The 287,391-nt window shown below is 44.7% G+C and overlaps 8 protein-coding genes, 1 long non-coding RNA gene and 3 pseudogenes across 17 annotated transcripts in view; 7 read left to right on the forward strand and 5 right to left on the reverse strand.

The window, feature by feature from the left end:
- Positions 1–11,136: 11,136 nt before the first annotated feature.
- On the reverse strand, positions 11,137–127,728 carry FKBP5 (FKBP prolyl isomerase 5). Of its 4 annotated transcripts, none has more exons than XM_003897498.5 (11): positions 127,546–127,728; positions 82,739–82,862; positions 76,979–77,123; positions 59,672–59,814; positions 58,643–58,757; positions 35,879–36,035; positions 29,478–29,568; positions 25,144–25,227; positions 17,818–18,003; positions 14,524–14,763; positions 11,137–13,477 (listed from the first exon to the last, which is right to left on the reverse strand). In XM_003897498.5, the coding sequence occupies exons 2-11, from the start codon at positions 82,841–82,843 to the stop codon at positions 13,370–13,372; spliced, it is 1,374 nt and encodes a 457-aa protein (XP_003897547.2). In that variant the 5' UTR covers positions 82,844–82,862; positions 127,546–127,728; the 3' UTR covers positions 11,137–13,369. The 4 variants fall into 4 exon arrangements, 3 of the variants coding, with proteins under 3 accessions (XP_003897547.2, XP_017813312.1, XP_021792868.1); XM_017957823.3 differs by lacking the exon at positions 127,546–127,728 and adding an exon at positions 126,874–126,983; XR_002521530.2 differs by lacking the exon at positions 29,478–29,568.
- LOC101019957 lies at positions 45,708–46,360 on the forward strand (annotated as a pseudogene).
- Positions 92,428–92,544, forward strand: LOC116275581 (annotated as a pseudogene).
- An 11,750-nt stretch (positions 127,729–139,478) lies between the features above and the next one.
- Positions 139,479–140,224, forward strand: LOC110743064 (60S ribosomal protein L10a). Its single transcript, XM_031667062.1, has one exon. It carries the CDS (start codon positions 139,516–139,518, stop codon positions 140,167–140,169), a length of 654 nt encoding a protein of 217 aa, XP_031522922.1. The 5' UTR covers positions 139,479–139,515; the 3' UTR covers positions 140,170–140,224.
- Positions 140,225–146,558: 6,334 nt separating this feature from the next.
- Positions 146,559–167,946, reverse strand: LOC116275270. Its single transcript, XR_004184268.1, has 3 exons — positions 165,643–167,946; positions 157,800–158,020; positions 146,559–146,607 (listed from the first exon to the last, which is right to left on the reverse strand). It is a non-coding gene; the product is annotated as an uncharacterized LOC116275270 (long non-coding RNA).
- A 6,604-nt stretch (positions 167,947–174,550) lies between these two features.
- ARMC12 (armadillo repeat containing 12) lies at positions 174,551–187,883 on the forward strand. 2 transcript variants are annotated; one of them, XM_003897504.5, is made up of 6 exons: positions 174,551–175,065; positions 176,086–176,231; positions 176,444–176,578; positions 185,923–186,096; positions 186,238–186,309; positions 187,511–187,883. In XM_003897504.5, the coding sequence occupies exons 1-6, from the start codon at positions 174,822–174,824 to the stop codon at positions 187,841–187,843; spliced, it is 1,104 nt and encodes a 367-aa protein (XP_003897553.1). In that variant the 5' UTR covers positions 174,551–174,821; the 3' UTR covers positions 187,844–187,883. The 2 variants fall into 2 exon arrangements, with proteins under 2 accessions (XP_003897553.1, XP_009203255.1); XM_009204991.4 differs by having other exon boundaries at positions 174,554–174,984.
- A 37,103-nt stretch (positions 187,884–224,986) lies between these two features.
- On the forward strand, positions 224,987–228,050 carry CLPSL2 (colipase like 2). 2 transcript variants are annotated; one of them, XM_003897506.5, is made up of 3 exons: positions 224,987–225,207; positions 225,955–226,077; positions 227,848–228,050. In XM_003897506.5, exons 1-3 carry the CDS (start codon positions 225,124–225,126, stop codon positions 227,941–227,943), a joined length of 303 nt encoding a protein of 100 aa, XP_003897555.1. In that variant the 5' UTR covers positions 224,987–225,123; the 3' UTR covers positions 227,944–228,050. The 2 variants fall into 2 exon arrangements, with proteins under 2 accessions (XP_003897555.1, XP_017812999.1); XM_017957510.2 differs by lacking the exon at positions 224,987–225,207 and having other exon boundaries at positions 225,218–226,077.
- Positions 228,051–229,063: 1,013 nt separating this feature from the next.
- On the forward strand, positions 229,064–236,718 carry CLPSL1 (colipase like 1). Its single transcript, XM_031667063.1, is given in 6 exon segments — positions 229,064–229,665; positions 229,668–229,693; positions 235,545–235,667; positions 236,400–236,535; positions 236,538–236,608; positions 236,610–236,718. Coding segments are annotated over 6 exon segments (450 nt in total). The 5' UTR covers positions 229,064–229,598; the 3' UTR covers positions 236,637–236,718.
- A 5,763-nt stretch (positions 236,719–242,481) lies between these two features.
- On the reverse strand, positions 242,482–253,940 carry CLPS (colipase). 2 transcript variants are annotated; one of them, XM_003897508.4, is made up of 4 exons: positions 253,836–253,937; positions 244,756–244,853; positions 243,236–243,358; positions 242,482–242,786 (listed from the first exon to the last, which is right to left on the reverse strand). In XM_003897508.4, exons 2-4 carry the CDS (start codon positions 244,837–244,839, stop codon positions 242,598–242,600), a joined length of 396 nt encoding a protein of 131 aa, XP_003897557.1. In that variant the 5' UTR covers positions 244,840–244,853; positions 253,836–253,937; the 3' UTR covers positions 242,482–242,597. The 2 variants fall into 2 exon arrangements, with proteins under 2 accessions (XP_003897557.1, XP_009203259.1); XM_009204995.2 differs by lacking the exon at positions 244,756–244,853 and having other exon boundaries at positions 253,836–253,940.
- On the reverse strand, positions 251,557–252,029 carry LOC110743014 (annotated as a pseudogene). The gene has a single exon (XR_004184269.1). The product of XR_004184269.1 is annotated as a 60S ribosomal protein L31 pseudogene (transcript).
- Positions 253,192–271,833, forward strand: LHFPL5 (LHFPL tetraspan subfamily member 5). Of its 2 annotated transcripts, none has more exons than XM_009204993.4 (4): positions 253,192–254,149; positions 263,432–263,668; positions 268,542–268,568; positions 271,509–271,833. In XM_009204993.4, the coding sequence occupies exons 1-3, from the start codon at positions 253,738–253,740 to the stop codon at positions 268,550–268,552; spliced, it is 660 nt and encodes a 219-aa protein (XP_009203257.1). In that variant the 5' UTR covers positions 253,192–253,737; the 3' UTR covers positions 268,553–268,568; positions 271,509–271,833. The 2 variants fall into 2 exon arrangements, with proteins under 2 accessions (XP_009203257.1, XP_009203258.1); XM_009204994.4 differs by lacking the exon at positions 271,509–271,833 and adding an exon at positions 270,851–271,008.
- Positions 271,834–280,508: 8,675 nt separating this feature from the next.
- The window catches only part of SRPK1 (SRSF protein kinase 1), a 92,571-nt gene continuing 85,688 nt past the window's right edge, over positions 280,509–287,391 (reverse strand). The window contains 2 exon segments of the mRNA XM_009204992.4: positions 280,509–282,901; positions 285,721–285,813. Of these exon segments, the coding sequence (XP_009203256.1) occupies positions 282,717–282,901; positions 285,721–285,813 (278 nt within the window). The 3' untranslated portion in view covers positions 280,509–282,716.

The raw sequence follows: 287,391 nt of genomic DNA on the forward strand, positions 1-287,391 counted from the left end.
TTTGATTGAAAGAAGGGTCTGGAGAAGGAGAAAGGGAAGGGGGTGGGCGATCAATGAAGCGCATTTCAAAAGATCCTATTGCGGCCCGGCGTGGTGGCTCAAGCCTGTAATCCCAGCACTTTGGGAGGCCGAGACGGGCGGATTACGAGGTCAGGAGGTGAAGACCATCCTGGCTAACATGGTGAAACCCCGTCTCTACTAAAAAATACAAAAAACTAGCCGGGCGAGGTGGCGGGCGCCTGTAGTCCCAGCTACTTGGGAGGCTGAGGCAGGAGAATGGTGTGAACCCAGGAGGTGGAGCTTGCAGTGAGCTGAGATCCGGCCACTGCACTCCAGCCTGGGCGACAGAGTGAGACTCCGCCTCAAAAAAAAAAAAAAAAAAAAAAAAAAATCCTATTGCGTCTGTCCCAGAACGAAAATGAGCTTTTAGGCCATAGAAATGCCTTAGAGTGGGGTTAGTATCAGTGGAGGTGGGAACAGTGATAAAGATTTGTACAGGGTGACACTGCTAAGGCTGACAATTACAGGGAGTTATGCCTTTGGTAAGGTGGATGTAGGGCTTTAGATTAATGCAACTTCCTGCTGGGGAGGTCTAGCCTTGATATTTGGTGGTCCAGAGTTCATCTCCCTAACCATAACAGAACCTCCACCCCGCGCTGTGTGCACATCTGGTACAAGTTTTATGATTATTAGCAGTTTTGTTTATTTTGGAGGGGCAAAGGTACTTATTGATAGAGACTAACTTTCTTTGGTTTTGGAGATCCTTCAGGGCAGAATGAGGCAAGCATAAAAGTGATAACTTGAGGTAGGCTTGATTTAGTTATGATAATCATAAGGTGACTCGCTACGAAGTGGGAAAAGACGGTAGAAGAATATAGTAGATATAGGAGGGTTAGGTTTTTCTTAGCTTTAGTTTGGTAGGACTTTCCCCTGGAATAGTGGCCCGTGACTCCAGAGGTGGTGATGTTTTTTCACTCGAGTATGATGAGTTCATCCTTTTTTCGCTGTTTGGGCTGCAGTTTCAGTGGCCAGGAGTACTAGGTAAGGTCCTTCCCAAGCTGGTTCAAGCTTTCCTTTTTTCCACCCTTTGATGAGGACGTGATCTCGGCTGATGTTGATGTCCTGGGAATTCCAGGGGCGGCACCTGTGCTAAGAGACTTTTGATTTTAAGAGAAGAGAAAGTGGAAGATAGACCAAGTGCATAATTTTTGAGAGACTGATCTTTTCTTTTACATGTAGGAATGTCAGTAGTGGAATGTGTAAATAAGATAGCCCATATAACATTTTATAAGGGGATAAGCTGATATCTTTCCAAGGGATGGTTCTGATTCTTAACAAGGCAATGGGGAGACATTTAGTCCAGGGTAGCTGGGTTTCTAGGATTAATTTGGTTAGCTGGTTTTTTAAGAGTCTGGTTCATTCTTTTTACCCTTCCTGCCAAGGGATATGGCATTCCCATTTTATGTCTAGCACCTGGGCTAGCTTTTTAATGACATGTGCAGTGAAATGGGCTCCATTATCTGAATCCATGTTTTCTATTAGTCCAAACCAGGGTATAATGTTTTTAACTAATGCGTTAACTCCATGACTGGTGGTTGCACTTGAGAATGGAATAGTTTCTACCCAGTGAGTGAAGTGGTCTGCTATTACCTATAAGTACTTCAGGCAACCGATTGGGGGCATCTCGGTGTAATTAATTTGAGCACTTTGGAATGGTCTTAGCCCTGGATTTTTGCCCCCAGGAGGTTGCCTTTTTAGGGTTTGTTTATTAGTTTTTCTGCACACCCTGTAACTATCTACTACTTGCTTAGCGAGAGTATATGTGCTTACACACCCATAAACTCTGAGGACTGCACCGCACATGGCTTGAGGTCCCCAGTGAGATCCTTGATGGAGCTGCGACAATATTTCCCTCATGAGAGGTTTAGACAACATTTTCCTCCCGTCTGGTAGTACCCACCTTCCCTCTGAGCTTTTCTTGGCTCCTATTTCCTTTAACCGTTTTTTGGTCTTTATGGGAGAAGAGGGGGACAGCAGCTGGAAGGGAGGCAAGGGGCTAAATGGAAAACGGGTACCACTCGGGAAAAGGCAGCTCGCTTTCTATTTGGTCAGCTAGATTATTTCCCCAGCTTTCAAAGGAAGGGTTTTCTTTTTACTATTTTCCCAGGATTTTAACATTTGACCTCGATTGGAGGAACTCATAATTTCTCTCGATTTCCTTTTTTTGACCATGTATCAGGATGGATATGCTTTTCATCTGTGGTGGTGAGTAAGTTTAGGGAGGTGAGAAATTTTCCCTGATTAATATAGTGGCTTAAGCCAAATTTCAGCGTTAGATCTCTCCTAGGTTTGTTCTTGCCTCTGGAATTAACAGAAATTTAATATTAGCTGATCTGCTTTTATATATGACTTTTGTTTCTTTTTCCCATTTGGGACATTATCTTTTGAAGTGACCTATTCTTTTACATTTGAAACATTTGTCTTCTTTCTTTCTCTGCCTCTCTCTCCCTCTCCATCTGGCTCTGTCTTTTCCTCCCCCTCTCTCTTTCTCTTTCTGCCTCTCTGTCTCTCTTTGCCTCTTTTTCTCTTGCTCCCTGACTGACTCCCTCTTTTCCCTCTATAGGTTGATCTTTCCAATTCTCTATTTTTTGTAATGTCTTTGTGATATTTGGCTATTAGTAACAAAATGGAGCTTTAACATCCCCTGTCCAAGGGAATCCTTTAGGTTTAAGCCTGTATTTTTTTTTTTTTTTTTTTTGAGACGGAGTCTCGCTCTGTCGCCCAGGCTGGAATGCAGTGGCCGGATCTCAGCTCACTGCAAGCTCCGCCTCCCGGGTTTACGCCATTCTCCTGCCTCAGCCTCCCGAGTAGCTGGGACTACAGGCGCCCGCCACCTTGCCTGGCTAGTTTTTTGTATTTTTTAGTAGAGACGGGGTTTCACCGGGTTAGCCAGGATGGTCTCGATCGGCTGACCTCGTGATCCGCCCGTCTCGGCCTCCCAAAGTGCTGGGATTTAAGCCTGTATATTTTCTTACCTGTTCTTTGAGTCTGTTTAAAAACTCCATGGGCCCTTTGTTTTTTCCTTTCTGCATATTAAATGTCGGGAAATATTTTGGGTTTGAGGCACTGATTCCCGAATCCCTTTAACTATCATTTTCCTAGGACCTTTCATGTTTTCTCGGTGGGCTGCATTGTTATTATCCCACTGGGGGTTTTGGGCCGATGATTTTTGTTCTGCTGCAGGGAGATTTTGACTGGGAGGGTGTTTGCACTCCCAGACTGTCACAGCCGCCCTGCAGATCATGGTTCTTTCCTCCCCCAAAGAGAGAATACTTAAGATGGACATTAGCTCAGCCCAAGTGTATACGTGTGGTCCTAAAAATTGGTTAATTTGATCCGCAACCCTAAAAAGATCATCTAATAGTGGTTTAAGTTTCCTCCTTAGGTTTCTGACCTCTGAACTAGTTAAGGGGGCATTTACAAAGCCAGTTTCCCCCTCCTCCTAGAGGCACTTCGCTTAAGGGAAAAAGGGTTGGGGTAGACTTTTTTGAGGAGGAGGGGAAAGGGAAATTTTGAATCCCACATGCTAGTGGATTGTTTGGGGTTAGGGATTTTAATTTCCTTAGGGGAGGTATTTTCTGGCTTGTTTCCTGCAGTTTTTAGGGGATAGAGGAGGACAGGCCCCTGCCACCAGCGCAGGGCATAGTCTGCTTCTTCCTGGGAGGCAGGGCTTTGGTTATTTACGTACTTTATTAAAAGTTGACAAATCTAATCCTTATTTGACCCAAACCTTGGCCAGAAAACTGAACGTTTAAGAATAGGTTCTTTGGTCCAAATAAAACAACATTATTTTATCATCTGTTGCTTTTCCTTATGTTTCGTCCTTTGTAGTTCCTGTTTTACTAGGGGTATTTCCCATCCTGGAAGTTAATGGGGGCTCAGTCTCTCGTATGAGAGATTTCTTGCACCCTTTTCCCTGGAGGCTCAACCTGAGTGTGTGTGGGGCTCAATCTCTTTTACTAGAGATTTTTTTTCTTTTTTGCTCACTTTCCCTGGAGGCTCAACCCCCACACTGGAGATTTCTTGCACTCCTTTATTTTACTCCACACTCGCTTTGCACTTACTTGTGTGTCTCATTTACACACTTTTAACCTCCAAACTGTCCTGACCACCAAGGAAGTACTTCCCCACCCCCACAGTTTTTCTTACCTTGGTCTGTGCCTAGAGTTACCTGGTCACCATGGTAACTGCAGATCTTTTCTTCCCCTGTTGCTGAGAATCTGGGTTTATTTGTTGTACCGGGTGGGTCCTGATTCTTTACCCCTGAGGCTACCACAATAAGGCAGCGGGACGCGTCTCCTCACAAGAGGTGATCAGAGACCCTTTCCCGGAGGAGAATGAGGTCCTCATACGGGCCACCAAATTTGTTGGAAACAAATGCTTGGTGCTGCAAAGAAGAACTAGCACTGAGACAAAGGATCTCTCAGCAAGGCAAATTTGCTTCTGCAGAAGGGTGCTTCTCGTAGGTCTGGTTGCCACGAGAGCACCCCGAACAAAGGAGGGAAGGGGTTTTATTCCTAACGCAGCTTGTCCCTGCTGCTGTGTCCTGTCTCCATTGGCTGGAGCTGGATCAATCTAAGCTGAACCCAGTTGGCTAACTTGAAAAGTGCAGGAATGTGGTTACACTGGCAGGGGTGGGGGACAGTTTCCGCAGGAAGGGTCATTGCGATGGGAGGGGTAATTCACAGAGTGGGTAGCAGATGTGGAATGTGGGCTCTGTAGATAAGGACTGGCGGGAAGGTCGTTTACCAGGGCAGGGGGACACAGAGTAAGGAAGTCTGGCCTTGAAAGCAGGGAACAGAGGACAAGGAAACTGAAACAAGATAAACCTTTGAAGAAGAACTTCTTACTATATTTAACACCAGCCTGGCCAACATGATGAAATCCCATCTCTACTAAAAATACAAAAAAGCCAGATATGGTGGCCCATGCCCAGTTACTTGGGAGGCTGAGGAGCAAGAATTGCTTGAACCCGGGAGGTAGAGGTTGCAGTGAGCCAAGATCATGCCGCTGCACTCCAGCCTGGGCAACAGAACGAGACTCTGTGTCAAAAAAGAAAAAAAAAAAACCCTGAAAAATTGTTAAGATGATAAATATCATGGTATGTGTTTTCTACTATAATTTAAATAGTTGTATAAATATTAGCCATTGTTATTTCACGGGTGAGGAAACAAGATATCCCAACACAGAGCTGGACCCAAACCAGTGCTCTTGCCAAACATTGGAGGCCTCTGGGTTCCTCAGACTGAGGAGGTCCTGATGAGGACCTTATGAGGGGCCCTGTTTTGCAGTTATCACCTAAGAAATCACACTGCAGAAGCGGGCAGCACTCTGTAGGAAGTCTGGTCTTGGTGATCATCCAGTCAACTGGGGTTGTCTCAGGTTATAACTTGGTTCTGAGGCCCAGACTTGCAGCCTGAGGGTGGCTTGGTTTATTTGTTTACCTACTGTCACATTTGCTAACAGCTGAAGGGTAGAAGGGTGCAAACCTCACTGTACTGTCTTATTACAATCTGCTTCTTGTCAACCAGACATGGCTGGGTTCAGAGAAAGTTTAGAAGCCCATGTAGAAAGCCTTGCGTGACTTTGTGAGAGACAGAGTGGGGAGAGAGAGAAGCATTTACCAACTCACTCAAGCAGTGTAGCTTTCTCTGCAGGGGAAGTGTGTTGGTGACAAAGAGGTGAGGGTTCCCAGAACCGTCAGGAAGTTATTTATTTATTATTTTTTGAGATGGAGTCTCACTCTATGGCCCAGGCTGGAGTGTAATGGCACAATCTCAGCTCACTGCAAGCTCTGCCTCCCAGGTTCATGCCATTCTCCTGCTTCAGCCTCCTGAGTATCTGGGACTACAGGTGCCCGTCACCATGCCCAGCTAATTTTTTGTATTTTTAGTAGAGACAGGGTTTCACTGTATTAGCCAGGATGGTCTTGATCTCCTGATCTCATGATTCACCCACCTTGGCCTCCCAAAGTGTTGGGATTACAGGCATGAGCCACTGCGCCTGGCCTATTTATTTATTTATTTGAGACAGGGTCTCACTCTATCACCCAGGCTGGAGTGCAGTGGCATGATCACAGCTCACTGCAGCTTCAACCTCCTGAGCTCAAGCAATCCTCCCGCCTCATCTGAGTAGCAGAGACTACAGGCGTGCGCCATCATGCCCGGCTGATTTTAAAATAGAGACAGGGTCTTGCTTTGTTTCCCAGGCTAGTCTCAAACTCCTGGCTTCAAGTGATCCTCCTGCCTTGGCCTCCCAAAGTGCTGCAATGACAGGTGTGAGCCACTGCATCTAGCCCAAATTTCACCTAAGGGGGTAGTGCTAATTAAGATGTAGCAAAAACATATTTCCTTGAAATTCAGTACATGCTAGTGACCATGTAGTAAACAAAGTTAGGTGTGGTGTATCTGTACAGTTGCCTTGTAAATAAAGGAAACTGGTTTTTTGCAGCTGTATTCCAGTAGGCAGGTAACTGAAAAACAGATATAAGGACATAGCTCTCTGCTCCCAGACTTCCGCCTGGTGTGCCAAAGAGATGAACATCCTGCCACCAGGAGAAACCATCCTGGCTGGGCCCAGGGCAAGAGGGATGGTGTAGATCAGGGTAGGGCTGGGCACTTTTCGCAGCCCAGATACTTGGAGAGAAAGCACAGAGGTGGAACAGTGGCCAGCTGGGGGCAGCGTTGAGGAAGGGCTTGCCCAGTAGCACTGGGCTGGATGTCAGCAGTGGGGTGGGCCCTGGCTTGACGGTCTCCAGTGTGGCTCTGAATGAGTGGGGAGAGCTGGAGAGGCAGGCTTGAGTTTCCTGCTGTTCCCTATTTTGTAGGTGTCAGCCGCAGACGGCAGATGCTCTGTGGTGGTGCAGCCGTCTGCCTGCCTTCCTCATTTTTCACTTGCCTGCGAGTCGCTCAGCCCAAGGGGGCCCCATCTTTCACCTCAATGGAACAGTATCCGGTTCACAACAGATGGGCCAGAAATGTTTGGGGGCTGGCTGACCAGGGCACCAGACTGGGCGGGGTGGTCTTAGAATACTTTTAAGGAAAATAACATTTGATCTTATTTGGTAAACTTTGAGTTATTGATTGTGACTAAAAATAGATTTAAGATCAACGTAGCCTGAAGACCATGGACCCATTTTACAGTTATGGGCTCCCAAAATTCAAGTTGCTGCTGGTTCATCACTTGGAAAATAATTCAAGACACAAAATCAGGCTGCAGGGACAGCCAGAGTATCATGGGGCTTTGGCCTCCACATCTCAGGTAACAGGAGTGAAGGGCCACTGGAATACAGTCAAGAGGCTGCCTTCAGAGGAGGGACAAAGCCAACTTACTGAGCATCTGCTATGTTCTAGATGGGGGATGACGGATTGGGTGCTGAGGATGGTGATGAGTGAGGCAGTGTTCCTGATCCCTCAGTGGGAGAAGGGGAATCACATTTTATTAACTATAGGTAAAGGCTGGTGTCATGTTAGGAAGACTCTGGTATCCACAAAGGGCAATAGGATATACATGAGTTTAAGTTTTTTATTTTTATTTTTATTTTTTGAGACAGAGTCTCGCTGTCACCCAGGCTGGAGTGCACTGGCGCCATCTCGGCTCACTGCAAGCTCCGCCTCCCGGGTTCACGCCATTCTCCTGCCTCAGCCTCCCGAGTAGCTGGGACTACAAGCGCCCGCCACCTCGCCCAGCTAGTTTTTCGTATTTTTTAGTAGAGACGGGGTTTCACTGTGTTAGCCAGGATGGTCTCGATCTCCTGACCTCATGATCCGCCCGTCTCGGCCTCCCAAAGTGCTGGGATTACAGGTTTGAGCCACCGCGCCCGGCCTAAGTTTTTAAGACAAAAAAATTCAGGAGTCCTTAGTGTGGAAACATGGTTGTGAGCAGATGTAATACAAACTCATCAAGTCATTCACTAAAATTAGTCATTGCATTCCCAAATACTCATCATTAACTATTTATTCTTACCATTTATTTCCTTAGAAGCTTTAAGGAGATAACTTTAAGCCAAGAACAATGCCTACAATAAGGATTTATCTTATGAAAACACGTTATCCCAGAGCAGACCTAGGCTGGAAATATTTAATACCTCAAGAAAGGCTTAGACACAGGCCAAACCCGGTGGCTCACGCCTGTAATCCCAGCGTTTTGGGAGGCCAAGGCAAGTTGATCACCTCAGGTCAGGAGTTCTAGAACAGCCTGGCCAACATGGTGAAACCCCGTCTCTACTAAAAATACAAAAAAATTAGCTGGGCATGGTGGCGGACACCTGTAATCCCAGCTACTTGGGAGGCTGAGGCAGGAGAATCACTTGAATACAGGAGGCGGAGGTTGCAGTGAGCCGAGATTGTGCCATTGCACTCCAGCCTGGGCAACAAGAGCAAAACTCCCTCTCAAACACAAAAACAAAAAAGAAAGTCTTAGCCACATGGTGTATTTGCAATGTGTCAACTAAGCCAAGATGGAAACACACATCCCAGAATTCCTTCCCTGCTTAGTTATGGGTTAGCAAGGACCAATGACCTTGTGGAGATTTGAGAAGTGGAAATAATGTAGCAGCCATATTTTTTTTTTTCTAATTTTAGAGACAGGGTCTCACTCTGTTGCCCAGGCTGGAGTGCAGTGGCGTGATCATAGCTCACTGCAGCCTTGAACTCATGGCCTCAAGTATCCTCTCACCTCAGCCTCTCAAGTAGCTGGGACTACAGGCGTGCACCACCATGTGTAGCTAATTAAATATGTATATTTTTTGTAGTGATGGGGTCTTGCTATGTTGCCTAGGCTGGTCTTGAACTCCTGGCCTCAAGCAATCCTCCTGCCTCAGCCTCTCAAAGTGCTGGGATTACAGGTGTGAGCCACCATCCCTGGCCCCTAAAGTGTATTTTTAAAAGATGCCTCTGCTTAACACGCTGGTGAGCTTCCCACCATAGCTTTGTTCCAAAGTAGACTATGAGGCCTGTGGCTCTGCTGCCATTTCAGTTCCACCGAATGTGCGGGAATTCTAAGGAAGTACCAACATCTCCTTCCATACACCAAGAGCATCATTCGTCATACTAGAAAAAGACCTATTTTAAGATGGTACAAGGGCATCAGGTGACCTGGATGGCCATGGGCTGGCTGTATCACCATTCTGGGTCCTCCCCATTCTTGATTCTCCAAGGTTCCCTCATCTTTAGAGGACAATCCCTGCCTTATAAACTGTGCTTGAATTGTTCTAACTATAGTTACCCAAACAAGATGCTGTCAAAAATCTTAGGAGTTGTATTTAACGATGTCTCTTTCTTGCCATATATTATTAAGGTCACACGTGGAGATTCTGGGCAATTACAGAGAGTGCCTTCTCCTCCCACAGAAATCTCCACGTCAGACATGTAGTAGAGAAAAATCTGAAGGGAAGTACTGAGTCTACCAAAACTTTTCAAGCCATCAGAGACCGTCTGTCCTTTTATGCACTTTTGTCAGCCATTGTCATTCAAATGCATAAGTAGCCAGCTGATGGAAAAAATATACAGCTGGGTTGGGAAATTCTGAGTTTCAGGATTTTGACTAACTGGCTCAAATTCAATGAGTTTTGTCACCAATATTGGAGATAGTCTCCAGTCTCAAAGAATACAGGGTTCAAATGTACCATACTAAAAGCAGAGTTCAGTGTGCTGCTAAGGCCAAGTGAGTCTAGACAAAGCCCTTCACTGGCAGTCCTCATGTTTGGAGGTTGTGCAGGCTGCCTCTGAATTACTGAGATACAAATTTACAGCCGGGAATCTTCTCTGGCTCATCCTCAAGGTCCCTAGGGTGATCATTATTTTCTTAGAAAAAAAAGCATGCAAATAAAGGGAATTTATTACTGTTGAGATAGGGTCTTGCTCTGTCACCCAGGCTGGAGGGCAGTGGCGTGATCATGGCTCACGGCAGCCCCAACTTCCCAGGGCTCAAGTGATCCTCCCACCTCAGCCTGTAACTGGGCCTAAAGGTGCAAACCATCACGTCTAATTTTTGTACTTTTTGTAGAGAGAGGGTCTTGCCATGTTGCCCAGGCTGGTCTCGAACTCCTGGGCTCAAGCGACCTGCCCACCTTGGCCTCCCAAAGTGCTAGGGTTATAAGCACAAGCCACTGCACCCAGCTAGGAATTTATTTCATCACCAAACAATTTAACAGCCAGGAGGGAGAAATATAATTCAAATCCAGAGATGAAGCCAATAATTCAGAGGGAATAAAGGGTGACTAGAACCTGCATCAGCCTGTCTGTAGACCTCAGAGGTCCTACTAAGTACCTTTCCAGCACCATACCACTTTCTTTTGCAGTGTGAAAATTAGGATTTGCAGTATATGTGACATCTCCTTAGGCCTTGAGAGTCTGTGATGATGGGTACTGATACATGCTACTTAAGAAAGAAAATGGACGCTCAATACAGACTACCACTTGAGATATGCTTACTTATGTTTCATATATTAAAGGGCACAGTTAAATTTTATTTTGCAAATTGAACCTACCTTAAAATCAGCTTAAAAAGGTGAAATATCCACTGGCTAATGAAAAAACAGAACCCTTTTATTTTTCTGATTACTTGGTTCTTTTTAGCAATGATGCATTCTTCCGCCACTTTCACCCCAATGTTGGTTTCAGGTGCACCTTAGAGCAAAGTGTAGGACGATACTGTCCATTGCCAATTTTCTTATTTTTTATTTTATTTTTTTTTTTGAGACCGAGTCTCTGTCACCTAGGCCAGAGTGCAATGGCACAATCTCAGCTGACTGCAATTTCCACCTCCCAGGTTCAAGTAATTCTCCTGCCTCAGGCTCCCAAGTAGCTGGGATTACAGGTGTGCACCACCAGACCTGGCTAATTTTTATATTTTTAGTAGAGATGGGGTTTTACCACATTGGCCAGGCTGGTCTCGAACTCCTGACCTCAGGTGATATACCTGCCTCAGCCTCCCAAAGTGCTGGGATTACAAGCATGAGCCACCAAGCCTGACCTCTCTGATGTCTAATTTCTTCAAGTTGGCCCCCACCATGGTTTTTTAACCAATATAGCTTTCCCTGAAAATCACTTAAGCAAAACCAAAAACAATGGGAAGTCACATTTGTTTTTTTGGATTTATTTAAAGAACACACAAAAAAGTGCATCTAAATGATTAAAAAAAAAAGTCTTTAATTCATCATATGCTGACTTGGCAATCCATATGCAGCCTAAAAGGTTGAAAGATGCCTGTGGACTTCTACACAAATTGTTTAAGATGACTGAATTTGATACCAGAATACGTGAAGTGTCTTCTTGAGTGGTGATGGGCACCCTGTAGTTATTTGCTCAGAACCACTCACACACCCTTTCCCTCCCCACACACACTCTTGCCAGTTCCCCCTGGTGAAGCACAATACACACGTGAGAGACAGCTGGCACCATCTGAGTCTTGGAATAGCTTTCTTATTTGTTATCTGCAAAAAGCTAGGTGGCCTTTTTAGTATCAAATTTCAATCTTGGCCTCACTGGCACCATACTCTACAGAGCTTTCCAAACAGTTTAACAAGTAAGCAAAATCAACGTTTGCTCTTCGTATTTCGTAGGTGAGACTGGGGCTTTTAAAAGAAATATTTCATAAAAAAGACAAAAGCATAAATGAGAAATTAGAGGGATTTTAGTTATCATTAAAGGAAAAAACTCACAAATTGATTCCATTCATTCCGTGGAGAAGAAAAGTATTATAAAAGGTAATAACTTGATTTTTAGGTTTTAAGGGGGTCCTAATCTAATAATAAAAGTCTTTTGATAAAACCACCATAAAAATAAAAACTAATTTAAAATATAACTGCCAGTGTTTTTTAGGATTTAAAAAAGTGAGATGTTCCAGGTTTAAGCAAATGGTTCCTTGGGTTGCCAAATGCATTCCCATGAGTATTTCTTAGGCTGACGGAATAGAGAGCCATGCTCAATCTGTTTACCCGTAAGGACTGAAATTCAACTACATGTACACATTTATTTTAAGCCTTGCCCTAGTTCAATGCTCAGCTCAAGTACTGGAGATTGAGGCTGCTGGCTGGGTCCCGGCATGGGAAGCTGTCTGCAGCTCTTTCACAACTCACGCCAGAACAGAGAAGCTTGACAGGGCAGGAAAAGCGAGCAACTGTGTGTCAAACCTGAGGGTGAAACCCCTACCAGAGAAGAGCAACTACTTATTTGTCAACCCTATAGATTTTGTTTTTTAAAAATTAAGCTTAGTACTAAAAAGTCAAAATTTTTTTGCATGATAGAGGAGTGTAAATAAAGTTCCATAAACCAGTATACATATGCTTATGAGCCAATAATCTTAAAAAGACAAAAAAAGCTGCATGGATCCTAAATGGTTATGTAGATAGATCCACTCCAGGTCAAAAATATTGTAAGAACAAGTCTTAAATTCTTAATAGCAAGGATTAGAATGAAAGAAGCAGCTGAACAGTAGCAATGCTGGGAGGAAGTACTGTGTATTGAATATGATTTCCTAAAGGAATAGAGGAGGGAAAAACACAATTCTGACTGCTCTTTTCATATTTCAGTATCTCAGAACTTCATCGAAAATAGGAAAAGGTAATCCAGAAACTCTCATCTGCTCATTATCATTGCTGAAGGTGTTTTAGGAATGACAGAATTACTCCCCCAGGGACAGGCTGCGTGCGGGAGAAACCCACTGTCACAAGGAGGCTGGCTGAGGAGGGGACTTTGGGGGGTGGCTAAGTCAGCAAGCAAGTGGCCTCTGAGGTTCTGGCTTTCACGTCTGTGACACTGCCGTGGAACTGGGGAGACATGAGACCCCTCTACTGTGGGTTCTGTTGGTTAAAAATGCAACAGATGACATTTATAGCACTTCAGTCATTTAAAAAAAAACAAGCTCATCCTCCTTCCCCTACCCTACCCACCTGTAGGAAAGAAGAAATTCATGACGCATTTTTTTAAAGGTTTCTGCAGTGCTATTAAAGTTCAAAGGTAAAACCTAACAGCCCCACATTGTTAGGATGATCTCAAGGGACCCTGAATTAGATACTGAAGGTTGATAGAAACTGAAATGAGCTGGACTTAAGCTGCTGGCTCACTCCCTCCACACCACAGTCATTTCTGTTTGTTCCACCTGGAGTGGTCCCATGCCACCCCTCAGTGAACCCTCCGGGCAGCAGCAAGGGGGCTGTTTTTGGGAAGCTACTGGTTTTGCCATTTGCTTCCAGAATCACATAGACTATAACAAACTTTACATTAAACACTGTTCAGTCCTGAGTTGGGGGAAAGCCCATTGAGGAGGGGGCCGAGTTCATTGGGACTCTTCCCTCCTTGGCGTGGCGTCATACGTGGCCCTCAGCTTTCTCTTCTTCCGCTGCTGGACTGTCTGTTCCTTTTTCATTAGTGACCCCTTCTGAAGTCTTCTTGCCCATCGCTTTATTGGCCTCTTCCTAAGGAAGAAATAAGCAATCAAGAAGGTCAGAGAAAAAAGAAGTGAAATAATTCCTGGCTCCTCCAGACTGTGTATCAGGTCCCAAACACAAGGGGATTGCAACGATCTTCTCCAGGTTATCCAGCTGGGTAGGTCAGTGCTGTGCTACCGATAGTTAGAGTGGGAGCTTCACCTTTCTTTGGTTGACACACAGGACAGCTGTGAGATAATGAAGTCTGGGCATTCCTGGAGACTGGGGATGGGACCACAGTGCCAACTATGCTGTAGGGAGGCCGCCCTCTCTCCAGACAGACCTCTCCTGCCACACTTGCCAGCCTGGCTGCCAACCCTCAAGATAACAGGCGTGATGTTGGGGCTCCTATAACATCCCATTTCCTAGGAAAATCAGAAGTCTTAATGAGGAAGTATTACTTGAAAAAAAAAAAAATCCTGATGGGTTTACAATTTTTCAAAAATGACAAAAGGGCCAGGCATGGTGGCTCATGTCTATAATCAGCACTTTGGGAGACCAAAGTAGGAGGATTCCTTGAAGCCAGGGGTTCGAGACCAGCCTGGGCAACAAAGTGAAACCCTATCTTTACAAAAAATAAAAAAAAATTAGCCGGGTGTGGTGGTGTGCTTGTCCCAGCTACTCAGGAGGCTGAGGTGGGAGGATCACTTGAACCAGGGAAGTCAAGGCTGCAGTGAGCCATGACAGCACCACTGCACTCTAGTCTGGGTGACAGAGATTCTAACTTGGGGGTGGGGAGTTGGTGCAAAATTGCTGTTTTTACCATCGAAAGTAATGGTAAAATCCACAATTACTTTTGAACCAATCTAATACATCTGAAGGGAATTTACTTTTCTCATCTCTCACGACGAGTGCCTTTGGTGACTAGAACTGCCCTACTCAACCTTTGGATCCAAAGCATCCTCAGCCTCAGATCAGATTGGAAATCGTTTTTCCTACTCTTGAGCCTCTTGGGTTAACTGTTCCTGTCCCCTAAAATCAAAGGGGCACGGCAGGCTCTTGATCCACCTGCAATCAGCGGGCTCTGCACACACCTTGGCATCCTGCTCTGCAAACTTCTTGAACATGTTGGCGTATATCCTGCGGTCCCGCTCGTTGTGCTCCTTGGCCTTTTTCTGGCACATGGAGATCTGCAGTCTTGCAGCCTTATTCTGGGGGTTTACTTCCAGCACTTTCTCAAAGTCACCTTTGGCTGACTCAAACTCGTTCATGAGCAGCTGGGCTTCACCCCTCCTATACAAGCCTTTCTCATTGGCACTGTCCAGTCCAAGGGCCTAGGAATAGATGGTTTATATTTTAGAAAGGATGAATTTTAATAAATTCAGCAAACAGCTTACCAAAGTTCTCTTGCCAAAGGAGATGGAAAAAGTGTATTTAAAAAATGGGGCTCAAGATAATTATATACTACTGATCAAAATTTACTACCCAAATTATTTTCTGCATTTAATGCAATTTCTAGAAAGATACCAAGGAGATTTGAGAGGGGGCTCTTGAGAAGTTCATTTTAAAGTTCATTGGAACAAGTAAGTGCCCAAGAATGGCTGAAAAAAAATGGGAAAAAAGAAAAAACTAAGAGGCATTGTCCTACCAGAGAAAAAGACAAACTTTAAAACTACTGAAATTAAGACAGTGTGGTTACTAGTATGTGGACAAACAGCTCAGTGAAACAGAACGAATCATTCAGAAACAGTCACGTGTCTGCATATAAAAACGTTTGAAAATGACAAGGGTGGTAATATGAATCAGTGGAGAGTTAACTTTAAAATAAATGGGGCCAGGACAGCAGCTATCCACGTAGAAAATAAGAGTTAAGGCTGAGTGCAGTAGCTCATGCCTGTAATCCCAGTACTTTGGGAGGCTGAAGCAGGTGGATCACCTGAGGTAAGGAGTTCAAGACCAGCCTGGCCAACATGGCGAAATCTTGTCTCTGTTGAAAATACAAAAATTAGCCAGGCATGGTGGCACGCGACTGTAATCCCAGCTAGTTGGGAGGCCGAAGCAGAATTGCTTGAACCAGGGAGGCGGAGGTTGGAGTGGGCCGAGATCATGCCACTGCACTCCAGCGTGGGTGACAGAGTAAGACTCTGTCTCCAAAAAAAAAAAAGTTAAATTCTAACCTCATATTGTAAGCATAAAAATAAATTCTAGATCAATCATATTTACATATAAAAAACCATAAAATGTTTCTATTGTTTTATATTTTAAGATATTTAAAATCTAATTATTATTTTTTTGAGGCAGAATCTCACTCTGTCGCCCCGGCTGGAGGGCAGTGCCTCAATCGCAGCTCACTGCAGCCTCTACCTCCTGGGCTCAGGCAATCCTCTCGCCTTAGCCTCCGAAAGTCTGGGGGTTACAGGTCACAGGTGTAAACCACTGTGCCTGGCCTCAGTTATTTTTATTTTTATTTTTTGAGATGGAGTCTCGCTCTGTCGCCCAGGCTGGAGTGCAGTGGCGCGATCTCCGCTCACTGCAAGCTCCCCCTCCCGGGTTCACACCATTCTCCTGCCTCAGCCTCCTGAGTAGCTGGGACTACAGGCGCCCGCCACCTCGCCCGGCTGGTTTTTTGTATTTTTTTAGTAGAGACGGGGTTTCACCGTGTTAGCCAGGATGGTCTCGATCTCCTGACCTCGTGATCCGCCCGTCTCGGCCTCCCAAAGTGCTGGGATTACAGGCTTGAGCCACCGCGCCCGGCCTATCAGTTATTTTTATAATCTTGGTGTGGGGAAGTCTTTTCTAATTAGAAAGGAGAAGATAAATTTGACTACATAAACATTAAAACCTTCTTTAAAGAGAATGATATAATCAACAAAGCTAAAAGAAAATTGCTGGGGTGTGGTGGCTCACACCTGTAATCCCAGCACTTTGGGAAGCTGAGGCAGCAAATCACCTGAGGTCAGGAGTTCGAGACCAGCCGGGCCAACATGGTGAAACGCTGTCTCTACTAAAAATACAAAAATTAGCCAGGCGTGGTGGTGGGCATCTGTGGTCCCAGCTACTTGGGAGGCTGAGGCAGGAGAATCGCTTGAACTCGGGAGGTGGAGGCTGCAGTGAGCCAAGATTGTGCCATTGCACTCCAGCCTGGGTAACAGAGAAAGACTCCATCTCCAAAAGAAAAAAAAAGAAAAGAAGAAAGGAGAACAGGCTTCCTATTGCCAAAAATAGGGTTAACAGTGATGCTATATGACTGCTTCTGTCAACAGAAGACAGACAAATAATGTAGTCAAGGCTGTGCTGGGTGTGATACCTCACAACTTTAATCCCAGCTCTTTGGAAGACACCCATCTCTACAAAAATAAACTTAAAAATTAGCAGGGTGTAGTGGCATGCACTTGTAATCCCAGCTACTCAGGAGGCTGAGGTGGGAGGACAGCTTGGGCCTGAGAGTTTGAGGGTGTAGTGCATTATGTTCATGCCTATGAATAGCCACTGCACACCAGCAACACCTTGTCTCTAAAACAGAAACAAAACACACACACACTCTCTCTCTCCACTGTGTATGAAAAAAATGAAAAAATATGTATAAAATTAATAACCGGTCTTGGGAGACAGGATGCGATAGGAAACACTGATCCACAAAATTAAAAAATAATCTCACAAAGAATGTACAAAATAGTTGCCTTGTTTTTCTTTTCCTTTTATGTCTACCTTTAAGATACATCCAATGATTAGTTTTTACTTTTACCCACAGTATAATATACACTGTTCACCCTGAGACCAGATACCTAAAATAGTATCAGCTGGTGTATATCAGAATGACACATAACGATACAGATGATAAACCATTGTTACTACTGTGTGTAAGCACTCAAAGACCAAAGAGAGTATTAATAAGACAAATGTAAAAATGAAAAGGCTGCTGATGCTCTGTGGACCTTTCAAATTATTTATGCATATCAGTGAATAAATGATTATAATAAAAATTGACCTACATATATGCTTTATATGAACAGTTGCAGTCTGTTAAAGTCCAGAAAAGCTTAAGTTAAATCTGCTCTTATTAAACTGAACCTGAGAAGTTATACATCTACTCTGATATACATACTACAGTTATAAGGAAGGTCACGGATAAAAATTATTTAATTTTAATCAAAACTTTTCTTCAGAATGCATTATGACAAACAGTCCTAGGTATCATAAAAGTCTGGCTATAATAAAAATCTTGCTCAATTTCCCAATTCATACTGAGAAACAAATAATCCCAAACATTCAAATAAACAAAGCAAAATGAAAAATCCTTCAATCTTTGGCTGAGAGGAAGCAAAAGACAGAGATGGAGAAAAGATCTGGAATATCTCAAGTCTATCTCACAGGAGACACAGCGTTACCTTGTCACAGCATTCGACAGCTTTGGTGTATTCTCTAAGCTTCAGGTAGCACATGGCCAGGTTCAGAAAGGCAGCAAGCAGAAATGATTCAGAAGCTTTTGATTCCTTTTCTGATAAACCATATTCCATCTCTAACCAGGATACTATCTTCCCATACTGAATCACCGCCTGCATGTATTTGCCTCCCTAGGAGAAAAAAGTGTCATTACTTGTACTCGGTCTTGAGGGTGTACAAAAGAAAAGCAAATCCTCAAAGGGAAGCAACCCCTCCAGCAAACCCTGGTACAGCTGGTTTCTTTCTTTCCTTCTGGAGGTGGCTCTCCAGGTGCCTTTCCCACTCCCTTGGAGGCCTCGGTGGCCTGTGAGCTGGTTTGGGGCAGTGCCTGAGCACTGTCTAGTGCTTCTCTCCAGCATTTCCATCCGTCCCTTTGGCGTAGTACAGCCAGAGTACTACGGTCGTACTATCCTTTGGTGTAGTAGAGCAAGGCTTCTGGGCTACGTTCTTTGATGCCAATATTCTTTGGTGTTTTTTTTTTTTTTTGAGACGAAGTCTCGACTGTCTCCAGGGCTGGAGTGCAATGGCGTGATCTCAGCTCACTGCAACCTCTGCCTCCCGGGTTCAAGCGATTCTCCTGCCTCAGCCTCCTGAGTAGCTGGGACTACAGGTGGCCACCACCACGCCCAGCTAAGTTTTTCGTATTTTTAGTAGAGACAAGGTTTCACTATGTTGGCCAGGCTGGTCTCGAACTCCTGACCTCATGATCTGCCTGTCTTGGCCTCCCAAAGTGCTGGGATTACAGGCATGAGCCACTGCTCCTGGCCTATTCTTTAGTCTTTCAAAAGGACTGTGAGCAGTTTTAGACCATGCCACTAAAAAAAAGAAGAGGAAGTTACTTTTCTCTTCAGCACTTCACAGCAAATACTACATTCTGGCAAGTGCTAGTTCCAAACACAGCCAATCTTATTTGAACCAATCTCTGTTGCAACTACTAAACTCTTGTCATTCATAGTGCAAAAGCTGCTCTAGACAGTATGTAAATCAATAGGTGCAGCTGTGTTTCAGTTAAACTGTACTTACAAAAACAGGCAGAGACCAGATTTGGCCAGCAAACTGTAGTTTCTGACCCATCTATAGGCAATGGGAATACAAATAGTTGGATAGTAGCATACAACATAAATCACAACTACAAAACAATATACATCAGAAAGGTCTTTCAGCTATGTGAGAAAAATCTTTCTCCTACTCATATTTTTGTTCTTACCTGATTAGAATTAGAATTCTAACAATTTTAACAATCACATCAATAAATTATATATACATATATATATGCATGCTCATATCAGAAACTCTGGGGGCCGGGCGCGGTGGCTCATACCTGTAATCCCAGCACTTTGGGAGGCCAAGGCTGGCGGATCACTTGAGGCCAGGAGTTCGAGACCAGCCTGGCCAACATGGTGAAACCTCTTCTCTATTAAAAATACAAAAATGAGCCAGGTGTGGTGGCACATGCCTGTAATTCCAGTTACTTAGGAGGCTGAGGCACGAGAATCGCTTGAACCCAGGAGGCAGAGGTTGCAGTGAGCTGAGATCATGCCACTTGCACTCCAGCTTGGGTGACAGAGCGAGACTCCTTCTCAAAAACAAAACAAAACCCCTCTAGGGCTGAGACAATGTGTTCACTGAGATTTAAGATGAATGAAAGAACTGGGGGATCGCTGGTAAACACGCAAATAGAAACAGGAGTGCAACTGGGGACTCTCCTTTGAGGAGGCGATAAGCTCAAAACCACAGAGGACACATCTTGCCAGATGGCAGAGGAGCAGCCAGACCTATCAGGACATTAAATTCAATGCCTGACCAACAGTGTTAAGACTATGTTACTAGGATTTACTACCGTCAAAGCAGCGTGTACATCTCACCGCCGCGTTGTCTCTCCCCACAAATACTCCAACCCTCCCCCAAGGACTCTGAGTAAGAGAAAAACCATAGAGCAGGTGTAAAAGGATGCTCCTGTGACACAGGACTTAAAGCGGGTGACATAAGAAACGCGCTCTGCCTGTAGAAAGGAAGCCCCGGTGTAGATTTTCTGGTGATGAAGATGGGGCAGACCTGTTCCAGCTGGAGGGCCTGGGTGTGAATGAGGGCCAGGCTACATCCTCGAACATCCTTCTTCCCAAGTCACTCGCTTAGGAGAGAGGAGACTGGCACTAAAATCAAAGACTGTCACCCTCTCTGCCTCAGAAATGTGTGATACAGGTTATTCATAAGGACCCAGGGCATTTTATTATAAATGCTGAAATTCTTGAGGACATTAGATTTGCTATGGACTAAATTGTGTCCCCCATCCCAAATTCCTATGTTGAAGCTCTCACCCCCAATGTGACATCTGCAGATGGAGCGTTTGGGGAGGGAATTAGGTTAGATGTGGTCATGAGGGTGGGGCCTCATGATGGGATTAGAGCCTTTACAAGAAGAAACACGGTGCTGGCTGCCCTCTGCCCTCTCTCCACTCATGTGCACGTGGAAAGGCCACGTGAGGTCACAGCAAGAAGGGAGCTACAAGGAACCAGAGGAGAGGCCCTCCCCAGGCACTGACCCTGCTAACACCTTGATCTTGGACTTACAGTCTCCAGAAGTAAATTCCTGTTGTTGAAGCCACCCAGTGTAGGTATTTTGCTGTGGCAGCCCAAGCTGACTAAGACAATACTTACATTTTGTCATAGCCTTAGGCCTACCCCCTCCTTTTTTGGATGCTACAAAAAAATAAGAATAAAGTCCTCACCAGTTTCAGGTCGAAATTTTCTTTCTGTCACTGCCTATTCTCTTGCTGGTCTTTGAGGACAGGCAGCATTCTCCTCTCCCTTTTGGAATATTCAGGGTTTAGCACCAAGAGGTCTTTAATAAAGGTTTGTTGAGTAAATATTGAAATCAAAGGAATGTAAGTATGGAAACAAAACTTTTTCTGAAGTGGTGTGGTGGCTCACGTCTGTAGTCCCAGCACTTTGGGAAGCTGAGGCAGGAGGATCTCTTGAGTCCAGGAGTTCGAAGCTGCAGTTAGCTATGCTTGTGCCACTGCAATCCAGCCTGGGTGATAGAGTAAGACCCTGTCTCTCTTTAGAAACAATACCAACAACAAAACCTTTTGCTATCATTGGGAGCAAAAACGTGTGGGTGGGAATGAAAGGTGCTGTTTCATTGAGATGAGATGGGAAGGACAGGCATTTCCCCTGTCATGCCTCATTTCTTCATCCTCTCTCCTCCTCCATCTCTAATGTACCTATTAACTTTTCTGATTATCTCCTAATACATTATGTAGGGAAAGAAAAGAAGAGCCAGGGAGGACAAAAACCTAGATCTTATCATTTCAGTAAGTTCTGAATAATCAGAATGGTAGAAGGCTATGGTAAAACAAAACACCAAAAAACAGGTATTAGACTTCTTAATAGTTCCTTTACATTTATAGGGCATTTAAATTCTTTGAAAGCTCTTGCATATATATCATGTAACTTTATTTAGACTTGAACTTCCAATGAGCGAAAAATCTGTCTTGTACTTCCTGCTGAGGTACTAAAGCAGTTCTCAACCAGGGGGTGATTTTGCCCTCCCAGGGAACACCTGGCAGGTCTGGAGGCATTTTTAGTTGTCATAACTGGGTAGGATGCTACTGGCATCTAATGGGCAGAGGCCAGGAATGCTGCTAAATATTCTACAATGCACAAGACAGCCCCACACAACCGAGAATTATCCCACTCCAAATGTTGATAGTACCGAGGTTGAAAAATTCTGTACTAAAAGAAGAGATAAAAGAGGGTGGACTCCTCTTAGGAATTTTTTAAAATCTCAAATTCTAGAGTCATAAATGGCTTATTTCTAAATCACACTACTGGTATCTTGGAAGAGCAAGGGTGGTGAAAATATAGCAAAGCCCGATTTATCTGAAGAGTTCAGAGGTTGAACGATTCTCCTCAACTAGTTTGTTTTAGAAATGTTTCTTTCCAGGAGAAGCACAAGGGGGCGCAAGAATCCCACATCACTTCAGTGTCCTTAGCCTTCTTGCCACTCTGCTGCCAAGTCAGAAAAAAAAAAACAAAACAAAACACTGACCAGGTGTGAGTTAATGCTCCTGTCCTGCAGAACACACAAAAACTGTGTCTGTTTAACTGGCTTGCACAATGCCTGGCTTAATATTATGCTGTTACCTGTACTTAATAATTATTTTCAGAACCAAATAAAGAGTTCTCTATTTTTCTTCTCTTTGGTAGTCAGAGGTTGAAATGAGGATTTTACATCTTCAATGGCAAAATCATTCCCACTTAAAAGCTGAGTACAATTCAACCCTACTCAGGAGAGAGGCTTTACCCATTTAGGTATAAACCAAACCAACAGATCAATGGAAACAGAATTCCAAGATGCATATGGCATGAAATACAGATTTTTAGTTCAGCCCATCTCTGCTCTCACCTACACATCTAGACTCTGTGCAAATGCATAACATGCCGAGTCAGACACCCTGGAGCGACAAGGCCCGGGAGGGCAGTATGGCAGCTGGAAACCTTCCCCGAAAGTTGGGAAGGGAATATGTACAGGAAACTATCTACTAACCATTTTGAAGCTAAAGCTAGGACTACTGCTGGGATCTTTTACCTATAATTATAAAGGTGCCTCCAGGGAAGTTTTTAGTGGTACAAAATGTTCAGAGACATTCTGGGAGAAAAATCTTAGGTCAGTGGTTTTGAACCTTTCATTAATTTTTCCCCAATGGACTAATGTTTTGAAAGATTTTGCCTATCAAATTCCATGCTAAAAATAATTTGTTCCGTATGTGTGACTGCTGATCCAGATTTGTATCCAAAGATTGGTAATTTTAAGAAGGTTCATAATAGTATCACTCTTGCAGTAGTGATGCTAATAAGCAACAAAGTTAAGTAACTGTACAGACACTTACTCATTGCTTTCCGCTACTGATTACTAATTCTGGCCATCTCTCTGTATATATTCAGAACACAGCTATATGACACATGGCTTCATAACATTATTTCATTACCAATAATGTTCTCCAAAATTCTGTATCATAGCAACCAATTAGAGCCTCTGAATAGCTGAGCTGCTTTACTACACTGAATCGATATGATTCTACTCAAAGGCCAAAAGCCTCAAATCTTCCCAAACTGTTAATATTCTACTTAGAAGTATTAAGAAATATATAAAATATATAAAATACAGTTCAGGATTTTTACGGACTTCAGAAATATAGAAAATACCGTTAAGGACCCATGATCTTAAGAAATTTTGTAGAAACATTTTTCACTCTAGTGTATTCCGTATTTGGATATACAAACAACCCATTTGGAATCTTACTTGAATAGTTTAGAAGTATCCATATACCTCAATTAGAATTAAAAACAGGCCGGGTGCGGTGGCTCACGCCTGTAATCCTAGCACTTTGGGAGGCCGAAGTGGGCAGATCATGAGGTCAGGAGATGGAGACCATCCTGGCCAACACGGTGAAACCCCATCTCTACTAAAAATACAAAAAATTAGCCGGGCATGGTGGCAGGTGCCTGTAGTCCCAGCTACTCGGGAGGCTGAGGTGGGGGAATGGCGTGAACCTGGGAGGTGGAACTTGTAGCGAGCCGAGATCGCGCCACTGCACTCCAGTCTGGGCTACAGAGCGAGACTCCGTCTCAAAAAAAAAAATAATAAAAAAATCAAAACAAAACAAAAAAACCCCCTTGTTCTTGAGAGTTTAGAAACTCACAGAAATTCAGGCTGGAAGGAAACTTGAGGAACATCTAACTCCCCTATTTTTCACTTGAAAATATAACCTCTTTGGACCTTAAATGACTTTAAAATAAAGCCCATTTTCCCCAATTCCGAGCTTATTCTATCATACCCCAATGCTTTCTGGTGATCCATAAAAGAGTTTAGTACACATAGTAAATAATGATAAAATAAGTATAAATATATAAATATGTTATCTAAACCCATGATTTTAAATTTGTGTGAATACAACCTACAGTAAGAAATGTGCAATCCAGTACTTACTCATACACACGTAAAGTTTTATGCAACAAAACTGATCCTTATATTGCAATACACTTCCACAAAACTGATTTCACGAGCCAATATTGTCTTGGCTCAAATTCTGAAAACACATGGTGCCCTCTGGCTGTGTTAATTTTGGGTTGATTATATATTCTTACATAATTCTCTAGTTGTTTCATTTGGATTAACATTGCCACCCCTCCCTCCTGACAAGGTTGTAACTTAATAATAGCATGGCTTATAGCAGATGCCCCATAAAGACTTGTTAAAGTACACTTATGCCTCACTGCTTTATACTGCTGAAAAACACTGCATGTATTGCAGTGGTAGAAAACGAAAGAAACCTTGACAAAACTCCCATTCTCCCTCTAATTCTCATCACTAAGCCCTTTCTGCTTGACATGGAGAAGGCATATATTTGGGGTGGGGAAGCAATGGGTAGAACACTGATTACAACAGAATAAAGTGCAGTTTCTTTTCTTCTTACATCTAGAGGTTTAAGATCTAAGTGAGAAAATATCACACTCCAGATGCTCCAAGAAGGGTTTTTGAGAAGCAATCTACGATGAATATCATTCAGGAATATCTGGAGATTCCTCACAAAAGCAAGTGTGCACGAATCATCTTGGCTGTGAGAAGCAGTCAATACTCTCCTGTCAGTTCTTTTTGAAATCTGTATATGTTCTCTTTCCCTTTGTCATATGCTCTAGTGACTTCATCAAGACAGTATAAAGGAAGATGGGCTGGGTGCAGTGGCTCACGCCTGTAATCTCAGCACTTTGGGAAGCTGAGGCGGGAGGACTGCTTGAGGCTAGAAGTTTGAGACCAGCCTGGGAAAGAAAAGGAGGCCCTGTCTCTCATACAAAAAAAGGATGAAAAATGATGAGAAACTTACCCCTATGAATTCCATTCTTTGTTAATAATTATTCTATTCATTCTTTTTTCATTCCAAAAACACTTGTTGAGTGCCAAGTATGCACCAAGCAAGATGCTTTAGGAGTAAGTGATACTGTGGTGGGTGGGGATGCCAGACCTGGTCTGCCTGTGTGGAAGGTTACAATCTAGAGCAGAATGTGTAAAAGAGGAATGTGTACCTTTTTTTTCCCACATTATTCTTTTCTCACCATTTTTCATATTGAAAATGACAGATTTGTAAAAATTCCAGCTTATTCTTACCAAGCAGAGTGTTGATAAAATTCAGGGTAGGGAATATCAGCACAATTCACTGACACTTGAGTAAATTATTTGAGATGGAAAGGATTGTACAGGGACTCACACACCTTGAAGTATACGGTTCCCTTCTCTTTGACAATGGCAGCCTGCTCCAATTTTTCTTTGGTATCCATCTCCCAGGATTCTTTGGCCTGTGTGTAAATTTGTGACAATGGTTAGATGAACAGAGAGAAAAGCATCAGTTGAGCCCTATTAGAACAAAGAGCAGCTAATTCTAGAAGATACTCCAAACTGAAAACACTCTGGCTGTTGAAATTGTGTGTCAGTGCCAATTTACTGCTAGGCCAGTGCTTCTTTACACTGTTTTAAGAACTCACTTTCCATTATGACCAAGCTGCAGCTTGAACAATGTTGCTCAAGAGGGAGGAGCCGCAAAAACACAGCAAGGAACACACTCTGGTAAGCATTGCTACAAAGTGAATCTTTTTTTTTTTTTTTTTTTTTGAGACGGAGTCTCGCGCTGTGTCACCCAGGCTGGAGTGCAGTGGCGTGATCTCGGCTCACTGCAAGCTCCGCCTCCCAGGTTCAGGCCATTCTCCTGCCTCAGCCTCCGAGTAGCTGGGACTACAGGCGCCCGCCACCACGCCCGGCTAGTTTTTTTGTATTTTTAGTAGAGACGGGGTTTCACCATGTTAGCCAGGATGGTCTCGATCTCCTGACCTCGTGATCCGCCCGCCTCGGCCTCCCAAAGTGCTGGGATTACAGGCTTGAGCCACCGCGCCCGGCCAAAGTGAATCTTTAGAAATATAAGGTGAAGACACAAAGTTAAGGTCATGCCTTATATCCTCCCTCTTGCAAGCCTCTCCACTAGGCTGTTTCTCTCAAGCCTCAGTTTTTCAACTCTAAAATGGGAACATGACTGTAGTCAAGTTATAGTTTGTATATTCATACAGAATTTTCAAAATTCTGGGTCAGGTTGTCTTGTCACTCTAAAACAACCAGATATACTAATAATACTGCTAAATTGTATCAACTTGCAGATGTATACTGGGGGACTTCAAGCAAAATATAACTGGGAGTTAAAGCTCATACAAAAATATCACTTTAGAGCCATAAATAAATGATTTCATTATCATCTGCTAGCTTGTATTGTGTCTATTATTACTTCTACCATTACAGATACAAATCTAGAAATAACTGCACTTGCCATTTAAAAGCTGGATTTAGAAGGATCATAGAGTCAAGAGAACAATCTGGGATCCTTTAGGAAAAGTGACAGTGGGTGTGGTCAGTGCTATTTACTGCATATAAATTATGAAGTTTAAATGGGTAACTAAAATTCTCTCTATTCAAAAGATAAGGAGTGTGTGTTCCTGGTGTCACAGCCCCTGTTATCCTCTACTTTTATTATATTATTATTATTACTATTATTATTTTTTGAGATGGAGTTTCACTCCTGTTGCCCAGGCTGGACTGCAATGGTGTGATCTCAGGTCACCACAACCTCCGCCTCCCAGGTTCAAGTGATTCTCCCGCCTCAGCCTCCAGAGTAGCTGGGATTACAGGCATGTGCCACCACGCCCCACTAATTTTTTGTATTTTTAGTCGAGACGAGGTTTCTCCATGTTGGTCAGGCTGGTCTCAAACTCCCAACCTCAGGTGATCTGCCCACCTCAGCCTCCTAAAGTGCTGGGATTACAGGCGTGAGCCACCGTGCCAGCGACTATCCTCTACTTTTTAAAAGTGAATAATGAAAGGGTTACTCGTCTTGCTGGCAACTCATATAATTCTGCTTCCTAATAATGTAGCTCAATTATTCAAAAACCTAGTTATGGTTCAATTCCAGGTTTTAGCACCCAAAAAAACAAAAACAAAGAACACCTAGTTAATAAGTCTCTTTGTATTTCTTAGGTTGGCTTCAGTCTTTATGGAATATAAGTATACTCTTTTATTTTTTCTTTTTCTGAGACACGATCTTGCTCTCGTCCAGGCTGCAGTGCAGTGGCACGATCATGGCTCACTGTAGCCTCGACTTCCCAGGCTCAAGCAATCAATCCTCCTGCCTCAGCCTCCTGAGTAGTTGGGACCACAGGCGTGTGTCACCATGTCCAGCTAATTTTTTTTTTTTTTTTTTTTTGTAGAGACAGGGCCTTACTATGTTGCTCAGGCTGGTCTCAAACTCCTGGGCTCAAGCCATCCTCCTATCTTGGCCTCCTGAGTAGTTGGGACTACAGAAACGTGCTACCACACCCAGGAAAATTTTAAATTTTTTTGTAGTGAGGGGGTGTCACTATGTTGCCCAAGCTGGTTTTGAACTCCTGGGCTCAAGTATTCCTGCCTCGGCCTCCCAAAGTGCTGGGATTATAGGTGTAAGCCACCATGCCTGGAATATAAGTATATTCTTTTTTTTTTTTTTTTTCGGAGACAGAGTCTTGCTCTGTCTCCCAGGCTGGAGTACAGTGGCACGATCTCAGCTCACAGTAACCTCCACCTCCTGGGTTCAAGCGATTCGCCTGCCTCAGCGTCCCGAATAGTTGGGATTACAGGCACCTGCCACCACGTCCAGCTAATTTTTGTATTTTTAGCATAGATGGGGTTTCACCCATCTATGCAGCCTGTTGGCCAGGCTGGTCTCGAACTCCTGACCTCAGGTGATCCACCCACCTTGGCCTCCCAAAGTGCTGGGCTTCCAGGCGTGAGCCACAGCACCTGGCCAGGCCTAGTCTATTCTTAACAAGGCAAAGGATTAAATCACATTGCCCCGAACAACATCACATACCTTCATGTGATTTCAAATATACCAAGCAGCAGTGCATGAATATACTCTTGGAGTGATGACAGAGCACAGGCTTGCTGTGGTGTCACTGGGAGAGTGCTCCTAAATAAGCAATGTCCACTGGGCGATGAGAGGGAAGGGGCAAGAGGCTGCTTTATAAAAATGGAAATAGTAAAGCCAGAGGTCTAAATAACCACATGCTAAAGATTATCTTCTCTCTCTTTAACAATAAAAAAAACACAATATGCGATGACGACAGCATTGGGGCATCAGTGCTGAGCTAGCAGGTTTTCAGAAGAGGTTACATGACAATCAGTGGTCATAACCAGAGCATATGTCTGTCTAGGGGAACATGAAATGGAAGGGGTATGATTAGGAATGTCACTGTTGGGGGTGAACCCCAAAGCAGGCCTCCCCTCACTTTCTTAACCCAAAGGTACAGGCCCATAGGACCATGATTTCCTTTCTGAATCTAACAAAATATAAATGGTCACGTTTCCATTTATATTACTGTGCTTAAGGTGGCCAGGCACAGTGGCTCACACCTGTAATCCCAGCACTTTCGGAGGCCAAGGCAGGAGGATGGCTCGAGCCCAGGAGTTTGAAACCAGCCTGGGCAACACAGTGAGACCCCATGTCTACAAAAAATAAACAAAATTAGCTGGGCGTGGTGGCATGTGCCTGTAGTCCCAGCTACTTGGGAGGCTGAGGTCGGAGGATTGCTTGAGCCCAGGAAGTCGAGGCTGGAGTGGGCTATGATTGTGCGCTCACTGTATTCCAGCCTGGGTGACAGAGTGAGACCCTGTCTTGAAAAAAAAAAGGAAAAAAAAACAAAAAAAAATCCTTAATGTACAGAAAGTGGAGGTAGCACTGTGCAGGAATAAAAAAGGAACACAAATGCAGTCCTTGAGAAGCTCCACAAAGGGCAGGGCTTTGGAAATGCCAGGGGCATGTGGCCGAAGACGACAGCATACCTAGCTCAGGTATATGCTGTGTGTGTCCAGTTCAGCTGCTGCTGGGAGCCTCCAGAGTGAAACTGAGATGAAAATATGTTCAAGGAGTCATACTGTTTCTGGAATCCAAGGCAACTGACAAATTCTCTCTCATCTCTACTTGGAGAAGTATGAAAAAAAAAAAAAGACTTTGGGTTAGCCGGTTTCTATCTCGTATCCCTGGTCACACAGCCTAGAGGCCTTTGAGGACTTGCAGTTGGGATAACAACTTGGAGTCACAGTGCAGGCCTCTTCTTGACTCCTGTGAAGGGTACAATCCGTTCAGCTCTGAAAAGCTGCACCCCACTCCCCCAAGGAGCCACTTGGCAGAACGTGAACCTTTCTGTCCTCAACCCAGGAAAAAAAAAGTACAAAAAGAACAAGTCTAGGAACAAATAAGGGAACAAGTCTTGGATTCTACCCAAAAAAGTTTAAAAAAAAAAAAAAAGCTGACACATAGGAACAAAATAAGAACACGGAGCTCCTTCGTTGTATATCAGCTGTGCTATGTCAGTTGTCCTATTCTTCAGCAGTAGTGTTGGAGGCAAGAGACAAACTTGATAATGAATAAACACCATCTATCTATACCACCTACTAAAATAAGATACTGATTTATAGGAAGTGGATGGAGAAGAAATCTACCATGATTTTAAGGAAGTTGGTATTTTCTCACCTTTTCGAAGCTCTTAAGTGTAACTTCATATATAAGCTCAGCATTAGGTTCAATGCCAAATTTAGGCTTCCCTGCCTCTCCAAAACCATATCTGAAATGGAGAGTAAAAAATAAAACTTTAAAAGAATTGGTGTATTTCCAGGCACTTCCTTCAGTATTTTGAGGCATCAACAGAGCTACCATTTGCAAGCTACATATGTCAGAGACCCTGAAGACAAACCAGATGTTGACCAGAAGATACAGTGTGAAGTATCTTCACTGCTATAGTTTTCTTAGAAACCAGGCTAGTTTAGTTTTCTTTTTTCCTTCACATTCACATGTAATGCAACACCTGTACTCCTTGGGGCAGCTTGATTCATGGGATTTTAAATGTCACTGCCTTTTTCTCTACTTGATTTTATATCTAGTGTTTTTTTTTTTTTTAATAAAATGGCCATGATTTAGCTGCCAGGAATTTTCCCCTAAGTTTTATCAGCAGAAAGGACAGAGAGGACACAGTCACTGTAATTGTTAGAGTGGTACTCGCTGGAAGGATGTTTTAATAAGCTTTTAACTTTAAAGTGCTGTCACCTTCTAGTAGTATCACTTCCAGTCACGTAAGTGAAGGGGAAAGGCTCACACATCAGGAGAGAAAAGTTTTCACACTATTTAAGTTTTGTAAAAGCACATGAAGAAACACAAATAACATAATGATATACTCAAAAATAGCTGTCCTAGCAAGTTCTGACACCTCCTCTAGAGACATATTCTTATGGCTTGTAGCTATTAGAGTGTAGGATTCTATACCTTTTAGCCAAAACTTACTGAAAAAAATAACTGAGGACATACAAATTTGCTTTTTTGGGATCATGTAAGATCTCCAGCAAATTAAATGTATTCCGGAAGCAGATATTTACTAGAATGGGAGCTGCAGCAGAGCTCTGTCTGGTTCGACTGTTTCCCAGTGTTTAGAACAAGGCCTAGCATATTAGTCAAGTGTTCACCGGAATATATTCTGTTCCCATTTGTTGCAAGTCAAGCTGTTCTTTAATATATGAAACGGTATTACAAAAACTTAGTAAACTCAAGCTTTCAGGGTACAGGTTGAAAGATGTCAAAACCGAGTTATCTAATACCTCCAGTTTTCTCTGGGGCAAAGGGACTAGAGTGGGAACACTCAAATTTTGTTGCTTGCACCACTTTATTTACCCTTTGCCTGAATTTTCCAGGAATAAAAATGCTTACTCACTCACCTCCACTGCTACACAGAAAATGGAAGCTGGAGCCAGAAAGAGGAATAGAGATACGAGAGCTGCTGGGAATGAGGAGCTGGGCAAAGGGTATCTTCCGCAAAGACATAAAAAAGGACATAATTACCAATGACCAATTTTAAGAAGTGATGTCTAATTTTCTACTTTGAGATCTTAGATGTATATATCTACTATCTTGTTTCTGCCATCTGATAAATTAAAAAAAAAAAATCCTTAACTACCCAGGTAGGTAGGTGAGTCCTTGCTAAGCACATGTTTACTGACAGCATGTTATATTTGGAGTCTTGTGCTAAGCAGTTGCAAATATAACAAATGATCTGGCATTTGCCTTAGACCAGTGGATCTCAACCAGGGTGATTTTAACTCCTATTCCCTCCAGGAAACCTTTGGCAATGTCCAGAAATACTATGGGTTGTCACAACTATGGGGGTGCTACTGGTGCTGGATATTCTACAATGCACAAGACAGCCCCCTATGACCACGAATTAGCAAGCCCAAAGTGTCAACAGTGCTGAGGATGAGAAAATCTGCCTTAGAGGAAGGTGGGTGGGGAGTGTGGGGTTGAATGAAGAGAGGCACCAAGTGTCCTATTATTGATGGGATGAAAGAAGACTAAAGAAAAATATTATTTCTACACTCTCTCCCAGGTTAAAATGAAGCGATTCAGTCAAGATACATGTGGCGCACATAATCTTGCAGAGGTGAAAGCCCACGGCAAGATATTCTGGCAGCACCTATCCTGACTTCCATATTACACAGAAAGTTGTCAGCCTGGGTAAAGGAGGAACCAGGGCACTCAACTCATCTGACTGAAAAACAAAACACCACAAGAGGAATCCCAGGACCCAACCAAAAATTAATCTAGACTACAGTAACAAAAGGAATTCAGTGTTAATGCCCTTGAATTAAGTTTCCTCCAGAGATCAGAGATACAAATAATGACTTTTAATGACCATTAAGCCTTAATGTGCATATAAGAAGCACTTGGACTACAAGCTCTTATCAATCGCTCCATTTTTACAGATAAAGAAACAGAAGCTCAGAGATAAGTGCTTCCTGAGAAGTCACACAAAGAGGCAGTGGTAGAGCCAGGGTTTAAATTCAGACCCTGTGTGTCCCCAGAAAATCAGGTTTTTTTTGACTCATACTGCCTCATAACTAGACACTATGGCTCTTGGTAGCCGTTGTTTTTTTGAGACAAGGGTTTCACTCTGTCACCCCAGGCATCGTGCAGTGGTATGATCTCAGCTCACTGCAACCTCCGCCTCCTGGGTTCAAGTGATTCTCCTGCCTCAGCCTCCTGAGGAGCTGGGATTACAAGCATGTGCCCCCACGCCCAGCTAGTTTTTGTGTTTTTAGTAGAGACGGAGTTTCACCATGTTGGCCAGGCTGGTCTTGAACTCCTGACCTCAATTGATCCTCCTGCCTCGGCCTCCTAAAGTGCTGGGATTACAGGTGTGAGCCACCTCGCCCGACCAATAGCCTATGTTTTTGTTTGGAGTTCATGCATGACAGAAACATAAGGAAAGGAAGGAAAAAAAGTTAAAGCTATATACACTTTACCTAAAACAAAAAAGATTTATTAGTCTCAGTATTTAAAACAATACAAAGGGAAGATATTGTCCCAGTGAGGAGAAAGAAAAATGGATTGTCTGGAAATGTTTTATGAATTTCTTACTATGAAGACCTATTCTAGGCCGGGCGTGGTGGCTCACACCTGTAATCTCAAGCACTTTGGGAGGCTGAGGCTGGAGGACTGCTTGAGCCCAGGAGTTTGAGATCAGCCTGGACAACTTAGTAAGACCCTGCTTCTACAAAATGAAAAAAATTAGCCAGGCAGGGTGGAGCATGCCTATAGCCTCAGCTACCTGGGAGCTTGAGGTGGGAGGATCCCTTGAGCCCAGGAGTTCGAGGCTACCGATTATGCCACTGTACTCCAGCCTAGGCGACAGAGTGAGACCCTGTCTCGGGGGGTAGGGGAGGGAAAGAAAGAAAACATTCTTTCCAAGAGTCTATCAGAGTATCAGAGTCAAAGAGAAGGTCTGTCTTGGAAATTTTCTGGAGAATGAAATACAGATAACACTAAGAGCTATTTGCAGATTTTTTCTGCAACAGCCATACTTATAGCAACATTTAGCTACAATGTTTTATGAAAGTGGGAACCTGAATAAAAGAAGTAAATTCACTGCATGCACTGAAAACATGCTTAGCATGTAGGGGTTTTCTACACACACACACACGGTATGCATATAAGTACATATCTATACACACACATATATAGCATGTAGGGGTTTTCTACATATATATGCAGTACTACATAATGCATATGCAGCAGTCTCGTATTACAGAGAATGCACTTCACATAATTCTTCAACATACCAACCAACACCTTGAAAAAAATAATGTTCCTTTCTAAATATGCTAAACTATTTCCATAAAACATATGAAAAATTTTTATACCTAGAAATTTATGAAAACCTATTGACAACTTTTATGCCTGAAAAGATCTGAAAAATCGATCTCATGTTAAACAGAATTTCCTTTTTCTTGTGGTCCGAGGGTAAAATGGAAGAGAAGGCAAGCTGTCACAATACCAACAAAAGCTCACACACCGCGGGCTCACTTGTGCCCTACATGTGCAGGATTTCATTTAGCTCTCCATAACTTTATGAGGTGGATACTGTCATCCCTATTTACAGAGGGGAAACTGAGGCTTAGGAGGGTTAAGTGCCTTGGCCAAGTGCACAGAGCAGGGTCTAGCCACTAATGAGACAACAAACAGTTTAAATCTGAAAAGAACTGTTTGCGTTAAAAAATATAAAGACAATTTCTATTTTTCTTTTTTTTTTTTGAGATGGAGTCTCGCTCTGTCGCCCAGGCTGGAGTGCAGTGGCGCGATCTCGGCTCACTGCAAGCTCCACCTCCCGGGTTCACGCCATTCTCCCGCGCCTCAGCCTCCGAGGAGCTGGGACCACAGGCGCCTGCCACCACGCCCGGCTAGTTTTTTGTATTTTTAGTAGAGACGGGGTTTCACCATGTTAGCCAGGATGGTCTTGATCTCCTGACCTCGTGATCCACCTGCCTCGGCCTCCCAAAGTGCTGGGATTACAGGCTTGAGCGACCGCGCCCGGCCAACAATTTCTATTTTTCTTTGCCATTAAACTTGAGACATCTGTCCCCACAACTGCCTTGTCAGCCACGCTAAAATGTAATGTATATAAACTGGTTCATATAACATTACATTATCATAATACATATAGAATTTATCCTAAGGAAGCTTAAATTTTGAAAACATACATTACACATAAATCCACCTCTCTGAGTTTAAAACTACTGTAATTTTGAAATGCTGATTAAAAATAATCAGATATGGCCTGGCGCAGTGGCTGTAATCAATCCCAGCACTTTGGGAGGGTGAGGCAGGCGGATCACTTGAGTCCAGGAGCTGGAGACCAGCCTGGGCAACATGGCAAAACCCTGTCTCCACAAAAAATACAAAAAGTAGCTGGGTGTGGTGGTGCACACCTGTAGTCCCAGCTACTCCAGAGACTGAAGTGGAAGGATCATCTGAGCCCTGGAGGCTGAGGTTGCAGTGAGCCGTGACTGTGCCACTGCACTCCAGCCTGGGCGACAGAGTGAGATCCTGTTACAAAAAAAAAAGGTAATTAGAGATTATTTAGATATGGAAGAGATAGCTTTTTCTATGCTCTATCTGAATTTTAAGAAGTATCTCACAGAAACAGAATTAGTTTTACCTATATAGAGTAAATATTAATATAAATAAGACACATTGAAGTGGTGGCTATAGTTAGTGGAAAGAGGAACCAGGTAGAGAAAAAGAAGGCATTATACAAAGGGTGCCTCAGTGAGGGCTATAAAGAGTTCAAGGTACAGCATTTTGGAAGGATTTTCAAGTGGTAGTTGCATGGCTAAAACATCACCTCAAAAATATGATCATGGGCTGGGCATAGTGGCTCACACCTGTAATCCCAGCACTTTGGGAGGCCGAAGTGGGAAGATCACTTGAAGTCAGGTGTTCGAGACCAGCCTGGCCAACATAGTGAAACCCCGTCTCTACTTAAAATACAAAAATTAGACGGGCATGGTGGTGGATGCCTGTAATCTTCAGCCTCAGCTACTCGGGAAGCTGAGGCAGGAGAATTACTTGAATCCGGAGGTAGAGGTTGCAGTGAACCAAGATCATGCCACTGCACTCTAGCCTGGGTGGCAGAGCAAGACTCCATCTCAAAAAATATATATATATGATTATGGATCAAGTGCTGGGGCAAAGGTAAACTGCCGTTGGATTACTACAGAGTCTACAAAATGACACCACCAAAGGCATAACATCACCTACTGGCAAGTGCAGGTCATCAAGATTCTCAGTAACTCAGAATCCCACTGTCTGAAATCCATGGAGCCAGGGGCAGGATACACTAGATAAGCAGATGCACTCTCATGCAGACAAAATCAAAACACCCTGGGTTCTCTCAGGGGTCTGTTTCTCAAGACAGAAGGGTTGGATTCATGGTATAATTTTAGATCTAAAAATAATACTAAACATGTTTTCATAAGAGAGACTGTCAGTGTCTGATGGCTCTAAGCTTGGAAGTGCTAATGGATATCCTTATGATGGGAAAAATTTAGGCAAAAAATGAGTCATCTCCGTTGCCTTTAGATCCAGGAAGAATGTGCTTTTTTTTTTTTTTTCCAGGGACTCTGTATAAGACCAAGTGACACAAGTTCAAGTGGTAGTAAATCATCCAAATGCTTCTTTGATCCCAACCCCCATGTTTTCCTGCCTCCTGCCTAGTTTAGAGAAAAGGGAAGAGGGGGTGAGAGAACCACATATGAGAAGAGTCCATAACTGCCTGTCTTGGCAATAATGCAGGCAAGACAAATCATCACAAAAGCAAAAAGTGCCTGTAAGTCCTATTCTGAACATATATCAATCAAGTAAACATGCTCACAAACCTCTATGATATTGTAAGGTCCATTAATTTATGTGATGACTAACTGCAGCCTGATTTAATTGTTTCCGCTGTTGGATTAACTTCACTGAAAATGCCAAAACACTGAACGAAAAAGCAAGCATATTCCTGTCCTTTAGGTGACCTCCTAAACTGTGTTCCAAACTGGTATGCTGCTTACCTTGGTCCAAGATATAAAATACACTGTTCTTCCCGCTGCATTTTCTCCAGAGCTTTGTCAATTCCAATTGGAATGTCGTGGTCTTCTCCTTCACCCACAGTGAATGCCACATCTCTGCAGTCAAACATCCTTTCACCACAGCGGCCTTCCAGGTGGACTGAGGGCAAGGAGACAGGAGTCAACAGAGCTGCTTCTTAGGACTGGCTAATTCAGTGATGTGATAAATGAGTGCTGACAATGTAGCAAATACCATTTCCCCTTTCTCATTTCATCAAGAGACACACACGGTATGTCTTGGTGAAGCTTAGTCTACCCAGTCTGAAAGTTTAGGAGCAACCATATTTCTGTTTTGGGTTAAACTTGTAATTACTGATATTTGTATCAATAAGACAGCTTAGTAGGTAACAAACCAGAAACATAGGTTTATTCTAAGCCTACTATGTGACAGAAGTTTCCTCACCTATAATACAACGTCAAGACATGCTGGATTATTTAATAAATAGTTATCAAATGCCACAAATTTAATATCAAATATATAATGGCTTAAACACCTGTAACTGCATCTTGGCTTCAGATGTCAAAAAACCAAACTAAATGGCTATTTCTCCAATGATATACAAAGGTTAAATGAATACAGATGCTCCTTCTTCTTTAAGAGTCCTATTCTCATTCACAAATATATCTGAATAACAATGGTAAATCCAAAGACAACAACATCAATAACTATCTTAGCTATATCCCTTACTGGAAATAATAAAGTGTGAAAGAATCAAGAGTCTACTATAACTTCACAAATCAAATTACTTAATAACCTCCCCTGAAATGTTAGGAGGTCAATTTTGGGAGGCCTAATTCCTTGTTCCACCCCAATTTACCAAGCTCATTACCAGGGTAATTTCATATTAAAATAAGAGGCTTTTTATCTTAAGACAAAATAGGAAAAATGCATACAGATATCTATTTTTTCTTGATCAGTTAAACTGTTTTTTGAGACAGAGTCTTGCTCTGTCTCACCCAGGCTGGAGTGCAGTGGCACAGTATCAGCTCACTGCAGCCTCCACCTCCTGGGTTCAAGCAATTCTCCTGTCTCAGCCTCTGAAGTAGCTGGGATTACAGGTGTGTGCCACCACACCCGGTTAATTTCGTATTTTTAGGGTTTCACCACGTTGCCCAGGCTGGTCTCGAACTCCTGACCCTCAGGTGATCCACCTGCCTCAGCCTCCCAAAGTGCTGGGATTTCAGGCGTGAGCCACCATGTCTGGCCTAGACTCTTCATTTCTAGGAAAAACAATACTCTGAAACTTTACAACTACTTTTAATATTAAGGGTATTTATTCTTTCTATTTAAGTTTTTGATGTAATAAGAAAAATGGATGGCTGGTAATATAGCATAACAGTCATCAAGCAATATGGTAATTTGGATTTCATAAGAAAATCCTGACTGGGCGCAGTGCCTCACACCTGTAATCCCAGCACTTTGGGAGGCCGAGGCAGGCGAATCACCTGAGGTCAGGAGTTTGAGATTAGCCAGGCCAACATGGCAAAACCCCATCTTTACTAAAAATACAAAAAATAGCCAGGTGTGGTGGCACGTGCCTGTAATCCCAGCTACTGGGGAGGCTAAGGCACGAGAATCACTTGAGCCTGGGAGGCGGAAGTTGCAGTGAGCCGAGATCATGCTACTGCACTCTAGCCTCCAGCCTGGGCAACACAGGGAGACTCTGAAAAAAAAAAAAAAAAAAAGAAAGAAAGAGAAAATCCTTTATTTCTACTTCTGTAATATAACAGCCTATACTCAAAATTAGAGATTTCCTAAAATGCTTCTAACACTGGCTGATCTACTTTAGATCAACGACTTGTAGAGAGACTAAAAATCACTCGTTCTATTATACTCATTTCATGCCCAATAAGACAACTATTACCTTCCAAATAAAAATTCAAATCTAACTCATTCTACTTTTGAACTACATGATCTCAATGAAGCTCTAAAATTCTATGATTCTATGACCTGGTAATATCACTCTCAATATCAATATAGCCCAGAAACCAGCTTCAAATCGAATTCCTGCAGTTAATCATTTAATTGAATTACCTCTAGCCCAGGCCTGAGAAATGAGAAAAACTGAACAGGAATGGTGTAGACACTAGGTGCCAGAATGTCCACAGGACATTTATGCTCTGAAGCTTTCTAACCTTTTCTTCTTTCTTTTGATTTGCTAAATCTTCTCTGTATTGTTCCAAATATGTGCTGCCGAAGTGAGTACTCACTATCCTTTTTTAACCCACCAGTATTAATACCATCTTGACGTGTTCCCCTTGCAGACACAGAATGGGGTCTAGGAAACTTGGGTCAAACTGGAAAGGGCCTAACTCTTGAGTCAGCTCCTCCAAACAAGGGCTAGAGCTGAAGTGTCTGGGTAGAGCTAGCATACGGCATTTTAGTTTATGTCCCACAGTCATAAATGCTGATAATTCCTTCTGTTATACTTACTTTTAGAATGCTCTAGATAAAATTAACTTGTGGCAAATTGAAAGTTCATTCTGGATTGGAAAACATTTAAAAAATAAATTCAACTTTAAAATTTTCAAATACAGTCATGCTTCACTTAAGGATGGGGATACATTCTGAGAGATGTGTCATCAGGTATTCTCATCATTGTGGGAACATCTTAGAATGTTCTTACACAAATCAAGATGGAGCAGCCTACTATAACCTAGGCTAAGTGGTATAGCGTATTGCTCCTAGGCTACAAATCGGTATAGCATATTACTGTACTGAATATGGTACGTAACTGTAACACGATGGTAAGTACTTGCGTATCTAAACATTGAGAAAGTAGAGTAAAAATAAGGAATTATAATTTCGTAGGACCACTGTCCGATGTGCAATCTGCTGTTAAACAAAATGTTACGCAGCATATGACTGTACATGCATACTAGAGAGGTTCTACAGGGAGTCTGAGGTTTAAGATATTTTTATTGAATTTGCTGAGGGTGGTGACGCACACCTGTAAGTCCCACCTACTCAGGAGGCTGAGGTGGGAGGACTGCTTGAACCTAGGAGTTCGAGGCTGCATTGAGTTATTATTGCGGCACTGCAATCCAGCCTGGGTGACAGAGTGAGACCCTGTCTCCATTAAAAAAAAAAAAAGATATTTTTACTGGAGTAAAAATGGATGTTTCTAAAGAGGTTACGAGTTCTAAATATTTAAAACTCTGCCCAAGAAATTTAGACTAATAACATTTTTCATTAAAAAAAAAAAAAAAGATTTGCTGAGCAAAGTAAATTTCAGCTCATGTATTGTGGAATGTCTCAAGCATAGAGATTTATTGTCCTAGTAGCTCACAACTTAGTTGACAGATTTTTTTTTGTCTGAAGTTTATTGTTGGAAGTATCATCTTCCTCCCTTAAGGAGAGTACATTTAATGGGGGAGGAAATTATCAGTACATTTGTTGTGGCTTTTGGTTGATCGAGTTTGAATGTTTTCAAAACAGGAAATCCAGAGACTCTGCAAGGATTCCTGCCTGTGCGTTAGTTTCCTAGGCTGTTTTTCAGCTTGATGTATGTACTTGATATTAAAATTATATAAGCAATCTCAGAAGTTCTCTTTAGATGTGATAACCCATCATTAGTGAGGGAAAAAGACTGGCTACTAATAAACATGTTGGGAAAGATAAATGAAGTAACTGTGCCAAAAAAAAAGTCAAACTGTAACAAAGGCATAATTAAGAAAGCGAAACATTCATTGTAGCTCGTCTTTCTCAGAGAGACAATAAATGACAGAACTAGTGTCTGATGCTGTAATAGGACAGTAAACATTTGTGGTAGCTCTTATAAATATTTTCTACTTTACATGTGGACTAATCTTTTTTTTTTCTTCCTGGTAAATCTAACCCTTCAAAATTGGACCCTGTAGTACTATAAAATCTTAAACGGATACACATCCAGATACATACACCCCAGTTTATATAAAAAAACCAAAACCATCACTTTGTAATACTGATAATATTCGGAATGTCAGAGTAAAAGGAGGTATCACAGCCTCATGGTGAATACAGCCCACTGATTCTCTACATCTACAAGTAGCAAAGGGCATTGCTGGGTTAACTGGTTTCTAAACTTGGAACACTGATGTGACAAGTTCTACAAGACTGCTGACAAGAACTCACATACTACTTGGAGCCACGAAAGACTGCTGATTGCCACAGTCAGGGGCCCCACTTGCGGTAACAGATGCAGATGTGACTAGTTCCTATAGCTCCACTTATTCTTTTTAATGTTATCTTTAAAACTGCTACCAAAAAAGCCAAAACAAAACAAAAACCATGGCAGCTCTGGCTGTGGAAGACCTGTGGTTGCTTTTTGACCTGGCATCTTTTAGTGCAAATACTAACTTAATAAATATTTAATAATAACCATCATGACTCACTGGGAGTGCAGCCTCTAGGGCTCAGGAGGTCTGTTGCTAATCCCAACCAGCATGATTTACGGGAAGTAAATCATCTATGACGTGCCCAAAGAGAATAAAAGTACATACAGGATGCTTCTACTTAGGGCTTTTTTGGTAGAGAAAGAAATAAACAAGTTAAAAAGAGACAACATTTTTTTCCTGACTTAAAGACTATGTAACTTAAAGGGGGAGGGAGGTCCTCCAAATCCCCACAAACTCAAACCAAACCAAATTACCCAAGCTTAGCTGCGCAATCGGAGTGTAACCACATCAAGCGAGCTGCAAAACATCACTTAAACTGGAGCTCTGACTTATTGTTCTCTTACTGCCCTAGAGCAATTTTGTTTTGAAGAGCACAGAACACCCTGTTCTGAATGTGGCTGGCACATGAACTCGATGTGCTGACAGCAATTTGTACTCCGATTAAAATAGGGGGGAAAAAAGGAAAGAGAGTGCACAGCAGTAACAAAAATGAAATGCAAGAACCCCTAAACCATGCAATTTGTATTTTAGGAAGCAAAACTGAGAAAGAGGCTCCATAACTTAAAAAACAAAAAAAACCCAAAAAGCTGTAAATGCTCCAGCCTAAAGACATTAGCTCTGGTAAGTGTCTATTTTTCCTTTTCTAATTATAGCAGTTGGTGTCTGATAGCTTTGCACTCATTCTCAAAACAATTACTGGGTCATGGGGATCTGAATGGGAATGTTGTAATGGCATTACTACTAGACAAGACTGGTTATGTGGCCAGAGAAAACCAGGTTGTGACAGGTTACTCCCACTGAGCAAAGGTTTTCTCTGTTGGTTAATTCATGCCAAGTGAGCTTCTCTCTGCCTGTGTCTCCTGCCTAATAGAGCATGGTATCCAAGAGAGTAGGATCTTAATAACCCCCTGAAAAAGCAAGCAGAGATGGCTTTCTAAAAGCAGGAGAATAAGAGAAACACTTCCATCATGCATGGTGGTCAGATTTCCCCTAAACTGTCCCCCCCCTTCCTCCTCTGCACTGTTTTGTATTATTTAGGATGAACACACACCACTGTAAGATTGCTTCTGGAACTGACGGACAGATGCTAGATGCTAACAGGCATGAAACCTGGCTCCTGGAACTGAGTAACATTTATGCAAATGATTTCTTTTCCTTAGTCTAAACAAGAAGTACACATCTAGCAACAAATTCTCCATGAACACCAGCCCTTACCAGTCTTCCCTTCACACCACTATAGCACTTGCGTTAGACCTGGATTCCAGTCCCATTCTGGCACTTTGATTATGACTTTGGGCAAGGTAATTAAAGTGATGTGAAGCTCAGTTTCTTCACTGATAGAATGTGCATAATATACTAGCTAAATGATAATTGTGGAGAGGATTAAATTAGATACTGAATTAGAGCTTTTAATCTAGCACCTGATATTCATTCATTCATTCATTCATATGTTAGGGTGTCTATCATGTGAAAATGCTATTGTAAAGTGTGGATATACAGAGATGAACTACATGAGTGTTAGCTGTAATTATTTTCCTCCACCTAGTGGTAAATTATACCAGATTAAACATGTTTGAGAGCTCTGTGTAAGAAAACATTTAATGGCTCAACACAGAAAGCTGTCAAAGTATGAATAAAATTCTTAGTAGGCAAAGGCAGTATCTTGTACTTCTTTTGTGCCTCACAATACCCAGCACAGAGTTCAGGGCCAGCAAGTAAATATTTATTTAGTGACTAATCTTAAAATAGGGCATTAAGGACAGGGTGGTAATTTTCACTAATTTATATAAATTTTCCTTTTTGACTCTATTAGTATTCCTATTTTAATAAATTCTAGGAAGCTATACAAATTCTATATTGACATGGAACCTTTGTTTTTTAATACTATTCTAAAATAAATGACCAACTGGCTGGATTTTTTTTTTTTTTTTGTAACAGCAGCAGCAGCAGCAGCAGCAGCAACAGAAGACTTTTTTTTCTTTTTTTGAGACAGAGTCTCGTTCTGTCGCCCAGACTGGAGTGTAGTGGTGTGATCTTGCCTCACTACAACCTCCACTTACTGCAACCTCTGCCTCCTGAGTTCAAGGAATTCTCGTGACTCAGACTCCCGAGTAGCTAGGACCATCATGCCCAGCTAATTTTTGTGTTTTTAGTAGAGACAGGGGTTCGCCATGTTGGCCAGGCTGGTCTTGAACTCCTGACCTCAAGTGATCCTCCTGCCTCGGCCTCCCAAAGTGCTGGGATTACAGGTGTGAGCCACTGTGCCCAGCCTCTTTATTTTTTTGTTTTGAGTTGGGGGTCTCACTCTGTTGCCCAGCCTGGAGTGCAGTGTTGTGATCATGGCTCATTGCAGCCTCACACTCGTGGACTCAAGCTATTCTCTTTCCTCAGCCTCCCTAGTAGCTGGGACTATAGGCACACACCACCACGCCTGGCTATTTTGTTGTTGTTGTTGTTAAGAATGGGGTCTCACCATGTTGCCAGGCTGGTCTCATACTCCTGGCCTCAAGCAATCCTCCCACCTTGGCTTCCCGAAGTGTTGGGATTACAAGCGTGAGCAACCATGGCTGGCCAGAAAGACTTATTTTCTACTATGATTTTATTCTACCTGAAGACTTGAAGATATCTTTTTGGAAGAAAGAAATTATATAAATCCAAAATATTTGAAAGAATAAACACTGGCCACTTTAGACCAAGTACCGTTATGACATTATTTTGTGAAAACATATAATAAAGTGGTTCCAAGAATTTGCTCTCTGTTCCTGGACTTACATCCCAGGACATTCATAAATACTTCAAAAGCATATGAAAAACAAAAATGTAAAGTCTCACAGCTCCATCAGATCTCAATATGGGCAGATGTAATCTTTCCTCTATTTTCAATTTTTGGTACATTTTTGGTGTTTCATTTATAAAGAACACGTAGCTAGACATTATTGTTGTTCTCACTTTATAAGACCTTTTGCCTTTAATAAGTGACTTTACCCCATTCATATTTTTTGTAATCACTGACATGAGTGGTTTTATTCTTGTCTTAGGTTTTTTACACGATGTTTTCTTTTTCTTTTTCTTTTTTTTTTTGAGACAGAGTCTCGCTCTGTCACCCAGCCTGGAGAGCAGTGGCGCGATCTCGGCTCACTACAACCTCTCCCTCCCGGGTTCACGTCATTCTCCTGCCTCAGCCTCCCGAGTAGCTGGGACTACAGGCGCCTGCCACCACGCCCAGCTAATTTTTTGTATTTTTAGTAGAGACAGGGTTTCACCATGTTAGCCAGGATGGTCTCGGTCTCCTGACCTCATGATCTGCCTGCCTTGGCCTCCCAAAGTGCTGGGATTATAGGCGTGAGCCACCACGCCCGGCCAGTGTTTTCTTATTTTTTAAAACAACTTTTGCTCAATTGATGAAGTTTTCCTTGTTCCTCTATTTCCCCACTCCACATGGGGTGGTTTGGAAATTCTACATGCTATTCTTACTAGTACTTTCCATTAAAGTCTGAACAAATCATTTAAAGATATATATATATACACACACACACACACACACACATATATATTTATCAATGTTCAGAATCAGTCAGCATAAAGCATTCAATAAAATCCAACATCCCTTCATTATAAAAAACCCTCAATAAACTAAGCATCAAAGGAATATACTTCAAAATAGTAAGAGCCGCCTATGACAATATCTTTTTTTTTTTTTTTTTTGAGACAAAGTCTTATTCCATTGCCCAGGCTGGAGTGCAGTGGTGCAACCATAACTCACCGAAGCCTCTATCACCCAGGCTCCAGTGATCCTCCTGCATCAGCCTCCCAAGTAAGCTGGGACTACAGGGGCATGCCACTATGTGCGGCTAATTTTTTTTAATTTTTTTGTAGAGACAAGGTTTCACTATGCTGCCCAGGCTGGTCTTGAACTTCTAGGCTCATGCAATCCTCCTGCCTTGGTCTTCCAAAGTCCTGGGATTACAGGTGTGAACCACTGCACTGAGCTGTCAATATCATACCGAATGGGCAAAAGTTGGAAGCATTCTGCCTAAGAACTGGAACAAAAAAAGGGTGTCCCCTCCTATTCAGCATGGTACTGAGCCACAGCAATCGGTAAATGGCAAGTCCTAGCCTGAGCAATCAGGCAAGAGAAAGAAATAAAAGGCATCCAAATTGGAAACCAGACCTCTACCTCTCACCATATATAAAAACAAACTCAAGATGGATTAAAGGCTTAAATGTAAGGCCTCGAAGCATATAAATCCCAGAAGAAAACCTAGAAAATACTCTTCCGGACATTGCCTAGGCAAAGAATTTATGACTAAGTCCCCAAAATCAAATGCAACAAAAAGAAAAACTGACAGTTGGGACCTAATTAAACTAAAGAGCTTCAGCATAGCAAAATAAACTACCAACAAAGCAGATGGACAAACTACAGAATGGGAGAAAACATTTGCATATTATGCATCTGACAAAGGACTAATATCCAGAATCTATAAAGAACTTAAACAAATCAACAAGAAAAAAATAAATAGCCCCATTAAAAAGTAGGCAAACGACATGAAGAAGCAGTCAACAAACATGCAAAAAATGCTCAACATCACCAATCATCAGAGAAATGCAAATCAAAACCATAATGAGATACCATCTCACACCTGAGTCAGAATGACTATTATTAAAAAATCAAAAAATAACAGATGTTGGCAAGGTTGTGGAGAAAAGGGAATGCTTAAACACTGTTGATGAGAATGGAAATCAGTTCAACTCCTGTGGAAAGCAGTTTGGAAATTTCTCAAAGAACTAAAAATCAAACTACCATTTGACCCAGCAATCCATTACTGGGTATACAACCAAAGGAAAATAAATCGTTCTATCAGAAAGAGAGCTAGCATTTGCACTGACATGTTTACTGCAGCATTGTGTGTGTGTGTGTGTGTGTGTGTGTGTGTGTTTGAGACACAGTTTCACTCTGTTGCCCAGGCTAGAGTGCAGTGGCATGATCTTAGCTCACTACAACCTCCACCTCCCAGATTCAAGCAATTCTCCTGCCTAAGCCTCCCAAGTAGCTGGGACTATAGGCACCCGCCACCACGCCTGGCTAATTTTTGTATTTTTAGTAGAGGTAGGGTTTCACCATATTGGCCAGGCTGATCTTAAACTCCTGACCTCAAATGATCCGCCTACCTCGGCCTCCCAAAGTGCTAGGATTACAGGCATGAGCCACCAAACCCAGCTTGTTTTGTTTTGAGACAGGGTTTAGCTTTGTTGTCCAGGTTAGAGTGCAGTGGTATAAATGTGACCCAAATGATCCTCCCACTACAGCCTCCTGAGTAGCCGGCACTACAGGTATGCATCACCATGCCTGGCTTTTTTTTTCTTTTTTTTTTTTCTGTAGAAATGGGGTCTTACTATGTTGCCCAGTTTGGTCTCAAACTCCTGGGCTCAAGTGATCTTGCCACCTTGGCCTCCCAAAGTGCTGGGATTACAGGCATGAGCCACCATGCCCAGCACAGCACTTACTCTTAAGTACAGTTATATTCTTAGTAGCAAAGACACAGAATCAACCTAGGTGTCCATCTACGGTGGATTGGATAAAGAAAATGTGGGCTTCCTTCCACTACGGCCACCACTGGAGAGCAGCAGCTATGGCTCTGTGCTACCCTATGGCCGTGGGCCTCAATAAGGGCCACAAGGTGACAAGAACGTGAGGAAGCCCAGGCACAGCTGCCCTGGCAGGCACCTTACCAAATACACCAAGTTCATGCAGGATATGATCTGAGAGGTGTGTGGCTTCACCCCATACGAGCCGTGCACCATGGAGTTACTGAAGGTTTCCAAGGACAAATGGGCCCTCAAGTTCATCAAGACAAGGGTGGGGATGCACATCCGCACCAAGAGGAAGCAGGAGGAGCTGAGCAATGTCCTGGCCACCGTGACAAAAGTCACTGCCAAGAAGGACAGAGCACTCTGCCCTCCCCTCTCTCCAAAGTAAAGAATAGCTTGATAGACTTGAAAGAAAAAAAAAAAAAAGAAAATGTGGTACATATACACCATGAAATACTATGCAGCCATAAAAAAGAATGAAAGGATGCCCCTGCAGCAACACAGATGCAGTTGGAGGCCACTATCCTAAGTGAATTAACACAGAAATAGAAAACCAAATACTGCCTGTTCTCACTTATAAGTAGGAGCTAAACTGAGTACACACAGACATAAAGATGGAGACAAGAGACACTGGGGACTCCAAAAGTGAAAAACGATGGAGGGGTAGGTACAAGGCCTATATTCTATGTTCACTACCTGGATGATGGGTTCAATAGAAGCCCAAACCTCAGCATTACAGACAATATATCCATGTAACAAACTGGCACATGTCTCCCCTGAATCTTAAAAATAAAATAAAATAAAATAAAAGAATTCATCAGCATAATCTCCCCTGGAACAAGAAATTAAGACAGCTAGTTGTGGTAGTACACTAGCTTGTAATCTCAACTACTTGGGAGGCTGCAGCAGGCAGATCGCTTAAGCCCTGGAGTTCAAGACCAGCTTGAGCAATATAGCAAGACCCAGTCTCTAGAAGGATAAAAAAAGTTAGCTGGGTGTGCACCTGCAGTCCCAGCTACTCTGGTGACTGAGGTGGGAGGACGGCTTGAGGGCAGGAGGTTGAGCTGCAATGAGCCACAACTGTGCCACTGCATGCCAGCCTGGACGACAGAGCAAGACCTCATTTCCAAAAAAATTTTTTTTTTTTTTTTTTTTTTTGAGACAGTCTTGCTCTGTCGCCCAGGCTGGAGTGCAGGGGCATGATCTCAGCTTACTGCAAGCTCTGCCTCTCGGGTTCACGCCATTCTCCTGCCTCAGCCTCCCAAGTAGCTGGGACTACAGGCGCCCCCACCATGCCCAGCTAATTTTTTGTATTTTTAGTAGAGATGGGGTTTCGCCGTGTTAGCCAGGATGGTCTTGATCTCTTGACCTCATGACTCGCCTGCCTCGGCCTCCCAAAGTGTTAGGATTACAGGCGTGAGCCACCGTGCCCGGCCAAAAAATGTTTTAAAAAATAAAATAATTTTAGACAATTTTGCCTTCCCCTCTTCATTTCCTACCCTCACCACCTTTTGTTAAAATAACCCAGAATCCAGACTGTTATTGTTTTTTTATTATTATTTTGAGACAGAGTCTCCCTCTGTCACCCAGGCAGTGGTATAATCCTGGCTCACTGCCACCTCTGTCTCCTGGGTTCAAGTGATTCTCCTGCCTCAGCCTCTTGAGTAGCTGGGATTACAGGCATGTGCCATCATACCTTGCTAAATTTTGTATTTTTAGTAGAGATGGGGTTTTGTCATATTGGCCAGGCTGGTTTTGAACTCCCAGCCTCAAGTGACACACCTACCCTCCCCTCCCAAAGTGTGGGGATTACAGGTGTGGGCCACTGTGCCCAGTCCAGACTGTTTCATTATTAATATTACTTTTTTTTTTTTTTGAGACAGAGTCTTGCTCTGTCGCCCAGGCTGGGGTGCAGTGGCCAGATCTCAGCTCACTGCAAGCTCCGCCTCCCGGGTTCACGCCATTCTCCTGCCTCAGCCTCCTGAGTAGCTGGGACTACAGGCGCCCGCCACCTCGCCCGGCTAGTTTTTTGTATTTTTTAGTAGAGACGGGGTTTCACTGTGTTAGCCAGGATGGTCTCGATCTCCTGACCTCGTGATCCACCCGTCTCGGCCTCCCAAAGTGCTGGGATTATAGGCTTGAGCCACCGCGCCCGGCCTATTAATATTACTTTTAACATTACAGCTCTACTGCTTCAGAGATCTTTCAGGATAAATGTATCTGATATGGGAATTACTTTTTTTTTCTCGCTACTGTTTCTCATGCCTTGAGTTGTTGCTTCCTATTTTTTTGTTTGTTTTGGTACATCTCACAGTATTTTTTTCAAAAATATGAGTCTGCAAATTCCAAAAAGTTAATTTTGTTTTCGTACATAAATGATAGTTTGGCTGAGTACGGAATTCTAGGTTGAAAATACATATAGCTATAGACAGTGTTCAAAAGCATTGTCTTTGGTGTAATGAGTAAGATTCTTATTCCTTTGCACATAGCTTGTTCTTCCTTGGAAGAGTTCAGAATTTTCTTGTAAGCTACAGAATTCAGAAATTTCACCAGGATGTCTGGGTGAAAAATCACTCCTTCCTCGTGGGTACCACTATCAACTGGCCCTTTCAATCTTAAGACTGTTTTTCTTTCATCGCCTATAGGAAATTTTCTATTAGATGTTTGATTAGATGCATATTACCTCTCCTGGATTTATTATCCGTATCTTCTAATTTCTTTTTCACTATTCATCCCTCTTTTTTCCTGTGTTCTGAGAAATCCTTGGCTGTCTTTCAGATCACCAGATTTCAGGGACTGTCCATTTTGCTCTTCAACCCTTCCTCTGAGTTTCAGTTTTGATTAATCATGGTCTAATTTCCAGAAACTTTCTTGTCCTCCCTTTCCTTTTTCAGGGAAGTCGGCTTTTTGACTTGTGAATTTGATGTCCTGTTAACCATTTCTGAAGACAATAATTAGTATTTTTAAAGTTCTCTTCTACTTCTTCTGTTAGTCCACTTTAGTGGTGCTTTTTTTCATGAGATTTGCTGATGATTCTTTGTCGTCTGGCCGTATTATAAAGGAAGGATTTGGGATGATCAAATGACTATAGTTAGCTGGCACCATTTTTCTAAGCAATTGGATATGTTTCCATGGCAGGCCTTTCTGCAAAAGGATGGGCTGATTGCGGGGATCTAAGGGTGAAGATTTCACAAATATTTATTAAGCATTTACTATGAGCTGGGCATGATGGCACAGGAAAGTTGACTTCAGGAGCAGAATACTTTAGCATTATTTACTGTGAAAAGCTGTCTTTTCACTTTTTTCCCCTTTAAATTTGTTTTAAAAGTTCAAAAAAGGCCGGGCGTGGTGGCTCACGCCTGTAATCCCAGTACTTTGGGAGGCCAAGGCAGGTGGATCACGAGGTCAGGAGATCGAGTCCATCCTGGCTAACACGGTGAAACCCCATCTCTACTAAAAATACAAAAAAATTAGCTGGGCGTGGTGGCAGGCGCCTGTAGTCCCAGCTACTCGGGAGGCTGAGGCAGGAGAATGGCGTAAACCCGGGAGGTGCAGCTTGCAGTGAGCTGAGATGGTGCCACTGCACTACAGCCTGAGTGACAGAGTGAGACTCCATCTCAAAAAAACCAAAAAGGTTTCAAAAACTGCATTCATTTTCCCTAGTCTAAGTCCCAACACTTGGAGTCTTTTGAGGCACATTTGATTTTATTATTTATTTTTAAATGTATTTTATTATTTTTCTGTTTTATTTTAGAACCTGGTCTTACTGGTTTTAGCTTGGGAGAAAAAGTCACAGCCAGACCCCAGTCTAGTAGTTTTCAGTCCTTGCCTGCAAACTAGAATAATCTGGGAGTTAAAAAAAAAAAAAAAAAAAGCCGGGCGCTGTGGCTCACGCCTGTAATCCCAGCACTTCGGGAGGCCGAGGCAGGTGGATCAAAAGGTCAGGAGATCGAGACAATCCTGGCTAACACGGTGAAACCGTGTCTCTACTAAAAGTATAAAAAATTAGCCGGGCACGGTGGCGGGCGCCTGTAGCCCCAGCTACTCGGGAGGCTGAGGCAGGAGAATGATGTGAACCTGGGAGGCGGAGCTTGCAGTGAGCCGAGATCGCACCACTGCACTCCAACCTGGGCGACAGAGGGAGACTCCGTCTCAAAAAAAAACAAAAACAAAAACAAAACGAAAACAAAAAAACCTTGTGCCTAGAGTTCCACCTTCTGAGATTTGAGATTCTTATTTAACTGGTCTGGGTGTCAGAATTTTTAAAAGCTCCCTAGGTAATTCTAAATTCAGGAAAAGTTGAGAACTACTGCACTGGAGGTTTACTGGCCCTGCTGTTCCCATCTTGTTTTATAACAACCCTGATGATTGCTGCACAGCCTGCTCAGGCTGCCTCATACCAGCTGACTATGAGCTTGGAGTTCCGCCTAAACCTGTTGAGAGGAACAGTATGTACCTCTGCATAAGTCCTCTTTACACCTGTCTTGGGTTGGATTTGCTGAGACTAGTTTCCATTGGTCCAACTCCATCAACTTTACATATTCCAGAAATTCTCTATAATTTCTGATCCACTGTTACATTCCTCCCCTTTCCAGCACTATTATTGATTTCTTTTTCTTCTTTTGAAAATCTTTGCTCCCTCCATCTATCATTTCAGTGAGATTTGGAGAGGGAAAGGAGGTACGCCAACAACTGGAACCTGTAGAACACTCTGTTGAAAATTTCACATTTAAAAATACTGCTGACTATCTGCATTCTTTGCATTCAAATGTGGCTGAAAGTACTGAGAGGCAAGAGAACCACATACAGCCAGCATTTTGATGGGCCTCTTCCAACCACTAAAGTTGACAAATCAGACGATGTGAGAGACTGGGGGATGGGGGAAGAGTAATTGGTAACTATTTAGAACCTTATGTAAGTCAGATTTGATTTTCTAAGAAAGCAAAGCTTAAAAGTAGCAATGTAGCCATGACTTGCAATTAAACTTAAGTATAAGGACTGAAGTATCAGTCATCATAATCATATCAATTAGAGTACCTTAGAACACAGTAACTTTTTAAATGAAAGGAAAACTTTGAATAAAAATTACAAGATGGTCATCTTAACTGACACAAGAAAAAGCATAGTGGGACAGATTCTAGAAACTGATCTGCAACCATTAGGATCCTCATACAAAGAGTAAAAATCAAAATTTCTTTGAGAAAGAATAATCCCATCAAACTAACCTAAGCTATCTCCTCCATACACAGACGAATTATGAAAAGGAAGTAAAAGTTTACAATTCAGTAAAAGCCTTCTTGAGTCCATAATGTTATTCTTCCCCCAGAACCTAGAGAAATATGAGTTAGATAAGATTACTATTAAGATACATGATTAATTTGAAGATGGTTATTAAAGGCAAATTAGGTCTCTAATAACCATGGTAGAGCCAAGAGGATTTGCTGATGGATGACGTGTAGTAGATAAGAAAAAGAGGAGACAGCCAGGCACAGTGGCTCACGCCTGTAATCCCAACACTTAGGGAGGCCAAGGTGGGTGGATCGCCTGAGGTCAGGAGTTCAAGATCAGTCTGGCTAACATGGCAAAACCCCATCTTTGCTAAAAATACAAAAATTAGCTGGGTGTGGTGGTATGTGCCTGCAGTCCTAGCTACTCGGGAGGATGAGGTGGGAGAATCACTTGAACCTGGGAGGCCACAGTTGCAGTGAGCTAAGATGTGCCACTGAACTCCAGCCTTGGCGACAGAAAAAGAAAAAGAGGAGTCAAGGATCTTTTTCTTTAGATCAATTAAAAGGAAGCAAAACAAATTAGTGAAACACAATATATAGGGTAGAAAAAATTAAGTGTCCACTAAATGTCTGACATTCTTGTTCATAACTATTTGTATTAGTCCATTCTCATGCTGCCATGAAGAACTGCCCGAGACTGGGTAATTTATAATGAAAAGAGGTTTAATTGACTTACAGTTTCACATGGCTGGGGAAGCCTCAGAAAACTTATAATCACGGCAGAAGGGGAAGCAAACATACCCTTCTTCACATGGTGGGAGGAGACAGAAAGGCCGGCAGGGTTTCCCTGCCAGACACTTGTAAAACCATCAGATCTCGTGAGAACTCACTCTATTATGAGAACAGCACGGGAGAAACTGCCCCCATGATTCAGTTACCTCCCACTGGGTCCTTCCCATGACACGTGGGGATCATGGGAACTACAATTCAAGATGAGATTTGGGTAGGCACATAGCCAAACCATATCACTGTCACACAACCTGTGGGAGTGAGAATTATTCCCATTTTACAGATTTAAAAAAAACTGGATGCTCCAGGTAGTTACGTAACTTGTCTAAAGTCATAAAAATATCAGGGAGCAATTCCAAGATTCAAAACTCAAGTCCATCACTTTCAAAACCTATCTGTCCCCTCCTCCACACCACTTCATTGTCTCTTTACACAGAAATGGCAGAAATTTAGTAAATCACATATCTATAACAACAAATTGTAATGGTCGATCAGTGTCTATTGTTCTTGTTCACTCTACAGCTGACTTTAGTTCCAGGTTTTATTTTATTTTATTTATTTATTTGAGACAGAGTTTCACTCTGTCACCCAGGCTGGAGTGCAGTGGTGTGATCTCTGCTCACTGCAACGTCCGCATCCCAGGATCAAGTGATTCTCCTGCCTCAGTCTCCCAAACAGCTGGGATTACAGGTGCCCACCACCACTCCAAGCTAATTTTTTGTATTTTTAGTAGAGATGGGGTTTTGCCATGTTGGCCAGACTGGTCTTGAATTCCTGACCTCAGGTGATCTGCCCGCTTCGGCCTCCCAAAGTGCTGGGATTACAGGCATGAGCCACCACACCTGGCCTAGTTCCAGGTTTTATATCTGGTTTCACATCTAAGTGTATCTGGTGATGCCATAAAGAAAAGGCAAACCAGTAAAGACTGAGAAGATTTCAAAAAGAACAAGGTGATCTTGGTTTTGAACAGGGACCACCTTTAGGGTAATCTTTGTTCTCCTCCCCCAGATAGCTAACTTGTTTAAAGGAGGAAAAACCAGGACATTTTAACCTTGATAAATGAAAGTATGACACAATAAATTTCTATAAAATAGATTTGTTCCAGAAAACCAAGGAAGTCTTTTGAGTGAAAAAGTAAAATCAACCATTTACTCTAAAATTTCCCAGGAAAGTACGTTCTATCAAGATGAAAGACAAAAGATTAGTCATTGCCCTTCCTTTTGTTCTTTTTTTTCTTTTTTTTTAAGCGGAGACAGAGCCTTGTTCTGTTGCCCAGGCTGGAGTACAAGTGGCATGATCACAACTCTCTGCAGCCTTGAACTCCTGGGCTCAAGAGATCCTCCTGCCTCAGCCTTCTGGGTAGCTGGGACTAGAGGCATGTGCTATCACACGTGGCTAAATGTTAAATTTTTTGTAGAGACAAGGTCTCTATGTTACTCAGGATGGTCTCAAATTCTTGAGGTCAAGCCATCCTCCTGCCTCAGCCTCCCAAATTGCTGGGATTACAGGTGTGAGCCACCATACCTGGCTCCCTTTGTTGACAGAAACAGAAAAAATAAAATGACATAAAACATAATAAAATACAGGAAGAAAAACCAGGATCTAATGACATAACTAATGAGACTGGAATAGGGTGGAAATAATGGGGAAATGGGAACAGGTTAATAGGGATGAGGGGGGGAATGACACTTTTGAGTATATTGTTTTTTGTATAGTTTAAAATCATGATAATGTTTCACATATCCAAAATAAAACAAATAATTAAAATTAACCAGAGCATGGCAGGAACCCAAAATGCAATATAAACAGTAACACATGAACAATTTGTTACAACTGAGTAACACAATCACATTGAAGGGGGTGAGGAAGAAAGAAGTTACCTCAGTTGGAAAGCAAGTGTTTTGAATATACACTATAAGGTCAATGACAAAAGGTACTATACACAAATATTTCCTAAAGTCAGTTTGTCACAGGGGTCTAGGTTAGCAATTCTAAAACCACCTTACATATACACTAGGATGGAGCCATGAGTATGCTGTGGAGAATGAGAGCCCTTTCTCACTTCTGGAGAATGGTGTTTCAAATGAGCAAAGGGCAAGTAAACTTGCAGTGTTGGATTGGAACTGGAACTGCAACTGCCAGTGAGTATTCATGATTTTTCACATATATATACAGGCTGGCCGGGCGCGGTGGCTTATTCCTGTAATCCCAGCACTTTGGGAGGCCGAGGCAGGCAGACCACGAGGTCAGGAGTTCGAGACCAGCCTGGCCAACATGGTGAAACCCCATCTCTACTGAAAATACAAAAAACAGCTGGGCGTGGTGGCGGGCACCTGTAATCCCAGCTACTCCGGAGACTGAGACAGGAGAATCGCTTGAACCTGGGAGGCGGAAGTTGCAGTGAGCTGAGATTGCACCACTGCACTCCAGCCTGGGCGACAGAGTAAGACTCTGTCTCCAAAAAAACAAAACAAAACAACAACAACCACTATACACACACACAGGCTGATACAGAAATACATATAGATGTATATGTATGTATGTTGAGGTTCATATGCTCTCTATCTCTCTGTCTGCTAAGAGGGTCTAGGAATGATGACATCTCATAGCAGGAGCAAACCTAACACTCAGATCTTAGTTTCTAAATGCCTTTCTCCAATAAAAGGAATCAGGGCTCTTTGGAGAAATGGTCGGTTCCAGGTCTGGGGCAGGAAAAATTTAAGACGAGCCATGAGTGTCTTGTGGTACCAGAAAGTAAGGAAGTGCTTTAAAAAAAATGGGGATAATATTGAAAGGACACAAAAACAAACTCAAAGGAGTTTCCAATGGTCAAATCTGGGACAATCTGAACAACAAAATAAATAAGAATAGTAATGAATAATAACTTACAGAATAAATACACACAGGTCCATAATGATATAAATCAATTGAATAAATATACAGTAGGATTCAAATTAATGTAGAGAGAATAACAGCAATAGAGAATTTACCATTAGTCAAAAGGTACAGTAATAACTGTTGCATGCAAAAATCAGCAAATGTCAAAATGAGTGTGTAAAGTTGTGATATAAAACAAGATAGTACTTCCCTCCTAATATTTTTTAATTACAAAGGGAAAATAGTAACTTTGCAGTAGTGAAACATGGTTTCCCACCTTAACCCAGTGTTCCAAGGTAACATCACCAGTAATGAGACATCAATATCATGTACCTCTTGATAATGATGAAAGGCACAACATCACTTCAGTGGTATTTTCAAAAAATGCATAACCTCAATCTAATTAAAAACATCCCAGAAACCCAAACTGAGGGATATTCTACAAAATGGTCAGTTGTATTCAAAATAGTAGAGTAGGCCGGGTGCGGTGGCTCACGCCTGTAATCCCAGCACTTTGGGAGGCTGAGGCAGGTGGATCACCCGAGGTCAAGAGCTCAAGACCAGCCTGAACAACATGGTGAAACCATGTCTCTAAAAAAAATTAAAAATTAGTCAGGCATGGTGGCGTGCGCCTATAGTTCCAGCTACTTGGGAGGCTGAGACAGGAGAATTGCTTGAACCCAGGAGGTGGAGGTTGCAGTGAGCTGAGATTATATCACTGCACTCCAGCCTAGGTGAGAGAGCAAGACTCCATCTAAAAAAAAAAAAAAAAAAAAAGTAAATACAATGCTGGATCTTGAGTTTGATCTTAGACCAGAAAACGACAGTAGTGTAGTAACTGGTGAAATTCAAATAAGATCTGGAAAACAGTTACTGGTACTACATCAATGTTAACTTCCTGATTTTGATAAATGTACTGTGATTAGGTAAGATGTTAACATTTAGAGGAAGCTGTGTGAGGCATATAAGGGAACACTGTATACTAGTTGTGCAACTTTTCTGTAATTCTAAAATTATTTCAAAACAAAAAGTTAAAAAAAATTGACTCCCATCACAAGGATTACCAAAAGCAAGATTTGATTTAATTTAGTCTGCTCTAAAGTTGTCTCCACAGTAGTAATGTTGTGGTATTGTCCATAATTGGGAAAAGTTTTCCCTCTTAGTTGACAAAACCCTCCAGTTTAAAAATATAAATTACTGAATCTAGGGAGTTCCTGTATCCATAGGAGTAAACCTCTACCTTTGTATATACATTTGAAATTTTTCATAATAAAAATTTAAAATACACATTATAGACAAGCTTAAGTGCTTACTAATATAGTGAAGATGATTTTCTATCATTCCTACAACTTCTGTAAATGTTTAGAATTCTATGATGGAGTTTTAGGGCTAGTAGGACCTTAAAAATTAAGCGGTTCCACCTTGCCTCACTGCATAGGAAGGATGCTAATGCCCAGAGGTGAGGTCTAGTTGGAGCCAGCCTGAGACCAGGGCTGAGGCTGGAACCCTATCTCCCAACTCCTAGTCTGGAGCTACTTCCCTGATATTCTACATTTAAAGCTCTTCATGTATTCTAAAACTTATCCCAAATGACAATTTGGGATAAGTAATATTTGTAACTGCTTCCCAAAACAACAGAATTTTAACTGACTTTCCAAACTCGTAGAAATGAAATATGGGCCGAAAATAGTATATACTTTAAATATAAGAAACTCAGCTATTCTTGTTTTCTGTTTAAATGAACTCTATTTTACTTTTTTTTTTTTTTTTTTAAAGTCAAGGTCTCACTATGGTGCCTAGGCTAGAGTGCACTGGCTATTCACCGGTGTAATCATAGCATGCTATAGCCTCGAATTCCTGGCCTCTAGTGATCCTCCCATCTCAGCCTCCCAAGTAGCTGGGACAACAGGTGTACACCATTACACCTAGCTTTTGAAATCTTTATTTTAAACAGAACTTTTATAATAGTTCATGTTCCCATCCTTGTTGAATGATTTGATTTTTGTTCTTAATGGAAGTATTTCTCTGTTTTCTCACAACTCTCTTTTGAAGGATTTCAGCTCACTAATGACACTTCTCAAGCATTTATCTATGAAGAAAGCCTTTATTGAACACCAAATGTGTGTCAGGCACTGCAGGTAATGCTGAAAACAAAAGGATGAAGAAAGATTCTGGTCCTCAAGCACTCATAGTATATTGGGATAAATGGGCAAATACTGATTACAATGTAAAGTGACAAGTAGTATACACAGTGGTATATATAATTTGCTCTGGGAGGGAAGAAGAGTTAGCTATCTCAGTCCTCAGAGATGCCCCTTCTCCCACTTAGCAAATGAAGAAACGGAAAAGCTTCAGGTTACTCAATAAACACCAAAGCAGGACTTGAACCTAGGTCTACTGATAGGGAATAGAATGAACATTATTATCCAATATTGATCTAAATGATGAACTATTTTTTATCTTGATGACAGCTGATGAGATGGATTTGAGTCCTAAAGAGGATTATAATCTACTGCTCTGTTTAGTAACTCTGTAACCCTGGGCAATTTATTTAAGATCTCTGAATTAACTTTTCTTATCTGGGGACAGGAAATTTTACCTCTTAAGGCTGTGAGAAATAAATGAACAAATACATCAGGCAACAAATATAGTTGCTGGCACACCAAAGAGTCCATAGACTGAGAATTTCTTGTGGATGGAATTACTTTGTATTCATTTTTGAGTTTGTAGAGGCTGGTAGCATGCCTGGCACACAGATGTTGAATTAATATTTACTAAATAAAATTATTAAATAAATGTTGAATCTGAAACTATTTTTTTCTTTTTTTTTTTTTTTTTTGAGACAGAGTCTCGCTGTCTCCCAGGCTGGAGTGCAGTGGCGCCATCTCGGCTCACTGCAAGCTCTGCCTCCCAGGTTCACGCCATTCTCCTGCCTCAGCCTCCCGGGTAGCTGGGACTATAGGCGCCCTCCACCATGCCTGGTTAATATTTTGTACTTTTAGTAAAGACGGGTTTCCCCGTGTTAGGCAGGCTAGTCTTGACCTCCTGACCTCGTGATCTGCCCGCCTCGGCCTCCCAAAGTGCTGGGATTACAGGCGTGAGCCACCACGCCCGGACTTTTTTTTTTTTTTTTTCCCCCACAGAATCTTGCTGTTGTCCAGGCCGGAGCCAATGGCACAATCACGGCTCTCTGCTGTAGCGCTGATCTCCAGAGCTCAAGTAATTCTTCCACCTCAGCCTCCCAAGTAGCTGGGACTACAGGGACGTGTCACCACACTTGACTAATTCTCTTGATGCTTTTTAGTAGAGATGGGGCCTCACTATGTTGCCCTGGCTGGTGCCGCATTCCTAAGCTCAAGAGATCCTCCTGCCTTAGCCTCCCAAAGTGCTGGAATTACAGGCGTGAGCCACTGTGCCCGGCTAAGACTATCTTTGAGATATATTCAATACTTTTTTTTTTTCTGAGGCAGAGTCTCGCTCTGTCACCCAGGCTGGAGTGCAGTAGCACCATCTTGGCTCACTGCAACCCCCACCCCCCCGGTTCAAGTGATTCTCGTGCATCAGTCTCCCAAGGAGCTGGGATTACAGGCGTGCACCACCATGTCTGGCTAGTTTTTTGTATTTTTAGTAGAGATGGGGTTTCGCCATGCTGGCCAGGCTGGCCTCAAACTCCTGAGCTCAGGCAATCCACCCGCCTCCACCTCCCAAAGTGCTGGGATTACAGGCATGAGTCACCGCGCCCAGCCGATATGTTCATTTCCATAAACATATTTTTTTTAAGTCTCCATTTCATCCATATAAATGGTCCAACTTTTAAGGACTAGTTCCCTCTTACTTTAATACTTACTTTCTACTGTTGCTCCTTCGTTTGGATTTGAATATCCCTCTCCTTTCCGTTTGGTTCTCCGGATAATGCCTCCATCTTCAAATAAGTCCTCTCCTTTGAAATCAAGGAGCTCAATCTAGAAAGAAAAAAGGAATTCAGCTGAGAAAAGACCAAATAAAGCCAATTTAACATATGTGAAGGCAAGGGCAACCAATTATTTCATTTTACAAAATAAAGCTGTTTCAAAATGTATACATTCATTTATGCATCTTAATTATTGGAAAAGTAGCCAAAAAAAAAAAAACCCACTATACTTTTTCCATACTTGGAAAGAATTTCACATAATGATAATGTCTAGGACTATATCCTAAGGGACTGCAGTGCAAAGACAGGAAATACTAGGAACACTACCCTGTGGGCAAAAAGCCAGACCTACAAGGTGCTGGTGTAGAACACTTTGTCTGAGGCCACAACTTTCCCACCCTGGATTTATGGAGTTCCCTTCTCAAAATGTAAAAATAAATTTCATGAATGTGGCCTACGACTGATTAAAGGTATATTTTACCTAGCTGGGGTAGTTCTTAAAAATCAAGTTTTGCCAAATATATGTAATTTCAACACAGGTTGAATAATGTTTTATCACCATCAAACACTTCTAGAGAAGTGAGATCTGTGACATATAAACCTTTATAATATGAAAATACCCTGCAACTTGACATAGGCATATTTCAACATTTATTGCCAACATTTCCATCCTGCATTCTGGTCAATTTTGAGTATGTCACACTCACACCATGGACCAGATTCTTTATTTCTAAGTGTAGTGTCTTTTGTGTATTTGGATATGACCTTTTTGTGCTGGAAACACGTTTCTCAAAAAGCACTGGCACGTGCACCCTTGGGTTTGTGGGAAACAATCCAAGAAGCCATGCTCCAAAATAAGTAAGTTGGATGTGATTCTCTATAGCTCCTTTTCCCACTGCCTGTTGCTTCAAAGCCATTCCTATTGTAGAGCAGATGCTGACAAGGCAACATCACACACATACTTGCCTCAAAAAAGAGAGTTGCATTCGAGGGAATTTTAGGGAGACTGCCAGCCGAGCCATATGCATATTCTGGTTTGCACAGTAAATGGCATATCTCTCCTTTCTTCATGGTAGCCACCCCAATGTCCCATGCCTTGATAACTTGGCCTAAGAGAAAGGAAAAGGTAGTTGAAAGCTATCAGCCCTATTTAAAAATATTTAACTTTCATTAAACAAAAGTTCAAATTTCCAGTTTTTCATACTACATATTCAGCTAGAAAGTATGGGCTACAAGATGACAGAGTGCTACATACAAATAAATAAATTATTATTTATTTCAAGGCTATCATAAAAGATTCCCTGTTGATTGGCCCAGCACTTTGGGAGGCTGATGTGGGAGGATCGCTTGAGTCCAGGAGTTTGAGACCAGCCTGGGCAACATAGCAAGACCTCATCTCTTAAAAAAAACAACAAAAAAACCCCAAGGAACACAGCTGGGTATAGTGGTGCACACCTATAGTCCCAGCTACTCCAGAGGCTGTGGTGGGAGGACTGCTTAAGCCCGGGAGCCCAGGAGGTTGAGGCTTCAGTGAGTCAAGATTATGCCACTGCACTCTAGGCTGGGTGACAGTGAGACCTGTCTCAAAAAGGATTCCATGCTGAAAGGGATGAAAGTAGTATAAATTCCTAAACTACTCAAAAATTAAGTCTTTGAAAACTGGTGGTAACATTATCCATGAAATATGGCTGTGTTGCAACTGTTGCTTAATTTATCATTTCAACTATAATAAGCACACATTTTCTAGGCAAAGATAGAACAAAAATAGTATTGAAAAATAGAGTTTGTCCTAAGGAAGCTTGTAATTTAGTTGGGTAGACAAAAAAAAAAAAAAAAAAAAAAAAAAACAAGAAGTAACCAGAACAATATAAATTGCATAAAAGGGTCTATGAAACACATTTCTTCTCGAAATTTAGAATCAGAAAAAGGTTTCTTTAAACAAAAACGTATGTGTCTTTTTGTCAAACCACAACTACAGAACTTAAAATGTTTTATTTTTTGCCTACTTCCAGGAAACTAAGTTAAATTTACTGCTCAATTGTAGGACTATATTAGGCTATATAATTGTAATCTCAATGTTTACAGTTCCTATGATGTGCATCATTATCTTACTGTAAGCAGTATCAAGTCCTTCGGGAAACAATAGAAAATTCAGGCAATTTAAAAGGCTAATTACATTTTGGTGGGGCATAGTGGCACTTTAGGAGGCCAAGGCGGGTGGATCACTTGAGGCCAGGAGTTCAAGACCAGCCTGGCCAACATGGTGAAACCCTGTCTCTACTAAAAATACAAAAATTAGCCAGGCATGGTGGTATGTGCCTGTAATCCCAACTACTTGGGAGGCTGAGGGAGGAGAATCACTTGAACCTGGAAGGCAGAGGTTGCAGTGAGTAGAGATCATGCCACTGCACTCCAGCCTGGGCAACACGGCAAGACACTGTCCCAAAAAAAAAAAAAAAAAAAAAAAAAAAAGGCTACATTACAAATGAGGTACTTTGTTAATCAAAAACATTAAGTATCTGGGGGTTGGGCACGTTGGCTCACGCCTGTAATCCCAGCACTTTGGGAGGCCAAGGTGGGCAGATCTCTTGAGCTCAGGAGTTTGAGACCAGCCCAGGCAACACGGTGAAACCCCATCTCCACAAAAAAATATTGAAAAAATGAGCCAGGCGTGGTGGTGCTTGCCAGCTACTCAGGAGGCTGAAGAGGGAGGATTGCTTGAGCCCAGGAGGTCGAGGTTTCAGTGAGCTGAGATCATGCCACTGCACTCCAGCCTGGGCAGCAGAGTGAGACCCTGTCCTGTCTCAAAAAACAAAAACAAAAATGTAAGTATTCAAAGTAGGATCAGATAAGAGATGAACCCCAGAGGAAGTGAATTTGAAGTGAGCTGGTGGTAGGATATTAGGACAAGTGAAACCCTACATAACCGTATGTAAGCAGGGATGGATAAACCATTTGTCATTCATGATTTTGGCTTAATCTTCATTAAATATTACAACTTTTCCAAATGTAAGCTACATTTATTTCAGTTAAAAATATATGTTAAGTGGCCAGGAACAGTGGCTCATACCTGTAATCTCAGCATTTTGGGAGGCCAAGTGGGAGCATCCACTTGAGCCCAAGAGTTTTAAGACCGGCCAGGGCAACACAGTGAAACTCCATCTCTACAAAAATTTAAAAAATTAGTGCAGCATGGTGGCACATGCTTGTAGTTCCAGATACTTTGGAGGTTAAGACAGGAGAATAGCTTGAGCCCAGGAGTAAGAGGCTACAGTGAGCAATGATTATGTCACTGCACTCCAGCCTAGGTGACAGAGCGAGACCCTGTCTCTTAAAAAAAAAAAAAATTATTCAAGTAATACATGCCTATTATTAAAACACCCATGAAAGAGATGGAAAGTCAAAGCAGAAAGGCCATCCATTTGTTCCTTATAAGTCACTGTTTTGTTTCTTTGGTATCCTACTGTGTGCTGTACCTTTTTAAAAAAATTTAAAACACAAATGACAGTGAACTAGACATTCAGTTCCAAACTACTTTTTCATTTAATATGTATCTTCATCCTCTTTCTCCAACAGTAGAAAGGAGGATGTACATTTTAGAGGTCAAAAATGCAGCATACTCTAACCTCAGACTACCTGGATTTAAATACCAAGTTTGCCTTTTACTATCTGTGTAAACTTGTGCGAGTTACTTAATCTCTGTGCTGCAGTCTCCTCACCTGCAAAATGTAGATAATAACAGTACTTGCCATATGTTTTCAGTTGTTTTAAGAATTATTAGACAAAACACATCAAATACACAGCATGGTGCCTGGCACATAATATGTATTTGATAAAGGAAAAACATTATTGGGTGTATAATACAACAATCTCCTATTGATGCATATATTACCAACAGTAATCTAATGAGACTACTTGTCCATTTATGTTTGCCTACTTTGCATAAGTATATTTGGAGGGTAAATTCCTGGAAGTGCAAAGGTGATATGCATTTTAAATTTGATAGTTATTGCCCAACTGTCTTTATAAAATGGCTTTTTTTTTTTTTTTTAAGAGACAGGGTCTTGCTCTGTCACACAGACTGGAGTGCAGTGGTATGAGTATCGCTTACTGCATCCTCAACCTCCCAGGCTCAAGCAGTCCTCCCACCTTAGCCTTCCAAGTAGCTGGGACCTCAGACATGTGCCACCACATTGGGCTAATTTTCTTCTTCTTTATTTTTTTTGTAGACAGAGTCTTACCATGTTGCCCAGGCTGGTCTTGAACTCCTGGACTCAAGAGAACCTCCTGCCTCAGCTTCCCTAGTAGCTAGGACTACAGGTGAATACCACCATGATTTTAAATTTTTCTGTAGATATGGAGTCTTGCTACATTGCCCAGGTTGGTCTTGAACTCCTAGCCTCAAGTGATACTCCTGCTTCAGCTTTCCAAAGTGCTGGGATTACAGGTGTGAGCCATTGCATCAGCCCAGTTTTTTTTCATTTTTAAGAGACAAGGTCTTGCTATGTTGCTCAGGCTAGATTCGAACTCCTGGCTCAAGTGATCCTCCCACCTCAGCATCTGAGTGGCTGAGACTACAGGCACTTGGCTTCAACTGATTCTTAACAAGAGTTTGAGAAAGAAAAAGTAGCCTCCCCAACATCTGGAAACTGCCTGAACACTTACAGCTAGACCTCAGTGTTGTTTGAAGCTGGCCTAGGGATCACAGGGAGGCCATATTATTCTCCTGTGGGACATAAACAATCTCGCAAAATATCAACATGAGACAAGGTCACTCTGAGACTGTGTCCAAGTGAGACAAAACAAAAATACTTCAAAATTTTGTCTGGCTGGGCATGATGGCTCACACCTGAAATCCCAGCACTTTGGGAGGCTGAGGCGAGTGGATCACCTGAGGTCAGGAGTTCGAGACCAGCCTGGCCAACATGGTGAAACCCTGTCTCTACTAAAAATGTAAAAATTAGCCAGGCGTGGTGGCACGTGCCTGTAATCCCAGCTACTTGGGAGGCTGAGGCAGGAGAATTGCTTGAACCTGGGAGGTGGAGGGTGCAGTGAGCTGAGATCATGCCACTGCACTCCAGTCCCATTTCAAAAAAGAAAAAAATTTTTTTTTTGTCTAAGCCCAGAGGAAAAAAACAAGGTCACTTTACAAAATACCAAACATCCCCCTCTCCTGGCTAATATGAGTGACTGCTGCTTCTCTACCAGTTCTAGTTTTGGTCTCACTCTAGTTGGCCCACCTCCTAATAAGATTTATTAAGATACCCCACATCCTAACAGCATCCAACCGAGAAAGCTCTGCTTTCTTAAAACTCCCCAAAATCACCTAATACAAGCCCAAGTCCTATAAAATATTCCTTCTAACACTCTTACTGAGATACTCCACAGTTCGCATGGTATGCATCCTCCCTCGCAACTAATGAACCAACGTGTTCAACTATAGGTGTGTTCCTAGTGGTCTGTGGCTGCAGGGCACTGATAAGGCCCACTCAACTGATGGGAGCAGTGTGTGGGACCACACCGCAGAACAGGAAACCAGCTGTATCACTCAGTATATTTGCAAACAGAATGGAGAGCATCAATTAGTCTGGAGTGGGTTAAGCAAGCTTCTACATCACATTTCCTTAAATTCCTAGAGGTAGAATTACTGCACCAAAAGCATAAATATTTTCCTTTTTTTGAGATAGGGTCTCACTTTGTTGTCCAGGCTGGAGAGCAGTGGCATAATCTTGGCTCATTGCAACCTCTGCCTCCTGGGTTCAAGCGATTCTCGTGCCTCAGCCTCCCAAGTAGCTGGGATTACAGGCACGTGCCACTACGCTTAAGGTAATTTTTGTATTTTTAGTAGAGACAGGGTTTCACCATGTTGGTCAGGCTGGTCTCAAACTCCTGACCTCAAGTGGTCTGCCCACCTCGGCCTCCCAAAGTGCTGGGATTACAGGTGTGAGCCACCATGCCCAATCCCCAAAGCATAAACATTTTAAAGATTCTTCATCTTTAGGACCTCAGTCGTAGGTAAAATACACCAAGAACAGGCCGGGCGCAGTGGCTCACGCCTGTAATCCCAGCACTTTGGGAGTCCAAGGCGGGCAGATCACAAGGTCAGGGGATCGAGACCATCCTGGCTAACAGGGTGAAACCCTGTCTCTACTAAAAATATAAAAAATTAGCCGGGCGTGGTGGCGGGTGCTTGTAGTCCCAGCTGCTCGGGAGGCTGAGGCAGGAGAATGGCGTGAACCCAGAAGGCAGAGCTTGCAGTGAGCCGAGATTGCGCCACTGCACTCTAGCCTGGGCAACAGAGCAAGACTCTGTCTCAAAAAAAAAAAAAAAAAAAACCCACCGGGAATATATAACATCAATTTATTCTTACACTTGATCTAGACTTCAATTTTACTAGCTTAATACAATTTATCAATTTCAGGAGTCTTATTCCATTTGTAATAAAATATAAAATGAGAATATATATATATACACACACACACACAAATGTGTAATATACCTATTACTAAATTTAAATGCTTTTTTATGTATGTAACTATAGGCAGGTGAAAAAGTTTAAAAGTATATAAAGCCTAGTATAAAAACAATTCATTATACTTTTTCTTCCTTCTGTAATGTAATACTTCTTTCTGGCTTAAAAAAATTATATAACATATTTTAAGATACAACATTTTAATCACTTAACACTTTCATTTATAATAAAGACTATAGTGACTACTTCAGAACATTCTGACTACATAATGTTTCCTCCTTGAGTTAAAAAAAAATGCTTAATTGTGGGGGGAAAAAAAAGAATTTACTACCTTAGGTATTTTTTAAAGTGCACAGTTCACTATTTTTAAATATATACACATTGTTATGCAACCAATCTCCAGAACTTTTTCGTCTTGCAAAACTAAAATTTTATACCCATTAAACATTTCCTCCTTCCTGAACCTTTGGCAACTTCTATTCTACTTTCTGTTTTTATGAATTTGACTACTCTAGATAGATAACTCATATAAGTGGAATCAGATAGTATTTGTCTGTCACTGGATTACTTCACTTAGTATAACGTCCTCAAGGTTCATCCATGTTGTAGCATCTGCCAGAATTTTTCTTTAAAACTTAAATATTCCACTGTACGTTTTTATCACCTTTTGCTTATCTATTCATCTATGATGGACACTTGAGTTGCTTCCACCTTTTGGTTGCTGTTAATAATGCTGCTACAAACATGAGTGTACAAATATCTCTTCAAGACTCTGTTTCAATTCTGTTGGTTATATGCCCACAAGTAGAATTGCTAGATCAACATGGTAACCCTATTTTCAATTGTCTGAGGAACTTCCATACTGTTTTCCACCGCAGTTGCACTATTTTACATTCCCACCAACAATGCATGAGGGTTCCAATTTCTCTACATCCTCATCACTTGTTGTTTTCTGTTTTTTTAATAGTACCCATTCTAACCAGTATGAGGGTGATATTTCACTGTGGTTTTGACTTGCATTTCCCTAGTGATCAGTGATGTTGAACATCTTTGCATATGCTTGTTGTCCATTTTTATATCTTCTTTGAAGAAATTTCAAGTCCTCTGCCCAGTTTAAAAAAATTTTTTAGACATAGGGTATCACTATGTTGCCCAGACTGGTCTTGAAAGCCTGGCTTCTAAGTAATCCTCCCACCTAGGTCTCCCAAAATGCTGGGATTACAGGTATGGCCACTGCAACTGGTCCTTTACATATTTTTTAATTGGGCTATTTTGTTGTTTTTGTTGAGTTATAGGAGTTGTTTGTGTATTCTGGGTATTAACCCCTTATCAGATATAAGATTTGCAAATATTTTTCTCCCATTCCATAGGCTACCTTTCATTCTGTTACTGTTTGATGCACAAAAGTTTTAAATTTTGATGTATTCCAATTTGTTTAATCTATGATGTACAGTAGTTTATGTTTAATTGTTTTACTTTTGTTGCCTGTACTTTTGATGTCATGCCAAGAAACCACTGCAAAATCCAATGTCATTAAGCCTTTCCTCCATATTCTTTATTTATTTATTTTTTGAGACGTTTCATTCTTGCTGCCTAGGCTGGAGTGCAATGGTGTGATCTTGGCTCACTGCAACCTCTGCTTCCCGGGTTCAAGCAATTCTCCTGCCTCAGTCTCCCAAGTAGCTGGGACAACAGGCATGCGCCACCATGCCCATCTAATTTTTTTTTTTTAGTAGAGACGGGTTTCACCATGTTGGTCAGGGCTGGTCTTGAACTCCTAAACCTCAGGTGATCCGCCTGGCCTCAGCCTCCCAAAGTGCTGCCATTACAGGTGCGAGCCACTGTGCCCGGCCTTCCTCCATATTCTTACGGGAGTTTTACAGGTTTAGATCTTGCGTTTAGGTCTTTGATCCATTTTGAGTTAATTTTTGCAGATGGTGTAAGATAAGGACCCAATTTCATTCTTTTACATGTGGATATCTAGCTTTTCCAACACCATTTGTTGAAAAGACTGTCCTTTCTCCCACTGAATGGTCTTGGCACCTTGTTGAAAAATCACCACCTTTTAAATGTACATTTACATTTGAATATGAGCATACTGAACACACTATAGGATGAAAGCTACACCATATCATACAGAAAAAAATTACTTTTTCATATGGGAGTAGTAAAGGAGAACAAGAAAGGTAAATATTTTAACTGTAAAAGATTTCCTTTCAAAATATAAAAGTTGACAAACACTTAAGGTTAATCACTTACTAAGCTTCAGGTAATTAAAAGTGCATCTTATTCATTCCTGCTTCACCTTCCTTGAGGGATTCCGAGGACTTAGTACCAATTTCTGATCTCTATTTTAACTACTTGCATATTCTACTAATTTTTATGTTAAAAATAAGAAAAACCTCATATAATAGATAATACAGACATCCTTTCTTCTTTTTACACTAAACAAAGCAAATTATTTTTCCTATATACTTTTTCCTCATATATTTTAGGTTTTTTGTTTTTGTTTTTAGTTTTTTGAGACGGAGTCTCACTCTGTCGCCCAGGCTGGAGTGCAGTGACACAATCTTGGCTTACTGTAACTTCCACCTCCCAGGCTCAAGTGATTCTCCTGCCTCAGCCTCCCCAGTAGTCTGGGATTACAGGCATATGCCACCACACCAGCTAATTTTTGTATTTGTAGTAGAGACGGGGTTTCACTATGTTGGCCAGGCTGGTCTTGAACTTCGAACCTCAGGTGATCTGCCTGCCTCAGCCTCCCAAAATGCTGGGATTACAGGCATGAGCCACTATGCCTGGCCTAGTTTTATTTTAAAATAGCTATAAAAGGGCTCTAATAATCATCCCTACCCCCTACCAATAGTAACTAATCATGAATTAAACAAATTAATTTATGTATTTTGTTTTGTTTAAGTCAGCGTCTCACTCTGTCACCCAGGCTGGAGTGAAGGCGTGTGATCATAGCTCACTGAAGCCTTGACCTCCTGGGCTCCAATGATCTTCCCATCTCAGCCTCCTGATTAAGAAGGCACCACCACGCCTGGCTAATTTTTATATTTTTTGTAGAGATGGGGTTTCACCATGTTGTCCAGGCTGGTCTTGCACCCTTGGGTTCAACTGATCCTCCTGCCTTGGCCTCCCAAACTGCTGAGATTACAGTAATTTATGTTTAAGACTCTTTTAAAGTGTTCATATCTTATGCTACATTGTATTTTTGTCATTTCTCTAACTACTAAGAGAACTAATCACAGGATAACCTCTCCCCACCTGCAAGGCTTATAATTAAAAAAAAAAAAAAAAAAAAGGGAAAAGGGAAAGAAAACAGATATGGTGTCATTATCTGTCCTGGGACAGCCTTAAGGATCAACTCTGCCAGACTAAATTGTTACACACTTGAAGGCAGGGGTCATGTTTTAATTACTCTTTGCAAAGAACTATAGCACTACAATATTTTACTCAAAAAAAGAACAAAGGCATAATGTAATATCGAATTTAAATGGAGTGAGAAATTTGCTCAGCTTTTCACAGGCTAAATCAGCTCCTCCCTGACATCCACTCAGCAGTGGAAACTGGAAGCATTCCTCCTCTATCGAAAAGTACCAGGAAAAACCAAAGTAAGTACTTTCTTAAAGTTTGCTGTCTTTCTGGCTCACACTTTTGGGGACAATTAGAAAAATTAAATATTTTAGCCTAAAAGCTTTCCTTACAAATCTCCTGAATGCTCCTAAACTGAATGTAAAAAAAAAAGTAAACAGATATTAAGAACATATTGGCTGAGGGCAGTGACTCATGCTTGTAATCCCAGCACTCTGGGAGGCTGAGGCAGCAGGATCGCTGAAGCCTAGGAGTTCAATGCTGTAGTGAGTTATGATGCATTCCAGCTCTGATAACAGAGCAAGTCTCTGGAGAGAAGGAGAGAAGGAGGGAGGAGGAAAAGAGCGAGCGAGCGAGCCAACACAAGCGCCAGCGCTTTTGATAAATCTTACTATGACATATCAATACTGGTAAGAAATGTCTTCTGTGGCCGGGCATGGTGGCTCACACCTGTAATCCCAGCACTTTGGGAGGCCAAGGTGGGTGGATCACGAGGTCAGGAGATCGAGACCATCCTGGCCAACGTGGTGAAACCCCGTCTCTACTAAAAATACAAAAATTAGCCGGGCATGGTGGTGTACACCTGTAATCCCAGCTACTCAGGAGGCTGAGGCAGGAGAATCACTTGAACCCGCGAGACAGAGGTTGCAGTGAGCCGAGATCACACCACTGCACTCCAGCCTGAGCGAGAGCAAGACTCCGTCTCAAAAAAAGAGAGAAATTTCTACTGTATGTCAGGCACTCGATAAATAGTGCTAACCAGGACCTACTTCATTTCTATACCTGGTTTGGGCTATGCTTTAAACCTTAAGATCTAACATAAGAAAGACTATCTGGATTTGAATCCTGGCTCTGCCACTTACTGTATAGCCTTGGGCAATTTACCAAGCTTTTCTGTACCTTAGTCTGTATTATAGTAAACAAAAAATCACCTCAAACCAAAAATGGTTAATAACAGTAGGTAACCAAACCATAAAAGAAAAAATTGATAAAACTGACTTCATCAGAAGTAAAAACTTCTCCAAAGACCAATTAAGAAAATAAAAAGGCAAGACAGACTGGGAGATCATATTTGCCAAAGTGCTTGTCCTTTTAAGTACAACTCAATAAGACAAACAACCGATGTTTTAAAATGGGCAGAAGATCTGAACAGACACTTTACAAAAGAAAACATACAAATGCCCACTAAGCACAAGAAGAGAGACCCTCAATCATCACTAGTCATCAGAGAAATGCAAACAAAACCCAAGGTGAGATACTACTTCATACTTACTAGAATGGCTAAAATTAAAAAGATTGACAATACTACATGTTAGCAAGGATATGAAAAACTGAATAGCCCCAAATTGCAAACAACCAAATGTCCTGTTTTTGAATGGGTGAACAAACTGTGGCATTCCCAAATTGTGGAATACTTCTCAGGAATTCAACATGCAAGAATCCCAAAGTCATTATGTTAAGTGAAAGAAGTCAAACACCAAAGATAATACAAGATTCTGTTTATACGAAATTCTAGAAGAGGCAAAATTATAGGAACAGAAACCAAGTTAGTGACTGCCTGGGGCTCAGAGTCCACGAAGGAAAATGACTGCAAAAGGACATAAAAATACTTTTTAAAGTAAAGAAATTGTTTTATATTTTGATTGTGGTGGTAGTCACAGAAATATTATCAAAATTCATCAAACTATATACTTAAAAGGGTAAACTTTATTATATGTAAATAATACCTCAATTAAAAAAACATTCAAAGTAGCTTTGACACAAATGTTAGTATGATTGTCACCTAAATTATACTAATTATACAAAGAATCAAGAAAATAGTAAGATTGAGGCCGGGTGCGGTGGCTCATGCCTGTAATCCCAGCACTTTGGGAGGCCGAGGTAGGTGGATCACGAGGTCAGGAGATTGAGACCATCCTGGCCAACATGGTGAAACACCATCTCTACTAAAAATACAAAAATTAGCTGGGCCTGGTGGTATCACTGCAGTCCCAGCTACTCGGGAGGCTGAAGCAAGAGAATCGCTTGAACCTGGGAAGTAGAGGTTGCAGTGAGCTGAGATCACGCCACTGCACTCCAGCCTGGGCAACAGAGCAAGACTCCGTCTCAAAAAAAAAAAAAATTAATTAATTAAGATTGGTAGGTGAATTAAATGAGATAATACACATAAGTTCCTTGGCCTGGCACTGCAAGTACTTAAAGTACTAGCTTATTAGACTTTCAACATATATTTTCCCCTTCTTACCCCAATATGCTACTGGCTGAGTAAATTAACAGGTATTTCTACTAATGATCATAGATCATAATGCAACAAAAATTAAGATTTTATTAATGTAACAGGCAGAGTACTCATATTTACTTCATTATGGCTAACTCTCACTAATAAGAGGGTAGTATAGAAATGTGAAGAATCCAAAACTATTGGTTTATTTTTCTCTTATTCCTCAAATCTGAGGGAAAAGTATAAAAAGTAGGATTTTTATCTTAGTGATTCTCAGGCATGTTAGTCACATACCAAAAACATAAAAAACAACCTCAATCAAGTAGCCTAGTATCAGATATATCACCAGGCTTTTACAGGGGTGAATGGAGAGGGGTGAGGCTTTAGTACTCTTGGGATGTAGGCCCAGCACTTTGGGAGGCCGAGGCAGGCAGATCATGAGGTCAGGAGATCGAGACCATCCTGGCTAACATGGTGAAACCCTGTCTCTACTAAAAAATACAAAAAATTAGCTAGGCATGATGGCAGGTGCCTGTAGTCCCAGCTACTCAGGAGGCTGAGGCAGGAGAATGGTGTGAACCCGGGATGCGGAGGTTGCAGTGAGCTGAGATCACGCCAATGCACTCCAGCCTGGGCGACAGAGCGCGACTCTATCTCAAAAAAAAAAAAAAGAATAGGGTAGAAATAAATCTTTCATCTTCCAAATCTATTGCCCTCTTCCATTTTAGTGAAATATATTTGATGGGGTGAGGAGGGTAAAAGAACAGAACCCCTATTATAGATGTATGAAAATCCTCATTCTTAATTCAACTTCTTTTGTAAATGGGCTATGACCAGTTCTAATAATTCACAACCTCTAATATTTAGTTAAGAAAACCCAGTTAGGGAAACCATCACCTCTTTACTCTAATTTCTGTAACATATTCCACAGTAGTAATAATCAGTTTCCTTAGATTGATTCTGTCTTTCCCAACTTCCTAGGACTAAGCAAGATGGTTGAACATTGTTTCAAAGGTTTGTATGCATGCATGGTCAACAGATGAAGTCAGGACTCAAGATGTTATAACACAGCTTTTTCCATTATAAAAACAGTCAATAATCCTAACACTGCCACAATAATAATCAACATCTGAGTGCTAACCATGTGTTAGGCTGAATGCTATGCGATGGTGTACATTATCTTACTTAATCCTAAACATAATAGTATATACTTATAAAATCATATATAATATATGTAGTATATATGATTATCCATAACCTTAGATGAAGAAAGTAAAGAACAGAGTTTAAAAGATGGTACGGCTGGCCGGGTGCGGTAGCTCACGCCTGTAATCCCAGCACGTTGGGAGGCCAAGACCGGTGGATCACCTGAGGTCAGGAGTTCAAAACCAGCCTGGCCAACATGGTGAAACTCCATCTCTACTAAAAACACAAAATTAGCCAGGTGTGGTGACATGTGCCTGTAATTCCAGCTACTTGGGAGGCTGAGGCAGGGGAATCACTTGAACCTGGGAGGTAGAGGTCACAGTGAGCCGAGATCACGCCATTGCACTCCAGCTTGGGCAACAAGAGTGAAACTCCGTCTCAAAAATTAAAAAAAGAAAAAAAAAAAAGAAAGAAAAAATAGTATAGTAAAAGCAACAGACATATACAAAGCAAGTGTAGGTATAGCTCGGATTTGTTTACATATGATATGTTTATCTTTTCAATGGGATTTTTACAAATAGGCTCTTATAGTTCTATGTTAAATACTGAAGTCATACTAGAATTCCCAAATTAGGATGACTTTCCATTGAAATATTTCTATTTATTCCCTTGGGAGAGGTACAATATAAAGGATCAGTGGAGTCAATGAACAATATTTATGCTACTGTCCATTTATATTTTCTTCATTTTGGTAAATTACCTACTGCTATAAAATATAAGTATAAAACTACAGGCCGGGTGCAGTGGCTCACTCCTGTAATCCTAGCAATTTGGGAGGATAAGGTGGGCAGATTGTCAGAGCTCAAGAGTTCAAGACCACCCTGGGCAACATGGTGAAACCCTGTCTCTACTAAAACACAAAAAATTACCCGAGCATGGTGGTGCACGCCTGTAGTGCCAGCTACTCGGGAGGCTGAGGCACGAGAATCACTTGAGCCCCACAGGCAGAGGCTGCAGTGAGCCAAGATCATGCCACTGCACTTCAGCTTGGGCTACAGAGTGAGATTCCATCTCAAAAAAAAAAAAAAAAAAAAAAAGGAAAAAAACCCCCACAAAACTATAAACTGCCTAACCAATGTTTCTTGTTTTGTAGGCAACTAAATACATTACGTCATAGATGTTTTACCAGAGGTATATTGCTCTATCCTAGTATTTCCAATTACCATCCTAAAGAGGCCTCTAAGGGTCTTTTTGTGTTGGTATTAGTCTTTTATGGTTTTTGTTCCCGCATTCTTTACAGAAGGAACAAGAATGGAATCACACAGGCTCCTACAGACTTCTTTTTACAGAAGCAGGGAAGATTAAGTGGCTTACTTATGTTAACATACCATAAGGAACAATGAAGACAGGAACCCTGGCTTCCTAACGCCTGGCTGGAAGCTTTTCCTGTGAGATCGCACTGGCTCTAGACAGGTGTGTCAGAGGTACAAAGTCAACTGAAAGTCATCTCTTTTTTTCTCCCAACTTGTATTTTTAAAAAATAACTCAGAAAATCTTCTCACTCTGCTTAAAATTCTAGGAAACTGAAACTATTCACCATAGTGTTTTACTGAGAAAATCTCAGTACAGAAGATAGCAATCTAAATTCTCAACAATTCTTAATTCTGTTCACCAAGATAACTGCTAAAAGGATCTGGTATCTTAACTCTATCAACTTCTTTAATACAGAAATTCTAAGGATAGAGTAAGGATTTAACGGGTGGCAGGAACAAGGGGATCTGACAAGGTCAGTCACTCTTAGGTCACCTAAATAATGATGCCACACCCATTCTGGCAGCCCTGGAGGTTCATATCCCTAAATCAACAACAACAACAACATTCTAAAATAACTGTCATAATTATCTGCCACAAGACTGTATTTGATTTTTACTGCTATCTTATTCAAACAAAAAATTAATATCACATGAGCCATTAACCTACTAAGGACCCAAAGGAGAAGGGAGCGGGGGCATGGCCAGAACTGGAGCTTGGAAAGAGCACAGCTGGATGGGAAGCAGAATTCACCAGGCACACAAATGATACAGGATGCAGGGAAGACTTAGTGGCAAGAGACAGAAAGTAACTCCTCAGTTCCTGCTTACTATATTTCCTTTCCAGATCCATGCTTAGTTAGCAATTCAACTAGATACAGAGCTGAAAGACAAGGGAATGAAGTCCACATTGAGCCATGGTGGCGAATAGGGGGAACACTTATTTTTTCCCTAATCTAGAAACAAACTACAATTGCTTGTCTGTGGCAGAAAAGAATAAAAGACGTAACTCAGCCACCAACTTCCAATAAGCCACATGGTCTACAAAGTTTAACTTGATGTATGGGCTATTACTCCTACAAGATTAAAAAATAAGAATATTAAATGAACTAAAGCCATTTAAAAGCATTTGAGGCCAGGCCTGGTGGCTCATGCCTATCTATAATCCTAGCACTTTGGGAAGCTGAGGCGGGCAGATTGCTTGAGCCCAGGAGTTCAAAACTAGCCTGGGGAACATGATGAAACCCTGTCTCTACAAAAAAAATTAGGCTGGGCATGGTGGCTCAGGCCTGTAATCCCAGGTGTCTGGGGGGCTGAGGTGAGTAGATCACTTGAGGTCAGGAGTTCAAGGCCAGCCTGGCCAACATGGCAAAGCCCCATCTCTACAAAAAACATACAAATTAGCTGGGCCTACGTAGTGGTGCATGCCTGTAGTCCCAAGCTACTTGGGAGGCTCAGGCATGAGAATCTCACTTGAACCTAGGAAGTGGAGGTTGCAGTGGGCCGAGATGGTGCTACCGCACTCCAGCCTGGGCGACAGAACGAGCCAGGCATGGTGGCACACACCTGTATTCCCAGCTATTTGCGGGGCTGAGGTGGGAGGATCACTTGAGCCTGAGAGGTGGAGGCTACAGGGAGCCGGCCTAAGCGACAGATCGAGACCCTGTCTCAAAAAAAAAAAAAAAAAAAAAGGCATTTGAAAATAAATTAGTAAAAATCATACTTAATACTTGAAAATAGTAGTTCTCAACCTTTTTTCCTCAGGACCCCGTAACATCTTAAAAATTGAGGACTCCAAACAGCTTTTGTTTATATGACATATCTACTGATATTTAGTTAAAAAGTAGTTTTTTTTTTTTTTTTTTTTTTTTTGAGACAGTCTTGCCGGTCACCCAGGCTGGAGTGCAGTGGCATGATCTCAGCTCACTGTAAGCTCCGCCTCCCGGGTTCACACCATTCTCCTGCCTCAGCCTCCTGAGTAGCTGGGACTACATGCGACCGCCACCATGCCCAGCTAATTTTTTGTATTTTTAGTAGAGACGGGGTTTCACCGTGTTAGCCAGGATGATTTCGATCTCCTGATCTCATGATTTGCCCACCTCGGCCTCCCAAAGTGCTGGGATTACAGGCGTGAGCCACCGCACCCGGACAAAAGTAGTTATTTAATAATTAATTTTAGAATAACCCCATGTTAATGTAAGTAATTTAATTTTGTACAAAGTATTTTTATATTTTGTATTTTCCAAAACAAAAAAAAAATTAGTGAGACAAGTGTCATTGTTTTAGAATGCTATACATGTAGAAATATGTTTGACTTGTAACACAAGACAACCAGATTCTCATATCTATTTCTGCATTCATCTGCTGCAATTTTGGTTGAAGTACATGAAAAAAAAGTCCAAACCCACAAGGATAGTTGAAAAGGACAGGAGCCCTTTAATAACCTTTTAGATAATTGTGAATATAATTATCTGATACTACATCAAAACTGTACAAGTTGTAAGTTTCATAAAAGTCAATTACAATGTGGAAACTGAAAGTGTATCAGTGAACTTTTCATACTGTTAAATTAAAATCTGTTGTCTAACTTTGAATGAATTGTTTATTCACACATGATCTTGTAACATCTTGCATTGGTCACTGAGAAAATATTGGTTCTTTGTTATACAGATCTTCCAAATGGACACATTTCATTGTATATTTAAAACCACATTCATCAATACCCACCGATCTCATCAGAAGTCTTCGGAAGCTGTCAAGCACACAGTGGCAAATACGAGTTCTCCTAAACTATAATTTTTACTTGAAAACTTAATGGCAAAAAACATTGTCAGTTGTTTTTCCTTGAAGTGACAGATTCACTCCATTCATTCTCAGAAAAACACCTGCCAAATACTGAATCAAGTCTGCATAAGCAGATTTGCCCTTTCAAGTAAAAATGGTATTTCATGAAATAAATGCAGTTAGTTCAGATCTCACTAAAACAAGAACACAAGTACTTTTCCTTGAGACAACCATCATATTTTGGGGTACAGAAGTGCTCTATATGTGTGTCCCTTTCTGTCACAGAATATCAAAGGGATGTGAAACTCAAGGATTGGGTTTTAATAAAACTAATAACTTTTACTTCTTTATCACGACATTCTTACGTGAAACTAGCTTTTTCTCTTATGTAAATAGTGAAGGAGTGGCAGTGGAAAATACCATGACTACTGGAAGAGATGGTTACCACTGCCTTGATTTGTGTTAAGGAACCAGCAGTTTTTTACCACTGCAGCTTTTGTACCATCAGTGCAGATGTCAACACAGTAAAAAGTCAAATAATATCTTAGTATTGTTATGAAAATAAACGACATTTGGGACCCCCTAAAAGGATCTCAGGGAGCCCTAGGGATTCTCAGACCATTCTTTGAGTACTACTATTCTAAAATACCTTTACTTTTAGAAAGGATAGAATCCTCTGCTCCTATATGTTGCAAATAGCAATAAAGCTAAGTAAAACACAACTCAAAAAAATACCCTCTTACTTTTGCCAAGACTAAAGACAAATGGTTCATTTCTATCGTGACTGGAATCAAACTTCTTTCCATTTGACAATTTTCCTTTGTAATGGACATAAACTTTGTCTCCAATCATCGGCGTTTCCTCACCATTCCCCACTCTTTTGACAATCTAGAAAAGACAAACATTAAGAAAAAGGAGGTGAAATTTTTTACTTGTAATCAGAGAATAAAAAGGTCACACAGTCCATCCCAAGACATCCAGGCAGATATGCAAATATACTATTATCCATTCTTTCTAATGCCTTCCTTCATTCCTCACAATAACTCATTGTTAGAAAACTGTCCTTTACCAACCTGCTTTTATGTTATAGCTGCTTTTATTGCTAATCACACTATTTATTCCTCAAAAAAAAAAAAAGGCATTTGAAAATAAATTAGTAAAAATTATACTTAATACTTGAAAAAAGTAGTTCTCAACCTTTTTTCCTCAGGACCCCGTAACATCTTAAAAATTGAGGACTCCAAAGAGCTTTTGTTTATATGACATATCTACAGATATTTAGTAAAAAAGTTTTTTTTTTTTTTTTTTTTGAGACAGAGTCTTGCTCGTCACCCAGGCTGGAGCGCAATGGCACGATCTTGGCTCACTGCAAGCTCTGCCTCCTGGGTTCACGCCATTCTCCTGCCTCAGCCTCCTGAGTAGCTGGGACTACAAGCGCCCGCCACCACGCCTGGTTAATTCAAAGAATTAACCAATAAATCCTGTTCATTGGTTTAATGCCCTATATTTTGACACTAAACTCTCATAACACAGATTTGTGAGCTAGTCCATGTACGCACTGACTTAGACCAGAAAGAATGGTAGACTTTTAAAAATATTCAAAAAGAAGCTTAAGTAAAACTTCAAAGGTGTAATTTTATTTCCCTCCTTTGCTAAAAACATTAGCTTCTGAATAGATTCTGCTTGTTTATTTTCAGAAAGCCCAATTTCCTGGTAAAACAGGTTACATTTCCTATTATTTGACACACAGTCTATCTGTTAAAAAAATGAGTATCACTGCACAGTTTGATACGATACTGAATAACTTGTTTTCTAGTAAAGTATTTAGCTATTGTAAAATCCAGTGTATTTATTTTGTTCTTGGCAGAGCAAGCTGCTAATGTAGTTGGTGAGTTCTGGGAAAAGAAAATCAAATCCAGGTGTGTGATGGTGTAATTTGTCAATCATCTATGCCAAATTAATCATTTTTGGTAGATAACAGAGGATGGTAGCTAACATCTGATGAACATCTTTTTGGGGAAGGAGTTTGCTTTGAGTTTTATTTAAATGATTCAATGATTTGTTCCTAAATTCTTTTTTGACAAGTATACCCTCCGCCTAACATAAATATCACATAAACACTGTGAACCTAAATTCCACAGCTTTCTTAACTCAAAAGCCCAAACAACTTTATTTTATTTTTTGAGATAGGGTCTTGCTCTTTTGCCCAGGCTAGAGTGCATACAGTGGTACAATCATAGCTCGCTGCAGCCTCTATCACCCAGCTCAAGTGATCATCCCACCTCAGCCTCCTGAGTAGCAGAGACTGCAGGCACATGCCACCATACCTGGCTAATTTTTTTATTTTTAGTAGAGATGAAATCTTGCTATGTTGCCCAGGCTGGTTTGGAACTCCTGAGTTCAAGTGATTCTCCTGCCTCAGAATCCTAAAGTGCTGGGATTACAGGTATAAGCTACCACACCTAGCCCCAAACATTCTTTAAAGGCAAAGAAACATTACTGACCTTCTAGGACTTCAAAAGAAAAAAATAGTTTTCAAAACATCAAAAGACATTACACAATATTCTACAAGTGCTCATGTTCATAGACTGCATGTGGTATTTGGGAGGCTATGCTCAACTGTCAGCCTCGTGTGGAAGGAATCTGCATTTCTACGACTATAAACAGTCACTGGGCATTTGGGATGAATGGCTACCAGAGAGTCAGAGAGCCATCCACACCAGCAAGTGGTACTATGGTATCACTTCAGGCTTCCCTAGCAAGATGAATTTGTGCCTAAATCTAGAGTTGCCTTAAGGACACAATCTAGGTTCTATTCATTTTTAAAATATAAATTCAATTTTTATCTTCCTCGGATAGTTACTGAATTTCCAAACCAGCACTGTTTTTTTTTTTTTAATACGCAATAGTTAATAAGATAGATTACTATAGGACAGGCACTATACTAAGTGCTTCACCTAATCCTAATAACTCTATGAAACTGATGGCATTATTATTCTAATTTTAAAAACAAGAATTTAATCACAGAGAGGTTAACTAAATTGACCTAGCTTGCACAGTTACTAGACCTATTTAAATCTTAACCAAAAGCCTCATGGTGAAATCTGAGGCTCTAGACAATGATAAATGATATAATTTAAAAGGCTTCAAATCTCCAACATTTCTTAATAAGCCTAAAAATCCTGCAATTAGATTTACTCCCTAGAACAAAACAGGGTCTGAGGCAAGTTGGGGATCATGTTCTCTGGGTGTGGGCACCCTGAAAAGAGGCAAGGGGAAGTCTTAAACAGAGGCAGGGAGATGCTGAGGACAGCCACGAAGTCTCCACTGTGTCTAGAAGCTTCCTGGAATTTAGGATGAGCAACTATAGCTACAAGGTTGAGAAGTCCTCAAAAAGAAGACAATAGGATGTAAATCTATAGCATAAAGCCCTTATTCTATAGCTGCAAGTCTCCAAAATTTGACTTGGTTCATAATGGCAATTCACATATATTCAGAAAAGAGCCAGGCACAGAAGAAAGGCTTTCACATAAGCAAGGTTAGACAAAACAAAAATTCTTATTTGCTACTGCTGGCACAAGAGATATTAAAACTCAGCATCCTGGTAATATTTAGAATGCATCAGATAATCTTTTCGGGAAAAACAAAACTTAACTATACAAAACCTGTATGTGTTAACAATGTTGCAGGAGAAATAACTACTTAATGGGACTAAAGCCACTTAAGCTTTCTCAGACTCAGTTTATTCACTTATAAGATGGAAGAATCAAGAGATGCTCTGATTGACTCACCACATTGTTGTAAGAAACAAACGAACAAAAAAATTCATGTGAAAATGATTAACTATAGAGTAAAGAAACACACGCAGTCATGCAGCGCTTAAGGACAGGGATATGTTCTGAGAAATGTGTCCTTAGGTGATCTCATCCTTGTGTGAACATCGCAGAGTGTACTTACACAAACTTCGATGGCCTGGCCTACTAGTACACACCCACATTAGTTTGGTTTCGCCTATTGCTCCCAGGCTACAAACCTGTACACTGTGTTACTGCACTGAATACCGCAGGCAATTGTAAAACAGTGGTATTTGTGTATCTAAACATATCTCAACACAGAAAAAGGTACAGTAATAAAAGGTATAAAAGAAAAAAAAGTGTACACCTATACAGAACACTTACCATGAATGGAACTTGTAGGACTGGAAGTTGTTCTGGATGAGTCAGCAAGTCAGTAGTGAGTGAACGTGAAGGCCTAGGATTTTACCATACACTACCGTAGACTTTATAAACACTGGACACCTAGACTACATTTATTTTAAAAATTTTTTCTTTCTTTAATAATAAATCAATCTTAGCTTACCGTTAACATTTTTACTATGCAAACTTTATGACTTTTTTTAGCTTTGACTCTTCTAATGTCACTTAGAACACAAACACACTATACAGCTGTACAAAAATATTTTCTTTCTTTATATCCTTATTCTATAAGCATTTTTCTATTTTTAAATTTTTTTATTCTTTTACTTAAAAAATTTTTTTTTGTTTAAAACAAAGACACAGACACATACATAAACCTAGGCCTGCAGAGGGTCAGGATCATCAATATCACTGTCTTCCACCTCTACATCTTGTCCCACTGGAAGGTCTTCAGGAGAATAACATGCATGGAGCTGCTGTCTCCTATAACAACAATGCCTTCTTCTTGAATACCTCCTGAAGGACCTGCCCAAGGCTGTTTTTTGTTTGTTCATTTGTGTTTGAGACAGGATCTCCCTCTCTCACCTAGGCTAGAATGCAGTGGTATGATCATAGTTCACTGCAGCTTGGAAATCCCAGGCTTACATGATCCTCCTGCCTCAGTCTCCTGAGTAGAAGAGAGTACAGGTACATGCCACTAGGCCTGGCTAATTTTTTAAATTTTTTTTCTACAGATAGGGATCTTACTATGTTGCCCAGGCTGGTCTTGAACTCCTGGCCTCAAGTGATCCTCTTGCCTTGGCTTCTCAGGGTGCTGGGATTATAGGCATGAGCCACCACACTCAGTCAAGGGTGTTTTACAGTTAACTTTTTAAAAAATAAGTAGAAGCACACTCTAAAATAATGATAGAAAGTATAGTAAACACATAAACCAGTAATATAAACATTTATTATCAAGTATTATGTACTATACATAACTGCATGTGACTGCAGCGCAGTAGGTTTGTTTACACCCACATCACCACAAACACGTAATATACTATATTACCATGTTACAACAGCTATGACACCACTAGGCCATGGGAACTTTTCAGCCCCATTATAATTTTATGGGACCACCGCTGAAGGTGTAGTCTGTCACTGACGGAAATGTCATTATATGGTGAATGACTGTATAGTGCTTTAATAAGTAGGAAAGCTAATTCAAAAGTAAGATATATTACTCTGAGGAAATCTCAAAAGATTTCTTCACTGTACACAGGAACAATATTTACATATAAAAATAAACCCCTTTGGGCTGGGCACGGTGGCTCACGCCTATAATCCCAACACTTTGGGAGGCCAAGGCAGGCGGATCACCTGAGGTCAGGAGTTCAAGACCAGCCTGGCCAACATGGTGAAACCCTGTCTCTACAAAAATACAAAAATTAGCCAGGCATGGTGGCAGGTGCCTGTAATCCCAGCTACTCGGGAGGCTGAGGCAGGAGAATTGCTTGAACTCAGGAGGCGGAGATTGCAGTGAGCTGAGATCGCAACATTGCACTCCAGCCTGGGCAACAGAGGGAGACTCTTGTCTCAAAATAAAATAAAATAAAATAAAATAAAATAAAATAAAATAAAATAAAATAAACTCCTTTGAATTTTTCATGTTAGCTTTTCTTTCCTTAAAAAGTCTTAAAATTGTCATTAGCTAGCTTTAGTGTACTAAAAGGATACATTAAAATAGTAACCTATTTGTATGCTCTGAGAATAGGGAAACATAGCCCTTTAGAGTGAGATATAACTTGCACCTGAACCCCAGGTAAATCTGCATTACTAAGATATATGATGTTGGGCAAGTTAATTTACCTAGCCCAGTCTCAATTTCAACATCTATAATCTGGGATTAGAAATTAAAATACCTAGCTGGGCGCAGTGGCTCGTGCCTATAATCTCAGCTACTCAGAAGGCTGAGGTGGGAGGATCGCTTGAGGCCAGGATTTCAAGACTTGCCTGAGCAACATAATGAGATACCCTCTCTCAAAAATTTAATTAATTAATTTAAAAAGAAAATCCCAGCTACTCAGGAAGCTGAGATGGGAAGATCACTTGAACCCAGGAGTTCAAGACCAGTCTGGGCAACGTAACGAGACTCAACTCTTAAAAAAAACCTTGAAGTTATGAAGACAAAATGAGAATCTAGCTCTACTGTTTAGCACTTAGTAACCCTCAATAAACATTTTCCACCCCAGTCCCCCTCAGAAAGAGTATAAACAATCTTTCCAGACAGCAGATTTCCTTGTATGTCATTCAGCTTTGTGGCCTCACCTTTAATACTCCCCTGTCTTTTTTGGAGGTAATATCCTCTCCCTGCTCAGCAACAGTGGCTGTGGGGCTTTCTCCACTGTTCTTGGCACCTTCATCAGTAGTCATTGTCTTTTAAGTAGAGAACCTGGTAAGAAGAAAAATATTTTAGCTAGGAAAAATATCACTTCTTTATGAATCTTCAATGTCCCTGGGAACTGAGCTCTATCTAACCTAAGATTTACTTAGGGCCAATAAGCTTAGATACTGAAAACGAAAACAAAGGCATTTGCTATGAGCGTGTATTGATGTCATCGGGCATGTAAATAAAACATCATCCAATTCTTTAATTTCCCACCTAGCTCCGGTCTCAAAACAGAGAACAGGACAAGTCAGGTTGGGTAGTGATTACATTCCTTAACATAACATGGTGAGAAGCAGTTCCTTCACAACTTTGAAAACATCCTTTTTCTACAGCCATATTCTTGACAGAGGGTTAAAACCTTATCGGTTCTTAATAAAAGAAGTGACAATATATCAATCACAGTGAGACACAGAGCAGGCTTAGTATCTGACAGACCCAAGTCTGGGTCCTAGCTCCAGCTCTTGACATTTCCAATTTCCTTAATCTTGCTGAGCCTTCCTTTCTCATCTACAAAATGGACACAGTACACTATTCATGGAGTTACAGTGAGGCAGCAGTGAGATAACATTTGTTTAAAGATTAGCACAGATTGGTAACTTAAACATGTTTAACCATTTATCATCATGACTGGGCCTTCTGTAGGGTCATTTTTCATCTCCTGCCCAAAATACCTACAGAATGTTCTTCCATGTGGCATTCAAGGCCCTTCACAATCTGGCCCTAATCTACCTTTCAGTTCTAGCTGCCACTATTTTCTTTTACTTTCTTTCATGCGGCTCATGCTCTAGCCAAACTAGGCCAATTCCACTTCTACAACAAGCCCGGGGCTTTCCCATAGTCATTCTTCTGGTCACTCCCTTTCGTTTCCAAAACATCCACCTCCCTCAAATGCTACTTCTATCATACCAACCTTGACCCTCTATTTGTAGGCCATGTTGCCCTTTTATGTACTTCCTTAGCTCTTCTATCCATTTGTTGTCTGTAAGAGATTTATAAGTCTATGCGCCTGTTAGGTTTAAAAGATCTTTCAGAGCAAAGTCCATGCTTTGTTCATATTTAGATTCCCTAGAATGCCTCTACCTTTAAGAATGGTAAGACAAAAAGTGCAAGGAATTTGTAATGGAATTTGGGGGGTTCTTCCTCTGATCCTTACAAGCTGTTTGATGTTGGCTACCTTAACTTCTCTAAGCCTTTTTTCCTTACCTATGTGATTAGAATAAAAATACCTGTTTTCACAGATAATCTTCTGGATGAAGTGGTATAATGTGTATTTTTAAGGTATACTATTCAAATGTTAGTTCTTATTGTTATTGTTGGTCACCTGACAGACATTTTTTTCATGTAAGGCAAGCCAATGTAACCAACAGGCTAATCATAGGCTAAACAAAACACACCTAGCCACTGCCATGATGAATTCCAACTGCTCCCTGCTTGGGCAGGGAAAATCAAGAAGGACTCACTCCTACAGCTATTACACATTAGGCTAATAACAAACTTAAGGCACCCTAAAGTCATCTCCTGAGCCTTCTTGTCTAGAGTCAAACAGTCTTTCTGCACTTGTGGAAAATGTCCTATTGATACAATTGTAACTAGACAACGAAAACATACATTGTAGTGTTTTAACTCATTTCCAAATGACCACTACTGATTTCAGTTCAACAAAGACACAAATCCAATTGTTGTGCCCAAAATCTTCAAAGAGAACACCAAAAACCAGGGGCTAAGTCCCTCTGCTTTAGTTTCTAGTACAGTTTATACCAAACATAAAAGATCCAAATGTTTGGCTCAGGATAAGGGAAAGGCCAGAACAAATCGTTCTCAAACAAACAAAAATTATGTACCTAGCTCTACATGAGGCTGGCTAGATAATCAGGAAAATCAGAAGAACAGCATTGGTTCCCAGCTTCCAGAAACCCACTGCTTATACCATGCTTCTGTGATGCACAGAAACTTGTAAAAGGCACCTCGATAACAGAGGGAAAAGATTTCTTAAATATTTGGAGGGTCCTGGACTGTATGCCTGGGAAAATATATGCACACAAAAAAATTTCCTGGGGATTCACAGAGATGCTGACATCCATCAATAGATCTCTGGGTAAACCTGGGTGTAAAGCATTGAACAAATTAAAACCACCAGGTGAGAGGTTGTTGGCAAAGTACCCCACAGATAACTAATTATTAAAAAAGAAAAAGGGCCTTTCAAATAAAATGATCTGACTGATACCACTTTAACAAGTGATCTGCACCATAACCAAACTCTGCATCACCAATAATGAAAAAAACTGCTATTACTCTGTCTCCTAATAGGATGTAGTGATGTGATATAGGTGTGCTATCATCTATGTGGTATCCCTATCAAAAATGTTTAACCGGAAACTAATCAAGAAGAAAAGACAAAAACAGATTGTGGAGCATTCTACAAGACCATTGGCCTAGACTCTTGAAAAATGTTAATGACATAAAGAACCAACAAGGTGGTGTGCACCTGTAGTCCCAACTACTCAGGTGGCTGAGGTGGAAGGATATTGATTGAGCTCAGGAGTTTGAGGCTGCAGTGAACTGTGATCATGTCACTGTACTCCAGCCTGGGCCGAAGGGTGAGACCCCATCTCTTAAAAGATAAAAAAAGAGATAGAAAGAGAGAGAGAGAGAGAGAGAGAGAGAGAGAGAGAGAGACGGGATTGAAGGAGACTATAGAGATATGACAACAAAGTGTAATCAGTGATCCTTGGCTGGATCCTGCATTAAGGGACAAAATATGATAAGAACTTGGAAAAGGAGACTGTGTATTAGCTTATTATTACTGTATGTTAGCCTTCTGGAGTGTGATATAATATTATAATATTACGGTTTTATGTGGAGTAATATCCTTGTTCATAGGAGACACATGCTGTAGTATTTAGGGGTGAGGTGTCATGATATCTGCAACTTGCTTTCAAATTCATTCAGAGTGCTAGAGAGATCGCACATGCACAAATGTCACAAAAAAAAATCAAAACAAAGCACTGAGCAAACATAACTACAACACATCCAAAGACAATGCTTTCTTTTGAATGTTCATCATTTGGAGTTCAGCTAAATTTTTAAATGAAAATACTGTCAATGAAGAAAGGTTTTCAGGCTGGGCACAGTGGCTTATGCCTGTAATCTCAACACTTTGGGAAGCTGAGGTGGGTGGGATCACTTGAGGCCAGGAGTTTGAGACCAGCCTGGCCAACATGATGAAACCCCGTTTCTACTAAAAATACAAAAATTAGCCAGGCGTGGTGGCACACGCCTGTAATCCCAGCTACTCGGGTGGCTGAGGCACAAGAATCGCTTGAACCTGGGAGGCAGAAGTTGCAGTGAGCCGAGGTCATGCCACTGCACTCTAGCCTGGACAACAGAGCAAGACTCTGTCTCAAAAAAAAGAGAGAGAAAAAAAAGAAACATGTTCTTTTGGTTCTCACACCTTGCTATTTTGAAAACAATGGCTTGTTTAAATCCAAGTAAATAGGCAACCTATATAAGCTGATTTACTAGCTTTCTAAATCCCATTTGATAAAGGAATTAGCTCTTCATTTTTTGGCTCCAACACTTCAAGGGATGCAAGTCATCTTAGTAATCTCAGAGGATGGCTCTTGTCAGCGGTACTGAGTCCATAAGAAGAGAAGTACTATGAATAATTAAAACACAAAGATAAAAACAACAAGAAAACAAACTTTTGAACTTTCAAAAGCAGATAAAGCTGGAAGAATAAAGAAATAAACTGAATTTTCCAAGTATTTCCCCTTAATTCCAACTAAGCCATTAGGAGTATAGGTTTTTGTAAGCTAACAAAACAAATGAAACTTTTTCCTTGATTGAATATTATATAAAAAAGACAGTAAGGACCGACAATTCCTAAAAACTGTAATGACACACTGAGACAGTTTCACCGTTTTTATAAGAGAGACTTTTCTTCTTTCCCTCACCCTAGGTTTATTCTGGATTTAATATTACTATGTAGCTATGGATATTAATCTATGATAAAGCTTATTGTGCTGAACTGTCCAAAGGCGAAAAATTGCTATCCAGTACATCAGAAAGGGAATACACAGTTCGTTCTGTTATGGACATGGCAGATAAGCATATACTCTCCAAAGTGCTAGTCAGCAAACACCTGAGATATAACAGAAAAATGAGAATACACTTAATATTTTATCAATAGTGTACTGAAAACTTCAGTTAACATAACTAAACTATCAGGTCCCCCAAATGAGAAGTCATTTTAAAGCCATATCCACCAATTCCCTATGTGTATTACGTAAATTACTGTATTGTTCTCTTTGTTAAAATATCAGTGTCTTGCCTCAGATTATGCTACTAACAGGGGAGTTTTCAGAAAGATATTTCTTTTTTTTTTTTTTTGAGACGGAGTCTCGCTCTGTCGCCCAGGCTGGAGTGCAGTGGCCGGATCTCAGCTCACTGCAAGCTCCGCCTCCCGGGTTCACGCCATTCTCCTGCCTCAGCCTCCAGAGTAGCTGGGACTACAGGCGCCCGCCACCTCGCCCGGCTAGTTTTTTTTTTTTTGTATTTTTTAGTAGAGACGGGGTTTCACCGGGTTAGCCAGGATGGTCTCGATCTCCTGACCTTGTGATCCGCCCGTCTCGGCCTCCCAAAGTGCTGGGATTACAGGCTTGAGCCACCGCGCCCGGCCTGAAAGATATTTCTTTGGTAAACTTATTTTTCTTCTCAGTACAAGTAATTACTGAAGAAAACAAAGCTAACAGACCACACTTTCCCTGACTCTGAGTGCTGAGTTGGATAAATTACTGTTTTTAAGTAAGCAGAAAGCAAAGGATTATATTAAAACAAACAAACAAAAAAGCCAGAAAATATTAGACTATCCAAATGTTACTATTACATACTAAAGGATGAACCTGAATACAATACTATTCCCCTTAATATGATTTTACCCTATTTGGCCTCAAAAAAGTTGAATGACAGGATTAAGTCATCAACTTCCTCTCCCCATCAACTTCATCCCAACTTCTTGGGATGACAAGAAAGTTTTTAAAATTTGCAAAACTCTGAGGTGGAAAACAAGTGTTCCTAACTGAACCAGAACTTTGGGGGAATTTCTGAACACTACACAGCAGATGAGGTTAGACTGAAGGAGAGAGCAGAGAAGAGAAAGTTGCCTCCCAAACACCAACTGTTAAGAGCAGCTCTTCCCAGGGGAGGCTGGAGAAGCTCTAGGTCTGGGGTCAGCCCCAGAAAGCAGGAGTGAGCTAGGGGAATGCACTGGAGAGCGGCATCTGGGGGAAAAAGCAGAACCTGTGTTTGGATCAGTTAGGCCAGGTAGGTTTCTTTCCCTCCAGAGTGCACACTGCGGCTCCCATCTTTTCTTCTCTGGAAGACATATAATCCTTATTTTTGGAGTTCAGACCCATTGCAAGGATATGTCAAGGTACTTGTCTTCTTTCCTTAGTTCCTGCAGGGGCCTTGATATTCTGGCCTTTAACTGCTGAAGACAAGTCTTCGCGGACTCTCCAGAAAAATTTTCTAGCATTATTTCTTTTCCTTTGATGTCTCTGTCCTCTACTTCTAGAAGTATTATTAGATAGACTTTGGACATTTTGGTTTTATCCTTCAGGTTTCTTAAGTATTTTTCTAAACCTGAGCTAAACAATAGAATCACCTGAGGAACTTAAAAAAGCTACTGATGCCTGGACTCCAGCCCAGAGAGTCTGGATTTAATTTGTCTGTGGTGGGGCCAGAGTAATGGTGTTTTCAAAAAGCATGTTAGATGATCCTAATGTGCAGCCAGATACGGTTGAGAACCATTGGACATTTCTCCCGTTTTTCATCTTTGTCTCTGGTTTTATACCCTAAGAGAAAATCTTTGATGGAATTTTTATTTCTTACTGTCTCTTAAGAGATAGGGTCGGCCGGGCGTGGGTGGCTCATGCCTGTAATCCCAGCTCTCAGGGAGGCAGAGGCGGGAGGATAGCTTGAGCCCAGGAGTTCGAGACCTGCCTGGGTAATATAGCGAGACCCCGTTCTCCACAAAAAGGAAAAAAAAAAAAAAAAAAGACAAAAAGAGATAGGGTCTTGCTCTGTTGCCCAGGCTGGAGTGCAGTGGTACCATCATAGCTCACTGCAGCCTTGAATTCCTGGGCTCAAGCAATCCTCCCCCTCAGCCACCCTAGTAGTTCAGACTACAGACATGTGCCACCACACCTAATTTTTTTTTTTTTTTTTTTTTCAGAAGAGACAGGGTCTCGCTATGTTGCCCAGGCTGTTCTCAAAGTGATCCTGGGCTCAAGTGATCTTCCTACTTCATCCTCTCAAAGTGCTAGGATTATAACAATGAGCCACCATGCCGGGCCTAATGGAATTTTTACATCACCATTTGGTCATCAACTATGTTCAATATATCATTTAGTGTGCTCAAGGGATTTTTAGAAGAATTTAGTGGCCAGGTGAGGTGGCTCAAGCCTGTAATCCTAGCACTTTGGGAGGCCGAAGCGGCCGGATGACTTGAGGTCAGGAGTTCAAGACCAGCCTGGCCAACATGGAAAAACCCCGTCTCTACTGAAAATACAAAAATGGGCTGGTCATGGTGGTAGGTACCTGTAAGTCCAGCTACTTGGGAGGCTGAGACAGGAGAATCACTTGAACCCCGGAGACAGAGGTTGCAGTGAGCCAAGATCGCACTCCAGCCTGGAGGAGAAGAGTGAAACTCCATCTCAAAAAAAAAAAAAAGGCCAGGCTGGGATCATGCCTGTAATCCCAGCACTTTGGGTGGCTGAGGCAGACAGATCACGAGGTCAGGAGATCGAGACCATCCTGGCTAACATGGTGAAACCCCATCTCTACTAAAAATACAAAATATTAGCCAGGCATGGTGGCGAGCACCTGTAGTCCCAGCTACTTGGGAGACTGAGGCAGGAGAATGGCGTGAACCCAGGAGGCAGAGCTTGCAGTGAGCCAAGTTCATGCCACTGCACTCCAGCCTGGGCGACAGAGCAAGACTCTGTCTCAAAAAAAAAAAAAAAAGAATTCAGTAATAATGTTTTTTATTTTACATATTCTTATCGGATTGCTCATTTTCTTAGCACTTAGTCTTTATTTTGTAGATGCAATTACCTCTGAAATCTTTCTGAAGATACTACTGAGAAAATGGAGCATTTCTTAGAAGTGTTTGGCTAAAAGGTTTTTTTTTTTTTTTTTAAGGAAAAAAATGCCTCGACCTTCTGGGAGGTGGCATTTTGTGTATCCTCTAGCATCTCCCAAGAACACTAGGCAGTAGGGATTCTCTGAAGTTGGAGAAGGTAAGAAGTGAAAATAAGAGAAAGATAGCATATTGTGAACATGAAAGTTAAAAGTAGAAGAGAGATGTATAGAGAGGCAGAAGTCACAGGTGAGAAGTTTGATACTTATACTATGGTTGTAAAGGGGAAACATGAAATGCTTTGGGTGAAAGGGAAGTAGAGAGCAAAGGCTTGAGAAAAGAACCAGACAGGCTTAAATGCATATAGGGGAAAGAATCAAGGGGAGATGAAACAGTCATGATGCAAGAACAGGAAGAATGCAAGCATGGATCGGTTCATCAACTAAACACAGATCACTTAGTTCCAGCCAAATTTTAACTGTATGGCTAAATAAAAGTATTTCAAAGTTTTTCCTTAAGAGGATGGTCATGGGAATGTTAGAGTAAAATTTGGCAAATGCATACTTATAAAAATATACAGTTTTTAAAAAGGATGAGATAAATCTATACAGTAGAGAATCATTTAGCTAAGAGTCTAAACAAAAACATCCAAACAACTGAATTCGGAAAATATTTTGTAGATGTTCATCCATTATAAAAGAATGTCAGGCGCAGTGGCTCACACCTGTAATCCCAGCACTTTGGGAGGTCAAGGCTTGAGCCCAGGAGTTCAAGACCAGCTTGGGCAATACAGTGAGACCCGATCTCTGCTAAAAATAAAAAATACACGCCTGTGGTCCCGGCTACTGGAGAGGCTGAGGCACGAGAATCATGCCATGGTTGAACCACTATGCTCCAGCCTGGGCAACAGAGCAAGATATTGTCCAAAAAAAAAAGGAAAAAAGAATAGCATTGTAGTAAATGAAGTGTATTGTTATGGTGCATAGTGCCCAGTGATGATTTGGTTATCTGGACCATTAAAAAAAAAAAAGTCTGTTGATGATGCCACAATGGGCTAATACATGTAACACAAACAGTGTAATTTTTTTTTTTTTATCTTTTGAGACAGAGTCTTGCTCTCTTGCCCAGGTTGCAGTGCAGTGGCCTGATCTTCGCTCACTGCAATCTCCACCTCCTGGGTTCAAATGATATTCCTGCCTCAGCCTCCTGAGTAGCTGGGATTACAGGTGTGAGCCACCAATGCCCAGCTAATTTCTGTATTTTTAGTAGAGATGGGGTTTCGCCATGTTAGCCAGGCTGGTCTCGAACTCCTCGAGCTCAAGTGATCCGCCCGCCTCAGCCTCCCAAAGCCTCCCAAAGTGCTGGGATCACAGACATGAGCCACCGCACCTGGCACAAACAGTGTAATTTATAGCAATTATTTGCAGCCACCAACCATGGTTCCTAGTTGTTTGTAGATTTTGGTGGGTGTGATCATTTTAGAGCACTGGATTACAATTATGCAAATATTATTCATTACATGCCAAAATGTCTTTTTCATTGTTTCCCTTTAAGACAGCTAACCTCGGAAAATATCACTAATATGGAGCAGGTGGGGTCTTACCCATTCCACATAAACAATCTTCTAATAATCACATGAAAAAGCAGATGGATTTTCAAGATGTACTGTTAAGTGAATGGTGAGTTGCAGAATGATTTGTAACATGATCCTGTTTCCAAGGGGGAAAAAGTATATATGTGTTTGTATATTTGCTTATTTATAAGAAGTTTGGAAAGATAACTTACCTAACTACTAAAACAGTGTTACCTCTAGAGAATGAGATTTGGGAGGATAAGAAGGAATTTTCACTTCTTAGATTTTATTTTTATATTATTTAAATAGTTTAACATTAAACATGTATTACTTTCATGATCTTTTTAAACTTAGGGAAAAAAAGATGAAACATTTCATGGTTCCACTTATCAGGACTTTGTATTCTTTCTCTTCAATTTAATTCAAACATTTTAGAGTGCTTTTTATGGAAAGCAAGAGAACTCTGGCTGGGGTGTGTTGAGCAAGGGATGCTTGTGTGATGTCCAGAAGGTTATCAGAGATAAGGCCTGAGCTCAGGAGAGAAGTGTGGGTGACATGTCGAGGAGTCATCAGATTCTACACAATAACTAAGATAAAAAGTACTGTGGCAATTATGTACTTACTAAGCAAATAAAACCGTGGCTTTCAAACTTTTAATGTCCAAGTCTCACTTCTGATTAGGTTGAGCATTCCTAATTGGAAAAATCCAAAATCCAAGATGCTCCAAACTCTGAAACTTTTTGAATTCTAACATGATGCCACAAGTGGAAAACTCCACACCTAACACTTCTGCTTTCTAATGGTTCAAGTTACACAAATTTTATTTCACGCACAAAATTATTAAAAATATTGTATACTGCACTGTTTTTAACTTGTGGACAAAGACTTATGGATAGGTGCAAAAAATAAATCCTCTTTTGCAACCCAGAACTCATTGTTCAGTATGAGTTTTGATACACATAAGAAGGGATATTATGATACCTGAGACAGTTAACTGATGGGAGTATTGATAGCCACAAAGGTTGGTTCCAAGCCAGGCACAGTGGCTCAAGCCTGCAATCTCTACACTGAGGCGGGAGTATTGCTTGAAACCAGGAGTTCAAGAACAGCCTGGGCAAGAAAGTAACAAACACCTCATCTTCACAAAAATTTAAAAATTAGCTGGGTACTGGGGCATGTGCCTGTAGTTGCAGCTACTCAGGAAGGGGAGGCTGACGCAAAAGGACTGAGCTCAGGAGTTGGAGGCTGCACTGAGCTTTGATGGTACCACTGTACTCCAGCCTGGGTAACAAAGACAGACCCTGTCTCTTAAAAAAAAAAAAGACTGATTCTAGGACTGTAAAATAGATAAACAGCATGGGATATAAGGGAAATCCTCAGCAGTATTAATTTTGCATTACAATTTCATGTTGACGATACATACGATGGCTTTTTGTTTTAATGGCTTTTATCTTGAGAACATGATGTCTAGAGTTAAAGGTACTGGCATATTCCACACATCTGTACTATTCCTGAGTGTGACCGCTTAGGAATGAATATGATTTGAACTCATTCATGTTAAGGGAGGGTGTCAAATTGAGAACCAGGCAGATCCACACCTACAGTAAAAAGGACCCTAAACTAAACTGGTTGAAGAAATTAGATCCCAAAGATTCTTGGTGAATTTTGAAGTCTTCATCAGTATATCCATATTAAAAGGAGATGACAGAAGCCAAAGTAAAAGAATTATGGGCTGACAGACAACTGGATTAAAATAAGCATCAGTTTCATTAAAAAGGGCTAACTTGAAGGTCAATCTTTTGACTCCAGCTCTTTAGTGGATCTAAAGTGGCCTTGATGGACAGTGGAAGAAATCACAACATGGAATTCCTTGAATAAAAATATATTGACTTTAAAAAAAATAACAAATAAAAATAAAAAAATTGTATAACATTACCTTCAGGTTGTGTGTATAAGTACATATGAACATAAATAAATTTCATGTTTACACCTGGGTTCCATCCCCAAGATACTGTATCTTATGTATACATGTATGTACATATGGTCAATTGACAATGTCACAATGGGCTAATACATGTGATACAGTGTGGTTTGTCATAGTTATTTGCAGCAGACAACCACAGTTCCTTATTGTTTGTAGATTCTGGTGGGTACAATCATTTTAGAACACTGGATTATAATTATGCAAATATTATGCATTACATGCCAAAATATCTTTTTTCTCTTAGAGAAATATGCAAATATTTCAAAATTTGAAAAAATCCAAGATCCAAAACACTTCTGGTCCCAAGCATTTTGGATAAATGATACTTGACAACCTGCAGTACTTTTGGCAGCATAACTGAATAATTAAAACTCAAATCGTCACTAAAGAAGTCAGCAAGATGACTATGATGGATTTTAAAAGATCTACAGCACTTAGAAAGTGTCTGAAGTTACTGCACTATTCCTCTCAATGTCTTTTAATACCATACCATACCATTGTTCAAATAAAACTATTTACTGCTCTTTTACCCCCTGAAGCAACCTGAATCCTTCTCTGGCACTTTCTTTCTCGACTTTATGCATTGCTTTTTTTTTTTGAGATGGAGTCTTGCTCTTGTTGCCCAGGCTGGAGTGCAATGGCACGATCTCAGCTTATTGCAACCTCCGCCTCCCGGGTTCAAGCGTTTCTCCCGCCTCAGTCTCCTGAGTAGCTAGGATTACAGGCATGTGCCACCATGCCCAGCTAATTTTATGCATTGCCTCTTATCTCTCATAAGCTGTATCCAGCTTTGCACCAAGACAAGAGACCCCTTAGCTCAAAGGTACATCCCATAGGCATCACTGTTAAAGTTATGGCAGCAGCTGGGTCCAGTGCCACGTGCTGTGCCTCCAGCAACTTTGGAGGTTGAGGTGGGAGGATCGCCTGAGCCCAGGAATTGGAGTCTAGCCTGAGCAACATAGTGAAACCCTGACTCTTAAAAAAAAGTAGTTGTGAGCCAGGCTCAGTGGCTCACGACTGTAATCCCAGCACTTTGGGAGGCCGAGGCAGGCAGATCACTTGAGGCCAGGAGTTCAAGACCAGCCTGGCCAACACAATGAGACTCCATCTCTAAAAAGAAACAGAAATTTAAAATAATAATAATAAATTAATTGAAAGCTGAAGGATAAGTAGAAGCCATTCAGCTATTTATTCAACAAATATCTACTGAACACCTACTATGTGCCGGGCACTGTTGTAGTGGAGATACAGCATTAAACAACAGGAAACAATTTCTGTCTCCATAGAACTTACATTTTGGTAAGGGTGACGACAGTAGGAATGAGCCCCTATTATTTGTCTAGGTTTTTTATAGAAAGTCAAATTTCTACCTGTGCCACAGGGTAGAGTACCTTGACGTGATTCACTAGGGCCGAAGAGTTTGGTCCTAAGTCTCCTGATGATTTCTAGGAACCAGCCAACAAGGTAACATATGAGAAAAGTCTATAAACACTATACATATAGAGAATGTGTCCTATTCATTCTGTACTCCCACCACCTAGTATAAATAAATGACATAGGAGCAGTACTCAATAAATGATGAGATGAATCACAATTTTCAAAATCACAGTCAATGTAAAGAAGGCAAAATATTAGACACTATAGAGTCAGTGCTGAAATACCATTACAAGCTGAGTACATTCCTTCTCTAAATTTAATCTGAAAAATCTAATCTGGAGAATTACACTGTACCTGAGTGTTCAACTATAAAAGTAAAAATAAAATTCTGTTCTAATCAGGAGTACTAATTAAGAACACCCAAGCATAATTAAAATCTATCTCTGAAGTGCATTATAAGAATATGCCTGTGCATACACAACACACAGAGAATTACCTTATTAACTGGATTACTGTGGTTTAAATATGGACAGTCAAGAACAGAGGACCACACCTAGCTGCCAATATTTGAGTATACATTTACTAGCAACTGGAGGAAGAGATGTTTCAGACTTGAGACGCAGAGGGAAAAAAACCCAAGACAAAAGTTTTACATAATACTGCATCCTCTTATAGTACTATCTCATTAAAACACTATTCTAGAAATTGTTTCCCAAAATCCATTATATGCCTAAGAGAAAAACTGTACAAGAATAACATTTTGAGTCTGTGTAGAAAGAATTAAAAACCTTGGCCATCTTAAATCCCCACCATGAAAATATGGAAGGAAGAAAGGGCCAGTAAACTCAGATCTACCATTAACTAGCTGTGGAATCTTTGGCCCTCACTCAGTTTTTCCATCTATACCTTTCGGGGGTTAGACTAGAATCATATCTAAGGTTTATTCCAACTCTATTATTTTGTATTTATTCATTAAAAAGTAACTTATATGTTTTACTTCTGGGGAAAATGAGGTTTGCTATGTGGAAGGAAAAACAATTCCCAAGGGATAGAAAGTTATCTTAACAATACAGAGTTCACTTTCCATTGCAATCCTCTGGCACAATATGAATTCTGAGTTTTACCCACTTACATGTGGTATTAGTTATCTAAAGATGCCATACAAATTAACACAAACAGTCCGGGCAAAGTGGCTCATGCCTGTAATCCCAGCACTTTGGGAGGCCGAGGCAGGTGGATCACTTGAGGTCAGGAGTTCGAGATTTGAGACCAGCCTGGCCAACACAGTGAAACCCCATCTCTACTAAAAATACAAAAATTAGCCGGGCATGGCGACGCGTGCCTGTAATCCCAGCTACTCGGGAGGCTGAGGCAGGAGAATCACTTGAACCCAGGAGATGCAGGTTGCAGTGAGGTGAGATCATGCCACTGCACTCCAGCCTGGGGAAACAGAGCAAGACTCCGTCTCAAAAAAAAAAAAAAAAAAAAAGAAAAAGAAAGAAATTAACACAAACTTAGTGGCTGAAATAACACCAATTTATCATCTTAAAGTTCTGGAGATCAGAAATCCAGAATGGGTCTCACTGGGCTAAAATCAAGGTGTTGGCAGGGCTGCATTCCTTCTGGAGGCTCTGGGAAAGAACTCATCGCCTGGCTTTTTCACATTCTAGAGGCTGCCCACATTTCTTGGCTGGTGGCCCCCTTCCTCCATCTTCCGCCAGGAATACTGCATTTCTTTGATCATTCTTCTGTAGCCATCTCTCTCTCTCCGACTATAGTTGGGAAAGTTCCTCCACTTTTAAGAACCCATGTGATTAAGTTCAGCCCATCTGGGTAACCCAGGATAATCTCCCCATTTCAAAGCCTTTAACCTTATTCACGTCTGCAAAGTCCTTTCTGCCCTACAAGGTAACATATTTACAAGTTCCATTTTTGAGGAGCCATTATTCTCTCTACTACCGATACCTAATCATCCAATCAAGATCATAAGAATTTATCTCAAGCTTGGAAGTCCATTGACTTCCTCCATTTTGTACTTAGGGGGTCTCACTACATTCTTTCCTTTCTTTTTTTTTATTAATCATCCAGTTGGACAACAATATTCTAATCTAAAATAAAATTTAACATTTTATATCATTCTGAAAATGCATTCAGAAATTCAGAAAACAAAGTAAAACATCTGGTTTCTCAATTTTGTAATAAAGCTATAAGGCCAGGCGCAATGGCTCACACCGGTAATCCCAGCACTTTGGAAGGCTGAGGCAGGCAGATCACGAGGTCAGGAGATCAAGACCATCCTGGCTAACACGGTGAAACCCCGTCTCTACTAAAAATACAAGAAAAAAAAAAATTAGCCAGGCGTGGTGGTGGGCTCCTGTAATGCCAGCTACTCGGGAGGCTGAGGCAGGAGAATGGCGTGAACCCGGGAGGCGGAGCTTGCAGTGAGCCGAGACCACGCCACTGCACTCCAGCCTGGGCTTCACAGTGAGACTCCGTCTCAAAAAAAAAAAAAAAAAAAAAAAAATTAGCTGGGCGTGGTGGCATGTACCTGTAGTCCCAGCTACTCAAGAGGTTGAGGGGGAAGAATCGCTTGAACCCTAGAAGCGGAGGTTGCACTGAGCTGAGATCACGCCACTGTACTCCAGCTTGGGCAACAGAGCGAGAGTCCGTCTCAAAAACATAATAATAGGCAAATCTGCTATATATAATGCATGAGTTACCTCAAACCCAATCACTGAAAAATTATTTTAAAAATTAGTCTCAATCCCTTATGTGATTCTGAAATTTGAGCAGCAAGCAATAAACACATGAAGTATATTTTTTTACAGATTTTGAGACATAATTAAGCTACGATAAATTACACATTTAAAATATACAATTCGATAAATTCTGACATATGTACATATATCCATGAATTCATCATGACAATTAAGATGATGAACATACCTATTACTCACAAATATTTCCTTCATAAGTCATCCGTTTGCAACTCCGGTCTCCAGGCAATCTGATCTGCTTTTTGAGTAGATTTTATAGAATTTCATATAATGTGCCATTTTTTTCTGGCTTCATTTCCTTACTATAATTATATTGAGAATAAAATAAGTTGTATCAATTGTTCATTCCCTTTTATTGTTGAATAGTATTCCATCATATGAAGATACCACAAATGTCCCTGTTGATGCACATTTGAATAGATTCAATTCTTGCCTATTACAAATAAACCTGCCACGTATTTGTAAACAAATCTTTATGTGGTCATATGTATTCATTCCTCTTGGATAAATGCCTAGGAGCAAAATAGTTGGGTCACTTGGTAGTGTCAATTTTAAGTCCTTAAGAAAATGCCAAACTGTTTTCCAAAGTGGTTGTACCATTTTACATTCCCACCACAAGTGTATGAGAGTTTCAGCTGCTCCACATCCTCACCAACACTTGTTACTGTCAGGCTTTTAAACTGAAGACACTGTAATGTCTTCTCTAAATTTAATCTGAAAAATCTTATCTGGAGATTAGACACTGTAATGTCTTCAGTTTAAAAGCCTGACAGTAACAAGTGTTGGTAAGGATGTAATGGTATATTCTTATAGTTTTAGTCTGCATTTCACTAATGACTAATGATGTTGATCATCTTTTATGTGCTTATTTGCCATTCATGTATCTTTTCTGACAAAGTATCTGTTCAAATCTTTTGCTTATTTTTTTTACTAGGTTATGTGCTTTACTGAGTGTTTTTTCTTTTCTTTTCTCTTTTTTTTTTTTTTTTTGGTTGGAGACAGAGTCTCACTGTGACAACCAGGCTGGAGTGCAGGGGTGCAATCTCAGTTCACTGTTCACTGCAACCTCTGCCTCCTGAGTTCAAGCGATTCTCATGACTCAACCTCCCAAGTAGCTAGGATTACAGGTGCCTGCCACCATGCCTGGCTGATTTTTGTATTTTTAGTAGAGACGGGGTTTCTCCATGTTGGTCAGACTGGTCTCAAACGCCCGACCTCAGGTGATCCGCCTGCCTCGGCCTTCTAAAGTGCTGAGATTACAGGCGTGAGCCACCGCACCTGGCTAACATTGACACTATTTTGTGAACAAAAATACGATCTATCTTAGTAAATGTCCTGTGTGTAACTGAAAGGAATGTGTATTCTGCTTGTATTGGGTAGAATACTATGTAAATGTCAATTAGGTTAGTTGATAATGTAGTTCACATCTTCTTAATTATTTTTTGTCTACTTGTTCTATCAATTATTGAGAGAAGCGAGGTATTGAAATCTCCAACTATAATTTTAGATCTATTTGTCCTTTCAGTTCTGTCAGTTTCTGATTCATATATCTTGAAGCTCTGTTATTAGGTGCATATTTACAACTATTAATTTCACTTGAAAGCAGCCAATCATGAAAGGCCATACATTATACGATCCCATTTATAAGAAAGGTTCAGAATAGGCAAATTCTCTCTGTAACACTGCTATGAACATTTTTGTGCCTAAGCTTTTATCATACGTAACTGAAAGTATGGCTTCTTGGCTGGGTGCGGTGACTCATGCCTGATCCCAGGCACTTTGGGAGGCTGAAGCAGGCAGATCACCTGAGGTCACGAGTTCAAGACTAGCCCGACCAACATGGTGAAACCCCGTCTCTACTAAAAATACAAAAATTAGCTGGGCATGGTGGCAGATGTCTGTAATCCCAGCTACTCAGGAGGCTAAGGCAGGAGAATCTCTTGAAACCGGGTGGCAGTTGCAGTGAGCAGAGATCGAGCCATTGCACACTCCAGCCTAGGCGACAAGAGCAAAACTCCGTCTCAAAAAAAAAAAAAAAGAGTATGGCTTCTTGAACACAGTCTGCTTGAGTGAGAGAATGTCAGCTTGACAACACGGCAGCGGTATGGTGTTGTGCAAGTCACTCACCTTCTCTGTGCCACGGTTTCCCTGTCTAAAACACAAGGCTATCATTTACCAACGTCTCTTGGGATTGTGAGGACTAAAGTAATGCACATAAAGGGCTTTCTACAGTGCCTGTTACATGGTAAACTTTCAACATTAGTAGCAGTAGATGTTGTAATTATCATTTAGTTTGTGTTACTTTCTCTTTTTTTAAATTTTTTTTTTTTTTTTTTAGAGAGACAAGGTCTTGCTATGTTGCCCAGGCTGATCTCAAATTCTTGGGCTCAAGTGATCCTCCTGCCTCAGTCTCCTAAGTTGCTGAGATTTACATGCAAAAGCCACTGTGGCTGGCTAGTTTGTATTATTTTCTTAAGAAGATTTCCAGAAGTGGTATGACCTCGTCAGAAACCATGAGCATTTACACGTCTGATTTTTTTTTTTTTTTTTTGGAGACAGAGTTTCGCTCTGTTGCTCAGGCTGGAGTACAGTGTCACAGTCAAGGCTCACTACAGCCTCAACCTCCCAGGCTCAAATGATCCTCCCACCTCAGCCTTCTGAGTAGCTGGGATTAGAGACATGCACAACCACACCCAGTTAATTTTTTATTTTATCTTTTTTGTAGAGACGAGGTTGCACTATGTTGCCCAGGCTGTTCCTGAACTCCTGGGCTCAATTGATCCTCCAACCTCAGCCTCCCAAAGTGCTGGGATTACAGGTGTGAGCCATCACACCTGGCTGTGTCCAAATATATTTCAACAAACTATATCTCAAACTGGGTATACTAATATTTGGTGCCACTAGTAAGTATATATAAATATATAAGAGAACAAGGATTACCTAGCTATCATAATTACAGTAAATTTGTTTTGTTAATAGGAATCTCATTTCAATTGTGCATTCATTTTTGCTGCTTTTGGCCCTTAGTTGTTTAAAAGCCAATAGTTTTCTAATTATCCTGTGAATCCTACACACCATGAATACCTACTGAATATGAAATGTCTGTAAGACCCTCTTCTAGAGGCTACACAGAAAACTGAAATAAGTTAGCCCAAGGATTTTTTGTGAAGGCAAAGAAACATTTTAATTCCAAATAATTATGATTAAGTAGAAGAGAGCTACAAAGTGTTTCTGAGGGTCCAAAGGAGGCAGAAGATGGCAGTGTCTGAGCTGGTCCTCAAAGGATGGGCATACTTTCAACCGGCAAGGGTGTGGCAAGAGTAAAATCAAGGCTGGTAAAAGAATACAGCACGCTTCAAGCCTAAGCAGCTTAAGTACAAAGTGGCTCGGGGCAGAAGTGATGAGAGAGCAAGAGCACAAAGAGGACCCTCTAAAACAGAGCCAGTGACCATATGAGCTGAGGGGGAGGGCTTCTCACAGGGCAAACTGTACAGAAAGACACGAAGACACAAAGCATCATGACCCATCCAGGGAGCTTCATGTGATCCCATTTGGCTGAAGTGAAGGGTACATGTGGGAAAGAAGCAGATGATGCTAAATAAACAGGCAGAGGCCTGACTGTGAAGGACCTTGTGTGCCAAAATAAAGTATGTGAACATTATTCCAAAGGCAACAGGGAACTGAGGCATTTTTAAGAAAAGAAGTGACAAGCAGACTAGCTTTAAGAAAAAATTACTCTGGAACTCCAATAGTTTCCCATCTTACACAGGTAAAACCCAAAGTCCTTCTTATGCTTAATACCCTATATATGCTGATCATTGGCTATCTCTGAAATTATTTCTCCTTCTCCCCTCACTCACTGCTCTGGCTACAGTGGCCTTCTTGCTGCCTCCTCCCATGTGCCCTTTCCTCAGGGCCTTTGCACTTGCTCTCCCCTCTACCTGGAACTCTTCCCTGGATAGCTGCAGAGCTCGCCCCTTACTCCCTTCAGGTCTGCCTTCATGTTCAAACCTTTTCTCATCAGAGTTGCTTTTACTGTTACCAGAAATAAAAGAGCAAAAATCGACTATAATCAGCCCCACTATGTTTTCCTCCAGTGTATTTATAGTATTTGTATACTGCCTGTTTCTCCTTACTAGAATATAAGCTCTATGATGGATCCCTTCAATAAAAATGTGACATTGAGACTGTTATTACTGCCACGTCCGGACAGCAAATCGAAGGGACGAGCTCAGTAAATCTATCCATGGATATACTGCTAGTGAACAGTGGAACCAAGGAGAATGACTCCGGAGCTTGCACTCTAACTATTTTACATACTGACTCCCCCGTAGTGTCACAGGTCCCTGACTCTGATTCTAAAGCATTTCCTGTGAACAGGCTCCATGCTGACAAGCACTAAGCCAGCAAAAACTCTGAATTCATAGTATGTCCTTTTAAAAAGATGGTGATTCTTATAATTTGTATTTGCCAGGTTTTAAATGCCGGGAATATTTTTTAAATAATTAATTAAAATGTACAAAGTATCTGGACTTTTACCTATCCAAAAATTAGCCATTTTTTTTAGACCCACAGATATTCAAACAAGATGAAAATATTTTATGAACTAAAAGAAACACAGCATATGACACCAAAAACTACTTTCCCAAGACCCTTTTTCAGGTACCACATTCAATTTCAGGAATAAAACTCAACACTTTAAAATAATCATCAAAATTTTCTGACATGCCACTCCCAGAGGAAGAACAATCTGGTATCTACAGGAAAACATCCAGCAAATATAATATCATATGCACAGTAAAAGAATGAAAGGTAGGCCGCAGTAACATTTCTCTTTATTCTTTCCCCACTCCTGAAATTATTAAATTTCCTCTCTGCCTGGGCATTCTTTCATCCCATCTCCCATTACTATCAGTATCCTCTCCTTAAAATGTAGTTCTCAATCAACAGCTGTTCCCATCAACCACTTCATACCAGAACTCATCCACTCTTAATTTCAACTACTACCTCTATTAGTATAACTCCCAAATCCTAATAGAGGTAGTAGCTGAAATTAAAAGTGGCATAATTTCTCCCTCTTTCCTTCTCCAATCTTTGATTTCTCTCACTTCAGAACCCTTTTATTTCCTGATGTTTTTAAGGAAAATTAACTTTTTCAAAATTGGTCCCTTGTCCATTTACTTCATAATCTGTATTATCTGGCCATTCTCCTAGGTTTGCAACTTCAATATAATTTTTCTCCACTTAATCAATAGGACCTACCAACTATTCACTGTGTTTCTTATCTTACTTTCGGCTCCATAGCTATCACCACATTTTGCGTTTTCTTCCTTTCCTTCGTGAATTACTATAGTTCTCCAGAGGACCTGCCTACCTCCAGACGGCTCACTCACTCCCACTCATTCTGTACACACTGCTAGTGAAGCCTTTCTGACAGCGCACCCACCATATTACTCTCTAATTCGCAGACCTTAAATCGTGCCCCAGCACAACAAATCTAAACTTCTCAAACCAGCACTCAGCGTCTTCCGCTCCTTTAGAACGTTACTAGTAAATGTTCATCTTTTTTTTTTTTAGAGGAGTCTCGCTCTGTCACCAAGCTGGAGTGCAGCGGTGCGACCTCAGCTTACTGCAACCTCCGCCTCCCAGGTTCAAGCAATTCTCCTGTCTCAGCCTCCCAAGTAGCTGGGACTACAGGCGCGAGCCACCATGCCCAGCTAATTTTTTTTGTATTTTTAGTAGAGATGGGGTTTCACCATATTCGCCAGAATGGTCTCAATCTCTTGACTTCATGATCCGCCCCCCTCAGCCTCCCAAAGTGCTGGGATTATAAGCATCAGCCACCGCACCCAGCTGTAAATGTTTATCTTAAACATTCTAAAAAGATAAAAACCTAGAAACCCAACATTCTGATCTTCCACATCTGAATCTGTACAAAGCACACTATGGGTCTGTGGAGGTCATAGTACAACATCTTCCACCTAACTTCAACAGATCACATCAGGCAATGGAACTATAGATAGTCCCCAACTTATGGTTTGGGTCACGAGTTTCAACTTTATGATGGTGAGAAGGCGATACGCATTCAGTAGAAACAGTACTCCAAGCACCCACACGACTATTCTGTTTTTCACTTTCAGTTTTCAATAAATTATGTGAGACATTCAACACATTATAAAATAGGCATTCTATTAGATGGTTTTGCCCAACTGTAGGCTAATTTAAGTGTTCTGAGCACGTGTAAGGTAGGTTATGATGTTCAGTAGGTTAGGTACATTAAATGCATTTTCAACTTGTGATATTTTCTTTTTTTTTTTTTTTTTTTTTTTTTTTTTGAGACGGAGTCTCACTGTGTCTCCCAGGCTGGAGTGCAGTGGCGCGATCTCGGCTCACTGCAAGCTCCGCCCCCCGGGTTCACGCCATTCTCCCGCCTCAGCCTCCCAAGTAGCTGGGACTACAGGCGCCCGCTACCGCGCCCGGCTAGTTTTTTGTATTTTTAGTAGAGACGGGGTTTCACCATGTTAGCCAGGATAGAACTTGTGATATTTTCTATTTACAATGAGTTTATCAGGAGGTAAAACCACCATAAGCCAAGGAACATATATATTACCTAATCTATCATCTTCTGAACATCTCAAGTTACCATGACAAGGATTCATTTTCAGAAGTTTAATCCTTCTAATCCACAAAATGAAAGTGTGTACAGTTATCAGAAAAATAACACTTCATATCTTTAGTAAGAGTACAAATTAGTAGAATATTTTTAAGGGCAAATTTCCCAATATCTACTGAAAGTTTATGTGCAAATATCCTTTAGCCCAGCAATACCATTTCCAGGAAATAACCTGCAGATATTCTCACAGGAGCAAGCAAAAATACATGCAGAAACACTACTATTATAGTTTAAAAAAAAGGGGGAGGAGGGAGTGGATTTCCTTAATAGACTTCTATTATACATCTCTACAATGGAATATTATACAATTAAAAATTAAGACACAGTTACAAATAAACTGATATGGAAAGTTTAAGAATGCCATGAAGGGGAAAAAAAGCTATTTATAGAACAGAATATAAATATTCTATTTGTGTAAAGAAAATGTATATGAAGGCTGGGCGCGGTGGCTCACGCCTCTAATCCCAACACTTCGGGAGGCTGAAGCAGATGGATCACGAGGTCAAGAGATCAAGACCATCCTGGCCAACACAGTGAAACCCCGTCTCTACTACAAATACAAAAATTAGCTGGGCATGGTGGCGGGCGCCTATAATCCCAGCTACTCGGGAGGCTGAGGCAGGAGAATCCCTTGAACTCAGGAGGCAGAGGTTGCAGTAAGCCGAGATCGCACCACTGCACTCCAGCCTGGGGACAGAGCGAGACTCTGTCTCAAAGAAAAAGAAAAAGAAAATGAAAAAAGAAAAGAAAATGTATATGAAGAGAAAATACCTAGAAAAAAATATAGTAAGCCATTAATAGTAGCTAATTCTGGAGAATGGGGCTCAGGGGAAGAAACAATAAATTTTCACTTGTTTTTTTTTTGTGTGTGTGTGTGTGCGCGCATACATACATGCATGCCTTTTAAAAAAATAATCAGTTTATTAAATTTACATTAATAAAGAAAACTGAGTACAGCAAAGGCTCTTAACCTTAGATGAATATAATTGAACTTGATTATCCATAGTACAAGAAATATGAGCTACTAAAAGTGCTTAATGAGAAACTCATCCATTCATTCAACTATTTATGGAACACTTACTATGCGTCAAGCATTGTGCCTGACACAATGGTGAACAAGAAAGACCTAGTCCCTGCTCCCAAGGAACTTACAGAAAGGCCTTTTGGACTCCATTTTTCCTGTCTCCCCTGTAAGAACCACTCTGACTTACAAGTGTGTGCTCTCATTATGCCTATTATGCTTATGGCTCCCATAAGACAAATATTAATTAATAGAATCATTATATCAACAAAAAAGAATCCTTAAAATGATTAACCCATTTCCTCCATAATTAATTTTTAAAGTTATTAGAAGCATAATCTGTGGAAAGAACAACTCAACAAACACTCTTTCAAATAAACAAGAAGTAACCTAGTTGGCTGGGCGCAGTGGCTCATGCCTATAATCCCAACACTTTGGGAGGCCGAGGCAGGTGGATCACCTGAGGTCAAGAATTTGAGATCAGCCTGGCCAACATGGTGAAACCCCATCTCTACTAAAAACATAAAAATCAGTCAGGAGGCCGGGAGCGGTGGCTCAAACCTGTAATCCCAGCACTTTGGGAGGCCGAGACGGGATCACGAGGTCAGGAGATCGAGACCATCCTGGCTAACACGGTGAAACCCCGTCTCTACTAAAAAAAATACAAAAAACTAGCCGGGCGAGGTGGCGGGCACCTGTAGTCCCAGCTACTCGGGAGGCTGAGGCAGGAGAATGGCGTAAACCCAGGAGGCGGAGCTTGCAGTGAGCTGAGATCCGGCCACTGCACTCCAGACTGGGCCACAGAGCGAGACTCCGTCTCAAAAAAAAAAAAAAAAAAATCAGTCAGGCATGGTGGGGGGCGCCTGTAATTCCAGCTACTCAGGAGGCTGAGGCAGGAGAATCACTTGAACTCAGGAGGCAGATGTTGCAGTGAGCTGAGATCCCGCCACTGCACTCCTGCCTGGGTGACAGAGTGAGACTCTGTTTTGAAAAGAAAGTAACCTAAATGTTAAATGAAGTTTAAGGGAAGAATATTCAAAAATTAGCTAAGAACATTCAAAAAGGGAAAAAAATTATAGGACATTTTTATTTTATTTTCTTCACTAATTTAATTTTTCTACAATGAGTATGTAACACAGTAAGAAAGTAACAGTTATTATTCAAAAAGAATCCCCTATGGCAACAACAGATCAGCTACTGCATAAAATCCAACTCTTCTTCCCACTATACCCGGCCCTTTATGGTCTGGCCTTGCTGAGACTCCTTGTGTCAGCCCAGAGCCCATTCCCCTTTATGCGAAACAGCATCCCGGGACTTTCCTCTGGGAAGCCCTGCTCCTCACCTCTTAGGCTAGGCCCAGTGCCCATTTTTTGTCCGTCAGTGCTTTTTATCCCTTTGGTTACCACAACAGTTCAGGGGGAAACACACGACCCTAACAGACCAAAACCAAAATCAATCTTGAAAAGAGACTAATTTTAATGAAACTATTAAATTGATTATAAGTAAGTGACATGCAATACACCTAAAAATCCTTTTAAAAACCTTTGTAATAAATGGAATTTTCACTTAATGTGGCCCCTAAATATTTTGTGTGACTATAATTTCTTTTGTTAAAATGCACAACAATAACACAATATATAATGACACAATTTCCATTTCTAAGAAGCTATTAGAACTTCATGATTGTCTTAAAGAATTGGAATGTTCAATTCTTATCAATCACATCCTGTTAAAATACTAAGTATAGAAACAGTAAGAAAATGCAGCTCAAACAGGCATATACATTAGTCACATTTCCTCTGACAATTTTTTTTATAACTTCAAAACTAAAGACTCCTGTAGGAAGGATTTTATAAGGAACCTAAAATGCAACAATACCTAAGAAAACATTTGAGATGCAATTAACTTTCCAAAAAAAGTGTGATCAATTAATTATTTTCTTCTCAACTCTAAGAAAGCTATAGAATATATTAATAAATCACAGGAAAACAAAGTTAAATTCAGTGTATGAAAACAGAAGTTAACCATTAGAACTCCTTAAGACTGAAATAGGCTATCCTGTAAAACAGGGACCTCCTCTTCCTTGGAACTAAGCTAAAACTAAAACTCTGGAATTCTCTGGAAATAAGACATCCTTGAGGAATTCAATTGATGTGCCAGCTGTTTTGTTTCTTGAAAGAATATAGCTGAATACATACAATAATCTGTTGCCTTTTTTTCTAGCATTGCACAATGTTCCTGGCCTACAATGCACATATTGTATCTATTATCATATTTAAGCATCTGACAGCATTATTATAAGAATCCTTAATATTCATCTCTAATTAAATACATATATAAATTTTTCAGTTTTCAAAAGAGCACAGCTTTCAGTAAAGTATCATATACATTTTTTCCACAGTCTAAATACAATACATTTCCTGAACTTTTAGCTTTCAGTTTCCTGTTCGTCAGTGGCTACAGCTCTAGAGGCAATACATAAACACACCCCAGCCATGGTATTTCCACTTTGGACAACAGTGGACATGAACTTAATATGACCAATATAATTACACTGCATAGAATGGTACCTGATGGCTAAGAGAGCAACAGAAGAAATTCAATAATTTTCAAAATTGGAAATATAAATTATGTTCCATATGTAAGAATTCACATAACAAACCTCTTCTAACTTATGACTCAGAAAAAGTTTCTCTCTTCTGAAAAACTGAAAAAGCTTTCTTTATTGGACAATAACTATAAAACCCACCCTGTTTCCTTTTTTCTCTTGCTTGCCAGGAAGCTCAGAGCTAAATTTAATATTCAAACACAGAAACTATCTTGCCTCAGATTACTGGTGTAAAGATTTCTTCCCATTCCCTCATTCTGCTCATTATTTCTCAAGTGATTTATGCTCATTTTCTGTCTTTGTTTTTAATGGTCTTTGCCTGTTTTGCTTTAATCACAAACTATCAAATCCTTTTCAATGAATAGGTTAATATAAATTATAAATTAAGCAAAACTTAATGACCTTAGTTTGTATCTTCACATCACTGCATAACTTGTTAATGCAATTTATAAAAAATGGAGGTTCTAAAAGGTATCTTTGCTGTTTTAAAGTTAATTATTTCACGATTCATGATTCACTTTTAGAAAAGCCAATGACAATTTTTTAAATAAAAGAATGATAGAATGAAACAAGGATCAAAACTTAAATTACTAAATTAGAGACACTGAATTAGGAGGATTGAAAATTTTTTAATGTTTTAAATTTACTGACAAAATTGGTCCGGCAAAGCTAGATAACTATCATAAAAAATTAACTTACATAAAGTGTATTAAATTATCAGCAGGCACAGTGGCTCATGCCTGTGATCCTAACACTTTGGGAGGCCGAGGTGGGTGGATCACTTGAGGTTAGGAGTTCAAAACCAGCCTGGCCAATATGGCGAAACCCCGTCTCTACTAAAAATCCAAAAAAAAATTAGCCGAATGTACTGGTGGGCACCTGTAATCCCAGCTACTCGGGAGGCTGAGGCATAAGAATCGCTTGAACCTTGGGAGGTGGAGGTTGCAGTGAGAAAAGATCATGCCACTGCACTCCAGCCTGGGCAACAAAGCGAGACTCCATCTAAAAAAAGAAAAGAAAAGAAAAACTCATATACTGCTATCTGTGTCATTAGCTGCAGAGTAGACGACAGGTATAAAAAAATTGAAACAGTCTAGGAATCTAAGAAAAAGGGGAAAACCTCAGTCACATATTTAAAAAATATAAACGCACACATACACACGAAAATATTTCATATATGGTAATACCAAAGTTTGTTAAATGGAGATAAAAGCAAGGTATTAATGAAATTAATAAGCCAGCTGCAGTGGTTCATGCCTGTAATCCCAGCACTTTCCCAGGCCAAAGTGAGACGATCCACTGAGCCCAGGAGTTTGAGACCAGCCTGGGCAAAATGGTAAAACCAAACTCTGTCTCCACAAAAAATAGAAAAGTTAGTTGGGCATGGTAGTGTGCACCTGTAGTCCCACCTACTTGGGTGGCTGAGGTGGAAGGATTGCTTGAGCCTGGGAGGCAGAGGATGCAGTGAGCTGAGATAGCATCACTGCACTCCAGCCTGCGTAACACAGTGCAACCCTGTCTCAAAAAATAAATAAATAAACAAACAAAACCAGTTAGGTTAAAAGAAACTACAATCCAAAATGACAAATCTGGCCAAAATCTTAAAAAAGGTATCATGAATTGGCCGGGCGCGGTGGCTCAAGCCTGTAATCCCAGCACTTTGGGAGGCTGAGACGGATGGATCACGAGGTCAGGAGATCGAGACCATCCTGGTTAACACGGTGAAACCCTGTCTCTACTAAAAAATACAAAAAACTAGCCGGGCCCGAGGTGGGACGCCGGTAGTCCCAGCCTTCGGGAGGCTGAGAGGCAGGAGAATGGGCCGCCGGGGCCGGAGCTTGCAGTGAGAGCTGAATCCGGCCACTGCACTCCCAGCCTGAAGCGCCAGAGAATTCCGTCTCAAAAAAAAAAAAAAAAAAAAAAAAATATATATATATATATATAAATATATATAATGAATTAAAGAAAATCTAGAATATAGTCATATTAAAATGGAAAAGTGAAATGAACATATTTTATAACGGAAAAGACGGCCTATAAAGCACCTACCATTATATTAAAGGTCCCCACTTTTAGGAGACACAAATAAAATAAAGGAAGGAACAAGGTAGCCAAATCGTATCTATAAAATGAAAGTGAAAACGTCAATTATCCCTCTCTCTCTCTCAAGTTATCAGAATTGCAGGGTAAATACCTAAAGAAGTTAAATTACAAAAAACTTCATATTCTAAGAATGAAGTTAACAGCAAAATGTATTACTATGTAAATTAGTAGTACACCCATAAACATAGTTTAACAAATTTTTTTCAAACAGCAATAAAATAATTCAACATAAGAAAACATTTAAAAAATAGAAACAGAAGTTCCAACACATTATATGAAGGGGCTAAGAGAAACCTACACACACAAGCTCAGCCCTCAAAAGAACCCTAAAATCTAATTTTGAAGCATTTATCTTTTTCCTTTTCTTTTTTTTTTTTTTTTTTTTTTTTTGAGATGGAGTCTCGCCCTGTCGCCCAGGCTGGAGTGCAGCGGCGCGTTCTCCGCTCGCTGCAAGCTCCGCCTCCCGGGTTCACGCCATTCTCCTGCCTCAGCCTCCGAGTAAGCTGGGACTACAGGCGCCCGCCACCGCGCCCGGCTAATTTTTTGTATTTTTAGTAGAGGCTAGGTTTCACTGTGTTAGCCAGGATGGTCGCGATCTCCTGACCTCGTGATCCGCCGGCCTCGCCTCCCAAAGTGCTGGGATTACAGGTGTGAGCCACCGCGCCCGGCCGCTATCTTCTCACTTAATAGAATAATTAGAAGATAAAATTTGTTATAAAGGGCAATCATCCAAATACAAAACAAGTTACAGATCAGAAAAGGGTGAAAAAATCCCCTTTTACCTTCAGAAAAATGAAGACAAGAAAAAGAAACTAAACCATGAGAAACATAAATAAATAATCTGATACAAGGTATTGAGGACATGGAAAAAAGTTTTGTATAGGCATTTGTGAATTATACAATTCAACTTCACAGTGTTTAAAAATAATGAAGAAAAATCAATATTTCAGTAAAAAGCAATCTAGTCCAGAAGCTTGTTTTTTTCTTTTTTTTTTTTTTTTAGAAATAATGTGGCAGATTGCAGAGGTTTAGGACATCTTTATGTAACCCAGGCCAATTTTTACTTCTTTAATCATGGGAAAGAATACAGAACATGAAAAGTTTACCATTTGCAAAATGATTTTGATTATGCTTATGGCAACTAAGAAGTATCTGTGGCGGGGCACGGTGGCTCACGCCTGTAATCCCAGCACTTTGGGAGTCCAAGGTGGGTGGATCACGAGGTCAGGAGATCGAGACCATCTGACCAACACGGTGAAACCCCGTCTGTACTAAAAAAAAAAATACAAAAAATTAGCTGGCGTAGTGGCGGGCGTCTGTAGTCCTTGCTACTGGTGGGCTGAGGCAGGAGAATGGCATGAACCCGAGAGGCGGAGCTTGCAGTGAGCCGAGATCGTGCCACTACACTTCAGCCTGGGCAATATGCAAATGTTCAAAATGCAGAGAGGGCAAATGTATTTAAACATACGCTTCGAGGGAAGAAAAGGAAGTGACATGATAGTGAATTGGTGATTGGGAATTAATATATATGAGAAAAAATTACCAGCCCTGTAAAAAGGGAAGATGGTATTTATTGAGCAACTGGTATGACCAGACACTAAGCTTAGGGCTTTATATATACATTCTATCACATTACATCTAGGTAGAAAAACAATGTAGAAGAAAATGCTTGAATACATAACATACCATTATGTGTTGTGTGTGGCATATATTAAAATCTGAGAGATTGGCTGGGTGTAGTGGCTCCTGCCTGTAATCCCAGCACTTTGGGAGGCCAGGGCAGGCAGATCACTTGAGGCCAGGAGTTTGAGACCAGCCTGGGCAACAGAGTGAGACTCCATCTCTACAGAAAATTTAAAAATTAGCCAGGTGCAGTGGTGTGCACCTTTAGTCCCAACTACTTGGGAGGCTGAGGTGGGAAAAATGCTTGAGCCTGGGAAGGAACTTTGATTGTGCCACTGCACTCCAGCCTGGGCAACAGAACAAGACCCTGTCTCAAAAAAAAAAAAAAAGAAAAAGGAACAAAAGTCCACTCTTTTGAGAATACTATTTATGTTTATAATACTATTATATTTATAATTTACAACTCCAAAAATGAAAGCAAGAAACCCTCTTCTTTTCAAAGCAGATTTTTGAGTCTTGGTTTTAAGCATTAAGAATAGTGACGCTCATCTGAGGAATACAATCATGTGCTTATTAATAAGGTTGAATTATTATCTTACAGTTTCTGGTAGTAAAATTATTTTTTGTCTTGGTGCTTAATAGTAGTAACAAAAAATTTATTTATTGTACTAGTATAATTCCCACCCAGATGGCTGAGAATCACACTGAGATGATAGTAAAAAATAGCCTTCGTCTAGCCCTGAAAGGGGCAGCCCTGCTCATTCATTAGCTGTGGATCTTGAGCATGTGTCTCTACTTCCTCTGAACCTCAATTTCCTCATCTGTAAAACAAGATGGCTGGACTAGAGGATAGTTCCCTTCCTTCTTCCCCTTCTCCCTCTCTTCAGTCCTTTCCACTTCATGGCTTGATGATTTAGGATCTAGACTGGGGTTTTGAGGACAGAGAAGAAACACTAGCAGAAACCCACTAAACTTTGAAGAAAAGAAGTAAGGATTATGTAAACAACTAGAATACGGAGAAACAGAGAAAGGCAAACACATTTACAAAAATAAATGAACAAATAAAGAGGCATAATGGCTCAATTTAGAAGATTATGAGCTTTACTATCAACATTAGCTTGAATAGAAGTTTCAGTTATTTTGAAATCAAGAAAGGTAGAGATGCTGGAGATACAGACTTAGAAATTATCTGTAACACATAAGAGTTGACAAATAACCCAAGAATCTTTCCAAGTTCCCTCAGTACGTATGGAAGAGATGTCACACTTCTTGGCTTAATCATTCATAACTCTGCCCCTACGTATTCATCCACTATTTTCCCACAAGCTATCCCTCTGGCCAATTTGGCTTCATCATTTCAAACAAACCCTCCATTATTACTCAATGTTCTATCTGAAATGCATTCTCCCTTCTCTCAACTTATTAATAATAATTTATCAAGCCCTAACAATGTTTGCAGAACTATTCTAAGTGTTTTACATGTATTAACTCATTCAATTCTCTCAACAATCCTAGGAGTGAGATCATATCACTTGCTTAAGATGACACAGTAGCAGAACTAGGATTCAAACACAAGCAGTCTGGCTCCAAGGAGACTGTCAACTTGCTAATTAGTCCTTCAAAGCTGAGATCAAGCTCTGTCACCTTCCTAAAGTTCTCATTTGCTGAGCAATTATTCCTGCCTCTTGAACCCTTAAGTAAACCACTCCTTTGCCACTTACCATTGGATCTAGGTTGTTAATTATCTTTTGCATGTATGTTCTGTCTTTTCTGAGAGCAGGATCATGTCCTGTTCATTTTGTTAACCCTACTTAGAACCTACCAGAACTTAATCAATATCTGCAACAGAGCAGTACTTATTAATGAAACTACAATAGTATTTAATATTTACTGAAGACATACTAGGAGCTGAGCTAAGCGCTTTACACGTATTGTCTCATTTAATCCTCACAACAACCTTGAGATAAGTGCTCATTTTGTCTCTCTCACATGTTATAGAAGAGGAAACTGAGACTTGGAGAAAATAAGTATTTTATCCCATATCACAAAGTGGTAGTGATAAGATTCACTGAAGTCTTATAGGAGTCTATACCATACTATAGGCTGGGCGCGGTGGCTCACGCCTGTAATCCCAGTACTTTGGGAGGCCGAGGCAGGCGGATCACAAAGTCAGGAGTTTGAGACCAGCCTGACCAACATGGTGAAACCCCGTCTCTACTAAAAATACAAAAATTAGCCGGGCATGGTGGCACGTGCCTATAATCCCAGCTACTCAGGAGGCTGAGGCAAAAGAACTGCTTGAACCTGGGAGGCAGAGGTTGCACTAAGCCAAGATCACACCACTGCACTCCAGCCTACGTGACAGAGAAACACTCCATCTCAAAAAAAAAAAAGAGTCTATACCATACTCTTAATCCCCAGCCTACCACATAACACCTCGAGGGAAGAAAGCATCAATCCTAACAATTCAATTCAACTTGCACTTAGCAGCAGCAATACTTCAGCATTACTGAATGCTGTGGATTTAGAATTAGAAGTTCAGCTCTGCCTTCAAGAAACTCACAGTCCATTATGACTTCAGGATCAAACTTTTATCATTACAAAAGTCATCATCATCAAAACTTAGGACTTTAACTTATATTTTAGGTGCAAAATCAAAACAATCCTTGGAATTCTCTTTTACACCATTCCTTCTACCCTCAGGTTTGCCCACCCCCTCTAACCCTAGGACTCATCTCTCCAAATGCTGTGTAACAGAGTAGAAGGGTCCTATTAATCCTAACAACTATTGGGACACCTGAATTTAAATCAGTAATAGCTTAGACTCAAGGATCTATCTGATAAATTCCAGTCATAATGAAATATGAGTAATAAAGGATAGCTGGAAAAAAGCAGCAGCAAGAAGAGAAAAGAGGGATTTGACATCATACTGTAAAGCAAATAGAAAAAGAAAAGGCAAGAAAAGCAGGAAAGTGGATACCAATATTAATAGAAGGTGAAAGTAAGGGTCCAGGATAAATTCAGTGGAGAAACATAGATAAATCTAAATCCACTTTACAAATGCTGACTCCTTTAATTATTTCTTTTCCTAACTGCTAATGGAAACAAAAAAATATGTATGTGAAACAGCCCCTGAAAAATCATTAACTAGGAACATATTATAAATTAGGAGATTTTTTCCTGAGAAACCACTCGTCTTAGAATTTCAGAACTGCAGAGGGTCCTTAAGACACTACCTAAAATCCAACCCGCTCATTTTATAAATAAAGGCTCGGAATGGTTAAGTAATTTTAACACGCCCAAGATCATACAGCAATTTAGTGGCAACAGTCCTGAATCTCATTCCAGTGTCTATTCCTACCATACCAGGCTTCCTAGGGATGGTTTATTTTTCTCCTTTTTCCACCCTTAATAATCATTAAATTAATTTCTGCATAAGCATTTCCAAATCCCTATATTATCTGTAGTTCCGCCAGAAGAAAATAATCAGATACTCTGAATTATCTAGGGTAATATAGTATTGCATTCTCTTATCCCCAAAGTCAGTAATTACTTAAACTGGGTCTTGGTTCGTACCAGGAGGAAATTTTAACATTTCCCCAAAGGGCAGAAATAAGAAAGAAATCTCCATAAACTGACCAAAAACAAGTCGAAACTACTGACCATCTGGAAAGGAATCAGGCCCAAGACCCCTGGAAGCTAGACAACTGCTAGCGGGAAGAACAAAGGAGATCACTTAAAATCTCATTTCTATTTTATCTCCTCCCAACTAAGCTCAAGCTCCTCTCTTTCTGACAAACCAATTCCAGAAGCCTGCAAAGAGAAGGCAGAGTAATGAAATAGAGTGTCATGTCATTTTCAGCAAAGGTGGATTTTTTTTTTTTTTTTTTAAGACGGAGTCTCACTCTGTAGCCCAGGCTGGAGTGCAATGGTGCAATCTCAGTTCACTACTAGCTCTGCCTCCCGGGTTCACACCATTCTTCTGCCTCAACCTCCCAAGTAGCTGGGACTATAGGTGCCTGCCAACACCGCCAGCTAATTTTTTTGTATTTTTAGTAGAGACAGGGTTTCACCGTGTTAGCCAGGATGGTCTCGATCTCCTGACCTCGTGATCCGCCCGCCTCGGCCTCCCAAAGTGCTGGGATTACAGGTGTTAGCCACCGCACCCAGCCCAGAAAAGGTGGATTTTTAAAGGGCACTATCTTGGTCAGGAAATATGAGACATGGGATAAGAAGAGTCTTCAAGTAAAACCAAAGACCTGTACTTTCTCCCATAAAAACATTAGAAAGTCCTGAAAATGTGTTATATATACTCAGTTCAGCATTTCCCCTACTACAAAGCACTTGCAGATATTCTAGGCTGGGAGGAAGTCATCCTGGGCCGCAATCTGTGGTCTAAGAAAGTCTGCTGCTCAAACTCCTTGAAAAATCATGGGCATTGCCAGTCACCACTATTCACCAGGTTATTTGAGCTGAGTGATTTGGCAATCTTCCATATCACCTTGGTTTAAATATAATTATTACCTAGTCCTTAAAAATGATGTGTCTGCCTAAAGGCTGACTGAAGCCTTTTTTTTTTTTTTTGTAATTTGATTTTTTAAAACAGAGGCTCTCTCCGTCATCCAGACTGGAGTGCAGTGGCGCGATCACGGCTCATTGCAGCCTCAACCTCCTGGGTTCAAGTGACCCTCCCACGTCAACCTCTCGAGTAGCTGGGACTACAGGCATGTGCCCCCACACTGAGGCCTTCTCTGGAAGGGAAGAAAACGTCCTATTTTACATCGGGCGCATATCTTAATTTTGATATGTATGAAGTTCATTATAGATTCAGGATAACATCCTGCTTTAACCAAATTAGGACAAGTGTAGTGAAAATCAAAAGGACAAAAAGATAAAGAGACATAAGTTAGAAACAAAAGAATTTAGTGACTCACTGAGTTTAAGAAGGAAAAGTCAAAATGACCAATAAGAATAATGGAGTCATTAACAGCCAAAGAGGGAAGTCGGGAAGATAAGTGTTTTGGCTAGAGGGAGTGGGGAGGGGTCATGTTGGCATACAGCTGCTACAGAGATGGTATTTAAATGCATTTCATTTCAAGACATAGGTGAATATTTAGACCTCAAGGTTAGACAGTGATGTAGGTTTGGGGCCTAAAAAAGGGGTGGCAGTTAAAGCACTACAATGATTAAGGTTCTGGAGAAAGAAAAGGCAACAGAAGAACATTTAGACAATTGCATTCCTAAGATATTACACTAACCTAACTTTCCAGATAAACAGTACCTTATTCTACAGATACAGAGTACTTAAACTGATTTATTCTAATGAAAAGCATAAAAATTAATCTTTCTTTACCTTTTCCAGGCTATGAATTGACAAAAAGAAGCTAAAGACAAAAACAGTTTCATAATTACCATTTGTCCAAAGTCAATCTCTGAGCTAAAACACAATGTTTTTTACGTTTCTCTACTTATAACAAAATTTTGGGCAAAAACTCAGAAAAAATGGGTACACCAATACTACCACTGTTTTATGATCTCTGTGAGAATTTAACAGTTTAAAATAGCACATGACTGGACACAGTGGCTCACGCTTGTAATCCCAACACTCTGGGAGGCCAAGACAAGAGGACAGCTTGAGCCCAGGATTTTAAGACCAGCCTGGGCAATATGGTGAGACTCTGGCTCTACAAAAAAACTTTAAAATTAGCCGGTCATGGTGATGCATGCCTGCAGTCTCAGCTACTGTGGAGGCTGAGGTGAGAGGACTGTTTGTGCTTAGGAGGTCAAGGCTGCAGCGTGCTATGATTTTACCACTGCACTTCAACCTGAGCAACAAGTAGGACCCTGTTTCAAAAAAATATATAAAATAGGCTGGGCGCAGTGGCTCAAGCCTGTAATCCCAGTACTTTGGGAGGCCAAGACGGGCGGATCACGAGGTCAAGAGATCAAGACTATCCTGGTTAACACGGTGAAACCCCGTCTCTACTAAAAAAAAAATACAAAAAACTAGCCGGGCGAGGTGGCGGGCTCCTGTAGTCCCAGCTACTCGGGAGGCTGAGGCAGGAGAATGGCGTAAACCTGGGAGGCGGAGCTTGCAGTGAGCTGAGATTCGGCCACTGCACTCCAGCCTGGGCAACAGAGTGAGACTCCGTCTCAGGAAAAAAAAAAAAATATATATATATATATAAATATACACACACACACACACACACACACACACACATATAAAATAAAAATAACCAAAATGTCAGTAATTAATGAATCTGGGGAATGGGTACATGGAGGTCCATTAAAGAATCTGGAGTGGGGTATACGGAACTTCATTAGACAATTCTCTACAGTTCTGTGTATGTGTGCAACTTTCATAATAAAAAGTCTAACAAGGTCTACTTACAGATACTTTTTAAATCCTATCTTCAGGTAAGGCTGACCATTCTAAACAAAATTCTGGCAGATACTTTTCAAATGTTTTCTTCATTCTTGATAGATCACTTAAACACCATAGTGAAATGGACCATAAAAGGGGAAAAGGCCTAGTCTGTCATTTCAGAGAAACATGAACATGTTTATTACATGGAAGAAGTTAGTCCTTTTATCCATGTTGACTGATATCAGACATGTCAATCTTCAAAGAATTATGTTTTTGTTGAAAAATATATAGGTTAAATAGTAAAGAAAACGTGGTATACATACACAATGGAATACTACTCAGCCATAAAAAGGAATGAAATCATGTCTTTTACAACAGTGTTGATACAGCTGGAGGCCATTATTCTAAGTGAACTAACTCAGGAATGGAAAACCAAACACTGTATGTTCTCACCTATATGAGTGAGGAGATACACTATGAGTACAACTGGCATACAGAGTGATATAATGGACTCTGGAAACTCAGAAGAGGGCAGGGGAAAGGGATAAAAAACTACATATTGGGTAAAATGTGTATTACTCAGGTAACAGATGCACTAAAATCTCAGAATTCACCATGATATAATTCATCCATGTAACCAAAAACCACTTGTACTCCAAAAGCTATTGAAATAAAAAATATATTAAATTTAAAAACTTATAAATAAAAATATATAGGGCATATAACTTTATTATTTTCATGAGTAAAGGCAAAATAAATGTTTATCTTGAATATCAATGATCAATTTGTTGAAGCATCTGGTTAGCCCACCAGTTACTTCAAACATCTTCTACTCTACTATATAACCAAATAAACAACTTTCTGATGTAGATGGAAAAAAAAAAAAAGATTAAAAAAACTGAAACAGGCCAGGCATAGTGGCTCATACCTGCAGTCCTAACACTTTGGGAGGCCAAGGTGGGAGGATCACTTGAGGCCAGGAGTTCAAGACCAGCCTGAGCAACCAGCAAAACTCCGTCTCTACAATTTTTCTTTAACTAGCCAGACATGGTGGTGCATACCTATAGTATCAGCCACTCAGGAGGCTGAGGCAGGAGAATCATTTGAGCCCAGGAGTTCCAGACTGCAGTAAGCTATGATCACACTACTGTACTCCAGACTGGGCAACAGAATTAGACCCTGTTTCAAAAGAAAGAAAAAAAAAAAAAAAAAGAACCAATATCCATTAATTATGCCTAATACTAAATTGTAATGAACACATACTAAAAATTATATAAAATAATAAGCAGAATGGGAAAGTTGAATTTTTTTAGTCATTATTGGTTAAGCTATGATTTAAGTTGATTTAATCTAAATCAAATCATACTATTGAGGCTGTAGGAACATTAAAACTAGTAGACAGTGACAGATTCACCACTTAGATTTACCACTTACCAATGATCAAGGATAGTTTACGAACACCAATGTCTTTCCTGCCTATGAAAAATAGCACCACCCAAAAACAACAACCAGATTTGTATGCCTCCTCTTCTTTGGTTAAGTTCTAGCATAGTAAAAACTGTTCATGTCTGTGCAACAGCTAGCACACTGTAGGTATACAACTCTTTTAACAGAAACAGTCACAACTTCCAATTCCCAGAAAGCTATTGCTGGGTTTGTCGCATTCCCTAGGTGACATGTGTAGGATAACAAAATAAAGCAGGTTTTCCTTGCAGGCAGTTCTACCTTGAATCATTTCGAGGATCCTGTTTCTTCTAACAGAAACATGTCATGAGTCTTTAGTGAAAAGCAGTATACATTTACATGAAGACAAAAGATAGTCAACGATTCTTTTTCTCATCATTATTAAACCACTGGTTAATTCCTAAGTGAGGTATTTCATGTTTTTTAGATAACAAGATCATCCTCATTTTCAACAAATTTTTTAAGCTTTCTTTCCTTTATTAAAGTAAAATTTATGTACTATAAAATCTTGTTTGAATCAGTATGTTTGAGTAAATGTATATAACAATTGACAAAACTGGATAAAGGTATATGGAAGTTCTTTATACTAGTCTTGCAACTTTTCTGTAAGTTAAAAATTATATGAAAACAAAGTTACCAAAAAAGTATATAATTGAATTACCATCACCCAAGTCAAGCTACAGAATATTTCCATCATGCCAGAAAGTTTCCTTATGCTCCTTTCCAGTCAACCACAACCCCTACCCAGAGGCAACCACTGTCCTGATTTCTATCACCATACCTTAGTTTTGCCTGTTCTTGTATTTTTCATAAATGGCATCATAAACACTTACACATACTCATCTGTGCCGAGGTTCTTTTTGCTATGAACAGTATTTCTGAGATTCATCTATGTTGCTATGTGAATCACTAGTTTATTCCTACTGTGAAAAAAGCTGCTATGACCCAGTCTTTTTGTGGACATACACTTATTCCTCTTGGTACAATAAGATTTCACTGAAAAAAAGTTTTGCATGTAAATATGCCTAGGAAATGAGGCAGTATAGATACTGCTACATACACATAAAACATACAGCAACTATATATACTGTTATATATAATGTAAAAAAGATATTTGATATTTATACATATGTGTAACATATGTGTAATACACACATATACATAAGCTTGAATAATTCTGATCATGCCACTGCACTCCAATCTGGGCGACAGAGTGAGACTCTGTCTCAAAAAAAAGAATTTATAAAGTTCATAGTGAAAGTAAATCTAAGATGGGAAAGATGAGCATCTCAATTTTTCTAAGTTTATGTTTTAACCTAACAATAATTCAAAAGAGAAACAAGTATCTCTCCCTGTAAATTGCCCTGTTACGTTTCAGTGAAACACCTTTTCTCTTGTAGCAAACATCTCTTCCAAGCTAGAATTTCAACACAGTGTTACCATCCACTAGGTAATAATTTTTATGCTAACCAACAAAACCCAAAATATGTGTTCAGATTACAAGACTGTTTTTATTGTCTTGCTTTTTTAAAAAAGTTAAACATGGAAAAACTTAATTGGTTAATATCTAACATGGGTAAAGAACATTCCATGCTCATTCAGAATATATTCTGATGCAGACTCAATCTCTAGGATGTCTTCTCCATTCCAAACAGTAACCTATCGCAGCACTATGTCCATGCCTGGGACATCTTGACTTTCAAATTCACTGTGCAATTTTCAGCTAACAATGGAGGAAGTTCTTTAGTTTTCAGAATAGGAACACTGAGAAACAAGTACAAATCTAACTTTTGAAAAGATCAATCTGAAATTTGCAACCCTGCTTTTGACAATGAAAGGACCATTTTCTGGGGACCACTCATTTACAACATCTTTAAATTGCCAAGATTAAAACAGAATGCTACAAATGATTCTAGAAATTTACCACTGCCCATTTAGGATTTGCAACTACAAAAGGGAAAAAACAACCCTCTTCCAGTCTGATTTTTCTTCCTCTCTTATTCTTCTTTCCCAAAAATGAACAATTTCAAAAAGATACAATTCAAATGTACATTTTTAAGCCAGGCATGGTGGCTTGAGCCTGGGATCCCAGCACTTTGGGAGGCTGAGAAAAGAGGATCGCTTGAGCCCAGGAGTTTGTGTTAAGGCTGCAATTAGCCACCACACTTCAGCCTGGGTGACAGAGCAAGACACAATCTCTTCTTAAAAAAAAAAAAAAAAAAAAAAAGCTATATGTGTGTGCGTGTGTGTGTATATATATACACACACATATATCCCAATTTCTTTTTTAGAAAAAGTTTAAAAACATACATAACCCAATCTCTTTACAAGTATGTATGTGTATATATATCTCTCTCCCAATCTTCCTTAAAAAAAGTATAAAAATACATATCCCAAGCTCTTTCTTTAAAAAAAAAAAAAAAAAAAGTGTGTGTGTGTGTGTGTGTGTATATATATATATATATATATATATATATATATACACCTCTCCAAAGTGCTGGGATCAGACACAAGCTACCACACCTAGAGAACTTTGTATTTTTTGTAGAAATGGGGTCTTACTATGTTGCCCAGGCTGGTCTTCAACTCCTGGGTTCAAGCAACCCTCTCGCTTTGGCTGCCCAAAGTGTTGAGGTGCTGAGATTACAGGTGTGAGACATCATGCCTGGTATATATACATATATATAACTTTTTTTTTTTTAATTGAGATGGGAGTCTCACTGTGTTGCCCAAGCTGGAGTGTAGAGGTGCAATCTCAGCTCATTCCAACCTCCACCTCCCAGGTTCAAGTAATTCACCTGCCTCAGCCTCTTGAGTAGCTGGGACTAAGGGCATGCACTGCCATGACTGGCAAATTTTTTTTTTTTTTAGTAGAGATGGGGTTTTGCCATGTTGGCCAGGCTGGCCTCCAACTCCTGACCTCCTGGCCTGGCCTACATTTTTAATCTTAAAAAACATTATTAGAATTTTGCCATTCCTAGGCTGGGTGTGGTGGGTCACACCTGTAATCCCAGCACTTTGGGAGGTCAAGGCGGGCAGATCACCTGAGATCAGGAGTTCAAGACCAGCCTGGCCCTGGCCAACATGGCAAAACCTCATCTCTACCAAAAATACAAAAAGTAGCTGGGCGTGGTGGCACGCACCTGTAATCCCCGCTACTCAGGAGGCTGAGGCAGGAAGAATCACTTGAACTGATGGAGGTTGCAGTGAGCTGAGACTGTGCCGCTGCATGTCAGCCTGAGCAACAGAGCAAGACCCTGTCTCAAAAAATAATAATAATAAAATAAAGAATTTGAACATTTCTTAGCTTTCACAGATGTGTGACGTTTACTTAACCCATTATTTCACTTTGAAAATACATCATTTTCATTTTTCCAGTAATTGTACTTTTTTTTTTTTTTTAAAGGCAGAATCTCATTCTGTTGCCCAGGCTGGAGTACAATGGCTTAATCACGGCTCACTGCAGCCTCAACCTCCCAGGCTCAAGTGATGCTCCCATCTCACCCTCCCAAATAGCTGGGACTTCAGGTGCACTCCACCACACCTGGCTAATTTTTGTATTTTTGTAGAGAGGGGGTTTCACCACATTTCCCAGGCTGGTCTTGAGCTCCTGGGCTCAAGCAATCCACCCGCCTTGTCCTCCCAAAGTGCTGGCATTACAGGCGTGAGTCACTGCACTTTGCCACCTAGAAATTTTCTAAGAAGAAAAACAGCCTTGATTAAGCCTTGATTTTGATCACAAAAATGACAGCAACTCCAAACAACTACAATCACAATTTTCAGTACCTTTTGCCTGATTGCTTTAGAGAACTAAAATAAAATTTTATTCTTATTTTTTAAATGTTTTGATTCCAGACCAAGGGTAAAAAACAAATACAACAAATATATAGACCCCACACTCCCTCTGGTGGACCTTCACTCTCATTAACCAAATGTTTTCCAAAAGGCCATAAGTAGGCCTAGCACTGTGGCTCACACCTATAATCCCAGCACTTTGGGAGGCCAAGGCAGGATCACTTGAGCTCAGGAGTTGGACACCAGCCTGTGCAACATAGTGAGACCTTGTCTCTACTAAAAATGGTTGTAAAGATTAGCCGGGCGTGGTGGTGTGTGCCTGTAACCCCAGCTACTTGGGAGGCTGAGGTGGGAAGATCACTTGAGACCGGGAGGTTGGGCAGGAGGATCTTCTGAGCCTGGGAAGTCTGCAGTGAGCCATGATCACACCACAGCACTCCAGCCTGGGCAATAAGCAAGACCCCAACTCAAAAAAAAAAAAAAAAAAAAAAAAAAGACTAGAAGTAAATACTAAATTAAGCATAAAATGTAGGTTCTCAAACTGCTATAAGAAGTACAAATTATTTTGAGTAGTGGAATTTTAGTGTTCTAAATATTGTTAAAATATCCTTATTAATCTGTTAGTAACCTGGTAGTACATATGGCCCTACTGTAAATTATTTTAACCAGTCTCATTTGGCAGTACTGTCTTTTACATAGTAAATAAACATCTCATTTGCAAATTAAATCACACTTAAGTGGTTATTGTTTTAAATCAATAGTTCTGTGACATACATACCACCATCCATCCAGTTGCTACTGAATGTAGATTTAATTTTCTTTATACTTTTGGGGATATGATGTCAGAATTTTAAAATGCACTAAAATGTACTGCAGAAAAATTTAGAAATATAAAATACTGAAAAAACAGAATCTATTAATCAGCTAGGTTGTAAAGTTCAAATAGTTTCATTATTATAAAATGCAGATATTTAATTGTTAAACATGAATTACAAAATTTAGTCTGTCAAATATGTATAATATAGATTATTCTTTAGGAATTATGAAAACTTATTTTAATTAACGGTCTTTAGAGGAATTCTTCATGCCAGGTACAGCAAGCATATTACCGTTAAATAAAGCAATACTAGGCAAGGCGCAGTGGCTCACGCCTGTAATACCAGCACTTTGGGAGGCCAAGGTGAGTCGATCACCTAAGGTCAGGAGTTCAAGACCAGCCTGGCCAACATGGCAAAACCCCGTCTCTACTAAAAGTACAAAAATTAGCTGGATGTGGTGGCAGGGGCCTGTAGTGCCAGCTACTCAGGAGGCTGAGGCAGGAAAATCACTTGAACCCAGGAGGCAGAGGTTGCAATGAGCCGAGACTGCACCCTTGCACTCCAACCCGGGCAACAAGAGCGAAACTCCATCTCAAAAAAAAAAGGGAATACTAATGTGTATAATAGTGCCATTTGATCTATCCTCAAAGTTAGCTGTTTTAATATTAAGTCCTTGTTTTCTGTAGCTTTATTTACTTAAAAATACTTACTATCACCTCCAAACACAAAAGGAGTTAAACCTGAGGGTAAATGGCTTTAAAAACATTCCCAATGTTTATTGTGTGGATTTGAGAATTCAACTTATGCTTAATTTTGAAACTGAAATTGTGGTTGATAATTTTATGATATCATCTATTACAAGTTAAAGTAGACAACAGTCAGTAATTAAAATATCTAAAAACTGAATTTTAAAATGGGCTTTTAATTAAACTTAAAGTTAATAAAACTTTAACTTTTACAGTTAAAATACTAAAATGTACTTATATGTAAATAAATATGAAATACAACTTTATTGTATGTGGTATACATACATACATCATCATAGAATAAGGATAAACAACTAATTATGAATGGTATTTAAATATTCAAGTACACTAAAGAGCAATTATATAAATGATAAAAAATAATGGAAGCTACAGTCTTATCCAGCTCCTTACAACTATTTACACAGAATAAGCCTTTCGTATGTGAGGATGAATCATTGTTCAACCTATCTATCCACACTAAGCATCAAAAAGCCGACTTAGCTTTTAACAGTAGTAACTTCTTCTATAGGTATACAAACAGGATGTTCTTTCTTCTCCGGACTAATTCATCCTAAGCAGAGAAGCCTTTAGGAAACTAAACTGAACCCAAAATATGCATTATTTTCCAAGAATAAACAGAAAACTAAAGATTTAATTAGTTGCCTAATGCAATATTTTAAGTTTTTCATGTTGAACTGATTAAAATTATGTTTTAAAAAAGAAATTCACCCAAAATTCCCATAACTAAAAGAATTAAAGATTCAGAAACATACAAAGACCTCATAGCTTGTTTTGGAGAAATAAAACAATAAAGACCATTTTTTTTTTTAAATCTAAAATAGTCACAATTAATGATTAAAGAGTTGATGGTTCAGTGGCAACTCTTATCAGTCATCAGCTAACTTTAATTACCTAGGCAAATAAGTAAAATGACCATTCAATGAATAATAAGCTAGCATAATTAAATCAAGATTAGCAACTTTGTTCTTAACTTAAACTTAATCTGAAGTATAAATCATACCTAATACAGATATCAACCAAGACACATTAGGAGGAAAAAACTTGGTAACTAAATCAAGTGTTTCTCACAAATGATGAGTATTAATAACCCTCGTTTTAAAAATGTTATTTGTATGGAATCTCTAAATTGGTCAGGGCCATAATTGCAGATTGTCAGGCAGAGGTCAGTTGAGGGAGAGATAAATAGAAAATGGTGAAGTGAAAGTATGACAATAAAAATTTCCCACCAGAATAAGAATTTTTTCAAGTCGATTCTTGGCTCTTGATTCAAACACCAAGAGAAGCAGCTCCCTTTAGAGAATTACTTTATAATTCTTTAAAGTAAAAACCCTTATAGGGGAGGTGGATAAAATCCCAGACTATTAAAAATACTTAACCAAAACATGCTTTAACTTTTCCCTTGTCCACAATCTAACAAAATGGGAAGACAATGAAAATAAACACTCCTGTCTACCCTCAGAGAGGCAAAGAAAGCTCCCATTCAGTAGTAAGCCTTATTCCACTGGAAAACATACTCCTGAAAAGTAAATCCAAAACCACGAGCTCAAACTGCTTCATGCAGAATTTACTGAACGGCGGCCAAACGCTGAACACACTGTCCTGAACCACACTGAAGGGTATCTAGAGTTCTGCATCTCTGCTTACAACTTGAACCTTACTACGCTTTCGCCACCACTGCAGAACTCGATTTTAGTGACTACGATGTTCCTGCCGGTTCGTTGATCGAAGAAAGTCACTCTGCACCCTGACGCTCGAAGTGTCTTTTTGGTAATACCGGTTTTTGACTCTTATACTGTGACCTGTACACCTTTTTGGACGCTCAATAAGGCGGAAGGCGTTTTCACGTCCCAGAACTGAAGAGCATAAGGAGCTCAGGCACAGCGTTCAGCCGCTTCGGTATGGCCTGGGAGTGACGCGGATCACCTGTTAGACGGCGCTGCGCGGACTCCTCCACAAGCGGCCGACGGCGGCGATGCGGTTCCCCAACGCTTGTCCCGAGGCGGCAGGTGAAGGCGGGGACCGCCCGTCCACACCCGGAGTGCGGCCACCCCGCCACCCTCCCCTCCACGGCCCCGCCAGGTGGGCGAATCCGCCCCGCGCCCGCCGCGTCCCGGCGCTCGGCTTGCCCTGGGGTACGGTCGTCCCGGCGCCCGGACCCGAAAGCGAAGTTTGGCTCCCGCCTGCAGCGGTGCCGACTTAGGGTCCCGCCGCCTGTCCGGGACGAGCCGGCGGCCAGAGACCGGAGGCGGCGCGGGACCTGTCATCCCGGGCGGGAAACAAAAGCCCAGTGAGGACGGGCGGGGGCGGGGAGCGGCGCCCGTGGCCACTCGGCTCTGCGCCTCCCGCGGGGAGCACCGGCCCCGCAGCCCCCGGGGCGCGGCGAGGGGCGCCGCAGTGGGGCTGAGGCCTCCCGCGCGCTCCCCTCGAGGCTTCCGGACCCCGCTCCCCCGCAACACGCGGCTCCTGGACTGCGAAGCCGCGTGGGGGTGGGAGCTGAGGCAGCGAGTGCGGCCGCGGCGGGACCTGAAAGGAGGGCGTTCGGCTCCCGGGGCGCCGCGGCCGGCCGCCCCATCTCCGCGGCCATGGCGCCTGTACCTGTCGCCGCGGGGGCTCGCCGACTCCGTCACTCTCCGCCTTGCCCGCGCTCCGCTAACCCTTCAGCCCGCCCAGCAGGCCGCCCGCGCGCCGGACACCGCCGCCCGAGACTGGCAGCGCCCGCGAGCCGGCTCGAATCCCCGGGGCAGCGCCCGGCGCCGTCCCGCCCCCGCCGGCCGCAGGACCCGCCTTCCATAGGGCCCCGGGGCTGTCAGTCCGCCCCCAAAAGGCGCGCGGGCTGTCGATCCGCCTGTCCGGATTGGTGGCCGCTCGCCGTCCATGCAAATGAGGCCCCGCCCCCATTCATTGGCTTCTCCGCCTCTCCACGCCAGCCCACGTGTCTGGCCCTTGCCCTTTGTGGGGGCCATAGAGAAGGGATGGTGGAAACTGACACCCCCTCACAACATCTCTTACCTCCCGAGAAATTAATGCCTAAGCAAGCTAGTTGACTTCCCATCTGTATCATCTCTCTGAAGGCACTGCCCCTCCTATCTGTCCACCGGGCCTACCCAGAGGCTGGAGACGGGCAGGCCAGGCTGTTTGTTAGGTCAGCTGGCCGGGTTCGCCCTAGGAAGCAACCCCATGAAGTCTAAGACGCCCAGTCGGGACTGGGGAAATCCCACCTCGAGAACCAATTTAGCAGATATCACCTCCCTCTGGACACCTAGTAACTGTAAAGACCATACTTTCTCTTGGCTTGTTACCTTTCAAGCAGGAGCCCAGGAGATTAAAACACGAAGAGGCCTTATGGCTGAGTTCGGCCGGGTGGGGTGGCTCACACCTGTAATCCCAGCACTTTGGAAGGCAGAGGTGGGCGCATCACGAGGTCAAGAAATGGAGTCCATCCTGGCCATATGGTGAAACCCCGTCTCTACTAAAAATACAAAAATTAGCCGGGCGTGGTGGCGTGCGCTGTCCCAGCTACCGGAGGCTGAGGCAGGAGAATCGCTTGAACCTGGGAGGCAGAGGTTGCGGTGAGTTGAGGTCATGCCACTGCACTCCAGCCTGGTGACAGAGCAAGACTCCGTCTCAAAACAAAAACAAAAACAAAATGGCTGACTTCTTCCGCCAACTCCAAAGGGTAAACTACTGAGCAAAAGCAGGTTCAGGATGAACCTACCTTCCTCCAACCAGATGGCTACCTCTGAGTCACTCCCATAGAGATGCAGGAGCTGCACCTGGGCCTTAGGGAATCTCTTAACGCCCTCATTTTTGAGGAAACAGAAACCTGATGTCCCATAGCTAGTTACCCGTGGGACCTAATAGTTACCTATGGAAACCTAATGTCCCATAGCCAGATTAGAACTCATGTCTCCTGGCTCCAAACCTGCTCTCTTTGCACTATATTGCATTCAAATATTTATGAAGAACCTTGTCTACAAATCAACATGCTGCCTTCACGAGATGATGTCTGGGGGCTGGGTGCAGCAGCTCACACACCTGTAATCTCAGCACTTTGGGAGGCTGAGGTGGGCAGATCACCTGAGGTTGGGAGTTCGAGACCAGCCTGACCAACATGGAGAAACCCTGTCTCTACTAAAAATAATAATAATAAAAAAATAGCTGGATGTGGTAGTGCATGCCTGTAATCCCAGCCACTCAGGAGGCTGAGGCAAGAGAATCACTTGAACAGAGGTTGCAGTCAGCCCAGATCGCGCCGTTGCACTCCAGCCTGGGCAACAAGAGCGACACTCCATCTCAAAAAAAAAAGATAAAAAAAAAAAAGAGAGCGAGATGGTGTCTGCAGAAAAGACAAATAAAGGCAAGACTGAAACCACCTCGAGGGCAGGGGTTCTGTCCCAGTCATTTGTCTATTCTCAATGCCTAGAAGCTTCCCTGTTTACGAGTTGCCAGGGAGAGTCACTGAAACAACTTATTCATTCATTAACACAGAAAGACAAAGTTGATCAAAATTCCTCTGTATACTAATACCAATTGATTAAGCATCTACTATGCTTAATAACAGCACATATTAGGCTGGGCACGGTGGTTCACACCTGTAATCCTAGCACTTTGGGAGACTGAGGTGGGCAGATCACCTGAGGTTGGGAGTTCGAGACCAGCCTGACCAACATGGAGAAACCCCATCTCTACTAAAAATACAAAATTATCCCAGTGTGGTGGCACATGCCTGTAATCCCAGTTACTTGGGAGGCTGAAGCAAGAGAATCGCTTGAACCTGGGAGGCGGAGGTTGCAGTGAGCTGAGATGGTACCATTGCACTCCAGCCTGGGCAACAAGAGCAAAACTCTGTCTCAAAAAAACAAAATAAAAATAAAAATAAAATAAAATAACAGCACATATTAAGCTCTATGCTATCAGGGTATATATGTCCCAACCCTCAAGGGCTTCAGTCTAGGAGACAGTGACATACACGTAACATGTCAGTTCTCCTCTTCATGTTACAGGGGTTGTGACAGATGTCAGCATAGAGCACAGTAGAAGGCGCCAAGGAAAGAGGAATCAGCTCTTCCTACGAGAGGCAGGGAAGGCTTCATTGAAGAGGTCACCTGACAGTAGAGCTGAATCTTAGAAGATGAAGTAGGTGTTTGCCAGACAGAGGAGTGTGGACAAGGAGGAAAGGGATTCCCAGGCAGGAGGGGACAGCATGAGCAAAAAGCATGCACACCTGGAAAAGCCTAATAATTGAGGGAACAGTGAGGAGCAGTGTGGGCAAATCTGCAGAGGGCTGTGTGGACGTGTCACATGTCTGGGACCAGGCTCTTCCAGGAGGAAGACAGAAAGGCAGGGGAGGCTGCCAGACTGTGTTGTAATACACCGCAGCAACAACAACAGGCCCTGTAGATACAGCTACAGGGTTCTTTTTTTTCTAGGCCAGAGTCTGTGGAGAACAGTCAGTTCCACAGTTCCGATGGCAGCCTTGCTAGCCCCACCCACTCTCCCAGAAAACCACTCTGGTCACTGCACTTGCCTTCCTTGGCATTTGGAAACATGTGTGCTTGCATTTTCCCAAAACATTGCTGCCCTTCAGAATTCAAAGATGACATGGGCTATGGCTGCAGATACCTGGGTGTGGGGGGAGCAGCCCTTTCCTAAGGCACAGTATGGTTCTTTGCAGGGTCTGTCACTAAAGCCAGCTCCATGGGTATGTGACCTGTGCAGAATACAGGGCCCTGTACTTAGAAGAGCCCTGTGCTGGGTTTAATGCTCTACTGCCGCTGTCTTGAAATTCTTAGTACTTTCTTCACAAAGGGCCCTGCACTCTCATTTTTCACTGGGCCCTGCAAATTATGTGGCCAGTCCTGCCTGTCACTGGTAGTGACCCTGGGCATGCTTGTGGAACTGCTCAAACCACATCTCATTTTAAAAGCACTTGGAATTCACTAGACTCATTCACATGCATTTTATCATTTGATTCTCTTTTTCTGTTTCTTTTAGAGACGAGGGCTCACTCTATTGCTCAGGCTGGTCTCAAACCCCTGGGCTCAAGAGATCCTCCCACCTTGGCCTCCTAAACTGTCAAGATTACAGGTGTGAACCACCTTGCCCGGACTTATCATTTGATTTACACAATAGGGTAGGCCGGTGTTACTCTTTATTCTCATTTATTACTTGAGAAAATTGACGTTTGGCAACTTTCTGCAGGTGGCACAGCTAGGAAGTAGCAGAGCTTGTACTTGAACTCAGCCCAGGCAAGCCCTGCTCCACCTACTACCGAGCTACCTTCATCTTGGTTTCAGAATCCTTTTAAAGGCAGCTTTGTACATTAAGGTTTTTAAGGGTCAAAATATGCCAGGCGTAGTAGTTCATATCCCAGCACTTTGGGAGGCCGAGATGGGCGGATCACCTGAGGTCAGGAGTTCAAGACCAGCTTGGCCGACATGGTGAAACCCTGTCTCTACTAAAAATACAAAAATTAGCCAGGCATAGTGGTGTGCGCCTGTAGTCCCAGCTACTCGGGAGGCTGAGGCGTAAGAATTGCCTGAACCCAGGCGGTAGAAGTTGCAGTGAGCCGAGATTGCGCCATTACACTCCAGCCTGGGTGACAGAGTGAGACTCTGTCTCAAAAAAAAAAAGAGAGACTACATGGTAGAGTAGATATCTGTCATTTCACAGCTGCCTATCGCCTTTTGAATAGTTCAGTTTTGAACAATTTTCAGCCATTATGTGTTCAAATACGGTTTCTGTCCTTTTTCTTCTTTCTTTCTGGGGCTCCAATTGAAACACACTCAACCTTCTTACTTCATCCCTTTCTTCTGTATTTTCTGTCTTTTATCCTTCTATGCTTTGTCCTAATAAGTTTCTTCTATTTTCAGCTCACTTAGTCTCTTTTCAGGAAAAAAAAAAAAAAAAAAAAAAACTCTTCTTAAACCCCAACTATTGAGCTCCATTTGTTTATTCTATTATTTAAGTCTATAATTTCTATTTGGTTCTTTCTCTCTTTCTCCTTCCTTCCTTTCTTCCTTCCTTCTTCCTTCTTTTCTTTTCTTTTTTTCTTTTCTTTCTTTGACAGAGTCTTGCTCTGTCGCCCAGGCTGGAGTGCAGTGGCACAATCTCGGCTCACTGCAACCTCCACTTCCCAGGTTCAAGCAATTCTCCTGCCTCAGCCTCCCGAGTAGCTGGGATTACAAGGCACATGCCACCATGCCCAGCTAGTTTTTATATTTTTAGTATAAACAGGGTTTCGGCATGTTGGCCAGGCTGGTCTTGAACTCCTGACATCAGGTGATCCACCCGCCTCGACCTCCCAAAGTGCTGGGATTACAGGTGTGAGCCACTGTGCCCGGCCTCTATGTGGTTCTTTTTCAAATCTGCTATGCCACTTCATGTATCTCCCAGTGCCCTGCTATAATTTTCAGGCTTATCTTTTCTATCCTTAAACATAGTATTGTTGTTTTATGGTCTATAACTGATAATTCCAATCTGGAGTTCCTGTGAGTCTGCTTCCATTGTCAGATATTGTTTTTGCTTTTTACCAAAAAAAAAAAAAGAGAGAGAGAGAGAGAGAGAAACAGAGTCTCTCTATGTTGCCCAGGCTGGTCTCAAACTCCAGGGCTCAAAGCATCTTACTCTCTTGGCCTCCCAGAGTGTTGGGATTACAGGCATGAGCCACTGCAACCAACCAGTTTCTATTTGTGTTTTCATTTTCAAGACAGGGTCTCACTCTGTCACGTAGGCTGGAGTGCAAGGGTATGATCATGGCTCACTGCAGTCTTGACCACCTAGGCTCAAGTGATTATCCCACTTCAGCCCCCAAGTAACTGGGACTACAGGTGTGTGCCAACATGTCTGGTTAATTTTTTTTATTTGTAGACACAGGGTCTCACTATTTGCAGAGACCAGGCTGGTCTCCACCTCCTGGCTTCAAGTGATCTTCTTGCCTCGGCCTTCCAAAGTGCTGGAATTATAAGTGTGAGCCACCACTCCTTGCCCCATTATCAGTTTTTACTGATTCATTCTCATGTCACCATATACCTGGTTATGTTTTGGACATTGTACTTTTAAAAATCATTTTAAGTAACAATAATAATATCTTCCTCTGGGAAAGATTTCCATTTGCTTCTACCAGGCATCTAGGGGCACTGGCAGTTTGGGATCATCTTAACTCAATTTCAGGGCTCCAGATTTTCTGAGTCACCTGATGACTCAAAGCTGGACTACGTTTATGGAAGGGTTTTTGTTTTGTTTTCTTTTGTGTGTGTGTGTTTTTTACAGTTTCCCTTTACTCAGTTGTGCAGTTCTTTGGGGTCCCAGTCTAAGATTGGTAGATTTTTTTTTTTTTTTTTTTGAGACAGAGTCTTGCTTTGTCGCCCAGGCTGGAGTGCAGTGGCCGGATCTCAGCTCACTGCAAGCTCCACCTCCCGGGTTCACGCCATTCTCCTGCCTCAGCCTCCCGAGTAGCTGGGACCACAGACGCCAGCCACCTCGCCTGGCTAGTTTTTTTTGTATTTTTTAGTAGAGATGGGGTTTCACCTTGTTAGCCAGGATGGTCTCGATCTCCTGACCTTGTGATCCGCCCGTCTTGGCCTCCCAAAGTGCTGGGATTACAGGCTTGAGCCACCGCGCCCGGCCAGATTGGTAGATTTTTAAGTTATGTATTGCTTCATAGCAAACTACTCCAAAATTTAGTGGCTTAAAACAGATGTCCAGCCAACTTTTTTTTTTTAAGGACCAGATAGTATATAGTTTAGACTTGCAAGCAATACAGTCTTTGTCACAACAACTCAACTCTGTCATTATAGCAAAAAGCAGTCATATATAATAGATAAAAAAATGGCATGTCTGTGTCCCAACAAAACTTTATTTACAAAAACAGGCAGCTGTCTTCAACCTGATGAAGGGCATCTGTGAGAAACCTACAGCCAATATCACACTTAACAGTGAGAGAATGGATGCTTTCCCCAGGAAATAAGACAACGATAAGAGAAGAATGTCTATTCCAACCACTTCTACTTATTTTTGTTTTGTTTTTTTGAGACAGAGTCTCGCTCTGTCACCCAGGCTGGAGTGCAGTGGCTTGATCTCAGCTCACTGCAACCTCTGCCACCTGGGTTCAAGGGATTCTCATGCCTCAGCCTCCCAAGTAACTGGAATTACAGGTGCACGCCACAACACCTGGTTAATTTTTTGTATTTTTTAGTAGAGACTGGGTTTCACCATGTTGGCCAGGCTGGTCTCAAACTCCTGACCTCAAGTGATCCACCTGCCTTGACCTCCCAAAGTGCTGGGATTACAGGCATGAGCCACCACATGCAACCATTCCAAACACTTCTATTTAACATTATACTGGAGGTTGTATCCAGGGCAATTAGGCAAGAAATACAAATTAAAGGAATCCAAGTAGAAAGGAAGACATAAAACTATCTCTTCACGGACACACAATCTTGTATATGGAAAATCTTAAGGAATCTACTAAAAAACTATTAGAATTAACAAACAAATTCAACAAGGTTGCAGGATACAAGAAAAATTAACAAAAATCAATTGTATTTCTACATACTTGCAATGAGCAATCCAAAAATGAAATTAAGAAAACAATTTCATTTATGATAGCATCAAAAAGAATAAAATACATTTTATTGGAGTACATTGAATGAAAGAAGTGTAAACTTAGAAAACAACAAACATTGTTGAAAGAAATTAAAGACGGTCTTTAGGCCAGGTGTGGTGGCTCACACCTGTAATCCCAGCACTTTAGGAGGCTGAGGCAGGTGGATCAGGAGGTCAGGAAATGGAGACCATCTTGGCTAACACGGTGAAACCCTGTCTCTACTAAAAATACAAAATGTAGCAGGCGTGGTGGCAGGCACCTGTAGTCCCAGCTCCTCGGGAGGCTGAGGCAGGAGAATGGCATGAACCCGGGAGGTGGAGCTTGCAGTGAACTGAGATTATGCCACTGCACTCCAGCCTGGGCGACAGAGCGAGACTCATCTCAAAAAAAAAAAAAAGACAATTTTTAGTGAAATGTATGCAGAGCTTTTTAAAAAAAGAAATAAAAGACCAAATAATTGGAAAAACTGGCCAGGCATGGTGGCTCCTGCCTGTAATCCCAGCACTTTGGGAGACAGGTGGGAGGAGTGCTTGACCCCAGGAGTTCAAGACCAGCCTGGAAAACATGACAAGACCCTGGCTCTACAAAAAATTAGCCCAGCATGGTGGCATGCACCTGTTGTCCCAGCTACTCGGGAGGCTGAGGTGGGAAGATTGCTTGAGACCAGATGTTGGAGGCTGCAATAAATTGAGATGATGCCACTGCACTCCAGCCTGGGCAACAGAGCCAGACTCTGTCTCAAAAAAAAAAAAAAAAAATTGGAAAAACATCCTATGTTTATGGATTGTAAGACTTAACATTGTTTAAAATGCCAATTTTTCCCAAATTGATCTTTTGATATAATGCAATCCCCATCAGAATCTGAGATGACTATTTTATAGCAATTGACAAGGTGATTTTAAAATTCATATGGACCAAGAATAGCCAAAACAACTTTTAAGAAGAAAAACAAAGTAGGAGGGTTCATATTTCCTGATTTCAAAACTTACTGCAAAGCAGCAATAATCAATGCAATGTGGTACTGGCACAAGGATAGACTTATAGAGAAATGGAACACAATTGAAAGTCCAGAAATAATCTCACTCATCTATGGTCAACTGATTTTTGACAAAGGTGCCAAGCATTGGGGAGAATATGGAGAAACTGGAATTTTCATGCATTAGTGATGGGAAAGTAAAATGGTATGGCTGTGGAAAACAGTTTGGCAATCCTAAAATGTTCAATATGGAATTACCATATATTCCAGTAATGCCACTCATAGGTATTTATCCAAAGGAATTAAAAGCAGGAACTCAAACAGATACTTGGATACCAATGTATATATATCAGCATTATTCATGATAGCCAGAAGGTGGGTCCAACTCAAATGTCTAACAGTTAATGAATGGATAAACAAAATGTGATATATCTGCACAATGGAACACTATTTGGCCATAAAAAAAGAATGAAGTAAGACTAGGCTCAGTGGCTCACGCCTGTAATCCCAACACTTTGGGAGGCCAAGGTAGACGGAACACCTGAGGTTGGGAGTTCGAGACCAGTCTGACCAACATGGAGAAACCCTGTCTCTACTAAAAATACAAAATTAGCCAGGCATGGTGCCGCATGCCTTGTAATCCCAGCTACTCAGGAGGCTGAGGCAGGAGAATCGCTTGAATCCGGGAGGCAGAGGTTGCAGTGAGCCGAGATTGCACCATTGCACTCCAGCCTGGGCAACAAGAGTGAAACTCTGTCTCAAAAAAAAAAAAAAAAAGAACGAAGTACTAATAGATGCTACAACATATATGAACCTTGAAAACATAATAAATGAAAGCAGTCACTCACAAAAGATCTCATATTATATGATTACATTCACATGGAATGTCCAGAACAGGGAAGAAAAGAGACAATACGTAGATTTCTTAGGGCTGGGGGTGTAAAAGAAGGGAGGATGGGAAGGTGATACGTAAAGGATACAGAATTTCTTTTTGAGAAATTATTATAAAGTTGACCATGGTAATGGTTGCACACATATGTGAATATACTAAAAACCATTGTGCTGTACACTTTAAGTGGGTGAACTGTATGGTATGTGAATTATATCTCAAAAAAGTTGTTAATAAAAATAAAAGAACAAATAACCAGCCATGGGTCATAGTTTGCCTACTCCTGGCTTAAAACAACAGCTGTCATATTTACTCACTGTTATTTGTCCGTTCTCACATTGCTATAAAGAAATACTTGAGGCTGGGCGCGGTGGCTCAAGCCTGTAATCCCAGCACTTTGGGAGGCCGAGACGGGCGGATCACGAGGTCAGGAGATCGAGACCATCCTGGCTAACACGGTGAAACCCCGTCTCTACTAAAAATACAAGAAAATTAGCCAGGCGCCGTGGCAGGCGCCTGTAGTCCCAGCTACTCGGGAGGCTGAGGCAGGAGAATGGCGTCAACCCGGGGGGGCGGAGCTTGCAGTGAGCCGAGATCGCGCCACTGCACTCCAGCCTGGGGCACAGAGCAAGACTCTGTCTCGGGAAAAAAAAAAAAAAAGAAATACTTGAGACTGGGTAATTTATAAAGAGGCAGCCGGGTGCGTTGGCTTATGCCTATAATCTCAGCACTTTGGGAGGACAAGGTGGATGAATCACCTAATATCAGGAGTTCAAGACCAACCTGACCAACATGGTGAAACCCCATCTCTACTGAAAATACAAAATTAGCCGGGCATGGTGGTGCATGCCTGTAATCCTAGCTACTCAGGAGGCTGAGACAGGAGAATCACTTGAACCTGGGAGGCGGAGGTTGCAGTGAGTGGAGGTCACGCCATTACACTCCAGCTTGGGCAACAAGAGCGAAACTCCAAAAAATATATATATATATAGTAATAATAAGGCCGGGCACGGTGGCTTACGCCTGTATTCCCAACTTTGGGAGGCTGAGGCGGCAGATCACCTGAGGTCAGGAGTTCGAGACCAGCCTGGCCAATATGGTGAAACCCTGTCTCTACTAAAAATGCAAAAACTAGCTGGGCTTGGTGGCAGAAGCCTGTAATCCCACTACTCGGGTGGCTGAGGCAGGAGAATCGCTTGAACCTGGGAGGCAGAAGTTGCAGTGAGCCAAGATTGTGCCACTGCATTCCAGCCTGGGAGACAGAGCAAGACTCCATCTCAAAAAATAATAAATAAGTAAATAAATAAATAATAAAAGAAGTTTAATTGGCTCGTGACTCTGCAGGCTATACAGGAAGCATAACGATTTCTGCTTCTGCTTCCAATCATGGCAGAAGGCAAAAGGGGATCGAGGCCTCTCACATGGCAGGAGCAAGAGAGGGAGCTGGGCAGTGCCACACATTTTTAAACAACCAGATCTCACGAGAACTCACTCACTATCACAAGAACAGCACCAAGGGGATAGTGCTAAACCACGCATAAGAAATCCACCCCTGTGATCTAATCACCTCCCACTAGGCCCCACCTGTAAACACTGGGGATTACAATTCAACATGAGATTTGGTGGGGACACAAATCCAAACCACATCATTTGCTCATCATTCTGCAATTTGAACAGAATTCAGCAGGGACAGCTGGTCTCTAGTCTATGTGGCAAGGGTTGGGGCAGCTTGAACAGGGCTGAATGATCCACTTTCAAACTGGTGTTACACGGAAGGCATGGAAATTGTCAGGCCTTCTTAAGGTTTACGCCTGTAACTGACACAGCATCGCTTCTACCACATTCTCTTGGTTAAAACAGGTTACAGCCCAGTCCAGTTTCAATGGGAGGGAACTAACAATGGTGTGAATATTCAGATATATGGTTCTCTGGGGACCACTAAGTTTACTCTCTATCCCAGTCCATCTTCTGTCTCCTAATGATTCACTTGCTCTTACATGTACAATACACTCACTGCCCCTTAAATCCCCCCAAGGTCTCACCCCATTAATGTGCTAGTATTGAGCTTGACGTCCATACTTTCCTCACCTAAATCAAGGCCAGGTACGAATGAGTCTTCAATTTCAATTGATGCTGCTTTCGGTCTGAAGACCTTTGAACTTCAGGTTATCCACTCCCCACACACAGTGGTGAGGCAGGGGAGGTAAAATCATAATTGACACTCACTAAAAAGGAGGAAATGGCCGGGCATGGTGGCTCACGCCTGTAATCTTATCACTTTGGGAGGCCAATGCAGGTGGATCACCTGAGGTCAGGAGTTCAAGACCAGCCTGGCCAACATGGTGAAACCCCGTCTCTACCAAAAAAAATACAAAAATTAGCCAGGGGTGTTGGCGCATGCCTGTAATCCCAGCTACTCAGGAGGCTGAGGCAGGAGAATCTATTGAACCGAGGAGGCAGAGACTGTAGTGAGCTGAAATTGCACCACTGTACTCCAGTCTGGGTGACAGAGACTCTGTCTTAAAAAAAAAAAAAAAAAAAAAAAATGGCCGGGCGCGGTGGCTCAAGCCTGTAATACCAGCACTTTGGGAGGCCGAGACGGGCGGATCATGAGGTCAGGAGATCGAGACCATCCTGGCTAACACGGTGAAACTCCGTCTCTACTAAAAAATACAAAAAACTAGCCGGGCGAGGTGGCGGGCGCCTGTAGTCCAGCTACTCGGGAGGCTGAGGCAGGAGAATGGCATAAACCCGGGAGGCGGAGCTTGCAGTGAGCTGAGATCCGGCCACTGCACTCCAGCCTGAGCAACAGACCAAACCTCCATCTAAAAAATAAATTTAAAAATAAATAAATAAAAATTTAAAAATAGGATGTCCAGTTAAATTTTAATTTCAGATAAGCAACAAATACTTTTTTTAATGTTAAGTGTATCCCAAATATTGCAGCAACATAATTTGCACATGAAAAAAGTATTCAGTGTTTATCTGAAATTTGAATTTAATTGGGACACACACTGAAAAGTTATCCATTAACTGAAATTCAGATAAGAATTTAACTGGGGCTCTTTTCCGGTTAGCGCGGCGTGAGAAGCCATGAGCAGCAAAGTCTCTCGCGACACTCTGTACGAGGCGGTGCGGGAAGTCCTGCACGGGAACCAGCGCAAGCGCCGCAAGTTTCTGGAGACGGTGGAGTTGCAGATCAGCTTGAAGAACTATGACCCCCAGAAGGACAAGCGCTTCTCGGGCACCGTCAGGCTTAAGTCCACTCCCCGCCCCAAGTTCTCTGTGTGTGTCCTGGGGGACCAGCAGCACTGTGACGAGGCCAAGGCCGTGGATATCCCCCACATGGACATCGAGGCGCTGAAAAAACTCAACAAGAATAAAAAACTGGTCAAGAAACTAGCCAAGAAGTATGATGCGTTTTTGGCCTCAGAGTCTCTGATCAAGCAGATTCCACGAATCCTCGGCCCAGGCCTAAATAAGGCAGGAAAGTTCCCTTCCCTGCTCACACACAACGAAAACATGGTGGCCAAAGTGGATGAGGTGAAGTCCACAATCAAGTTCCAAATGAAGAAGGTGTTATGTCTGGCTGTAGCTGTTGGTCACGTGAAGATGACAGACGATGAGCTTGTGTATAACATTCACCTTGCTGTCAACTTCTTGGTGTCATTGCTCAAGAAAAACTGGCAGAATGTCCGGGCCTTATATATCAAGAGCACCATGGGCAAGCCCCAGCGCCTATATTAAGGCACATTTGAATAAATTCTGTTACCAGTCAAAAAAAAAAAAAAAAAAAAAAAAAGAATTTAACTGGGAGTGCTGGGTTTTTGTTTGTTTGTTTGTTTGTTTGTTTTTTGAGACAGGGTCTCACTCTGTTGCAAGGCTGGAATGCAGTGGTGCAATCTCAGCTCACTGCAGCTTCAACCTCCCATGCTCAGGCAATCCTCCCACCTCAGCCTCCTGAGTACCTGCGACTACAGATGTGCACCACCATGCCCTACTAATTTTGTTTATTTTTGGTAGAGACAGGGTCTCACTATGTTGCCCAGGCTGGTCTCGAACTCCTGGGCTCAAGCACACCTCCCACCTCAGCTTCCCAAAGTGTTGGCATTATAGGCGTGAGCCACCACACTTGGCCAGGAACGCTGTATTTTTTTTTTTTTTTAGACGGAGTCTCACTCTGTCACCCAGGCTGGAGTGCAATGGCATGATCTCGGCTCATTGCAACCTCTGCCTCCCAGGCTCAAGCAATTCTCATGCCTCAGCCTCCCGAGTAGCTGGGATTACAAGCGTGTGCCACCACACCCAGCTAATTTTTGTATTTTTAGTAGAGATGGGGTTTCACCTTGTTGGCCTGGCTGGCCTGGAACTCCAGACCTCAAGTGATCCACCCATCCTGGCCTCCTAAAGCGCTGGGATTACAGGCGTGAGCCACTGCATCCAGCCAGGAATGTTGTATTTTTATCTGGCAACCCTAACCTAACTCTTACATTTTCTTCTATCTTGGTCCAATAATTTCTCACTATCTCATTAGGTTTTTGATGCATTTAAGATTTAAATCATAATTCCTGAGTGATTAAATAATCTCTACAACAAACCCCTGTGACATGCGTTTACCTATGTAATAAACCTTCACATGTACCCCAAACCTACAATAAAATTTAAAAAAAAAAGAAAAGAAAAGAAAAGAAAAGACAGTCTTTTGACAAATGGTGCTGGAACAACTGGATAATGGCATGCAAAATATAAACTTTGATTTACATCTCACACCGTATAGAAAAATTAACTAAAAATGGATCCTGGACCTAAATGCAAAACCAAAAGCACTAACATTTCTAGAACACATAGAAAATCTCTGTGACTTTGCATTAAACAAAGATTTATTTGATATGAAACTAAAGGAATAATACATTAACAAATTGTATTTTATCAAAAAAAAGTTTTTTTCGAAGTTAAATTCAGGCTGGGCGCCGTGACTTATGCCTGTAATTTCAGCACTTTGGGAGGTTGAGGCGGGCAGATCACCTGAGGTCAGGATTCAAGATCAGCCTGGCCAATATGATGAAACCCCATCTCTATTAAAAATACAAAAATTAACTGGGTGTGATGGCAGGCACCTGTAATCCCAGTTACTTGGGAAGCTGAGGCAGGAGAATTGCTTGAGCCTGGGAGGCGGAGGTTGCAATGAGCCGAGATCATGCCACTGCACTCCAGCCTGGGCAACAAGAGCGAGACTGTATCTCAAAAAAAAAAAAAAAAGATTAGCCAGGTGTGGTACTGGGCACCTGTAATCCCAGCTACTCGGGAGGCTGAGGCACGAGAATCACTTGAACCTGGGAGGCAGAGGTTGTAGTGAGCCAAGATCAAGCCACTGTCTAGCCTGGGCGACAGAACAAGACTCCGTCTCAAAAAAAAATAAAAAATAAAAGTTAAATCCCAACACATAGAAATGATATTCAAGGTGATTGATACCCTAAATACCCTGATTTGATCATTACACGTTCATGCATGTAACAAAATATCACATGTATCCCATAAATATGTACTAATATTATTTATCAATTTTATAAAAGATTTAAAGATATTTGTCTAGCATATGTAGTTGTCTTTGGAGCATTGGTCCAATTCTAACTGACCTTTCTGTACTGGGGAAATTCCTCTATTATGGGTTTTGCCTCTCAAACTAGAAGTCAGAACTCAGATTCCCAGCCTCCCTTGCAGCTAGAACATTGACATGTGACCCAGTTCTACTAATCACACACCCAAGAAAGGCTTCAATTCTGAAGTGCACAGAAGGAGGCTTGGTGATCACAATGGCAACAGAAGTGGTTTCGCAGGGTTGTTCCTGAAGTCGAATTTGGCATTGGTGCTGGAGGCAGGAGTGGCTGTGCTAACATTAAGTTATCAGCATCAGTGTTCAGCAACGGTGGTAGCAATCATTTTCTCTGCGATGTGATTTTAGGCATTACCCCTGGAAGCTTAGCCTGGAATCTGTCTCTCTCCTCCCTCCCAATGATTCTGTGAGTTACCTAACAACCTGAAATAAGTCCCCTTTCTGCTCATTCTAGTCAGATAGGACTCTGTTATTTGTAACTAAGATCCACTAACGATACACCTGGTCTCTGGGCTCTGATCTTTCACTAAATAGTTGTGCAAACTTGAGAAATTTCTCTCCCCTCCATGCTGCAGTTTCTACTTCTATAGAGAAGTGGGGTCAGGTATCTAAAAAGGAGCTCCAGGCCTACAGAGTCACAGACTAGTAATTGAGAGCCCGGGGAAGCCTGTTGCCCGCTGTATTTCCAGGATGACCACTGCCAGATCTGAAGCTGCTTCTTTTTGTTCTTCCTAAGGTGCTGAACTCCAATGCAGCACCTACTGCCTTCACTTGGTTGTACCAGTGACACCTCAAGAGGAAAGAATGGTTTTCCATCTTTATTGCTCAGAAAACTAGGAATATATCTGGGTGGCTGGATTTAGCTCCTGAGGCAATTTCCCAGTTGCAGAAGCTGCTTTGAGACACCAAGATCACTGGGAGCCTCAGGAGAAGGCCTAATAGCTTGTCAACATGTTTTGTGGGATTTATAGATACCATATATCACTTATAGGCCTTTGTTTATAAATTGTGTATTTTTGTAGACTGAGGTACAAAAATACTTACTGTTTGCAATCCCAATGACAATATGATTTTTTTTGCCTTGACAAACTGATTCTAAAATTCACCTGGAAAAATGTGCCTGTAAAGATTGCTATGAAAATTTTGAAAAAGAATTATAGCCCCTCCAGAGATGAAAACATAGTACAAAACTGTCACTGAAACAATTTGATTCTGCCATGTGAAATGCAAATATATATATATGTGTGTGTGTACATATATATATACACATATACATATATATTTAGACAGTGTCTCACTCTGTCATCCAGGCTGGAGTGCAGTGGCGTGATCTCGGCTCACTGCAACCTCCGCCTACCAGGTTCAAGCGATTCTCCTGCCTCAGCCTCCTGAGTAGCTGGGATTACAGGCACACACCAATGCACCCAGCTAATTTTTGTATTTTTAGTAGAGACAGGGTTTCACCATGTTGGGCAGGCTGGTCTCAAACTCCTGACCTCATGATCCACCTGCTTCGGCCTCCCAAAGTGCTGCGATTACAGGCGTGAGCCACCGTGCCCAGCCTGCAAATTTATTTTAATCAAATCATACAAATGAAATAATATAAAACATAGAAATAGTTCTAACTACCTATGGACGTTTCAGAGCAGTGAGGAAACATTTAAGTATTCAACAACAATGGTGGAAAAACTGATTAGCTATCTGGGGGTGAGGAGGGTGAGGGGAACTACGTCCTTACCTCATTTCTTACAACAAAAATGCTCCAGATGAATCAAAGATCTGAAGGTAAAAGATGAAACTATAAAGATAATATAAGAGAAAGCACTGGCTGGATGCAGTGGCTCACGCCTGTAATCCCAACACTTTGGGAGGCCCAGGCACGTGGATCACTTGAGGCTAGGAGTTAGACACCAGCCTTGCCAATGTGGCAAAACCCCGTCTCTACAAAAAATACAAAAATTATCCAGGTGTGGTGGCATGCACCTGTAATCCCAGCTACTCAGTAGGCTGAGGCAGGAGAATCACTTGAACCTGGGAGGCGGAGGTTGTAGTGAGCCAAGGTCGTGCCATTGCACTCTAGCCTGGGCAACAAGAGCGAAACTCTGTCTCAAAAAAAAAAAAAAGAAAAAGAAAAAAAAGAAATACATAAGAGGATACTGAACCTCACTCATAATGAAAATTATGCAATTTAATATAATGATATGCCATTTGTATCTACTTGATTTAAAAGTTTGATAATATACAATATAGGTAAGGATGTGGGAAATAGGGCAAAGCCATTTTCGTTTGTGAGAGTGAAGACTGGGTAACCTCTTTGGCAGATAATTTAGCAATGTTTATCAAATTTTAAAACCCACATACTCAATGACCTAGTATTCCACTTCCAGGAATTCATTCTATAGCTGTACTCCTACATGTTGGCCAAACTGTATATACAACGATGTTCTCTGCGGTATTTGTAACAGCAAGAAACTAAAGATAATTTGATCATCAGTAGTAGGAGATTGTTTTACTAAATTATGGCTTTGCCATTCAACATATGCAACAATTTAAAAGAATATGATATGTATCTATGTACTTACATAAAAAGATCTATAAAATATATTAAGTGAAAATGCAAAGTATAGAACAGAATATAATGGATACTCCCACTTCTACTTTTTAAAAATGTTATATGTATAGTTAAATGTAATTAAAGTTCTGGTGCAACTTTACGGAAAGATATGCAAGAAACTCTTAATGATGGTTATGCCTAAGGGGATGGGACTGGGAATCTAGGGTAGGAAAAAGGACTAGTTTTTATTGTATTTCTCTTTAGATTGTTTTAAGTGTATTACCAGATACTTGAACTACTTTCATAATTTAGATCACTGGTAAGTATGAAAAGACTTTTGACCTAACTTGTTTTTTTAACTTTTATTTTAGGTTCAGAGATACATGTGCAGGTTTGTAATTCAGGTGAACTCATGTTAAGGGAGTTTGTTGTACAGATTATTTTGTTACCCAGGTACTAAGTTAGTACCCAATAGTTATTTTTTCTGATCCTCTCCCTTCTCTCTCCTCCCACCCTCCACCCTCAAGTAAGCCCCAGTATCTGTTGTTCCCTTCTTTGTGTCCATGTGTTCTCATCATTTAGCTCCTACTTACAAGTGAGAACATGCGGTATTTGGTTTTCTGTTCTTGCATTAGTTTGCTAAGGATAATGGCCTCCAGCTCCATGTTCTGGCAAAGGACATGATCTCATGACTTCTGACCTAACTTGTGATAAGAGAAATGTAAACCAAGACCATGTTATACCTGTCAGAAGGATACATCATTTTCTCCCCAGAAGATTGCTACAGTTTTGTAATACAGTAGGTTGGTCAAGGTGTGGGAAAATATTATTGGTAAGAGCAAAGGTTGATGAAACTTCTTCAGAGGGAAATTTGGCAAGAACTAACACAGTCTTTGACCTAATAATTCCACTCCTAGGAATTTTTCCTGCAGAAATATTCCCATATATGCCAAGGAAGTAGGTAGGTATAAAGATCTAGTTCCTTGCAGCATCATTTGTGCTGAGTATAAATAACTTAAGGCCTGCCAACTGGTTAAATAAATAATGGTACATTCGTATAATGGAATTCTTTTTCTTGAGACAGAGTCTCCCTCTGTCGCCTAGGCTGGAGTGCAGTGGTGTGATCTTGGCTCACTGCAACCTCCGCCTCCCAGGTTCAAGAGATTCTCCTGTCTCAGCCTCCTGAGTAGCTGGGACAGGTGTGCACCACCATGCCTGGCTAATTTTTGTATATGTAGTAGAGGTGGGGTTTCATCATGTTGGCCAGGCTGGTCTCAAACTCCTGACCTCAGATGATCCACCTGCCTTGGCCTTCCAAAGTGCTGGGATTACAGGCATGAGCCATCGCACCTGGCCTTGTACAATGGAATTCTATATAGCGTTTTTTTAAATGAGGCAAATCTATGTATACTTATAACAGAGATTGCTAGTTGTGCCCCACTATCCATCCTCCTCTTCCCCTCTGATTTTTGAGCTGGGTACATGGCTATTTGAAATAAAGAATAAATTTTCCAGCCTCCTTTGCTGGTAGGTGGGCCCCTGTGTTCTTGTTAAAGTTTTTTTTTTTTCCCTAGATAGATGCAGATGTAATGGCAGGAGCTCAGACAGTCATGTTGGAACATGAGGTAGAAGCCCCATGTTGAAGATGGCATAAAAACGATGGAAGGATCCTAGGTCCCTGATAATTATGGAATCTTAGTATTGCCTGGCCACTTACCTTTGGACTTCATTAGAGAGACAAATCAATGTCTAATTTTGCAAGGCATTGATGTTTTTAATTTTCTTTCACCAGCAGCCAGATCTAATCTTAACTGATACATATTATATTTGTCTGTTTTCACGCTGCTGATAAAGACATACCTGAGACTGGGCAAGTTACTAAAGAAAGAGGTTTAATTGGACTTACAGTTCCGCATAGCTGGCGAGGCTTCACAATCATGATGGAAGGCAAGGAGGAGCAAATCACATCTTACGTGGATGTCGGCAGGCGAAGAGAGCTTGTGCAGGAAAACTCCCCCTTAAAGAACCATGGGATCTCATGAGACTTATTCACTATTATGAGAACAGCATGGGAAAAACCTGCCCCCATGATTCAATTACCTCCCACCGGGTCCAAACCATATCACATATAATGATGTGGAATGATTTCTAAGATAAATTGTTAAATGCAAAAGCAAGGTGCAAGCAATGCATACAGTATGATACTATTTTTGGAAAAAAGTGCAGAAAGATATAACTATGTTTGCATATGGGCAGCATTTTCCAGAAGTATATACTGTTTGAATTTTTCACCATGTGCAAATATAACTTATTCAAAAGTGAACTTTAAAAAATCAGTTTTAAACTAATTAAAAAATGATTTGTATTTCTAAACCATAACAATTTGATTTTTTAGAAATCAACATAGTTTGATGAAACTATGGTTGTTTTTTCTTTTCTTTCTTGTTTCATATATTTGTAGGATTTTAAGATATTTACATGCAAAAGAGAACAGTCCCAGACAATAAAAATAACTTAGGCTTTAAATATTTCTGATGTGATGTTATGCAAACGCTTTCATTCCCAGGACCCCAAAGGTCAATATGTTGAACATACATTTTAAACTTGCAAGTCCATTCAGCAATATATATTGAGCATCTGTGATCTTTAAGGCACGGCTTTTAGGTAAACAAAACAGACAAGATATGTTTGTTCATGGAGCTTATGTTCTCACGGGACAAACAGGGTAATGTGATAAAAAGTGTTGAGAATTCCATTAGAGAGGGTAGTGAGGGAAGACCTCTGAGGAGGTAACATCTGGGCTAAGGCCCAAATGATGAGAATTCCAGGAAATGATCCTAGCACATGCAGAAGCAGAAGGATGCTCAGAGCAGTTGCGGAAGACCAAGGGGCAGGAAAAGTAGCTTCAGAAAAGGTAGCAGGGCAGCATCTGTGTGCTTCAGCGAGAGATACTCCGCACCTAACCAGAAGTGCAAAACATAGGGCTGGGTGCAGTGGTTCATGCCTGTAATCTCAGCTCTATGAGAGGCTGAAGTAGGAGGATTGCTTGAACTCAAGACCAGCCTGGGCAACTTAGGAAGCCTGGTCTCTACGAAACATAAAACAATTAACTGGGCATGGTGGTGTGTGCCCATAGTTCCAGCTACTCAGGAGGCTGAGGGGGAGGATCACCTGAGCCCAGAGAGGTTGAGGCTATAGTGAGTCATGATTGCACAACTACACTCCAACCTGGGTGATAGAGTGAGATCTTGTCTCAAAAAAAGAAGAAAAAAAAGTGTGAAAAATAAAAAGCCAATGATACCAAGAGCTGGCCAAAATGTGGAACAGTTGGAACTGTCATACTTTGCTGGTGAGAACATACAGTCACTTTGGAACACAGTTTAGCAGTTTATTTTGAAGTTAAGCATACACACATTTGCCATACGACTCAGCAATTCTGCTCCCAAGACAAATAAAAACATGTGTCCACAAAAGGAGTTGTACAAGAGTGTTCACAGCAACTTTTTCATAATAGCCCGAAACAACAAACAACCATAATGTCCATCAACAGAAGAATGAATAAATAAACTGTAGTATAACCATCTAGTGGAATACAATACAGCCATAAAAGGGAGCAAACTACTTAATATGTGCAAAAACATGAACAAATCTCAAAAACATTATGTTGAGCAAAAGAAGCCAGATACAAAAGAGTACATACTGTATGACTCCATTTATGTAAAATTCTAGGAAATATAAATCTAATCCATACTGATAAAAAGCAGACTGGACCAGGTAGGGATGGGCCCTTGCTTGGACCAGGTAGGGATTGATTGCAAAAAGAAACAAAGACAGCCGGTGCAGTGTCTCATGCCCGTAATCCCATCACTTTGGGAGGCTGAGGTAGGCAGATGACTTGAGTCCAGGAAGTCAAGACCAGCTTGGGCAACATGGCGAAACTCTGTTTCTACAAAAAGAAAAAAAAAAAAAAAAGCCAGGTGTGGTGGCTCGCACCTGTAGTCCGAGCTACTTGGGAGGCTGAAGTGAGATGATCACTTGAGTCTGGGAAGTGGAGGCTTCCCTGAGCTGTGATCTCACCACTGCACTCCAGCCTGGGCCAGACAGAGTAAGTCCCTGTCTCAAAAGAAAAAAAAGAAGGCCGGGAGCTGTGGGTCATGCCTGTAGTCCCAACAGTTTGGGAGGCCAAGGTGGGTGCATCACCTAAGGTCAGGAGTTCAAGACCAGCCTGGCCAACATGGTGAAACCCTGTCTCTACTAAAAATACAAAAATTAGCAGGGCGTGGTGGCAGGTGCCTGTAATCCCAGCTACTCAGGATCCGAGGCAGAAGAATTGCTTGAACCCAGGAGGTGGAGGCTACAGTGAGCAGAGGCTGTGCCACTGTGCTCCAGCCTGGGCAAGAGAGCAAGACTCCACTTCAAAAAAACGAAAGGAGAGGAAAGGAAAGAAAAGGAGAGGAAAGGAGAGGAAGGGAGGGGAGTGGAGGGAAGGGGAGAGGAGGGGAGGAAAGGAAAAGAAAGAAAGATAAGAAAAAGAAACGGGGAAACTTTTAGAGTGGAGGAACTAATCTACATTGTGATAGACATTACATAGGTAAACATTTGTCAAAACTCATCAAACTGTATACTTAAACAGGTGCATTTTATTGTATGTAAATTATGCCCCTGTAAAGTTGATTTAAAACACACGGTGTGTGTGTGTACTTACTAGTCTGGTACATTATGTTTCTACTTCTGTCTGTTTTTTTGTTTTTTGTTTTTTGAGACAGTCTCGCTCTATCGCCCAGGCTAGAGTGCAGTGGTGCAATCACAGTTCACTGTAACCTTGAACTCCTGGCTCATGATCCTCCACTTAAGCCTCCCAAGTTGCTGGGACTACAGGTGCATACAATCACACTGGGCTAATTAAAAAAAAAAAAAATGTAGAAACAGCATGTCCCTATGTTGCCCAGGCTGGCCTCAAACTTCTGGGCTCAAGCAATCCTCCCACTTCAGCCTCCCAAAGTGCTGGGATTATCGGCATGAGCCACCACACGGGGCCTCTCTGTATTTTCTAGAAAATAGCTTGCAAATAATTGTTTGTTACCCACTCTCTATTTTCCCTTTATCCCCTGCACCAAAGTGAATTAAGCCCGTCACCTGGAATTTCTAACTATTAAGGCCAACTGCATCCTCTCAACCCTCGCCACAGAGATGTTGGTTTCCATTTCACAGCGGAATCTTAGAGAAGGCTTTTGTAGACTGGGAGGTGTCAGGAGAAAGCCCCAGAAGTGGGTAAGGAGGGTAAGTATGGTAAGGTGGTAGTTATCTTGCAGGGAGATACACCTGGAAGTTCAAAGAGAAGCATGGAGGCCCTCATGGTTTGCTCAGGAACAGCTCGTAGGGCCTGGCACTAGGAAAGGGCCCAGGCTCCATTTCGTAAGCCAATCCCCTCACTACCTGCCCCTTCACAGCAAGGAGCCAGATTTGTCTACCATCCCAGCCTAGTTCCCAGAGATCTGAGGGCTGCCATTGCATAGCCAGATGCTGCTTTCACCCTGGCATGCAAACCACCAACAGGTATCTCCCAAGCCTGGCAACGTGCAGGGCAGTAAGCTGGCTCCCCTCAGGGAGATGCTGAGGCACCAGTGCCTCGCCTTCTAAGACTCACTTCTGACGGCAGGAACTGGGCCGACCCTAGAACTGAAGCTGGCCGTGTGGCCTGGTCACTCCCCAAAACTATTTAGTAAACTCTCATCACAGTTTTGCTGTCCTGTCCAGGTCCTGTGGGCACAAAGCAAAACTAATTTTATCCCAAAGCCGGGTGTGGTGGTGGGTGCCTGTAGTCCCAGCTACTCGGGAGGCTGAGGTGGGAGGATCACTTGAGCCCAGGAGGTTAAGGCTGCAGTGAGCCATGATCACCCTACTGCACTCCAGCCCAGGTGACAATGCAAGATCTGGTTCCTGCCCCCCAAAAAGAAGAAGAAGAAGAAGAAAGAAAGAAAAAATCTTAAAACAAGAAGCCAGTATCAGTAGAGTGGGCATAAGTGGGCAGGGGCAAAAAGAGGGGAGTGACTCCTTGGGGCATGTGGTGAGTGACAAGGATGTGGCTCAGGTCAACGGGAGCCACACTTGTTGAGGGAACCCTAGGACTAGAATGAGGCAGCAGCCAAGGCCAAATCCTGTGGCCTAGAAGAGGGACAGTCCAATGGAATTTTGCCTCATTATGAAGACAGTTGGATCCAGTGACAATATTAGCTAATGTCTACTAAGCCCTTAATGAAGCTGGTGGTCTAGATGGTCTAAGGTGCCTTAACTAATTTAGTCTCCAACAACAACCTTATGAGATAGACACTACCACCCTTTGACAGTTAAGGAAATGGAGGCACAGAGGTTTTAAAAGACCTGCCCTTCTAGCAAGCAGCAGAGCTGTGACATATACTCTAAGCCACAACACCTCTCAGAAGTCAGTGTACGAGGCTGAAGCAGCTTAGGTGGAGGGTGGGGACCCAGGGATCAGCAAACGCTCCTGCCCTGGGGATTCTCATGTGAGCTTTTTCCCAGACTTAAGTGCTCAATTTGCATAAACGGTAGCAGAGAATGTAAAAAGCAACCACTTGTCCAAAACTGTGCAGCCACCCAGGAGGGCTGTGACCTGCCTCTCTGGACTCACACCCTTACATCCTCTCTCCCCTGCGTCCCTGCCCTGCCTGTCCAACTACTAAGCCTCGGGGTCCAAATATTTTCTTTTTTTTTTTTTTTTTTTTGAGACGGAGTCTCGCTCTGCCGCCCAGGCTGGAGTGCAGTGGCCGGATCTCAGCTCACTGCAAGCTCCGCCTCCCGGGTTCACGCCATTCTCCTGCCTCAGCCTCCCGAGTAGTTGGGACTACAGGCGCCCGCCACCGCGCCCGGCTATTTTTTTGTATTTTTTAGTAGAGACGGGGTTTCACCGTGTTAGCCAGGATGGTCTCGATCTCCTGACCTCGTGATCCGCCCGTCTCGGCCTCCCAAAGTGCTGGGATTACAGGCTTGAGCCACCGCGCCCGGCCCAAATATTTTCTTGACTTCCTGCCCTTCTCCCTTCCTTCTGACTGTCAAAATCTGTCAAGACTCAGCCCAAATCTCACCTCTTCCAGAAATCCCTCACAGACATCCCTGATTGGAACAATCTGTCCCCAGTCCATCCACCGAGACATGAGGCTCTTTCAACTGAGGCCTGGGGTCACTTCTCAGTGGGTCCGTCTCCTGGGGGCATAAAACCACAAGGCTTGCTTAGTAAGGGGCTGACACCCATCCATGGTTAAGCAGGTCCTTAGGGGGTTATGAGGACATCTCTCTTCACTGACTTGAAAAATCTTAGGCGGCCGAGCGTGGTGGCTCACACCTGTAATCCCAGCATTTTGGGAGGCTGAGGTGGGTGGATCACTTCAGGTCAGGAGTTCAAGACCAGCCTGGCCAACATGGTGAAACCCCATCTCTAATAAAAATGCAAAAATTAGCTGGGCATGATGGTGCCTGCCTCCTGGGTTCAAGCAATTCTCCTGCCTCAACCTCCTGAGCAGCTGGGATTACAGGCGCCTGCCACCACACCCTGCTAATTTTTGTATTCTTAGTAGAGACAGGGTTTCAGGGTAATCCTGAACCCCAGCTACTCAGGAGGCTAAGGCAGAATCACTTGAACACAGGAGCAGAGGTCGCGCCCCTGCACTCCCGCCTGGGTGACAGAGCAAGACTCAGTCTCAAAGAAAAGAAAATAAAAATCTTAGGCTTGGAGATTCACATAAATTCTATTTAAAAAGCAAGATGGGCTGGGCAAGGTGGCTCACACCTGTAATTCCAATGATTTGGGAGGCTGAGGCGGGAGGATTGCTTGAGCCCAAAAGGTCCAGGCTGCAGTGAACTGTGATCATGCCACCACGCTCCCACCTGGGCAACGGAGTGAGACTCAGAAAAAAACAAAACAAAACAAAACAAAAAAACAAAAAATAATGCCAGACACGGTGCCTCATGCTTCTAATCCCAGCACTTTGGGAGATTGAGGTGAGCAGATCACCTGAGGTCAGGGGATTGAGACTAGCCTGGCCAACATGGTGAAACCCCGCCTCTACTAAAAATACAAAAATTAGCAGGGTGTGGTGGCAGGTGCCTGCTTGAACCCGGGAGGCAGGAGAATTGCTTGAACCCGGGAGGCAGAGGTTGCAGTGAGCTGAGATGGAGACATTGCACTCCAGCCTGGGTGACAAGAGCGAAACTCTGTCTCAAAAAAAAAAAAAGATGTATAGGATTTTACTCTCAAAATGTATTTTCTTCAAAAATACTCTGTGTTCTGCTGGGCGTGGTGGCTCATGCCTGTAATCACAACACTTTGGGAGGCCAAGGTGGGCAGATCACCTGAGGTCAGGAGTTTGAGATCACTCTGGCATCCGTGTGGAGAACGGAGAGAGAGAGGATGGTATAAACCTGAAGGTGAGATCCTTCCAGCCCCTGTGCCATTAGAAGCCCTGGGAGGGAAGTGGTGAGAAACGCCAAGGCAGTGGTGGTGAGGCCTGAAGGAGGGGTTGGATGGAAAGGATGGGACAAGAATAACCCATGGGATGTGAGGACTGATTGGATGGGGTAGGGGAGGTAAGAATCTAGGGTGGCCCAGAAGTTTCTGTCCTGGGCTGCCATGTGACATTAGTTACCAAGATAGGGGAGACAGCTGGGGGCAATGGCTCGAATCTGTAATCCCAGCAACTCAAGAGGCCGAGGTAGGAAGATTGCTGGAGGCCAGGAGTTCGAGCCCAGCCTGGGCACAAGGTAGGGAGACCTTGTCTCTAAAAACATTTTAAAAAATAAGCTGGGTGAGGGCAGGGCGCAGTGGCTCAAGCCTGTAATCTCAGTACTTTGGGAGGCCAAGGCGGGTGGATCATCTGAGGTCGGGAGTTCAAGACCGGCCTGACCAACATGGAGAAACCCCATCTCTACTAAAAATACAAAAATTAGCTGGGCATGGTGGCGCATGCCTGTAATCCCAGCTACTTGGGAGGCTGAGGCAGGAGAATCACCTGAACCCAGGAGGTGGAGGTTGCAGTGAGCAAAGACCGCGCCACTGCACTCCAGTCTGGCAACAGAGTGAGACTCAGTTTCCAAAAAAAAAAATTAGCTGGGTGTGGTGGCACACACCTATAGTCCTAGGTACTCGAGAGTCCAAGGTGGGAGAACCACTTGAGCCCAAGAGTCCAAGGTTGCAGTGAGCTATGATTGTGCCACTGCACTCCAGTCTGGGCAACAGAAACCCTGACTCTAAAAGAAAAACAAAATAGGGAAGATAACAGGAAGATCAGGCAAGTGGCAGTGTCTGTATGGTCTGGGAGGGGTGGGCAGAGGCGATGGCCTCAGTGTGCAGCACGTTGTGTTTGAGTTCCACTCTCGGGAGTTCTTCTGCCTATGTGATGTTCCCCAGTCTCTCACACCAAGACACACGCACCCTTAGAAGACAGTTACTGTGTCTTGTGATTTCTGTGCCACCCCTCACCCTTCCTACCTGCCCCAACCCATCCCAGGTACATGCTCTGTACTCAGTGACTGCAGCTGAATCGGGTTTAATTGAATCCAAGCTTCCTCCCTGCCCAACTCTCGAGATCTGGTAACTGGGTCGCAAACATTTTCCCCTAACTGGCTGGTCTCTGGATTTCTGCTGTGCTGCCCTGGAGGAGTCTGAGAGAAGCCACCCTTCTGTTGAAGGGGTCTAGACAGCTTGGAACCCTGCTGCCAGTCCCAAAGCTGCCACATCAACCTTGGGACTGAGCCCTCTTCCAAGCCTTCCCACCTCCCCATAGGGGAGAGCATGGGCCTGGGGCATCTGCAGCAATGGGAAGAATGGATGGGCTGGAGGGAGGAGTGTGGCAGTGAGAGGAAAGACCAGCCTTGTGTTTACTGGTCTCACCAAACCTCAGCTCCTTGGAGACCTTTGTTCCTAGAAGTGATGGAATCCTTACCCCGCCCCCCCATCCCCATTCCTGCCAGGCACCCAAACAAGGTGCTGTCTCAGAGTAAACCCACAGCTCTTGTGCACTCTCTCATTCCCATAGAGCCATCAGTAGGAAAAATTAATAGAAAAGACTCCAGTTGGATATAAAGCCAGAGGCAGCTGGGAACCAGCAACTGAGCCCACATTTCCCCTACAGCGTCCTCAGCTCAAGGCGTGTGAGCTAGGCTCGCCTAGGAGCTGAGGGTGGAGAGGAGCCCCCTATCATGAGACAGCGTGTGAGTGTGTGTGCCTGTGCGCCCGTGTGTGCATACATGTGCCTGTGTGCCCGTGTGTTCATGTATGTGTGAGTGTGTGCTCCATGTGCACATGTGTTTGTGGGGCTATGTGCCCATGTATGCATCTGTGTGTATGCATGCATGTGTCCACATCTGTGTTGCCCATTATGCGCCCATGTGCATGTCTGTGTGTGCCCTGTGTGTATGTGCAATGAATGTGCACCCGTGACAATGCCCACCCACGGGAGGGGCAGGGGAGCTGTGGGAGCAGTGGGGGACATTTTCACAAACTTGCTGTTGTGGGCAGGCAGGTAGGAGTGGGTCTGGATATGGTTGTGGGAACAGGAGTCATGTGTTTGTGGTGGAAGGAGGATTTCTGCTCGGGTGTTTGTGAATGAGGATGGACAACTGAGGTGGGGCAGCTGTGCTTCTGGCTGAGGCCCCGCTGTCCTTCCTGGGGTCACCTCCCAGGGCAGCCACCTTTGCCAGAAGTGCCCAAGTTTGATGCTCCAGCCTGGGCTGGCATGGCCAGCAGAAAGCACAATGTCTTGGAGGCCCAGCAGAAGGATGACATCAGTCTCTGAATGTTGAAAAGGGGCATGTGAAAGTGTAGGGCGGGAGGAATAAATCCCTTCAATTCCTCCAAAAGTGACTGACCCCATCTCCCTGGAAGGCTGTGCCCTAGGATGGGAGGATTGCAAAATGGAGGAGGCTCTGTCTGTTCTGGTAGTGGAGACCTGGGTGACACCACTCCCCAGATGCCCAAGGACTGGGGGGCCTCTGGGGGTGGCATTTGAATTAGGCCATAAATGATTAGGAGAATGTCAGAGGAAGGAAGTGGGAGGGGAAAGGGGGCATTCCAGGCGGCAGAAACAACTCGAGCAAAGGCACAGAGGCAGGAAAATGCAGGGTGTGCTTGCGAGAGTCAGAGGTCCTCTGCAAGCTGCCTCCCGCGTGTTCATGGAAGAAAGCTGAGACCCAGAGAGAGGAAGTGTTTCTAAGACCTAGCAGTAGAAATGAGGTCCTCTTACTCCAGGTCAGTGCTTTTTGCTATCCTAAAAAGCTTGCAGGAGAGAACACCGGGGAGTCGGCTATTGGTTTGGTTTCCTTTGCTTTCTTGTCCCCATCTAGGGCTGAATCAGGGATCCCTGTTCTTTGCCTTCCTCTGCCTGCAGCTAGTTGTGTGATTCTGAATAAGTCACTTCCCCTCTCTGGGCCCCTCATCTCCAATATGAAGGAGGTATAAGGCCTGGCCTCACCTGGGAATGCCAACTGGGACTCCATAGCAAGCTAAAATGTGGCTTAGTTATCCTCCTATCCCCAGCACCTGGCAGAATCTACGGCACGACATAGGTGCTCAAATAACTGTTTCTGAATGAAGAAAAGAAGGACAGAATGAAAAGCATCGTGACTCTTCCCTAGCACTGTACTTTGACAGCCTCAGCCTCTCCCCTTCCCAGGCAGGACAAAGGATGTAGGAGTCCCAGACCTTGAAGAGGAAGGCAAGAAAAACAAATAACCTAACTACACAGGGGCCCTAAACTCTCCCTTTGGGGGGATGCCCCTGAGAGAACCTTTCCTTGCAGCCTTGGCCTTGCTGAAACTGCTCAGTGGGGAGGGCCGGGAGGAGGGGCAGGGACCTCTAGCAGAACAGGAGGCAGCTGGGCCTGAGCCACGGCTGGCCCTCCCCTTGCCCCCTCCCAACTCACAGCCTCTCTGCTCCAAGAAGTGTCCCAAGCCCTCTGGTCCCAACCCTGAGGGGTTGGGCTGAGTCTGAAACCTCCTGTTTCCCAGGCCAATGATACCTTCATTTTTTTCCAGTTCCAGTAACCCCCTTTTTTGAGGCCTCCCTTTCATGTTAAGAACTTTATTGCTCATTTCCCTCTTCTATGACAGCAGCTGTATTTCTTTTAACTTTGTAAAACACACACATGATCTATGGTGATAGATAGAAATCAGAATCAGTTGCCTCTGCGGTGGAGACTGACTGGAAGAGGGCACAAAGGAATTTGGAGGTGGTGAAAATGTCTGAAATCTTGATCTAGGTGATGGTTACATGGGCGGATATATTTGTCAAAATTCATCAAGCTGTACACTTAAGATTTGTGCATTTTACTGTATGTGGAATGTATGTACATTATACCTCATAAAGCACTGCTGGCATCTAAAAGATACACATAGGGAAAAATACAAGGAATGGACATGCTCAGTTTAATGAATTATTTAGCCAGCGCCTGTGAAACACCACCCACAATGCCTGGTGCCCCTGTGTAGTCCACAGAGCCTGGCTATAACCAAACAGTTTCCCAGGGATCCCATCAACACCCACAGACGGGGCACTCCAGACACCGTGTGCCTCTCGCTTCCCGGATTCACGGAAACACAGAGACCAGGAATGGGGCAGAGCCCACACATAGGCTTTGGAACCTAGAATTTCCCATCAGTTCAACCCCAAGCTTGACTGCAACTCCCATTCTAGTGAATTGAAGGAACAGAAAACACACCATTTCCCCTTTCTGGGAGGGGGGTTTCCGTACCGGCCTCCTCCAGTGAGTCTTGGCTGGGGGTTGGGGGTTGTCCCTAGTTAAAGTCAAGGAGAACTGTGCCTTCCCTGCATCCCTGCTAAAAATAACCGGAGGCAGTGTTGCTGCCACTGAGCAGCAGGAAGGACAGAGTCATGTTTTGCTTTAAACCTAGAAGCAGCTCGGCAGTTGGGGGCTAGGGCGGGGTGGGAGAGCAGACTAGGGATCTGAGAACCCTGGCTGTGCTCTGTGCACCCCCACCCCCAGCTGCAGCTGGTCTTCCGGGGGTGCCTGGGAGGGGTGTGTGTGTTAGCGCGTGCACGCGCATGTGTGGTGACAGGGCCTCCCAGCAGCAGAGCAGGAAGCCAGGGAAGGCTGGGAATGGGTGGGGAGGGGTCTCTGTCCTGCTAACTGGAGCATGCAGCTGGAGGGCCCGGTGTCACGTACTCCATGGGGTCCCTACCTCCTCTGAGAAGCGTTCTGTCCCTGCAGCCCACGCCGGGCTCCCTGGGGGTCGGTGAGGCTAGCCTTCTGCAGCGTGGCTGCCTGCCCCTCGGGGGCTCCTTGAACACACAGGGCTGGGGATTGTCGCTTCGTAGTCCCTGTCTCTGTATGGCTTCTGCTCTGCCCAAAGAGATTGTGAGGTCCTCAAGGGTGGGTGCAGTCTGGCAGTGAGGAATTTCCCTGGAAACAGGAAGTACAAGATGTGTCAATGTAGGATCCTAGCAGAGGAGTGAGAGGCTGGGTAAAGGGAAGGGAAGAGGCCCTCCTGGCTGCTCACTCTTGCTCTCTCCTCCCACCACTCCCCTGCCTGTCTCATACATCAGAGGCCTCACATTGTTGGTCTCTCTTTCTCTGTGCATGTTTTGGGTCCCCAGCTGCTTGGAGCCACCATCATCCTGCAGTTGGCCTCCATTTCCCAAGGTAACAATAAAGAAGAATCACCATTAATTTCACAGGTATGCCATTCCAGGCACTGTGCTAACCCTGATGTGGATGATCTCATTTAATCCTCCCAGCAAGCCTGTGATATTGGAATGATTACAATTCCTCCCTATTTACAAATTAGGAAACTGAGGCTTAAAGTGCTGAAATGCTAGTCTAGGATCCCACTGGTAGTACATGACAAAGACAAGGCTTGAAGTCATGTTATGGAACACAGAGCATGTCCAAGATGACTGTCCAGGAGACAGTAAGAATTTTAGGGCCGGGTACGGTGGCTCACGCCTTTCATCCCAGCACTTTGGGAGGTTGAGGTGGGTGGATCACCTGAGGTCAGGAGTTTGAGACCAGGCTGGCCAACATGGTGAAACCCCGTCTCTATTAAAAATACAAAAATTAGGCAGGCGTGGTGGCAGGCGCCTGTAATCTCAGCTGCTTGGGAGGCTGAGGCAGGAAAATTGCTTGAACCTGAGAGGTGGAGGTTGTAGCGAGCTGAGATCGTGCCACTGCACTCCAGCCTGGGAAACATGGGAAACAGAGTGAGACTCTGTCTCTAAAAAAAAAAAAAGAATTTTAGAAATTTGACCATTCTAGATAATTTAGGACACATGGTTGCTGAACTTGATGCTTTTATTTAAAAAAAACACACACACATACGTGCACACACCCCAAAATACCCCAAAAATAGTGGCTTTTTTTTTTTTTTTTGATGGAGTTTCGCTCTTGTTGCCCAGGCTGGAGTGCAATGGCATGCTCTTGGCTCACCACAATCTCCGCCTCCTAGGTTCAAATGATTCTCCTGCCTCAGCCTCCCGAGTAGCTGGGACCACAGCCATGTGCTACCACACCCGGCTAATTTTGTATTTTTAGTAGAGACGGGGTTTCTCCATGTTGGTCAGGCTGGTCTCGAACTCCTGACCTCAGGTGATTTGCCTGCCTCGGCCTCCCAAAGTGCTGGGATTACAGACGTGAGCCACCATGCCCAGCCGACAATAGTGGCTTTACAGCCAAAATGTGTACTCCCAGTTGTGATTCTGATCAACAAACTAACCTTCCTGACCAAGCCTCAGTTTCCATCTCTACAAAATGGGTATAATAATCCTTGCAGAGGATTACTGAAGAGTGGTGGATTTGAACCCAGCCTTTTTTCTAAACCTGGAAAACACAAAGCTCTTTCATGCCTTGAGGACTTTGCATGTGCTGTGCTGTTTCCTGTGCCTGAAACCCTCAGCCTGCAGATGTTCACATGACTGTTTGTTCTTGTCAACCAGGTCTCAGCTCAAACATAACCTTCCTCAGAGCAGCCTTCCCTGACTACTCAGCAGACGCCCATCACACTCCATTGCATCCCTGTTTCATTTTCTTGTTTGCACATATCGTGATCTGAAATTTTCTTTCTTTGTTCTGTTTCGTTTTTTATGGTCTGTCCCCTTCCCAACTGCCAAGGATATACGTTTCTTGAAAGCTGGAACTTCTGTGGGGTTTAATGACCCATTCATGGTGCTCAGAGCAGCACCTGGCAAACATCAGAGCTTGCTAAACATTTATGAATGAATGAATGAATGAGCTTTGGAAATAGCATTATATTTAAGTGACTAACTCTCACAGGCCTTGCTGAGGGCTGTGAATGTGGGCTAATGGGGGATCAGAGGAGAGTGCTTTGGGCCTGGCTCTGACCCAGACTCAGCTCTGAAGCTCCCGGGCTGCAGGGAACCATGAGGCTGCCTGGGTTTTCGGCTGCTCCAGGATAAAGGTCAACTCTTGTTGGAACACGAGGTTCTGCACCATCTGGGCTTGCCTGCCTCTGGCCTCATCTCCCCGGGCTCTCCAACCTGCACTCCATGTCCCGCCAGACCAAACAACTCCCAGTGCCCACCAGAGAACACCGGGCTGCTTCACGCCTGTATGCTTTTATACACACTGTTCCTTCTACCTGGAACGCCCTGCACCCTTGCTCTGCCTGGCCAGTTCCTCTCTCCCTGAACCTTCTGCTCTGGTCACACCCAGTCCCCAACTTCCCAAGACATTATAATGATCTGTTTTTAAGTAAACTAGGGACTCAGACTTCCCAAGTAGCCCATAGGAGGGCAGCGACCAGGTTTTGTATCCCCAGTTTGTAGCACAATACTTGGCACACACACAGTAGGTGCTTAATAAATGCTCAGGCATGGCCAGGCGTGGTGGCTCACACTTGTAATCCTAGCACTTTGGGAGGCCAAGGTGGGTGAATCATGAGATCAGGAGATCGAGACCATCCTGGCCAACACAGTGAAATGCTGTCTCTACTAAAAATACAAAAAATTAGCCGGGCGTGATGGCGGGCGCCTGTAATCCCAGCTACTTGGGAGGCTGAGGCAGGAGAATTGCTTGAATCCAGGAGGCGGAGGTTGCAGTGAGCTGAGATCACACCACTGCACTCCAGCCTGGGCAACAGAGAGAGACTCTGTCTCAAAAAATAAATAAAAATAAAAATAAATAAAGAAATGCTCAGGCACAGGTGTTAGACTTTGGTTCCTAGGGCATTAACTCAATTCCTGGGACACACAGTAGGTGCTCCATAAGTAGCCACTGGATTAACAAGGCTGAGCAATCTGACACTGGAAGAAGCTTGGGACAAGGTGAGGCATAGGGCATGGGGGTAGGAACAAATGGAAGATGCTTTCTGGGAAACAAGATGGTGTCGGAGGGAAGAAGGCAGAAGGGATCTTGGGAAAATTCCCAGAAGACTGGAAATATAAAAAGCAAAAATAAAAAGTAAACACAGATAGATGGAGGCAAACAGGACTCTCAGTGAACAAGGAGAGAGAAATTCAGAAGGAAAGATAAACAAAGAAAAATGAACTCAGAGAAAGAAGAAGTTCAGAAAGACAAAATGTGCCCATGAAAGCCATAGAGGACAGATTGCCAGAGACCAGAACAGGCCAACTAAATACATTATGTCTGGTGTTCCTGCTTCATCCCCTGGGGGTAGGCAGATAAGGTTGGCATGGGCAGCGTGGTGCTGTGGTCCCTTCCTTGGGTGATAGGGCTGAGTGAAAGCCCACACATCATCAGGACATCTTGGAAAACTTTTCCTCTCTTAGCTCAGGAGAGGCCCTGTGACAGGAAACAAAGCACCCCAGACAGCAACTACAGACCTAGTTTCTTGCCCTTAGGCATGCAACTTAGCTGCTCTTGCCTCAGTTTTCCCAGCAGGAAAGTGGGTCTGATTCTTACTTTAGAGGCATATTAAGATCATACTGAGTTCAGGCAGGTACATTAAATGTACACAGCCTGATACAAATGCCAGGGATTGACATAATGGTGGTGCTTTCTCCCAAAGGTCTGCTGTGAACAGGTCCTAAGAGAGGCTGTGTCACTGTCACTGGGTGCCACAGATAGACCTGACTTCAGAGCCCCAGAACCCAGGCTCAGCCCATGGTTTCTGGATCTCAGAGCCAAATCAATACAACCAGGCAGTTTATTCCTGGGTGAAGGGTGAGGGGCAGCAGGCATGCCAAGCAGCCAAGAGACACACGGAGCCCACAGCCAGCAGGCCTGTCTGTCCAACTCCACTGCTGAGACTGTCCTCTGGGGCCTTGCTAGCATCCAGATTGCTGCCTGTCAAATGGGCTAAAAACAATTTTCTAGCTGTTAGATCACGCCTCAAGGCATGTAGGAGCTCCAAGGAGGCAGAATTCTCCTTCATTTGAAGGGAGGAGGGAGTAAGACTGGAGGCTTGAGAAATGGAGGATTTGCATTTTAGGTACATAATCTGAGCAAACTCAAAGACTATTTTGAAGTGCGGGCTTTGGCCAGGTGTGATGGTACACACCTGTAATCCCAGCTACTTGGGACATTTACTCAGGAGGCTGAGGTGGGAGGATTGCTTGAGCCCCAGAGGTTGAGGCTGCAGTGAGCCATGATCTCCCCACTGTACTCCAGCTTGGGCAACAGGGTGAGACCTTGTCTCAAAAAAAAAAAAAAAAAAAAAAAGTGCTGTCTTTGGTGTCAGACAGACCTGAGTGTGAATCTCAGCTGAGCTCTGTTGTTTTTCTGAGCCTCAGTTACCTTAACTGTCAAAGAGGGCTAACCATAGCGTCCACACCCCAGAATTGTTCTGAGGAGTAAATGAGATCCTGTAAATAAAGACCTGAACCTCAACCATGGGTCTAGTAGTGAGTCTCCTGCGCCACAGTCTTTGCGTTCCAAACACTGGTGGGGGTTGCTGTGCAGAGATAATTCTCCATATAAGCAATCAAGATTAGCCATCGATGTGAATAATAATATCCCATGCTCCTGTGGGAGGAAGGCCAGATCATAAACATATTAGTCTCCAATATGTAAGCCACTTTGAGGAGATTAAACTGGTCACAATTCAGAAAATCATTGAGAAATCATCAAGCATCAAATTCCATTAGGAATGTGTGACTCCTGCGGGTGACAGTATAGGTAGATTCCCCTCCCTGCCGCCAGGCCCCCACCTCTGCCTCTGTTCTCTGTGACTGACAAGGAAGGATCTGTGATTACCAGGTCTGCCAAGCTTTTGGAGGCAACTTACATAGTGCTGTCACTGGGCTTGTCTAGCTGGGCTCAGGAATATTGCTAAAATGCTTGGGAAACAAGGCTAGCAAGGGGAGAGGGATCAGCCTCAAGGGTCCAGAGAAACTCCAGACCTGGTGTGGAGATTCCACAGCTTCAGAGGCAGTTTCAAGGCTGGGTAATGGGAGAAAGGACTGGGGACTTCACCCTTCTGGAATCTTAACTTCTACAGGGTCTCTCTGCACCTCACCCTTCCACCCCCAGCAAGAGTTTAGAACCTAAAGACTGGGAGTGGGAAGCAGGAGACTCATTTCTTGATCCATGGGGGGTTGGGGAGCCCAAGTGGAAGATGGGGAGATGAGAGTAGGGGTAACTGACAGCAGGATGCCACAGCTAAAGAAGGAAGTATAAATATAAAGCGGCCAGTGTAGGACTGGACAGAGGCCATATGAAACACACGGTACATTCCGGCCCCAGCGTAACAAACTGTACCAGCCTTTTTGAGAGCTGTGAGCACTAAAAAGGGGAGGGAAGAGAGCAGAGGTTCCTTCGAGGTTGGCCCTGCCTCCTCCTCCCCCACTTCTCCCACAGCTCGGGGCACCGCAGGGAAAGTCCTGATGTTCCTTTTGCAACCACAGGAAACCTACCATCCCTGCTCACACTCTGTACCCTGTTCCTCTCAGCAGCTCCAGACTGGGAAGGAGCAATAAGTGTGTATGCATGGGGTGTTTGGGGGAATGTGGGGTGCAGACAGCCACAGCAGCCTAGGTGACACCCGGAAAGGCGGCAAACATCACTTGGATACTGGCTGGAAGTCACAGCCTGTAAGGGCTGCAAGAGAGGCACAGATGACGGCGAGGAAGTGCCTTGTCCAAGGTCACACAGGCAGTTGTTCACCAGGGTGGGACCAAAGTGCATCCAGAACTAGGCAGTGCTGGGCAGCTCTCTTGGGTGTAGTATGTAGGAGTGGCAGGCCAGAGAACAGACAGGGCCCAGGGACTGAGGGTGGGGAGCCCAGATCCAAGGCTGCCTCTGTGCTCTGGTTGGCTTTGGGAAGGCGGGCCTGGCTTGGGCACCGTCCCCTCCAAGCCTCCCAATCCTATCCCCCCAACCTTAAATATTAGAGATAATGCATGTGAAGTGCCTAGCGTGGAGGTTGTTTTGTGGTGATGTCAACCAGAATGAGTCACATCCACCCCTCCCCTCTCCTCCTCCTCCACACACACACACACCGCTCAAGGCCTAGAACCTCCTGGGATCTTTCTCCCATATCACCACCTTCTTTCTTCTGAGTCCCTATAGCTATTACACACATTTGGTACTCACCACCTGCTGGCTTGGGTTATTATTTAACCTAACATGCAGTGTGTTTGTCTCTTCAATTGCCCAAGGGGAGGATATCATTTCAATACACCCAATATTTATTGAACATGAACTCCGGTGCTGAGCCTGGCCTGTGGGGGATGAGTTGGAATGGTGGCGGGAGGCAGGGGCAGTAGAGGAGAGGGCTCAAAGAAGAAGCAGACTTTGTTTCTGCCTCAAGGACTTTCTAATCTGGTTAGAAGAACAGGATTAGTAAACAGATCGCTAGAATATGAGACAGGCCACACGGTGTGCCGTGAGAAAGGTACAAACTGAGTGTGCTGGGCGTTCAGAGGAGACGGGAATCAGATTTGGCTGGCACTGTTTCAAGGAAGCTTTATGAACTGGAGCAGCAGAGATGGGTAGACAGGGAGGACGGGCACTCCTGGCATGAGAAATGGCACAGCAAACTGTGGAGGTGGGAAGGAGAGAGAACAAAGGACTTCAGGACTGTGTCTTAACCTCATAGTGACATTCTCTAGCAGGACCCAACACAGAGCCTTCCTCATGGCAGACGTGCTATATAAATGCTTTGTCCCCTCCCTGGTTTGGAGACAGTGGGATCTTTAGGACCAGCACTTAGTGATGTCTTTCCACAGAAGGATGGGTAAGGAGAAAACGTGGCTCTGAATAAACCGGGGGTTTGGAGCTAAACACAGGGAAGGGTCAGATTCCAGGGTCAGCTTGGGGTCGTCTTCCTTGGCCTTGCCCTTCTTCCACCCTGTCGTCCACACCCACCCGCCAGTGTCTGGGCTCTCCCTACTCCCGGCGTCCTGCCAGGGATTTCCCAAACCGTCCAAAAGGGCTGGGCTTGGTTTGCCAGCCCCGGGAATCCCTGGAGTCTCCGTGTTCCAGGCTGCTGTGAAGGATCAGGGAAGGGAGGCTAGGAAAGGGGAGGCTCCTCCTGGGGATTGCTTGAATTGGCCCCCTCAACACGGGCTTCCGTTGTCACATGACTGCGTCCCAGGTCTCGCAAGTCTGGGGCTGGCGAGCTCCAGCTATCCTCCTCTTGCCTCCTGGACTGAGCGCTGGAGAGGCACGGACTGAGCGCTGGAGAGCGCTGGCGGCAGCCTGGGTGGCTCCTTCTGCTCGTAGAGCTCCCCACACCTGCTCCCTCCCCCAGCTGTGCTAATCCAGGCGCCACCCAAGCCTGGGGTACCCAACCAGGGGCAAATGGGGGATGGCTAGGCCTGGGTGCTCCAAGGCCGGTGAGTGGGCAGGGCTGCGGGGCCCACGCGCACCCCGGAGGTTGCTGGCCAGCCCCTGCCCCAGCGTGCAATCGCATGGTTGCGGCGGCCGGGAGGCTGCGCGCCGAGCGCAAGCCGCGAGCACAAACAGGGCGAGGAGGCTGGTGTGAGCGCCTGGGCCCGCTGCCAGCGCGCCGGGGCTGGAACACAATGTCCCGAGCGGGCGGGCGGGCGGGCGAGCGCGAGCGAGAACAGCCTGACTCAGCAGCTGGGTAAGTGGGTGTGCTCGCTCACCAGATCAACCGCTCTTGCAGCCTGCGGTCAGCGACGACCCGGCACTCGGCGGCTCCCTGGAACGGGAGGGGCGAGCGTACGGCCCGCTCCTCTGCTTGCGCCCGAGCCTACCGCGCTGGACCTCCACGTGGCCGGTTTGCGCATCTCTCTGCCATCTAGCCCCTGTATTAAAGCGTCTCCCAGCCCCCAGCCTGAGCGCAGCAGGCTCTGCCCACCTGGGAGGAGCACTCTCCTCACCCCACCCGACAGGTGTGGCCAGGCACACAGCTGCTGTGTACATGTTCTGTTTTCCCCAAACCTCACCCCTCTGGGACGCCTCGGAAGGTCTTGGCATGGGGTATGTAACTCTTAGTTGCAAACAGAGGTAGGAGTTTGTTCTGGGGTAGTGGCGGAGTAGGGAGCCGAGGAAGAGGATCCTAGGAGAAAAGTGGGACATAGGGCAAGAGGATCTCCCCTATCTCTGTCCTCAGCTGACCCAGAGTTCAGAGTCTCTTCCTGCCCCCTCCCCTCAAAACCACAAGGCCCCTGAAGATTTCCTCCTCGGAGGGAGGGACAGGCAGGTGGTGTGGTGTTTTGAAGCCTGAGACCCTGCTTTTCTGCCCCCACCCCCAAACCACAATAAAGACCCAGGAATCCTGCCACCTAGCCACAAAGCTCCTCCTTCCACCTCTATGCAGGGGAAATGGGGTCCCATTTGGGGTCCCCACTGGGGACTTATGCTGTCCCTATGCTGTCTCCTGGCGTCTTGTGGGGCCATTGTGATGATGACAGCAGCCCAGAGCAGGGCTCTTCCTGGGGATGGGGACCTGTCCCACGTCCCAGCTTCCTGGGGTGCTGCGCAGTGCCCTGAGGGATGCTTTGTGCCTGGAGAGTGCCAGGGCAGGCGGGGAGGAGTGGTTCCGGGAAAGGCCCTGGCAGGCAGCATAGGCCTGGGCTCCAGGGCCTTTGAGGGTGGGCCTAGGGGAGGGACCTCAGGCTGCTGAAGTGCCTTACCTGGGCCTCCTGCCATCTGATGGCATCTCTGGCACCCTCTGTGGCTAAAGATGCCAACACAGGCCTGAGCCGTGGACCCCCTTCCCATACATACATCACACTTCCCACACAGGCTCTCACCCAGCCAATGCACACTGCATCTCCCAGTTGGGAGGCACCTTCACTGCCATCTACTCCCACCTTCTTCCTGATGCTTGAAATCTGTCCGTGATCCCAGATCAGTGATTGCTCGAGGCTATGACAGGGACACTCTCAGACAGCAGCCCACTGCTCTTCTGGACTTCCCTATCTCCAAGTCCAGTCACCTACGGGACACCTGCCCTTACATGGCCTAGAAGTGACTGAACTCATATTCATGTCCCTCACACCAGCTCCTCCCCATTGCCCACCATGACCCTCCCAGTCCTGAAACTCACTGCAAAGGTAGATTAATGTTTAACTACTTTCTCTCCTTCATCATCCTTATGTCTGATATCTTATCAAATTCTTCCCTTTGTTGCTTTTATTTCAAAATATATTGTTTGTTCATTACTTTTCTCCTTCACCCTTTCCCCTCCAGCCCCATAGATTCCACCTTTGGCCCAAATTCTCACAGCAGCTGCTACACTGTCCTTTCTTTTTCCTTCCTCCTACACACCCTGCTGGAATAATCTTTCTCAAACATCATTTATTGTGTATGTTATCAACTTCAGACTCCTCAACCAAGCACAGTGAGTACACTAGCTAACCTGTGTATTCTTTGTGAGATGGGACCTGAATTCACTCATGGCATGTCCAGGCCACAGGGTTGAGTGCAGTGCCTCCTGCACAGCAGGAGGGCAGCAAATGTTCCTCAAGTGACCCATCCATTTGGTGGTGTTCCCTTTCCACCGTTCCGATTCTCTCTCCTGCCTTGGTCTCCCCAGTCCCATCAAGCCTATTGGCTTCCCAATGCTCACTGGGGCCCTTTTGTTTTGAAGGGCCACTGTTTTTCATTTCCCCAAAATCTTAGGTGGCTGGAGGTGGGGAGCTGATGGGGAAGGGAGAGGCTGACATCCAAGTTAATATCAGGAAGGTTGTGGCAAATACCAACTGCAAAAACTTGGGTGCAGAGTAGAATGAGGGCAGATGCCTGCTAGGAGTCCCTGTTCAGTAAGAGACAAAACCACAGAGGAGGGCAGAATGTGGAAAGGAGAGTGGCATAACTAGTGGCTTCCCTCTGAGCCTGTGAGCTGCCTTTAATCTTTTCCTTTCTTCTTTTCTTTTTTTGAGATTGAGTCTTGCTCTGTCGCCCAGGGTGGAGTGCAGTGGGGCGATCTCGGCTCATTGCAACCTCTGCCTCCCCAGTTCAAGCAATTCTCCTATCTGAGCCTCCCGAGTAGCTGGGACTTCGGTTGAACACCACCACGCCCAGCTAATATTTGCATTTTTAGTAGAGACAGGGTTTCACCATATTGGTCAGGCTGGTCTCAAACTCCTGACCTCAGGTGATCCACCCGCCTCAGCCTCCCAAAGTGCTGGGATTACAGGAGTGAGCTACTGTGCCCCACCTAATCTTTTTTATGTTTTATTGCTCAGTTATGTCCTGCAGTATTTTAAACCTCTTCTCCCATAGGCTGTAGGCTTTTTAATGGCAGGGACAGTGTCTTTTATTCATTTGACATCATCTACTTATTTTGAGAAGCAGGCACGAAATACTTTGGAGGGCACATAAAACTTGGGTCTGGATCCTGGTTCCAACACTTAGCTGTTTGGCCCTGGGTAAGTCTCTTAACCTCTCTGAGCCAGTTTCTTCGTCTGTAAAAGTCGCTAGTGACACTCGTTTTGCAGAATGAGGGGCAAAAATTACAGAGAATACAAAGCACCAGGAAAGTGCCTGTTGTACCGAATAGTTTATATTCCTTCCCCGTATGGTTGGAGCCTTTTCTGAATTGGGAGAAAGGTGTTCCTTAACTACTGCCCATACTGGGACACTTTAAACTTGAAAAGGGGCACTGTTAATAATTACGTCCGGCCGGGCGCGGTGGCTCAAGCCTGTAGTCCCAGCACTTTGGGAGGCCGAGACGGGCGGATCACCAGGTCAGGAGATCGAGACCATCCTGGCGAACCCAGTGAAACCCCGTCTCTACTAAAAAAAATACAAAAAACTAGCCGGGCGAGGTGGCGGGCGCCTGTAGTCCCAGCTACTCGGGAGGCTGAGGCAGGAGAATGGCGTGAACCCGGGAGGCGGAGCTTGCAGTGAGCTGAGATCCGGCCACTGCACTCCAGCCTGGGTGACAGAGCGAGACCCCGTCTCAAAAAAAAATAAAAATAAAAAATAAAAATAAATAAATAAATAATTACGTCCGTTCCAGGGACGCAGAGCCACCCTACCGTAGTTCACAACAACTGGCAGGGTTCGGATGGCACGCAATATCCCAGTGCCTAAGCACAGCCCCAAGCATAACGCTCAATAAATGCCTGTTGAATCAAAGAGCGAACAGAAGCTGACCCTCACTCCGTTTTTTGGACATCATTGACTGAAGCAAATTGAAAAGCCTGCCCCTGCTGCGCCCCCACCCCCACCCCCACCCCGTCCCAGAGCCACCGGCAGCCTCAATTCCCTGAGGTCTGCCCTTCAGTAGCCCACCGTCCCGCCCCCGGTTGCCTTGACATCAGTGACGTCGCCGAGGGGCGTGGCCTCTCTCCATCCTCTGCTGGTGCCCTGGGCCCCTCCGCATCCGAACCTGGGGGGAGGATGAGGTTGGTGGCCCTTGACCCTACTCGCCCCCCGCCGGGCCAGCATCTAAGCCCGCCTGGCCGCCTTTCTTGGGCGCGCAGCTGTCTCGAGTGTGGGTACCCATCTCCACCCCCACCCTTACCCGGGTGAACTAGCGGGGGTTCTAGAGTGCCGGATCCCGGTGAGCCCTCTCCACCAGCTGCGGGCTAAAGGATCCTGAGAACGTGGGCCCAGCGCTCAGCTCAGGCCCGCCCCTTCCCGGGCAGCCCCCTCGCTCCACGTCCTGGGGGGCGGGCGGGAAGGATGGGACCCCCGCCCAGGAGGCGCACAGGCGCCGCCCAGCGCGGGAGAGAAAGAGTTAAATTAGGTGCCGGCGCCGGGCGCGGCGCGAGTGGGGGAGGGGAGCGAAGAGAAAGTGAGAGCGGGGGCGGAGCGGGGACGGGAGCGAAAGAACATCCTGTGCCCGTCGCCGGATGCGCGCGGGGGGAGGAGGTAGTCCGGGGAGGGAGAGCAAGACGGGGGGAGGCCCGGGGCGGGGAAAGGCGCGGCCTCCTTCCCCCCCAACCTCCTCCTCTGGGGGCGCTGGCCCCCTCTGCTTCCCGCGCCTTAGCCGGAGCTACCCGGAGGCCCCAGGATCTGGTTCCTGGGCAGGAGTAAGCGCTAGCTGGGGAGAGATGATCTCGGAGAGTATGGGATGCACGTCAAGGCAGGGGCGGCCCCCAGCCTTTCATCTCTTGGTTTTCTGCAAGGGAAGCTCGCACGTGTTGAGCGTCCCCTGTGCACCGAAAGTACACACATTATCTTAGTCCTGACAGCGGCACTTCCAGGCAGTAGACAGGAATTCATAGACTCGCGTTCTAGAAGAGGAAACAGACTCAGATTATGGAATTTGTCCAAACCCCACACTGCTGGGATGTGAATGCAAGCCTGTCGGACTGCAAAGGGCTTTTCACTGGAGTTTAGGGTAGGGCAATTTCCCCTTAGCTGCTATGCGCACAAGTACTGGGCCGCTGCAGTATCACCCTCGGGAATGGCGGTGTCTTTTCGTAGAGGACCCCCAACAGCATCTGGCTGGAGCTTCTGTCATTAACTAGGCTCAAACAACCATTGCCAGGATATTGGTAAAAAGAATGAGGAAGGGGCCTTAGGGTTCCACAGGTAGTTGGATGGTTCTTAGAAACACAGTTTAGGGGAATGTGTTGTAGCGCTTCTGCTCCTGTTTTAGGTATTTGTGGGGGCTTCAAAGAGGGTTCCAGAGTCACTCAAAGCAGTTACATGGATTGCAGGAATTCGGATTGATTCACTTTAAGAAGACCAGGGAGGTCTGGTGTGGTGGTTTACGCCTGTAATCCCAGCACTTTGAGAGGCCGAGGCAGGCAGATCACCTGAGAGCAGGAGTTCGAGACCAGCCTGGCCGAAATGGTGAAATCCAGTCCACTAAAAATACAAAAATTAACCAGGCGCGGTGGTGCACGCCTGTAGTTCCAGCTACTTGGCAAGCTGAGGCACAAGAATTGCTCGAACCTGGGAGGCCGAGTTTGCAGTGAGCCGAGATGGCGCCACTGCACTGCAACCTGGGAGACAGAGCCAGACTCGTCTCAAAAAAAAAAAAAAAAAAGACAACGACTAGCGTGAGAGGTAGTGGGTAAGTGGAAGGAAGGGCTGACTCATGTGCTTTTCAGGCTGGGATGCATTGAGGGCTACCATCTGTGTTCTCACTGCCTGCCCACACCCCACATGTTGTCCAGGTGAAACCTGCGGAGATAATTAGGATTATAGTCAACATTTGTTGAGCTCTGTGTGCTGGGCACTGTTCCAAGTGCTTTACTTAATCCTCACAATCCCATGAAGTAAGTCTTATTGTTTCTATTTTACAGGTGGGGAAAATGAGGCACAAGGAGACCACAAAGCTAAATCCGCGACTAAACTGGTTTTGAGACGGGGTCTCCCTCTGTTGCCAGGATGGAGTGCAGTGGTGCGATCTCGATTCACTGCAACCTCCGCCTCGTGGGTTCAAGCAGTTCTGCCTCAGCCTCCTGAGTAGCTGGGATTACAGGTACACATCACCAGCTAATTTTTGTATTTTTTAGTAGAGACGCAGTTTCCCCATGTTGGCCAGGCTGGCCACTCTGACCTTGTGATCTGCCTGTCTCCGACTCCCAAAGTGCTGGGATTACAGGCTTGAGCCACCGCGCCCTGCCCTGAACTGGTTTTGAACCCTGGCTAGAACCCGTACTTATTTACTAAACTCAAATGTACTTAACATGATGAGAACATCGGCCTTGAAGGTAAAAATGCTGGCATAGATGGCAAAGAGGTGTGTGCTTGAGCAGCCCATGTCCTTTTCCTGGGTAAGGCAGGTAAGTAACTCACAGCTGGCTGTGTGTATTTTGGCTCTCAGACTTCTCTTTAAGCAGTGGTTCCAGATTTCTGGATTTGACAGAAAAAGCAAGAAAACAAGTGAAAGCCAGGTTCCCATAAAGAGCTGCAGCTTTTAATTTATGCTCCCTAAGAGCACACAGAACGTACCTACCATCTATTATCACCATCATTAAAGAAAATACTTCTGTTTTTTTGAGACAGAGTCTGGCTCTGTCACCCAGGCTGGAGTGCAGTAGTGTGATCTCAGCTCACTGCAACCTCTGCCTCCCAGGTTCAGGCAGTCCTACCGCCTCAGCCTCCAGAGTAGCTGGGACTACAGAGATGCACCACCATGCTGAACTAATTTTTGTATTTTTTGTAGAGGGAGGGTTTTGCTTGAGCCCAGGCCAGGCTCGAAACTCCTGGGCTCAAGAGATCCACTCACCTCAGCCTCCCAAAGTGCTGAGACTACAAGTGTGAGCCACCACGCCTGACCTAATAAATATATTTTAATTCTCAAAATAGGAATGACATCATCTGAATCTGTTAGTCCCAGCCAGGCACGGTGGCTCATGCCTGTAATTCCAGCACTTTGGGAGGCCAAGGCGGATGGATTGCCTGAGCTCAGGTGTTCGAGACCAGACTGGGCAACATGGCAAAACCCTGTCTCTACCAAAAATACAAAAAATTAGCCCGGTGTGGTGGCGCATGCCTGTAGTCCCAGCTACTTGGAAGGCTGAGGCGAGAGGATTGCTTGAGTCTGGGAGGCAGAGGTTGCAGTGAACCAATATCACGCCACTGAGCTCCAACCTGGGTGAGAGAGTGAGACCCCGTCTCAAAAAAGAGAAAAAAAAAAAAGAAGAAGGAAAACAATTATTCCCAAGAAAAGATGGTCAATGGACTTTATGCCAACAAATAGATATTCTATTGTCTTTTTTTGTTGTACTGTGGACTAGTGAAAATGTCACTCTAGGAATAACTCTGCCTCTAATCTCTCTGAATCATTTGAGGGCAGAACCAGAAGAAATGGGCCTTAGGTGTGGCAGGAGGGAGTTAGGTTGCAGCCAAGAACGAACACTTTTTGCAGGTCTTTAAAGAACAGGTGAGCCTTACATGTGCTTAGGAAGTGAGGGTTGCAGAATCAGCTCCATGGGATGGAAGGGCCAGTAACTCTGGGTCCCACCCTGGAGAAGGGCAGAGCAAGGACATTGCCTTGAGGAATTTATTCTCAGATCCACCAAAGTAGTCTTGGAACCTAAATGACAGCTCCCATCAGGCAGCCGTTTTCTGCCGAGTTCAGTGGAGATGCGATGGGGTTGCATGGCAGTAGGGGGGCTTCGTGGGCTTCTACTCACCCCTCACCGCAGGGAGTTCATGCAGTCATCCACCTTGGGGCTGAGTGGAGTGCCAGGAATGACCCTTGAGGAGGCATGAGGACGGGAAGAGAATGGCCACCCAGGAGTGTTGCTTGTTCCCCGCCTGCCGCCTAGGGTGTACTGGGCCAAGGCTCTGAGTGGGCAGGCCTGGCTGGCCATGGCATCATTGGATATGCTGTTTGCCTGTTTCTCTACCTCCTTCCATCCTGGGTGCAGCCCAGGACTCAGAGCCTTCTGTCCCCGTTCTCCCAAAAAAGGGCTCAGGGCCAGGTGGGTGAACACCTGTTCTGGTGCAGCATGCTCAGCACTGGCCGTGGGCGTCACCCTAGTTTGGAACTGGCCACTTGCCTGTTCTGTGACAGAGAGTGGGGTCAGAGGGTGTAGGGAGACTATGGTGGGGAAGAGGGAAGGGTCTGGTCTCACCTGCCCCATCCTAGTGGTGGGGATCAAGGCCTCCACAGGTAGGCTCACATCCTCTGGGGTGGTGGCATCTTCTGACTCCAGCCTCATTGTACTTCTGGGGAGGCTGAGAGTTGGTACTTCCAGATTTAGCTGAAAGGCACAGACTTACTCACATTTTAATCTTTGAGTTTTACAATGGTAAATCTGAATCCCTTTAGGTTACAAATGCAGAAACAGACTAAGGCAAAGGCAATCCTTTCTCCTCCAAGGTCACTCTGGTTAGATGGGTCTGGAGCCCCAGTTACTAGACACTGTCATTGTTCTGCCCCCAAGTCCTTAAAGAATGGTAGAACATGACTTAAACCACCTGCTAAGTACAAGATTCTAGGCTGGAGATGCAAAGGTTGCTGTCCTCAAGAGCTTTTTATCAAACAGGTAAACTTTAGGGCAACGCGCAGATGCTGGAAAGGGTGGATTTGCCTCAGAGTCTGTGCATGCTTTCTAAGATGCTCCCCTCCTTTTCATCCTCTGATGCAGGGAGGGAACCCTACCTGAAGAAACACCCTAAGGCCCAGGGGTAGATCTCAGGTGGAGCGATCACAGATGGGAAGGCCCAGAAAGAAAAGGAACAGGGTTGTCAATAGGCATACCCCAAACACCCCTCCCAGAAATGCCCTAAGGGCTCAGCCCAGAAATGGACCTCTGCTGCCCTCTAATGGCAGAAGGGCAGCCTCTGGCACTACCTACTGGGGCCCCACCTTAAGGAAGAGGGGATGTGAAGGACCCTTCTGCCCTCTCCCCTTTTATTCCCCTTCCGTCTTATGTTTCATCTCCTGTGGTCTCTAAAGCAGAATCTTCTCTTTTTTTTTGAAATGGAGTCTTGCTCGGTTGCTTAGGCTGGAGTACAGTGGCATATCGGCTCACTGCAACCTCAACCTCCCACGCTCAAGTGATTCTCCTGCCTCAGTCCCCTGAGTAGCTGGGATTACATGTGTATGCCATGACGCCTGGCTAATTTTTTTGTATTTTTAGTAAAGACGAGGTTTCACCATATTGGCCAGGCTGGTCTCGAACTCCTGACCTCAAGTGGTCCGCCCACCTCGGCCTCCCAAAGTGCTGGGATTACAGGTGTGGGCCACTGTGACTGGCCCCATCTGCTCTCAAGCACCCCTGGCTGCCCCATTTCCTGACCACTACCCTCCATCCCATCATCTCCCCGGTTTCCTTTGTTGCCTGGGTTCCAATTCTGGTACCCTGGTTCCTGACCCTGCCAGAGTTCTGGTTCCGGAAGGTCCCCCATAGGTGCCTTGGGCCTGGCTCTCACCCGGGCCCAGGGCAACACTGAAGTCATGGGCAAGAGCATCCCCCAATACCTGGGGCAACTGGACATCCGCAAAAGTGTAGTGAGCCTGGCCACAGGCGCCGGGGCGATCTACCTGCTCTACAAGGCCATCAAGGCCGGCATAAAATGCAAACCGCCCCTCTGTACCAACTCACCCATCTGCATCGCCCGTGAGTGTCCGGGCCCTGGGGAGAGGGCTCTGCCCCAGGAGGCACCTGCTCCCGAGGCCTCTGCTGTGGGAGGGCCCAAAGGTGACGCCTCCAAGTTCCTCTTTCCTTTGTCTTTCTCTTCTCCACCTTCCTCAAGCCCACCCTGCAGCGCCCTAGGCAAGGCCCTGCTAGAGATGCTAGCTCAGGGTCCCTGGATCTCACTCAAGTGGATCCTCAGACTCATCTCGCAGGTCTCCAAATGCTACATTTCCTCTGGCTCGCAGGATTCCACTTCCACTTCTCGGAAACTTGGTGTCAGCAGCTCCCCGCATTTTCTGCCCCAGGAACTTGAGACTTTAAGGAAAGGGAAAATTGGAGGACTTACTATATGCCCAGAGCTTCCACTCTGGGCATATAGTCCACATGTTCTTTTGTGCAGAGTAGGAAAATGAGCCCCTTCTGCAAGACTCTTTATTGCCATCTACTGGAAGATCATTACCATATACGGGTTATGATAAAATACTGCTTGTTACCGCCAAATGCCAGACAGTTGTTAGAGTAAATGGACAAATCTATGATGGTACGTTATGGACAATACCACATTAGATAGGGTGCCCTTGTGCAGTAAACATTCGTTCAACTGTACATGGAGGTCCTGCATATGGCGAGAAGGCTTCCCCGAAAAGGCAAGGCAAGGCAAGGCCGGGCGCGGTGGCTCACGCCTGTAATCCCAGCACTTTGGGAGGCCGAAGTGGGCGAATCATGAGGTCAGGAGCTTGAGACCAGGAGCTCGAGACCATCCTAACACGGTGAAACCCCGTCTCTACTAAAAAATACAAAAAAATTAGCTGGGCGTGGTGGCAGGCACTTGAAGTCCCAGCTACTCAGGAGGCTGAGGCAGGAGAATGGCATGAACCCAGGAGGCAGAGCTTGCAGTGAGCCGAGATCGCGCCACTGTACTCCAGCCTGGGTGACGGAGTGAGACTCCGTCTCAAAAAAAAAAAAAAAAAGAAAGAAAAGGCAAGACAGCCTTGTCCCCAGGTCCCTGTCCCCCACTTCCCAACCCCATTCTTTCATCACTTCTGAGTCCACAACCTGAACTGGGCTGGGGTGGCTGTCTAGGCCTGGCAGTCGAACGAGAGCGGCACGGGCGGGACTCAGGTGAGCTCCGGAGGCTCCTCAACTCTTTGGAGTGCAAACAGGATGAGTACGCCAAGAGCATGATCCTGCACAGTATCACTCGCTGTGTGTACTTGCTGGAGGCTGAGGTGAGGGAAGGGAAGCAGGAGGTCCCACCTAGCCGGCCCGGCCCCTGGGGGTTACGGCCGATCCCTGCCCCTGGAATGGCCAGACTGTATCCTGGGACCTCTCTCTGGCTGATAGTGGGAGGGGTGTGCTGAGGGATCTTGGTGACGTGGGGGTCAGTGGGCCCAGAACACCCGCTTCTCCTGCCTCTTCCATCTCTCCCCACATACTCCAGGCCTCTGCTTGTACTACGGATGACATCGTGTTGCTGGGCTACATGCTGGATGACAAGGACAACAGTGTCAAAACCCAAGCTCTGAATACACTTAAAGCTTTCTCTGGCATCAGAAAATTCAGGCTTAAAATCCAGGTGAGCCTAGGGATGAGTGGTGGGGCACGCAGGATGCCTATAGTCCTTAAGTCCTTTAATTGCCATAGGATAAATGGGCATGTTCCGGAAGTTTGTTTGGGTGTGAATTTGTAACCCAGAAATAAGTGGGAAAATGGTGGTCAGATTCCCAGCAGGGTCATGAGGCCTTTGAATTTCAGGATGAAACTGAATTGAGGCACTAATGGTATCTCTCCACCCCAAATAGAAGGACCCCCGCTACCCCACAAGCTCCCTGCTACTGCCACTGCCACGTTTTTCTGACACCAACCAATTCCCAACACTGGCTGGGTGTTCAACAATTCAATTCAGTTCAGACACTATCCATAGTTAGGGCAGACCTCACAGGTTAAGTGCTGAGTCCCCCAAGACTTCCCCCCAACTTCAGGTACCAGTCATAGGTCTGACTTCCGACTGGCCTGCTATGAATTCGGGGGTTCCCACAACTCCCTTTTTAGATTTAGTAATTTGCTAAAATGGCTCCCAGAACTCAGGAAAGTACTTTACTTACTGCTACTGTTTTTCAATAAAGGACACAACTCAGGAACAGCCAAATGGAGGAGACACATAGGGCAGTGTGTCAGGGACGGAGCTTCCAGGCCTGTTCCCAGACCAAACTGAGGGTCGGGCTGCTATTGCTCATGGCCCAATAACGAGATGCAGGTGAACTGGGGAGGAAGAGAGTTTTTATTTCTGTAACCGGTTACAGGGAGAAGGCCTGGACATTATCGCCAGACCAACTCAAAATTACAAAGTTTTTCAGAGCTTGTTACCTTCTAAGCTATATGTCTATGTGTAAGTGTGCATTTATCTAAAGACATAAGTGATTAACTTCTTTTAATCTATAACTAAGGTCTGAGTCCTAAAGACCTTCCTCTGAAGCCTCAGTAAATTTACTTAATCTAAATGGGTCCAGGTGCTGAGGTGATTACCCTTATTTTGTTTCCTGCTAAATGAAGGAGTTTTGAGGAATTCCTTCAGACCCCCAATAAACTTGTTTGTGGAGGCCTGGGGAGCTTCCTCAGGCCCCCAGTAAAACTTGTTTAATCCTGAATGGGTCCCATTAAGAATTCCTTCGTTATTTTGTCATGCTTTAAGGTCCAGGAAAGGCCTAAGCAAAACTCTTGGTGGGCTTTTGTTACATCCCAGCCTTTGTGTAACGGCCCTGGCTTTTAACATTTAACTTACCCACGCAGTCAGCACTGAAACAGTTGTTATGGAGGCCTGCCGCAGGCCCGCTTCAGGAGCGCCCTGCTGTTCCCAGTACCTCCACGTGTTCAACAACCAGGAAGCTCTTTGAACTCCATTGATTAGAGGTTTTTATTATGTAGTCTTGATGAATTAAATCATGTCCAGCTGCTCACCCCTCCCCAGAAGTTGGGAGCGAAGCTGAAAATCCCAACCTTCTAATCATGCCTTGGTCTTTCTGGTAACCAGAAGCTATCCAAGGGCCCTGCCTGGAGTCACTTCATTAGCATAAGCTCTGTTGTGACCAAAAAGGGTTGGTTTGCAGTAACAAAGGACACTGCTGTCACTCAGGAAATTCCAAAGGTTTCAGGAGCTCTGTTCCTGGAACTAGGGACAAAGATCAGATGTATTTTTTATACTCCATCCCCTGTGGCTGTGTTAATCGGAGGTTGGTGTCAGGGCCACGGATACCTTCACCATTTCTCCATAGAGAAAATGTAAAATACCACATGTCACTTCCCCCTTTCCCTGCTATTATACCCCCAAACTTATAGTATCCACACCCATCCTCCCTGCTTTCCTGCTGCTGCCATGAAAAAATGGCTTTCTCCTGGTCTGTGGCCAGTGATAGTCTCAATCCTGCCTCCCACCCCTTCCTTAAGGGCCTCTCTGATTGCTTATGCTCCCCGTCAGCACGCAGTAGGCTCCAACCCCTCCCATCTTACAAAGCATAAACCAAAAAACCTCTTCCTTGACCTCCACATCTCTTCCTGACAAATAGTCTATCTCTCCCAAATTAAAAACAAATAAAATACGTAAAACTTGCAAATATCGTATATGTGTAAGGTAGAAGGAATAACAATAAAACAGAACATGCCCAGGCCAAGAAATAGAGCACAGCCCCCTCCCCCATCTCAGCTGCCTCCCCCACCAGAGGCAGTCATTGCCCTGCATTTTGTTTAGCAGTTCCGAATTTTCTTTGTAGTTTTACCATATATGTATGTATCCTTGCACATTCTAGCAGGGCACAGCAGATAATAAAGAGGTAAAATATAGTCTGGTATGTTTTTAAGCTTCATGTACATGCAAGTAGATGGTTTCTGTTCTGTGGTTGGGCAGCTCTGCCTCCTTCTTTTTTTTTTTTTTTTTTTTTTGAGGCAGGTCTCATTCTGTTGCTCAGGCTAGAGTGCAGTGGCGCGATGTTGGCTCACTGCAGCCTTGACTTCCTGGGCTCAAGCAATCCTCCACCTCAGCCCCACTAGTAGCTACGATTACAGGTGTGCACCACCATGCCTGGCTAATTTTTGTATTTTTTGTAGAGACGGGGCCTCACTATGTGTCTCAGGCTGGCCCTGAACTCCTGGGCTCAAGGGATCCTCCCGCCTGGGTCTCTTTCACCGCTCTATGGCAGTCTCTTTCGTGACACTCTGCCACTTGCCCGTTGGCAGACATTTGCATTGTTTCCAGGTGCTTGTCACACTCACATTGTGCTGTGAACATTCTTGTGTTCATTTCCCTGTGTGCCTGAGAGGATTACAGGGTGTGTACGCAGGAGTGGAATGGTTTGGTCAAAGGGTATGCCCAACTTTTCCAGGAGGGTGGTATCCATTTTCACCCCACCAGCCCTGCACGAGTTTTCTGTTGTGTCATAACCTCACTAACATTTGATAATTTCGCATTTTTTTTTTTAAGACAGAGCCTTGCTCTGTTGCCCAGGCTGGAGTGCAGTGGCATGATCCCGGCTCACTACAACCTCTGCCTCCCAGGTTCAAGCAATTCTTGTGCCTCAGCTTCCAGAGTAGCTGGAATCACAGGCGTGCACCACCACGCTTGGCTAATTTTTTTGTATTTTAGTAAAGACAGGGTTTCACCATGTTGACCGGGTTGGTCTCAAACTCCTGGCCTCAAGTGATCTGCCTGTCTGGGCCTCCCAAACTGCTGGGATTACAGATATGAGCCACCGTGTGTGATCCACATTTTACTTTTTGGTATCAAACTTTTTTGGGGAAAAACTTCTCTTTACATGTATCCTCAAAATATGCACAACTATGATATATCAATAAAAGCAAACACACAAAAGAATAAAAACAGATTGAGAAACAAACAGAAAAATATACCTGGAGAGATCTCTGCTTGCTGCCTTATCCCTCAGCCTTCTCAAGTGCAGTGGTGCGATCTTGGCTCACTACAACCTCCACCTCCAGGACTCAAGTGATCCTCCCACCTCAACCTCCCTAGTAGCTGGGATTACAGGCATGCATCAATACGCCCGGCTAATTTTTGTACTTTTTGTAGAGGTGGGGTTTTGCCATGTTGTTCAGGCTGGTCTCAAACTCCTGAGCTCAAGTGATCCACCCGCCTCAGCCTCGCAAAGTGCTGGGATTGCAGGTGTGAGCCACCACGCCTGGTCAGGTTGTGATTCTCAAGCATATTATAATCACCTGGAGAGCTTGTTAAAAGCAAATATTTTGGCTAGGCATGGTGGTTCAAGCCTGTAATCCCAGCACTTTGGGAGGCTGAGTTGGGCAGATCACCTGAGGTCAGGAGTTCGAGACCAGCCTGGCCAACGTGGTGAAACTGTCTCTACTAAAAATACAAAAATTAGCCAGGCGTGGTGGCACATGCCTGTAATCCCAGCTACCCGGGAGCCTGAGGCAGGAGAATCACTTGAACCCGGGAGACGGAGGCTTGCAGTGAGCCAAGATAGCACCGTTGCACTCTAGCCTGGGCCACAGAACGAGACTACATCTCAAAAAACAAAAAACAAAAAACAAAACAAAGATTTTGGGACTGCATGCCCAGAGAGTTCAGTTCAACAGAACTTTTTCACAAATCCCCCAGGAAATTCTGATGCAGGCAGCCTGAGCCCCTTTCTTCCTTTTCTCCAGTGTCTTTTTCCTGAGGGCCTGACCCCTGGTTTCTTTTCAGGTGAAAGTAGTTACTCCTTGGTCTAAATTTCCATCTAGCTGTGCCCTTCTGGATCTCTGCAGCCTGTGGGCTCCCCTGCCTTCCCCATGGCCAGCTGCTACTAGGCATATCCACTTAGATGCCCTCCAAGTTCTCTAACCCAACATATCCAAAATGGAGCTCACCCCATTCCCTAAATCAGCCCGCTCTCTCTAGGGGGCTCTTGGACCATCAGGCCCTTTGGGTCTGCCTCAAGGCTCTCAGCATAAAGTGCATGACTGGCGATGGGCTGCACCTCCTTGCCCTAACCCCAGCAATGTACAATGCATGCTTTGCGCTCTCACATGCTCCCCTGCTGCTGTTCCCTCATTCTAAAACCCTGTCCCAGACTTGCTGACTCCTGCCTGTCCTGCAGGTCTCCACGGTTTTTGAGGGGTAGGGGAAGGGAAGAGCAGGGTACTGATGGGAGTGCTCACTTCCACTCCAGAACTCTGCTTACTTCTTACATGGCTCATAAAGGTGCAGCTCGTGAGGTTACCTGTCTTTGGTAATACCTCTAGGTCTAAGCATCTTACTTTTTTTTGAGACGGAGTTTCGCTCTTGTTGCCCAGGCTGGAGTGCAATGGCGCGATCTCGGCTCACCGCAACCTCCGCCTCCCGGATTCAAGCGATTCTCCTGCCTCAGCCTCCCAAGTAGCTGGGATTACAGGCATGCGCCACCACACCCGGCTAATTTTTTGTATTTGTAGTAGAGATAGGGTTTCTCCAAGTTGGTCAGGCTGATCCCAAACTCCCAAGCTCAGGTGATCTGCCTGCCTCGGCCTCGCAAAGTGCTGGGATTAAAGGCGTGAGCCACCGCGTCCTGCACGCATCTTGCATCCTAGGACCCAAGATCCCTTTATTCACTCAATAAATGTAATATTGAACACTTTGTGCCAACATGCTCTCTAAGTACAGGAGAGAAAGCAGTAAACAGAACAGGGAAGATCCCTGTGCTTGTGGAATTTATATTCTAACATGGCAAGGCAAGCAATACACAAATAAGTAAACTATATAGTGTGTTTCATGTGGTAAGTGCCATGGAGTAAAATAAAAGTTGGGGAGTGGATAAAGGAGACTGGGTAGGGGTGATGTAGTTTTCAAGAAGAAAATCTTGAATCCAGGAGGCCTGTAATCCCAGCTACTCAGGAGGCTGAGGAAGGAGAATCACTTGAACCCAGGAGGTAGAGGTTGCAGTGAGCCGAGATCACGACACTGCATTCCAGCCTGTGTGATGGGAGTGAGATTCCATCTCAAAAAAAAAAAAAAAAAGGGAGAAGAAAATCTCTTGGGATGTTGGGTTTGGTGAAGAGTTCATGACACCAAAAGCATGATCTATAAAAGGAAAATCAATACATTGGACTTTATTAAAATTAAAAACATTTGCTCCATGAAAGATCCTGTTAAGAGGATGAAAAAAGCTGCAGACTGGGAGAGTATATTTGTTTTTTTGTTGTTTTTTTGTTTGTTTGAGATGGAGTCTTGCTCTGTCACCCAGCCTGGAGTGCAGTGGCGTGATTTTGGCTCACTGCAACCTCCGCCTCCCGGGTTCACGCCATTCTCCTGCCTCAGCCTCCTGAGTAGCTGGGACTACAGCCATGCACCACCACGCCTGGCTAATTTTTGTATTTTTAGTAGAGATGGGGTTTCACCATGTTGGCCAGGATGGTCTCGGTCTCTTGACCTCATGATCCGCCTGCCTTGACCTCCCAAAGTGCTGGGATTAGAGGTTTGAGCCACTGTGCCTGGCTGGGGGAGTAGATTTGAAAATCGCATATCTGATAAAGGACTCAGCTAAATTATATCAAGTCCTTTCAAAACTGAATATTAGGCTGGGCACGGTGTATCATGAGGTCAGGGGTTTGAGACCAGCCTGGCCAGCATGGTGAAACCCCGTCTCTACTAAAAATACAAAAACTAGCCAGGTGTGACAGTGGGCACCTGTAATCCCAGTTACTCAGGGGACTGAGACAGGAGAATCACTTGAACCTAGGAGGTGGAGGGTGCAGTGAACTGAGATCACGCCACTGCATTTGAGCCTGGGTGACAGAGTGAGACTACATCTAAAAACAAAAACAAAAACAACCCTGAATGTTAAAACAAGCAGTCCAATTAGGAAATGGGCAAAAGACATGAACAGATATTTCACTGAAGAGAATATATGGATGGCAAATAAGCACATGAAACCATGTGTAATATCACCAGCCGTTAGGGAAATGCAGTGAAGACCACGCTGAGATATTACTGTGCACCTATTAGAAGATCTAAAATCAAAATTAGTGACAATACCAAATGCTGGCAAAGATATAGAAAAACTGGATCTTTCCTATATTGCTGGTGGGAATATAAATGGTACAGCAGCCACTCTGGAAAATAGTTTGGCAGTTTCTTTCAGAACTAAACATACATTTACCAACCAGCAGTTGAACTCTTGGGCATTTATCCTAGAGAAATGAAAACTTACATCTGCACAAAAACCAGTACACGATTGTTGATAGCAGTTTTATGTGGAATAGACCCAAACTGGAAACAACCAAAAATGTCTGTTAATAGGTGAATAGTTAAACAAACTGGTATAGCCATTACTATGGAATGCTACTTAGTAATAAAAATAAAAACGTAATATTGATATGCACAACAACTTGGATGGCTCTCAAGGGCATTATGCTGAGTGAAAAAAGCCGATCTCAAATGATCACATAAAGTGTGATTTCATGGCCGGGCGCGGTGGCTCAAGCCTGTAATCCCAGCACTTTGGGAGGCCGAGACGGGTGGATCACGAGGTCGTGAGATCGAGACCATCCTACATAACACACAGTGAAACCCGCCTCTACTAAAAATACAAAAAACTAAGGCCGGGCGAGGTATGGCGCCTGTAATCCCAGCTACTCCGGAGGCTGGGAGGCAGGAGACGTGGAACCCGGGAGGCATGGAGCTTGCAGTGAGCTGAGATCCGGCCAATGCACTCCAGCCCGGCTACAGAGCAAACTTCTGCCTCAAAAAAAAAAAAAAAAAAAAAGTGTGATTTCATTTATATAATATCCTCAAACTTAAAGGGTCATATATAGAGATGGAAAACACAAGTGGTTGCCTGGGCTTTGGGCTGGGGGAGCAGGTGGGAGTGACTCTAAAGGGGTCTCTTGAGAGAGATCTTTGTGGCAATGGGACAGTTCTGGTGGGATAATCTGTTGGCTGCAGTTGTGGTTACACAAATATATGCATGTGCTGAAATGACATAGAACTATGCACACATATTGCACCAACACCAATTTCTTAGTTTTGAAATTGTACTATAATGCAAGATATGACCATAGAGGGGAACTGGGTGAAGAGCACTGGGACCTCGCTGTACTATTTTTGCAACTTCCTGTAAATTTATAATCATTTCAAAATAAAGGCCGGGCGCAGTGGCTCATGCCTTGTAATCCCAGCACTTTGGGAGACCGAGGTGGGCGTATTACCTGAGGTCAGGAGTCCAAGACTAGCCTGGCCAACATGGCGAAACCCCGTCTCTACTAAAAATACAAAAATTAGTTGAGCACGGTGGTGTACACCTGTAATCCCAGCTACTCAGGAGGCTGAGGCAGGAGAATCGCTTCTACCCGGAAGGCGGAGGTTGCAGTGACCCGAGATGGCACCACTGCACTCCAGCCTGGGCAACAGAGTGAGACTGTCTCAAAATAAATAAATAATAAAAAACAAAATTTAAAAAACGAAAATGTGTTTTAAAATAAAATAACAGTGGGGGGTGGTAAGGAAGGCTGGGATGGGGGTGGTTAGAGAAGGCCTTACTGAGAAGGTAACATTTTAATGAAGTCTTAAAGGAGGTGTGAGAGTGAGTTGTGAGTCTCTGGGGATAGAGTGTGCTAAGCAGAGAGCACAGCCTACGCAAACACCCTAAGACAGATGTGTACCTGGCATGTTCACAGAATGTGTAAGAGGCCATTGTGATGGGAACCTTGGTCATGAGGGAGAGAAGAGAAGATGGAGTCCAAGAAATAGTGGGGAGAGCAGGGCAGATCACATTGGACCGTATGCCACTGTAAGGACTTTAGCTTTTTTTTTTTTTTTTTTTTTTTTTTTTTTTTTTTTTTTTGAGACGGAGTCTGGCTCTGTTGCCCAGGCTGGAGTGCAGTGGCCGGATCTCAGCTCACTGCAAGCCCCGCCTCCCGGGTTCACGCCATTCTCCTGCCTCAGCCTCCCGAGTAGCTGGGAGTACAGGCGCCCGCCACCTCGCCCGGCTAATTTTTTTTGTATTTTAGTAGAGACGGAGTTTCACCGTGTTAGTCAGGATGGTCTCGATCTCCTGAACTCGTGATCCGCCCGTCTCGGCCTCCCAAAGTGCTGGGATTACAGGCTTGAGCCACCGCGCCCGGCCAGGACTTTAGCTTTTACACTGAATGAAATGGGGGCTCTTGAGCAGAGGAGTGACATGTCTAACATGTCAGCTGCTCTGAAAGTAGATGCAGAATGGAAGCAGGGAGACAGGAGGCTATTGCAGAAATCCCGGTGAGATGCCAGTGGCTTGAAAGAGGGCGGTAGAAGTTGGGGTGAGGAGAAGTGGCTTGAATTTTGATAGATTTTGAAGGTAGTGCCTACAGGATTTTCTGAAGGATTGGAAAAGGAGTGTGAGAGAAAGAAAGGAGTTGATGCCAACAATTTTTGGCATGAGCCACTGGAAGGAAAGTGTAACCCATAGCTGAGACAGGGAAAGCTATAGAAGGAGCAGGTCTGGGGATGGGGGAGCGTGTTAACTCTGAGAGCTCTGTTAGACATTCAGGGAGAAAAGTGGAATTGGCAGCTGCATATATGAGTCTGGAGTTCAGGGGAGGGGCAACATAGCTGGAGCTAGAGACATAAAGGGGAGAATCACCAGCATGTGGATTGTAGTTAACATTGTGAGTCTGGATGATACCGGTACGGGAGTGAGGAAGGTAGAAAAGAGGAGGTTGGGCAGAAGAGCTAGGAAAGAAGTCTGTATAAAAAAAAAAAAAAAAAAAAAAAAAAAGCCAAATAAAGAATTTCAAGGTGTGGGAGTGGGTAATTGGGTCAAATAATGTTGAGAGTTAGGGAGAATTGTCTATTGGGTTTGGCCCAGGGGACATCCATGGGGAGAGTGAAGAGTAAAGTCAGATACCTGGATAGTGGTGATCACCTGTAAAAGTAAGCCCTTTTGTTCTCCCCCACTCCAGGAACACTCCATCAAAGTACTTGAACTGATCTCCACCATCTGGGACACAGAACTGCACATTGCGGGCCTCAGACTCCTCAACAACCTTCCGCTGCCCGACTATGTGCATCCACAGCTGCGACGGGTGATGCCTGCCTTGATGGAGATCCTGCAGTCAGACTACATCCTGGCACAGGTGCCTGAGGACCATGGCCAAGGCCCTGCCTTGCTGACCAGCCCTAGCACAGCACTTAGAGAGAGGAGCAGAGGTTGATGTCTTCCTTGCTCAGGCTCAGACTCACCTGCCTTCTCATGCTTTACTCTTTCCTTTATTCAGGTGCAAGCCGTACGACTGCTGAGCTACCTGGCACAGAAGAATGACCTTCTCTATGACATTCTCAACTGCCAGGTGAGAAAGAAATTGAAGAGGGGCTGATGAATGGCAACTCAGGTATAGGGGGAGGGAAGAATCATAGCATCTCCAGACAGATTTACCCCTGATGAGTTGTTTTAGTTATCTTCCTGCCTCTGCACTAAATGCATTGAAAATCATCCCTGTTCTGTTCCCTGCAGTAGAAGGAGATGCCATTTTGTTGGGAGAGGGATTCCCTTTTTTTTTTTTTTTTTTTTTTGAGACCGAGTCTTACTCTGTCGCCCAGGCTGGAGTGCAGTGGCGCGATCTCAGCTCACTGCAAGCTCCGCCTCCCGGGTTTGTGCCATTCTCCTGCCTCAGCCTCCCGAGTAGCTGGGACTACAGGCGCCCACCAGCACGCCCAGCTAATTTTTTGTATTTTTAGTAGAGATGGGGTTTCACCGTGTTAGCCAAGATGGTCTTGATCTCCAGACCTCATGATCTGCCCACCTCGGCCTCCCAAAGTGCTGGGATTACAGGCGTGGACCACTGCGCCTGGCTGGGATTCCCCTTTGAGGAGTTCCCTGAACTCTGAGAGTTAGGGACACAGGAGACAAAACAAAAGTTAATGTAGGTATTTTAATATTGGGGGGAAATTACTATGGTAAAGAGCCTTATTAGGGATAGAAAAAGTTACTCTGTGATAATCAGTGGTTCAGTTCACCAGAACAGTAGGGCAACTCGAAACTTGTATGCACCTAATAACATAGCCTCAAAATATATATGACAAAAATTGAAAGGAGAAATTGACAAATATACCACTACAGTGGGAGATTTGGAATATTTTTACCACTCTGGCAGCAACTGATAGATTAAAAAACCAAAACTAGTGAGGATATACTCTTAGTGAATAACACAAATAAGCTTGAGCCATTAGACATACCCAGAACAGTCTACAAGGATTAAATGCACAGTCCTCTCAAGCGCACACACAATATTTAAGAAGTTACACACTAAGCCTTAAAGTTTGTCTCAACAAATTTTCCAGAATGAATATTATCATATCACTCTTTTTTTTTTTTTATCACAAGGCAATTAAGTTAGAGGATAATAATGAAAGAAAAACTAAAATATTACTACATACCTGAGTCTGAAATTTAGGCATGTTTGGGAGTTTAGGCAATAGGAGTATACAAGAACAAGAATTTTATAACTTGCCTAGGAGTTTATTCTCATTTTTTCTCTATTCCCATCACAGGTTCACTCCAACTTCCTAAACCTGTTCCAGCCCACACAGCCAGGGAGTCTCCTGTATGAGGTACTGGTGTTTGCTGAGCGGCTGAGTGAGGGCCGGAACGCACCCCACTACCGCGCGGTGAAATGGCATTACAACGAACAGTCCCTGCATGAATCCCTCTTTGGGGAAGAGTCGCGACTGGCAGACCGACTGCTTGCCCTGGTCATCCACCCTGAGGAGGATGTTCAGATCCAGGCATGCAAGGTCATTGTCAGCCTGCAGTATCCCCAGGACTTGAGATCCCGGCCCTCCTCCTGCCAGCCCAGTCGTTCATACTTTAAAAACACGGAATAAAATTAAGGAGAGCCAATAAATGAGTATGGGATAGAAACTTGAAGTTTCCTGAAGTTTGATTGTCTGTCGGTGGCCTTCCAGGGCTGGATGGAGATTTCATTCAGCATAACTTCTGCTCCAGAGTGTGGCACAGCATGGGCTTTTCTCCCAAAGCACATCCCCACTTCTATGTTTGGGGGACTGGCTCCCCTCTCCTCCCTCCCTTCCTCTCTCTCTCTTTCTTCTTTCTTTTTCTTTCGATGGAGTCTTGCTCTGTTGCCCAGGCTGGAGTGCAATGGCACAATCTTGGCTCACTGCAACCTCCGCCTCCTGGGTTCACGCCATTCTCCTGCCTCAGCCTCCTGAGTAGCTGGGACTACAGGCGCCCACCACCACGCCCAGTTAATTTTTGTATTTTTAGTAGAGATGGGGTTTCAGCATGTTGGCCAGGCTGGCTCTTGCTGCTTTTCAAATCAGTGTGGAGCCATTGCTTTCAGGGGGTTGGAAGAAGGCAGGCTTGGGGATTGAAGCCAAAGATAATCAACAGGACACAGGATAGCATTGGGTTAATTAGGATGGGCGAGGCTATGCCACAGTAACAACACTCCACCTCAGTGGCTTAAACGTGGCAAAGGCTAATTCTTGTTTACACTGCATGCCCATTGCAGATCAGCGGTGGGGGTGGAAGGGCAGGCCTCTGCTTCACAACATCCTCACACAGAGACCCAGGCTGAGGGAGGCTTCTTCATTGTGTTTCTACAACTATTACAGAAGGACAGGGAACGTGGCAGTGATAAGTGTCATCACTTCTGCTCACATCTCATTAGCCAAAGGGAGTAAGGAAGATCATTCTTTCCACGTGTCCAAGCAAGAACTGATGATACTTGGTGACAGCATTAATGACAGAGATCTGGGGCATACTGGGTCAGAAAGGGAGCTCTGGAATCAGAGTGCTATCTTGAAGTCCCAGCTCTGTCACTTACTAACTGTGTGACCTCAGGGAAGCCATTAAACCTATTCAATCTTCAGGCCCCTCATCTGTCAAGTGCATATAATAATAGTACTGATTTCATGAGGCTGTTGGGAAAAAGAAAGGGGGATTGTATGAGTTAAAGAATGTAAGCCACAGTGTTCTGCATGCATTCCTCAAAGATGGGCTCTGAGGAGCTATGAAATCATCACTGAGAAAGCCGGGCTCGGTGGCTCATGCCTGTAATCCCAGCACTTTGGGAGGCTGAGGCGGGCAGATCACCTGAGGTTGGGAGTTTGAGACCAGCCTGACCAACATGGAGAAACCCTGTCTCTACTAAAAATACAAAATTAGCCAGGTGTGGTGGCACACGCCTGTAATCCCAGCTACTTGGGAAGCTGCAGCGGAAGAATTGCTTGAACCCAGGAGGCAGAGGTTGCAGTGAGCCGAGATTGCACCATTGCACTCCAGCGTGGGCAACAACAGTGAAACTCCATCTCAAAAAAAAAAAAAAGAAATCATCCCTGGGGAGGTCCTTGGGGAGTGTTGCCTCCAGCGTTTCTCCAGTCTCTTCAGGTTATAGGCACTGGGGAGTCCTGAAGTCCTCCATGAAGCACCCTGAAAAGTCATTGAAACTTAAGCTTTGGAAACCAGAACAATGTTGTGAGTAATATAACGCCATAACCACGAAGTTTCCTGAAACAAGAAGACTGTCAAACCAAATATGGTCACCTGGCCCTCATTCATTGTTTTATCTGTGAATCCTTGCTGGGAAACAGTAGGGATTGCTAATGGTTTAAGAAAATGCTAGGCCGGGCGCAGTGGCTCAAGCCTGTAATCCCAGTACTTTGGGAGGCCGAGACGGGCGGATCACGAGGTCAGGAGATCGAGACCATCCTGGCTAACACGGTGAAACCCCGTCTCTACTAAAAAAATAGAAAATACTATGTGAGAGAAACCTAATGTTGGAGCTATTCCCAGCCTGAGTCTGCTCAATCTAGGACAAAGAAGCTGGTCCAGCCACGGGCTCCTGGTGTTCTTCAGAAGTAGGATTTGAAAACCAGTCTCGTCCAGGACCAACCCTGGCATGGAAAACAAACCCAAAAAGGAAAAGTGACTTGCTCAAGGTCACATGACTGGTCTAGGGCAGAAATAGGATTAGAACCTCCTACTACTGAGCTTTTCTTTTCCCCTCACATGCTTTGATCCAAGCCTAAGAGTGGGTCATGGATTCTAAGCCAAAACCTATGGAAATTGAGGAGGATCTTGATGCTTCTGGATTTTAGAGGCCAGTTTAGGACTGAAGTACTTAAGGAAATCTCACCACTTAATCCCTGGCCCAAGGTCATATCACTCAGGTGGAATAGGGAGGGTGTTTCTTGATGAGGATGGGCTGATGGGAAAGAGCCAGAGCCTATAGAGAGGCCAGCCCCGTCACTGTCTCCCAGAATGAGTGGGCAGTCACTACCAGATCTGAATCAGCACCCCTTGTCTCCCTCCTGAGTTCAGGCCTGAGGCTGCTCCTTCTTGCTGCTGGATACACTGCAGCCACCCCAGTGGAACTTGTCAAATGCCAGCATTGCCTTTCGACCAGCTCCATGTGTGCCCGTGTCACCAACAAGGTGTTGGGCATCACTTTCAAATTCTCCTCCCCACTACATCCACCTCGTTCCCCCATTTCCATTGCTACTGCCCTGTCCTCCACATCAGGACTTGCCTACTTCTTTTTTTTTTTTTTTCCTTTTTTTTTGAGACAGGGTCTCACTCTGTCTCCCAGGCTAAAGTGCAAACACGGCTCACTGCAGCCTCAACCTCCCAGGCTCACGTGATCCTCCCACCTCAGCCTCCTTGGGTAGCTGGGACTACAGGAATGTGCCACCATGCCCAGCTAATCGTTTGTATTTTTTTGTAAAGACAAGGTTTTGCACGTTTCCCAGGCTGGTCTCAAACTCCTGGGCTCAAGCAATCCACCCTCCTCAGCCTCCCAAAGTGTTGGGATTACAGGTGTGAGCCACCACACTGGGCCGGACTCTTCCCCCTCCTGGTTTCCATCCTCTCCAGCCCTACACACTCCAGGCTAATTTTATAATCCCACATGGCACCATTCTCAAAAACCTTCAGGGGCTCCCCATTGCCATGGTGAAATCTTTCTCAGCCTCAAAGCAAAGTCACGTGATCTGATAGGTATAAATGTATTCTCAGGAAAAGGTTGAGTTTTGTCCTCAAAGATGTGGTCACTGGCAACCCCCCCCTTTTTTTTTTTTCTTTTTTGAGATGGAGTCTCGCTCTGTCGCCCAGGCTGGAGTGCAGTGGCCGGATCTCGGCTCACTGCAAGCTCCGCCTCCCGGGTTCATGCCATTCTCCTGCCTCAGCCTCCCGAGTAGTTGGGACTACAAGCGCCCGCCACCTCGCCTGGCTAGATTTTTTTTGTATTTTTGGTAGAGACGGGGTTTCACCGTGTTAGCCAGGATGGTCTCGATCTCCTGACCTCGTGATCCACCCGTCTCGGCCTCCCAAAGTGCTGGGATTACAGGCTTGAGCCACCGCGCCCAGCTGGACCCCTTTTTTACATGACAAAACCAAATGAATTAGCTTTGCATTCAAGGCCCTTCACAGTGTGATCCTCTTGCCTGCTTCAAGCCCACTGTGCCAAATCTCTGCTCCAGCCAAACTGGAGCAAACTAGTCATTGCTGCCCTGATCATACCATGTGTACTTTTGCTCCAAACGTGTTCTCTTTTTTTACTTTTTTTTTTTTTTTGAGACGGAGTCTCGCGCTGTGTCACCCAGGCTGGAGTGCAGTGGCGCGATCTCGGCTCACTGCAAGCTCCGCCTCCCAGGTTCACGCCATTCTCCTGCCTCAGCCTCCGAGTAGCTGGGACTACAGGCGCCCGCCACCACGCCCGGCTAGTTTTTTGTATTTTTAGTAGAGACGGGGTTTCACCATGTTAGCCAGGATGGTCTCGATCTCCTGACCTCGTGATCCACCCGCCTCGGCCTCCCAAAGTGCTGGGATTACAGGCTTGAGCCACCGCGCCCGGCCTCTTTTTTTACTTTAAATTACTATTATAAAAAGAATATGCCTCCAAACTTTTTTTTTTTCTTTTTTTGAGACAGAGTTTTGCTCTTGTTGTCCAGGTTGGAGTGCAATGGCGCAATCTCGACTCACCGCAACCTCCGCCTCCCGGGTTCAAGCGATTCTCCCTCTCAGCCTCCCAAGTAGCTGGGATTACATGCATACGCCAGCACACCTGGCTAATTTTGTATTTTTAGTAGAGACAGCATTTCTTCATGTTGGTCAGGCTGGTCTCAAACTCCCGACCTCAGGTGATCTGCCCGCCTCAGCCTCCAAAATGCTGGGATTACAGGCATGAGTCACTGCGCCCGGCCTACTTTTGATACAACTTTCCTGCTGCTTAGAATGCTACAATGGCCTTCCCTCTTCTCACTGGACTGTGCCTTCTAGTGTCATCAACGTTGACGTCCCACTGCAGCCGAGATCTTTTTTCAAGCATACCAGCCTTTGGTGCATCCTGCAGCACTTCTCATCTGAACCTCTCACTTGGCATTTGGCAAATTAAAGCTTGAATCTTACATACTTTGTACTTTTATTCTTTTTTGAAGTAGGACATATGTTTTTGTTTGTTTGTTTTTGAGACGGAGTCTCACTCTGTCGCCCAGGCTGGAGTGCAGTGGCGTGATCTTGGTTCACTGCAACCTCTGCATCCCCAGGCGATTCTCCTGCCTCAGCCTCCTGAGTAACTAGGATTACAGGTGCCCACCACCATGCCCAGCTATTTTTTTGTGTTGTTGAGATGGAGTCTTGCTCTATTGCCCAGACTGGAGTACAGTGGCACGATCTTGGCCCACTGCAAACTCTGCCTCCCAGGTTCAAGCAATTCTCCTGCCTCAGCCTCCCAAAGTAGCTGGGATTATGGATGTGCACCATCATGCCTGGCTAAATTTTGTATTTTTAGTAGAGACCAGGTTTCACCATGTTGGCTAGGCTGGTCTTGAACTCCTGACCTCAAGCGATCTGCCTGCCTCAGCCTCACAAAGTGCTGGGATTATAGGTTTGAGCCACTGTACCCAGCCTGCCTGCAGTAGGACATACCTGACTGCTTATCAAAGCCTTGAAAAGGCTGCTCAGGGCAGGCACATGATAGCAATCGGCTGATGGTAAGGAAAGGAATTGGCAGTGGGCAGATCAGATGGGAGTGGTGTATTAGTTATCTGTTGCCATGTAACAAATTATGAGAAAACTTGGTGTATCAGTCTGGGTCTGATCAAGAGAGAAACCGCATAGTAATTTAACAGGAAATTTGAATATGATTATTAAAACAGGGAATTGGAGTAACAAAGAATTGGTTAGTAAGGAGTTATGAGAAGCCCATGGAATAATGAATAGCTGGCATGAGGTGCAGTTCCCACCTCCCAAGGCTGAGATATAGCACCCAAGAAAGAGGTATCCTCTCCCCACCCAGGGCTGAGATCCAGACCCTGTTGAGTAGAGCACAGCCCACAGCTCACTAGGTGGCAGAAAAGTCACTGTACTGTCATGCCAGTGGAACTTGCCAGAAATATGCCCTCTAGGATGCCAGGGAAAGCTCTTCCCCAGGGAGGTGTGGAACTAGAGACTTTCCACTACAGAGCTAACTGAGTGGGGTGCAGGGGAAGCTGCTGCCCACTGGGTCCTGCTGGTCTTCATGTGCTGCGGGAGCCGGCACTGGAGAACCTGTGGGTGCTGCAGGAGCCTGATGCAGGAGAAGCCACATGCACACAGGTGCTATGTGAGGCAGAAGTTGGAGCCATTCTGCTTATGCTACAGCCCAAGGTGGGCAGTGCCAGGAGAAGCTGCAAGCCTCCGGGTGTTGCTGGCTACTCCAGAAACTGAGCACTGAAAGCTGTTTGCACAGTAGGAGCTTGTCAATCAAGCACACTGGAACCAGGAAGCAAAAACCTCTTCCTCCCACAATGTCTCTCCAGCTCCCTTCCTCTTAGTCATTTAAATATCAATAAACATATGTTACCTCTCACAGGAATTTGAGAGCATCTTGACTGGGTGGTTCTGGCTCAGTCAAGCTGTGGTTACAGTTACACTTTTGCCAAGGACTGTTGTTATTTGAAGGCTTGACTGGGGCTGGAGGATCCCCTTCCAAGACAGCACAGTTATGGGACTGACAAGTTGGTGCCAGCTGTTGGCAGGAGGCCTCAGTCTTCCTACACGTGGGCATCTCCACAGGGGTGTTTGAGAGTCTTCATGATGTAGCAGGACGAGCCACAGACAAAACTCCTTAGACACCGAGTTAAAGAAGGAAGGGGTTTATTCGGCCGGGAGCATTGGCAAGACTCCTGTCTCAAGAGCCGAGCTCCCTGAGTGAGCAATTCCTGTCCCTTTTAAGGGCTCACAACTCTTTAAGGGGGTCTGCGTGAGAGGGTTGCGATCAATTGAGCAAGCAGGGGGCACGTGACTGGCGGCTGCATGCACTGGTAATTAGATCGGAACAAAATAGGATAGGGATTTTCACAGTGCTTTTCTTTTCTTTTCTTTTCTTTTTTTTTTTTTTTTTGAGACAAAGTCTGGCTCTGTCGCCCAGGCTGGAGTGCAGTGGCGCGATCTCAGCTCACTGCAACCACCACCTCCCGGGTTCACACCATTCTCCTGCCTCAGCCTCCTGAGTAGCTGGGATTACAGGCACCGCCATCATGCCCGGCTAATTTTTTGTATTTTTTTTTTAAGTAGAGACGGGGTTTCACCATGTTTGCCAGGATGGTCTCGATCTCCTGACCTTGTGATCTGCCCGCCTCGGCCTCCCAAAGCGCTGGGATTACAGGAGTGAGCCACCACGCCCAGCCTCACAGTGCTTTTCTATACAATGTCTGTAATCTATAGATAACATAACTGATTAGGTCAGGGGTCGATTTTTAACTACCAGGCCCAGGGTGTGGCGCCGGGCTGTCTGCCTGTGGATTTCATTTCTGCCTTTTAGTTTTCACTTTTTCTTTCTTTGGAGGCAGAAATTGGGCATAAGACAATGTGAGGGGTGGTCTCCTCCCTTATTCCCCACCTTTGAGACTCTCACTCAATAGTGGGAGTTCTCACTTTCATTTTTACTACTCATGTCTTCTTGCAAGACAGATCGATAGTGATTCATATAGTACACTTGTGCTGAAGCATTTTGGTGAACTAAGGTAGTGATCAAGCTTTTTTATCATTTGAAGAAGTACAGGTAGCAAACAACGGGGCAGTAAGCAGGTTCCTATTACTATTATAACTCTTATTATAACAGTTTTAAATCCTCCTAGCGCTGGGAACCATTTTCCAAACATGGCCCCAGGATCAAATCCATGCCACACTTGCACGGGCACATGTGCCAGTTTTGTCATATCTCTAACTATGTCTTCAACTACTTGCCCTTGATTATGTATGTGTAGGCAGCAATTAGTAAGGTTAAATTTCCTACAGACCTCTCCTTCAGCTGCTAACAAGTAGTCGAGAGCTAATCTACTTTGATAGATAGCATTTCTCATCTGAGTTTCTTGCCGGGCCAGAATAGTCAAGGATCTGCCAGTTTTATTAGTGATTTTTTTTTTAAGACAGCTTGTAACCGTATGATTCGGTTGATCATGTAACTGGGGGTCCAACATCCCCACGAGCCATTTTGTGCCTAAGTAGCAGGCCTATAATATTGTATGATTCTCTCAGGGGGCCATTTATCATTTTTTCAATTTCCTATAGTTATGCTTCTCTTCTTGTGGGAAGCATAGACAGGGAAGCCCAGGAGTTCACCTGTTTTTATGGGCACTAGGAAGAAAGATGGTTTAATAGTGCCAATAACACAACTACCTGCCCACTGGTCAGGTAATTTGGCATAAGCTCTATGCCCACATATCTAGTATAATCCAGTGGGGGCTGTCCAGTCCCAGTGGGACTCCGGGTGGGTCCACACGGTTTGCAACTTTGGGAATTTACTAAATGGATTTCTCTCTGTGTGATTTGAACTCCACGAAGTGACTGTTTTTGTGGTACCATTACACACTTTCTGTCTCAGGCAACTAAGTCATCCCATGGGGTTAGTGAATTCTTTTCCTTCTCTAGCTATGCAATGTTGTCCAATAATTGAGGCTTTTAGGACCCAGAAATTATCAGGGTGATTCTTTTGAGCCAGGAATTCATCAGGAACTGGGTCTGTAGGTACTAATTTTCGGGCTTGCCATGGCCATTGATCTCTTATTACAGTTCCTCCACATACATAACATGAAGTGACATTGAGACACTGGGCTACACACTCAACTAATTGCAAAAACAAATTTTTTGTTTTTCCTGGAATTTCTGGTACTGGCACATTTAGTTCATCATAGAAAGTTTGAAACACTGGCTCAGGAGAGCGTTTGTAAACTTCTCCTCAAACCAAGATATTTACTCGAGGATCCAGTCTGGCCCCATCGATTCCTAAGGTCACACACTCCCGTTTTTTCCAGCGAGGATCAAGGGGATTGGTTATTACTAGCTCTAAGGGGTTACATTGTCCTTTAGTACAGGGAGGGCCATTTTTTCCTTTCTGAAGGTGGACTGGATCCTTTTCATTTTTTTTTTTTTAATCCAAGTGGCCTAAATGACATAAGACCAGTATTTACATTTATTTCCACACAGTCCTAATTTATGACGGATGTACTTATTTTCTGCCATATAGCCTCTTTTCTAATTAAGAGAACCACACCTTATTCCTAACTTATTACTATTAATGACAGCACAGGCATCAAATTTTAAGGTGACTTGTTTGGGCATCTCTTTTTCTTCTGTTTTGGCTAACACTTTACTCGCATCATTTATGAGCCCCTACCAGCCCTCAGTCTTTAATCTTATTTTTAAAACTGTGGTCATGGGAGGCTCAGATGGGTCATAACACACATCAGGTTGGTCATTTCCTGGGCTACATACCTTGGATAGCATAACATTATAAAAACAAGTTCTTTTTAGAGTTCAGTACACTTATAATAACCATAAAATAATAGGACCGTAGCAACCTTTGGTCCTACCTCAGTGACTTGATGTATACACTGGGAACAGTCCTCAGTCTGAGGAAGGTCAGTTGAAGTCCTTACTGTAAAAGTCCAAATTTTAAGGAAAATGAGTCCCGCAATGAGTTTTCTCATGCTTCGGCCGTGTGTGGACCAGTCAGCTTCCGGGTGTGACTGGAGCAGGGCTTGTCATCTTCTTCAGAGTCACTTTGCAGGGGTTGGCGAAGTTGCTCCCGTCCATGTACCACTTACTGTCTACTCATGTTCAAGGATGGTCTCGGAGATTGGGCCTGCTAGAATAAACTGAGTCCAGCACCTCTACACAGTTATGTTCAACTGGGCTCTCTGATACCGGGAGCAAGGTGGCGGGGTTTAGGGTGTTGCAAACTTCAATGGTTATGCGGAGATTTTCACATAGCAAGCTTTGGTACTTGGTTAATCTAGCATTTGTCAACCAATGATGTCCTTTGGTAGTCATTAAAGTTACCACAGCATGGGGGCCTTTATATTCAGGTTTTGCCTAAGGGTTAGTTTATCTGCTTCTTGTGCTAACAGGGCCGTTGCTGCTAGGGCCCTTAGACCTAGAAGCCAGACTTTGGAAACTCTAACTAGTTGTTTTGAGAGATAGGCCACTGGCCTTGGCCAGGGCCCCACAGTCTTTGTTAAAACTCCAACTGCCATTTTTTCTCTTTCTGACACAGAGTGTAAAGAGTTTTGTCAGGTCAGGTAGCCTCAGGGCTGGGGCCGACATGAGTTTTTCTTTTAACTCATGAAAAGCTCATTGCTTTTGGTTGTAATAGATGTAGTTTATCTAATCTACATTTTTGTTAACTATCACCCATAAAAATATTGACTCAAATCCTGCAGCTATTTGATTTCAGGCTTTAAATTGATCTGGTATTCCTCATGGGAATCCAGCTGCATCTAAGTAGACACAAGAGTCAAAAGACCCATAATGGGTTTCTCTCGCTTTATGATGTCTTATTTTTTTCCTTCTGGTTGATGAAATGCCAGGGTGAAAGGGATAGCCAATTAGACTAAAGCACAAGTACCACTCCAGTTATTCGGCAGAGTGCCCAGTAAAGGTCCACCACAATACCACCACACATCCTCTCAGGGATGAACAAGGGCTGACTGATTGATAAGGTCTTGAAAATTCTTAAGCTCACTGCATCCTTTGAGGTCTCCAAGGAACGCTAAGTTTCCTCCCTGTCGTGAGAGACACGAAGTGAACTTAGTATTGGGAGATGGAGGCTAGATGGCCCTCTGGGGCTGACCTGCAGGGTGCTGGACTTTGGGATATAACAGAGAGAGCCTGGCACGACTTATTACTCCAGGCTGTAGAATCCTGGAAAAGAGCTACCATGCAGCCCACACCTGGTTGACTGGAGGACCACCTTAGTGGAAAGGGGACAATCTGGGCCTCTGGCCTGCCATGAACACAAGCATAGCAATTGCTTTTGTTTAATGTGCAGATGGAATATATGATCCATTTCAACCAGGCATTTGCATCTTGGTATCCTGTCTTAATTGCTAAAGTTTGTTTTAAGTCTTTTTTTTTTTTTTGAGACGGAGTCTCGCTCTGTCGCCCAGGCTGGAGTGCAGTGGCCGGATCTCAGCTCACTGCAAGCTCCGCCTCCCGGGTTTGCGCCATTCTCCTGCCTCAGCCTCCTGAGTAGCTGGGACTACAGGCGCCTGCCACCACGCCCGGCTAGTTTTTTGTATTTTTTTTAATAGAGACGGGGTTTCACCAGGTTAGCCAGGATGGTCTCGATCTCCTGACCCCGTGATCCGCCCGTCTCGGCCTCCCAAAGTGCTGGGATTACAGGCTTGAGCCACCGCGCCCGGCCTGTTTTAAGTCTTTAACTTCTATGATCCTCTAGTAAAATGAATGTATGATTTTAGAAAATTACAAAAACCGGTTGGGGAAGCCCATCCTTGCTCTTTAGTGGTCCACAGAACGTTGGACCAACTATGGCATGAAAGCCCTACATTGGGGGGCAAGATTTCTGGCTGGCACTGGAATCTTGATCGAAATCTCCCTGGATTAAATGGTCCTAGTTTACTAATGCCGTCTGAGGAGACTCAGGAAGGACAGAAGTACTTTCTGAAGTAGAGGGCTGTCTTTGACTTGGCAAGTCCCCACAGGGTATAACAAGGCAGGCATTAAATGCAATAGTTTGAGGCAAAATTGACTTGGTTATGTTAATAACTAGATGGTCAGCAACAGAATGAGGAAAGAAGAAAGAGTAATAGAATAGACGAAAATAGTTAAATTTTTCTTAGCTTTAGTTTGGTAGGGTTTTCGCCTGGGACTATGGCCCACAGCTCTGGAGCGGGTGGCGCTTTCTTGACTTGGGTGTGATGAGTCCATCCTTTTTTGCTGTATGAATGGCAGTCTCGGTGGTTAGCAGCACAAGGTAGGGTCCTTCTCAGGCTGGCTCGAGTTTTTCTTCTTTCTACCCTTTGATGAGAACATGATCTTCAGGCTGGTGCTGGTTTACCGGAAATTCTGGGCGTGGTACATGTGCTAAAAGACTTTTAGTTTTTGAGAGAAAGGAAAGTGGAAGATAAACCAAGTAAATAATTGTTAAGAAATTGACCTTTTGTTTTAAATGTGGGGACCTTGGCAGTGGAATAGTCCTTAGTGCCTTTTTACTGAGAAATTTCCTTTAGCACCTATTTTTATTAGTTTTTAAACCAAAGAAAGCCGAATACGATTTTATATTTAACAATGCTTCTCGTATGATTTTTATACCAGATAAGCTAAATTTTATCTTTATATTAGTGTGTTATTAATGTTAAACCTAATTTTAATAAAACCTTATAGACATATTTATCTAATTTTTAATGTTTGACCATAAGGTAAGATTTTATAGACTCTTTTTAACCTTTTATAATTTTTGCTAAAGAGCAGGTTGGCACCTTAAGAACAACCTGTTATGTTTTCACTTTAATGTCCAGTTCACAGAAAAACTGGATGATACTTCTTTAACTTTAGCTAATATGTTTACACACGGAATTTTCTTTACAATTAACATTTTAAAACTTGCTTAAACCTTCAAAACAGTAATTTTTTTTTCAATAGTTTTACATTCAGGAGGGCTACTTTTAAATTACACAATTTTTTTTGCATAAATTCTTTTTTATAACATTTTTCTCTTTCGTGACTTTCGCAGACAATTCTTTGACATGCCTCAACTTTCTGACTTATTACAAATATTTCTTTCTTTAAACAACCAGTTAATTTATTTCAGGACAAGAATCTACCGTATAATACTCTTTTTATATAAATTCCGCCCCCCTTTATTTTTCCTTTTTTTTTTTTTTCCTTAGGATTCTTCTGAACTGGTGTGGTGTGCTCACAATGAAGTTTCCTCTAAAAGTTATTTTTTTACTTTTTTTTTTTGTTAGCAAAGCAGTTGCCACTACAGATTGAATGTATTTGGGCCATCCGAGGGTTACTGGGTTAAGGATTTTTGATAGGAAGGCCTTAGTGCTTTCGGGATACGCCCTTGTTAACACTGATAACAAAGTGGTATTGGAGTGTTATAGGGTTAGGGAGAATACCTTCAATTATCAATTACAGGTTTTAAATTTACCTTGGCTTTTAAAGGAATAGGGTACACTTTGTTTTTTTTTCTTAACTACTTGTATCTCTCTCTCTCTTTCTCTCTCTGCCTCTCTGTCTCTTCCTTTCTCTCTCTCTGCTGGTCTTTCCTTGCCTTTGCCAGCCTCTTATGCTGCTGTTCTCTCAACCACTGTGTGCTGGGGGTGGGGGGTCTAAAGCCAGCTGTAACCAAGTGTCTATGTACGGGAACTGGTCTGGGTTCCCTGGCTTACAGGTTACCTTGTGCCATACCTTTGAAACAAGGGACCTGTCCAGGCTTCCTTCTAATGGCCAACCTACCTCTAATGCTGGCCAGTCTATCTTACACAAAGTTTTAAGTTTTCCTGGTGTCGTAGTACTCCATAGTCTCCCTTAAATTCTTTTTTGAAATTTTTCAACATAGTTCCTAGTAGAGTGGGCTTATTTGTGCCTGACCTATGCTTCTCTGAGACAAAACACCACACTCACACCACACGCACACCACAAAACAAAGAATGGGTAAAAAGGGTACACACACACTTTTGCAGTTTGCACCAAACCAAAATCAAAACCAAAATCAGAGTATCCAGAAATCCAAGCCAGGTCAAAACCAAAACCAAAGTATCAAGCAATCCAAGTCAAGTCAAAACCAAAAACCAATGTCCTGGTACAGGCACACCATGGGTGATCAGGCCACGCTTCCACTCAAATGGAGTAGGCAAGTTCCCAAGACCAATCCTGTCAAGCAATTCAAACCAAGTCAAAACCAAAACCAAAGTGCTGATAATGGCACGCCGTGGGTGATCAGGCCACGCTTCCACTCAAACGGAGTGAGCAAGTTTCAAAGACTAGTCTTACCAAGTTTTAGATGTCCAGACTCCAAGTGCCCATTCCTTCCTGGTGTTCAGCCACCATGTTGATCCTCCATGGGGGCCTGCCACACACTGCTCTGGCGAGGTGTCCCACTGGGGCAAATGCCTACCCAGGAGCGCTCTCAGGATCTGCCTCACTCAGGCTGGTCGGAGTTCCCCACAGGGATGTTCCAGAGGGCAGGCTTAAGCCGCCTAAGGAGCTGCCTCAACCATCTGCCAATCACCTCGCTTCCCAGACAGGAAACCAAGAAATGGAGCAGGACGAACGGCAGACAAAACTCCTCAGACACCGAGCTACAGAAGGAAGGGGTTTACTCAGCCAGGGGCATCGGCAAGACTCCCGTCTCAAGAGCCGAGCTCCCCGAGTGAGCAATTCCTGTCCCTTTTAAGGGCTCACAACTCCAAGGGGGTGCGTGTGAGAAGGTCGTGATTGATTGAGCAAGCAGGGGGTACGTGACTGGGGGCTGCATGCACCAGTAATTACATCAGAACAAAACAAGATAGGGATTTTCACAGTGCATTTCTATACAAATGTCTGTAATCTATAGCTAACATAACTGATTAGGTCAGGGGTCGATCTTTAACTACCAGGCCCAGGGTGTGGCGCTGGGCTGTCTGCTTGTGGATTTCATTTCTGCCTTTTAGTTTTTACTTTTTCTTTCTTTGGAGGCAGAAATTGGGCGTAAGACAATATGAAGGGTGGTATACTCCCTTAATGACATAGCAACTGGCTTGCCTTATAGTAAATCATCCAGGAGAGAACAGAGCAGACGCTGCAATGCCTTTTCTGACCTCACCTCAGAAGTCATACACTGTCATTTCAGCCACATTCTATTCATTAGACGTCAGTCTAGCCCCCATTCAAAGGAAGGGAATTAGGCTCTACCTATTAATGGAATAATATCAAGGAATTTGTGAACGTTTAAAAACCACTACAAGTACATTGTCAACAAGGACTAATTGGACACCTACTGTGTGCTCAGCAGCTAGATGCATCTGTATCCCCACAGAGACATTCCCTGCCAAGGAGAAGAGAAATTTTATGACGAGTAGTTCACACTCCATCCTTTCCCTGTGTCTTTTTTTCCAGCTGTTTAGCTTGTTTTCTCACTTGCAGGCTTCTTTGACCCTCAGGCAATTCTATTTACAAAGAAACATCTCTTCCCATCTTCTCATTTAATTCTAACGTTTCAGAGAAGAGGAGTGGCTTGAATTGGATCTCCAGCGAGGAGAGAGAAGAGCTCTCCAGGTTGGGAGACTTGGACTTTACAGGAAGGGAAACCAATTAGAGTTTCCCTCTGATGGGCTTGTGATAGGGGTAGGGTGCTGGTAGATGATTCTGGCCAGGCTGATTGCCAGTTACTTCTCTAACTGATTAGCTGAAGGAGATGTATGAGAGACAGAGACAAAGGGAACTCCAGCCCCACTGCATGGCTTCCAGTAGGACCCCAACACAGGGTTCTCAAGCAAAACTGGGCTGGAGTAGCCAGGTGTGTCTTAAAACTTAAAGCAGGGGCCGGGCACCTGTAATCCCAGTGCTTTGGGAGGACAGGCAGGGGGATCACTTGAGGCCAGGAGTTCCAGACAAGCCTGGACAACACAGCAAGACCCCCATTTCTTTTTCTCTTTCTTTTTTTTTTTTTTTTTTTTTTTTGGTTGGAGTTTCACTCTTGTTGCCCAGGCTGGAGTGCAACAGCATGATCTTGGCTCACTGTAACCTCTGCCTCCCAGGTTCAAGCAATTCTCTTGTGTCTCAGCCTCCTGAGTAGCTAGGATTATAGGCGCCCATCACTACGCCTGGCTAATTTTTGGTATTTTTAGTAGAGACGGGGTTTCACCATGTTGGCCAGGCTGGTCTTGAACCCCCGACCTGACCTCTGGTGATCCATGTGCCTTGGCCTCCTAAAGTGTTGGGATTACAGGCGTGAGCCACTGTGCAAGACACCCCCATTTCTTTTTTTTTTTTTCTTTGAGATAGAGTCTCGCTCTGTCACCCAGGCTGGAGTGCAGTGGCGCGATCTCGGCTCACTGCAAGCTCCGCCTCCTGGATTTCACACCATTCTCCCACCTCAGCCTCCGGAGTAGCTGGGACTACAGGCGCCAGCCACAACGCCTGGCTAATTTTTTGTATTTTTAGTAGAGATGGGGTTTCACTGTGTTAGCCAGGATGGTCTCGATCTGACCTCGTGATCCACCTACCTCAGCCTCCCAAAGTGCTGGGATTACAGGCGTGAGCCACCACGCCCGGCTAGACCCCCATTTCTACAAAATATTAAAATATTAGCCAGTTGTGGCAGTGTGCACAGTAGCCTCCCAGCTACTTGGGTGGCTGAGGTAGTAGGATTACTTGAGTCCAGGAGTTCAAGGCCGCAGTGATCTGTGATTGTGCCACTGCACTCCAGGCTGGGCAACAGAGTAAGACCCTATCTCTGAAAAAAAACGAAAACAAAATCTTTAAAGCAGAGCCTTTCATTTTCTCTAAACTCACGTTACCAACGATGGCTCTCTGAGCCCAAAGCAATAAGAACTCTAGAGTTGCTCTTATGAGTGAAGAAACAAAGAAGAGAGAAGAAAGAGATTGGTTTCTTTTTTTTGTTTGTTTTTTTGAGATGGAGTCTTGCTCTGTTGCCCAGGCTGGAGTGCAGTGGTGTGATCTCGGCTCACTGCAAGCTCTGCCTCCCAAGTTCAAGCAATTATCCTGTCTCAGCCTCCCGAGTAGCTGGGATTACAGGCGCCCACCACCACGCCCAGCTAATTTTGTTGTATTTTTAGTAGAGACAGGGTTTCACCGTGTTAGCCAGGATGGTCTTGATGTCCTGACCTTGTGATCCTCGGCCTCCCAAAGTGCTGGGATTATAGGCGTGAGCCACCACGCCCAGCGGAGATTGGTTTCACTTTTATGAAATAAGAATTTTTTTTAATATTTCATAATATATTTGTATATATTTTTTGTATAACCTTTATACATCTCTGATAATAATAAATGGCAAATGTGGTAGGTAGCCTTCTAAAACTATCCAGTGACCCCAACTTCTTAAATATGCCCTGTTTAATTTGCTGCCCTTGAATCTGAGCTGGACCTAGTAATTTTCTTCTAACCTAGAATATGGCAAAGGAAGAGCATGCTCCTTTTTTATTTTTGAGATGGAGTCTCGTTCTGTCGACCAGGCTGGAGTGCAGTGGCACAATCTTAGCTCACTGCAACCTCCGCCTCCCAGGTTCAAGTAATTCTCCTGCCTGAACTTCCCGAGTAGCTGGGATTACAGGCGTCTGCCACCATGCCCAGCTAATTTTTTAAATTTTATTTTATTTTTTTTTTTTGAGATGGAGTCTCGCTGTGTCGCCCAGGCTGGAGTGCGGTGGCACGATCTCGGCTCACTGCAAGCTCCGCCTCCCGGGTTCACGCCATTCTCCTGCCTCAGCCTCCGAGTAGCTGGGACTACAGGCGCCCGCCACCTCGCCCGGCTAGTTTTTTGTATTTTTAGTAGAGACGGGGTTTCACCATGTTAGCCAGGATGGTCTCGATCTCCTGACCTCGTGATCCACCCGCCTCGGCCTCCCAAAGTGCTGGGATTACAGGCTTGAGCCACCGCGCCCGGCCTTTAAATTTTAATAGAGACGAGGTTTTGCTGTGTTGGCCAGGCTGGTCTTGAACTTCTGACCTCAGGTGATCCACCTGCCTCGGCCTCCCAAAGTGCTGGGATTACAGGCATGAGCCATGCGCCTGGCTGCATGTTACTTTTGAAATTAAACTACGAAAGACTGTGATTCCTCTTGTTTCCCATCTCTCTTGCCCTTTCACTTGCTCATGCTGATAAAGGCAGCTGCCAAGTTGTAAGCTTCCTTGTGGACAGGCCTACATGGTAAGGATCCCAGGAAGGACCCAGGCCAACAGACTGTGCAGAGCCAAAGTTGTCAGTCCAACAGCTTGTAAGGACCCAAAACCTGCCAATAACCTATTGAATAAGTTTGGAAGCAAATGCACCCCTGAGTGGAAATTGAAGATGACTGCAGCTGCCGCCAGCACCTCGACCACAGCCTTGTGAGAAACTCAGAGCCAGAGTACATGGCTAAGCTGTAATAGATTCCTGACACATAGAAACCGTGAGATAAAAAATAATGAGTTAGGCCACTGATATGGTTTGGCTCTGTGTCCCCACCCAAACCTCCTGTTGAACTGTAATTCCCAACGTTGGGAGAGGGACCTGGTGGGAGGTGATTGGATCATGGGGGCAGATCCCCGCTTGCGGTTCTCATGAAAGTGACTGAGTTCTCATGAGATCCGATGGTTTAAAAGTGTGTAACACGTCCCCCTCTGCTCTCTCTGCCATGGTAAGATGTACCTGCTTCCCCTTTGCCTTCCATCATGATTGTAAGTTTCCTGATGCCCCAGCCATGCTTCCCATACAGGCTGTGGAAGTGTGAGTCAACAAACCTCTTTTCTTCATAAATTACCATCTCAGGTAGTTCTTTATAGCGGTGTGAGAACAGACTAATACAGCCACTAAACTTTGGGGGAATTTGTTTACGCAAGAAGGTAATCAATACAACAGGTGATTGTTCCAAGGGTCCAGGCACTGGGTCAGTTCTCTTCTTCCACTCAAGGATGGGAAGAAGAATACTCAATGCGACAAGTGTAAGCCTTTAATGCCTGTGACTCCTCCCCACAAGTAACTATGGCCTTCTGTGTGTCCTGGAACATGACATGGATTCCTTCCAGAGAAGCAGGAAGGGCATGGAGGGAGCTTCCCCTTCTACAACACCTGCTCCCCCTGAGCCCAAGAATAAACCAAAACCCCAGCCTGGGAGGCCCCCTTTCCTCTCCGATGTCTTCCTTTCCTCAAAATCCCCCTATTGCCCCTGAGCTGCTCAGTAATTGTGACCTTAGAATGCTCTTTCCCATGAGCTGGGCCAAGGAGTTCTACAGTCAAAAGGAAGTGATGGCCAGGGACAGTGTCTCATACCTGTAATCCCAGCACTTGGGGAGGCTGAAGAGGGCAGATTGCTTGAGCTCAGGAGTTTGAGAATAGCCTGGGAAACATGGCAAAATCCCACCTCCACCAAAGAAAAGAAAAGAAAAGAAAAGAACAATATAGCTGGGCATGATGGCACACGCCTGTAATCCCAGCTACTAAGGAAGATGGATTGAGCCAGGAGGTCGAGGTTATGGTGAGCCATCATTGTATCACTGCACTCCAGTCGGTGAGACAGAGTGAGACTCTGTCACAAACAAACAAATAAACAAACAAAGTGATGCTTACTTTTGCTGGGTGTTATGGCTCACGCCTGTAATCCCAGCACTTTGGGAGGCCGAGGTGGGCAGATCACTTGAGGTCAGGCGTCCGAGACCAGCCTGGCCAACGTGGCAAAACCCCATCTCTGCTAAAAATACAAAAATTAGCCAGGCGTGGTGGTGCACGCCTGTAGACCCAGCTACTTGGGAGGCTGAGGCAGAAGAATCACTTAAACCCAGGAGGCAGAGGTTGCGGTGAGCTGAGATCACACCACCGCACTCTAGCCTGGGTGACAGAGCAAGACTCCAACTCAAAGAAAAAAAAAAGTGATGCCTATTTTTCATCATGTGGAAGGAAAAGTTAAGTGAATAGATACTTTTTTCCATTTTCCCACTTGCTACGGCTTATCTGCTGATGAGTAACAGATGGCCAAATGAATGAGCAAGAAGCAAAGAGTATTAGAAAAACACAGAAATGTGATTTCTTAAAATAGTTTTTGTATTGGCCATGTGCAGTGGCTCAAGCCTGCAATCCCGCACTTTGGGAGGCTGAGGCAAGCAGATCACTTGGGAGTTCGACCTCAGGAGCCTGGCCAACATAGTGGAACCTCGTCTCTACTAATAATACAAAAAAAATTAGTCAGGCGTGGTGGCACGCACCTGTGGTCCCAGCTACCTGGGGGGCGGAGGCAGGAGAATCAACTGAACCCAGAGGTTGCAATGAGCTGAGATTGTTCCACTGCACTCCAGCCTGGGTGACAGAGTGAAACTGTGTCTCAAAAAGTAAAAATAAAAGTAAACCCAAAAATAAACAAAAAAAAACTTTATGTGTTTTTTGAGATGCAGTGACCTAGTTACATGCAATAGAGTGAGAAGAGGGAATGAAGACAGAGAGAAAGAAAACTGAGTTCCTGAGGTGGGATTAAATCTCCTGATGTTTCCTGGTTTCTACAGAGAGCACCAGAAGGTCCAGATCATCAGGACAAGCATGAGAATCACAGCTGCTTCTAAGGGAGCGAGCTGATTCCTAAAATTTGACCCATGGGTGGAATCTGGGGGAAGATTCCTCAAGGCAGAAGGTACTCCAGGCCACATCCCTGGAAAGTGAGGAGGAGGCACTGTGTAATGTATCCTGTCTGCTAACACTGGAAACCATCAAAGCTGACTGCTGAGCATCAGTGACATCCTCTCAGGACATGGTTGGCAAATTTTTGTTGTTTGTAAGAGCTGGAAATGTGGGTCACTGTGTCTGGTACAGCCCTGTCAGTGGGGGTGAGGCAGGATGACAAAGGGAATCTAATTCTTACTATGGAATCTCTCCATTCTCGTATAATCCTGGATAATTGTATTCTGGGGGATGTTGGAGTCAAATACGAGTCTAGGAGACAAAGAGGTCATAGAATGGAGATTTTGGGCCGGGCGCGGTGGCTCAAGCCTGTAATCCCAGCACTGTGGGAGGCCGAGACGGGCGGATCACGAGATCAGGAGATCGACACCATCCTGGCTAACATGGTGAAACCCCATCTCTACTAAAAAAAAATACAAAAAACTAGCTGGGCGAGGTGGCGGGCGCCTGTAATCCCAGCTACTCAGGAGGCTGAGGCAGGAGAATGGCTTAAACCCGGGAGGCGCAGCTTGCAGTGAGCTGAGATCCGGCCACTGCACTCCAGCCTGGGCGACAGAACGAGACTCCATCTCAAAAAAAAAAAAAAGAATGGAAATTTTGTAGTTAAGGAGCTTAGAGACAGGACTCTTAGGCATAGGTGGGAGTGTAACTTGTGGAATTAGAAGGCATGCTCCATACTACCTGTATCGGTTCATTTTCACACTGTTACAAAGAACTACCTGAGAATGATTATTCATTTATTTATTTATGTATTTATTTATTTATTTTTGAGATGGAGTCTTGCTCTGTTGCCAGGCTGGAGTGCAGTGGCACGATCTTGGCTCACTGCAACCTCCGCCTCCTGGGTACAAGCAATTCCCCTGCTTCAGCTTCCTGAGTAGCTGGGACCACAGGTGCGTGCCACCACACCTGGCTAATTTTTTTGCATTTTAGTAGAGATGGGGTTTCACCATGTTGACCAGAATGGTCTTGATCTCCTGACCTTGTAATCCACCCATCTCGGCCTCCCAAAGTGCTGGGTTTACAGGTGTGAGCCACCACGCCCAGCCCAGACTGAGTAATTTATAAAGAAAAGAGGTTTAATTGAGTCACAGTTCTGCATGGCTAGGGAGGCCTTGGGAAACTTACAATCATAACGGAAGGTAAAGGAGAAGCAAGCACCTTCTTCATAAGGCGGCAGGAGAGAGACAGCGACGGGGGATGTGCCACACTTTTAAACCATCAGATCTCATGAGAATTCACTCGATATCACCAGAACAGCACGGGGAACCTGTCCCCATGATCCAATTGCCTCCCACTAGGTCCCTCCTTTGACACGTGGGGATTACAATTTGAGATGAGATTTGAGCGGGGACACAGAGCTAAACCATATCACTACCCAAAGCAATCTACAGATTCAATGCAGTTGTTATCCAAATACCACTGACGCTCTTCACAGAAATAGAAAAACACTAAAATTTGCATAGAATCACAAAAGACCCCAAATAACCAAAGCCATCCTGAGCAAAAGGAACAAAATTGAAGGTATCACATTACCAGACTTCAAAATCTACTACAAAGCCATAGTAACAGCATAGTACTGGCATAAAAACAGACATGTAAACCAATGGAACCAAATAGAGAAACTAGAAATTAATTAATGTGTTTGGAGTAAGTACCCCAAAATCTGGCCATAAACGGTCCCAAAACTGGCTATAAACAAAATCTCTGCAGCACTGTAACATGTCCATAATGGCCCTAATGCACAAGCTGGAAGGTTGTGGGTTTACGGGAATGAGGGCAAGGAACACCCGGCCCCGAAAACCCCTTGAAGGCATTCTTTTTTTTTTTTTTTGAGGCGGAGTCTCGCTCTGTCGCCCAGGCTGGAGTGCAGTGGCGCGATCTCGGCTCACTGCAAGCTCCGCCTCCTGGGTTTACGCCATTCTCCTGCCTCAGCCTCCCGAGTAGCTGGGACTACAGGCGCCGCCACCACGCCCGGCTAATTTTTTGTATTTTTAGTAGAGACGGGGTTTCACTGTGTTAGCCAGGATGGTCTCGATCTCCTGACCTCGTGATCGCCCGTCTCGGCCTCCCAAAGTGCTGGGATTACAGGCTTGAGCCACCGCGCCCGGCCTGAAGGCATTCTTAAGCCACAGACAAAAGCATGAGCGATCTGTGTCTTAAAGGCATGTTCCTGCTGCAATTAATTCAGCCCATCCCTTCGTTTCCCATAAGGTTATGGGATACTTTTAGTTAATTTAATATCTATAGAAACAATGCTAACGACTGGTTTGCTGTTAATAAATATGTGGGTAAATCTCTGTTCGAACTCTCAGCTCTAAAGGCTGTGAGACCCCTGATTCCCCACTTCACACCTCTATATTTCTGTGTGTGTATCTTTAATTCCTCTAGCGCCACTGGGTTAGGGTCTCCCCGACCGAGCTGGTCTTGGCAATTGGCGTCCATCGTGGGGGCTCGAATCCAGGTCGAAGAGTCCCTGGAGAGATGGTTGGAACGGAACACTAGCTGGAGGACACCCGAGTACTCTTAAAGCAATCCTTGTGGTAAGGAGGGGAGCTCGGAAGCATGAGGGTAACAGTGGGGCAAGTTTGGGGTCTGGTTCGTTCCACCTTGGAACTTTTTCACACTGATGAAGAGGAGGAACGAGAGTATACTGAAGTAACAGAAGAGGTTACAGAGCATGTTTATTTGCCAGCTGAAGGTAAAGCGCCAAAGGAAGGAGAGGTTCATCCTTACCCTTCTGCACCCCCTCCTTATTATTTTGAAGAAAATGACCCCCCAGATCTTTCTTTTCCGGAGGACACTGGGTGAAAAGTAGTTGCCCCAGTGACTGTTCAAGCAGCACCTCGAGTGACTGCTGTTAGTTCTATTCAGGCAGGAATTCAGCAAGCTAGGCGAGAGGGTGATTTTGAGGCTTGGCAGTTCCCTGTTAGAATACACCTCCCAGATCAAGAGGGAAATGTTACAGCTACTTTGAACCTCTTCCTTCTAAATTACTCGAAGAATTAAAACAAGCAATGTCAGTATGGACCAGGTTCTCCTTTTGTAATGGCCTGCCCCTCCACACCTGTAGGCGTTTCTCGTCAGGTGGAACGAGAGACTTGAGAAAAGAAAGAGACACAGAGACAAAGTATAGAGAAAGAAAAGTGGGCCCAGGGCACCAGCGCTCAGCATACGGAGGACCCGCGCCGGCACCGGCACCGGTCTCTGAGTTCCCTCAGTATTTATTGACCATTATCTTTACCATTTCCGAAAGGGGGAAGTGGCAGGACAATAGGGTCATAGTAGCGAGAAGGTCAGCAAGAAGACATATGAATAAAGATCTGTGTCATGAATAAGTTCAAGGAAAAGTGCTGTGCTTTGATGTGCATATATGCAAACATCTCCATAAACATTTTCAGGGCATAAAGAGCAGCACTGCCACTAGCACGTCCCACTTCCAGCCCTAAGGCGGTTTTCTCCTATCTCAGTAAATAGAACATACAATCAAGTTTTACACCCCGACATTCCATTGCCCAGGGATGGGCAGGAGACAGATGTCTTCCTGTATCTCAACTGCAAAGAGGCCTTCCTTCCTCTTTTACTAATCCTCCTCAGCACAGACCCTTTACAGGTGTCACGCTGGGGGACACCCATCTTTCCCTTCCCACGAGGCCATATTTCAAACTATCACATGGGGAGAAACCTTGGACAATACCTGGCTTTGCTAGGCAGAGGTCCCTGCGGCCTTCCGCAGTGTTTGTGTCCCTGGGTACTTGAGATTAGAGAATGGTGATGACTTTTAACAAGCATGCTGCCTTCAGGCACTTGTTTAACAAAGCACATCTGGCACAGCCCCAAATCCATTAAACCTTGAGTAGACACAGCCCACGTCTCTGCAAGGACAGGGTTGGGCATAGGGTTACAGATTAACAGTATCTCAAGGCAGAAGAATTTCTCTTAGTACAGAACAAAATGGAGTCTCTTACGTCTACTTCTTTCTACATAGACACAGTAACAGTCTGATCTCTTTCTTTTCCCCACAGGACTGTCAAAGAATGTTAGTGTTTCCAGTCAAATGATACCTGCTAACTGGGATGCTCTTTTTTTTTTTTTTTTTTTGAGGCGGAGTCTTCACTCTGTCGCCCAGGCTGGAGTGCAGTGGCCCGATCTCGGCTCACTGCAAGCTCCGCCTCCCGGGTCCGCGCCATTCTCCTGCCTCAGCCTCCCAAGTAGCTGGGACTACAGGCGCCCGCCACCGCGCCCGGCTAATTTTTTTTGTGTTTTAGTAGAGACGGGGTTTCACCGTGTTAGCCAGGATGCTCTTGCTTGAGCTTGTCTAACTCCTCCTCAGTTCTTACAATTTAAAACTTGGTGGCCAGATGAAGCTTCCATTCAGGCTGCTCGCAATGCCCAGGCCCAACCTCAAATTAATATAACTGCAGACCAACTTTTGAGGGGTTGGTGGCTGGGCTGGTTTAGATGCACAACTGGTCATGCAGGATGATGCCATAGAACAGCTTAGAGGAGCGTGCATTACAGCCTGGGAAAAAAATCACTTCAGGTGGGGAACAATACCCTTCCTTTAGTGCTATAAAACAGGGACCAAGAGAACCATATGTTGCCTTCATAGCTCGGTTACAGAAGTCTCTTAAAAAGATGATTGCAGATTCGGCTGCTCAGGATATAGTATTGCAGTTATTAGCTTCCGACAATGCTAATCCCGATTGCCAGGCTGCTCTGCGACCTATCAGAGGGAAAGCACATTTAGTTGATTATATCAAGGCCTGTGATGGTATCGGAGGTAATCTGCATAAAGCTACCTTGTTGGCACAGGCAATGGCAGGACTGAGAGTGGATAAAGGAAATACTCCATTTCCTGGAGCTTGTTTTAACTGTGGGACGCATGGTCATACTAAAAAAGAATGTAGAAAAAATCAGCAAGTCAGGCTGCCAGATAGGGGAAAAAACTGCTGATCCTGAAATACGTCCAAAATGTAAAAAAGGAAAACAGGGGTTAGGCAGTGTCACTTTTGATAAAAGTGGGAACTTTATCACTTTCGATAAAGAAGGGAACCCAATTTCGGGAAACGCCATGAGGGGCCCGTCCCAGACCCCGTTCTAAACTGGGGCATTTCCAGCTCAGGCCATTCCCTCACCCCTGTACAATGTCTGTCCCCCGTCACAGCCGGTAGTGCCACAGTAGATTTTTGCTGCACAAAAGCTGTGAGCCTTCTGCCTGGGGAACCCCTGCAAAAGGTCCCAGCAGGAGTCTGTGGACCCTTGCCAGCAGGGACAATAGGATTACTTTTAGGAAGGTCTAGTGTAAGTTTAAAAGGCGTACAAATACATACAGGAGTCATTGATTCAGATTATAATGGGGAAATTCAAGTTGATATATCTACTTCTGTTCCCTGGAAAGCAAAGCCAGGAGAGTGCATAGCACAGCTACTGATTGTGCCGTATGTGGGAATGGGAAAAAGTGAATCGACCTACATGTCCAACAGCAGATGAGTGGGTAAAGAAAATGTGGTATAGGGCCAGGTACAGTGGTTCATACCTGTAATCCCAGCTCTTTGGGAGGCAGAGGCAGGAAGATCCCTTGAAGCTAGGAGTTTGAGACCAGGCTAGGCATGGTGGCTCATGCCTGTAATCCCAGTGATACAGCTCCGATGGCTGGAGAAACACCAGGGTTCTGTGTCTCTTGCTGATTAGATAAACAACGCGGACACACCTGGAGTGGTTTCAAAGGGCGGAAAGTTTAACAGGCAAGAAAGAAGAAAGAAAGAAGAAAACGGCTCCGCCATAAAGAGGGAGCGGGGCTCCAAGCGGGGCTCCAAGCGGGGCTCCAAACGGACAAACCCCGTGTGCTGCGGGAAAGTAGTCCTTTATATTGGGAGGCTGGAGGAGGCAGTCTCTGATGTGCATAGGGCCCAGGGGATTGGCTTGTTCAGGTGTGTCATTCACAGAGCCTGCGGAAAAACCTGGCCCTCCCACCCTGGCCTTTTAATATGCAACTGCAGGTCTCCGGGATGTCCTGCATTCTTAAGAGTCATCTGGAGGGGTCACGACAGCTGGCACACTTTGGGACAAGGAGAAGAGGGCAGGAATTGCCACGTTGGATGGACCCAGATTCTAACCGCTTGTGTTTGTGTATCAAAGCTTGCAGGCCTGGCTTTTCAAGCTGCTTTCTGTTAGCACAGAAATGTTGTGGTGGGCGCGGTGGTTCACGCCTGTAATCCCAGAGCTTTGGGAGGTCGAGGCAGACGGGGCAGATCACGAGGTCAGGAGTTCGAGACCAGCCTGGCCAACATGGTGAAACCCAGTCTCCGCTTAAAAACACAAAACATTAGCTGGGCTGGTGGCAGGCGCCTGTAATCCCAGCTACACGGGAGGCTAATTCAGGAGGGAGAATAGCTTGAAGTGGGAGGTGGAGACCGCGCCACTGCACTTCAGCCTGGGCAACTGAGTGAATCTCAAAAAAACCCTGAAATGTTTGGGGGAGTTGCTTTTATTAAAAGAAAAAGCTTTACTGAGGACTCCTTACCCTTACTATCTGCCTAAAATAATTTCTTAATAACTCCTATATTACCAGCACTTTGCTAGGCCAAGGTGGCCGGATCACCTGAGGTCAGGAGTTTGAGACCAGCCTGTCCAACATGATGAAACCCCGTCTCTACTAAAAATTCAAAAAACTAGCCGGGCCTGGTGGCGTGCACCTGGAATCCCAGCTACTCAGGAGGCTGAGGCAGAAGAATCTCTTGAATCCGGGAGGTGGACGTTGCAGGGAGTTGAGATCCCACCACTGCACTCCAGCCTGGTAGCAAGAGTGAGGCTCCATCTCAACACACACACACACACACACGCACAAAAACAAGGTTGGAACAAGACAATGGATGGGAAGGCAGATAGATGTATCTTTCATTCTGTGTATATATATATATATACACACATATATACTGTAATAATAAGATCTGTATTGAATGATGTCCTGGGAGAAGAAAGAGTGATGACAACACAGAAAGCTTGGGAAGGAGAACTGAGCCCCACCTTCAGACTACAAAGCCAGTTATTGACTTATATAAAGAAATGGGGAAAGTCAAGAAAATAAATGCTTCTCAATCTGTTAAGTTTTTGAAGTTGTGAAGATTTTTGACAAGGAAAACTAATTCTAAACCTGAAAGCATCCTTGAAATCTTGCTTGAATATTGCTTTGATAACTGCTATCGCGACCCCCTTTTAAGGCAACTTTAATCTTTCATAACTACATCTCAATTAGTGGCTGGAAAGTATATGGTAAGACAAATTAAATTTTTTGGTTTTTTTTTTGGTCACAGGAGAGACAGTAAATTAAGAGACATAACTTCATCTTAGTTACAGTGCTCACTAAACAAGCTAGTTTTTTTTTGTTTGTTTTAACTCAAAAAGATTATCCCTTTTATAGTTTGTGCCTTCTATGAGCAAAACTTTTCAGTATGCTTGTAATTTAGTAATTACAACATGTTAGGATTTAGGGATACCCACTTCCTCCTTTTCTTGCAAGTTTTAAATTTCCAACCTTAGGTGAATTTGTGGACCAGATTTCAAAGGAACTTTTTGTGGAGTCAGTTCTTGCACACAATGTGTTTAGTAAATAAACTCAAAGTGGATTCTTAGCAGTGTTTTAGTACATATCAAATAACTAACCATTTCCTATAGAAAAGTAAGAAAACATAGGCTTTGTTTTACCACAACTTGTACAATGTTGTATGACAGGGCATATTCTTTGCTTCCAAGTTTTGGGTTGGAGGCACTAGGGGTTCAGAGCCTGGCAGAATTGGCAGCTTTATTCTGACATAATCTAAGGGTATGGGGCAAGGATCACATCTAATGCTTGTGTTCCTCATCCTCTATTATATGGTGTTACTCATGATTCAACTGATCTTAACAAAATTTCTAGCAGTGGAACCTTGAAATGCATGTGGCTAGATTTATGCTAAAATGATTCAATTAGCATTTTAGTAACACTTCAAATGTTTTTTTGTTTGTTTTCTAGACCAAACACAAGGTTAGGATTAATTAGAAGAAGCAATCTAGTTAAATTTCCCATTTGTGTTTTATTTTCTTGAATACTTTTTTTTATAGTTGTTTTTTTTTGTTTGTTTGTTTTTCGTTTTTTTTTTTTTTTTTGAGACGGAGTCTCGCTCTGTCGCCCAGGCTGGAGTGCAGTGGCCGGATCTCAGCTCACTGCAAGCTCCGCCTCCCGGGTTCACGCCATTCTCCTGCCTCAGCCTCCAGAGTAGCTGGGACTACAGGCGCCCGCCACCTCGCCCGGCTAGTTTTTTGTATTTTTTAGTAGAGACGGGGTTTCACCGGGTTAGCCAGGATGGTCTCGATCTCCTGACCTTGTGATCCGCCCGTCTCGGCCTCCCAAAGTGCTGGGATTACAGGCTTGAGCCACCGCGCCCGGCTTTTATAGTTGTTTAAAAAAAATTAAAAATCATTGCACTTCGGTCAGAAAAATAATAAATATCTTATAAATGTTTGATTCCTTTCCTTGCTATTTGTATTCAGTCTATTGTTTTGGCATCATGTTGAAGCACTGAAAGACAAATAATCTTTAAAAGGCTAAAAAAAAAAAAGCCAGGTGTGGTGGCGTGCACTTATAGTCCTAGCCTTGGGAGGCTGAGGAAGGAGGATCACTTGAGCCCAGAAGGCCAAGGCTGTAGTAAGTTATGATCACGCCACTGCACTCCAGCTTGGGCAACAGAGTGAGACCCTGTCTTCAAAAAGAAAAAAAAAAAAGTGATTTGCAGTTGTAAAAACTGAAGATTTCAAATAGGAAGTAGAAAACTAACTACACCCTCTCCAAGTAACCTGTGCCACTTTCAAGCACTTTTCCCTATAGTGGCTGCTGTAGCATGGCTTGTTCAGCTTTTCTTTCATCTCCTTCTGGTGTCCCTTCCTGCACTGCAGGGCAGGAAAGCTAAACACTACAGTGGTAGACCTAGGTGTGATTGTTGATCACAGGCACTATCTAAAGCCTAATCTTCGTGGAGGTAAAGGAGGGCAGTGGCATTTGTAGGAGGCATACTGTTTTTGTTTTGTTTTGTTTTGTTTTTGGCTAGGGAAGACGCAGGCAATACTTTTTTTTTTTTAGAGACAGGGTGTTGCCCAGGCTGGAGTGCAGTGCTATGATCATAGCTCACTGTAACTCCAAACTCCTAGGTTTAAGTGATCCTCCCACCTCAGCCTCCTGAGTAGCTGGGACTATGAGGTGCACACCATCACACTCAGCTAATTTTTTTTTTTTTTCCTTGAGACGGAATTTCGCTCTGTTGCCCAGGCTGGAGTGCAGTGGCACCATCTTGGCTCACTGCAAGCTCCGCCTCCTGGGTTCACGCCATTCTCCTGCCTCAGCCTCCTGAGTAGCTGGGACTACAGGTGCCCGCCACCATGCCCAGCTAATTTTTTGTATTTTTTTAGTAGAGACGGGGTTTCACCGTGTTAGCCAGGATAGTCTTAATCTCCTGACCTCGTGATCTGCCCACCTTGGCCTCCCAAAGTGCTGGGATTACAGGCGTGAGCCATCACATCCGGCATTTTTTTTTTTTTTCCCTGTAGAGACGGGGTATCACTATGTTGCCCAGGCTGATCTCAAACTCCTGGCCTCAAGCAACCCTCCTGCCTTGACCTCCCAAAGTGCTAATATTATAGGCATGAGCCACCACACCTGCCTACAGGCAATAGTTTTCCTGGAGTGCAGTGATGCAATCATAGCTCACTACAGCCTCAATCTCCCAGGCTCAAACGATCTTCCCACCTCAACCTCCCAAGTGCTGGGACTACAGGTGTGACTACAGCTGGGACTACAGTTTAATTTTTAAATTTTTTTTTGTAAAGACCAGGCCTTGCTATGTTGCCCAAGCTGGTCTTGAACTCCTGAGCTCAAGCAATCTTCCCACCTTGGCCTCCCAAACTGCTGGGATTACAGGTGTGAGCCACTGCACCTGGCAGGCAATAATCTTTCATGGCAGCTTCCTGAACCCAGTATCACAGCTAACGTGTGTGTTCCCGGGACCACAGCTGCAGTGACGACTACCTGCCTCCTCGCCTGCCTGATGGTGGCAGGGTAGTAGCTCCCCTGGTAGCTCAGTTCTGCAAGGTTGTTTTGTTTCGTTTTTTAAGTCATTCCTGGAGGCTCAGTCTGGTTTCCACTCTTCCAGTCATTTCAATGTCTTTGTCAGCCCTCGATTATCTGTATTACATTCCTTTCTGCTTAAAATAAGTACGGTGGTATCTCTTATCTGCAACTGAGCTCTGATGTTAAGGTACCTGACATATGATAGGTATCACTAAACGTTTGTTGAATACATGAATGAATGATGAATGAATAGGTAAATGGAATGGAGACCACCAAGATGTATACAGTCAGTTGGACAGACGAACCTAGTGGACTCAACAGACTGGTAGAGCAATTGATGGATAGTAAGTGGGCAATGAAACCAATTTGGTGCATCCTAACCAGCTTTTTTTTTTTTTTTTTTTTTTTTTGAGACGGAGTCTCACTCTGTCGCCTAGGTTGGAGTGCAGTGGTGCGATCTTGGCTCACTGCAACCTCTGCCTCCCGGGTTCAAGCGATCCTCCTGCCTCAGCCTCCTAAGTAGTTGGGGCTTACAGGCACATGCCACCACACCTGGCTAATTTTTGTATTTTTAGTAGAAACGGGGTTTCATGATGTTGGTCAGGCTGGTCTCAGACTCCTGATCGCGTGGTCCGCCCGCCTCAGCCTCCCAAAGTGTTGGGATTACAGGCTTGAGCCACCGCGCCCGGCCGCCTTCTAGGGATTTCTAGATGGGTGCTGAAGGGAGGTGCATAGAGCTGTGTACAGCTCCCTGCTGCCTCCACAGGGAGGCAGTCTCCCTCCCTGAGAGGAAATGAGACTGCCTGAAGGCTGACGCTGAAGAGACAGACACCTGTCAGTGGTTCCTCTTTGGAGCCCTGAGGCCAGCCTCACATGACGACTCACCCAATACTGTTTCTTTTGCTTTTTAGTGTGAAAATTACATAATTTGGCTGGAATTCTTTCACTTGCAGCTGCAGGAGTTGTGACTCCCTCATGGCTCCTTGAGGTAAGCAAGGGGCCCTCACTGCCAAGGCAACTGGGCACAAATGTGGCTCAGACTCACCGAGTGGGAGAAGGAAGGGACTCTAGTGCCAGCAAGTCTACACATGCACCCTACGCACAGGCGGCGTGGCAGGATGGCAGAACGGGGCATTCCCTTGCTATGTCCCCTCTGGAGACCTCTCTGTGCATGAACCTTTTGCCTGAACACAGAGGTTGTAGGGAGCCCTCCTTGGCCCCTCTGAGGAAGGCCCCTGTCACAGGCTAAGCTGCTTAGAAAAGCTCAGTCCCCTCCCATGGGTGAAGGCAATGGGGCAGCACACCTGGTCGCCAGACACCGCCGCCCACTCTGTCCTTCAGGCCAAAGCCCTAGGGTCAAAGGGCCAGCCCAGTCCAGGAGGAGGCGGCAGGTCAGCTCCCTCCTCTCCTTCCAGGCCTGTCTTTCTCCCAAGCTGAGCTGATAGCCTCTCAGCAGGGCCAGCCTGTCCCGGGGAAGAAATAAAATGAGAAGTGTGTGTGCTGAGCCCTGCCCCTGGTTCAGAGTATGTTGTGTGGGTGGGGTGACTAGAAGCTGGGAAAGAGCTGATGTCCGTTGGGCATGCTGGGCCTCTCCTTCTAGAGACCTTACAGACAGAGCCGGGCAACCCCACCCTCACCCTGCACCCCTGGCTCAATGGCTCAGGTCCCCTTGCTATGACTCTAGCACTGCCGCCACCAGCCCAGCTTTCCACCGAGGAGCCACCTCAACAGGAGCTATTCTCACAGACCCTCAAGTTCCCCGGCACGTTGACCGCCCCATCTCCAATCTGTATCCCCCACAAGCAGACACCATCTCCTTGCTGTTCTACTCACAGCTATTCACTGTCACCTCCAAACCTTTAGCCACCCTGTACCCCTGCTTGGAAACCCTTAGTCTCTGCTTACCAAATCCCAGTCCCCCTTCAAGGCTTAGCGAAACAGCATGGCCCTCTCCTGCCAGAGTCCGAGACATACAAGCTTGAGGCCTCCACCTCCTCACCTCCAAACACTTCCTACTCTGGTCCTCTTGTCTAGGAAGGCTTTGAGGATCTATTTTCGCATTTCAAACTCTTAGGGCACCCACTCATTCCTCACTCTCCCCAGATTACTTTTAGAGTTCCTTTAGGAGGACTTGAGTAATGCGCAATTTTCACAAGGTCAGTTTTCCCCAGGATTTTATTTTGGATTTCTTTTTTTTTTTTTTTTTTTTGAGGCGGAGTCTCGCTCTGCCGCCCAGGTTGGAGTGCAGTGGCCGGATCTCAGCTCACTGCAAGCTCCGCCTCCTGGGTTCACGCCATTCTCCGGCCTCAGCCTCCCGAGTAGCTGGGACTACAGGCGCCCGCCACCTCGCCCGGCTAGTTTTTTGTATTTTTAGTAGAGACGGGGTTTCACCGTGTTAGCCAGGATGGTCTCGATCTCCTGACCTCGTGATCCGCCCGTCTCGGCCTCCCAAAGTGCTGGGATTACAGGCTTGAGCCACCGCGCCCGGCCTTTATTTTGGATTTCAAAGACAGATAAGACCTCCAGAAAATTTTGAGGACTGAGAATTTGTGCACATATATTTAATATATTGGCCAAAAGCCAGTCTCGGTGGCTCAAGCCTGTAATCCCAGTACTTTGGGAGGCCGGTGGATCACCTAAGGTCAGGGGTTCAAGACCAGCCTGGCCAACATGGTGAAACCCCGTCTCTACTAAAAAGACAAAAATTAGCCGAGCACGGTGGCAGGTGCCTGTAATCCCAGCTACTCGGGAGGCTGAGGCAGGAGAATTGCTTGAACCTGGGAGGCAGAGGTTGCAGTGAGCCAAGATGGCACCACTACACTCCAACCTGGGTGACAGCGCAAGACTCAGTCTCAAAAAAAAATATATATATATATAGTGTGTATGTGTGTGTGTGTGTATATATATATATATATATATATGCCCAAAAAAAGAACATGAACAATGAAACAAAACTACTACTGTATCGTGGCTATTATTGCTTTTTTAAAATATATTTTTAAATATTTTATTTGTTATTTTTTACCTCCAAATACCATCACCATTTTATTTATTTTAATTATTATTACTTTTTTGAGACAGTCTATCTCATGGCTCACTGCAGCCTCAATCTCCCAGGTTCGAGCTCCTCTCACCTCAGTCTCCCATGTATTTAGGACCATAGGCAGATGCCACCATGCCCAGTTAATTTTTTTATTTTTTGTAGAGACAGAGGTCTCACTTTGTTGCCAGGTTGGTCTTGAACCCCTGACGGCTATTATTTCATAAAAGGACATTTTAACACCAAAGAAGTAGAAAAGACGTAATTTCAAAATAAATAATCACTTTTTAAATTAAATACATTTCTTTGACTGGGCAGTATGTTGAGACGCTACCTCTACTAAAAATACAAAAATTAGCCAGGCGTAGTGGCGCGCACCTGTAGTCCCAGCTACTTGGAGGGGGGCTGAGGCAGGAGACTCTCGAACCCAGGAAGTGAAGGCTGCAGTAAGCCAAGATCGTGCCACTGCACTACATCCTGGGTGACGTCTCAAAAATTTTTTTTGTTTAATAATAATAAATTTAATATATTTACCTTTAACAAAAACACTACTACATTATCCTTATTGTTTTCATTTTGCTGAAGACCAGTGAGAACATTGTCATGGAAACCACCACTTGGGCCACCAGAAAGATGCAGAAGAAAAGAAGTGAGACATTAAAGACTATCAGAGGAGGGGAAGGTGAAGGGGCAGGAAATAGGGGGAAAGAAGTCCACCAGCAAGGTGCTCCCCTGTCCTGAACTGACCCCCTTCTGCTCACTGAAGTCTGAGGTGGCCAGTTTTGGGCCCTGGGCAGAGCTGTGGCCATGCCCACAGGTCAGACAGCTCAGTGATTCCCAGCGCTGGAGACCCTGGTGATATGGTTCCTACTCCCCCGCAATGCAGAGGTACTCTGGACACGTGCCTGTGACCAGTGCTGGCAGGCCATGGTACAGGAGAAAAAGCACAGGACTTAGAGTCAGGAGCAGAGCTAGGCCTGGCTCTGCTACTCACCAGCTGAGTCACTGGGAGAAGTCCTTGCCCTCTCTGGGCCTCAGTTTCCTCAACTGAAAATAAAGGTTCTGAACCAGTTGTTTTTGAGGAAACCAGAAGATCTCTGGCTTAAGAAAAAGAAAAAGAAAAAGAAAAAAAAGATCCATGCACATAATATTTTGTACAGAATTCCAGCGGCTTCACCACCCCTCAGAGCCTTCAGTGGGTTCCCCAGGGGCTGCCAACCCTGACACACAGTTGCTGGCCCCTTGCCTTCAAATTTGCCACTTTCCTAAGCAGTCAACAATACTTCTCAAGTGTCTCACGGTCATGGGGGTATGGGCAAAGGAAGCCAGTGAAGCAGTACAAGAAGTATCCGTCCCCAGGCCTCCTCTCCAGTTTACAAATGATCTGCGTGGATGGGTCGCTAGTTAGCCAAGGTAGCAGAACACACATATGAAGAGAGCTCAGACCACGACTGCTGGACCCCCCTTAATAGTTAATGATGGGAACCCCCTTACTAGGGGCAAAGCCCTCTGGCCGCTCCCAGTGTAGTTTAGTGGTAAGAACTTGGACCCAGGAACTAGAATGCCCTGGATTTATATCTGACTCTGCCATTTCATCTTGTTACTTGGGCAAGTAACTTTATCTTGAGCCTTCAGTTTCCTAGTCTGTAAAACAGAGCTAAGAGTTACACAGCAGAAATGAGAGTAGATGCTAAATATTCCAAGACTCCCTTGAATTTCCCAGCCTCCCTTGCAGAAGGTTAGAAGGTTGGGATCATGTGACTAGTTCCAGCAGGTGGTTTGTGAATGGAGAAGGCAGGTCTTCCATGGAGACCTTGGACGCTAGTTTTGTTTGTTTGTTTGTTTGTTTGTTTGTTTTTGAGACAGGGTCTCACTCTGTTGCCCATGCTGGAGTGCAGTGGAGCGATCATAACTCACTGCAGCCTCAGCCTCCCGAGTAGCCAGGACTACATGCATGTGCCACCATGTCTGGCTAATTTCTTTTTTTTTTTTTTTTTTTTTTTTTACGGGGGGGCTCCCCTTTTTCTCCCAGGCTGGAGTGCAGTGGCGCGATCTCGGCTCACTGCAAGCTCCGCCCCCCGGGTTCACGCCATTCTCCCGCCTCAGCCTCCCAAGTAGCTGGGACTACAGGCGCCCGCCACCACGCCCGGCTAGTTTTTTGTATTTTTTTTAGTAGAGACGGGGTTTCACCATGTTAGCCAGGATAGTCTCGATCTCCTGACCTTGTGATCCACCCGCCTCGGCCTCCCAAAGTGCTGGGATTACAGGCTTGAGCCACCGCGCCCGGCCATGGCTAATTTCTTAAATTTTTTTTGTAATGATGAGGCCTCACTATATTGTCCAGGGCTGGCCTTGAACTCCTGAGCTCAAGAGACTCGGTCGGGCATGGTGGCTCCCACTTGTAATCCCAGCACTTTGCGGAGGTTGCAGTGAGCCGACATTGTGCCATTGCACTCCAGCCTGGGCAATAGTGTGAGACTCTGTCTCAAAAAAAAAAAAAAAAAAAAGAGAGAGAGAGATCCTATCATCTTGGCCTCCCAAAGTGCTGTGAATACAGGTGTGAGCCACCATGCCCAGCCAGAGGCAAGTCTTATAGATGGTGTGGCTACAGGATGGAAGAAGGGTCTCTTGCCCCAAATCAGACTTTGCATAAAGCATTATTGTGCCAAGCCATGAAATTCCAGGAGTTCTGTTGTGACAGCCAGTGTTAATTACTCTGTGACAGCTAGTGTTAATACAGGGAGGGCTCACGGAAATAATGGATACAGGGCCCTCTGAGTGCGGTGGGGGCTGTTATTCTTGGCTGTTATTCCCCACCAAGACAGGATTTCTCAGTCCATTTCTTAAGCAAAACTTCAAAAGTAGAAGCAGGCTGGAGTGGTGGGTCACGCCTGCAATCCCACCAGTTTGGGAGGCCTAGGCAAGAGGATCTCTTGAGCCCATGAGTTCAAGACAGCCTGGACACATAAGGAGAACCTGTCTCTATAACAAATATTAACAATACAAAATTAAAAAAAAAAAAAAGAAATTAAAAAAAGCAGAAGCAGGCAGGCGGGGTGAGGTGGAAGCTTCATCCATAGGGAAGTCCTGAGGAAGACCTGCCTCCCCCAGTTCCAGGATTGCTCTGTGCAGCTGTCCCTTAACCCTCTTCCCCATTCTGAGTTTTCTTCTCTTCCCACCCCTCCATTTTGCCCCCACATCTTGACTTTCACACAATTCACAGATGAATCCTTAGACAATTAATAAAATGATTAGGACTGCACGAGATTTAAGACTTAGAGACCATCTTGTCCCACCTCCTGGTTCTTACAGAAGAGGAGAATGGGGCCTGCAGCGGGTGTGAGCAGCCCAGAGGGTGGGGCTGGATTATCCTGAAGTTAAGGGGAGGATCTGGGGCTGCAAGGGCAGACAGAAAATCAGCAGCAGGAAGGAAGCTCTTTTTCTTTCAGCATATATGTTTTGTGCCGTTTATAAAAATAAAATTTTTGAGGCCAGGTGCGGTGGCTCACACCTGTAATCACAGCACTTTGGGAGGCTGAAGCAGGACGATCACTTGAGGCTAGGAGTTCGAGACCAGCCTGGGCGACATGGGAGACCCCCGTCTCTACAGAAATTTTAAAAATTAGCTGGGTGTGGTGGCGCACACCTGTAGTCCCAGCTACTCGGGAGGCTGAGGCAGGAGGATCACTTGAACCTGGGAGGCAGAGATGGCAGTGAGCCGAGATCGCGCCACTGCACTTAAGCCTGGGCGACACTGTGAGACTCCGTCCGTAAAATAAATAAATACAGGCCGGGCGCGGTGGCTCAAGCCTGTAATCCCAGCACTTTGGGAGGCCGAGACGGGCGGATCACGAGGTCAGGAGATCGAGACCATCCTGGCTAACACAATGAAACCCCGTCTCTACTAAAAAATACAAAAAACTAGCCGGGTGAGGTGGCGGGCGCCTGTAGTCCCAGCTACTCGGGAGGCTGAGGCAGGAGAATGGCGTAACCCGGGAGGCGGAGCTTGCAGTGAGCTGAGATCCGGCCACTGCACTCCAGCCTGGGTGACAGAGCGAGACTCGGCCTCAAAAAAAAAAAAATAAATAAATAAATACAATAAAAACATAGTTTTATCTTACAGTTTCAAGCTCCTACTTGGAAGTAACACGTATGGAGGCCCCTACAGTCTAGAATCCCAGCCGTGAGAGCCTCAGCGCGGTTCCTCCCTCCTTCCCTTCCGCAGGCGTCCGCGCCCTCCACGCCCCTCCTCCGCGGGGGCGGCCTGGGGCGCCGGGTCACGTGGCCGGCGAAGAGGGTTTATCCCGCTGCCCTTCCGAGCTCCGCCGCTGCTCTGCCGCCTAGGCCCATGGCCGCAGCTCTGGCGCTCGTGGCGGGGATCCTGGCGGGGGCGGTGATGCCCCTCTGGAGCGCGCTTCCGCAATATAAAAAGGTGAGGCAGGGAACGCGCCCAGCCCGCCGCGACCGCAGGGGAGGGTGGCCCCGCCGCAGGGGCAGTGGAGCCCGAAGGCGCCGGGCAGCCTGAAAGGGAGAGGTGGGTCCGGAACCACACCTAGGCGGGCAGCTTGGGGCATCCTCAGACGGACTTCAAAAGCCGCTGCACTCTCCCCTGGCGGCCTCGAGGGGAGAGAAATTGGCCTATGACCAGCACCCTCGCTCCCCCCACCTCCCCCCTCCCCGTGCCTCTTCCGATGGCCTCAGTCCTGGGCTCACTTGCCTCCCCAAAGTGCTCACAGCCAAACCCTCCCTGCCTGCTCTGGTTTCTCCCCCTCTTCCTCCGCCTCGCCTCACTGTCTAGTGATTCTTCCAGGCACGAGAGCTCTCCCCTCTTCTTTTTCTCTCCCTCTTTTTCGAGCCTGCAGTCCCCTCATTCTCACCCCCCAACCCCGCCCCGCAAAATGGGACACACCCTATGGGACTCATGGAGGTGAGGGCGGTCCAGGAAAGGAGACGCCGAAGGAAAAGTGCTAATCCCCCTCTCCTCCTCTCCTCTGCTCCCCTGGGTCCTGCTGAGGGGCCGGGGTGGGGCTGGTGGGGGACGAGTCCCCCCAGGGGGCGACAACCTCATAACTTCTCCTGGACCCCTGGGCTCTTTGGCAATGGTGGGAACCCTCTCCTACCTTCCCACACAACTCAGGGATTGTCCCCAGCCTGGCAGACATCCTGCCTGTCCCCACAGAAAATCACAGACAGGTGCTTCCACCACTCTGAGTGCTACAGTGGCTGCTGCCTCATGGACTTGGAATCCGGTGGAGCCTTCTGTGCCCCCAGGGCCAGAATAACCATGATCTGCTTGCCCCAGGTGAGGCCCTAGGATGGGGCAACTTCTGGCAAGTAGAGAAGCGGGCAGAGGAGGTTAAAAAAAAAAAAAAAAAAACACCTGACCCCACCTGTTTTTTCACCTCTGTCTGGGGTGCCCTTCCTCTTCTCCACTTGGCAAACTCCTACTCATGGTACAAAACAACTCCAGCCACCTCCTCTGAGAAGCCTTCCCTCCTTGGAGCTCCTGTACCCTGGGGTCAGACATGTATCTTCCTAACTGGCCATGTATTTTCTCTGCCTCTCCCAGTGATTAGAACTCTTCAAGGGCAGGGATTGCATCATATTCATCTATGAAGCACCTACCCCCAGCTTAGTGTCTGCACATAGTAGGTGCTCAATAAATGCTTATTTTTGTTTGTTTATTTTGAGATGTCTTGCTCTGTCACCCAGGCTGGAGTGCAATGGCATGATCTTGGCTCACTGCAACCTCTGCCTCCTGGGTTCAAGCAATTCTTGTGCCTCAGCCTCCTGAGTAGCTGGGATTACAGGGATGCACCACTATGCCTGGCTAATTTTTGTATTTTTGGTAGAGATGGGGTTTTGCCATGTTGGCCAAGCCGGTCTCGAGCTCCTGACCTCAGGTGATCCACCTGCCTGGGCCTCCCAAGGTGCTGGGAATATAGGCATGAGCCACTGTGCCCAGCCAATAAATGCTTGTTGAATGAATGAATATCTCTTCTCTCATATCACTGAGGCAGGGTAAGTAGGAAATGACCTTCCCCTTACTAGTCCCCATCTCTCTGCCACAGTGACATGATTTCTTGAGAGGAGCATGGCGCTGTAGTGGCAGGACCACAGCTTTGGAGTTGGACCTGAGTTTAAATCCTGACTTTTCCACACCCTATCTTTGTGACCTCAAGCAGGTCATCATGGCTCTCTGAGCCTTAGTTTCCTCATCTACAAGGAGAGGCTAAAGTACCTACCTCACCAGGCTGTTGAGAAGATTGTGTGGTCCTGGGAAGGACAGCGTGCAGACCAGCATGGTTGTCACTCATTTTTAGGAATGCAGGGAGAAGAATGCTCAGTATGCCCTGTTCCTGCTCACCTGGCCCTGGGCCCAAACCTTTCTAGGATAGGTGGGCTCAGCCTCTATGTCCCTGTGTGGGGAGATGACAATACCCTAAGGAAGCAGCAGGGCCCCTACCATGGCCTGACCCTACAGCTGAAGTGGCTAGAGGGGTTTTTTTTGTTTTTTTGTTTTTTTTTGAGACAGAGTTTCGCTCTTGTTGCCCAGGCTGGAGTGCAATGGCGTGATCTTGGCCCACTGCAACCTCCGTCTCCTAGGTTCAAGCAATTTCTCTACCTCAGCCTCTGGAGTAGCTGGGATTACAGGCATGCGCCACCATGCCCAGCTAATTTTTGTATTATTAGTACATGACCATGTTGGCCAGCCTGGTCTCAAACTCCTGACCTCAGGTGATCCACCCGCCTTGGCCTCCCAAAGCGCTGGGATTATAGGGGTGAGCCACCGTGCCCGGCCTAAAGGGTCTTTTTATTATCACCACTTGATCTGCTCTATCTCATTTAGTCCTCACAACAACCCTATGAGGTGGGTTACTATTACTGTCCCCGTTTGACAGATGAGGAAACTTCATTGACTTGCTGAAGGTCATGCAGTTACAAGCTGTAGAGACAGCCTAGGTCTGTCTTACTCCAGCCCTGGTACTCTTGGTTCTGGTCCCTAAGAAGTTTAAGTCCCCATCCTTCCTGCATTCTGGTGACTCCCAATTCTCATACCCACTCCCTGCAGACCAAGGGAGCTACCAACATCATCTGCCCTTGCCGGGTGGGCTTGACATGCATATCCAAGGACTTGATGTGTGCCAGCCGGTGCCATATGATTTAGAGGAAGATGCAGACTGATCACTGCTCCCTTGGGGCCAGAGGCCCTGGGTGCCACCAACTTGCACCAAATCCAGCTCCTGAGACATTAAAGTCACTTCCTGGCCTGGCCTCTGTCTGTACTTTCTGGGCGAGGAGACCTGGTGGGGATTGCACCAGTCTAGGGGGCAGGCAAAAGGGGAGACTGGAGGCATGAATGAGCTTCTCATGGGATTTGGGTCTGTCCGGAGCTCAGGGTAGAACTCCAGGAAGGGAATGGCGCAGGGAGGGTGTGGTGGAGCAGGGGCTGGGTCTGGGAAAGGGCCGATTCTCTGGTTGGAGGGCTGGAGGGCTGTGTGGGAGAGATGGGATTGAGGAATATGCCTGTAGAGTGTATGTTGGGGTGCCTATCAAGGGGGTGTGTGGTAGGTAGAGACTAGGTGGAGGTATCTGAGTATTTCACGGGGCGGGTTGGGGGGCACAAAAGGGTAGAGGTCATTAGAGAGTTGGTGAGAATGTGCAAAGTATAAATGCAAAAATGCCTGTGGTGGGAAAGGGACCTGGTGCATCGATGCCTCCGCTCTCTGAGGTATTGTCAGTTCCACTGCATGGACAAAGAAACTGAGGCCCAGAGAAGCAACATGACTTGCCCTAGGTCATATAATTGCGGTAGCAATGAGGCCTGTTTCTGCTGCAAGTATCTTAAAAACCAACCCAAATTGGTCTAGGTGAGGAGGGGATTTCCTGGTGATCAGAAGTGGAAGTCCAGAGGTCGGGCAGCCCTCAGGTGGGGCCAGAGCCAGCAGCTCTCAGGCTGAATTCCTTCCCAGTACTCACAGACATTCCAGGTGTCACCTAATAACAGGTAGGATTTATTGAGCATTTCCTGTGTTTCAGACACTGTGCGAGGTGCTTTCTTTTTCATTTAATTTAAAAATTTAAGACAGCACCCAGGCTGGAGTGCAGTGGCTCAATCGCAGCATACTGCAGCCTCAACCCCCGGGGTCAAAAGATCCTCCCACGTCAGCCTCCCAAGTAACCGGGACTACAGGTGTGTGCCACCATGCCCGGCCAATTTCTTTCTTTCTTTCTTTTTAATAGAGACAGGGCCTCAGTATATTGCCCTGGCTGGTCTTGAACTCCTGGGTTCAAGTGATCCTCCTGCCTCAGCCTCCCAGAGTGCTGGGATTACAAGCATGAGCCACTGCGCCTGGCCCAAAGTGCTTTCTTAACTGTATTGACTCATCTTTCTGTCACAACAGGGCTATAGTAGGTGTTATAATTATCCCTATTTTACAAACAGGGTATTGAGGCTCCTAGAGTAAGGGTTGGAACTGAGACTTGAACCCAGACAATCCTGCCCCAGAGGCCAGGCTCTTAACCACAAATCCACCATGTACATCAATATTGTGCCTTTCAGAGAAAGAAAACATCTCTGTTCCACAATTCTCAGCAAACATCCTAAGATCGGTTCTGATTGGATTGGCTTAGTCTGCCTGAACTAATCATTGTGGTGGAATTTGCTGATTGGCCTAGCCTGAGTTTTGTGCAGGATGGGAAAATTCTGACAGGGTTGGGTGCTGGTTTTACCTGGTGTTCCCACAGCTGGGAGCACACCCACATGGTTGGTGTGCAGGATATTTTGCTGGACCTTAGAAAAGCCGCCACCACTTGTGGGCCATGATGCTACCCCAGTGGCTACTGCTGCTGTTCCTTCTATTCTCCTTTCTCTTCCTCCTCACCAGGGGCTTTCTCCAACAAAATACAACCTTTTGGTAAGAAAGCTGGAGAGTGCAGTCACCTCCTCCTCCACTGTCCTAAGGCCTGTACTATTTGGGGAAGTGAGTGGGCATGGAGGCTGGTGTGGGAGAAGGCCAGAAGTGGGGGCAGCAGGGAGTGCTGGGTGGAGGATGTCTCGGAGGAACGAGAAGACACCCTGGTCCTGGGAGCTGTGCCAGGGCAGTGCCAGGTGCTGCTGCCACAGAGGTGAAAGTGAGAGAGCCCCCCTGCCCACGCACACATGTGGTGAGGGAGACAGGTATTCACTCATGCAACACATTTTTATTGAGTACCTGCTATATGTAAATTATTTTTCTACATTTAGTGATAGGTCTGTGAGCAAGAAAGATAAAAATCCTTGCCCTTGTGGAGCAGTCACTGTAGTGTGTGAGGCAAAGAAGTAAAACCTTACAATAGATGCTGTTAATAATGGCATCTATCTCAGGTGATAAGCAAGGAAAGTGAAAATAAGAAACGGGCTAGGGACGTGGTGGTATGAGAAGGGTTTGCAGGGTTTTTTGTTTGTTGGTTGGTTTGTTTTTTTTGAGATGGAGTCTTGCTTTGTCACCCAGACTGGAGTGCAGTGGGGCAATCCCAGCTCACTGCAACCTCCGCCTCCTGAGTTCAAACGATTCCCCTGCCTCAGCCTCCCAAGTAGCTGGGATTGCAGGCACCCACCACCGTGCCCAGCTAATTTTTGGGTTTTTTTTTGTATTTTTAGTAGAGACAGGGTTTCACCGTATTGGTCAGGCTAGTCTTGAACTCCTGACCTCAAGCAATCCACCTGCCTTGGCCTCCCAAAGTGCTGGGATTACAGGCATGAGCCACAGCACCCGGCCAGCGTTTGCAGTTTTAAATGGGGTGCTCAGGGAAGAGCTTACTAAGAATGGGAAATTTTAGCAAAGGCCTACAGGGAGGGAAGTCCTTCCTAATGGGCAAAGCAGGCAGGTCTCTGGGAGAAGAGCGTTCCAGATGGAGGGAACAGCCAGGACAAAGGTCTGGGGGTGGAAATGTGCTGACATATTCAAGGAATAGCAAAGACGAGTGAGAGAGAGTGGAAATCATGGGAGATGAGATCAGAGAGATAAATGGAACAGAGTTACAATATTCTCATTTATTCAACAGTTATTCATTCAGCACCTGCTAAAGTCCTTACACATTACAAAGTACCTGCAATGTGTAAGGACTTTAGTCCAAGGGGCTAAGAAATACAGCAGTGAATATGAGAGCAGAAGATCTGTGTCCTAGAGCTGAGGTGCTAGCAGGGGGAGATAAATTATTTTTAAAACATATAAATAAGATGATTTCAGAGAGTCATAAGTGTTGTGACCAAAGTACAACCAGGTGATGGGGACTGCTCTGCTGGTGTCCAGGAAGTCTTCAGCCCGAGGCAGGAGCGGGAGACAGCCGGGCAAAGAGTGCAGGACAGGGTGCTCTGGGCAGAGGGCCAGCAAGCACAGATGCCCTGGGGTCAGGCCAGGTGTGGATTCAGAGCCCCAGTGATGGCTTTGAATCCAGAGAATGACATTGTGGAAATTATCTTTTGAAAAAGACTCCTCTAGCTGTTCTGGGAAGAACTGACTTGAGGAGGTTGGGGAGGTGGAAGCGAGAATGGGGATGGTGAGGGGGCACCTGGGGGAGGTCACTGGCAAGGGTGGAAGCAGGGGGGCCGGGAGGCGGCTATAGCCAATCCTCCATTCCTGCTTTATTTTCTTTATAGCACGTAATCACACATAATAGGATTATACATATATAATATAAATATTACTTGCTTTATATATATAACATATATGGTAAAAATTACACCTAACTAGGTGCCCAAATCTTGAGTTTACATAGAAATCAATGGATTTGAATCTATGCAGACCCCCTCATCACTGCCATCAGAACAAGATATAGGACATTTTCAGCACCCCAAAAGGCTCACTCTCTCCTAGTCAATAGAACCAAAGGCAACTGTCTCCTGACTTCCATTATTATTATTATTATTATTTTATTTTATTTTTATTTTTGAGATGGAGTCTCGCTCTGTCGCCCAGGCTGGAGTGCAATGGCGCAATCTCGGCTCACTGCAAGCTCCGCCTCCCAGGTTCACACCATCCTTCTGCCTCAGTCTCCTGAGTAGCTGGGACTATAGGCGTCCACCACTACGCCTGGCTAATTTTTTGGATTTTTAGTAGAGACAGGGTTTCTCCGCATTAGCTAGGATAGTCTCGATCTCCTGACCTCGTGATCCACCCACCTCGGCCTTCCAAAGTGCTGAGATTACAGGCATGATTACACCGTGCCCAGCGACTTCCATTATTATAGACTGATTTTGAACTTTGTATGATAAAATCACACAGTATGTACTTAGAAAAAAAAAAATCTGGGTCAGGTGCAGTAGCTCAAGCCTGTAATCCTAGCACTTTGGAAGGCCGAGGCAGGTGGATCACCTGAGGTCAAGAGTTCGAGACCAGCCTGACCAACATGGTGAAACCCCATCTCTACCAAAAATACAAAATTAGCTTGGCATGGTGGCACATGCCTGTAATCCCAGCTACTTGGGAGGCTGAGGCAGGAGAATTGCTTGAACCCGGGAGGCGGAGGTTGCAGCGAGCCAAGATCGTGCCATTACACTCCAGCCTCGGCAGTAGAGTGAGACTTTGTCTCAAAAAAAAAAAAAAAAAAAGGGGGGGTGTGCAGGGTGCGGTGACACGTGCCTGTAATTCCAGCACTTAGGCCGAGGTGGGCGGATCACAAGGTCGGGAGATCGAGACCATCCTGGCTAACACAGTGAAACCCCGTCTCTAATAAAAATACAAAAAAAATTATCTGGGCATGGTGGTGGGCACCTGTAATCCCAGCTACTCAGGAGGCTGAGGCAGGAGAATGGCATGAACCCAGGAGGCACAGCTTGCAGTGAGCTGAGATTGCGCCACAGCACTCCAGCCTGGGCGATAGGGCGAGACTCTATCTCCAAAAAAAAAAAAAATCTGACTTATTTTGCTCAACGTTTTATCTGTGACACCGTATCATTTCACTTATGTATCTCTTCCCTGTCTTCCCTCTTTAGAGCTTTACTTGTCCAATAGTGCAGTTACTAGTGTGAACCCAAAATATCTGAGACAGGTCTCGGTCAATTTAGAAAGTTTATTTTGCCAAGGTTAGGGACACACCCGTGATACAGCCTCAGGTGGCCGGGGTGCACCTTGCTTTTTTTTGTTTTGTTTTGTTTTGTTTTTTGGGGTACAGCTTGCTTTTGTACACATTAGGGAGACATAGTACATCAATCAGTACATGTAAGGTTTACATTTGTTCAATGTGGAAGGGCGGGACAACTTGAAGTGGGGGATGTGACTTCCATTCCAGGTCATAGGTAGATTTAAACATATTCTGATTGGCAATTGGTTGAAAGAGCTATTATCAGCAGAAGGGAATGTCTGGGTTAAGATAAGGGCTTGTGGAGACCAAAGTTTTATCATGCAGATGAAGCCTCCAGGAACAGGCTTCCTAGAAAATAGATTGTACATGTTTCTGATCAGACTTAAGGTCTTTGTTAATGGTAATGCTGAATGGGGTATTAATGAGGCATGTCCAGCCCCCACTTCCCGTCATGGCCTGAACCAGTCTTTCAGGTTAAATTTTAGAGTGCTCTGGCCAAGGAGGGAGTCCATTGAGATGGCTGTGGATTGGTGGTGGTGGGAGGCTTCAAATTTTATTTTTGGTTTACACTAGCCACATATAGTTACTTAGATTTAAATTTATGAAAATTCAACAAAATTTAAAATTCAGGCCAGGTGTGGTGGTTCATGGCTGTAATCCCAACATTTTGGGAGGCCAAGGTGGGAGGATTGTTTGAGCCCAGGGGTTCAAGACCAATCTGGGCAACAAAGCGAGACTCCTGTCTCTTACTGGTGGAAGGTATCTGAGTTATTGGCAATGAATCTGCATGCATTTGCAGCAACCTCGATTCTTGCCTCCTCAGAAGAAAGAATTTGACTGAGGGGCATAAAGCAGACAGAGAGACTGAGGCAGGTTTCAGAGCATGAGTGGAAGTTTATTAAAAAGCTTTAGAGCAGGAAAGAATGGAAAGTACACTTGGAAGAGTCCCAAGTGTGCAACTTGAAGGACAAGTGCAGTGTTTAACCTTGGCCACCTCCAGCGTCGCGTGCCTCTCTTCCCTGATTCTTCCCTTAGGGTGAGCTGACCACATGTGCAGTGTCCTCCTTACCCTTGGGTAGTGAGCACACGCAGTGTGTTTAGGAAGTTGTGCGCATGCCCGTCTGAGACTTTCTTCCCTTTTCCAGTGGAGTGCGCCCACAGAAATTCATACTCCTCCATTTTTTCTCTTAATGTGCGTTCCCGGGCTCACTCACCCAACACCTGAGATTTTACTGGAAGCCCTTTTTGCTTCTCTCTGGCCCCTGCATTCAGTGAACACTTTAATGTTAACAGCTATGGACCATTAGGAGATTGTCTCTCCCTGGAGCCTAGCTGCCAAATTGTCATTTTTGGAGAGGCAATGTGATAACTGTTGAACCATCACCTGACATTCCTGGTGGGAGGGGGAGAGCCCTCTCCTACCCCACTCATGCCTGTCTAACTACCTGTAACATCTCTACAAAAATAGAAAAATTAGCTGGGCATGGTGGTGTATGCCTGTGGTCCCAGTTACGTGGGAGGCTGAGGCAGGAGGATTGCTTGAACCCAGAGGCTGAGGCTACAGTGAGCCATAAGTGCACCACTGCACTCCAGCCTCGGTGACAGAGTGAGACCTTGTCCAAAAAAAAAAAAAAAAAAGGAAAGGAAAGAAAGAGGGCTGGGCGCGGTGGCTCACAGCTGTAATCCTACTAGCACTTTGGGAGGCCGAGGCAGGTGGATCACCTGAGGTCAGGAGTTTGAGACCAGCCTGGCCCATGGTGAAACCCTGTCTCTACTAAAAATATAAAAATTAGCTGGGCATGGTGGCGCACGGCTGTAATCGCAGCTACTCGGGAGGCTGAGGAAGGAGAATTGCTTGAACCCAGGAGGTGGATGTTGCAGTGAGCCAAGATCGCGCCACTGCACTCCAGCCTGTGCGATGGGAGCGAGACTACATCTCAAAAGAAAAAATATAAAAAAGAAGAAAAGAAAAGAAAGAAAAAAGTTTTAAATTCAGCTCCTCAGTTGCACTACCATATTTCAAGTGCTCAGCAGTGGCTAGTGGCTATTGGACTGAGCAGAAAAAGCCCATTTTCATCACTGCAGAAAGCTCTGTTGGACAGTGCTGCTCCGGAATGTCAGCTGCAGGTGGACAGGGATTTCTGTTTTTGTTGTTCCCAGCTGTATTCCCAGTGCCTGGAACAGTGCCTGGCACACAGTAGGTGCTCAGTATTTGCCTGTTGAATGACTACTGAAATTGTCAGAGATGATGGGTGGCTGTGATCAATAATGTTAAGTACTGTCCTAAGCCCCAGTACTGGGTGGAGGTCATTGATGTGTGTGGCGGGGGGGAGTGGGTGGGGGGAATGTAGGTGACCATCAGCCACCGGTGAAAGGGTAAGTATGAGTTTTTGGGAGAGAAGACTGCAGCAGAATGAAGTGTAAGAGAGAGACAGGGAAGTCTAGACCACCCTGGTGTGTATGAGAAGCAACCTGTGTTGAGGGCACCAAGAGTAAACCTTTTAAAAACCGTTCAGTCCCCTCCAGGCACCCTCCATCTGTACAGACTTACCCTGGCCCCCACGTAGAGACCGCCCTGCCTGGCAGGAGCCAGAGATGATGGTGGGAACACAGTCTGGGGAGAGCCCCGTAGGGAGAAAGCCCCGGGCGGCAAGGGCGGAAGGCGGGCGGTGGAGCTTGGCGGGGCCGTGTCCCTCCCTGCAGGACCTCAAGGAGGTTTGCATCCGGAACCAGGACTGCCAGACTGGGTGCTGCCGACGGGTTCCAGACATCTGCGAGTCGCACTGCGCGGAGAAGGGGTCCGAGGGCAGCCTGTGTCAAACGCTGGTGGGTATCGGCGCCTGGGGGGAGCCAAAGGGGAGTCAGGGGAAGGGGGAGCCGGGGCGGGCCAGATTCCTGGGGAGGCAAGAAGGGTAGGTGGGCGGAAATGTCCCGGAGCCTGGAATTCCCCCGTGGGACTGCACCTCCAAGCCTTCTGGGGGAGCCTGTGGACGGAACCAAAATGGCAGCCCACCCTAGGATCTTGGAATCCTGGTTGGGGGCGGGGAGGCGATGCTTCACTCCCTAATGTGGGTTCTCATTCTCCAGGGGTCCTCTCAGCAAATGCCGAAAGTAGTACAGTAAATGGGCACAGCTAGGTCTGGCCTCTGCCCCAGAGCCCCGTCTTCATCCAGTACAGGAGTTCTGCTGTGGCCCCGGGTGTTCCTAGTGGAGGATGGGCAGAGGCAGCCTCTGAGCTGGGTGTGTAGGGGAGTGGATTTGCTCCATAAAGACAAGACATGGAGGCCTTACAATGGTGTGTCCATGGACTTAGGACAGGCAGATGGATCAGTGACAGGCAGGGTTACAAGGGCTGGAGCCGGGAGGGCACTGAGCAATCCAGGAGCCAGCCTGGAGAAGGCAGCCAGAGGTGCCACTCTGAGCAGCTGTCAAGTTATCCTTTATCCCTGGCTCCTGGCTGTGGGCAAGCACGGAGGCCCTGGAGCTGGGCTGGGCTGGGCTTGGGGGCTCAGGGACGAGCTGCCCGCAAGGTCGAGGTCAAAGTCCTGTCTTTCCCAGGCATTCTTTGGCCAATATAGACAGTGTCCCTGCCTGCAGAACCTGACTTGTGTATATTGGAAGAGTGAGAAATGGTCGGCCATTGCCTATGGCCGTTGTGAGAAAATTGGAAGGCAGAAGCTGGCTAAGAAAATGTTCTTCTAGTGCTCCCTCCTTCTTGCTGCCTCCGCCTACACCTGCTGTCCTCCCTACCCAGAGCTCTGTGCTCCGCCCTGTTCCCCAGAGCCTCCGCCCTGAGTGGAGGGAAGGGGGAAGGAGTGATGCGCCATCATTGAAATAAAGAGCTTTTTTAATGTTTGCTGCCCACAGAGTTGGGGCCTGGGTGGGCTGGGCTGGGGTGGGCATGGTGCAGGTTTCGGGGGGGCGGGAGGTGATATGAGGGAGGAAGCAGGAAGGGACACTGTTGGGCTTGGGGTCTTTTCCCAGTTGGTGCATGAATGAAAGTCCCCCAGAGGAGACCAAAGCTCCCTTCCCACCCCAACCCCTTTCTGCCTTCAGCCCACTCTGTAATCTACCCCCCGAAAGCCCAGTTCACACGTGATATTTCAGTTCCACGACCTTGAATTTCAGAAATGTGAAAGAAGGTACACAAACATCCATGTGTATGAAGAATTGATGATGTTTATGGAGCACTTACTAGATGTTAGGGGCAGCTCTAGGTGCCTTATGCACATGATCTCATTTCGTCCTACAACAAACCTGTGGAGTCTGTCCTGTTATCACCTCTGTTTTGCAGGTAGGGACACAGGGGTTGAGCAACTTGTTCAAGGTCACACAGTTGGAAAGTGCAGAATCTGAATCTTCTGGGAGGCAAGAGAAAAGAGGGACAAGAAAAGAAGAAAGGAAGGAGAGCCTAGGAAAGAGTGAGAAAGAAATACTGGAGCAGTGACTGTGGTGTGGGGTTGGGGAGAGAATGAGTCAAGTGGAGTTTTAGGAAGTCTCAGTATGTGGTGAGGCTTTTCGAGTTAGATGATAGCTCGCTTGTTTGTGCGTGGTGCCTGTTATATTCAGGTTACATTTTGGAGTTAATTATTTCAGATTTTGGACCTAAGGTTCCACATTCAGCCACCAGAACTGAGCCAAACGTGCGGTCCTGGATGTTGGGCTTAGGATGCAAGGGCTGGGGAGTTTGGAGGTAATCTATGGTTGTACTTAGAACACCCCCTTGTAAGTCACAGCAAAACAATGTGAACCATACCTTGGTAGAATATGCTGTCCTGTACTAACTGTATCAGACTGATAACCAGACTTCCATTGTGTTACATGAGCTCTCCCCATTCAGAGAAAACCTATGAAGGAGAGATGGCAAGCTGGAAACCCAATGATACCCAGTGTCTAAGAAGTTCCCAAAGATACCCAATGTCTAAGAAGTTAGAAGGAGAAGGGGAGAATACAGAGCCCAGAAATAAACCCAAGCCTGTACAGTCAATTAAGTTTCAACAAGGGCACCAAGAAGACACCCTAGGGAAAGGATAGTCTTTTCTTTTTTTTTTTTTTTTGAGACGGAGTCTCGCTCTGTCGCCCAGGCTGGAGTGCAGTGGCGCGATCTCGGCTCACTGCAAGCTCCGCCTCCCGGGTTCACGCCATTCTCCTGCCTCAGCCTCCCGAGTAGCTGGGACTACAGGCGCCCCCAACCGCGCCCGGCTAATTTTTTGTATTTTTAGTAGAGACGGGGTTTCACCGTGGTCTCGATCTCCTGACCTTGTGATCCGCCCGCCTCGGCCTCCCAAAGTGCTGGGATTACAGGCGTGAGCCACCGCGCCCGGCCAGGATAGTCTTTTCAATAACTGGTGTTGGGAAAACTGAATATTCACATGCCAAAGAATGGAATTGGACCCTTATCTTATAGCACACACAAAAATAAACTCAAAATTGATTAAAGACCTAAATATAAGATCTGAAACCTTAAAACTCCTAGAAGAAAATATAGGGGAAGTATTACACGACATTAGATTTGACAGTGATTTTTTGGATAAGACACCAAAAGCACAGGCAACAATAGCAAAAATAAACAAATGAGACTACGTGCTGAAAAGCTCTGGACCCAGCGCGGTGGCTCATGCCTGTAATTCCAGCACTGTGGGAGGCCAAGGCATGTGGAACGTCTGAGGTCAGGAGCTCGAGACCAGCCTGGCCAACATGGTGAAACCCCATCTGTACTAAAAATACAAAAATTAGGCTGGGCGAGGGGCTCATGCCTGTAATCTCAGCACTTTGGGAGGCTGAGGCGGGTGGAACATGAGGTCAGGAGATCGAGACCATCCTGGCTAACACGGTGAAACCCCGTCTCTACTAAAAATACAAAAAATTAGCCAGGTGTGGTGGCGCATGCCTGTAATCCCAGCTATTCAGGAGGCTAAGGCAGGAGAATCACTTGAACCCGGGAGGCAGAGGTTGCAGTGAGCCAAGATCGTGCCACTGCATTCCAGCCTGGGTGACAGAGTGAGATTCTCTCCAAAAAAAAAAAAAGAAAAAAGAAAATACATTTAATGGGTAGGTGTGGTGGCTGGCGCCTGTAATCCCAGCACTTTGGGAGGCTGAGGTGGATGGATTGCTTGAGCCTAGGGGTTCAAGACCAGCCTGGGCATCATGGTGAAACCCCATCTCCACTAAAAATATAAAAAAATAAGTCCGGGCCTGGTGACTCATGCCTGTAATCCTAGCACTTTCGGAGGCCGAGGTGGGCAGATTGCCTGAGCTCAGGAGGTCGAGACCAGCCTGTGCAACACAGTGAAACTCCATCTCTACTAAAAATATTAAAAAAAAAAAAATTAGCTGGATGTGGCGGCATGTGCCTATAGTCACAGCTACTCTGGAGGCTGAGGCAGGAGAATTGCTTGAACCTGGGAGGTGGAGGCTGAAGTGAGCCAAGATCGTGCTATTGCACTCCAGCCTAGGCAACAGAGAGAGACTCCATCTCCACCACCGGCCAAAAAAAAAAAAAATTAGCCAGGTATGGTGGCACACGCCTGTAGTTCCAGCTACTTGGGGGACTGAGGGGGGAGGATCGCTTGAGCCCAGGATGTCAAGGCTGTAGTGAGCCATGATCATGCCACTGCATTCCAGCCTGGGTGACATAGTGAGATCCTGTCTCAAAAAAAAAAAAAAAAAAAGCATTTAATACACCTAACCTACTGAACATCATAGCTTAGCTTAACCTACCTTAAATGTGCTCAATCAGAATGCTTACATTAGCTGAGCAAAATAACACAAAACCTATTTTAGAATAAAGTGTCGAATATCTCATGTAATTTACTGATGTTCTACTGAACGCATGTCACTTTCACACCATCATAAGGTTGAAAAATAGTCAAACCATTGTAAGTTGGGACCATCTGGTTCTTTGAGCTGTGGTTAGACTATGCCTCTGCTATGCAGGCGTGTGATGCTGAAAAGCAACAGAAATTGAGAGTCTACAGCAGTACTGGCCGTTGGAAACAAAATGCAAGCTATATAAAGGTTGGGCTCTTGGTCACTTGCTTCTGCAGAGCCCAAAGCCCAACTGCCTACTTACTTTTGGAGACCAGGGACATTTTGACATTTTCCTTATGCCCCCCACAGTCCAAAACATGGTGCCAGGCACACTATGGTCATTCAGTGAACACATGAAGAGGACATGAATGCAGATCTCTAGGACTGAATGTGGCACCAAGAAGCATGACTCAGCCCTGCCTCAGGGCCTGAGACTCCTCCTGGGTTAAGGTATTGAAAGTTTCTCTTGTTGAGCACATAATTCACAGACACCATTACCTGGTTTCCTAATAGCCATTGCCCCCTTCCCTGCCAACTGAAACCCAATACTGTTTGGGCATCAGTATGCCTGGCTCCAGGAGAAGGATCTTATTCCCTTTGCTTTCCCAGCATCCCTTGCAGCTAGAGGTAGTCAGATAACCAAGTTCTAGCCTCTGAGATATGAAGAGAAGTCGGCCTTGAGCATTTGGGGAAAGACAAGAAGAGAGCATGGGCCAGGTGCCATGGCTCACACCTGTAATCCCAGCACTTTGGGAGGCCGAGGCAGGTGGATCACCTGAGGTAAGGAGTTCAAGACCAGCCTGGCCAAAATGGTGAAACCCCGTCTCTACTAAAAATACAAAAAATTAGCTGGGCGTGGTGGCAGGTGCCTGTAGTTCCAGCTACTCGGGAGGCTGAAGGCAAGAGAATTGCTTGAACCCAGGAGGTGGAGGTTTCAGGGAGCCGAGATCACGCCACTGCACTCCAGCCTGGGCAACAAAAGCGGAACTCCGTCTCAAAAAAAAAAAAAAAAAAAAAAAGAGGGTGTGCAAGAAGAAACTCTCTGCTCCTTCTCCCCCCTTCCCAGCCGCCAACTACTCCATGCTTCCTGCCTTTGAGTATGGTGGGAACATGAAGTCAGGAGCTGCTCCTAAGGCATGTGGCAACCTTGAAGAGAAGGTCAAGAGAAAGGCAGAGCTACCAGCCACCAAAAGAATGCCAGCACTTCCTATGTCTAGGCTTTGGATTCATGAGAAATATATGTTCCTATTTGCTTCAGCTGTAATTACTTGGGTTTTTCTGCAACTTACAGCTGAATGCAATCCTAACTCATAAGCCTGTGGTTAAAAGGGGATTCACTGATCACAAAACTGCAAGATCCTAGGGCCGGCACGACATGGAAGTTTCTTTCTTTTTTTTTTTTTTTTGAGGCGGAGTTTCGTTCTTGTTGTCCAGGCTGGAGCGCAGTGGCACGATCTCGGCTTACTGCAACCTCTGCCTCCTGGATTCAAGAGATTCTCCTGCCTCAGCCTCCCGAGTAGCTGGGATTACAGGCATGTACCACCATGCCCGGCTAGTTTTGTATTTTTAGTAAAGATGGGATTTCTCCATGCTGGTCAGGCTGGTCTCAAACTCCTGACCTCAGGTGATCCGCCCACCTCGGTCTCCCAAAGTGCTGGGATCACAGGTATGAGCCATCGCCCCCGGCAACATAGAAGTTTCATTCAGTTCGCTGTCCCTCACTCTCTGGGCATCTCCACCGAGGGGTCGGTGAGCTTCTGCTTGCATACCTGGAGGATGGGAACCTCAGTACTGCCTAAGGTAACTCATGTTTGATGGCTCCTGGGCATATACAATCTTTATATTAAGGCAAAATTAAATTCCCTACAATTTCCACCCATTTTTCTTAGTGTGAATAATTGGGAAAGAAAAAGGAATCATAAGGCCAGGCATGGTGGCTCACGCCTGTAATCCCAGCACTTTGGGAGGCTGAGGCGGTGGATCACCTGCAGTCAGGAGTTTGAGACCAGCCTGGCCAACATGATGAAACCCCATCTCTACTAAAAACACAAAAATTAGCCAGACATGGTGGTGGGCGCCTGTAATCCCAGCTACTAGGGGAGGCTGAGGCAGGAGAATTGCTTGAACCTGGGAGGCAGAGGTTGCAGTGAGCCGAGAGATCAAGCCACCGCACTCCAGCCTGGGCAACTCTGTTTCAAAAAAAAAAAAAAAAGGAATTGTAGAAGCGGGGCAGTGGAGTTAGATGGTAGAGTGCCAACATTTTCTGATTATGTGAAATTGGGCAAGCTCCTCTCTGAAACTTGGTCTCTATCTATAAAGTGGAGATGAGAAATTCTCCCTCCTGGGTTCCTTGTGAGCATTTGCTGGCAGAGAGTAAGCTCATAGCAATTGAGAGTGGTCTGACCCCTTAACACATGAGTTGTGTCAGCTAGCTGTCACATTTGAGAATTGTGTCCAGAAAAGAGGTGAGAGCCCAGGACACTGATGCCTCTGATGCAGGGTGACTAACATGGGCCATTAAAACTCCTTACCCGCAAGGGTGTGTGTGTCTGTGTGTGCACATGTGCCCGCTTGTCTCTTTGAGAACCAGCGGGACAAGGAGGGCATCCCAGGTAGGCGTGACTGCTCCCCAGAAATGGAGGGCCTCCCAGGCTGGCTGGGCCTCCTTCACAGCTTTGTCTCCAGTATCCAATCTGTTTGGCCACATCCTCTCCAGCCCCAGACCCATCCCTTGTTCTTCTGACCTGCCTGAAGCCTGCCCTGGTGGGCCAAAGGCCTGATGCAACTTCAGAGAAGATGCTGACTCAGAGAGAATATGCAGGAGACTGGGAAATTTTTGCAGGAGGCCTTTAATTGTGAAGAGTCCAATCAGAAAACAGAGGTGCTGGTCAAGGAGGTGGCCAGCCCGGGAGATGCCCTGGAGCAGGGGGAGAGGTGCCCCTGAGCCTAGTGGCCTGCAGCATTTTGGGCTAGGTATGGGAGTGGGTGGGCGGTCTCACTGCTTGGAGCGTCCAGTGTCCCAATGTCGTGGCAGACGCCGAAGTTGGTGTTGGTGATAGCGCCCACAATGGTCTTGTCTCCCTCACAGGTCAGGCCACGCTCACAGGGACACTTGTAGTAAATCCCGTAGAGCGTCTGCAGAGACACAGCCAATGAAGTCAAGGCTATGGGAGGATACTTTGGACATCAATTGTCCCCTGCCTGACCTATAGAACCAGTAGGCCAGCCTGTGTTTTCAGGGAGTGCCTCTCCCACCTACCTCCCCAGGGGTGCTGTGGGCCCTAGAGACCCCAGTTCTGACCTCTGCTGTGGCTCATTTGCTCTTACTGGCTTGATCTCTCTGGGGAGCCTCTACTTACCCAGTCATGAAATGGGGATAACAAATCCTCACCCCCATCCATCTCACTGGTCACTCGGGTCAAGAGAGATGATGGGATGGGAAAGTGCTTTGACACCTGTTGACCTCCCTCTCATCTCCTCAACATTCAGTGTCCAGGCTGACCCTCCTCCCTGATCCCACTCACAAGTGTTCAGGGCCCTCCTCCCCATTCTCCCGGACCCATGCCACATCCTCAGGCACCCACCTTGACAGAACACTCGCTGTTCTCTCTGGCCAAGGGTATGCAGCGGGCCAGGTCCAACGCACCCGTGTGTTGGCAGCATTGGCTCTTACACTGGGCACTATTCATGCAGAGCTCACCGTTCTCCTGCAAGGGGCAGCCAGTCAGCCCAGGCCCCGCTCCCTCAGGTCCCTTCTCCATTCAGACCCGCACCCACCACGCACTACTGCTAACAGTGTCTCCCCTGTTGGGGATGTATGTGAAGGAGTCCAACCCGTGGGTCTGGTGGCCTCTGTGCCCCCCCCACCCACATGAGAAGTAGGCATGCGGTGACAGAGAAGCAGCCTGCACAGAGGGTCAGGACCCCCGGATTCTAGTACCGGCTGTACTACCAACTCCCTGTGTGACTCTGGGCAAGTCACTGCCTCTCAAGCCTCAGTGTTCTCATCTGGAATGTGCACATGAGGCCCCTAGACAGGCTCTCCAAATCTCTCTGGGTCCCACACACCTTTAAGGAGGCAGTGAAGATTGCCTCTCCCTGCAAGACTCCTTCCTCCTGCAACAGATCTGATCTATCATCTCCAGGGTCCTGGACCTCCAAGTCCAGCCATGGCCCCAAGTTAAGAGAGTTCAGAATCTTTCAACCTTTTGGACGTTCTGGAAGGGCTTTCCCAGCCAAGACCCATGGTGGAGAGGTGGTGTGGGCCAGTCGTAGGGCCCCAGCTTAACCACTTTCCAGCTATGTGACCTCAGGCAGGTTGCTCACCCTCCCTCTGTCTGAAGATAGGGCTGACTATGAAAGCACCTCCCTCAGTGGTTATTACGAGGACAGAATGAGCAAACATCTCCGCGGCATCTCGAACTGTGTTGGACACACAGTAAGATGCCACCATAAGTTAGAAGCTGGAATGATTGGCACAAAGCATTTTCTCAGGATGGAAGCCCAGGGCTCTGGATTTTTGTGAAGCTCCCTCATAGGGCCAGGCGAGGTGGCTCACGCCTGTAATTCCAGCACTTTGGGAGGCTGAGGTGGGTGGATCATGAGGTCAGGAGTTCGAGATCAGCCTGGGCAACATGGTGAAACCCCATCTCTACTAAAAATACAAAAAATAGCTGAGCGTGATGGCGGGCGCCTGTAATCCCAGCTACTCAGGAGGCTGAGGCAGGAGAATCGTTTGAACCCAGGAAGCGGAGGTTGCAGTGAGCTGAGATTGCGCCACTGCACTCCAGCCTGGTGATAAAGTGAGACTCCATCTTAAAAAAAAAAAAAAAGAAAGAAAGAAAGAAAGAAAAAAGGTCCCTCATAGCCAGGTTGAGCTGCTGCTCTGATCATGCTCCAGTTGGAGCTGGAGAGGGGCTGATCAGCCTTTCCTGTGGCCCCTGGGAAGAGGCATACAACAGGCCATGGAAGTAAACAGATGGATGCAAGATGCCACTCCTCCCAGCCCCTGCCAGTCCAGGTGGGGACATCAGAGGTCAAGGTCCAAGCTTAGGATGTCTTCACCTGGGGACTCAGGAGGCCCCTTCCCTGAAGACCCTCTTACCAGGTTGATAATGATCCCCCGTGGGCCAGGAGCTGCATAGGCCACAGAGAGGGTGACAAGCAGGAGGATCAGGATCTTCTCCATGGCGAGTGGGACAGCTGGTGTGGGTGGCAGGAGACAGAGCCAGCTGTGGTGATGGGGCTATAAAAGGGGCCTTGACCTCACGTGACCCACCTACATCCCACAGGGCTGGCCGTGGGCAGAGGTGCAGCTGTGGCCAATCTGCTGGGGGCGGGTCCTGATAAGGAAGCTGGGTGAGTACCTGGTGGCCTTTTGCGTGTGTATGTGTGTGTGTGTGTGTGTGTTGGTGATAATTGTGTTGCATCATGGTTAAGAGTGTGGACTGTGTACAAGTTATTAGTGAGGCAAACTTACTATCTGTTCCAACTATTCTGCCTTTCATCTTATCTGTCAACTAAGGATAATTTAAAGAGTTGTGAGTGTTGAATTAATACACATTTATATGTGTTACATATATAAACATGATTATATACAATTATAAGAATACATTTATATTGTATATTCCCATATGCCACATAAGCAGTGGGTAAGGGCAGCTGCCCTTGTGTCCTGAGCTCCTGGGCAGTGCCTGGATGAGTCTGAGGCAAGAGAGGCACCTATGGTGTGAGTGCCTGCTTACATTCTGTGTACTCGGGGCCTCTCTGTCTCACCATAGTCAGGTCTTGCCTTTGGCCCACCCAAGCCCGGGTGTCTAGCAGTGTCAGACTCTGCTAGACAGGTATGAGGATCCCAGCCTCCCACCCCTCAACCTTCCTTCAGTCTCCTCGGGGGATTCCAGACCAGGCCCAGATCCCTGGGGCTGACAGTTCTGCAACCCCCAGCAGGCCAGGGTGTGTGTGCTTTTACTCTGGCACCCTCCCCCTGCCCTCACACCAGGGGGCTGCCTGCAGGCTTGACTCAAGGGCCCTTAGGAGGCCCTTCCTAAATGCCTCTCTCCCCTTTTCTTTCTACCTCACTTACTATCTGCAATTCCAGCATCAGATACACCTTTAGTTAAGGTTTCCACTCATGCTGCCCCCTACCCAAGGCCACGTGTGCGCATGAGCAGTCGCTAGTCCTGGCTGAGAATGAAGAGGTCTTGTCAGGCTCAGATGGAGCAGGGGCCTCAGGAAGCTGGGAAGGGCACAGCTGCCTGAGTTTGCTTAGGCATGGGAACAGAGCAGCTTTTCCTGAAGGACTAGTCATGGCAGCCAGAGGCCCGTGCCCTTCCCCTCTCCATCCCAGGAGGTAGAAGACAGCTCCACTGAGAGGCCCAGGCCTCAAGCACAGCTTTTAATTTAATTTAATTTAATTTAATTTTTTGAGACAAGGTCTCACTCTGTCACCTAGGCCAAAGTGCAATGTGCCATCTTGGCTCACGGCAGCCTCCACCTCCTGAGATCAAGCAATCCTCCCCCTCAGCTGCCCAGGTCTCAAACTCCTGGGCTCAAGCAATCCTCCCACCTCGGCCTCCTAAAGTGTTGGGATTACAGGTGTGAGCCACTGTACCCAGCCTCAAGCACAGCTTTGATCCAGACCAAGCTGGCTTCAAAACTCAGCATTTACTAGAGCTACATGGCCTCAGACACATTATTGAAAGTGAAGCTCCCTGAACCTCACTTTCCTTATTTACCTTAGGGAGATAATGCCTCCTACTTCCTGAGGCCATGATTAAGACAATGCATGTGGAACGCCTTCGGAAGTGCCTGGCACATGGTGGGTGCCCAGCCATATAATATGACCCACTTCCTCTCACCTTTACATCCCTGGGGTGTGGAATGTAGAGGAATAGCTGGAGGAACAGCCAAGAGACTCTCAAAAGAAAAACCCATTTGGTTCCAGCGATGCAGAAATACCACTGATGAAACAACACTATCCCCTCTCTCTTTTACAAAACTCAATGTTTGAAACCACTTTTTCCTATGAGCTCACTCTGATCCTTCCTTCTCTTTACCTGCTCTCCACCCCCGGGACCTCTGTGAGGTGAGCCACAGGGAAGGGAATCACTACTCCCTCCTCACAAGTCAAGATGGAGACTGGCGGAGGCACCGGAGGAGAGATTTCTGTCCATGCAGGGAGCTGTGAAAACCAGCAGCCCTGTCCCTAGTTGGTCTCAGCCAAGCTCACAGAGGAAAAAGACTGGAGTTTTTTCCATCACAAATGAAGTATAGCAAAGAGAACTTTGACATTGTATGTGCTTCTAAAAGGAAAGCAAAAATTAAGTACCTGTCGATGAAAAGAGTCAAACTCTGTACAATATTTGAATAGATTTCTTCTGAGCCAAATATGAGCAACCGTGGCCTGTGACACAGCCCTCAGGATGTAACTGCTCACGGGCTTCACCTTACCCACTACCTAGACAGAGCTGATTCATCAAGACAGGGGAATTGCAGTGGAGAAAGAGTATTTCATGCAGAGCCAGCTGTGCAGGTGTGGGAGACTAGAGTTTTACAGATTTGTTGTTGTTGCTGTTGAGACAGAGCTTCACTCTTGTTGCCCAGGTTGGAGTACAATCGCGTGATCTCGGCTCACTGCAACCTCTGCCTCCTGGGTTCAAGTGATTCTCCTGCCTCAGCCTCTCGAGTAGCTGGGATTACTGGCACGTGCCACCATGCCCAGCTAATTTTGTATTTTCAGTAAAGACAAGGTTTCACTACGTTGGTCAGGCTGGTCTCGAACTCCAGACCTCAAGTGATCCACCTGCCTCAGCCTCCCAAAGTGCTGGGATTACAGGCGTGAGCCACGGCGCCCAGCAGGGAGCAGAGTTTTTAAAGATAACTTGGTGGGTGGGGGAAGCCAGTGAGCCAGGGGTGCTGATTGGTCCGATATGAAATCACAGGGACTCACAGCTACCTTCATGCACTCAGTCAGTTCCTGGGTGGGGGCCACAAGATCAGATGAGCCAGTTTATTGATCTGGGTGGGGCCAGCTGATCCATCAAGTGCAGGGTCTGCAAAATATCTCAAGCCCTGATCTTAGGAGTGGTTTAGGGAGGATCAGAATCTTGTAGGTTCCAGCTGCATGACTCCTAAGTCATAATTTCTAATCTTGTGGCTAATGTTAGTCCTACCAAGGCAATCTAGTCCCCAGGCAAGAATGAAGTCTGCTTTGGGAAAGGGCTGTTACTGTCTTTGTTTAAACTATAAACTAAGTTTCTCCCATAGTTAGTTCAGCTTACGCCTAGGAATGAACAAGGACAGCTAGGAGGTTAGAAGCAAGACGCAGTCAGTTAAGTCAGATCTCTTTCACTGTCTCAGTCATAATTTTGCAAAGGGGGTTTCAGAATAGGAGAAAACAAAGCAAGTGACCCCCTTTTGAGCACTCCGTAGCTTTTATGGCATCTCTACTTGCCAAAGTTTATGTAAAATTGAAATAACATGGTCTTTGTGCACATTTACGTTAAGGAAAAAGAGCCCTAAAGTTGACCTGTAAACTATAGAATTCCTAAGTCGTCTTTTTCTCTGTTTTTCTTTTCTGCCTGCTCTAAATCTGCTTGCTTGCTTTTCCTTCCTTACTTCCTCCCTCCCTCCTTCCCTCCTTTCTTTTCTCTTTTTCTTTTCTTCTTTCTTTCTTTCTTTTCCTCTTTCCTTCCTTTCTCCCCTCCACCCTTCCTTCCTTCCTTCCTTCCTTCCCTTCCTTCCTTCCCTTCCCTTCCTTCCCTTCCTTCTATCTCTTTCTCTCTCTCTCTCTTTACTAGACAAGTCTTGCCTCTATACATGAGCCTAAATTGTGTCTAAATCTTCACGCCCCTCTGCCTCAGGGTTTCCAAGCCATTCTTCTGCCCCTCAGCTGGGGATTACAGGCGCCTGCCACCATGCCTGGCTAATTTTTTGTATTTTTAGTAGAGATGGGGTTTCACTATGTTGGCCAGGCTGGTCTTGAACTCCTGATCTCATGATCCGCCTGCATCGGCCTCCCAAAGTGCTGGGATTACAGGCATGAGCCACCGCACCCAGCAATCTGCTGTTATTTTTCTCTTAAGATAAAAACCGCTGTTTTAGATCCAACAGGTTCTTTTTGCAAGCCAGTGAATTTGTATTTATCTCATGGCTAAAAGTTCTGAAGTAAAAGCTACAAGGTGTGTGTGTGTGTGTGTGTGTGTGTGTGTGTGTGTGTGTGTATTTAAAAGGCCTTTATAATTTCCATAATTTTATGTTTAATTGGTAATTAAATCTGTTTTAATTTCCCTCTGGAACACCAGACTTTTCTCGCCACACCTTATAATGTAAATTTTGCTATTTGACTTTCACCTGAACTGTTCCTTTAATATGCAAATTTAAGGCTATTTAGCTGTCAGCTGCCTAGGGTTGTGAAACAGGTTATCAAGAATTTGAAAGTTTTAAGGCCAGGCACGATGGCTCACACCTGTAATCCCAGCACTTTGGGAGGCCTAGATGGGTGGATCACCTGAGGTCAGGAGTTTGAGACCTCCCTGGCCAACATGGCGAAACCCCGTCTCTACTAAAAATAGAAAAATTAGCTGAGTATGGTGGCAGGCACCTGTAATCCTAGCTATGGCTGAGGCAGACGAATCACTTGAATTTGGGAGGCAGAGGTTGCAGTGAGCGAAGATTGCGCCACTGCATTCCAGCCTAGGTGACAGAGCGAGACTCCATCTCAAAAACAAACAAAAAGAATCTGAAAGATTAAAATAGAAAAAAAAAAAGGTTTTTATAAATCTATAAGATGTACTTCTATAGGCATGCCTGATATGTCTATGTATTTATGGGTGATGTGCACAATGTTTCACTACTGAAAATAAATAAAAGAGCTCTAATTGGCTTAAGAAAATAAAAGCACTTGAATCGAACACTTTATCAGGAAAAAATAAAAGACTAGTCAAATGCTGTTTCAAGTTTATGTAATGTCAGTAAAATCTTTAATAAATAAGCTAGCTTCATAATTATTATTAATGTTGGGATTATGACATTAATCCCAACATTAATAATGAGCCACCGCACGTGAGCCACCGCGCGCAGCCACTTTTCTTACTATTAAAAACAACCTGAGCCGGGCGCAGTGGCTCACACCTGTAATCCCAACACTTTGGGAGGCTGAGGTGGGCAGATCACTTAAGGTCAGGAGTTTGAGACCAGCCTGACTAACATAATGAAACCCCGTCTCTACTAAAAATACAAACAGTAGCCGGGCGTGGTGGCACATGCCTGTAATCCCAGTTACTTGGGAGGCTGAGGCAGGAGAATCGCTTGAACCTGGGAGGTAGAGGTTGCAGTGAGCCAAGACTGTGCCATTGCACTCAAGCCTGGGCATCAAGAGTGAAACTTCGTGTCAAACAACAACAACAACAACAACAAACAAACAACAACCTTACTGGCCAGGCGCAGCTGTAATCCCAGCACTTTGGGAGGCCGAGGCAGGAGGATCACTTGAGGTTGGGAGTTCAAGACCAGCCTGACAACATGGAGAAACCCCGTCTTGACTAAAAATACAAAATTAGCCGGTTGTGGCGGCTATGCCTGTAATCGGGAGGCTGAGGCAAGAGAATCACTTGAACCAGGAAGGCGGAGGTTGCGGTGAGCCAAGATCACGTCACTTCACTCCAGCCTGGGCAACAAGAGTGAAACTCCGTATCAAAGAACAAAAAACAAAACAAAAAACTAGCCGGGCGTGGTGGTGCATGCCTGTAATCCCAGCTACTTGTTAGGCTAAGACAGGAGGATTGCTTGAACCAGGGAGGTGGAGGTTGTGGTGAGCTGAGATCGTGCCATTGCACTCCAGCTTGGGCAACAAGAGTGAAACTCCGTCTCAAAAATAAATAAATAAATAAATAAAAATAAAAATAAAATAAAATTGTACATACATCATCCAGTCGTGTAAAGGAGTATGTTCAGAAGGGGGAAACTGCAAGGACTAACAGTGGTAATAACAGTAATCACCAACATTTTTGAGTACTTTCTCTTTTTTTGTTAAAGCCAGACTGGAGTGCGGTGGTGTGATCTTGGTTCACTGTAGCCTTGACCTCCTGGGCTCCAGTGATTCTCCCACCTCAACCTCCCAAGTAGCTGTGACTACAGGCGGGCACCACCATGCCTGACTATGCCTGGCTAAGTTGTGTATTTTTTGTAGAGACGGGAGTCTTGCTATGTTGCCCAGGCTAGTCTAGAATTCCTGAGCTCAAGTGATCTGACTGCCTGGCCTCCCAAAGTGCTGGGATTAGAGACCACTAATGTGCCTTTGAGCACTTTAAAAAAAAATTATTATTATGTTTTGAGATGGAGTTTTGCTCTTGTTGCCCAGGCTGGAATGCAATGGTGTGATCTTGGCTCACTGCCACATCTGCCTCCCAGGTTCAAGCGATTCTCCTGTCTCAGCCTCCTGAGTAGCTGGGAATACAGGCGCCTGCCACTATGCCTGGCTAATTTTTGGCATTTTTAGTACAGACGGGGTTTCACAAGGTTGGTCAGACTGGTCTTAAACTCCTGACCTCAGGTGATCCGCCGGACTTGGCTTCCCAAAGTGATGAAATTACGGGCATGAGCCATCATACCCAGCCCTTTGAGCACTTTTATGTGTGCCCCGGGCTAAAGATTTTATACATGTATTTTACTTAGCCATTGTGTGATCGATACCATCATTTCCTGCATTTAATAGATGGAGAAACTGAGGCTCAGGAAGAAAGGTTAAGTCCATGGATGGTTACTTAGTAAGTAGCTCATTCAAATCCAGGCCTGTTGAACACCAAAGTCCATGTTTTTAAGACTGTCTTGTCTTTCCGTAGCTCCTGACGTTGGTGTTATGATTTTATTCTTTTGTGTATACTTTCCTGAATTTTCCTAATTCTTTTTTCGTTTTTCTTCTTTTTTTTTTTTTTTCAATATTATGACTTTATTTGCTGTATTTGACGATCAGCGATTAGTTCTCATCCACACTGACTGTCTGTAGATTTTTGAAAGTGGTAACAGGTACATAGGTAACCAAAGTATAGAGCTTATTTGGTGAATCTTCATCCTCATTACGTTTTCTGGACAGCCGCACACGGATTCGGTGTGGGACATTCCTTATTCCTTTGGCCCAGACAGCTTTGTTGAGCCTGGTATCAATGCGCACATCTAGAGTTCCCATCTCCTTCATGGCAAATTTCCGAATCTCTTTGAGTGCCCGAGGGGTACACTTCTTGAAGCCCACTCCATGGATACGCTTGTGAATGTTGATGGTGTATTCTCGGGTCACCACCTCGTTGATGGCAGAACGGCCCTTTTTCTTCTCACCACCCTTCTTTGCGGAAGCCATTCTGCCGGTCCCAAGTTGGAAAGGAAGCTTTTTTTTTTTTTTTTGAGATGGAGTCTTGCTCTGTCGCCCAGGCTGGAGTGCAGTAGTGCGATCTCAGCTCACTGCAAGCTCCCCCTCCCGAGTTCACACCATTCTCCTGCCTCAGCCTCCCCAGCAGCTGGGACAACAGGCGCACGCCGCCATGCCCGGCTAATTTTTTGTATTTTTCGTAGAGACGGGGTTTCAGTGAGTTAGCCAGGATGGTCTCGATCTCCTGACCTCGTGATCTGCCCACCTTTGCCTCCCAAAGTGCTGGGATTACAGTTGTGAGCCACCGCGCCCGGTGGAATTTTCCTAGTTCTTTACACTAGCCTTGTATTTACCTATAAAATCAGGAGAAATATGTATATATATAACATATAAAAACATACATATATTTAAAGGGGGAAATATGTTTTTTTTTTTTTTTTTTTTTTTTTTTTGAGACGGAGTCTCGCTCTGTAGCCCAGGCTGGAGTGCAGTGGCCGGATCTCAGCTCACTGCAAGCTCCGCCTCCCGGGTTTACGCCATTCTCCTGCCTCAGCCTTCCCGAGTAGCTGGGACTACAAGCGCCCGCCACCGCGCCCGGCTAGTTTTTTGTATTTTTTTAGTAGAGACGGGGTTTCACCATGTTAGCCAGGATGGTCTCGATCTCCTGACCTCGTGATCCGCCCGTCTCGGCCTCCCAAAGTGCTGGGATTACAGGCTTGAGCCACCGCGCCCGGCCCGGAAATATGTTACAAACACATAGAAACAAGGGGAGAAAGGCATTGTATTGAACAAAACATATGTTCAGGTCTGAGAAGGCTCATAAAGAATGTTGTCTGCTATACTTTGTAGTTGCCTCTGTTATCACACAGTCTGCATATACAGGCGTTTTGTATATATATATTTATATAGACTACATATATACATATATTATATATGTAAATATTTTGGTTAGATGTCCTCTAACATAACCTTAACACATAGTATGCTTTTAGAAATCGTTGACTGAATGCTAAGGACGAAAAACCAGTGACCAGAAGGCAACCAGGAAAGGCTTTGCTGACCTCCGGGGTGGTGGGATTGGAGGTTCTGGGAAGGCGACTATGGAACCAGGGAGGGGTGGGGTGGACTGGGATGTGGACAGCGCTTTTGTGGAGGGAAAGCGTTTTTGCGGCTGGAATTGAGCGGTAGGAATGTGTCAGCCACAGCTCCACTTTCCCAGTTCTTGTCATCTCGGTTCAGGAAGGTGAACTGGGTTCCGATTCCCTGCGGCGGGGGCCTGCAGTGGGCGCTCGGTCCCTTCCCCGCCTCGGCTGCAGGCCCCGCCCCTCGCCCAGAACCCCGGGGCGCTGGCCGCGGTGCTGAAACGGCGCCCTCGCGGATGGAGGAGGGGGCGGGGCTCTCGGGAGCCTTGAGCCTGGAAGGGAGAGGAGCAGGGCGGCGCCAGCAGGCCCGAGACCCTGGGGGGCTTGGGAGGCGGCAGGATACTGGAGACAGCCTCGGCTAGAGCGGACACAGGCACCTGGCAAGCTTCCCCTGATCAAGCCAAGGTTGTCCTTGTCCTATTAAGCCTCTTCCCCTTGCCTTGAAGGGACCTCACCTGGTGCCTTGACCTCAGCCTCCTCCCCAAACCCCGCTGGGGAGTGACCTGCTTCTAGGCCTCCATCCACAAAGCCACGGACTTGCAGCCCACAGGACCCCAGCCCAGGGCCTGCTGCCCTCACCATGGTGAAATTGCTGCCGGCCCAGGAGGCAGCCAAGATCTACCATACCAACTATGTGCGGAACTCGCGGGCCGTGGGCGTGATGTGGGGTACACTCACCATCTGCTTCTCCGTGCTGGTCATGGCCCTCTTCATCCAGCCCTACTGGATCGGCGACAGCGTCAACACACCGCAGGCAGGCTACTTCGGCCTTTTCTCCTACTGCGTGGGTAACGTGCTCTCCTCCGAGCTCATCTGCAAGGGCGGTCCCCTAGACTTCTCCTCCATCCCCTCTAGAGCCTTCAAGACTGCCATGTTCTTTGTGGCCTTGGGCATGTTCCTCATCATTGGCTCCATCATCTGCTTCAGCCTGTTCTTCATCTGCAACACGGCCACAGTCTACAAGATCTGTGCATGGATGCAGCTGGCTGCGGGTAAGTAGGGATGGTGGGAGGGCAGGCAGGGGCCCACCCCGGAGCCACAGCTGCAGCTGCACCATCCCACCCTCTGCTGGGGCTCTGGGCCTTACATTTAGCTGTTCTCCTACAGCCCAGTCCTACTCAGTGCTCTGCAGAAGATTCTGAGGAGTTGAGAATCTTAGAATGGCCGAGGCAGAAAAGACCTTAGAGATCAAGCTGTCCAACCCTCTCATCTGTAAGGGGAAGTGACTTGCCCAGGAACACAGTTGCTGGTTCTTACTCCCAGGCCATCACATCAGTTTTTGCAGCTGTGAGAGAGAGAAAGAAGGAAGCTTCTATTGTTGGCCATGTGGGAATAGGGCTCAACGCCAGCACAAAGTAGTGACACCAGTCAAGCACATTCTAGATGCCCTCATCTCCCACCTCTGGCCTTTTGTTCTTTTTAAGAGTGCCCAGAACTCTGTCCTCATTCTCTCTCTCCCACTCCAAACTGCTCTCAGATTCTAAGGTCTCTTGCTGATTTTGGAGTGTTACTATTATGCAGGGTATGACCTTGCCTATAGAAACTTTCATCTAAAGTCCCCTCTTTCATTGTGGAGTGAAAGTCTTTTCTCCTTGATTATGGGATTTTATACTTAAGGCAGCAAATGAAGTGATACTGTGTGAGGTGGAGGAAGCTATTTAGGGTCCTGTTGTTGTTGTTTGTTTGTTTGTTTGTTTTTTGAGACAGAGTTGGCCCAGGCTGGAGTACAGTGGCATGATCTCAGCTCACTGCAGCCTCAACCTCCTTGGACTTAAGTGATCCTCTCTCATCAGCTTCCCAAGTAGCTGGGACTCTAGGTGTGCACCACCATGTCTGGCTAATTTTTTTGTAATTTTTGTAGAGATGGGGTTTTGTCATATTGCCCAGGCAGGTCTCGAACTGCTGGCCTCAAGCGATTTGCTCGCTTCAGTCTCCCAAAGTGTTGGGATTTCAGGTGTGATCCACAGCACCTGGCCTAGGGTCCTTTAAAACAATGTGGGGGCTGGGCACAGTGGCTCACACCTATAATCCTAACACTTTGGGAGAGAGCATCACTTGAGCTCAGGAGTTTGAGACTAGACTGGGCAAGATGGCAAGACCCTGTCTCTAAAAATAAGAATAATAAATAAAATGAAACAAATAAAACTGTGGGGTAGGCAGCCACTTTTGTCCTGAGGCAAGACCTCCCTGGTCCTTTTTCCTGCTCCTAGCTCAGGAAGGCTTCTTGGTCCTTGTGCCAAGTGATTTTGCTCTTCTCTGTAGCCCAGGAAGAGGGTTAAGACCTTGTGCTGCAGGCTCTGGTACCTTGGTCCCTGCCCACCTCAGGGACCACACACAAACTGTCCATGCCAGTGAGATGTCCAGGAGTAGTGCCAGGGACTGGAAACTAGAGTGAAACCATCTTGATATCATTGGTCAGAATGAGAAGTGCTGTCAAGGTCAGGAGATGGAGACCATCCTGGCTAACACGGTGAAACTCCATCTCTACTAAAAAGACAAAAAAAAAAAAAAAAAAAAAAAAGCTGGGTGTGGTGGTGGGTGACTGTAGTCCCAGCTACTTGGGAGGCTGAGGCAGGAGAATGGTGTGAACCCAGAAGGTGGAGCCTGCAGTGAGCCGAGATCGCGCCACTGCACTCCAGCCTGGACGACAGAGCGAGACTCCATGTCAAAAAAAAAAAAAAAGAGAAGTGCTGTAATCTTTAAGAGGGAGACTGAAACAAACCTCTGAATCCCAGGCCACCAAACACATAGAGTCAAGACTACAGAGTTGGAGGGGACCCCAGAGAGTTATATCCACCCTCCAACTATAGATGAGGGATCTGCTGCTGAGAGGACCAGACTTGGCCAAGGCTATAGCACATCAGTGGGCAACTGAGGACCTGGAAGAATTAAGGCAGCAGTTCCCAAGAAACTAGATGTATTCCTAAGATGTTTTTACTGAGCCACATATTTTTTTTTTTTTTTTTTTTTTTGAGACGGAGTCTCGCTCTGTCGCCCAGGCTGGAGTGCAGTGGCGCGATCTCGGCTCACTGCAAGCTCCACCTCCCGGGCTCACGCCATTCTCCCGCCTCAGCCTCCGAGTAGCTGGGACTACAGGCGCCCGCCACCACGCCCGGCTAGTTTTTTTTTTTGTATTTTTAGTAGAGACGGGGTTTCACCATGTTAGCCAGGATGGTCTCGATCTCCTGACCTCGTGATCCACCCGCCTCGGCCTCCCAAAGTGCTGGGATTACAGGCTTGAGCCACCGCGCCCGGCCTGCTGAGCCACATATTTACATAAGTATAATGATTTATGAAATATCTTTACATATATTATCTGGAGGAGCCCTAGCAAAACCCATTGAGGTGGGTATTTCTCCATTTTACAAAGAAGGCCCCTAGTGGGTAACTCGTTTTGAGCATACAAGTAGGAAGGGATTCACCTTTGATTCCAAATCTTGCACCCAGGCTACTCACATGGCTTCAGAGATCCCCCCATGGCTTCAGAGCAAATCGCCTTGCCACCTCCCTCTTCTCTGTAGTCTCTCTGTATGATAAGGGAGAGTCTGGGGCAGGGGTGGGCAGTGGGGAGCAAGGTAGGTAGTGGCCATGTCAAGAATGATGGTGGGGGCAGGCACAGTGGCTCATGCCTATAGTCCTAGCACTTTGGGAGGCCAAGGAGAGGGGACTGCTTGAGGCCAGAAGTTCAAGAGTTCAAGACTAGCCTGGACAACATAGTGAGACCCTATCTCTATTTTATATATACACGTATATATTTAATATATGCATACATTAAATTATATGTATTATATATACGTTTATATATTTATATATGTACATAATATATTTTATATGTATATATATAATTGACATATATATGTCAATTAAAATAATAATAAGGCCAGCTGCAGTGGCTCAGGCCTGTAATCCCAGCACTTTGGGAGGGTGAGGTGGGCAGATTGCTTGAGCTTGGGAGTTTGAGACCAGCCTGAGCAACATGGCGAAACTGTGTCTCTACAAAAAAATACAAAAATTAGCTGATTTAATCTAAATATTGAGTGTATATATATATTCTTTAACAAGTGTATTCATTATATATATATATATATATATATATATATATGAGAGAACAAAGGGGAAATGAAGATTTAGCAGTTTTATGCCAAAGAGGAGTGAAATAGACCCTAATAATGCTTGCCAGCTGTTCTTCCATATCAGGGTTATGGGATGCTGGAGACACAATCATCTCTCTCAGTCTCAAGGCTGTCTGCAAACCCCCCTTCTCCAGAAACATCCCCCAACAGGTGCCATGTGTGAGCAGGCAGTGCCAGGAGCGGGAGGGGTTGCCAGGCCATCTGAGTCAGACACTATCTGGGTCGCAGAGCTGGAGACACTGATAGCAGAGGTGGCCAGGTGCCATCTCATGCAACATTTAAGTTGGGGAAGGCAAGACTGGTGTCATGTTCCATTCTGCCGTGCTGCAGAAGGGGAAATGAGCTGAAGGGAGAGATGCAGAGTGGGTGGGTCCCACATTCAGCAGCTGGGAGATACATCCATTTATTAGTACCCTTGCCAAGAAGCCTGGGAGCAGGGAAGGGACAGGGGCAGGGGTGGATGAAGACTGATGCTTGGGTGATGTGGGGCTGCAGCTTAACAAGACTAATTGGGCTTCTGGGTGCCAGGTGTAGGCTGGGAGTGGCCCCAGCCCCTAGAAACACAGGTAGGCCAAACTGCTTGTCTTCTCTGAGTCTTGGTAACCTCATGTCTTAGTCAGTTTTACTTAGTTCTATTTAGTCAGGCCTGCCATAACAAATTACCACAGACCAGGGGGCTTAAACAACAGAAATTCATTTCTCACACTTCTGGAGGCTGGAGGTCTGAGATATGGGTGCCAGCATGGCATTAGCACAAGATATCTGGTGAAGGCCTCTTCTAGGCTGCAGACTGCTGACTTCTTGATGTCCTCACATGGTGATAAGAGGGTGACAGGGCTCTCTGAGGTTCCTTTTATTTATTTATTTGCAATGATGATTATTATTATTGAGTCAGCTTCTCAAAAATTGTTATTTTTACCCAGGCTGGACTGCAGTGGCATGAACACGGCTCATTGCAGCCTTGACCTCCCAGGCTCAAGTGATCCTCCCTCCTCAGCCTCCCAAGTAGCTGGGACTACAGGTGCATGCCACCACGCCCAGCTAATTTTTGTAGAGATGAGGTTTCACCATGTTGCTCAGGCTGGTCTGGAACTCCTGAGCTCAGGCAATCAACCTGCCTCAGCCTCCCAAAGTGCTGGTATTACAGGCGTGAGCCACCACACCTGGCCTTATTATTATTTTTAATTGACATGATAATTGTACATATTTATGGGTTACAGTGTGATATTTTGTTACATGTATACAAGTTGGGCTTGAAATCCAGGCAGCCTGGTCTAATGTTTCCTAGCTTTTCCTACTGAGAAAATTAAGGTAATTAGCATATCCATCACCTCAAACATTTAAAACATTTCTTTGAGTTGGGATAATTTCAAATTTGCTGTTCCAGCTATTTGAAAATATACGATAGATTGTTGTTGGTTATAGTCACCCTACAGTGCTAGAGAACACTACAGCTTATTCCTCCTGTCTAGCTATACTTTTGTATCCATTAACCAACCTTTAGCTGCTCCCCCTCCCCTCTGGGGTCCCTTTTATAAGGGTTCCAATCCCATTCATGAGGGCCCTACCCTCATGACCTAATTGCCTCCCAGAGGTCCCACCTCCTAACACCACCACGCTGGAGGTTAGGATTTCAATACAGGAATTCTGGGGGGAACAAACATTCCACTGTACCCCATCTGTAGAACATAGCAGCAGGACCCGCTTCACTGGGGTTCTGTGAAGATGGGATAATAGAATGCATGTAAAACACTTTGCACATGGTAGGTGCTCAGTACCTGTGAAAAACACAAACAACGACTTTATCAGTGAGCATGAGAAGTGATGCCATAGTAACAGACCACTCCCAAATCTTGGTGGCTTAGAACAAAGGTTTATGTATTTCTTGCTTATGGTCCATGCCAACTGGGGATCGGTGGGGACTCTGCTCTCGCTGCTTTCTCCTGGGACCATCGCTAGGGGCATGAGTCACCATCAGCTGTCCTCACATCGGAGGGAAGGGAGCTCTGGGAGGTCTCCCACTGCAGCTAAGTGCCATGGCCCGGAAATACACACATCTCTGCTCACATGTCATTGGCCAGAGGAAGGCAGATGGCCTCACTTAACCTCAAGAAAGCGGGGCAAGGAAGTACAACCTTGCCTTGCATTTGGAAGATTCATGAGCAGCTCTAATGGCATCCATGTCACTGAGGCAGCTTCTGTCTGACTCCAATGTCAATAATAATAGCAGTGACTAACATTAATTGGCCACTTACCACGTACAAGACATCGTAGTAAGTGTTTTCTGTAAATGATCACACTTAATCCTCACAGTGCGGCTATGAGTCAGGTACGTTAGAGACAACAGGACGGTAGTCAGAGAGAGGAAGTAACTCGGCCTGAGAACACTGTGCTGGCTTCTACTTAGAACCTTGAAATGCCACAACTGGGGCTGACACCCACTGTCCCCAGAACCATGGGTGGACGGGTGGAATGCTCACAGGGGACTGTGGCACCCACACCTGTTTCCAGGTCAGAGGCCCTGGGCTTTTTAACGGAGCCCCCACAGGAAGATGGTGCAGGAGGGGAGGGGCCAAGGGAGGAAGTGATGGAGAGAATGCAAAGCCTGGAAGGGCAGCTCCTTCCCACCTTCACCTCTGCCCTTGAAGCCAGGGGCCCTGCCAGGCACTGGAGGGCTGGACTCACACCAAGTCGGGGAAGGGCTGGCTACATAGGTTTCACCACCGAGCTGTGGATGGCTCCCTCTCCTCCACTGTGGGTATCTTCCTGAAAACTTAGTTTATCGCTGAACATGTAGGAAGTCTGAAATGTCACCACTAATTACATTCAGCTCCTGGGAGAGGCGTCATGTTCTGGGGGTGGAGGGAATAAACTTTGAAGTCGGGAAAGTCAGGAATGGAGAATTCAGGCCTTGGTCCTATCATAGCTGGATGACTGGATGGCTGGTAAGTCACCTGGTTTCTCTGAGCCCTCAGTTTTATTATTATTTATTTATTTATTTATTTGAGACAGAGTCTCGCTCTGTCACCCAGGCTGGAGTGCAGTGGATTGTTATCTCGGTTCACTGCAAGCTCCGCCTCCCGAGTTCACGCCATTCTCCTGCCTCAGCCTCCAGAGTAGCTGGGAGTACAGGCTAATGTTTTTGTATTTTTTAGTAGAGATGGGGTTTCACTGTGTTAGCCAGGATGGTCTCAATCTTCTGACCTCATGATCTGCCCACCTCAGCCTCCCAAAGTGCTGGGATTACAGATGTGAGCCACCGCGCCTGGCCAAGCCCTCAGTTTTCTAATCTGTAAAATGAGGATATTAATAGCTGGCCCACTTCACAAAACAGTGGTCACAGTCAAGATGGTACATGAAGTATTTTGTGATCTATAAAGAACTATCTAAATAAGCTTCTCCTAAAAAAAAAAAAATTGGAGGAAGCATGATACATTTAGGTGGGGAGGTGGGATCCTGATATTTCCATTTACTGTGCATTTGTTTGACCTCCTGACCTTTTTTGCAGAACAAGCTGGGTACAGGGAAGGTAACTTTGGGCCCGAAGAGGTGCTTCTCTGAGGGGCTTCTGAGTAGGGTACAACCTTGGGACTAGAGAGCCTCCAGACCTGTGGGAAAGCGGCACAGATAAGGGGAGCACCCCCTGCCCGTGGGGCAGCTGTGCCTGGGGCTGCCCCAGTTGCATCCTGGATTATGTCACCTGTCTGTGCTTCACCCCAGCGAAGCTAAATTGAGGGAGTGGTTTGATGGAAAGGGATGGAAGAAGTGGGGGGAAAGTGGGGGCAACAGAATTTTTAGCTATAAATACTAAGTCAAGGAAGGCACAGAGTGGGATAATAACTCTCACAGTCAACTCTTATGGAGGGCCAAGTCTGTGCCAGGCACTGTTCTACACTCTTTTCCAGTATTAACTCATTTGAACCTTGCTGTAACCACAACAGGAAGGTTGGGGTTATTATTTTCTCCATTTTATAGATGAGGAACTGAGGCAAAGAAAGCTTAAGTATGGCTGGGCACGGTGGCTCATGCCTGTAATCCCAGCACTTTGGGAGGCCGAGGTGGGTGGATCACTTGAACCCAGGAGTTCAAGACCAGCCTGGCCAACGTGGTGAAACCCTGTCTCTACTAAAAATACAAAAATTAGCTGGGCGCAGTGGTACATGCCTGTAATCCCAGCTACTCGGGAGGGTGAGGCAGGGGGATCACTTGGATCCGGGAGGCGAAGTTTGCAGTGAGCTGAGATCGTGCCACTGCACTCCAGTCTAGGCGACAGAGACAGACTCTGTCTCAAAGAAAAAAAAAAAAAAAAAGAAAGCTTAAGTCACTTGCTCTGAGTCACATAGCTAGGTAGTACAGAGCTGGGCTTGAAATCCAGGCAGCCTAGTCTAGTGTTTATCAGCTTTTCCTACTGAGAAAATCACCTGGAAGAGTGTTTTTGAAAACAGAGATTATTGAACCCAACCATGACCTAGGAACTAGCTTTTTACCTTATTTTTTTGTGCATAGGTTATAGGTGAAGGAACCAACATTAAAGATTCCACGGGATGTGTTTTTTTTTTTTTTTGAAATGTAGTTTCACTCTTATTGCCCAGGCTGGAGTGCAATGGCACAATCTCGACTCACTGCAACCTCTGCCTCCTGGGTTCAAGCGATTCTCCTCCTTCAGCCTCCCAAGCAGCTAGCATTACAGGCACGTGCCACCACACCTGGCTAATTTTTGTATTTTTAGTAGAGACGGGGTTTCTCCATGTTGGTCAGGCTGGTCTCAAACTCCCAACCTCAGGTGATCCACCCGCCTCAGTCTCCCAAAGTGCTGGGATTACAGGCATGAGCCACTGCACTCAGCCTCCAAGGGATTCTTAAATTTAGGGACGTGTAGCAACTGGACTATGCTGTACTGGGTAAGAGTGAGGAGGAAACCTGTTTGCTTGAATGGAAGGCTTTTGAAGGAAGCAGCCAGGGACAGTCTGGAAAACTTTCCTGTATTCATCAAATTTAAGATACCTGAGTTGTAGGACACAGTGTTATTCTATGTACTATAAAAACAAAAAATACTGATAATCCAGCCACGGCTTGACACTTTCTTTTTCTTTTTCTTTTTCTTTTTGAGATGGAGTTTTGTTCTTGTTGCCCAGGTTGGAGTGCAATGGCGTGATCTCGGCTCACCACAACCTCTGCCTCCAGGGTTTAAGTGAGTCTTCAGCCTCCCCAGTAGCTGGGATCACAGGCATGTGCTACCTCACCCAGCTAATTTTGTATTTTTAGTTGAGACGGGGTTTCTCCATGTTGGTCAGGCTGGTCTCAAACTCCCAACCTCAGGTGATCTGCCCGCTTCGACCTCCTAAAGTGCTGGGATTACAGGTGTGAGCCACCGCGCCCAGCCTAGACACTTTCTTTTTTTTTTTTTTTTTTGAGACGGAGTTTCGCTCTTGTTGCCCAGGCTGGAGTGCAATGGCGCGACCTCAGCTCACTGCAACCTCCACCTCCCGGGTTCAAGCAATTCTCCTGCCTCAGCCTCCTGAGTAGCTGGGATTACAGGCATGCACCACCACGGCGGGCTAATTTTGTATTTTTAGTAGAGACATGGTTTCTCCATGTTGGTCAGGCTGGTCTCAAACTCCCGACCTCGGGTGATCCACCCGCCTCAGCCTCCCAAAGTGCTGGGATTACAGGCGTGAACCAGTGTGCCTGGCCGACACTTTCTTATTACACTTATTTCACAGATGTTGTAAGTATGAAGAAATGTGCATCTCAGCAGTGATGAGTTCTTTGGGCTGGGACCAGATACTGGAGGGCTTTGAAGCTAGGGCAGGTGGTACGTTGTTGAGTTCAAGGTGAGGAGAATGGCTGAGGGCCTGGGAGGACCACCTGGTGCGGTGGCAGAGCCTGCCTGGGCTGAGGAGTTCACCTCTCTGCCTCTGCCCCAACCGCTGGGTCTCAGGGGCCAGTTGCTTTAACTCTCAGAGCCTCAGTTTTCTCACCTGCGTTCTGCAAGAAGGATGGTAGAAGCTACCTCTCATGCCTCCTGAGGCTGTTAACAGAAGGAGAAGGGAGGTGACAATATAACAGCAGTGCAAAGTGGGAGGTAGTGGACTGGGCACACTCAGCCTGATGCCATCTGCACCCCTCCTTCTCCCTCAGCCACAGGTCTAATGATTGGCTGCCTGGTCTACCCTGACGGCTGGGACTCAAGTGAGGTACGGCGCATGTGCGGGGAGCAGACGGGCAAGTACACGCTGGGTCACTGCACCATCCGCTGGGCCTTCATGCTGGCCATCCTCAGCATTGGCGATGCCCTCATCCTCTCCTTCCTGGCCTTCGTGTTGGGCTACCGGCAGGACAAGCTCCTCCCTGACGACTACAAGGCAGATGGAACTGGTAATCCCCCAACTCCACAATGGTGTCCCCTGTCTGGAGACCCTGGGATGTGGGTAGGGGTTTGTCTTAGCCAGTTCTCTAAGGCTTGGTCCCTGGCCAAGGGATGGGGACAATCAGACACAGCCCATGTCCTCCCTGAAATCAAAGGACAGTGGAGGGTTGCAAGCTAGCAGGTGATAAGGTGATCTGTGATAAAGGAATGTCCCCCTCACCCCTCTACACTCTCAGAGGCTATAGGGGAGAGAGCTGCAATCCAGCCTTGGGGGCTAAGTGTGGTCTCCCCTAGAAGGAGGCACTGAGGCTGGGTCTCGAAGTAATATTCCTGGGACCTTGCTCGGTGGAGAGGGGAACAACAGGGGGATGAGTTGCTGGGGAGGAAGTAGGAAGGCAGGGACCTTTAGAACAGATCAATGAGGGTGCAGAAGTGACAGCTCCTGGAGTGCAGCTGGTGGGAGCCCAAGATCCCTGGAGGAACAGCAGCCTTGGGATTCTCGTAATGTTCGTCCTGTTTCAATTCCCTCACATCCAAATCCTACCTGTCAGTCATAAAAGTTAGCTGTAGCTGATCCTCGAGGCCCAAGCAGACCCTCCAGGAAGCCCTCCCTGACTGTTTCCCATTACCTCCCTTCTTCCTAGGGTGCTTTTCACTTCTGTTTCTTATTGGGCTCTTCCCCTGCCCATTTTGAGAGGCTAACTTTTTCAGAGCATTAATTTCTTCCCTGAGTCAAGGGCAAGGACTGTCTTGCACCCCTGTGGATCCCCAAATGCCTGGTCTCAGCAGGTGGCCATCACTGGGGACCTGTTACATCTCAGGGACCTCTCCAGTCTCTTTTCCCCATAGCTGTCTTCACATTAGCCCTTGGACTAGAAGAAGCAGCCAAACTCCTCTGTCCACTATAACCAAGGACTCTTCCCACATGAGGAACTTGAAGCCCAAAAGGGAGAGTCACTCAGAAGTTCCCAGAAAGGCAGTGGCAAAGAAGAGCCCAGAACTCAGGTCCCCTCTGGCCAAGACTGGGGCCCACTTCTCCATAAAGAAGTGATAGGAAACATTTCATCCTTCTTTGGGAGTGGGACAAGGATAACCCACCTGTTATGTGGTTAAAGATGTAAACAGGCCAAGTGTGGTGGCTCATGCCTGTAATCCCAGCACTTTGGGAGGCCAAGGTGGGCAGATCATGAGGTCAAGAGATCAAGACCATCCTGGCCAACATGGTGAAACCCCATCTCTACTAAAACTACAAAAAATAGCTGAGTGTGGTGGCTTGCAGCTGTAGTCCCAGCTACTCGGGAGGCTGAGGCAGGAGAATCTCTTGAACCTGGGAGGCAGAGGTTGAAGTGAGCTGAGATCATGCCACTGCACTCCAGCCTGGATGACAGAGCGAGACTCTGTCTCAAAAAAACGAAAAAGAAAACAAATTACTAGAAAGAGCTGGGCCAAGGAGGAGAGAAGAGGGAGATTTCTTCCCATCACAGTAGGGTAGATTCCTATAGTTCCTGGGCCAGGGAAACACCTAGGGCCTGGATCCCTTGCGGATTCTATAAAGGGAAGAAAAAAATGAAATAGTAGGGCTGGGTGCAGAGGCCTATGCCTGTAACCCCAGCATTTTTGGGGGGCCAAGGTGGGCAGATCACTTGAGGTCAGGAGTTGGAGACCAGCCTGGCCAACATGGCGCAACCCCATCTCTACTAAAAATACAAAAATTAGCTAGGTGTGGTGGTGTACACCTGTAATCCCAGCTACTTGGGAGGCTGAGGCAGGAGAATGGCGTGAACCCAGGAGGTGGAGCTTGCAGTGAGCCGAGATTGTGCCACTGCACTCCAGCCTGGGCGACAGAGCAAGACTCCGTCTCCAAAAAAAAAAAAAAAAAAAGAAAAAAAAGAAATAAACCCAAACATTTATGGCCAATTGATTTTCAACAAGGATGTCAAGACTATTTAATAGGGGAAAGAATAGTCTTTCCAACAAATGATGCTGGAACAATCAGATATCTATATATGAAAGAATGAAATTGAACCCCTACCTCACACCATATACAAAAATTAAAGACCTAAATGCAAGATATAAAACTATAAAAATCTTAAAAGAAAATATAGTTGTAAATCTTTGTGAACTTGGATTAGGCAATAGCTTCTTAGATATGACACCTAATGCACAAGCAACCAAAGAAAAAAATAGATAAATTGGCTTTCATCAAATTTAATTTTTTTTTGTTTAAAAAGACACCATTAAGAAAGTAAAAGGACAACCCACAGAACGGAAGAAAATATTTGCAAATTATAATTGGATAAGATCTAGAATCCAGAATATATTAAGAACTCCTACAACTCAATAATAAAAAGACTACCCAATGCTTAAAATGGGCAAGGGATGCTGGGCACGGTGGCTCACGCCTGTAATCCCAGCATTTTGGGAGGCCAAGATGGGCAGATCACAAGGTCAGGAGATTGAGACCATCTAGCCCCAACATGAGTGAAACCCTCTCTCCACAAAATACAAAAAACAGCTAGGCGTGTAGCAGGTGCCTATGGTGGCTGGGAGGGCTGAGGGCAGGAGGATGCAGTCAGGAGGCAGGCAGGTGGGCGGGGTTACGCTGCCAGGCACAGGGGCGGGATGAACCAACAGAAAAAAGGAGGCGTGGCCAAGCCTGTAATCCCAGCACTGGGAGGCCGAGACGGGCGGATCACGAGGTCAGGAGATCGAGACCATCCTGGCTAACGCAGTGAAACCCCGTCTCTACTAAAAAAATACAAAAAACTAGCCGGGCGCGGTGGCTGGCGCCTGTAGTCCCAGCTACTCGGGAGGCTGAGGCAGGAGAATGGCGTGAACCCGGGAGGCGGAGCTTGCAGTGAGCTGAGATCCGGCCACTGCACTCCAGCCTGGGCGACAGAGCGAGACTCCGTCTCAAAAAAAAAAAAAAAAAAAAAAGGGCAAGGGATTTGAATAGACACTTCTCCAAAGAAGATATACAGATGGCCAATTAGCACACCAAAAGATGCTCAACATCATTAGTCATTAGAAAAATGCCAATCAAATCCACATTGAGATACAATTTCACACCCACTAAGATGATTATAGTAAAAAAGGTGAATAATAACAAGTGTTGGTGAGCAAGTGGAGAAATTAGAACCCTCATTCACTGCTAACGCAAATCTAAAATGTTGCAACTGCTGCAGAAAGCAGCCTGGCAGTTCCTCAAATGGTTAATCATAAAGTTACCATATGACCCAGTAATTCCACTATTGGGTACATACACAAGAAAATTAAAAACAAATGTTCACACAAAAACTTATACACAAATGTTCATAGCAGCATAATAGCCAAAAAATGGAAACAACCCATATGTCCATCTCCTGATGAACAGATAAACAAAATGTGTATATCCGTGCAATGAAATATTATCCAGCCATAAAAAGGGATGAAGTAGTAAGAATTGCTACCATGTGGATGAACCTTGAAAACATGTTAAATGAAAGGAACCAGACACAAAAGACTGGCTTCCATTTGTACATATGTGATTCAATTTCTATAAAATATTCAAAATAGGCATCCATAGAGACAGAAAGCAGATTAGGAGGTGGCTAGGAAGGAGGGGAAACAAGAGTGACTGCTAATGGGCACAGGGTTCCTTTTGGGGTGATGAAAATGTTTTAGAATTAGTGATGATAGTTGCACAATCTAGTGAATATACTAAAAACCACTGAATTGTATACCTTAAATGGGTGAATTTTATGTTGGTGAAATATATCTATATCTATATCTATATATATATATATATTTTTTTTTCTGAGACAGATTCTGGCCCTGTCACCCAGGCTGGAGTGCAGTGGCACGATCTCAGCTCACTGCAGCTCACTGCAACCTTCACCTCCTGGGCTCAAGTGATCCTCCCATCTTAGCCTCCCAAATAGCTAGGAGTACAGGCCCATACCACCACACTTGGCTTTTTCTAAAAAAAAATTTTGTAGAGACGGAGTTCCACCATGTTGCCCAGGCTGGTCTCAAACTCCTGGCGCCCACCTTGGCCTCCCAAAGTGCTGGGATTACAGGCGTGAGCCACTGCACTCAGCTTGTTAGTGAATTATATTAATTAAAAAAAAAGGGGGGGATTGTGCTGAGGATCCCATAGCGTATATACAGCACTAACAATGCCTGCACATTGCAAGTGATTAATAAATTAGTTCTCCCTTATTTATTTTTTTGATGCCACAGTAGCAAGTCTGATAGTTCTCTCCCCTTTCTGTCTTTCCAGTATTTTCACCTTTTTTTTTTTTTTTCCTTTGAGACAAAGTCTTGCTCTGTCATCACCCAGGCTAGAGTGCAGTGGCATGATCTGGGGTCACTGCAACCTCTGCCTCTCGGGTTCAAGCGATTCTCCTGCCTCAGCCGTCCAAGCAGCTGGGATTACAGGCACTTGCCACCATGCCTAGCTAATTTTTTGTATTTTTAGTAGAGATGGGGTTTCACCATGTTGGCCAGGCTGGTCTCGAACTCCTGGCCTCAAGTGATCCACCCTCCTCAGCCTCCCAAAGTGCTGGGATTACAGGTGTGAGCCACTGCATCGGTCCATATTCGTTTTTTACATCACCCATCTGCCCAACCGATAACAGCTAATGTGCCCTAGTTGCTGAACAATGCCTTTAGGCACTGGAAGTACAGTGGTTAAGGGCAATCTCAATTGGAGCTTATGGTCTGGTAAGGGAGAAAATCATGCAATACAGTTACAAGCTGATAAATGACATGAACAAAAAAGTCCAAGCTTTCTTGAGAGTAAGAGGAATCTGATGGAGTTTGGAGACGGAGTAGTGTGCAGGAAATTATCCTAAAAACGAGGCTTGGTAGTAACATATACTGTTCTCTTCTTCATTACAGAGGAGGTGTGAAGCAGCTGAAGGGTCGGTGAGTAATTCTATGGGAGGGTGGTCTGCGTGTCCTTAGAAGGGCTGGGGTTCTCTGCTTCCTTACCGAATCCTCAGGCAGTGTGACACTAGGGACTGGGATGTAAGGCTGTGATGCTGCCTGGGTAGAGAGAAACAACACCCTACTGGGGCAGGAGCTATTTGGCCTCTGAGACCTTCACTGTGGAGCAAACAGGAAACCTTTAGTTTTACTTGTGTCTTTTTTTTTTTTTTGAGATGGAGTTTTGCTCTTGTTGCCCAAGCTGGAATGCGATGGCGTGATCTTGGCTCATTGCAACCTCCACCTCCCAGGTTCAAGCCATTCCCCTGCCTCAGCCTCCCAAGTAGCTGGGATTACAGGCGCGTGCCCCCATGCCTGGCTAATATTTTGTACTTTTAGTAGAAATGGGGTTTCACCGTGTTAGCCAGGCTGGTCTTGAACTCCTGACCTCAGGTGATCTGTCCACCTCCACCTCCCAAAGTGCTGGGATTACAGGCATGAGCCACCGCGTCTGGCCTTACTTGTGTCTTGAGAGGTGAAAAATGATCAGGGGAATAAGAAATAATTAAAAACAGGCAGGTAGTTAGTTTCACAAATTTATGTTTTGTGGAGCCTGGCACACAAGAACAGGCTGTTTTTAGAAGTCATAATTATAATTTGGACCCTTATTTTCAAAAAGAATTTTTAAGTGATTTGTAAGAAACATACTAGAAAACCTAATAAAATAGAAAATAAAAGTCAGAGAGAGAAAAATATTCAAAAAAGCTAGGCTAATAGTATTACTGTCTTGAGTATTAAATTTAACTCTGATTCCTGATAGCTGAGGCAAAAAGGAAAACAGTAAGTTAACCAGTTTTAATGTCTGGTTTAAAAAGAAGCGCAACATGTTCATTTATCTTTTAAGTTTCCAAACATTTGTTAAATGTGATTTAACAAGAACATTCAGGAATGCATTTAAAAAAAGAAAAAGAAACCCTCACAACAGTGTTGCCTTCCTAACAGCTGCCTTGAGGACCTACAGCTGGCCAGGCACTTTGTGTGGGAAAGTGGGTTTACCTCCATTTAAGCTGTTTTTATTTTTGCCAAGTACCTTCCAATTCTTGACCACATATATTTTAAAAATAATCATACATAAAATTGTCACCTCCACCTCCCGCACTTATGAGAGCATGATTTTCACACTTCAGTGTGCATACAGTCATCTGGGGATCTTGTTAAAATGCAGATTCTGCTGGGCGCAGTGGCTCACGCCTATAATCCCAGCACTTTGGGAGACTGAGGCAGGCAGATCACCTGAGGTCAGGAGTTGGAGACCAGCCTGGCCAACATCGGGAAACCCCGTCTCTACCAAAAATACAAAAATTAGCTGGGTGTGGTGGCGTGCACCTGTAATCCCAGCTACTCAGGAGGCTGAGGGAGGAGAATCACTTGAACCTGGGAGGTGGTGGTTGCGGTGGATCTGGGGCCATAGATCCTGCATTTCTAACCAGTTTTTGGGTGACGGGCTGCTCAAACAAGAATCACACTTTGAATAAAAAAGCATTAGAGCATAACCTTGGTGTGTGTATGTATGTGTGTGTGGGTGTGTGTATTTTGTGGATTTTTTTTTTTTTTTGACACGGAGTTTCACTCTTGTTGTCCAGGCTGGAGTGCAATGGCACGATCTTGGCTCATGGCAGCCTCCGCCTCCCGGGTTCAAGCAATTGTCCTGCCTCAGTCTCCCAAGTAGCTGGGATTACAGGCGTGCACCACCACACCCGGCGAATTTTGTATTTTTAGTAGAGATGGGGTTTCTCCATGTTGGTCAGGCTGGTCTCAAACTCCCGACCTCAGGGGATCTGCCCGCCACAGCCTCCCAAAGCACTGGGATTACAGGTGTGAGTCACCTCACGCAGCCTATATTGGTTTTTAAAATGTCTGATTTTTTTTTTTTTTTTTTTTTTTTTTGAGACGGAGTCTCGCGCTGTGTCACCCAGGCTGGAGTGCAGTGGCGCGATCTCGGCTCACTGCAAGCTCCGCCTCCCAGGTTCACGCCATTCTCCTGCCTCAGCCTCCGAGTAGCTGGGACTACAGGCGCCCGCCACCACACCCGGCTAGTTTTTTGTATTTTTAGTAGAGACGGGGTTTCACCATGTTAGCCAGGATGGTCTCGATCTCCTGACCTCGTGATCCACCCGCCTCGGCCTCCCAAAGTGCTGGGATTACAGGCTTGAGCCACCGCGCCCGGCTAAAATGTCTGATTTTAAACTCTTGCAATCTTTTGTTCTTTTCTTATACCACAGGTCATCTATTTCCCAGACAATGGAAAACTAGGGAATCAAATTCTTCAGAGATAAGAACTTGTTCTTCCAAGTTTCCTTGTTCCTGGCTGCTATAGGCCTGACGCCTTAAGCCTTTTATTATAACACTAAAACCGGACAGTCTCTTGAGACAAGACCTCCTACTGTACTCTTTCCAGGGAAGCAGAACTGCAATTACCCACTTCAAAGATATTCAGAGGCTGAGCGGTGCGGGGAGTGCTCACTTGCTGGGGATGAGATCCAAGTCCTCTTCTTAGCTCCGCACAGCAGCAAATCGCTTCACCTTCCTGAGGCCTCTTCTCTGTAAAGCGAGAGGGCTAAATGGGTCCATCTCTAGGGGCCTTCCCTTCCAGCGTACACACACACACACACACACACACACACACACAAATGCCCAACCAGCTCTAAGAGGGCTACTGAAGAGGTGGCTGGACATGTGCTGGGTCATTTTAGGGTAAGGTGTAGGGGGTCTTTTGCTTCTCCCTTCTCATATTTTGTTTTCTTATTGCTGCTTAGAGGGGGGTAAGGAATGGAGGGGCCATCAGAACCTGAATCCTTTAACATCCACCAGGAAGTTTTATTTAGAGTGGGTGATAGGATCTAAAATCTCTGGAGACTAATTTGACATTTTTCCTCCCAGGAACCAAATATCACATTTCCCTATGGTGCCCACACTGACTCAACCAGAACTGGCTACCAGCTTCAGAAATGTGTTACTTATGTTCAAGTAATTTGTTATGGGAATAGATTACATTTTTTTTCAAAAACTTTGGATTTGGCATATCATCATCTATAGAGGGATTGGTTCCAGGATCCCCTGCAGATGCCAAAATACATGGATGCCCAAGTCCTCAGCTAAAAATGGCGTAGTATTTGCATATAACCTATGCACATCCTCCTGTATACTTTAAATCATCTCTAGATTACTTATAATACCTAATACAATGTAAATGCTATGTAAATACTTGTACTGTGTGGCTTTTAATTTGTATTTGTTGTTGTATTGTTATTTATTTATTTTTGAGACAGAGTCTCACTCTCTTGCTGAGGCTGGGATGCAAAGGCGCCATCTCAGCTCACTGCAACCTCTGCCTCCCAAGTTCAAGTGATTCTCCTGTCACAGCCTCCTGAATAGCTGGAAATACAGGCATGTGCCACCATACCTGGCTAATTTTTTTTTTTTTTTGAGACGGAGTCTCGTCCTATTGCCCAGGCTGGAGTGCAGTGGCATGATCTCGGCTCACTGTAACCTCCGCCTCCCAGGTTCAAGCAATTCTCCTGCCTCAGCCTCCTGAGTAGCTGGGATTACAGGCGCCTGCCACCATGCCTGGCTAATTTTTGTATTTTTAGTAGAGACAGGGTTTCACCATGTTGGCCAGGCTGCCTGTGTCGGCCTTCCAAAGTGCTGGGATTACAGGTGTGAACCACCATGCCCGGCCTGTATTGTTATTCTTTACTAGCTTTTCTTCCTGAATATTTTACATCTGTGGTTGATTGACTCTGCTGAGCGGAACCCACAGATACGGAGGACCAGCTACTAAATGGTGAATCTTCAGTTGGCCTCCAAAGGGGAATTCAATTTAGGTAATTGTTCATTGTAGCAAAAGCCAAGACAAAAATGGATTCTCCAGGCTGTCCCCTTCCTGGGGGGTGGTGCATAAAAACAGGGTTTTGTTGATTGTCTGCAGTGAATGATTCTGAGGAAAAGGTGTTTTTTCTGGTCCTTGTCCATTTAATTAGTAAAGAAACTACCTGGGTGTGCTGTTCTCTCACAGGTGAAGTGTGGGTAAAGAGCTGAACAGATGAATCTTGTTGCTTGATCAACCGATCAGTGATACAGAAACAGTTTTTCTATCTTTGGCTGTCAGTTGTGTGTTTGGCCAATGCACTGTGACAACCTGTTCTGTCACTAGGAATGAGTATCCCAGTGTTGTCACGGTAATTGGTGGTGGGAACTTCCATAATGGGATTTGATCTTGTCACTTGGTCCATGGCAGCTAGTTTATGAGAATGATCACATTTGTGTGTGTGTGTGTGTATATATATATATATATAAAATTTTATATATATATATATAAAATTTATTTTTATTTTTTTTGAGATGAAGTCTCGCTCTTGTTGCCCAGGCTTGAGTGCAACAGCATGATCTCAGCTCACTGCAACCTCTGCCTCCCAGGTTCAAGCAATTCTCCTGCCTCAGCCTCCCAAGTATTGAGACAAAGTCTCGCTTTCTCGCCCAGGCTGGAGTGCAATGGCATGATCTCGGCTCACTGCAACCTCTGCTTCCCAGGTTCAAGCAATTCTCCTGTCTCAGCCTCCTGAGTAGCTGGGATTACAGGCGTGTGCTACCACGCCCGGCTAATTTTTTTTTTTTTTTTTTTGAGATGGAGTGTTGCTCTGCCACCCAGGCTGGAGTGTGGTGGTATGATCTCGGCTCACTGCAAGCTCCGCCTCCCAGGTTCACTCCATTCTCCTGCCTCAGCCTCCTGAGGAGCTAGGACTACAGGCGCCCACTACTACACCTGGCTAATTTTTTGTATTTTTAGTAGAGATGGGGCTTCACCATGTTAGCCAGGATGGTCTCGGTCTCCTGACCTCGTGATCCACCCACCTTGGCCTCCCAAAGTGCTAGAATTACAGGCGTGAGCCACCACACCCAGCCTAATTTTGTATTTTTAGTAGAGACGGGGTTTCACCATGTTGGCCAGGCTGATCTCCAACTCCTGACCTCAAGTGATCTACCCGCCTTGGCATCCCAAAGTGCTGGGATTACAGGCATGAGTCACCACACCCAACCAAATGTGTGTGTGTGTATATGTGTGTGTGTGTGTATGTATGTATAAAATCCTCGGCCTCCCAAAGTGCTGGGATTACAGGCATGAGCCACCATGCCCGGCCTGTATGTATGTTTTGAGTGCAGTGGAGTGAACATGGCTCACTGAAGCCTCAGTCTCCTGAGCTCAAGCAATCCGCCTGCCTTAGCTTCCCAAGTAGCCAGGACCACAGGTGTGACCACCACATCTGCCTAATCTTTAGTTTTTGTAGACACAGGGTATCACCATGTTGCCCAGCCTGGACATTCATATTTTCTTTTATTGATAAAATTAATTCACAGTCGGCCAGGCACTGTGGCTCACGCCTGTAATCCCAGCACTTTGGGAAGCCAAGGTGGGTGGATCACCTGAGGTTGGGAGTTGTGACCAGCCTGACCAAAATGGTGAAACCCCATCTCTACTAAAAATACAAAATTAGCTGGGCGTGGTGGCACATGCCTGTAATCCCAGCTACTCGGGAGGCTGAGGCAGGAGAATGGCTTGAACCCAGGAGGCGGAGGTTTCAGTGAGCCGAGATCGTGCCATTGCACTCCAGCCCGGGCAGCAAGAGTGAAACTCCGTGTCAAAAAAAAAAAAAAAAAATTAATTCACAGTTGGGTATCTACTTTATGCAAGCTTGATGAATGACAAAATTTGACAAATTCTGTAGTTTAGTGACTTTTCTATTTGTTCGTTTATATCATAATTTACTTTTTGAAGAGGTACAAAAAAATTTCCAGAAGTCTATCCTTGGCCAGGTGTAGTGGCTCACGCCTGTAATCCCAGCACTTTGGGAGGCTGAGGTGGGAGGATCACTTGAGACCAGGAGTTCAAGACTAGCATGGGCAACATGGCAAAAACCCATCTCTACAAAAATTTCAAAAATTAGCTGGGCCTGGTGGCGCACGCCTGTAATCCCAGCTACTTGGGAGGCTGAGGTGGGAGGATCACTTGAGCCTGGGAAGTTGAAGCTGCAGTGAGCCATGATTGTGCCACTGCACTCCAGCCTGGGCAACAGAGCAAGACCGTGTCTCAAGAAAAAAGTCTATTCTCAAAATATTTCACTGAAATGGCAACTTTAGTGGTCCGCAGAAGCTGCTAGAGGACTTAAGGTGCATCTGCCTATAACCCACACCTTGCTCCTGCCAGAACAGTGAGTTTCACCAAAGTAGGAGTTGATGTTTACTAATGACCAGTGCTGGGGAGGGACCTGCAAATCTTTTTATGAGTCAAATGACTCAGTATTTCATATTGTGCTTTATCTTCAAAGAAACTCAGAATTCAGTCTAGTAACAGCAATGATTTTGGTTCATACATGTAGCTAATGTTTTATCAGCTCTTTTCAAGGGCTTTATCTTTAAATTCTTAAAGCCATCTCAAATCTCATTAATCTTTGAAAGCATATAAAATAAAAGTTATTTTGGGAGGCCAGGGCAGGTGGATCACCTGAGGTCAGGAGTTTGAGAGCAGCCTGGCCAACATGGTAAAACCCTGTCTCTACTAAAAATACGAAAATTAGCTGGGCATGGTGGTGGGTGCCTGTAATTGCAGCTACTCTGGAGGCTGAGGCAGGACAATTGCTTGAACCTGGGAGGCAGAGGTTGCAGTGAGCCAAGATTGTGCCACTGCACTCCAGCCTGGGCGACGGAGCGAGACTCCGTCTCAAAAAATAAAACAAACAAAAAACAAAACCAAAGAAAAATCAATAATGTTAGCACTCCTCTTATCAAGTCAACCTTATTCTTTATTTTTTTTGAGACGGAGTCTTGCTCTGTCACCCAGGCTGGAGTGCAGTGGTGCGATCTCGGCTCACTGCAACCTCCGCCCCTCCAGGTTTAAGCAATTCTCTACCTCAGCCTCCGGAGTAGCTGGGATTACAGGCATGTTCCACCACGCCTGGCTAATTTTTTATATTTTTAGTAGAGACGGGGTTTCACCATCTTGGCCAGGCTGATCTTGAACTCCTGACTTCGTGAACCACCCGCCTCGGCCTCCCAAAGTGCTGGGATTACAGGCGTAAGCCACTGTGCCCGGCCAACTTTATTCTTTTCTCACTTCTGGCTTGCCTCTCTCCGCTTTGGGCTATTCTGTAGAGTCAGTTATGGTGCTCAAGCTTCACTGACAGCCCTGAGTAGATATGGTCGAAATAGGAAGGGCCAGTCATTTATAGGTGAAACGTGAACCTGAAGAATATCCTCAGTGTTCATGACCTGATGATCCTGTTACCTACAGATGCTTAACAAATTACTCCAGAATGCAGTGGCTTAAAACAACATACATATCTCAGTTTCTGTGGATTAGGAATCCTGACAAGGTTTAGCTAAGTGTTTTTGCCTCAAGGTTTCTCACAAGCTGCAATTGTGTTGGATCCACTTCCAAGCTCAGTGGTGGCTGGCAGGATTGTTTTTCAGTTTGTTGGGACGGAGGGTCTCAGTTCTTTGCTGGCTGTTAGCCTCTGCTTAGGGTTACTCATATGGCAGCTTGTTTCCTAGGACAAGGTTTTGAAAGGAGAGGAAGGTAGTGTGCACAGGCAGAAGCCAGACCATTTGTAACTGTCTCAGAAGTGATATCCCATTGCTTCTGCCCTTTTCTAACAGAAGAAAGTTCAGCCCACACTGAAGGCAAATAGATTATATGAATACCAACAGGTGGGAATCACAGGGGCCTTTTTAAAGGTTTTCACAATTACTTAAATTTTCTGCGGAAATGGGCATTTATCAGAATTTTTTGTTTTGTTTTTGTTTTTTAAAGACAGAGTTTTGCTTGCTCTGTTGCCCAGGCTGGAGTACAGTGGTGTGATTACAGCTCACTGCAGCCTCGACTTCCCAGGCTCAGGCCATCCTCCCGCTGCAGCCTCCCAAGTAGCTGGGACTAGGTATGCGCCACCACACCGGGCTAATGTTTGTCTGTTTTGTAGATAGGGGTTTCACCCTGTTGCCCAGGTTGGCCTTGAACTCCTGAGCTCAAGCAATCCATCTGCCTCAGTCTCCCATAGTGCCAGGATTGCAGGCCTGAACCACCACACCTGGCCATCAGAATGCTTTATCAGGACAGAAATTAGATTCTGGTATCCTCATATGCTGATGGATACTTGGTTTTGTTGTAAATTAAGTTGATGAAGATGAATGGTTAAGGATTCCAACCCTGAAAACCCATCTCACTTTTGTCATCTATCTTCAAAGGATTTGTAATTAAGGTCTACTAAATTTATTTCCAACATCAACCACTCTCTCCTCTATACCTAGTGAATCCAAAGCAACCAATGCAAACACTCAGTCTTAGTGGCACAACTATTAAGAACAGCTCAAATGGCAGGCAGCTGATGCACTTCAATAAACAGTCTCATTCTGTCATTTGGAGGGCAACGCTTGTTATTGTATTAAAATGGGCAAAAACTAGATATAAATTAAGGACAACAGGCAGGTATTATTATTTCAAAAAGTGAACTTGGAAGGATATAAAATCAAATTGAACATCATACGTACTAGAAAGTCTCCTCCCTTTACAAGAAATGGTGCAGCCTGTAAACTTGCTTAATTCCCTGGTTGCAATTTTTTTTGGGGGTCAGAGTCTTGCTCTGTCACCCAGGCTGGAGTGCAGTGGTGCAATCTCCACTCACTGCAACCTCCGCCTCCCAGGTTCAAGCAATTCTCCTGCCTCAGTCTCTTGAGTAACTGGGATTACAGGTGTGCAGCACCATGCCTGGCTAATTTTTAAATTTTTGGTAGAGATGGGGTTTCAACATGTTGGCCAGGCTGGTCTCGAACTCCTGACCTCAAATGATCCACCGGCCTTGGCCTCCCAAAGTGCTGGGATTATAGGCGTGAGACACCGCGCCCGGCCCCAAATTTCTAAACACTTAACATTATCTCAAGTGTCCTGGCCTTTAAACGGGGATATTTCTCTTGTATCATAAGAACTTGGTGTGGATTAATATTTTTGCAAGGACTTAAAGTTAAATGCATATTATACATGTAGTTTTTACTTTTTTGAGATGAAGTTTTGCTCTTGTTGCCCAGGCTGGAGTGCAATGGTTCCATCTTGGGTCACCACAACCTCTGCCTCCCGGGGTCAAGTGATTCTCCTGCCTCAGCCTCCTGAGTAGCTGGGATTACAGGCATGCACCACCACGCCCAGCTAATTTTTTTTGCATTTTTTTTTTAGTAGAAACGGGATTTCTCCATGTTGGTCAGGCTGGTCTCGAACTGCTGACCTCACGTGATTTGCCCGCCTTGGCCTCCCAAAGTGCTGGGATTACACGCGTGAACCACTGCACCTGGCCTACACATGTAGTTTTTAAACTCCAACTTTTATTTTATTGGAATCTACCTTCCCAAACCTCCAACTTAAATGTCTTTAGCAACACAAAAACAAACTTCCTTCTCAGTTGGCCTCAGGTTTAGTCACTTTTCTGTATTAATATTCTGAAGATTTTGTAAGAGCTTTATGCTATGCTAAAGCTTTGCTAACTCCCAAGTTGCACTGACTATTCAAACTTCTCTGGTGCCTGAAGGTCTTATTTTTTTTATTTTTTATTTTTTTGTAGAGATGGAGTCTCATGCTGTTGCCCAGGCTGGAATGCAGTGGCGTGATCGTGGCACACTGCAACCTTGAAATCCTGGGCTCAAGCAATCCTCCTGCCTCAGCCTGAGTAGTTGGGACTACAGGTGCCAGCCAACACATCTGGCTAATTTTGAATTTTTTTATAGACACAGGGTCCCACTATGTTGCCCAGGCTGATCTTGAACACTTAGGTTCAAGTGTTCCTCCTGCTTTGGCCTCCCAAAATGTGGGGATTGCAGGTGTGAGCCACTGCACCCGGCCATAAGGCCTTATTTTAAAGCAAATATAAGTTCAGATTCTATTATCAGCAAATCGCCAATTTTCTGTGATATAACAATCTAAGGCAAAGCAGTTTCCTTATAAGGCTAAACTGGTAAGAGTACAGGTTTCAAAAGAAAAGAATGGGCAGTAACGAAGTCCACTTATAAGCTGAGACTGCTCTGCAGCAGCTAGTTTCCCTGTGGACACGCAGAGCAAATTCAGAATTAAAGGGGGTTGTAGCCGGACGCGGCAGCTCAAGCCTGTAATCCCAGCACTTTGGGAGGCCGAGATGGGCGGATCACGAGGTCAGGAGATCGAGACCATCCTGGCTAACACGGTGAAACCCCGTCTCTACTAAGAAATACAAAAAATAGCCGGGCGAGGTGGCAGCGCCTGTAGTCCCAGCTACTCGGGAGGCTGAGGCCAGAGAATGGCGTGAACCCGGGAGGCGGAGCTTGCAGTGAGCTGAGATCTGGCCACTGCACTCCAGCCTGGGCAACAGAGCGAGATTCCGTCCCAAAAAAAAAAAAAAAAAAAAAAGGGGGTTGTAAACCCACCTGTTTGTTGGCTCTTTTGAGATAGCTACAAGCTCTCCTATAACAGCACTAAGGTTCCCCCAAACTGGGAATTCTAGGTCCATATATTTAACACAAGGTGTAGGAGGGCCTGCCTAGGTTGGTCAGTCTGGTGAACAAACTGGTTTAACGGATCCCAATAGGTTACATTTTAACACTACGAAAACACTGTGTTCTAAGTATTGCACAATTAAAACAAATTAACTAGAACAATTTATGTAGTTCAGGTGTAGGTGGGAAAAGACAAATAACACTAAAAACGACCACAAATAAAAATGAAAATTAAAAACTAGACATGAAGCAAAAAATAAATTCTCTCTAGTATAACAAGTCCTGACCAAGTCATCCAATACAGAAGCACTCCAACAGAAAGCTGGACAATTTACACAAAAAATCAAAAAATGCAAATACCTATGAAAACAAGTTTATGACCTCACTAGTAATCCAATATGCAAATTATGATATTCCTGTGGGGAAGGGGCAGGGCCCAAACTAGTGATTCGTAAGAGGCCTGTTCATACACTGGTGTATAGAGAGAAACAGTCCGACCATTCTGCTAGTTGTCCAGATAAGTTAGGCAATATTTATTTATTTATTTATTTATTTATTTATTGAGACAGTCTTGCTCTGTTACCCAGTCTGGAGTGCAGTGGCATGATCTTGGCTCACTGCACCCTCTGCCTCCCAGGTTCAAGTGATTCTCCTGCCACAGCCTCCTGAGTAGCTGGGACTACAGATGCCCGCCACCACACCTGGTTTTTGTATTTTTTGTAGAGACGGGGTTTCACCATGTTGGCCAGGACGGTCTCGATCTCTTGATCTTGTGATCCACCCGCCTCGGCCTCCCAAAGTGCTGAGATCACAGGTGTGAGCCACCGTGCCCGGCAGCAATATTTATTAAAAGCCTCAAAAATGTGTTCTCTGACCCAGCCAGTTCAAGAATCTATCCAAGAAATGAAGAGACAAGTGTATGAAAGCCTGTGCCATTGCCTTAGTAAGAGCTTATATTTCTAAGTCTTCTGGATTTCGCACATACTGTGCATTTATAATTTGAGAAAAACAACCACCCCCTGACAAATCTTCTGAAAGAAAGTGCTATCTATTGGACGTAGGGAAAAACAATTAAAAAAAAAAAAAAAAAAACAGGCTGAAAAATAGTATTCCACAAATGTTAATTTGGCTGTTAATTCTATCCCACTCCCAATTTAAAGCAGAAGCAAAACTATGAACCCCACAAAATGGCAAGTGTGCAATCTGTACTGTTTCATTCCGTATTTAAATTAAAAAAGCATACTCAACTGATCTTTTCCTCCAACTACTCAGGGCAGAGCAATTTGGACAACACATGAACAGAGATTTTTGGAAACATGTTGGTTATTAAATAATTTGTTTATTGTACGGCATTTACAAAGAAAACAGACAATGCACTCAGTAGAAAGAATAAAAATGTATTTAGGGCTTTATTTTTAACTGACAGCAAATAGAAATCCTTTAGTGAGATCGTGGCAATTTGACAGTATTATAATTAAGCTCAATAAAGATACATGGGGTACTTGGAAGATCAAGTTCTACAGCTGCCTATTTCCACATCTTTCAATCCATCTGGCTCCTTAAACAATAGGGGGGAAAGCCCTTATTTGGTGGAGGAGCACTTCCAAAATGAAGTTACAGGTTCTATTAAAATTTACTGTCACATCAACTGTTAAAATAGGGCCTTTTGCATGTTTTATTTCACCTTAATATCACCAGAATTCCTGTAATTCCACAATTGTGATTTTACAGTGTAGAAGATAATTCAGTTCTAGTCTATTGCTTTAGATGTAAAAACAGCTGAAAACCCAAAGTGGATTAGAATTGCTGAAGGATTTCCCTGCCGTTGTTTGATACAATCTATTCTCTTGATTCTTGGTAGGTGCATAGAAAGCCTAACTTAAAATTCTTTCTACAGGAACATGTCTGAGTTCAGGAGTACCCAATGAAGGATCCGAAGAATGGCTGGCCAGTTACTCAGAGTAATATGTTTATGAATTAAATGGATTGCATAACGGCACCACTTTTCCTTTGTCACTGTTGGTGGATAAATGACAAAGTAGACTCCAATCTCCCGTATAGAAAGGTGGTTACCCAACAGCCTCACTGGTGGCTTGCTAGCAGTAGAGCCTCAAGTTGCACCTCTGTGGCTTTCTGTAAATTCGAGTCCTATAGCCACTTTGAGAATGCTGTAATCCCCAAGGCCCACTTGGTCCATGCTGAAGAAGCGGCTGTGACCCCAGTCCTGCCCCTCTTTTGCTCTTCAATATTACTGGAGGAATATGTAATATCTAGGTCAAGTCTACGAGAGGCTCATCCTAAAAAAAAAAATGGCAGTCTTTTCTCAATTAAAACAAAAAAGCCTCAAGTACATCTCAATCATGTCAAAATTATGGTTAAAAACTGACATTATGTAGGGAAATAGCAGCAGAGAATGGCTAATCTTAAAAAACAACCAACCAACCAAAAAACAAAACAAAACAAAACAAGATCAACAAAAAAAGTGCCATCCCACCCCTCCCCTTGGTTCTTTCATTTGGGGTTATATTAAAGACTCGAGCCTCTGAGAAAATGAGAAAGGCAAAGCCATAGAGGAAAACTGCTTCAAGGCCAGAGTTTTGGGCAAGGTAAAGAAAAAGCTGTACATGAAAGCAGGGGACTGTCTGGAAAAGAATCAGAATCTCAAGATCTACTTCTCTTAAGTGGGAAAGCTCTGAAATCCAGATCTCCGTTCTAACATCATCCTGATCCTTTAGTTATGGGGCAATAAACTCAAGTGCAATGAGTAAAGTGCCAGCCAAGGATACAAAAACACAACACAAAACAAAACAGCCAACCAAAATAACTCTGGTCTTAGGGTAACAGAAGACATACAGGAAAGGACTGTTTATAGAACACCTGAGGTTCTCAAGAAATTACTATTCAATGGTTCTGTTTTTGCTTACATTAAAAATCAGACTGAAGATTCAAAGATCTTAACTATTAAAGGATGAAAGGAATTCGACAGTGCTTTGAACAGTGATAAAATGGTACCCAAATTTGGTGTTCATACAGCTAATTAAAAGACAGTAGCTTAAAAGTTGCAGGAAAAAATGTGAACATAGAGAACAACAGAAACAGTCCAGGAAGATGATGCAGCCTGGACACAGCAAGTTTAATGTCTCTGCTGTACACAGAATTAACACCCTTTCCCCTCCTCATCCTTATGCTGGCAATAGGATATGCACTAGAAAATTTGACTCTTAGAGTCAATGAATAAAAGGATGGGCTCATACACCTTCATAGCTCTTTTCAAAAAGGATGCTTATAATTTAAAGGATGTCCTAATGGGAAGGAAAGGTACAGGGCAAGAGGCTGTTTCACATTTTAGTCCATTAGTCTTTGGCAGAGCCCAACCAAGGCCAAATTCACCTAGGATGCCCAATGGCTGTGGGGATCTCCACAGGGTCAAGTAAGCAAACCCAAATGAACATGTTGGATTAAAAAAAACCAAGATCTAGAAACTCTTGAAGGAAGAGCTTCACCCTGAAAAGGGAAGAGGAAAATGCTTGGAGGGGAAGGGCGGAGGGTCAGTGTGTGATCTCTGCTGTGGTGGTGGGCAGGGGCTTAGGAGTTAAGCCAAGGGTGCCGAAGACACTCGGCAGCAGTGGCTCTCTTCTCGGGGATCAGCTCCAACATGGGCAGTAAGAAATCTGTGAAGCCAGCTGCCTCTTCCTGAGACCACTCATACTTCTCCACTAGAACCTCAAAAAGGCCCCAAGGTTTCAGCTTCGTGATATGTTTAAGGTCACCTGCAGTGAAGACAGTATAGAAAAAGTCACTGATCAACACAGACAAATGACAAGGTCCTCTTGTGGAACTAATCCACGTAGTCTATGAGGAATCAGATTTTGCAATCAGAATCTAATCCTGCATTCACAAAGCATTTTTTTCCTGGCATATGCCTCAGAAAGAAGTGCCTCTATTTTTCATAAGGCTCTAAAAATTTAAGGTAATTTGTTTTTTCCCCTATTCTAGGATTTTTTTGGGTCCCAGTCAAACTGGGTATGACAATCAGGATAGGTATTTACTACTAAAACAAACATGAAATGCCTGTCTTCAACATGGTCTCATATGGTGTGCAGAGGCACTCTAGCACCACATACCAAGAATAATTTGCTTATACTCTTTTTTGTGTATGTGCTCAATAGTTTAGTATATGTTGCTTCACAGTGAGGCAGTAATTTAAAATTAAATCATCATGTCAAGCATGGATAAAAGCAACAAAAAAACCCCCAAATCCTACACAGCTTTCAGATACAACAGCTTCATATATTCTATACCAGGGGTCCTCAACTCTATACCAATACCCTCTGTGGTACCAGTCTGTGGTCTGTCAGGTCTGCACAGGTCAGTGGTGGGCCAGAGAGCATTACTGCCTAAGCTCTGCCTCCTGTCAGATCAGTGGCTGCATTAGATTCTCATAGGAGTGTGAATCCTACTGTGAACTGCAGTAGGGATCTAGGTTGCATGCTCCATAAAAGAACCTAATGCCTGACAATCTGAGGTGACACAGTTTTATCTTCAAAACATCCCCCTACCCCCTACCCCCCACTGTCCATGGAAAAATTGTCTTCCACAAAACCAGTCCATGGTGCCAAAAAGATTGGGGACCGCTGCTCTATACTATACTGGAGTATCAACCTAATTGCTACTTTGAAGTGAAAAAATTTTAAAAGATAGTCAATTATTAATAGCTAAGGCAAATGCTGCTTTAAAATTTTAAGTTGGCCAGGCACAGCGGCTCACGCCTGTAATTCCAGCACTTTGGGAGGCTGAGTTGGGTGGATCACTTGAGCTCAGGAGTTCAAGACCAGTTGGGCAACATAGTGAAACCCTGCCTCTACCAAAAATACAAAAAATTAGCTGTGTATGGTGGCACGTGCCTGTGGTCCTAGCTACTTGGGAGGCTGAGGCAGGAGGATCATTTGAACCTGGGAGGTGGAGGTTGCAGTGAGCCAAGATTGCACCACTGTACTCCAGCCTGGGTGACAGAGTGACACCCTGTCTCAATAATAATAATAATAATAATAATAATAATAATAATATTTTTTTAAAAATAAAAATTTTAAGTCTCTTTTGTGAGCAGTGAGTGCCTATTTGATTACCTACCTGGTAAACACACATGCCTTAATCTGACTGTACATAAGGAGGAACTCTTATGAAACATTTTAAAATTTTCCCACCTAAAAGAGGTTTAAGAAAGGGTAATGTTTCTGAGGACGGCTCCTGTCAAGGATTAAGAAAAGTCATTTTTCTCAGCACTTCTGTAGAAGTTGTGAGGAAAAAGGGAACCATGGCACAATGGGGGTAAAAAAACCAGACCGTTTCCTAGATGCTTCTAGGTCAGGTTTTCACATTTCAGTTTTTTTTTTTTTTTTGCAATGCTTAAGAAATATATTATCAAGTCAAAAATTGGAAGTTTTTTTTTGTTAATAACAACAAATACATAAAACTAAAAAGTGTAAAGTTCGTTTGTATGACTAATGTACTTCGAGTGACTGTGTTAGGTGTCACTGGATACAAAGATGAGATGTAGTCCCTGCCCTTATGTAAGAAGCTTAAATGACCTGCCCTTTGGTAGAGGCAGTTCTTAGACCAAACGCCAGCAAAAAATTTGTCCATTTTTCAGAATTGCTATAAAAGTAATCAACCAACTGCATGCAGGCACCATACATATTAACTAACTTAGTAAGAAGTATACATTATTATTATCTCCATTAAGAAATCAGCAAACTGAGGCACAGTTAGATCCTGGCAAAGGTCACATGGCTAGGGGAGTAGCCAGGATTTGACAGTCTGGCTCCAGTCTCTGCTCTTTTTTTACCCTGAGACAGGATCTTGCTCTGGTTGCCCACGCTGGAGTGCAGTGGCAATCATGGCTCACTGCAGCCTTGACCTCCCAGGCTCAAGTGATCCTCCCACCCCAGCCTTTGGAGTAGGTGGGACCATAGGTGTGTACCACCATGCTCAGTTAATTAAAAAAACTTTTGTAGAGACGGGATTTTCCTATGTTTCCCAGGTTGGTCTCGAACTCCTAGACTCAAGTGATCGTCCTGCCTTGGATTCCCAAAGTGTTGGGATTACAGGCGTGAGCCACCATGCCCAGCTCCAGTCTCTGCTTTTTTTTTTTTTTTTTGAGATGGAGTTTCGCTCTTGTTGCCCAGGCTACAGTGCAATGGTACGATATTGGCTCACTGCAACCTCTGCCTCCCGGGTTCAAACGATTCTCCTGTCTTAGCCTCCTAAGTAGCTGAGATTACAGGCGCCTGCCACTACTCCCAGCTAATTTTTTGTATTTTAGTAGAGATGGGCTTTCACCATGTTGGCTAGGCTGTTCTCAAACTCCTGACATTGTGATTTGCCTGCCTCGGTCTCCCAAAGTGCTGGGATTACAGGTATGAGCCACTGCGCCTGGCTCAGTCTCTGCTCTTGACCACTTTTTTACCTCTTTGCTAAGTCACAGGTTAGCATTCAGGGTAGGCCCATCATTCTGTAGGATATTGGGAATATGTGCTTACCTCTTAAAACACTTCTGCCTCCTTAATGTCTGGGAACACATTTACTTTACCTTTTTTGGTGAAAAATTCCTTGGAATATTTTCCTGCCACAATGAGCTTGCGAGGCACCTTCCCCAGAAGTTCTATGATCAATGCAATGTGATCTGTATATTTCAAACATTTCAAGAAGGGGGAAAAAAAAGATACATAACAAGAGTAACAAATGCAGCTCTAGAAAATAGCAGAAAGAGTAGCATGCACACCTCTTTGTAAAGCATATCAGGCTTGCTTGCTATCCTAAATGGGAAGAGGAAGACTCTATCCATCTAATGGAGAATTCACAAAGTCAAATTTTTGTGGATTCAGTGATAGCTAAAAACAATCTTGGTGTGAATGCTCTGCTTCCTGAAGTATCCCCTGGGTCCTAGATTAAAACTCATGTAACAATACTACCTCTGTGATTGAAGAAGTCTTGTGAATATTTCCCACTGAGGGCAAAGCATCTTGGAATTCTGCCTATCAGCTCTATAATGTGCACAATGTGGTCTAAAATAGAAGGGTAAGAAGAACAGATCAAGGACAAGCTGTAAAAGAGGTTTTTCTATGATTAGCTTTTTCAAGGACTAGCTGTTTAAAAGTAACTACAAATAAAACCAAAGATAATGAAGGGAAGACTGACTGGGAAGGCCAAGAATTATTTCTGGTGATTGGTCACCCGACAGTGTCGGCAAGTACCATTCTGGATTTTGGAGGCTTATCTTCATCTTTACTTGTCTTTTGTCTATATATCTAGGTTCAGGTAGGTTCTTTAGGTAAGATTTAAAAAACTGTCCAGCCGGGCACGGTGGCTCACGCCTGTAATCCCAGCACTTTGGGAGGCCGAGGCGGGCGGATCACAAGGTCAGGAGATCGAGACCACGGTGAAACCCCGTCTCTACTAAAAATACAAAAAATTAGCCGGGCGCGGTTGTGGGCGCCTGTAGTCCCAGCTACTCGGGAGGCTGAGGCAGGAGAATGGCGTGAACCCGGGAGGCGGAGCTTGCAGTGAGCCGAGATCGCGCCACTGCACTCCAGCCTGGGCGACAGAGCGAGACTCCGTCTCAAAAAAAAAAAAAAAAACTGTCCAAATATGTGTTAGACATTCTGGAACTATTATTTGTGATCGTTCTGTCTCAGCCTCCCCAGTGGCTGGGACTTCAGGCATGTGCCACCACACCTGCTGACTTAAAACATTTTTTGGAGAGATGAGGTCATGGCATACTGCCAAGCTGGTCTCAAACTCCTGGGCTCAAGCAATACTCCTGCCTTGGCCTCCCGAAGTGTTGGGATCACAGGCCTGGGTCACCACCTGGCTGATACCCCATTTTAAAGATGAGAAAATAGAACTTCAAAAAGCACAAATGGCCTAACTTGAAACTTCAGGGCTAATATGAGCTAAAACTCAAATGAAAACCAATTATCTTATGTCTTGTCTAAAGCTTTTTTCCCTAAAATCATTTTTTAAAAGTAAAGATTAGCACAAGCATTTTAAAGTATAGCTACTTGATGATCTGTAATCGTCACAGTATGAAAATGGATCATGAGCGCCACCAGGGAGGCATGCAGCCTCTTAACCAGGAGGTGAGTCTGGGAACAACCAGTACACACACCTCAGGCAGATCTACTGTCTTTTTTTTTTTTTCCCTCTGCAGGTGACAGAAATTAAGAATATAAAACCTTTTTTTTTTTTTTTTTTTTTTTTG

Source organism: Papio anubis, chromosome 6, assembly GCF_008728515.1.
Source record: "Papio anubis isolate 15944 chromosome 6, Panubis1.0, whole genome shotgun sequence".
Classification (NCBI taxonomy): domain Eukaryota; kingdom Metazoa; phylum Chordata; class Mammalia; order Primates; family Cercopithecidae; genus Papio; species Papio anubis.

What these genes read in the sequence shown, in the direction of transcription:
- FKBP5 (XM_003897498.5), bottom strand. Translation starts at nt 82,843, where the DNA reads ATGACTACTGATGAAGGTGCCAAGAACAGTGGAGAAAGCCCCACAGCC. An exon ending in CACTTAAGAGCTTCGAAAAG is followed by an intron (nt 25,228 to 29,477) that starts GTGAGAAAATAC and finishes ATTTACACACAG; the next exon opens with GCCAAAGAATCCTGGGAGAT. An exon ending in CTGTCGAATGCTGTGACAAG is followed by an intron (nt 14,764 to 17,817) that starts GTAACGCTGTGT and finishes ATCTATTCCTAG; the next exon opens with GCCCTTGGACTGGACAGTGC.
- LHFPL5 (XM_009204993.4), top strand. Translation starts at nt 253,738, where the DNA reads ATGGTGAAATTGCTGCCGGCCCAGGAGGCAGCCAAGATCTACCATACC. An exon ending in ATGGATGCAGCTGGCTGCGG is followed by an intron (nt 254,150 to 263,431) that starts GTAAGTAGGGAT and finishes CTTCTCCCTCAG; the next exon opens with CCACAGGTCTAATGATTGGC.
- ARMC12 (XM_003897504.5), top strand. Translation starts at nt 174,822, where the DNA reads ATGGGCAAGAGCATCCCCCAATACCTGGGGCAACTGGACATCCGCAAA. An exon ending in TGCTGTGGGAGGGCCCAAAG is followed by an intron (nt 175,066 to 176,085) that starts GTGACGCCTCCA and finishes GTGGCTGTCTAG; the next exon opens with GCCTGGCAGTCGAACGAGAG. An exon ending in AATTCAGGCTTAAAATCCAG is followed by an intron (nt 176,579 to 185,922) that starts GTGAGCCTAGGG and finishes CCCCCACTCCAG; the next exon opens with GAACACTCCATCAAAGTACT.
- CLPS (XM_003897508.4), bottom strand. Translation starts at nt 244,839, where the DNA reads ATGGAGAAGATCCTGATCCTCCTGCTTGTCACCCTCTCTGTGGCCTAT. An exon ending in GGGGGATCATTATCAACCTG is followed by an intron (nt 243,359 to 244,755) that starts GTAAGAGGGTCT and finishes TGCCCCTTGCAG; the next exon opens with GAGAACGGTGAGCTCTGCAT. An exon ending in ACAGCGAGTGTTCTGTCAAG is followed by an intron (nt 242,787 to 243,235) that starts GTGGGTGCCTGA and finishes GTGTCTCTGCAG; the next exon opens with ACGCTCTACGGGATTTACTA.
- CLPSL2 (XM_017957510.2), top strand. Translation starts at nt 225,688, where the DNA reads ATGGGACTCATGGAGGTGAGGGCGGTCCAGGAAAGGAGACGCCGAAGG. An exon ending in CCATGATCTGCTTGCCCCAG is followed by an intron (nt 226,078 to 227,847) that starts GTGAGGCCCTAG and finishes CACTCCCTGCAG; the next exon opens with ACCAAGGGAGCTACCAACAT.
- LOC110743064 (XM_031667062.1), top strand. Translation starts at nt 139,516, where the DNA reads ATGAGCAGCAAAGTCTCTCGCGACACTCTGTACGAGGCGGTGCGGGAA.